At 37.0% G+C, this 259694-nt stretch overlaps 1 protein-coding gene across 1 annotated transcript; it reads left to right on the top strand.

Moving 5' to 3' along the window:
- Positions 1-5519: 5519 nt before the first annotated feature.
- DPP10 (dipeptidyl peptidase like 10) lies at positions 5520-218737 on the top strand. The gene is made up of 25 exons (XM_008922956.2): positions 5520-5630; positions 14181-14276; positions 81298-81392; positions 91683-91757; positions 150416-150468; positions 150567-150648; positions 172084-172204; positions 175421-175575; positions 178633-178730; positions 181342-181465; positions 183597-183635; positions 184724-184831; positions 188908-188999; positions 190519-190566; positions 191250-191371; positions 195176-195223; positions 197043-197141; positions 197246-197315; positions 206400-206594; positions 208182-208236; positions 212247-212346; positions 213093-213151; positions 213238-213310; positions 214943-215016; positions 216485-218737. Exons 1-25 carry the CDS (start codon positions 5606-5608, stop codon positions 216620-216622), a joined length of 2244 nt encoding a protein of 747 aa, XP_008921204.1. The 5' UTR covers positions 5520-5605; the 3' UTR covers positions 216623-218737.
- Positions 218738-259694: the final 40957 nt, after the last annotated feature.

Raw genomic sequence — 259694 nt, forward strand, 5'->3', positions numbered from 1 at the left:
ACTTAAAGCCAGCTCCCAGGGTTAGCTTGTCTCTGAAAGTCTCCCAGTAGAGATGCTGGATTTTAACTAACCCGCATCTTCTAGAAAAGCCTAGCAGAGGCACTCTGTAGTCCCCAGGCCAATGCCCTTCCATGTGCCTACTTCTACCAGGCAGTCTCTACTGCTTCTGTCATTATTTCCATTGTAGAAATTGTATGGTGCTTTACACAAATAGCTTTCCAAGAAATCAGGAAAATGCTATTAAGATAATTCAAAAACATGACTTATTAATGCAGCAGGTTGCACCAATATTTTCCAACCTTTTGTTGTTTTACAACAACCTTAGTTGTACATGTTTGCTAGAAAAAATATGTCTTAGACTTTTTATCCTCATTGATTAACAATAAAACTGCACAAGTCAATAAGTTTTAGGAAGGAAGCTGTGATTTTTTTTTTGTTACACTGTTTACAAGAACAGCCTAACAAAAGTTTATTCAGGTAAAAATATGGAAATATTTGAGGGTTTTTGTGTTTCTTTAAGATAGTACATCTCTTAATTTTAAGAGTTTCTTTTTCCCAAATTGATATCCCCAATATAAGTTAAAATATGCACTTCCTTTTCTATGTCAAGGGATAAAAAATATTTCCGAATGAAATACATTTAATGGAACTTAGTTTCACATTGTCATTCTTATTGTAATAGGAACTTGGGTGGTATCTTCTTGTTACAGTCACACAGCTATTATGGAGGTATTTTTGTAGGTTTTTTTTTTTTTTTAAGGCGAAACATCTACCTTTCATGACTTGCATTTCATTCAAAAGTAGAGAACAACAACTCAGAACAGCCTTCTACCACAGGGTTAGAATGATATAGTGGGATCGAGGGCACTCTTAGCAAGTTTGCTGATGACACCAAGCTGTGTAAGAAGGACCTGCACCTGTTGGAGGGAGTCCAGAGGAGGCCATGAATATGGTCAGAGGGCTGCAGCATCTTTCCTGTGGCAAGAGGCTGAGAGACTTGGGACTGTTCAGCCCAGAGAAGCAAAGGCTCTGGGAAGACCTTAGAGCACCTTCCAGTACCTAAAGGGGCTACAAGAGAGCTGGAGAGGGCCTATTTGCAAGGGCATGGAGTGACAGAACAAGCGAGAATGGCTTTAAACTGAAGGGGTACATGTTTACATTAGACATAAGGAAGAAATTCTTCACTGTGTCAGTGGAGGTGCTGGAACAGGTTGCCAAGAAAAGCTGTGGATTTCCTGGCAGTGTTCAAGACCAGGTTGGATGGGGCTTTAAACTACCTTGTCTGGTGGAAGGTGCTCATGGCAGAGGGGTTGCAATGAGATGATCTTTAAGGTCCCTTCCATCTCAAACCATTTTATGATTCTGTGCCCTAGATTGTGGTATTCAAAGCTGTATCTTGCTAGTGCTTAAAAGATTTTTATGCTTGTAGTGAATCAGTTCCTCATCAGTCTGTAAATTCTATTTGGAGAGGGAGGATATATTTGGAAATCAACCTAGAAAAGGAGAGAGAAAAATGCTTCAGCATATTTGACTTATATTTGCTTTGTGTGTTTGCTGGGTATATTTTTTTCAGCATTTCCTACTGAAATACCTTGTTTTGCAGTGGTGAGTGGGATTTAACATAGAGGGATGCTGAAGGGTTGAGATGACTCATGCTTTCCTTTGACAGCCTCAACCTGTCATCCCCCACATCCAGTCTGAAGGTTTTTTTTTCAGTTTTTCGTTTTGTTACTACTGCAGAGTTTGCAACCTCTGTAAGATTATATCATACATGTAGTATATAGTTTTTAAGACCAATCTTTTCTTTTAGGGATCTTTTCAACAGATATTAAGTGGAGACAATCACAAAGCAGAAACTTCAGGCTCTGAACCTACAATGTCCATTCGGCTATATGTGCTGAGTTCCCTCATGTTGGTGAATAATAGCTCTTGGTAAATGTGTTCTTTAGCGTTTGGCAGGAGTAGGCATTAGGTTCTCTAACATTGGTGTACAGTTCTTTGTGCATGCAGTATTTAATTTTTCTCTTTGTGGCTGTGTTTTACTAAGGTATTAGTCAGAAATTACATTCAGAAATATATATTACTAAAGGATTTTTTTTGGCAACAAGGCAATTAAATGGCTTGTGAAAAAGCTACTCTAAATAATGAGAAAACTTGCAATTGCATTATGCTTTGAGCAGCCATTTTCTGATTCATTAGAGTTAGATTGTAAAATCTATAATAATATAACAGTGTTATATATAAACCATCATATTCAAGAGTTGATGTTTTTCAAACCACATTAATAGAAGAGCCTGTTTAGCAGGTTAGATCCTTAAATCTCCATCTGTGTGTTCAGTTGTTATGTGGTAGTTTGCAGTTACAGGGAAACTGTGATGTCAAAACCTTCTCATTGTGTGGCTCTCTATGATGTTTCTTTTTGAATGCCTCTATTTTCTAATCACTCTCAAAAAGGACAGCTTCTGTCTTGCCACTGTCCAAACATCTATTTATCTGCCTTTTGCTTATGATCATTTTTAAAGGCAGTGTGAGTCTGAAACTATTTTATTGTTGAACAACAGCAGCTTACTCTGTTTTAAAACTTTGTAGGTCACAGTCCAAGAATTGAATTCATTAACATCAAAAAAATTGATTGCAGATGTCCTTCATACTAATTGTACTATGAATTCACCTTATTATAATAATTTTTCTAATATTTCATCAAATATAGATGTTTGTGTACAATAACTTTATAAATGTCTTACAAGAATGTTTTCACTCAATATCAAAACAACATCATGACCTTTGATAAATTGTAATATAACTTGATACAACTCATACATTTTATCCAAATATTGAAACAAAGTACTTTATTCTTAATGGAAGTTGAGTTCTTTGTATGCCAGTATCCAAGATTTCAACTATCTGGAAGCTCTCTTCTTTCTCACTGTGGGTACCTGTAAGCTTTGTGTGCTCAATACTTGATTCAACTGTTTGCTATTCTCGTTGCAAAAATTTGCACAAGTATTTAGAATGAAGCCTTATTTTTAGAAACTAAACAATATTCATGTCTGCAGAGAAGAATGTCTTGAATAATGAGGACTTGGTACAGTTTTTAGAGGCTTTGGTACATTCATCGAGTTTTCCAGCTTCTGTCATTTTAAGCCAATCCTTTGGAATAGAGTTTCATGATGCTCAGAGGGAAATTACTGTTTTCTCACCACCACTTGGTTTTATGAACTGCTAGTTCTTTTATCTGTCAAATGTCATAGAAATAAGGCTAATACTCTTATGTTTAGAGTAAGTTTGTGTTTTCTAGAGTGTGCTATTAACATTAAAATAATTCTTACTTAAGGTAAAATAATAGCTTGGGTATGAACTTAAATGCAGGACACAGAAGTTCTGTATTTTTATGAAAATGCTGCGGATCATTGCAATGTCAGTGTGGTCAGGGCTGTCCAGAAGAGATTGAACCATGCAATCCTCATATCCTTGGGATCACCAAAGAGGCTCATGAAGCCATCATACAGGCCTTGAAAACCTGGTCTTTAAGGCTAGTCAGGAAGCTGCTGTGGTAATTTATATTTCACAGGGTGGGAGGGAATCTGAAAGAGCTGAAGAAAATGAGGGGAGCAGGCAGGCTGGCATGGGGCTGGGAAGCAGGGGCAATGGGATGGAGAATGGAGATGAATGCCAGGAGTTCCTTCTTACACCATTTTTTCCCCCTGTGAGCCAAGGACAGGAGTCCTGATCTTCAGTTAAAAACCCTCTGGTATCAAAGATTTGTTGTTGGTCGTGGTAATCAGGCTCTTCTGCACAGTGATTCCCGGGAAAGCTGCACAAAGTTCAATGTGGGAGGGACTGGCCTTCATCTGCTTATGTTTCCTGGAAAAGAGGAACAGGGAGAGAAAGTGTCTTTTACAGGCAGAAATGAATGTCTGAGTGGCTAAAAAAATATTAAAAAGTTAAAGACACTGTTGGAGCTGCTGTTGTGGGCGATGTGTGGTGTTGAGGTTATGTGTGTCAGCTAAGAAGTCACAAGAGCATTGCCTCTTTTTGTTAAGACTTCTCCATTTCACAATGATTATAACTCAGAAAAGCAAAATGAAATAATGCATATGTGAAAAAGTTTGAACGTGCTTTTGGAAGCTTATAAAACAGAACAAGGACGTGCTTTCCTGCAACTTAGTCCTCCCCATAGAATAAGCTGGCTGAGGTGGCTGTCCTCATCCCTCTGCCCTTTTGCCCAGTGGAAAAGATGAAAGAACATTCTCGGTGTGTATCACAGGATTAACAAAACCAGTATTGAGGATCAAATAGGAGAGACTCCACATAATCTCTCATCTTTCGTGGCAGTCATTCCCTGTGCATTCAGTGGAGAGGCAGCCTCACAGAGCTCTGCTGGTGCATGTCCTGGCAGTGGGAGGGGTAGAGAAGCTTTTATATGCTGTTGTGAACTAAAGGGCAAGTGTGAACTAAAGCCATGTTTTTACCCCACCTGGTATTTAGTTGGAGCTTAGTGGGAGCTTGTGTTGATTGTGGAACTCTTGTATAAATACCTCACCTTTGTAAGTAGGATGAAGTAGGATCTTCTCACAAGTTCCTCCCAGTTTTCTTTTTTTTTTCACAATCTTGAGTTAGCATTTAGTTTTGTGATACTAAGGATATGAGTAATTGTGGCAGAGAAACATTTATGCTTTCGAGATATAGATAGAAAAAATATTGTTTTCTGTGAGGGAAAGTTAGGGTTGTAAGAAACAATTGTACTATTTTTGTCATTCTGTTGTTCGATGTTTACATGCTATTTGGTCTTAAACTGTACCATGAACACAGACAATGTATTGCTATTACTGACAAACGTAAATGGAGCTTGGCAGGAGGTAAACGTGTAACCACACAGGATGTAGGTTTAAGTGCACTAGTAGTTAAAGAAGCATCCATTTAACATTTGTTATAAGCTACTGTTGTTTTTTTATAACTAATAGGGGAGCAGTTAACAGTTGATTTACTGTATAGGGAAAAAGAGCTTGTAGCTTCAGATGGAATACTTGCAGCCTCAGGCAGTTTTGTTAGTGTTTTCTATTACAAATAAGTTTAATAGTGTACATTAAAAAGGATGTGTATTTAAACCTTTATGGTCCATACTGTGTTAGGTAGAATTACAGTAAATTGCTACATTTCATTTCTGTAATTATCTTATAAACTGCTAGTGATACTGTCCTGAAGTTTATGTTCAGCACATTTTAACACAGGTTGTAGTTTGGACAGCTTGCATCAGATGATTTGATTTTCTCTTAGGGGTATAAAATTACATATTTATATATTAAAAAAAAAGAGAGGGATCTATTAAAAAGCGTAAGAGTTACACACCTTTGGATGACTCTGTGTACTGTGGACCAGGGAGGGATCATGAGCACCTCCTGTGCTGTGATTATGAGTATGCACTGAGCAATTTTCCTATCACTAATAGTTCTAGAAATGTATGATTGTGAAACATGGTCTTTTCCTTTTATTTTATTTTTTTCCATTCCTGTAGGAACTTGGAAGTAACAGCCCTCCGCAGAGGAACTGGAAGGGAATTGCTATTGCGCTCCTGGTGATTCTAGTTGTTTGTTCACTCATCACTATGTCAGTCATTCTTTTAACCCCAGGTAACCTACTTCTTTATTTTATCTTATTAAAGGTGTATGATTCATAATGCAGTCATGAAAAGTGACATATAATTGTTAAAGTATCTCTTGCCCTTGAGCATTTTTAACTTGTGGCTACTACAAATTTTGTGCCTGTAGGGACTCAACAGTTACTGGAGGCCTTGTGGAGCAGAAGCACTTGGGTTTGGCAATAGGTCCTTAGGGTTGTGTCAGCCTTGGGATGGCTACAAGCAATCCTCATTAGCTCCAAAAGATGTGAGCTGACTTTAAGATTTTGTCACTTGGGCTGTAGTTTCAGATTCACAGATGAGCTAAGAGAAAGCTGCATGTCATTAGAAACAAATTCCCAGAATGAAACTTCTCACTGATCAGAACATGCATCTTTCATATGTACATGCACAGGCTCCTTCCCTTTTCTTTCTCTCAAAAACAAATAGGGTAAATTAATGTTCAGTCACAGAAAAAAAAGGGAGAGCACAAGTATTAGACTAAAAGAGCAGTTAGACCTGTAAAATAATTATGCCTTTTTTTTTTGTTCTAATATGATTTGAGTTATTTTTCCAAAGACTTTCTTTTTACCACTGAATCAACAACTATTTAACTATATCATAGAACCTGAGAAGGAAACTCTGCACAAGTTTTAAAGAAAAAATATCTTTGAATTCTTTTGTCAATTTTAAAGTTACGGCATAAAGTACCTGATTTGCTTGGCATGCCTAGAAGGTAAATATTGTTCTGCATATGTTCTGCTATTGAAGTGCCCCAATTGTGTAAACCAAAGGGTTATTAAAGTACTTTTTAGTTAAATAATGGTTCCAGACTATTTGGTCACTGGATGAAATCATCAAGGGATGCTGGCTGTGTCTGTCCATGAGCAAGTACAGCAGTAGACCACTACTGCTTGAAAGGAAGGTGATGAGACTGAATGCAAAAGGATCAAAAAACTTTGCTTGTTAGAGGGAATGACACAGCTAGAGACAGTACGTAGGAATACTATGGACTATTCTACTACTTCTGTTTTGTGTAAATATCTGCTACATATGCCTGGTGCTGTCCAAAGTGACTACCTATTTCCATGTTGAACACTTGAGAAAAATAAAAGCGAAGTTGTTCTGCTGTAGTCTCAGTGTATAGGAGTTTCTTCAGGGAATAACAGAAAAGAGATTTTGAGAGCAAATGGTAGTGTCTCCTGGTACACTTTAAGACAGAAGACTGTTTTCTGCTTCAAGGAGAGGTAGCTTTTTTGGAAGACTTGCAAAAAATCAAATGTTATGCTGGAATCTACAATAATAAAGATCAGTTGTGGCTCTTATACCTATAGAGAATTATTAATGATGTAAAAAAACATAAACTGAAGTCTTCGAAGGCACTCGTGGAAAAAGAATAAACAACCTAGGGAAATGTTAACCTTTTTTTTAAAATATGTTAAAAATGCTCAGCGAATTGCAACACCTCCAAGGCTGTTTCAAAATCCAGAGAGCTTGCTTGTAAACTTGCATAAGCTGGGACCTACATTTCATTTCAAGCCATGCGAGTGAAAACTAGTTCTGTCAGCTCAGATGCTCTAAGATATCCCATAGAGACTGTAAAGCTTGATATAAATAAAAACCTTTTCCCCAGAATGATCTAGGTCCGTAAAACTGGGCTTTATTGCAGGTTGGAAATGTTTACCAAAGAAAGATTTGGAGGCACACTGTAGGACAGCTACTTTCCCTGTTTTGACCCTAATCAGTGCTGTTCCCCCTTCACTTTCATTTTTAATTAATATATTTTTTGAAGAAAATGTTTTGATACTCTACTGGTCTGCTGGCAGGTACTAAGCACTATAGCTGAAGCTATTTTGTCATGAATATATGTAAGATCACTTTGGGGTGTTTGCATTTGAGGAGAGGAGAAAGTTGGAGCCCATTACACATCTGGCTATTGGGAGGTGCTCAGTTCTAAGGTGCCACTAATCTGTTACATAAATACTTGGGTTAGCAAATTCTTCTCATAAAATATAATAGGTCTGAATTTAGATCTTCAGTGAAATAGGGGGAATTATGTCCTGTGTTACCTTGGGATACTTCAGAGTGAATTGCTTATTATTTCTAATACCATTTTGAGCATCAGAGAGTTCTTTCCCTATTTAGTTCTGCCTGTATGGATGGGTGCTTTTTAGATTTCATGTAAATTCCCCTAAACACTGTACATCGTACTGCTTCTTTTTATGGAGATGATAATCATTTCAGATCGTTGTTACTCAGAAGCCTGATTGTTTCATTTGTATTTTTTTTGAGGCAAAAGTGTGTTTACTGATATGCCAAATACAACAGCAATGTCTCTTTTGCCTACAGTTATTTATACATTGTTTTGTCCACAATATAAGAAGCTCTTATGTCTGTGTACACTCACAGCTGTCATTGCAGTTCTCTCAAACTTTGAGCAACAGCTTTCCTGCCTTTTTTTAGTAGAGACATCAATGCTTCCATATGGGATAGCAAGTTTTTAAAAGAAAGTGTAAGTTTTTTAAGCAAAAGGCTTCAAAGAGGCTCTAGCTTCCAGTAAATATGGAATTGGTACGAAAACTAAAAGAAAATTCTTGCTTTTTTGTTGTTGTTGATTTTTTTTTTTTTAGTATTTTTTTATTACATGAAATATAACTTGAATATACAACAGGAAGCAGGAACTATGTTGAAATAAGAGATGTATTTTGACCTATTTATAGCTTCTGTTCAAGTCTGAAGCATCTGTGTTGTAATTATGGTTGTGGTTTTAGTAAATTGTACCGACAGTATTAGTAATATTTTGGTACCTTTTATCTTGCTTTTAATCTATAATAATACTCGGAATCTTTATAAATATCTTAGTGTTCTCAACAAAGATATGGAAAAATGGAAGTCCAAACCATTCAGTGATGTAAGACATCAGTGGCAGAATCTGAATGAACTCCCAGTCCAATAACCACTTGTTGGGGCTCAACAAGTGAATCTCTGTGGAATAAGGGGTGCATTAAATAAACCCCATTGCACCCATCAAGTAGAAATTGCTACACTGCTCTGTACTTGGGAGTAGAAGGCAAATATCCCTGCTAGTTTTCTTCAAAATTAAATAAGTACTAGGCTAAAGGAAGTGCATGAAGATACAAAAGAATGAGGTTACTGTTGTTAAAGCAAGGAACTGGAGTGTGGAAAAACTTGGGAGTTTCAGAGTAGGAACCTGTTTGTCCTCTGGGGCAACTTAATTATGAATCTAGTTATTTTTATGTAATATTTGGAGTTGATTACTTGAGAAGTATTTAAGACAAAACAAAAGAAAATGCCTTGGGAATAATCTTATAGATATATCTTTATATTGGGAATTAGTGGCCGGTGCATAAACAGAAATAGCTGTTTATGAGATGCCATCATTTAGTTTATATGTCAGTATAAATATAACACAAGTATCCTTTTTCTGCTTGTATTCTATTTCATGTTTTCAGAGTTTCGTCACATACCTGCACATACTGAAATATTGATAGGTAAATTTTTAGAGATCAGTTCCTTTAAATCACTCCTACCTTTAAATCAACATTTTTTTTTGTTTTTTTTTTTTGCTTTACATCATGACAGTGTGTTCCCTATTGCAGGAATTATGTGAAGACCTATCTGATTGATCACTGTTGATCTGTATTTCAAAAGTGAGAAATGCTCAACTGGAAGGATTAGCACTTAAAATCTTTTATATGAAAAATCACCTGAGAATGATCTAAGGGTTGTGCAGACATTACTACCCTTGTATGGGTGTTTTGCCACAACACTTAAGGCTGTGTTTTCATTTAGGGACTGACAGTAGTTCTACCTTCATGTTAACTTACAATTTCTGAAGATGTGGCAGACTCAAATGCTTTACTCAGGACTCCTTTACTGAGATATTGATATTGGCATTTAAACCATGCCTGCTGATAGATGTACTTACTGTTGAGCAAACTGGCATGTACCTCTAATCACAGACTCAGAGAACACTCAGTGTTTGCTTTGCTGTCACATGATGAAAAAAAAAGGACAGCTTTAAAGAAAAATTCCTTTAGAGAACATTTAGGCCAGCCAAACTGGCAGGAAATGCTCTTTTTGAAAGATTTTGAGAAGAGAAGAGAATCCATCTGGGTTATATACGAGAGAAAAACTGTTTAGAACAGGGTTAGGATCGACCCCTCGATACCATCTCTCATAATGCTCTTAAATTAATAGAAAACAAACTAAACATTTTTTTTTTTGTGATATGGAGAATCATTACCAGAAGATTCAGGTTTCTGGTCAATGCTGTATAGACTTCCTGTAACTACTGTACACTGGCAAGTCAGCTTTTCATATCTGACTACTTTAAGGCAAGTTTTTTTTCCTTTGTCATGCAAACACAATATGAACTATCCTAATTCCCAGTTATCAATATATCTGTTAGCTTGCATACAGTTTAGTAGTGGTGTTTTTCCATGGCATTTAACATGAAGCCTTTATCCTAATTTCTAACATGAAAACATTTTTTCCACAGAAAAGTCAATAGGGAGCTTCAGTTAATGGTATACTGCACAACATAATTATTAGTTTTATTTGCTAAGTTAGAAGGTAAATTTTATGAGATCTGTAGACTACTTTTAGCCTGCAGAAATAATATCCTATAAACTCATGAGAAGTAACAAGGCTATTAATTTCTACTTTTGCAGTCTTCTAGTTTGGTAAGCACAAATAGGTTTGTCATTTGGAATTAATACACATCAGTCATTGAACTATATTTAGTTGGATGTACAGTTAAAATGTAGCCTTTTAGTTTTTAACATTTGGTTTTGTTTTTATCTTCTATAATCTGTATCATTATATACATAAATATATATATAATTTCAGAATGAAATAGAAATCTGTGACAAATTGTGTGAGGACATTGGAAATATAACTCCTTCAAGGAATAATTCAATAAAATTTACAACAGAAATGAAAAAGAGATAGTAGGCTATTTTGTAATGTAATAAATACGAAGTGAAAGGCAGTCTTTTTAAAAAAAAACCCACAAGTACATCCTAGAATCAAAGAATAGTTTGGATTGAAAGAGACCTTAAATATCATCTTGTTTGAACCCCCTGCCATGGGCAGGGCCACTTTCCACTAGACCAGGTTGCTCAAACCCCCATCAAACCTGGCCTTGAACACTTCCAGGGATGGGGCATCCACAGCTTCTCTAGGCAGACTGTCCCAGTGCCTCAACACCCTCACACTGAAGAATTTCATCTTAATATCTAATCTAAGCCTGCCCTCTTTCAGTTTAAAGCCATTCCCCCTTGTCCTGTCACTCCAGGCCCTCGTTCAAAGTTCCTCTCCGGCTCTCTTGGAACCCCTAAAGGGTACTGGAAAAGGTACTGGAAGGTGCTCTGAGGTGTCCCCAGAGCCTTCTCTTCTCCAGATTGAACAACTCCAACTCTCAGCCTGTTTTCATAGGAGGGGTGCTCCAGCCCTCTGAGCATCTTTGTGGCCTCCTCTGGGCCTGCTCCAACAGGTCTGTATCCATATCACTTGGAGAAGGAAGTTACCATCAACCAGGAACCTCCTGGATTGGTTATGCCCTGCTGTGCTGCCCCCCCAACAGATGCTGGTGTGGTTGAAGTCCCCCATGAAGACCAGGGCTTGTGCATGTGAGGACAACCCTGTTAGTCTTTGGAGGGTCTCATCCACTTTGTCTTCCTTGCCAGGTGGCCTGTAGCAGACTCCCTTTATAATGTCACATATCCTTGCCCTCTCTTTAATTCTGACCCATCAGCTCTGGGTTGGCTACTCATCCATGCCCAGGAGGAGCTCTGTGCATTCCAGCTGGTCACTGACATAGAGGGTGATCCCCCTTCTCTTCTTCCCTACCTGTGAGTATAAACATTGTGAAGTACATACTAAATGTATGTGCTCGAGAAAATTTAACCCAGTATAGTGTTTTGAGTGTTCATGTGATGTATAATTCATCATGCTGTAGATAAACTGAGCCTCTGAGATATTGATAGAGTGGAAAGTTAGTGCCAAGGATTTCAAACAGGGGTCTATTTTAAAGACTTAGCATTAGGAGAAGAGTTACTTTTCAAACATCCAAGTAAAGTTTCACAAAGATGCCAGTTTAGAAATGCTAATAGTAATTTAAAAACTTACTTTAAAATCCAATTTATATCATGTTTTCTTTGCAGGCATGTGAATCAGAGTGCAGAGAGCAGAACTGGTGTTCCTTTCTTCTCTGATAGACTTTCTGTACACAGCTGATATATTGTTTTAGTGATTTTTATTAAAGCAGTTAAAAAAAGTTCTGTCTTGGGTAAGACAATTTTTTGGCAACCTAACAGCTTGTGTCAGCTTGATTGCTAGTTGACAAACTGGCAGGATACAAGGGGTCACAATAGGTAGGAACAGACTCAGGAAAGGTTAGAAGGGAAGTTCATTTAGAATCATAAACAGCATCAGGATCAGAGTGTGTTGCATCGAAATAGGTGATAGAAAACAGCTTGTTGCGGGTAGGCAGTCAGCAAGGTTATGGAGAAAGGGGAAAATGGGCATATGAAGAGCCCAATATTTGATGCTGTTAAGTTAGAAGTAGTATTTTGAGGACATGGAATGTATTTGTAGAGCTGAGCAAAACATATATAACAACATGTGCTTACTTTGAAGATAAAAACTCAGTGTGTGGCAGGAGCAAGAGCTAACAAGTCCCGTGATGTGTAAACAGAGGGATTAGGTATAAATCAAGAGAGATAATGTTACTCTGCTGTAAAGCTCTAGTAAGACTGCGGGCGGAATATTGTGTCCCATGCTGGACTTGTAGAATATAATAAAAAAAAACTAACAGGGTATTTTGATCCTTTGAAGGTAGGAAGAGGGCAAAAAGCTTATTTAAGGATTACAATATTTGTCTTATGAGGGAGGATTTGAACAACTCTGCATGCTTAGCCTTATAAGACACCAAGTACAAGAAGAGTTGATTATGGTGTTTACAGAGTCCCTGCTGCGATCTGGGACCATGAAAATGCAGCAGTGCCGTGGCATGAGCAGCTGTGGTGGCTTGTGTCTATTGTAAATTTATGATGTGCATTAAAAAGCAGTTTCTCTTCAATACAGCAAGGATGCACCTTATTAATACCAGCTAAAGTGGCTTCAGCAGGCAGTACTGATGTTTAAAGGCAAAAATATCTTATTGCTGTTGATTCCAGTAAGCTTTCAGCTGAGCTTCTTTTCAGCTGAGAAATTTGGCTGAATAAAGACCAATAATGAAACTATGATTGACTTTGTTCTCTGTGAAGGATCATGTTTTCATCCAAAATGTTTTTCAGGATATGACCTTTACAAAGGACATTTCTTTGTTAAAGAAGTGCTGGTAACATATTGGGTTGACAGAAAGATAACAAGATTGCTACTTGACTGCTGTGATTCTAGATACTCTTTTTCTATGGGTCTCCCATCAGAGAACTGCTTAATATCAGGAAGGACAAAATCTGACTAACAAAAAGTTCCTCACATAGAGAAGGTGAATGGAAGGAAGGATGCAAGGGAAAAGCTCACAGAGTGGAGAAATAACTGCAGTAATTTATGGTAACCTGGCCAATAACGATACAATTATAAAAAAAACTGCCTGGGCATTGAACTAGTTGGTTGTGTAGGAAGTTCATAGGTGCGTATTTTTGCTAGGGCACAGGCAACAAATGGAACAGCTTTTGGCAGCTGCTGTCCTAAATAACCTGAAGAAGTCAGGTGAAGTGCATAGCTGCTCTTCATTATGTGATTATTCATGGAAACTTTGTGAGTTTGTGTTTTGGCGCTAACGCTTTTTGCTTTATTAGTATTTCTGATTTCACATGTTATTGTGACAGTGAATCTTTGCTACTTATTTATTTGGTCTACAGCACAAAGAAAGCTGAATTTAGCAGAGCTTTTTTTTTTCCTTAAGCATGGGGATGGTTTTAGATGCAGGCAATTTATTTTTGGTTTTGAAAGTCAATGTTGGCTAATGTTCAGAAACATGATATTCCTGGGTTCTGTCATGTTTGGGAAAAACACAAGGCTGTTAGCCAAATGTTATACTGTTCTTGTCACTGGCAAGCCCAGGCTATAAAATGTGCATGTAGAATTTTTTTTTTCATTTTAATTTGTAGAATAGGTGAAATTGGTTCCAAATTTACTTACAGGAGTTTTTTACTTAGTTTCTGTCAGTATAAGGTGATCAATATGTCCAACATCCTTTAATTCTCAGGAAATTTTTGTATTGGTTTGTAATCAGACTTTGCTTGCACTGGGGGTCTGTGGTAAGAAAGAACTTTGCCACTACCATCCCCATATAATAAATAGCCAGGCACTACAGTCTGTGGTTGTCCTGTCCAAAAGGTACCAATGCTTTGTTTTCTGAAGCTTTACTGAAGAAATGTGATACTTTTTCTTGTTGGGGGGGGAAAAAATAAAAAGCACAGTATCGTTATCGATTTTGACAGGATTACTTGTTCTATAATTACAGTGTTTTGCAAACAACACAATGTATAATTTTTAATAACTATCTAAAATGATGTTATGTTTGCTTTAGATGAACTTGCAAATTCATCAGAAACCAGGTTATCCTTGGAAGATCTCTTCAGAAAAGACTTCATAGTTCATAATCCAGAAGCCAAATGGATTAACGGTAAGTGTATAAACTCTCACGTAATTTGAAAGTAGGTAATAATTTCAAGTATTGGCTGCTATTGTTATCCAGACACTGAGAAAGAATCTGTTAAAATTTCAAACTCTCTTGAAGTTGGCCAGTGTCCCAGTTTTCCTTTTAGTTCTGAATCATGTCTGTTTCATTAATTTTTGAAGTGGCTTTCTAATTTTAAAACTCTGTCTAGTAGAAACTCACTGAAATTATCTGTTTATGCTCCTGACTCAGTTGGAAACAGTGAGGAAGAATTTTTTAAGAATTGGATCTTGTTTATGTATTCACAAGAAGATAAAATCTATTAATATCTGAACTTTTGGATCTGAGAGCCTGTTCTCTACATGTCTAGAATAGATTCTTGAATATTTCAATATACTTGTACAGCTCATAGTAATTTTCTGATGTCTACGAATTGCATGTAGTGTTCTAATTTATTAAATTATTTATAAATGGTATGCAGATTCCCCCCAAATTAAGGAGTTTTAATGTAAAAAAGTAAACAAATTCAAACTTTTTTTTCAACTCATTGACCTCCATTGCTCTTGAGCATGTGGGTTGTTCAAATTCTTTCTGTTTAAAAGAAATGCACAAGTAACACAATAACAACCATCTGATTTGTGTCATTATAGTTGGGTCTTTGTATTACTTACTCCAGGTGTTATAATCAAAGGAATGACAACAGGCTTTGTGCAAAATAGAGTATTGTTAAGGAGTGCTCTGTGGAAGGCAGGAGTGTGGAAATCTGGTGACTTTGTATGTAAATTCAGAATAACTTTACATGGGAAATAATTCTTCAATTATATTAATCGACTTTGGCATTCAGCTATAACTAGAACTGATCTTTATGGTCAATCCTTTTTTTTCCAGGGCCTGCTCTGATATTATTTGTTATCCAGTAGTTAAGAGATAGGAGAGGGGATGTTCAGTTTAGTTTCCTGCCACTCTCTTCCCTCAGTTACTCCAGTGAAAATACAGTTGGAAGAAGATCCTTATGCCAGTTCTATCCATTACTCTTGTTACCCAAAACCTCCACGAGATTACTCTCCTAAGAACACTAGTAGTTGTTCATAACATGTGCATAAAACTCTATGCATGTAGTACTAATTTCAAATTCCAGGACAATAAAACTAAAAGGTTATGGATGGAGTTATATTAAATATTGTTGATGCTATAAAACATGTAGTTTATTGTATTTTTTTAACTCGGTTCTACAGCCTGTGCTAAGATGAAAGCTTCTTTCATGAGTTTTCTGGATGTGGTAAAAAGAAATGTAGAATTTGATGCTTAACCCTTCCTTGGATGCAGGGTTTTTTTCTTGACTTCAAAACCATCTTAAGAAACTCATACAGTGGAATATAATTTTATTAGTATCATGCAAAAAATGGAGGTCGTAAGCAATCTAGTCTAAAAGGTGTGAGATTGTACAGCTATGAACTTTTACATCACTTCAAAATAATATTAGAAATACTATTTAATAAAAAAAGGCCCTGTGTTATTAACAGTACAGCTGTACTAATATCCAATCTTTCTTCAGTGGTGTTTTACTGAGTCACTATGTCAACTTCTAAGCTTGCAGTTAGGTATTTTCCTGTGTTTATTTGCCAAAGAAACAATGAAGTACAATAGTGCAAAAAAGGGAAAGAATTAATATTTGGATTATTAGAGTATGTGTGTGTATAAGAATTAAAGAAAAAGTGGGGATGATTAAGGATTTATTAAATGTTTAGTGTTTCTGATAAACACAGAAAAAACTATGCTTTTTTTCTGTTTTTTTGTTTGTTTGGTTAGGTTTTTTTTTTTTTTTTGGTAAGGATTCAGTATGGTTAATGAAATCAATATCTTGGATAATAAACAAAACAAGGAATAGTCTTGCAAAGCAGCATTTCTTCTTCCTCCTTCTAGTTTTATTTTTAAGACTTAGGATAAGATTCTATTTTCTTTCCTGGCATGGTGGCCTTGCAGTGATGGCAATATATGCATGGAGAATGAAATATATAACTTAATATTCAGATTCATTACTGTGGAGCTGAAGGGGAGCATTTGGCACTTTCTTTGGATATTGACTGGGTAAGTGAACTCTGCACAGGATGATTTTAGCAGAAAATAAATAGCTACTTACTACTACTTCTTACTCCTCTTGAAATAGGATAATTTGCATCTATCTGAAATTTTTATCATCTTCACCTCCTGGGAAGAGATAAGAATAGAGACTGAAAAAGTGCTGCTACTGTAAGCAGCTTCTTCAGGGTCTAGAGTGTGTTTCATCAAAAAATGAAAAGCAAGGTTTAAGGATTTCAAGTGCTGGATGTTCTTAGGTAAGGCCTGGTATTTAGCTGCTGCTCTTTAATGAAACTTTATGTACTGATCTTTGGCTTTATCTTCCAAGCATGTTATTTCTTCTTTCTACTTCCTGCTCCTCTACTACAAATCGATCCCCATGAAGTTATTTCTAAACTACTCTTTAATAAGAAAAACTCGTACATGCAGAAGTTTTTTCAGTTCATTTCATTTTTATGCTTGAAACGAAGTCCTCAATTTTATGTGCTTCCCACCAAAGTTAATAATTATGCAAATGTTTAAAGCTGGAGAGGAAATGTTGGTCTTTATCTAAAATAATCAGCTGTTGCCAAAGAAAATAAAAGAAACATTGTGAACTAGTTTTAAAAGGGACAAAATGTATTCACATTCTATATAATATGAAGGTGTACATATGAACATATCATTCAGATTTCTTCCTCGCTTCCTTTTTCTTTCTCCTTTTCTTCTCCTTTTTTTGGGTTTATTTCAAAGACTTTTTTTTCAAACCTGACTTGGATTTTTCTCTTTGTAAGAATTAACGAAGGAAAGAGATAATATGGGCGATGGCTACTATTTTTCTTGGAGATAACTTAGTAGTTTACTAAACTTTTTCACATATAAATTTGATCACTTCAACTGTATTTAAAAGGACGTGGTGGTGTGTATACACAACCATCATTCAGTCCAACCCATGTTAGCTGGAAGAGTGTTTGATTTCAGGAAGCTTTCCAGTTGCTTTGCATAGTTTTGAAGATGTTAAATGAGAGTACATCTTCCTTTAGCATTATTGTTCTTCAGGTTTTCTAATAGGAAGTGAGAATTTAAAATGCTGCCAGTGAATTATGAAAGTACTTGGACCTGACAGCTCATTGCTCTAGATAAGAGCTTCACATTAGATGGCAAAGAGGCTTGGTTTACTTAAGTTTAAGCACAAAACTGCAACATAGTTGGGTATATACTCAGCAGAATGATATTTTTCATATATCTGAAAAAGAAGTGTTGGAGAAAGACCTGAAGTCTGAATGATGGCCTGCAGCAGGCTGTGCCCTGGAATCTTGTCTCATGCTAAAGCTCAATAAATCACCTGAGCACATGCATATGTGCTTTATGGAGCCGTGAGGGGTTTTGGTATCTGCTTAGGGTAAAACTTCTGTAAGGGGCTTTGCTGAAATTGTGAGATAATAAAATAAGTATTTCTCTCTTTCTGTCTTTCTTGCCTCTGGAGCAGCTCTCTGTTCCTTTATTCAGTAACCCTTTTAACACTGTGTCCTGGGAAGAGCATAGGGTAATGTGCATGGCTGGGCAGCACCACAGCTCTGTTCTGGGAACATGCTGGTGCATGGATTTTGGAGGGGACTGAGAAGTGGGCAGGTGCCAGCATAGAGGGAAGGGCTTGCAGCATCGCTTCAGGGAAGAGAGTGATCTTTGAGAGGGTTAGAGATGATACCAGAGCTTCCCTCCTCCTGTAGGACCACCCAGTGTATTCAAAACAGACTCATCTAACAAGCAGCAGCAGCCCTCTCTGTGTCTGGGAGGAAAAGAGAAAATAAGGAAGTCATGGGGAGTCAGAAGTAGTAGGGCAGGGAAGACTGTGGGAAGGGAAGGGACCCAGACTGGATGAGGTGGGAATTTGTGTTTCAAGAAGGGTTTCCAGACTCCTGCAGAAACTGCATTTTCTCCACCTATCATCCTTGTCCCTTCTTTCTTGCGGGTGCAGGGGAGGCAACTGGTGCTCACATCCCCTGCTGCAGAAGATACAGAAAATGACAAAATAGTTTGGGGCAGGTTTGTCCCTTGGTGTCATCCTGGCAAACACAGTCCCTTTCTTTAACTAATCAGGCTGAATGAACACAGCATTTTGATGAGAGATTTCTGGAGGAAACATAGGTTTGTACCTCTTTCATGTGTTGCAAAACCCTGGTTTTAGAATGAGGTTTATCAGTTTGTCCAGCATAAAATCCTAGGTTGTGCCAGAAATCTCAACAGGTATACCTTGTTTAAACTTAATTTTGAAAGCAAATAATTTTTCATGCACATGTATTTTCAAGGGAAAGACTCTTCAACACTTTTTTTTTCTTCCCCCTTTTACAGTTTAATGTATTTCTTTGGATATGATAATGAACCACTCCATCTCAAGACAGAAATATTTTCACAATGCCTTGAGAACAGTATAAAGGCAATAGATGTCTGGGTTTATTTTAACTTAAAGCCTTGTATTTACTTTATTTACTTTAAAAAATTTTTTTTAATATTGTTTCCAGATTTCCTGTGTTAACCTCAGCAGAAGCTTTTATTTACTGAGTAATATTTACTTGTTCTGATGTGAGCATCTTTATTTATTTTCATGCATTGGTTTTATCAGTGAGGAAAAAAGAGAATAGGTGATGGTTTGTTCCCCTTTTGAAAATCAGGAAAACCATGGGACTGGTGTAGGGAGGAAATCCCTCTCCTCCCTTCACATTTATTTTGCAAACATTTACTGTGTTTAATAGGGTCTCTCTTTTTGAAAAATAATAAAAAAAGAGAAATTATAATATTAAACCACTTTTGCTTTATGTTGACCACTCACTTCACTGTAATATTTTGTAGACTGTGTATTACAGTTAGCAGGGAAAGATATTACCTGGTTGAAGAAGTATTATTGCTTTTCATAACATGTTTGGTTTCCTTAAAGAGCAGTTGAGAGAGTGGCTTCCCATAGTTTTATTTGTGGTTGTCCCCGGCACCTTTCTTGTGCTCTACACTGCTTTTATCACCTGGGGAGTGAAATGTGTACACAGTGGCCTTTGCTTGAGCTGGTGCTTTCCTTGAGTCTCTGTTGCCTCTTGTCAGTCCTGAAAAATCAAATAAAAAATGTTTTTGGGAAACCTGGCATGAAGATGGTTTAAAATTGTGGATGATAAAAATGGAAGTGGTTTGGGAAGCACAGCACACAGATTCCACAGTACCACATGTGCCAACTTTGTGCAGGAAACTACAGTTTAAAATGTTTAGCACTTCTTAAAGGAAGCTTTTTCTGTACATGAGACAAATATGGACTTTATTTTGCAGAGCTGAGAGTGTTGTAATGTTTTCAGAGAATATGGATCAAGTGCAAGAAATCAGTCCATCACTGAGCAATAAAACAAGACAGATTCTGCTCCAGAAATTTGTTTCTGAGTTTGAATCAATAAACAGCTAAATACCTCTATTAGGATTACATATCTATATATAGTGGTATGACTCTGGTAATTCATGGTAATTAAGAGTGCAGTCGTATATTTTTTTTTCCCTGTCCCTTAAATGAGATGAGAGTCTGATGCGGCCAGGCTGGAATTCAGAGATTGTGTACAAGTGCATTTTTGGTGTAACAGGGGCTGTGTTTGGCACTCAGATATTTGCTGTGATATGATGCATCAGTGCTCTGTCAGGGACTTGGGCAGAAGTGAAGAGAGGTATGTACAGTGGTGCTCTTGCCAACTCTCCATAGAGCTTTCATTATTTATCTGAATCTGTCTATGCAGAGCCTGAAGTTGGAAGTCAGGCCAGGGAGTTGTTTTGTTCCCTGTGGTTCCACGTGAAGAGTATATTCTTGAAAAGTAGCAGAGAGTGGTTGGACTTTGACTCCTCGTGCATGGAAAAGCAGCATGTAGAAGAGCAAGTAAAAAAAATCCTGGGTAGGACTACAGTCTTTGGAGGGTTTCAGCTAAAACACTTCTTTCCTAAAACTCCAGGAATTGGTGTGAAGTACACATCCAATTGGTGTGAAGTACACAGTTTTTGCCAAGTCTGAAGAGAACATTTTGGTAAAGTCCCAGAAAATTTGAAAAGATACATAGAGCATCTCCAGGCTGGGTGATTATTCTCTCAGAGACTGCTAAAAAGGGGAATAAAAGTTTTGATCGATACCGTTCCACTGATTTGTTAAAATAACTTTTTAAGCAAAAGAATTTAAACAGTACTGTTGTGAAATGGATTGATTGATTAAATTCTCTCATTAAGGAATTGAATGGAGGAGTTTGGAGCTGTATTTGTGCTGATGCTGAATGCTTCCCTATGAGCTAGCTGTAGATGGGTAATTGGTCATTCAGGCAAAGGTTGTGGAGGTACCACCCTTGTTCCAGGTGCAATGTGCCTTGTGATATCCCTTCATGGGGGACAATGAAGCAATGGCCAATCTTACTTTAGGAAGAATTTTGATTTTCTTGTTTGTTTGAGTTTTGGGGAGTGGTTCGTTTTGGTCGTGGAAATTTTTAATTTATTTTAAGTCCAGATGTAGTAGTTCCTTGGTTTGGTTTTCTCTGTATTGCTCAATAGAAAATAAATTTATTGTTAAATGTGGCACGTGAGGAATACATGTAAAATAAAAGGAATAAAGAGAGTTATATAAATAGAAACTGAAACAAATTATTTTATGCAGTACTATACATAGGCTTGCAAGTAAGAAAGAATTAAATAATTTGGGTTGCAGCTGAGTGTGAATGTAACATGCACCCTTAAAAACCAGGATGGGGAAAATCCTTTACTTTTTTCTATATGGAAGTGGAGATTTAATGTCATTTCTTTAGGGATTTGTCAGAAAAAAATGTGGCCTTTTTATCAATAATCATTATCACAATGTAAATATTAATTTTTTTTCCAAAAAGCAGAAATGCTTTTGTGCTTCAACTTCATGTGAATGGATCTCACATGTTTAGATGTGGTGGCTCTGCAGCTGTGGGATGCTCACTGGGGTGGCAGCAGAGCTCTTCCCTGTAGGCAGAAGGCCAGAGGATTACTGTTCCTTTCATCCTCTGATTCTCCCCCACAAGGATGAGCACTTGTATAGCCTATTGCTCAGGAGGTTGTCTTGTCCTGATCACTAAAATTCTTTGTTCCACCGGTTGTGCCAGAATAGAGTTTTCCCCTCTGTAATTTTCCCCCCTAGACTCTGTGCAGTCTGGGTTTTAAATGATCTTACTTAGTGACTGTTTTAAATGATCTTCCTTGCTCAACCACACTGTTAGGATCTGTTGCATGCATTATCCTTCTTTCTGCTCTCATATTATTGATGTCTCTAAGCTACCACATTTGTTGCTTGCCTAGAAGTAGATCTTGGGTAATTTCTGCTCAGATCAACTATGTTAATCCCTGTTACTGCATCGATACTGGTGCCAGTGTTAATGATTGTTAACAAGCATTAAATAGTGCTGTGTATTCAGGACCATTAACTTGTGTCACCGATGTATTTTGTAAATGACTTCTTAGCACACCTCTTTGGAAATCTCCCTTCCTTCACCAATATTCCTTGTACATAAATACAACATCATGTATTAGTCGTGACCTCTGCAGTGTTCTGTAGCTGTTGTCTTTGCTCGTGCATTACCATTATTGATTGCAAAAGCTTCTTTCCTGGCCATTTGTTTTCTGATATTTTGTTTTGTTTTGTTTTTTGTTTTGTTTGTTTTGTTTGGGTTTTTTTGTTGTTTTGTTTTGTTTTGTTTTGTTTTCACTAGGAATGTAATACTTCTTCCACAGAGTACCCGAAATTTATTTTCCTGAAGAGTCTTTACTGCTTGTAACAATTTCTAGCTGTATTCATTGAGATGAAGCTGATTCCATGCTAGTTGAAATCTTTGAGTATGGGACAAAATCCAAAAGTTGGCATGTAAGGAAAAAATGAAATCAAGTATTCCAAATAGTGTGAGATCAAACTAACTTTTACCACCATTAGCCAAAAACACAGTTGATCATTGCAGTCCTTCTTCAAATTTATGTGCCTACTAATTTTTGACTTATTCCACAACCCAAAGCATTAATAATTTAACAAAGACATCAATATACTTAGAAAACATTTACACAGGCTGTGTGCTGTTCTATAAGGTGTATTTGAAAGAGGTTAGCAGAATGGTTTATGTTTTCTAAGCAGTATTTTTAGATAGTAACCTTATGTTGAAGGGTTAAGTACAGTAATTCTGTATGTGAACCCCTGGGAAAGTGGACCAGACACTTAATAAATCTTAGTTCTTTCTGTTTGTTGAAGCAAAAGTCTCCTGAGTGTAGTGCACGGAGTAAGTTTAACTATTCCTGTTACCATAGTGACGTTCATGGAAGAGAGAGACCTTTTCTCAGTGATACACTTTTGACTAATACAACAGTCCTTAATATAATGAACAATTCTAAACTGAATGTGCTATATCATTACTCTTAGGATGCAACCCTCTAGGATAAATATTTTTGCTACATGAGCACACCTGAACATTTGATAAAGTGTTTTAAAATGGTAACAGACGATGGGTGCTACACAACAGATTTGTGAGTTCCCTCCAGACTGCCACTGTTTCCTGTTATATGCAAAGACTTCAGAGATGTATGTGGTTGTGCATCAGCAGGTTTACATGAAGAGTATTATTTTCATCCTGTGCCTCCTTGTTCTGTTTTCCCCACATATCATCACTGCTCCTCACCAGTAAGTGTACCCATTGCCCAGCTGGAGCTCTAGTCCTTTCCCTGTGAGATGGATTTGTAGTAACCTGTTAACTTTTTCTTTGGAAGCTGCTGTTTATGCCTGCAGCTGGTTTTATGGTTCTCTTACAAGCTCATTTAGATTGCTGTAATTGGTTCATCAGCAATTGGATTTTCTTCAAAGGAGTGCTTTTCAGGAGGACATAAACCTGCAGTTGTAGTTGTGTGCAGCAGCAGCACGGTTGGCTGATTCTGCCTTCTTTCCATTTGCCTAAACCAAATCCTTTCATTATCTTCAGTTTTCTTGTTTGTCTAAGTGAGCAGTTCTTTAACAAACACTCAGTTGATTTTTGTGGCAGATTAGAACGTTGTACAGTGCTTAAAGTAGTTATCTTTATAAGCTGAAGTTTTACATTTCTAATCCTTATATTTTTTGTCCATTGGTATTTTTCTTGAAATAAGAAGCAGTAAAACCAGTTCTTTCTATACCATTCTGTAAAGCTCCAGTGTTTACGTAATGGATCCATAAAAATTGCATTTTTAAACTTACATATATCTATGGACATATATATAAGTTTATTTATCTTTTAGTCCTTTTTTAGTTTGCTCTCTTTAGTTGATTCTGTTGTGCATTCTCTGATTTTTCTTTTCCTGTTCAAGTGGCAGATTTCAGAGACACTGACTCATATTTGCCACTCATTCATCCATTTCCCTGGTCTGTTTTGCTTTCTGTGCCATATGTTGTTTTTCTTAAATGTATGAACAGACCCTCTGCCTCTGGCAGACACTCTGCCCGTGTTGGCAGTTCAGACAGCTGGAAACAGGTACCAGGCCAAAGTTATTCTTCATAAGAAAATGTGATTGGTACTTGAACAGTTTTGTTTGTTACATCTTTCAGTGTGATGCAGAAAGTACTTTTGGTTTTAGTATGTTTGGGAAAGTGGATATATCTGTCTATATATACTGAGGTAATGTATTTTGGATTTTTTCAAGGGTCTACTCAGTGCATCAGTTCTGTTAAATTCTCTCAATAACTGTTAGTGTTGAGCAGGAGGAGATGACACCAGTGTTATGTGGTTTTGATCTAAACTGCATCCTGTTGCAGTTTGGATCTATTCATTTTAGGTGCATCAGGACTGTAGGGAAAAGACACTGGAGGAAGAAATCTACAGAATGAAAGCATTAAACTTTAAAAATGTGGCCATGAAAACCCAGGACTTTTGACTTCTCATTTTAATTTATAGCAAAATAAACATCGAGGAGGTAAGCTAATCTATTTTATTGTGAGACTGGCACTGCATGAGAATGAGCTTTACTAGTTTCAAAAGTTACAGTTATCCTAGAGCAGCCATCTCTAGGATAAGAAGGCAGCTTTTTTTCTGCTTAGGCCTGGAGTTATGTCCTAAGTCTTTTCTGCCAAACTGAGTCTGTTAGTTCTGTAATGGTGATTCAGATAATTATGTATTTGTTATCAGGATCTCACCTGAGACAGCTCATCTGTAAAGGTCACTAAGCAGCTGTCAGGTGATGATAACTTTCCAGGTACTGCTGATATGAATTAGAGTGGCAATTATGGTTTGCAAATATTTTTGTCAGAAAAGTTTTCTGATGATTTCTCTTTGTCTATTTTTAGTCTTCACTTGCAAGTTTTGTATGAAGAAGCATTTTCTGTATAAGCTTTGTGAAAAAGGTTCAAATAGTTCACTTTAGCTTTCTCACATTTTGGATAATGTGATTTTTAATTTTTTTTAAAATTTTTAAATCTTATCTTCAGTATAATAATGATTTCATTTTGACATTTCTCTGTTATTATAATGTATTTTATATTACTTTTGCACACTATTTTATTCATGCAAAACTGCTGTATTGTGGTGTTACCGAAGTGAACAGTTCAACATTTAAAAACAAGTATTTAAATATATTCTATCTAAAATTCTAAGGAATCTTTTAATTAAAAAATTTATAAGTATAAGGTTTTCAGTTGATTCTAATTTTGAATAAAAATGCTTGCACTCCAATATTTTGTCACCTCTATGGGCAATTTAGAGAAGCCATATTAGCAATTAAAACCACATTAGCAATTACAGCTCCAAACTACATTATTAATTTCCCAAACTATGATGTCATGTTCCATTCATGGAAATCTATTGCAGAGTTAATATTATATAATCTGCAGCATTTCCATTGATTCCTGAAGGATTCCAGATGTATAGAGATATGGAAATAGGCTCCTGTTATGAGATGCTTCAAAGGTGGATGTTAATGCTTTGCTTTCTGGGTAACTGCACATGTAATGAAATTTATGTAAGTTATGAATTTCTGTCTTTTTTCCATTTTCATACCCACTGTTGTTCCTTGTCCTCCTAGAGGCAAGGACTCACTGTTCCAGCGAGTTAGTCCTGTCTTTTTTTAGCAATTTGAAATGATCATATAAAGTGTTACATAAATGTTCCTCTCTGCTTAAATATTCTGCTCTCTTTCTCCAGCTATTTCGTGACCTCTTATTTTGATAAATTGTTAGCTGAAAACAATTTGGTCTCAAAACTCTGTTTTTGAAGATCTTGATTAGCTCATGCATTTTACTATAATGGAAATAATAACAAGAGTTCTACTGTATTATTCCAGTAGAAGTTATACTGTTAAATTTTATTTTTAACTACTTAGCTAAATTCAGTGCAAAGAGTATTGAAAAAGAGCTGAAAGTGAAGATAAACAAATTTCTTAGGTCAGGTACTGTCATTACCACTATCATCATTTGATGTGTAGTGTATGGAAATAGAGGCAGGCAATATCTCTTTCAGGACTAAATGCTTTCAGTCTCCCTACCATCTTCAGAATAGTCTTCTAATAATTTTAAACAAACATTTTTTAGGATGGGTCTGTCCTGAGTACTGCAGCACACAACCATTGATTGCCTCACCACTAGATATATTTTAACTGTATCTTTTATTTGTTACTCATTATAGAAATGAACAAGTGGGAGTATTCAATAAATTCCATTAATTTTTCTGACTGCTTGCTACTTTTTTGGATTAGGTAGGGATAAATAACATTACAGTTAAATGATAGGGTTTTTGAGTCAGAGAGTAAATCTTTGCAGAGATGAGAGTAAGAAAACAGTGCTATGAATAGCCTGACTCTGGGCTGGTTTGTGAGAATTCCTGAACACCATGTTGAAGACAATCCAGTCCTTTTGCTGAAAACCATGACATTCCCTAATTCCCTACACTGGTAATGTGTTGGATGAAGGTTTTTTAGTTCTTTGTAAGGGCGGTTGTGGAGATTGACTTAGGATCCACTTTATTCTCTTCTTCCTGTTGTTTAATAACAACAGAACACTTCATAGTAAAAGTTCTCAAATGGTCTTAGTCAGAGTACATTGATGTCTCTGGAGCTATTCATTGAATGCTTGTTCCTTTAGTACCTTGTACTGAACTTCAGTACAGTAGCATGATGAAATATATTTTAAAACTATTACAGAGATTCAAAAAAGAATATTTGAGCTTAAATTAAGTTAGAATATATGGATATTCATTTTGAATTAAATTTAAAAAATGTTTTGGAGTTTTTGTTATTTGTAATAATTGTGATGCCTCTGCTAAATATCTGTTTATAATGTTTTATTTGTGGAATAGATAAAATACATACTTGCATAAAACTTGATTTTTCAAGGGGACTTGATTTTTCAGCACCCACAACTCACTGTGGTGCTCTTATATATACTAATTTGATCATAAGATTTTTCAAAATAGCATTTGTTCTTTCATAGATGTAAAGGAATGTAGGGAGTTCCTTGTTTGGGAGTTGTCTAACTATGTGTTAGTCAATGTTTAGACAAGTGTGAAGAGCTCAGGCTCAGGAAAAGCATTTGGTTTTCTAGCAAATAGGGAACTGATACAGAGGAGCTGTTAATAGCCACTTTCTGACAGTGCTACCAAGTGCACAGAGCTGAGCACAGGGAAACTGGTTTGATGTGGCAGAAAAAGACGATTTGTTACATACCTTTTCAGGAATGTGTTTTGTTTAGTTCTTTTTTTTTCTTCCTTTTTTTTTTTAACAAGATTGAAGCTTGTGCTGGAATAAGAACTGGTCTCTAATCTAATCTGGTTAGTCTTTAGTGAACAAATAACATCAGAAAAGAGAGATGGGCGTCTATAAGATTTCTTGTGCTTTTCTTCAGAGCTGACCATGGCCTTCCTCTTCCCCACTCCTCAAGAAGTGATAAAAAACTCAATGCTTTGTCAGAGAATTTATTAAATAAATGAAAAAAGTAAATATGAACTTTTTTTTTAACTTTTAAAATGCCATCAGTTCACCATCTTTATCACTGCATGATCATAGAATCGTAGAATAGCTTGGGTTGGTAGAGACATCTAGAACAACCCCCCTGCAATGAGCAGGGACATCTTCAGTGACATCAGGTTGCTCATCCAACCTCATCCTGAACCCTTCCAGGGATGGGTCAGTCACTACCCCTCAGGGCAACCTGTTCTGGTGTTTTACAACCTTCACTGTAAAAAACCTCTTCCTTACTTCTAATCTAAATGGACATCTCTTAGTTTCAAATGTATTGCAACACATTCCACTAGAAAATCTGTCCCCAAATAGATAATCTAGATATACCAAGACAGTTTGCTGATGGACAAAATCATAACAATTCCTTGGGAGAGTATTAAAGTAATAGGGAGGAATCACCTGATTACATCTTTACTAGAACAGTAGTGAAAATTTATTTCAGTAATGGAATTTTTGTAAGCATTTTACAAGAATCTTTAATTATAAGGGTAATTATTTTTATTGCATTTTTTAATGTATTTTTTTAACAAAATAGCAAACTGATTTCCTGCATTCGGTTCTTCTAGTGAAGGGAAAATATTTTTTAAGTGCTTAATCTGAATTTAAATTAATGCAAACCTTTGTACTCAGCTTGCATAGCGTGGAAGTCGTAACTTAAGAAAAATACAGCTTTGTGACACACTGATTACTTTTGTAAAGATAGAAGTATATTCTCCCTTTGATGAGTGTGTCTAACTTCCATTAGTGCTAATGGGAGTTCTGCATTTATGCTTTGAAGAGTCTACACTCCAATTAATTATAACACTTTAAAGAAAATGCGAGATATTATTGAAAGTAGAGATTCTTTGGTATTGAAATGCTTTTTCTGAGTTTTTATCCTGTTTCCTCTCCTTCTGTGAATGTTTTGACGTTGACTGACATATTGTCATGAAATGTTGTAAATACCAGTATCATGTATAGTTGAAATTACACTGTGACAAATCGATAGTTAAAGTCATCTCACATCAAGTTCTTAGATATCTAGTCTACCTCCTGGCAGTCTCTTTTTCCCTGTTTACCTTCAGCTGACAGCTGAATAACTGTTCCATTAAGTTATCAATTCCAAGGTTAACCTCAGATCAAGTTTTACCTGACTGAAGTTGAGATAGATGAGAGAACTGTGTTCCTTGTGCCTTTCCTTAATCTTCTTGTTGTGAGCAGAAAACAACGAGCACCAAAAACCAGATAAATTGTCCCTGGATCCTGTGCTTTGGATCTAATTACAAACAAGAAACAACACTTGAGAAAAGTCTCAACAGCTTTGAGGAAAACAAGGATGAGTTGTTGCCAATAGTCACTCCCATTGAAGGTGATGCAGATGCAATAGTTTCATCTGGGCTCTAAAAACAGTTAAGCAATTTACTCTTTAAAGACACAGGTAGATATAGAAGATCAGCACAAAGGGAAAGAAGATGAATCAGTTTGACCAAAGAGACTTAATTATTTCTTTGATTCGTGGATATCAACCTGAGCAAAATCAATAAGGATGTAATGATACTTTTCATATTTATTCTTTTTCACCCACAGGGTAAAATTTGCAGAAACCTATCTGTTGAGTCCAGAATATGGAAATAGATAGAGGATGTACGAAAAGATGCAGAAAACAAAGTAGATTTTTGTGCTAGAGTGGCAGAAAGAGGGAAAAGACTTTGCTGATTAAGCCATAGCAACTTCAAATCAAACTTCATGAAATCCACAACTTTAAAATATGCAAGAGAGTGGAAGGGCAAAAACTAAAACCCCACATATTTCTCCTCAGATTTTCTTTTGGTAAAAAATACACAAGGATTACATTTTAGGATTGGATGTTTTGTCTTTTCCTGACACAGTCAACCTAATTTATAGATATGTCTTTTTGTCTTCAGTTTAATATTATCCAATACATGTTTTTTTCTTTCTAAATTTAGAAAGATGTCTTTTATTTTTATCTTTGTGTATTGAGTTTAATGAGAGAAATATTTTCTCCTGCTGACTGCAGACAGGCTCTTACTTGACTACAGAACTGATGATGAAAATCCTGACATACTTCACTACAGCAGTCTGAATGTGCTGATATGATAGTTTAGTCTGAAAACATGTAATTATGATAATGGCAAAAGAGCAAGTCTCTATAGGCACTTAGATTTCCTTCCATAATGCAAACAAAAGACACTCTCACACTGTAAGTTCTGTTGTTTCATCTATTATAATGGGCAATTAATCAAGACACCAGGAGAAAACTCTGCTGATAATGGTAAAAGCTGGCACGGATCCTTCTAATTTGTGTAGCAACAAATTGGGAGATGTAATCGCAACAGAGGAGGGTGTTTAAATAAAATTAAAGCTGTGATATGAAATGACAAAGGGAAGAAACTGAGAGTTAAGGATGACATTTTATCTTATTTTAAAGCATCTGTGGAATGAGAAAAGACCATCTCAGTGGCATGCCTTGTGCTGAAACAGATGAGCTGTCAGCCCAAACTACACATTTCTGGCTTGGTATTTGGTTATGATATATCAATTGCGCTAACAGGATATAGTTTGGTCTGTGATTTTCTTGGTTTTATTGTGCTTCAACACAACTGGTGAAAAGATTAAAATGGTTCTGTTTAAAGTATGAACAAGCTGGATCGAGACCGATATATGAATATACATATAGTATATGAATTATTTTCATCTATACCTATCTCTGCCTACAGATACCATGTTTGATTAAGCTTAAATAATTTCTTTTGATACCAGAAACCAAGATTGGCTATAGGTATATAAAAACTGTTACATAAATCTAAAATTTATGTAACAGTTGGCTGTCATACCTAAGTTTGGAGACAACCTACCTTTTTTCTTGTGCATGTAAAATAAAAATTTCTCTTAAATGAGGAGTGGAGCATGATGTAAATCTCTGTTAGGTTCTTCATTGTGTGCCATATGCTACTATAATTCCTAGTCTGTAAAGAGCACTTGGGTGCTACAATGCATATTTTCATAAAAAAAAATTCTTCTGTGAAACAAAGTTTATGTGAACTAGGCAGTCATTACCTCGGAGTAGGCTGCAGTTCCTCCCTCTGTATCAGTGCAAAAAGAGCTACTTTGTAGAGCAGGAGAGTCTTATTTTTGGAACTGTGGAAATAATCACCTCAGTGAAGATCTGCATCATCTCCATAGCATATTTACTTTATCAATATGCTTTGTCAATGAAAAGCACAGTCACTGTCCCTGGTCTGATGTGAGGAAATTAAGGCATAGCACTGAAGAAATGAAAACAGTAGTTGAAAAGAAGAAAATTATAAACTTATTTCCAGGATGGAGATGGTGAGAGATTACTGATTTGGGCTGTGTCTGTCTTAACGAGTAGTGTGAGCCTGTAGGAGAGGATTTTCAAAGTGAATCACCTGGTGCTGAGACCAGCTCCATGCTGTGTGTGAACAGGGATGTTTGATTTCAGACCAGCAGCCGTCTCATCCCGTAGGTGGAAGGATAAGTGCTGCTGAAATGCTTCAGGTGCCCGACTGGAGAAGTTTAGTTTCACTGTGCAGTTTCTCTCATGCAAGATTCTTCTGTGATGTGAAACAAAGCATGGTTAAAAGGAGAGAAATCCAGTGATAAGACAAGCATCTACCAGGAGTGGTTTAGATATAGCTGGTTCTTAGCAGGACATGGCAAATTGCAGGAGGAAGAGATCAGGGAAAGAAGAAATTTTATGGAGGGGAATAAATGCTTTCTTGATGTCTTTTCTACTCAGTCTTCTCTGATTTTAAGTTCAGAGGCTTTTCATGTCATCACAGGAAGGGAGTGTTCCTGCAAAGTGAACTCAGATTTTTTTTTACTCTGTTTCCCGTGCTTTCATTATTGCAGGACATTCCTCACCATCACGAATATTGATAGCCTAGGAAATCCATCATGAACATTGTTATGGTGATTTATCTCTATACCTCTTGCATATTATGGTGATGACTACCCCATGATACCAAACCCTGAGAGAAATACATTCCAGGGTTGACAAACATTTCTGCAATACAATAGAATGACTTTATCCAAAACTCCTCGGCAGCAATTAAGAGTAAAGTTTAATTAAAAAAAGTCTGCTGATGCAATTTGCATAATATGTATATTAAATCCTAAAGGATATGCCTGTATTGCTGATCTGTTTTAATTGGGCTTAATTTATTGCCAGGAGTAACTAAAAAATGTTTGCGGTATGTCTAGACTAACATTTACAGTTCAGTGCTAGACTCAGTGTAATGGCTATTTGAATAATTTGAATTAAGAGGAGAACTTTTGCTGAATAGTCCTTTCCCATTTCATCTCATGATGACTCCGAGGTGCCAAGGTGTTTAATCTGAAGGCATGCAGTTAATCACACAGTCAGTCAGGGTGGGTGACTTCATGAACTGGGGTGAAAGATCTGTGCAGCATAACTTCTCTGATAAAGGCCAAATATTCTCTGTTACAGCGGGTATCACAAAGCATATTTTTGTCTGTGCTGGTTTTTCAAGATTAGATGCAAAGAAGAGGGATACTCAATGGCCTAATGGCAATTGTAATTTCGTTTTTTAGATATTGAACAGTGTATGTATTTTACGCATGTACCCAATGCTGCATGAAACTGATTTTTCTTTAATATGGTTAGTTTAAACTAACATTTAAGTAGAAAGTTATTTTTTAAAGTACATAGTAATTGATGGACATTTTTAACTTGACTTTCTTGAAAAGTGCTGATTATTATGATGGTTTTACAAAGAATGTACTCACACATTCATGTTTCTGTTGAATGAGGCTTTATAAAGATTAAATACATGTTACTGGAAGGGAGCCACCTCTTGCCTAGTCACAATACAAAATGATTTCTTCATTGCATGGCATTTTTAAAAAAGCAGTTCCCCAAAAAACTAAAAGCAAAAAATTTCAAGTCAATAGAAAAAATAAATTAATGGCATCTTTGAATAATGATAGCTTACAACACTATCTAGACCTGCAGTTCTATTTTGCTGACAGAATATCTTTTCAGTGACCTTTTTTTCGTATACACCTGTCAACGTCCAAATGCCAGTATTTAACACTTAATGCAGAAAGAAGTGATTGTGCTCTAACCAATGACAGAAATGTTGAGGGAATTCAAGGTGCTTGAAGAAGGCAGTTGCCATAAAAAATGAATTTTAGTAGTTTTATTATTGAGCCTCCATATTTTCCCCTTCCCCAACCTGCTGCCTTATAAATAAATGGTGAATCTGAGGTAAAATGTGCTGAAGCTGGAGAAATCAAGAAAAGCCACAGAGAGGAGTCTGAAATCCTTGTGTGTTATTCAAGAAAGGATGTTTTTTCCTGAAAAACTGAATGTTCCCATGCACATCAGCACCCAGTGAGGCAGAGCTGCTTAAAGAAACCTAAGAATAACTAGAACTGTGTCAGAATGCTCACTTAATTTATTGCACTTCTCCTTGCTGTACCTGCCAAGGTAAGCACTGTTTCCTGGAAATGTGGTAAGTCTTTAAATGATTCTGTGAAATAGTTTCAAGAGAGTTGCTCTGCAGAAAATGTCACTTGCCCATAGGGAGGTAATAGGAGGCAAACCACTTGCTCTGTAGTTGGTGAGGGATCACAAATTTAGAGCAGTCTGATTTTAGATGACAGTGTATCCACACAGAAATAATGCAAATTTGAAACCCAAGGATAAAATATTTGAAACTAGGGTTTCTTTTAGTTTGCAACTCTGTTAAACAATTCTCTTAATAGATTTGGGGGATATGTATTTTTTTGCCTCACTCACCTTGGTTTCATAAGAGCACATCTCCAGGACTTTCAAAAGTTATTTTGTTATTTTTTTGGTAGCAATAAACTTAGACTAAAATTTTCTTCCTCTAGAGGCTCAACATTGCCCAACACTGAGCCTAACCAAGCCAGACTGTAATTTTTTTAATTACAAAACTGTGTGAAAAAGTGAAACATTCAAGGAGAAGGCCTATATTGCACCATGCAATTGAAACACTAAGTGTGGAAGGATTGCCTTTATCCAACAGCATAAGAATTAATAATTTACATTGTTTACATGGAAATTGGGAGTGATGTCACCATGTGAATTGGAAGAAAAGCACAATTTCATGAATACTGACTTCTTCAAACAGGTTACATTTGTGGAAATGACCAAAATTCCATGTTTTTGCAAACAAATAGAGTCCCATTTCTTTTCTTCCAGGAAGCTTGCACGCATTTAACTGGATATGGAGCATAAATCTACTTCCCTAGCTTAGCCTTTTGTTAGGTTTTCTCTACAGAAAAGTCTGTTCCAGTTTGTTCAGGTGTATCCAAAATGCAGCAGGTGGAAATCTTTGTTAGTTGTTTAGACCTGCAGGGTAAGGACTGTGTTAGTGCATGCAGACCAAAGGGGTGAGAGAGGTCAACCCTTATGGCTTGTGTGCCTCATTGTGAGAAGCTGAAGTCTGTTCCTCAAAGCACAATAAGACAAGTTACGCGTTAGCCTATTGAAAATACTGCACTGACAGCCTCACTCCATCATATTTAATGTGGCAGGGATAAGTGTGGAAAACCCCTAGGTGAGTATCCTGTTCAGATACAGCACTAGTGATGTGTGTCATGGTTGGTGATTCTCCCAGAGGTTATTTGGTTTTTACTTTTATTCTTTACAATGGGAATCTCTAAATATTATTTTCCTGGGGAGATTATAGTATTTTCTGACAGAAGGAAACAAGTTGATTAAGTGGCTAGAGTTAAAATGTTAGCGTTGCAGTACATTTTTAATTCAGAAACTAATGTTCTCTTCACGTGGCTCTGTGCTGTAGAGATTTTGTATTCTTTATGCTCAGATAGGCCATCCCATTTATGTGGTGGTGTTATGTGTTAGGATCTTGTTCATAGTTGGAGAAAAAAATCACTGTAAATAAGATTACAAAAACTTATTTGTATTGATTATCTTACTTTTCCCAATCACACAAAGTGGGAGGAGGTAGATGTAATCTTTATTTCCTAATGATCAGAGAACAAAGGAGGAGCACGTTCTTGTTAACCTGGAAAATGGATGGTCTGAATGCACATGTAGTGCTGTTAGCACCAGGGACGTGGCTGAATCCAAAGCAGTAGGCGCCTGAACAATCAGGTGTTTCCAAAAAAGACAATACCTTTTTTCTTATCTTCCTGCAGGATAGCTTTAGGGAAGATGTACAAAACAAAGAAGCATTGAGAGTGGAAGAAAATTCAGTTATTAACTACCACACCTTTTTTTACAGGATGTGGAATGGGCAGCACCTTGTAGGAACATCTGCAAAAACAGACCTCTCATAAAAGCCTTGGAGACTAAATTTAGATGAGGGGCAAAAGTGATTGATCTCAGGAGCACTAGTGAGAAAGACACATAATTGTTTAGGCAGTTGGGGTTAGGAGGGAGAGTACCAGGCTCTGCAAAGAAAAACACCAATAAATAATTCTAAATTTGTGAATTGCATCAGTCTGAACATAGTTACAAATGTGACAGGTACAACTTGGTTTTCTGAACGTACTACTCAGTTTTCAGTAGAAGTGCCACTTCCCTGGGTTAGAACAGGCCCTCTGTGGTGTGAGGTGTAAGACATGCCTGAGAATGTTACTTTGCAGTTTCTTAAATTAATATTTCAGCTGGTGGTGAATAGATTGCTGAAGGACTTCTGGGCAAGCATTTTCCTCTGAATCTCTGATGATTATCTAATAAGGTGTTAGAAACCATTCGTAAGTCAGAGTCCTACAAAAGCTTTTGTAGCTTTTGTAAGGATACCTCAGACTGTGGGTTTTAGTCCAAACTAAGACCTTTAGTGAAACCTAAACAGAGTTTTGTTCTAAACCCTCAGAGCACAATGGTTGTCTTGCATGAACAGTTAAGCCATTGTTAACAAAGCATTTTATTTTATTTTATTTTATTAAGAATGGTTGTGCATATTATGTGGTGTTATAACATACGTGTGTGGAATATGTAACATAAAACAGTGTGTAGGATATCATCTATATGGGTTAATGGGGTCACTTAAAAATCACATCACTGTGATTGGTGCTCCAATACAAACAACTGACAATTTTAAGAAGGGAAGGCAGTGGGTTCTGTCCTTGTCCCCCTTGACAGACATGCTGTATGTATTCCCACTGGGGTGGAGGTTGATGACCGTGAAGTGGATGTCCTGCCTCACTTCACAGGACAGGTGGGACACAAGGAAAAACTCTTCCAGAGGTGGATAGTGTGTTCTCTGGAATTTTGGCTTTTCTGTAAGATAAATATTTAAAATGTATATGCAAAGTGCTTTCCAACTTTAAAAGAAAAAAAATACAGAGAACATAAAAGTAGGCATGTAGTTCCCTTGTTTCTGGGAAAAACTGTTTCATTGTGATCTTCAGACTAGAAGACATTTATGATTAAAATCAGTAGGACTTTTGCCATGTTACTCGAGGTTATGCTTTCACTATAAATGCCTCGTCAAAGCTTGGCTAAGTCTAATTACTGCCCCAAGATGTCCAGTGACAGCAAGATCAAGAGGTTCATTATGTGTTCTGAGAAAAATCCTTATCCATATTATGTCTTCATTTTAATGTAATCAAGGAAACATTTCTCTTTCAGGGAAGGAAAACAGTACAGATGTTGCTTCTTACTGTACTCGAGGCATTATTTTATGAGTTTTTTTTTCCCCTGAATTGAGTATATCATCTGTAAATTTTTTTATAAGTGAAATTTCTGTTTCTAAGTGTATTATTTTGCTTTTCATAGATTTTTTTGTGTCAGAAGTATAGAAAGTGAATTGAAGATATACATCTATGAATTAGCTGGTTTTGACATGTCTTTTTTAGCACATCCCTTTCTCTTATACAGTTTGATTTTCACAGTCAGGTCCTATACTTCATTGAAAACATAATATATTTGGTTTTCTTCTGTTTTGGTGTTGTTTCTCCCCCCCCACCCCCAAGAAATTGCAGTTAATTCAGAACTCACTCTCATAACCTTCTTTAAAAGGTTCTTCCCAGTGCTTATGCTTGTCTCTGCTGATAACATTTTTTCCTGGTTTTGAGGGCTGTTGCACTTTACTGGAAAACAGAAGGGAGAGTTGTGACATGCACTGTGAATGTTGTAATATAATCTGTCATCTAGACAGAACTGTCAGGTGATGGGATATAAAGCTGGTCTTCACAGCACAAACTTTGACTCACATTTGTGGTTCTGCCTGAAGACCAGCCCCAGTCCCAGTGCCATGTGCAGGTGTAGACTGGGTCAGCTGCCTGACAGCAATGCGAAGCTTTGGGAATGTTCAATATTTAAAATAGAAAGTGGTTGTGATTTTTGCAAAGCTGCTGCATGAACTGTGGGCATCAGCAGTTGTGAACTGAAACTGTTACCTATTGTCCTGTACCTACTTCTTTTGGCGTATATTCCTTTCGGTGATGAACCAGTTCCTAAACTCGTTCAGAGACACCAATACCTCTTCATTTGTCTCTACTTTCTTTATTTTGTCGTCTGTGCTATTGAACTATTCCTTCAGTCAGCTTGGGGGAAGAGACTTACTCTAGTATAGTCAGTGAAATGAGGATCTGTTTTCATACTGAATCCTCTTCTAATTTTCCTGATGTTTCCCTGGTGGCCCCCTTGCTGCTCTCTTGGGGGGGGTAAGCAAACTGACACTGCATCTCTGATGCCTCTGATGCATCTGGTAAAAGCACGTTTCTGTTGGTACACATAAACTTTAGTGGTGGCATCACAGAGATTTATCATCACAAAAACATGTGCTTTGGACTGTGTGAGAAGGAATCACACTTATGATGGAATTTTGTGAGTGAGCTTGGGCAGCTTTCTCTCTTCTGTGTACAGAGTAAGGCAGAAGAAATAATTGAGAAATGGGGTTGAGATAAGGATAGTAAATGAAGGAAAGTCTTGATGTGATCATCTGTAGGCAAACAACTCCCCTGTGCGTAACACTTATATGCTCTGGCACTTACTTTTACAGCATAAATCTTTTCCTTTATTCTTAAAAAATCCCAATTAAATCCAGTCTGCCCTGTGAGAACTGCGGAATGTCTGGCTCCCAGGTGAACAAAGACGAGAATTCTGAAAGCCTACTAGGATTTTCTTTATGTCAAATTAATTCAGATTGATATTGAATATTGTAGTGATGAGCAAAGGCACAAAACTCATAAACAGCTGAATCAAATATTTAAAAGAATCACAAATGATATCTCTACATTAAAAATGAGGTTCTGGGTTAAAAATGAGATTGAGAAAATCTAGGATCTGGTCTTGACCTTAATGTTTATTTTATTTATTTAATTGCTAAAATAACCACTATTACAAAAGACGAAGTGCTGTAATTTTGGTGATGATGGACTATCACCTTGGTTCATCCATCATTAGTCCTTGGAGTTTGACTTTTAAAAGTGAAATGTTGACAGTGGTTAAGTCACATAAACATGATTTGCTAAAGGTTGTAGTCCTAAAAGATCTGAATTAACAAATACAAGAAGGTCACTTCAGTATGGTTGTGAAGGTCAGTCTCATCTTTTTAATGATATTAAGTTTTATATCTTCTTATCTGCTACTGTATTTTCTTCATTATTTTATTTTGGTAGTCCTAGATATATAGCTCTTCTCATATACTTTGGATAAATAATTATATTGCATAATTCAAGGAAAGATCAGATAGTCCTGAATATTTGAGCATGCTCTGCCCAAGATGTTGCAAATAATTTCCCTTCCTTGTCATTAACATTAAAATTCTGACTTTCTTCCAAGTTGCCTCAGCCCTTACTTCAGCCATTTGTCAGGAGGAAATAGCAGGAGCTTTTGTTTAACATTCAGATGACTCCTCTTTTGTTTTATTGATAGTTTCTATAGCCCTTCAACCTCATCACCTTTGCGTAGGTCCAATATCTTGCTCTTCTTTGGGAACTGCAAAATCAATTTGGTTCAAAGCTGTATCTAGTGCTATGTAGTTAGAGGTGGAACACTTGGGGTGTAACATGCAATAACCATTTAATCCCCTACAATTTTATACAGTGAGGGTTTTTTGTTTGTTTTCCTTCTTTTTTTCGGACTCCTATTTGACTGTGTTAACATGAAGGTTGTAGGGTATATGCTTCCAAATATCCAAGGAACCTCTCTCTGTTGGATTTGAAACTAACTTGTGTTTCCTAGACAGTACTACCCTCTGGTATGTTCTGGAGCAGAGATTTGTTCAGTGCCTTGTGCTGCAGTGATTTAATTTTGGATAGAACGATTAAATATTCATTGATCCTGAGTGTTGCACAGACTGTAACAGGCAAAGTACTTGACTGTGAGCTGAGTATTTGACTCCCAGACTAGATGTCAAAAGTCTGCAATATGTTTTATGCAACCCAACTGCTGCATAGCTTGAAACTATGTAATTATATAATTTAGACAGGGATGTTAATCATCAGAAGTAACAATTCAGTAAGCATGGATAAGAAAGGATCTTTGAGAGTTTTTAAATAGAGAGTGATACTGAAGGTGAGCTCAAGAGCCTGTAAATTTCCATATTTCAGACTAGTGACATAACAAAATGCTGTAGAGCTGGAGGAGGAACAAGAGGAAAACAATAAAAAAAATATTGAAAGAAGAAAAGACTGGCTCTGGAAAATACTCCGTTCTCTTTTCTAGTTTTCCTAAATTCTGCTTAACTGAGTGCCTGCATGCTGGAATAGAAAGTGGTTAGTAAAAAGCTTTTATTTAATTTAATAAAAAAGACAGCAGTATAGTGCTGAAGTAGAAAAAACATCCAAGGTTTCTTTGTGCTGGAAACTAGCTGTACACTATTGTACAGCTTCATCACACTGTAATTACAGGTCTATGAAATGCCCTTTACCTCATAACACAGTGCTTTCCTACAATTTGATTTCTGTTCTAAAATGGTTCCTGATTTGTAAAGCTCTGAAATACCTGTTCTGTTTTCACGCTAAAAGTTTCAAAGGTGGCCTGTTTGACTTACAGCCTAGTTCCCACTAAATTTAGTTGTTTGCGAGATGAATGGTGACATCTAGTCATAGGGACTTAAAATTTATTTTTAATGGGACTGATAGATGAATGCTGAGTAGCTGTGGTTGTTAGTTCCATTCCAATAGCAATCTCTATAAATTTTTGGGATGAGTGTTCTGTAAATTGATGATGAATGTGTCAAAAAGTTTCTTCACCAAGGCCAGTTTGTGCCAGGTGCTTCCAAAATAGTCTTGTGAGGGTTTATTTTTGTTTGTTTATTTCTTTCTTTTGTCTTTCAATGTTAAAATATCACAGTATGGGATGAGAGAAAGTTGTAAAAGGAGGGAGAAAAGGATTGTCTGAGAGGGTAATGTTGAATGTGTTGAGATTAATTGCTTTAACTTAGTGCTCTCTGCTCAAATGAAAGCAAGGTTCTTCCAACCCGTGGTCTGGGTGCTCTGAGCTGGCTGACGATGGGGCTTATTTCTTTGGATTTCATTTCAGATGGTGTCTCAGGATATAAAAACCTCATATACTAAAAATATGTTTTTAGCCTCCTAAATCCTTTGGTGTGTCTGTGGTTCGTAATCACAAATTTTAAGCTTTTAGCTTTTCCAATTTGATGCTAGGAAAAGTAGACATTGCAAATCTGATCTGGTGTGCTTTGGAGGGAGGCTTTGTGTCTGATTTGTATAGAGTATGACTAGAGAGAATCTGTGAGAGAGAAGGTAAAGACAAAAATCTACTTTCTGCTGTTCAACAGACCACTTACAACAAAATTAATGTACCAGAATCCCAAGACTAAACTGTGACAGGAAATTACAACACAAAAGAATAATGTCTAATAACCTTTGGCAGATCTTCACAGCTGCGGGGTTTCTAATGGCAGGAAAAGCTGTGCACCCTAGTAGTCCTGGACAATTTTTTCTGGGCCATCTATGTATTTGCAAGTGCTGAGTGTTTGTACACATTTTTTTGTATAAAATTTGATATTTCTTTTGTAATCCTTTTTCAATTCTTTTAATGGTTGTGTGTAAACCCATATAAGCAACAGTAAAATCTTTAAAACCATTAGGGGAGAAAATATTCTAATGATTGAAACACCTCTAAAACTTAGTTTAGGGAATATGCTTCTCAGGATCTGCTGTACTGTTTGAATCCTGAAGAATCTAACGTAGTCAGAGGTACATTGTGGTGTTCAGAAATTTTATGACTTTAGTTCATCAGAATTCTTCTTTAAGGCTGCATGGCAGTTTCTTAATTGCTGGAAGAAGAAGTTAGTGTAATATGTTAGATCTACTGGAATAAAAGTGATGGTCCTAGTTCAGCATCAATTCAGGATTTACTAGGAGTTTGGTATTAAAATATTTATTTGGCTTTAAATTAAAGACTTGATTATGTTCTGTTGTAAGCCTTTAGTTGTGGCTTATAATTCAACTGACAAGCTTTCTTAAAGCTTTCTTAGGATTTTAAAGGATTTATTATCTTTGTATTAATCCAACAATTTAACTAATTAGATTACTTGATTCAAATACAATATTGAAGTCAGCTTTCTACTTTGACCTTGATTTGATTGCTATGTTGCTTTATTGCTGATTTAATTTACAGTTGTTGACATTAGTTCTTGGAGTTTTGTTTTTGATTGTTTGGGTTTTTTCCCACTCCCTCTATTGATTTTTTTTAAAAAATTATATTTACAATATCAGGTTATATTTCTTTCAAGAAAAGTGGAATTTCTCATGACTTGGTTAAAACCCCAAACCAGTTTTGTTTCATCAGACATCTGCTCTCTCATACTTAGTAACAAAATCCTGGGACAAATTCAGCAGCAGTCTTGGACATGATTCCACTGAGTAACAGATATGTCACAGCTTTTAAGTAAAGATGTAAAGAATTTACGTCACCTAGTGTTTATTGAGCCTGCAGACATTAAGAATTTTGCCATTGATTTCATCGTAGTTGAAGCTTCAGCTGCTCATAACTCAATCCACCTCTATTTAGGTGATAATTTACTTGTGATTTTTTTTTTCATTTTCTTTTTTCTTTAATAGAAAATTGCTGTCAGGGAGAACATGGATAATATTCAGGTATTTATATATGATGATGGTTATGACAGATCTTCCTGTAGAATGGAAGTACGGGATAAGAGAGAAATATATGGAAACTTAATGTCAAAGATAAGGAAAAAGCCTTAACCATAGCAAAGAATTTGTCTTACAAATATAAACTCATTTTTAAGGTAAAAAAGAAAGTTCCATTTTTCCCTTCTGAGAAAAAAAAAAAAGGCTATGAAGTGCTCTGTTTGCTTCCTTTTAAATATATTGACTTATCACCAATTAAGATTTAAAGAAGCTATACTTCATGGGCATCCTTCCCTTATGACTTCTTTCATGTTGTTTTTTTAACTTCTCCTTTCCACTGAAAGTAAAAGTGACTGAAAGAACCCATCTTTTGAAATTTTTTGAAATTTCTTTTTACTAAGAAACTTTTTTTGTTTTAACTTGATTAAAAATAGTACATTTGCATTTTCACATGGTTTCCAGCATGGAAATAGTGGTGCTGCCTTTTTTTTTTTTAATTTAATTTTTCTGTCAGACCAAAGTCCTTACAGTGAAATTTTTAATCTTATTCATGGTAGTTCTATTCATGTTTAGCTTTTGCAAAAAGCCGTTATTTCAAATTCCACACCCTCCAAGTGTTTTTCTAGCTTGAATTTGACCTCAGTGTATATTATCATGGCTAAAATGAATAAGTCCCTTTTTTTTTCCCTCCTGATTCTGACAATTACTTGAAATTTGTTTATTTAGCAAATGCTGGTGAGTTCTATGTCAGGCTATCTTTCTGTATGTCTAATGGGATCCAGATAATTTCCTTATCCTACAGGAAGTGTAGCATTGCATCATTGGCATTTTGACTAAAAAAGAGTGATAGGGAAGGGATTTACCTGTATCCAAGGGATCTGAGATGCAGAATGGCCTTGGGAGTCATGAATTGCTGCAGAAATCAGGGTAACGTTTGTTTTATGCTGTCCTTGCTAATAATCTAATGGCTTCTTAGTGTGTATTGAGAAGGAAAATAACTCTTCACTGAAGAGTGAAACTCTCACTTTTTCCATTGGCTTCTGCAGTTATTAAAGGCAGTTGATGAGGGAACCACAAGAAGGATCAAACAAGATAAAGTTGTAAAGAAGTTGCATGTATGACCTAGTGTCTACAAAATAACTCTTAGATAACTTTGTTCTTCCCAAGAAGAAACCTAGGATATTGAGAAATAAAGTAAACAGGAAGGTTACATCCCATAAAGTAAAAATTGAGCACTGCTACAACAAAATGCTTTTGTGGGAATTTCTTTTTTTTAACGAGGTAGATAGGAACTAGCAGGGGATGGAGAAAGAGGCAAAAATTACAGTAGAAACCTTCAAGTTCTCAAAACCTGCAGATGGAAATAACTGGGATGACTGAAATCTTTTAGGTGATGATTGAGGGAAACTGGGATAGGAACTGCTGATTTGAAGGAAAGGGAGAGGGTGAATTAACTCCCCAGCTCTTGATCAACAGCAGACTTGAATGTACCTGTGTCTCTGGGTTAGGTGATTCATTCAATCTAAGAGGAAAATGTGCATTGTTTCTTCTTCCTGTTCCTGCTGTACATGCTTTATATGAGTTGATATTTAGAAATTTGTTTACAAATAATATTTCCAAGTGGTTTTACCTTTTGAATCACAATTCATGCAACTTGTGACAAATAAATAAATGCAAAGCAGATTTGACACTGTTGCCCCAACAGTGTTTGGGAAGTGCTTGGATATCTGAATTCCAAATAATCTTATTGTTTTCGGTTGTCATTGGGGCTCTGTTGCTGCACTCTGTTTATTCCATGAGGGCAGTATTTTGTTCAAGAAATGTGATTGTGATGCAGTCCTGCTCATAAAGCAGGAAAGGAATCTAATAGCCAAGAGTCCTATTTCTTATAACATGCTGTTAGCTTTTCTGAGTTTTTTAGTATCCACCATAATATTGAAAATGGATAAAGAATATTCAGGTTCAGAGAAGAATTTTATGACCAACTCTGTTCATAAATCTGGAAAAATCTAGTAAAAGTAATCATTTCCTGAACAGTTTTCTGCACTGAGTGTTCTTCAATATGAATGTTCTTCTCTCTGCCCCACAGAGGAAGGTTTAGAGGAGTGTGAGCCTTGCTGAAGGGACATTATGTCAATGTGACTTCCTTTGTGTTGCATACACAGTGGCTCTTAGAAAAAGTGGTGCACTGCCTGTGTAAGAATGGTCCAGAATATATAACTACTTCACTGAAGAAAGATTATTTTTCGCAGTTGAATATTTGAGTGTATAATGTTAACATCTCATCAATGTCTCTTCTTTCAGAGACAATATTTGGTTACTACTGCTAATGACAGTGAGTTATAAATACTGGATGCTCAATAAATATTGCCAACTTAATCCTAGGCTGGGGGGTAGGGGAGAGGATTTTTGGATGCTTTGAGAGCTTCATGACTATTAGTTTGAAGGTCACATGTCTGAACAGCAGTGGGAAAACAGACTGTCAAGGCATATGGATGGAGAGAATTTCAGAAGGCTCTGATGAAATGTTTTGTTCTCAGGTTCTTCTTCACTTACTAGTAATTATTTTCTGAATGAAACAAGCAATTATTATTCAGTAGCATTTTATACTACTGTGTCTTACTATGTGGCTTCATGGCAAGCAAGGCAGCTGAAAATCAAGCTTTTGTTAAAGCAGAGAGAAACATCTGAAGGGCAATGAAGATTTTTGTTCTCTTAAAGCTTGTCTTTATTTTTGACTCCAGCCATAACAAGGATCTAATGAAAGATAGTCTTTCTTGGTGTAGAAATTGTTTCTTTTATACATCTTTATTGTGTCTACAGCTATAGGACACTGACTTCAACACAAGAATTAAAATTCTTGAAGAAAGCATAGTTGACCTTCTTTTGTATGGATAGAATACTTTAAAGTGCTAGTTAATGAAACACAAAAAATCTGGAGAAGATGCATCTTGAGATAGAAGGAAGTCCTTCAGCTGCAGTTTTTGAATTAGTGACATTTATGTCAATTGATTTATGTGAGACAGGGTTCTAAAACATTAACTGTATCTAAGTGGCACCTACAGTAAGGACTATTGAATATTTAAATAATATGGTACTTAGTTTAAAATGGGTAGAACTGCACACAATCTCTGTGATGGCTGAAGAAGAGAGTAGAAAAATAATTTTATAAAGAAAAATATTTATATTTACCTGTTGTAAAGTAGTACTTCTGTGAGTGTTTGAATTTTATAATTGGTTTTATTATCTTTTCTTAGCAGGAAAACTGTTCTTTGCAATTGCTAACCAGTAGCTAAGTAAAATAAATGTTTCAAAATTTTTTCTAATTAAAGATGATAATCTTTTCTTACCTTATTACGAATGTCATATAATACAATAACTCGTAATTTGGTGCTTTAGGCAATTGGAAATGTGTTTTCCCTCAATATTCTTTTCATATCTTTTCTAGAGAAGAAATAGGAAAAAATAGGGTCCAATGTCAGTGAATTGTCTTGGCAGAGTTTACTATAAACAGAAAGAAACTTTTAGTTTGGCATCAGACAGTATGGAATTTTTCAGCATTAGAGCCAATTGAAGGAGAAGTTCACCTCCGTGTTTGCTGCCAGAACCTTCTTGATTGCACATCCAGTCAGTTTAGCGAGTAGCATTGACTGTGGTTGTGTTTGTTTAGTACTTTTAGAGGTGTCTGGGTGGACAGAGGGGACTAAAAAGTTCGTAAGAGCCATCTCTAGGCAATAAGAACATTGAATATCGTGGATATAGCAGGGATTTGCTTTCAGGTATCCAGGGCCACACTTGCTGATTAGGTTTTTGTGCTCTGACCTGTCCACAGAGCTCAGCTTGCACGGGTAGAACTATAGCAGAAGTTTCCTCAGAAGTGTTCACCCTGCCTGGAGAGAGGCTGCTCTGGTGATCTGTGAAGTTGTCCTGTCTGGAGCAGTACTGGTTAGTTCAGAGGATGGGAGAGTCACCTTGGGAAGGGTCCCTTTTGGTTTTATCTCCATGAGGGGATGCCAGTTATATAGCATACAGTGACCTTCATTTCTGTTTGTTGATTCAGGGAAGTATACCACCACAAATGGATATTTATTTTGCTTTATTTTTCTTGCCCCATCTTCTTCTAGAGTGCAAGAGGTTTAAACTAATTAAAGAAACCCTCAAAATACAACCACAGGAGAAGTAAAGGAAAAACTAATTAAAAATCATGCTTGGAGCCCATTGCTAACAAGAAATAAAAAACCTGTAGAAAACAGCTTCCTAGTTTGTATTTCATAGCATTTTCTCTTCTTGTAGTTTAAATGTTAAAATGGAAGAGTGTTGAGGAGGGAAAACTGCTTTTGAACAACTCGGTGAATGAGTTCTATATTATAGCAGTGAATTTTACATCATCTAGTGAAATGCTGTGATAAACCCACATTATTAAATATTGTGCTGAATAAATGCAGTGAAAAACTATTCATGTGATTAGCATTTTCTTGCTGCATACCGAGCACTACTTTATTAGAAAAATCTCTACTATTATAGAACAATTTTCATTTTGTAAGAATACATCCATCAGAAGAAAAATGCTATAAAGGTTAGATATGACTAAATAGCTTGAAATTTAGAAGCTCATTGTGTGCAGAAGAAAGGACAGTGGGAGATAAAGAACAGGAAAGGGCAAAGTGATTTGTACACACAAAGGCCTAAACAAAGTGCTTCTAGAACGCTGGTCAGAATGTGAAATTTTAAAAATCATCACACTTGTGTTTCTCCTCCTAGCCATTTTAAATTTGATGAGTTAAGTAGATTTGTTGAAATGATGTCATGAATAAAATGCTTCTTTTATTTTTTCTCAGTTAATTTTTTGGGACTATGGTTATTAAAATACTTTATATGAGACTGTTTTAATGCTTTTAGGTGCATTGTCAGACTGTTAATGCTGTGTGACATCAGCAGTTAAAGCCACATTGAAGTGTGGGCTTAGAGGTATCTAGGGCAACAGAAGCAGTACCAAGTGCCATAGTTGAAACTGGTGAATGAATATGCCAGTCAACTTCTGATAATTTCATGTCAGGGGAGTCTTGCTCAGTTCAGGAAAAATATGCACATGAGCTTCTTGGAATATGATAACAGAATGAGTCTTCTAGAAATTCTAGACTCAAATATAAAGGTAAGGAAACTACTGGAATCAAATGCCAATGTAATTACAGTTGAGGTTTTTGGGTTTTGATTTTTTTTTCTGAGTAGATGAAGAATACAGATTCATTTTCCTGTTGCATGAATTCTGCATCTGCTGAACCAGTACAGCAAATACTCATGGAATTAAATTCTCACAGACACAGAGAGAAATTATAGTAGAGGACATTGGAGCTACAGGCTGCCTGAACTTTTTTTTTTCCAGCTATATCTGAGAGGTTAGGCATTACTAGAGATAAATACAATTCCATGTCTCTTCTTCTCCTCCCTCCCTCTTTGGGCTGCCTCTGCTTTGTTTCATGCTTCTCACTGGCTTCCCTCTGGCCAAAGTACCTCAGCAGGCTGTGATACTTAAGTATGCAAAACTAAATTAATCCAAAGTAGATTAAGACGAATCATAAAAGGGGATACTGCTCTTTATTTTTTATTGAGAAATTCTTTCAAAAGTCTTCTTTCAAATTAATTTTTCTGAAGGCAGTGGTGGAACAGCTACCAGGCTGATTGGTGCTCATTTAACCCTGGAAAGTGAAAGCTTCAGTACAGTGGTCCTAGCTGTATACTGAGAGGGTATGGAGTGGGCATTCACTGTTAGGAGTAATCTCCTGTAGGAAGGAATTTGGAATGACTGCAATCTGTCTGCCTGTCTGTTTTAATTTTTAAGTATCATTATTTTGTGTAAGCTGCTTGAAATCATTGCGTGCATGGTAAGCTGCTTACTAAAAAATCCTTATAAAAAATAGATGCTGTGAATTTCTAGTAGACACATAGAAAATACATTTTTCACTTATTTAAATTCATTTGATAAAAATAATTAGCTTCCTAACTCAAAGACAGTAGAGGGCAAATTTCAGTGACAGTGATGACTTTTAGACCCTTAAAACCATGTTAAATTATAGAAAGATTGTTCCTGGGTATTTGGGGTGACCCAGTCCCATCACACAACTGTTCCACTGTCACATCTTTGCAGCCAAGGGACAGGCTAGAGACCAGCTTTACCATGTAATTAGCTTTGTGTTTTCATGTAAACTTCTTTGTCGTATTCCCGATTGTCTTGCAGATGTGAGTATATTTAACTATGGAGGAATTAAAATGCTTTTCCCCCCTTTTAATAGCTGAGGAAATAAGTCAGAATAGGAGTGATAAATCTACCATCAAGTGGGATCTCTACATTAGTATAAGGAACTGAACCACATTTTTTAAAATTCCAGACTCATGTCTTTGCCCAGGGGTAATGCACCCCTTGAATTGACTTAGTCTCCTAACATATGAAAAGAAAAAATGTGGTTTGTGACTTAATACACCCCCTCTGCTAAGGAACAAATACACTAGAGATGCCAGGTAGACTGAATTGCTTTTCTGTCCCATGTGCCTATAGGAAAAAAGCGTCAATGAGGATAATGTTCCTGGTTTGCATGCGTAGACAACATGGATGGATGTCTGTTTTTCTTCCTGGTCTTGTGTCAGTGATATATTGCAGCAATGATAAGGCTGCAGAGAACTGAGACTTGAGAAATACTATTTCAGTCTTTATGAGGATTGCATTTATTGCAAAGCTGCTTCTGAAAAAACACTATGTATATATAGTACTGGTGGTGCAGAAATTTAACAGAGGAAACTTTGTCACAGATTTCACAGGCCCAAAAAAGGAAAAGGGGGGGAAGAAGTTATTCAAACATCAGTTCCCAGAGATATTAGCTTTACCTCTGACCACAGAGGTCATCACACTGTCATTTTTCATTCATCATCATCTCTCAATCAGCTCTGTACTCACCTTTACAAGATGAGTGAATTGTGTAAACCACATTGAAATCTGGAAGCCTTTTAATTTAATGTCAGCTTCTTTTTTTCCTTTAGGGGACAAGGTTAAAGGGCAGTCTTGAAACTCCAGTGATTTACTCTTCTCTCCTTCCTGTTAACTGAAAGGCCATTATTTAGGAACTAAGTGACTGACCTACATAAGAAGCTTATTAATAACATCTCTGTGAGCAGGACTGTGTAATACAGCAATAGTTAAAACATTTTTTCTAGGTATCAGAAATTCATTTGGTATTAATTATGTGATTCCAAGGTCATAGTAAAATCTTGTGCTTGTGTGTAATCAGTATTTCTGTCTACCACTAGGGACAAGAAAAAAGGATAGAGCAGAGCAAGATTTCTCCAGCTTGATTTGTATTCATGCCTACCAGCTCTAGCCCCGTCAGTCTTTGATTTTAGTGGAGTTATTCTTGATGAATAATAGTGTATATTATGCATTGCCAAGGATCTGTGAACAAATCTGTGGCCTTTCTAATCCAGCACTTTGCACACATCTGGACTAAAGGCTCAGGCTTGCAAACTCTTAAGCAGAAGCATTACTTTTTATGTGGATCACATCTTGATATTTGTGAGACAATTCAGATGAAACATTACAGCCCTAACACAACACTCAGGATCATAACACAAGTGCTGTTAGAAAGAACCTTTCTGTTGTGCCAGAAGTCTCCAGATATTTCCCCAATGAGATCACCTGTCAATGGATTCTTGGGAGAGATGGGGCACTATGACCTGGGTTAGACTCCCTCTGTGAAGGTACAGGGGCAATCTTGGGCTTCCCAATTACGTGGATCTGTGGAAGTTTTCTCACGATGTTTTTTTCTCTTTTGGGTGTCTCTGCATGATGAGCTACTCAGTTGCCCCCACTTATTATACTTTATTTTGCAATGTGGGCTGTTTGCAAAGCACATGAAGTTGATTCCTTTTCGATGAAACTTGCTTAGTCAGTGGGATCCAGGAGTGCTCCACATGCTCTTCAGTCTATCAGGGAAGTTCCATCCCTGGGGCCACTTTAGAGTGGGTCTGAGGTAAAAGCCCTCAGATACAGTTAACATGGATGGATGTCAGATCTTCATCACTCTGTCTACAGATCACTTCTGCTGAGCTGCAGCACTTCTTAATATACATACAGCTTTCATTTGTTTTCTGCAGTGATAAGCTACTAAGAGAGAGAGATTTGCATTTTTTTCCTGTAGAGAAGCATAGTGCAAGCCTTCATGACATGTTCAGGCTTAGCTTGAAAGCTCTTACACTAGGGAAATTATATTTTATACTGAATTTCCTGAAGTGATTTTGTGTAACAGCAGCTGAGCACTGTACAAAGGATTACACCTTAATTTTAGATAACCATTATGTGAATGGTCATTGCAAAGAAACATTGGATTCAGTGGTATTATTTGCATGAGGAGGAATTCTTACAATCAAAACCTTACTTGTTGATTATTTTGTGTCCTCAGTTTGAGATTCTTGGGATACTTGGGGAACAACCTAATCCAAGCTCCCCAAAGGTTTACTTTTAATTCCTTTGAATATAGTACTGTTTGCTTTGGATCAGGGCTCTTGTCAGGATTAACAACAGGTCATGTGTAAGCAAACAAAATGAGAAATAAAGATTTCTAAAAGGGTGAGGATTTTTAATATTTTTTGGCAACTTCTGGGTTCTGGGGATTTAGCTGAAAGACCTCTCTTTCTCTCTTGCTGTATTTTCTGTTTGTTTTGTGATCATGAGGATATTTTTATTCATTCTGCCTTTGTAGAAATGGTGAAGATCCTGGACCATGTGACGATGGTCCATTTGATGTTTTCTTGACACATGAACATGGTTTCTACAGCTCACCAGCTCTTTTGTTGACAGTGCACTTGACTCAGTTTGCGTCACTTCAAGAGTTCTACCCTTACCCAACATTTAAAATCTACATTTAAAGTAAAACTTTCCTATAAGTCACTGCACTAGATCTGATTATGTATATTCTGGAGGGGGACATGCACAGCAAAGTTTGTCCAGGGAATTACTTGAAACAGCCGACTGCTTTACTTTTATCATTGTCATCTAATATTTGCAAATAGTGTTGGATTAAAAACAATAAAGCAAATAAACTCCTCTGCTTTGTTGTCTCAAAAAGCTGCACAAACCCAAATTACATTTGTTATTGATGAAAGACCATTATCAGCCAAAATGGATCCATTTATCTTGAAAAAACAGTATTTTGATCCTTTTTTGATGAAAAATGTATTCAAGATTTTGAAAAGCAGTCTCCTTTTCTTTCATGGATATATGTTCATCACTGCCATATCTACATCAGAACAGAACACAGTGATTGTTAGGCTGTTAGAATTTTAAAATTGCTTGTTTTATGATATTGGCTCTTTTAAATTTTATTGTAGTATGTTTGTTATACCAATAAAACTATGCTAGCACAGGTCGTATCAACCAGATGTTAATATAGAATTCAATGGTAACTGTTAAAATATAATCCCTAACTCCTAAAATACTTAGTGGTGGTTTGGTTCTGTTTTTGTTTTGTTTTGTTTTGTGGTTTTGTGGTTTTTTTTTGTTTGGTTGGTTGATTGGGTTTTTGTTTATTTGGGTTGTTTTGTTCTTGTTTGTTTAGGGTTTTTTTTGCTTTGAAAGATTCACTGTTTTTTACTGAGGATTGGATATATTTGGAGGAAAAAAATGTGCAGACAGGTGTGCACTTGGTTCATTGAAATTTAAATTAGTTATGAATTCTCAGCAATGAAATCAGCTCTTTCTGTCAGGATTATCTTGTGGAATTTCACACAGAAATGCAGTTGCAATTGCCTGTAGTTAAGTGAGTGTTTGTTTTTTGAAAGAACTGAAATCAAATCCTAACACTGTCAGAAGGTTGGCTATAATGTATGTTTAATTGCGATCATGGAAGCCAATTTTCTTTCTATGTATTTGGAGGCATATTTTATGGTTAATTGGTTTTTAAGCATACAGAAGTTCCAAGCACTGCTTTCCCAGTCCCCACATAAAATCCTTGATGACATGGTGCATAGGGAGCTCCTCAGAGTTCAGGGGGAAATTGCTCTGCCTTGTCTGTGGGTTGAGTTTCTCAGTGGTCAGTATTTCATGTTCAAGGCTATTGAAGCCTCTGAGAGCACAGTTTCTTCCCAGTCTCTCTGTCAGGGATTTCTAATTCTGGGCAGCCATTCAGCCACATACTGTTATTTTTCATTTCAAAGACCTTTTCCAACCATCCGCTCTTGCTCTGTTTCACACATTTCTGTAACCTGTACTTGAGATGGAGGATTTTGGCTATAGTTCTTAGGCTTCAGTTCTGAGAGACTAAAACACAGACTTTGACTGCCTATAAAGTTTTGTTATCTCTAAGGCATGTTTTTAAAAACTTAAATTCCACCTAGTTTCAGGGTGCTATTCTGTTCTGTAGCAGAAAAAGGTACTTGCAAATGGGAGACTTGAGCCCATGACTACTTTTTAGAAAAATGTTGTAATTTAGAATTGTGCAAATTATTTCACCTATCACACTGAACAGAATGGCAGTAGAGAATTGCAGTAGAGTGCATTTTAAAAGCATTAAGAATGGGGTGATTGACAGATCTTAAACTATAACTGTCAGTGGGAAATGACAACGTCGTGAGAATGGTTCGAATGGGGCTCCCCATCGTTGAGCTGTGGGTCCCTCACTACCCAGTGTGTTCATTAGTGAACTCAGAGTAAATCACTGATGCTAAAATCTCCTGTAAATGATGCAAAGATCCTCATGTGAGTAAAAATAATCTATATGTCTATGTCATATACAAAACAATATTTGCACTCAAGATTATTCTGCATTTCTCTTGAGATGGTAAAATAAATTAAAAAAAACACAAACAAACAAACCAATACCTGAATTCCTAGGAAGAAAATGAGTATGGTACAGTCATACTGCTGTTGTGATACAATTGTATTTTAGAAAGCAGTGACTCTGAGAAAGGTTTAGCTGTCATGATAAACAAGGGCATGGGAGTTTCTAGTGTGATGTTCTGGCAAAAAGCAGCCCAGGGAAGTGTGATACCATCACACAGCACCTGCAACTGTTAAAGCAGGAGCAGAAGCAGAGAGATGACTTTTAGCTCAGGCTGTGGAATTGGCAGGTTCAATATGAGAATACTGTTTCCAGTTGAGAGTCCCCAGCTTTGAAAGCAAATTGTGAGATTTTAGATGATAAAGGGAAAAGTCATACATAAATTTAAAAGACTTAAGAAAATACCTTTAGCTATGTTTTCTTTGGACAGCTTTTAGTTAAAAGTCTGAACCACTAAGCTGCAGAACTGTGCCCCTATTAGTCCTGCTCCTTTACCTAATGAATCATCATTTATTATATATAATTTAGGTAAAGAAGGAGAAATGTGCTCTCTAAACAAAAATAATCTAAACCCTGATGCATTGGCAGCGCTTTTGAGGGGAGATGATGTAAAACATGGATTTAAAAAGTTTTTTATCTGTATCCTGGCTGAATATTATTCAGTAACTGGATAAAAAGATTTTCTACCAAACTGACTATAGGCAGAAGCTTCTTCTACTCAGTTTGGAAGGATCCCTGTCCAGTTTCTGTCTGTTTTCAAATGCCTGGATTGAGTCACACAGAGCACTTTAGAAGTGGGATAGATAATATATTGATCTGGACTAGGGCTTGAATGACGGTAGAGATCAGAATGTTCAGCTCTGCTCATTTAATGAATGTACACTGTACATACAGTAAAGCACCTGGAGGAAGGTGACATTAAAAAGTTAATTCATTTGCCGTTTAGGAGTCCCTGTGTTTTGGAAGTAACTGGGGGCTTTCAGGATCACAGTTTTTGCTTCGGGTTCTAAGGAATTGAACACATTTATTTGGAAGACTGTAGGTTCAGTTTTTCATTCTGGTGTCCCAAAAGAATTTGATTATACTCTCCTGAAAAATCATCCATATGCACCTTCTTTTATATTGCAAGTGAAGCCTTTTTTATTAGATTATTGTGTCACATTTTGACAACTAAATAATTTTGAACACTGTTCTCCCAGAGAAGTAGAAAAGAAAATGTCTCAGAATGATTGGCACCTCACTATCTACTAAGTGCAGAGCTCGTTAAAATGAGAGATGACTTTTCCACAAGTTGTTAAAAGTGGAAGGTTCATTCATGGAATGTGGCCAATAGCTCAGTGTGGTGAAAGACCTGGGTCTTATATGTCCTTTACAGCTAATCAAGCTGTTCAGGAGCATAGTCCAGCATATGTAATCTGCCACAGGCCTTGTGTTTTTAGGGGGAAAAAAAAAAGGCAGGCACGTGTGCATTGTGTTTTCCTTATTACTGTTATAATTCACATGCTGATTGTGTCTTCAAATTCACTAAAGTAGTCATAGGTTAACTCCTCCTGAATGAATGAAGGAGAATGAGGAGGAGAAACTTGTAACCTGCCTTTATTCAGGTTCTTCATATCTGTGAACTTCTTTTCTAAGACAAGGAACAGTTGAATTGTTTTTAGTTTCTCTAAAGCTTGGCTACTCTTAGGAGAGCTCACAGAAAACTGCAACTTGTTTTTTTGTTACTGAAAGATCTGGGTTGTTGAATAGCTGTCAGACTTGCTTTTATCCTATTACATGTTCTCAGGGAGTTGAAAGTGCAGTTTGACATCTAGGAGGAAAAAACCTGAAACCTCACTCTCAAATGTTCCTATCTGTCATGTTCAGAGAATAACATTTTTTTCCCCCTTTTTTCTTAAATCATAACAGACATGTAGAATGCTTCTGTTTAGGTCCAATCTGTATATTTGCACTAATGTATTTCAGTGCCAGTCTTAAGGTGCCTGAGGACATCAGTCAAATCACAAAAAAAAAGTGTGGTCACATGTCAAGGAACACACTGGAACTCCTATGTCTGCTTGTTTGAAAGATCAAGGCATTGCTCCTAATGCTGCTGGGGGAAAGCACATTTTCATCTTGCATTTTTGCAGATGTTGTGTTGTTGCTCATGGGTCTCTGGGTTTTGTCAGTTAACCATGAGATCTGGTGCACTGGAAATGCATCATGGATTAGCCATAGTCTGTTGAAGTCTGAAGGTTTCTGAAGAAATTAGAAAAAAAACCTCAGACATTTCCATGTGATGTTGTACTGGCATGGGAAAATCTTTCTTCAGACTAACCTTAGTGCTGGAATTTAAAGATGTGAGTGGACATCTTAGCAGAGATCAAGAATTCCCACAGTTGACATAGTCAGTTATTTAAAATTCGAATTCAGTTCTAATATCAGTCCACAATGTATAGAGACGGGGCTGAAATCTGGGTATTGGAAACTTCCCAGTTACAAACTTTCTGCTCTGTGGTGTTGCACACCAAAGAGACAGGGTTATATAGCTTTGCCTCTTGAAAGGAACTAACAAGTGTCAAAGGCAAAAGGACAGGCATAGATATGTCTAAGCTGAGACATATCCATGAGAAATTAGTACCATTGCTGTAAAGAGTGAGATTCACAAGGCTTGGCCAGACAACAGAGGAGCTGCTTAAAATATATTGAAAATATGCTTATAAATTCTGCATTGCATTTCTGCCAGTACCTAACACATAGGTAAACACCACCTGTATTTCAGAAGAAAGTACTGGCAATTTTTCACCAGATTCTGTTTTTAAGGTACATCTTGTAGATTTAATGGATTGATTAAACCCACTCAGGCTGCAAGATTTGTTCTAGTGTGGTTGCTGTTTGTATCTTTACAAATAAAAAGTCTGAAAATAAAAGGCATATCTAGAGCTAATGTAAATTTGCATAATGTCAGCAACTTAATGGTAGCATTATAGTGAATTATATTACTGATATAATTGTGTTATTTATTTTTATCTTTGTACCTTTAAGTTGGCAGAGAGGTTTTTTTTTTTAAATATGATTGGAGAAGATCTTAAATGTCAGAGGAACTAACAACATCAGATCATCATCTTAGATTATCATAGACTTTTAAATATGACACAGTCTAGACTTCTTAACATGCCAGTTGCAGAAATGTCTGGAAGCAAAGATATTGGCACTTTTTAAAAAATCTGAAGTCAAATCAATAACTGTATAGAGGCCCGACTTCAATCAGTCTTTCTTGATTAACTGAAATTACCATCACATTGAAACCAATTCCAAGTGCTGAAAACTCTGTATTCTTCTTCTGTTGGTTGCTTTTTTAAATCTGTCTCAATGACTTCTGTCAGAATTGAAGAGTATCACCACTAGTGATGATAAAGTAGATTTCGCTGCTAGTGAGGACTAAATGATTGATATTTAGTAGTGAAGCGTGCTCTGATAACTCATGCCTTTTCCCTTTTCAAGCTTGGAATACATAATTTGAGGGGAAACTGAAACAGAATGAGGCATAAATTCATGGGAAAGATACATTTTGGAATGAAAGGGATTTGCTGTACTTCTTTTTTTGAGCCTCTGGAGCTGATACAGGAAATTATTTATTATTAATGACAATTTTGCAATCAAAGCTGACAGAAGTAAAATATGTGATTAATAGACTGTTCTTTAAGAAGATTACCAATATGAATAAACAGATAATGCAGAGGTAGTATTTCCATCTGCACATATGTATTAAACAGTATTGAAAATTAATTTTTTCTTTGTCTCTGCTTTGATTGCATATCAAATAATAAAACTTAGCCCTTCTTGAGCTCCTGCCTCAAGTTTTCCTGTTTCTGTCACTGCACTACCAATGTTATTGCTTGATACTGAGCTTTATATAATTGATCTCAGACCACTTACACCTATTGATCGGAGTGAACAGGATTTCAGTTGTATAGTTGTATTCCCTCCCAGTCTGGGATCTCATGCACATTTGAGTGACATAAAAGCTGCTTTATCCAAGCATGCTGTAGTTCAGTAGACATTATCATGGATGGATCATAATGGATTTGCATGTTAGTTTTGTGACATAAAACTAGTAGGGAGAAACATTACAAGTGTAGTCATTGCAAGTAACTGCTGTGCTCTTCTGGAAACAAATAGCAAGGAACACCACGGTTCCTTAATCTTCCATGTTGCAGCACCGGCATAAATCACATCAGTGATTGGGTTAATCACTGGTGTGCATGATGGCCCACATCATAAGACCCTAAGATTTCAAATCTCCCACCGTTTTTTGGAAGGTAAAGATAATTCTGCAGATAACTCAGAAAAGGTTTTCTTCTCTGCTTGTTCTGGCAGCTGAACCTGCACATGATAATTATACTTAAGAATCCATGCGTAAAGCTATGTCACCTTTTTAATGTCCTGAAATTGTCTGTTTTAATAGCTATAAACTCATAACCAATTTTTTTACAGCTCTATGACAGCTATACAACAGTACTGTGCTATCTTATATAGGAAGATCTTTTTCAGCATGAAAGTAAAGACCTACTAAATAATAATCTTTGTAATGTAATTGCCTTCCCCCTAGCATGTCAGAAATGGGCATATATAAAGACATTTTTGGGACAAAGAGCATTGGTACTTGCAAACTTTATCCTTGTGAAGTGTAAGAGCTAAGCATGAGGAGAACATTCTCAACACAAACATCCTTTCAGATCTTTCTGTGCTCTTCCACATTGTAATGGGACTGTCCTTGGAAATACTGAGTGCTCAGTTCTCACTGTCTGTCTACTCTCAGAAATGCTCCATCATTTGTGAAGATTGTGTATCTAATATACAGATACCAACTTTACCTTTCCATGTTCATGGCCATTTTCATATATCATAGCTGAAGCTATGCCTGAAATCTTAGTCATTATTCATTCTTCTTTATTCATACTGAAAAAAGGTGATGATCACTTCTAGTAGTGAAATTAAGTGATGTACTTTCAGATAGCACAGCCTGAAAGTCCAGGGAAAGAGCAGAGCACACTGTGCAGACAGCGTTTTTGAGAATGCATTTTTGGTAGAAACAAAAGTAACATGAATTATTTACCTAGAAATATTAAACTGGCTTGAGATCACTGCTGGAAATAGGGGGAATTCTGGGCCTTGTGAATCATTCATGAAGAAACTTTATTTAACAGACTTTTTTTTTTGCCTTCACAGATCAGTGAATCATATTTTATAACTTTTAGGATGTTTCTGTTGTTTCTGTTCTGTTCTGTTCTGTTCTACTTATAGTAGGTGGGGTTTTTTCAATGCTTTCTAAGGAAGCACTGATCAGTGAAGTTACATTTTTATGTTTGCTTTTTTCACAAGTAAGGAGATGTGGAAAGAGGCAAAGTGGTGTGGTGATGGAAATTATAGTTTCGGTTTGATCATATACTTTGTCCCATATTTGTGGATACTGGAAGGTGTGGCACCCCACTAACTAAACCCATGTATGGAATGGGCTTTAGCTGCTCCCTGAGATTTGCTCAGCAGATCTCACGAGTAGGCCGTAGGCCTTTGTCTTATCTTTTTTTTTTCATAATTCTAAAATAAAGTTGCCATTAATATATAAGGATTTTATTAAGCAGCCCTTTAAGACCTACCTAATCTCCTTCAGTGACAGTGAAAAGTTATTTGTGTTAACAGTCTTTCCTTTATTAGAACATTCCAGAGGTTATCCCAAAGAGGGGAAATACTATTGCATACTCAGGACAAGAAAGTTTTAGCACTAGTGATATTTTCCTGCAAAGAACATGTCCTGGGCTACATAAATTCTTTCTTTGTATATATATTTTAGTGACGAGGCTTGATCCATGTCTCCAAATGAGATCAAAAAGAGCGTTTCCATGAATTTATACACAATCCAGTTTAAACTTTTAGGACCATGTTCACACTCCAGTATATATGTAGACATTAAAACTACTGACACGAAAATTGTTGCAGGCAGTCCTCAATCATTATTACGAAGAAATTGCAAACCAAACACCTAAAATACACTAATGTTTACTTATTTGTCAGCAGATTTTATTAAAAATACTGCTTAATATGACTAGAAATTTGTTTTTCTGTGTATGTTTACACTGTTGACATTTGGAGATCCATCAGCTATTGCTGGTTTGGTAAAGTTGAAGTGTGAGCTTTTAATAATCTTGGAACTTTTAAACCTTTAATAGTTTCAGAGTTTGAAAGTAACATTGCTTTAGGAATAAAAGGAAAAACCAGGAGTTGCTTTGGAACCCCAGTGCAAAAACTTGGTCCTTGATGTGGCGTCACTGGAAGCAGTGGGGCTTTTCTTCATAAGTCAGTGCTCCCTTCAGGAATGCTGTTTGTTCAAATACATGCCAGCAGGTGGTAAGTCTTTGGCTTTCCTCACTAAGGAGATGCCAGTGAAGGCCCATGGGACTGAATCAAAGCTCACTGAGGTCTCTGGAAGTGTTTTTGAAGGCTGTGCTTTGGCCCCATGTCTTCCAGAGTTTCCCTCAATCCCTGTTTTTATGTATGTGAACCTAGAAGGCCTAAGGCTAGGATGATATTGTGTCTCATAATGTTTGTTTGACTGCATTATGAATCAATTTAAGATCCTGAATAGTGTCCCTTTTGTCATACTCTTCTAGAGGAAATGTGGTAATATAAGGGAAAAAAAGAAGGAATCATAGCTGGATTTGAGGAAAAAAGATAAATGCTAGAAATATCAAAACCTCTCAATTTAGAGTGGAGGTCTTCCTCTCCATAAGAGGAGTTATGAATGCTACTTACCATGAGAGGCAGAGGTAGTATAGATCACAGTAACATCCTAAGTCTTGCTTGTGGACCAATGGTATATATTAAAAAGAAGCATGCTGAAAAAGCACTTCAGCCTACTTAAAGGCAGTCTCATTTCAAAACAGCTCATCCTGTGAAAAGTACACAGTCCAGCAGATACCATTACACAATATTTCTTTACATAGCAATTTCTTATAAAAGCTCTGGTTGTGAGATAGATTTCTCAGCAATATTGCTCCCTTCAAATATACATGCAATAAAAAGCAACAACCATCATCAGCTGGTGATTGTCAGATGATTTACCTCTTTGTAGCACAGTTCAGATAGTATTTGTATTTGGTCTGGCTTCTTGGTGCTGGAAATTACATTTTTGTAAAGAAAGCTTTAACTAATGAATAAGATGGATTTTTTTCTACTGTGGAGGCAATCTCTGCTTTGAGGCCAAGATTTTTCTACCCCATATCAAGACAAATAAATCAATTTGATTTATCTTCATAGGAAAAGAAGAGTAGAAATGACCTGTAGTCCCTTGCATCCCAGGAAAGAGAATGGAAAAAATCTAAACAGTAATTAATTTCTACTGATAGCCTTAATTGTGTCTTCTCTCATGAGAACGTTCAACAGTAGTGAGAGAAGAGTTGCTCTTCATTCTCTGCTGCTTACACAGTTGTTCCTTCTTAGGCTTGTTAAGGCAAATATCACTGAAGCAAAAGGCTTTTAATCATCCAAATTAGCAAGGGAATATATTCACCTCCCTCTAAAAGAAATCTGTTAGTGCCAAGTGTACATACAATACCATATGTACTTATGGTGCCTCTGGAAATACACTGGTTTTATCCTAAAGCTAATATTAGACTTCATTATAGGATTTGCTTTAGGGCATCTCCAGAGAAGCATATAAATTGTATTTCTGCATTCGCTGTATGTATGGTGTTGCCATCTCTATGAGTTATTTTTTTGTTTTGAATAAAACTGAGAAAATTAGAGTAAGAAGTATGATTGCTCCAGCACCTGTGTGACTGGAGCCTGTCTGGAAGCCCTTTCTACTTTTCACTTCACAGGACTTATTGATCCAAGGCAGAATAGCAGTTCTCAGTTCTTTTCTAGGAGATGCATGCAGTTAAAGCAAGGATTGGCTACTCTGGGTGTTAAAGTGACTGTGTTTTGTCCTTTTTGATATTGGTACAAAGGTTGTTCATTTTCAGCTGAAAAACTGACTGAATGTTTTCCTATAGCAGCTGAACTGGAGAAAGACACTGGGATATGTGTGTGTGTGTATATGTAAAATATTGATTGTGGATCAGCTCAAAGATCAACATACTTAAGGATTTTCATCAAAGGGAGAACTTTATTTGAGGTAAATGAGGCTCTTAGTTGTCTTGAACGAATGTATAGGTTTGACTCAGAAAGGGTGTTAGAAACAATTCATGAAGCAGAAAGGGAGACAGATCTTTTCTATCTTGTAGTGTTTCTAACATTTATTGGAGATGTGGGATACCTCTTTTAAATATTTTCAGATCCATCTGTCTGAAAAGCTAGGACCAAGCCACTCAAAGGTTGAAGACAGGGACAAGTTATCTGTAAGGTCAGTCATATCCTACTTCTGCAACTTTGCTTAAAGCCTTTGCAGTTGACAGTGACTTATTTGAACCTGAATGTTGTGCTTAACTGGATGACAGTTCTACCTGTTATGTCAGAAGGCGTAGTAGTAAAACACTTTCAGCTGAAGCACACAGCTTGAACTCCTATTTTCAAAAGCTTAAAATGATGTTATTTTCCTCTTTCATTTCTCCAAAATACTCTCCTAATGGTTAAATTCTTAGTATGGTTCATCTAGTTCCAAGGGTGCCTCTAGCTTCTGCCACTGAGGCAACTTCTCTTTTAGAACTACCAAGTAATCTTTTGGAGAAATTTATGAAAACTTTAAATTTATGAAATTTATGATATACCTATTTTCTTTTTTTTTCCCCCTCCACCTTGTAGTCAGTTACCACTGCAGTGGTAACTGCAAATTTTTCAGACTTGTCTCTACAACCTCTCTGCAATATCAGTCAATATTGATAGAAGTTGAAGGTGCAGGTTGTAACAAACATGGGTAGAGCCCTTCCCAAATCTTCTTTCATGAAGCCTAGCCATGATGATGATGAAGAAGGTGAAGGAGTCAACACAACATGTCTAGGGAAAATTCAGGTGTCTCCTCTCTCTGTTAAAAAGAATAATTTAAAATAGGACATCATTAAAATAAAGACAGGAGTTTAATGTACTTTATAATGGCTCTGCTTCTGTTATACTCATTGCTTAGATCACTGTTTTTCAGACTTGGGGAAGAAATGCTAATGGTATGTCTGCTCTATATGCCATAAAATATAGCCTTTCTCATTAAAAGAAATATCACAGGCGCTAGCATGTGACTGATAGGCAGTATCAGCATACAAACTGCAGAGAGTAAAACTGAATTCTCTGTATCGCTGGAAGGATTCAGATATTTCAGAATCCCAAAGCTGAATTTTAAACTGTAAGCACTCATTTTATCTTTTGGACTGCCACTGACACCTGCAGATGTTGTTGACATGGGTACTTTGTTAAACTGGATGCAGTATTTTGTCTGAAAGCAAGTTTAATCTCAATGCCCTCTATCTTTTACTTAAATAATTATAGCCTGTGCTACTGCCTTACATCAATACTGGGGTAATCTGTACTAAGAAATACTATGCACAGTTAAGAACTAGACACCAAGTAATAAAGGCATGTATTAAAACCCTCCAAATGGCCTTATTTAGTGGTTAGTCTGCCTGGTGATATTGTACACCATATTAAGTTGATTAGTGTGTAGCTTTAAAAAGGCAAAAATACAATGGAGATATTACATGTAACACTATATAAAGTGCTACACATAGAATATGATGAGGTTAAAGTCCTTGCAAGAACACACAAAGCCAGTGATGAAAGTCACACCATTGATGTGCCGTTGCTTCTGCAGGAAATCTACATTTTCATTTTCTAGCACAGAAAGGCACCATCCTTCCCTTCCTGTCACTTGCCCCTGTAATTCTGTCAAAGTGACTCTCATATGATTGAAGGGAAAACATCACTGCTCCCCCTCGTTTATTTATGCTCCACGTGCAACTGCTGTCCTTGTGCAGCCACCCACTGTAATGGGCTTATGAGCAAGTCCTTGATTTTACATGCAGACTCCAACACCTTTGTCTTTGTTGAAGGTTTGCTGAGATCTGTTCCAGGATCACTCCTGATGAATGTCCAGGAGAGCCACTCAGATATCTTTCCCATCTATTGAAAAATAGCAGTATGAGGAAGGAAAGGTTTGTCAGCTCATTTTGTCTCCTGCAGGTTTGAAGACTGTGAAATGTTTGCCTGTAAGTATGTGTTTGCTTTTGAAAGTGACTGAACTGACTTTTTACTTCAGTGCTTTTTACTTGCTGTCCATGAATTTCCTGTAAGACTCAAAACATTACCTGCATGGATCCTTCATGAATAGCTACAACTCTTAATGTTGACTGAATGCAAAATATGAGTGTTACATTTTATGGAAATATTTTGGATTTCTTTGTCTCTCTGTGTTACAGGAATCACCAACTGGTGAACTGAAATAATCTCTAATGTCTTCCGTAATGAGAGGAATAGTGTTTCTTAGTGTTGCTTCATGTGAGGGGGAAAGATTTATTTAAGGAATTCAGTGGTGAGCTTTACAATGAAATACATACATGAATTTTGCCCTGTTGTGTGTCAGCAAGTAAATATAATTTTTTAATTTTTTTTAATCTAGATTGTAAATGTCCATCCTGGTTTTATCACAAGCAGTGCTAATTATCTTTTGCAGCAAAGACCCCACATCTTTTCTGTAGACCCCACATTTTCCTGTAGAAGATGCTTCCCACAAAGATGAAACACATTTGGAAATGCATTTTGTGCAGTGAGTGTCCTTCACTGTAAGGGCTTCTCCTTTTCTTTTTCTAGTTTATGGTTGTATAACGTGACTGGTGACAGCTACTGATTCTTTACTCAAATGAGAAATATCTGATAACTGGGGTTTGGTTTTAGGATTTTGGGTTTTTTGTTGGTTTGTATGTGGTGGATTTTTTTCATCTGATTGTAATTCGTGTCCTTCCAGCTGTAGGCTCTAGAGAGAAATGAAGAACTCACTCAGATTCTTCCTTTACTATCATATCTGGAAAACCCTGATAAAAAATTTTATTTATCAGTTCTTGTCTCATATTTAATGAGTTCATATGATCTTCTTTTAAAAAAAAAGTACCCTAAAAAATACATTCATAGTATTAATGAGGTACTGGGGTATAGACTCATGTATACCTTTTATTACTTTTAAACATGTTCCTCTAAGTTAAGCTTTGTTTTCCATATATACATCTTCTTATTTTTTTCTCCATTTTTAGAATAATTTCTGGTTTTTTGATAATTTAGTTTATCAGTATGATGTTTAAGAGGTCAGGCTTGGTGACTTTAACAGTCCCTTTTGTCTTCAGTGTCGTTGTTTGTGGTGTCTAACTGTATGAGTCAGGTAACAGAGTCTGTAAAATGTTGTTACCCATTTAGTTTCCAGCCTTCAGTTTAGCTGGAAAAAAGGTGGATGTGAATAGAATCAAACCTGGTGAGAAAAGAACAAAAGAATAATAAGAAGAAAGAAGCCCTCCAAGGGTTAGATGCAACCCGTGGCTATTTGAAAGGGCATCTCTTATGGCAAAACTGTCTGCAGAAGGAAAACTAGAAAAATCTTTTCCTGTGCATTCTTCTAGACTTGACAATTTCTGCCATGAAATACAGCAGAATCCCTCTTCTCATGTCTCTTTCCTGGGCAAGAATGACTCCGTCAGCTCGCTATCTGAGCCAGCTATCAAGTATTTTGCATATATCAGTTCAGTCTTTATTACAATTTATTACCAATGTAAGGATGCAGAGGCATAAATAAACCTATGATAATAACTGAACTAGAAATACTGTCCATCTTATTTGTTGTCCAAATGAAAAATATGACTTGTTTTAATTCTTCTGGCTACCATAATTTTTACTGCCATCTAATGAAGACACCAGAGTGCATTTTCATCATTGCCAATGGCACCATGAGCAATCCTGAAATAAAGTACTATGCACTGTTTCTGTACTCAAGGTACCCAATTTTTTTTTCTATCTCAAGGATGCAATGCTAGGCAGGATGCTTTTATAACTGAATTTGCTCTGGGTGACAGGCAAAATATTCTGGATGTGATACAGTGTAAGTGATGTAGAAACCACTGCCCTTGTCAGTGTCAGAGTTTGCTCTCAGGGTTTTGCTTCCATGACTTATCAGTCAGAAGTTATCTCAATATATTAAGCTTTAAAATCTTTTAACATGTCCTCTAAACCCACATATTATTGAAATGTTTCATTTGACACTTAAAAAAAATAATCATTAAGCATAATTAAGAAAAAAAATCCTATTTAAATGAAAAAATCGCTAGTTTTGCACTTTTCAAAACATGTTGTCAATTATATTGATTATTTATATATTAGTATGGTTGGCATCTCTTGTGCACAAGTAAATCTATCTGAATTCATGGTCCAGATTAAGTGACTGGTGCTGTGCCAGGTGAGTAGGTTCAGATCTGGTCTGAGACATGAACCCCCTTCTGGGGCACAAGGAGACTTTGCTTCACATTTATGTTATGTGAACTGTATTTTTTTTTTAAATAAGCTGTATATGAAATTGTGGAATTGATACTATTTGCTTGGTATGTAATAAATATTTACATTATTACATGATGTGATTGATGTTAATTGGACATATTGAATAGTTAATTGTGTGGACATTCCCTTATCAGATAGCAGAAGAATGAGTATCCTCTTAACAGGGCTGAGTATTATATGACCTCCTTTACAAGGATATAAGAAATCCTGATGTGGTCTACAATCTACACAATGTAGCTAATATTTACAGTTTGGTAATTATTTGTAGGACTTTTTCATTGCATTTATAATGGTATATGTAAATTGTCTGATGAAATACACAACAAAAATGTTGTATAGAGTGAGATGCCACATCACTGTGGCATTTTACTGTGTTAGGACGTGCTAGCATTGTACTGTTTATCCCCTCTCAGGTGTATGTACAACCAGCCACCTATTTTACAAGTGAAAAATAAATGCAAGAGAATCTCAGATAATAATTAGAAGTAGCACATAGAAACCAAATATTTGGAAATAGCTTTGTGCTGAAAGACTTCAAAGGCTTATTGTCTTAAAAAGCTAGCATGTTAGAAAAAAAATGAAATGCATGGTGTTTATTACATTGTTTTTTTCCACTGCTGGGTGATGTTCCATAAGAAGAGTGCGTAATTGGCTATAAGACTGAAAAGGCATGAGTGATTGCTTTTTGTCTTTCACAGCTAAAGAAAAATATTTTTAACATTTTTTTAATTATTTTAGTTATTTACTTTCATAGGTAATGAAACTGTAATTACTGCTTATTTACTGAAAATAATGAAAATATTTTTCTTAGCGTTATTTGTTGTATACTCCCAATATTTCTCTTAGAGATAGGAAGAACAGTGATTAATCCTGCAGTACGTGCCACATCCAAGCTGTGCCAAACTTGGTCCATGATGAGTTTCAAATATTTTGAAAGTTACAGTTTTCTCCCAGCTGCTTCCCTTGCTGTAGGGAATAAGTAACCTGCTCCTGCCAAGAGCTAGCTACTTTTTTTTTCCTTTTTTTTTTCTTTTTTTTTTCTCTTTTCTCATTTCCCAAAACCAAGTATGCCAAGCATGTCCTCGTCACTGAGCACAGAATCAAAGTGCTGATATTTCACTCCAGGGCGCTTGGAAGCTTTCTTCCTCTGCCCTGCTGCTGAGTAAGAAATGTGAAAAGTCTTTCTTAGTCATTGGTATCAGGCCAAGGGTTCTTGGCCCAAATCAGGCGTCTGCTTAAAACAAGACATCCATCCTCAAATGTAGTAGCTATTTTCTTCCTAGGAAGTAGTTTCCTTCCTAGGAAACTCCATTTATGGGTTCTTTTCTTGGAGAAAGAAAGCAGAATACCTCTGTTTCCAGTTCAGGGCTGTGCCTCTAAAGCTGATACAATGGTTGTTTTTTTTCTTGTTTAAGCTGAAAATAAGTGTTACAGTAACAGTAATGCTGTCACTGCTTATTGGGTTTCTTATTTAGGGAGAATGCTCAAGTAGAAAAAGGAATGTTTATGCTCTGTGCAGATGGAATATATGTGAGTGTATATGCAGTATAGAAATTTATATGTATATCTTAATTAAATTATGTAATAGAAATTGAGTAGTTGATCTCATACATAATTGCATCACATAACCTGTGACTTCCAGTGGCCCAATACAAAATGTGATTTCAGACTCAAAATGAATCATCTCTAAGTATTCAAAATAGGTTTAGCTCTGAAAATTTAAGCAATGTCACTAAACGGATCCTTGCTAAAAGGTACTGCTCCTGAAAATGTGAGGGGCTAAAAGAGGCTGTTGAGAAATTGGATGCAAATTTACCACTTATGTTGCCTTTTTTTTTCTCTCTCTATAAAAAAAAAAACAAAAAAAACAAGCAAATTCCAATATGTTATGAAAACCTGGTTTTCATATTGTGCATGTCTGTGCTTTTGGCACGGTCCCAGTTTAAAAAGTGCAATGAAATTGTTTTACTATAAAATGCATAATATTCTTGAAGCCTGACCAGCAGTGATGGAGGAAGCTTCTACAGTGTTCCTGTAGGCAGTTTTGATGGGAGAAATGATGTAATAAGGAAGCACTGGGCATTTTTTATTTTTAACACTCCTCTCCTTTGTAGGTAGTTACTGTTTTTATGCCGTCCCTTGCAGCCTCCTGACTGTGCTGTCAGCAGTGTGTGCTGTGCAGCTGTGAGACACAGCCCATCCATACAGGTGGGCACAGCCCTGTTGGCTGAATCCCAAGTTACTGGCACTTCTGAATCCAAAACCATCCCATGGCTCTGAGCTGGGCAGCACCAGCTGAACATGTAAGTCCCTGTTGTCACTGCTGGGTAGGGATTTTTAAAGAAAACCTGATTCCATAGGTTTTTTAACTGCATTTCTCCAAACTCTGTACTGTTTTGGAAAGTATATGTCCTGTGCTCCTTCATATATGTGATATATAACAGAAATATGTTTCCTCTGTGCAAAGCTGTAAAAATCAAAGGGCAACATTTGAGACTGTTTTTTGTAATGCGTGAGGGGGAGAGAGTTGAAGAGTTGTGCTGTGACCTTCAGTGACAAAGTGCTGAAGGAACAGTCCCCACAGCTATGTTTGCTCTGTGCTGCATAAGTTTGGATGTCATCGAGTTTTTTTACCCTAATAGTGAATTGTTTCAGTGACACAAACTGGATTCAGACAGCTGAAGTGGGGCACTCCATAGGACAGAGCAGAACAGACTCCAATTTCTGGCATTGTCTTAATGTGTTTCATATTACACTGTAAAATAAAATGGATTTCTCTTATTGCTAATTCTCCCCAAGCATTATTAGAGTGAAAGATCTTTCTTTAGGTAATGTGTTCATGACATCATGGTGGGATTCGTTTTTCTCCTTTGTCAGCTCATATTATAATATCAAGAGATACTGTGGATTCTGCACTAAAGTGTTTGAAGCAAGCCTGCATGCTCTTTATGAAGGAAAACCCAACAGGAAATTACAGGCCTGGTGCCAGAATTCCAGGTCAAAGTCCTGTCATTTGGGCTCTGAAAGAATTCAGGATAGAAGCCTTGAGATCTCTACTGCATATAATGAATGCCATCTATTCTGTTTACATCAGTTCTGGCTGTCCAGCCTTTATAGAGTTGAAATATACAGTTTGGAAGACAAAATCAACTTCATGTACTCCATATTAGGATGTGGAACTGCTAAGTGGCTCCCCTGTAGTGACTTCAAGTTCAACCCGTAAACTAGAATAAGTTCATGTTTAGAACTACTAAAAGTGATCTACATTTGGGAAATATGGGAGAATTTCTGTCTATGTTTCAATTTGGTGCATGAAAGTTTTTTCTTAATTGCACAGAAAATGAAAATAGCAAAACAAAATCTGTTTGACAAATTCACCATCAGGAAAGTGTTTAATAAAGATGATAAAAGTGAATAAGTGTAAACAAATTTAAGATCTCTCATTTAGCAAGGTATTTAACATTCTTCCTAAGCAAAATGTTTAGGTTTGAAAATATGGATGTTCTGCCAAAGGCACAGTTACACCAAAACAAATTTTGTTCCTGCTAACATTTGTGGATGAGCCCTTCTTGCATGCCATGTAATTAAGTCCTTCGTAATGGATTAGAGGAGAAAAAGCAAAGACATTTCTGATCAGGGTTTCCTCATGACATAATAGTGCTTTTTCTAGATCCATTTATTTTAATAATTACACCGTATGAGCACTGGGTATATATTTTTCATCTTTGGCACTATAGTTTATTCAATCCTTCCAGCTATTTTCCTTTTTTTGGGTGGAAAAATAAAAAATTTTGAGGCAGGTGTGTTGAGCTTTTAACAGAATATTTTATATGTATCTGAAGCAGTTATTGAGCAAGTAAGGATGTACTAATGTAATTAGCATTTCAATGAAAAAATGACACTTTTACTTAGGGGAAACGAGAAACTAATAATAACAATCTGAAAGGGGAGCATAATTCAAATGGATAATAAAAGCTGAATTGCATGAATTATCTGATCAGAAGCAGATAAGAGGTGTAATCCCCTGGGATAATATTTAGGATAAATTTGGAAACAAAATTTAAATATTTCATCTTTGAAACTAATGTATGACTAAAGTATGGAGAAAAGTTCCGTTGTTCCACTTGCACATCACACCTGGAGTAGATCTGAGCTCCTCCTTTTGCCAGTAATGTTGTCAAATTACCACTAAATGTTCGCGCTGTTAAAGAACAGTTGTTGGCTTGCCAATAATGCCATTGTTCAACCTTTCCTTCATAATTCTTCTTGTTGTAATATTCCCATTCAGCTACATTTTATTTTAAATTAATTGTAGAGATAAGCTGCACAAAATGTTCCTAACTAACATGTCACCTTTGTAATTTTGTAAGAAGTAAAGTGAAGCATGTGATGATAATGTTAAGATAGAAACTTAATTGCTTGTGTCCATTTTCCTTTGGAACTAAAACTTCATCTTTGAGCCAAATAAAATCTTCTGGCAAGTGTGCCCAAATACAATCAGAACCCTTTCCTGGCCAGTATGATGGGCTTTAGTTGATCTGTTTGAATCAGAAGGCTTGTTTGTATGAGTTTGAACTTACACCTGCGTTCTTTGTCTGTTTGCATCCTGAGGATAAGACTGTTTCCTGGGTCATTTCATCCTTCAGACCTGCTTACTGCTCTTGTGGAGCTTGCACTGAGTGTGCCATGAAGGGCAGGACCTGTTGGGTCAGGATAAGCACGGTCCTGGTGATCTTACACGGTTACTGACACTGCCTGTCCAATTCCCCACGCTTCAGCAGACCAGTGGAATTGCATGTGCAGAATAACAGTGATATCCAATCCAAATGAATGCCAAAGGAAATTCAACCAGTGTTTTCAGATGGTGGTGCCAAGTCTGTGCTTCTATAACTGTATTGGTTAGATAACTACAAAATCACCATTTACTTTCCTAATTATCCAAGAACTCCAGTAGTATGGTAGGTAATGAATACATATGAAAACAAGTCCTCTTAAGTGCTTTCAGTTCATAAGCTGAATTTAGATACACAGGATTTAATAATTCTGGGCAAAAATTCTTAATGGCGCATGTGATTTTAGATTTGTAATTTCTATTGAAAGTGCAGATGACTGATCAGTAGAAATAATTTATTACAGGCTGGTATTTAAAATTCATAAAAAGGTACAAAAAAAATCACAAAACAGTGCCTTGATGTGATTTATATGTTACTGGTTACATGATAATTCTCAAGAGCTAATGATCTTCATTTAATCAACCTGTTTTTCTCATAAATCAGAATGATTTGGAAAAAGCAGGTTAAATAATTGTGAACAGAAAATTGCCTATCTTTGTTTATTTTAATAATAACTTAAAATATTTTGTTTATCCTTTGGTAGTATAAAATAAAATAAAAAACTACTCCTGTCTATTCTGTAGTTCTGTGGTGTTTGGTTGCACCTGCTAGTTTGTGGGCCCACTGCACTGTGAAGCAAAACTCCTGTTAACTCCAGTAAAATCAGATTTTTAACAAAGATATCTAAATTCTAGCCATGTTGCTGGATTCAGTGCAATGAAATTGAAGCACGTGAAGCCTCTGAAAAGGGTTGAGACTAAATGCACTAGTGGTTTACTGAATTTGTTGTACTAACTACCATAATGATGAATATGTATTAAAATAAGAAACCCTTCTATTGCACAAAGATTATTTAGTTATTATTCAACTTCCTATTTTGAAATTTAATTTCATTTTCAGTGGCAGCAAATTGATAGCTGTGAAATATGTCATTGTTTTCTATAAGTCAGAGTTTCATAATCCATTTGAACTACATATCTAAGATCACAAACTTTTACGTTTTGCTATTCAGTATTTAGCAGATACTCTCAGACCTACGCACAAAGTAGCAAAAAATAAAGCGGATTGATTTTCACAGGTAATTAGCAATCCTGTCTCCTGCATGTTCCACATCTGCAGTGCTGTTCATTATCACCATCCAGCTGATGATGACATAACTATTTCTAGAGGTAGAGACTCCGACTTTGAGCTGTGGAGATACCTTGTTCACTGCTAGCCAGAAGAGCAGCTCTCTTGACAAGTGTTTGCACCAAATGACAGTGTATTCGTGGCACTGGAAGAGGCTTGCATCCACATGTGCTGAGCCTCAGGGAAGAGACTGTAAAGGAACCATCTCTATTTTTTATTGTTGTTTTTTTTCATATTAGTAAATAAAAATATTTATTTTTTGTCTTTTGAATCATTTTCTGGTTTTGATGAGGACTGAGGATTCATTGCCATTTGTGAATGGGGATACACTCTGTGTTGTATGAGTCGTGGAAAAGGTGGTAGACAGAATTAAATACTCTGAATATTATAACACACTCCAAATAATCAACATTATTTTAATTCTTAGGTTATTCATGGCCTGTTCTGACTATGGGTCAGGGTTCAAGCCAGTCAAACTGTTCATTACAGAGGGGTTTGCTTTTGTAATTGCCAAAGAAGTACTTGGGGGGGTGGGGGTGGGATTCAGTCTTATTATAGCAATGCTGGGCGTGGTAAATTTGGTAATTGCAGATTTCAGTACGGTAGAAAGCTTATTCTGAAGAAGTGAATAGTCATTAAAAAGTAAGGAAAATGTGAATGTTGCTTGCCACTATCACGCTCTGAAAAATTGCTATTTAATGTTATCAATATAGATATTTTCTTTTGGGGCTTAATATGTTGTTCTCTGATTTCATTGGCTGAAGTTGGAGAGTTAAGATACATTGACAGATATTGCCACCACTCTGCATGAAACATATGGTAAAATCTGGGTAAAACTAATTTGGTAGTATGCATATATTTATTTCACCTTTCAAGAGCAAGTAGCAAGTTCAGGAGCAAGTAATCTGGCTCTAGGCTATCCTTGCTCTCAGTTAGAGTTTAGGTATTACATTGCTTTATCAGGTGCTCTGTATACTCTATTTTGATTTTAATTTCTTCGAGATGCAGTTTACTAGAGCCTGTACTGGATTTAGAACAATTTCTGTGTACTAGAGAAATTACCTGGAAAGCGTCATCAGTGTTCACCTGGAAATCCTACTCCATGACCTTGTTTGCCTTGGACATGCTCTGCTAGGAGTGCCAGACTCTTAAGAGCTGCATCATACAGCTTGTTAAGGACAGCTGTGAGGCCACTTTGATCTTACACTTGCGATCCTTTCGCTGCAAGCCCTCAGCAGGTACTGAGCCATCAGCTCTGGCTGAGTCATCTTGCTGAGATGCCTTCACTGGACAAAAGGGGGTGAGAAAACTGCAGCCAGAGACTGGTCTTTTACTGTGATTTGCACTTAGCCACTGAATTTTAATTTTCTCACTTGTTCTGCTTGTCCATGAAACATCAGTCTCATCCAGAGCACTGCAGAAATAGGAATGATGGTGAGCCCTCAGGAGTGTTTGAAAGGCATAAGAAGTTCACATTCCTATCACAAGTAGACATACTCAGTTTTATTTGAGAATTGTAATTATATAGGAGTAGAGAAGCATATAAATCTTCCTTCACTGAAATCACTATCTTCTCTGAAGTGTAGCCTTGCCAATTCAGTAATCTGTGTGAAATCCAGCCTGAGCCATGCTGCCTACTCCAAAGCAGAGTTGTCCTTGTTCCATCTGGCTTGTCTCAGCAGAAAGGTCAACTCCCAGGACTGCCAGGGAAGTGCTGCTCTATTGAGGTATTATCCCTGAAGAGGCTGGAATAGCATGTGTGACTGAGACTGAGAATTTGTTCCCTAATTTTCCTCAGTAGTCCAGGGACATGTACATTATTTGGGTAACAGCTGTCTGAGTCCATTGCCAAGCTGGCTCAGTAATGGTCCTTGGTGCAATGCAAGAGAGCAAAAGTGTTTCCATGTAGTTGGGAAAGCTGAGGAGTTTTATCAGAAATTTTGGAAAATGTGGAATGTTCTCAACTGGCAAAATGACAGTGTCTGATGTTTCACCACAACTGTGCAGTGTGGGCTGAGGAAAACAGAATGTTGGTATGAGTTTTACTACTCTTCATCTTTAAATTTTTTAGCACTTTATAAATATTTTCTAATTTGATGCCCCTCTCTGTTCCTCTTTTATTCTTTTTTTTTTTTTTTTTTTTTTTTTTTTTTTTTTACAGAGAGAATAGCTAAATAAAATTGTAGGTACCTGAAGGTATTCAGGAGTAATAACCTACTGGACCTTACTACAGCGATGTAGTCTATAAGGAAGTCCCTCTGTCCACCATGCATACAACCCTTTTCCCTCCCTTTCTTTTGGCGCTGATTTACTGTTAATTGCATTTCAATCAAATTGGAATGGACTAATAGACTGAAGTCTATTATTCTAGCTTTTAACACAATGAAATCATGTTTAGTGATTTGCTCTAGGGGAGGAAATGAATATCCCTAACTTTTTCCTCCAAGTAATGACAGAAATACAGATGGGGATTTCTGCATTACAAAAAGTGGGATGGGGAAAGTGAATGGAGGAACGGCAGAAATAGTCACAGTTTGTGCTTTAGTCCATCAATTCATTGCACTTTGGGTTAGATAACTGCCTTCCATTCATGCTAGTTCACACTTAGATCTGTGCATTTTTATTTACTTTTGTTCATTTACTTTCTAATGATTTGTCCTGTTGTGTTCTAAAAGTGAGGGAGACTTATTTCTTCTGATAAGAGAATAATTATGGTACAACTTGTGTTTCCTTTCAACTTTTTGTAGTTGTAGACAGCTCCTTAAATGATGTCAAGTTAACTTCTTGCTGTCACATGGTATATTGATGATTTCAGAAAGCTTGAGCTCAGCTGTAGCTGTGCTATTCTAGATGTGCTTTTGAAACACAGAAAATGAGACAGACCCTGGTGGGGCAGCCTGTATTTGGGAAACCTTGAGTGAGCAAATCTGTGTAAACATGCTGTGCTCACTCCCAAGCAGAGTCCCAGGGGAATAGAAGAGAACTGCAGGAAAATTTCTCCATCCAGGAAGACTAGGGAGGAAATAGCTCCAGCAAGCTGTTTCTGCTATCTGCTGTGGATGGCAGGACCAAAGACCTCAAATGATTACTATTTAAGTTACCAGTTAATGAATTGTTAAACTTATAGGAACTTGTAGGAAAAACTTGGAAATTTCCAAATTAGAGCACTGTTGCCATGGCAGTACATAGAATAAGAATGTATCTTTCACGAATCTGGGTGTGATGGTTTAGTTTTGCTGTGAAAACTAAGCTGACAGTGCATCTGGATTCCACAGCATGTCTGGGTAGAGCCCAAGTACAGTCAATGGAAATTAATTCAGCTGCTTACTCTGTGATTACAGGGATTTCGATCTATCTGGCTCTGTCTTTGTTGTATTTGTGAAGGAATTCAGCACCTTCCCACATGTTTACATCTTTCCAACATGTATAGATAGAAGTGAGTTAGGCAGCAGACAGTCATGTTCTTTCAGCTGAGCTTGGCACAGACATTGCTACTGTGGCTGTTGGTTGCTGTCCTCCTTATTGTCTCCCACAGCTCTCAGTGAATGTTTCCTCATCTGTTTCAGTTCAGACTCCAGAGGACTGTGTTTGACTGCAGTATATATTTCACAGTTGTTTTGTTTTTTTTTCTTCTTGTAAATCCATTCCCCAGTGGAGTTTTTAATATTCAAGAGCTGTCTGCTTCCTCCGTCCTGTCTGAAGTGCTGGCATGGGGATAGTGCAATAATGAGACACGATCCTGTGAAATTGCATGACAGGAAAGAAACCTGTGGTTTAATAAATGAATAGTGGCTGTTGAGAAGAGTTGAAGATTTTCATACATTGATGTACTAAAGCAACCAGGACCACTGAAAATTGGCATGTGTTGAGCATGACTTGGTATGAAATCCAATGACCAGATTAGGAAAAGAGAAAGATACACTGAGTAGGGATGGATATTTGAATTTTCCAGGTCAATCCATGCCTGGTCACTTAATTCTGGAGTTGAAGAAAGTAGGAAGAGCAGAGCTAATTTGCTTGTGCCTGTCAGGATGTTACTGTGACTCTGATGTTTCCATTTTTGTAAGTACTACACCATAAGATCTCCATCTGGTTTTTGGTTAGTTTTTGTTGGGCATAGATGAAAAAAAAGAAGACCTGTAGAAATCACAAAGTATAGGAATTATCTGTGTGTACATCTTTGTAAGCCATTTGGAATAGAGCATCTTCTATATAATAAAAGATTGTCTGGAAGAGTACGTTATAAGAGGACATTACATTCTAAAACCAGTGAAGAATAAATGTTTTCTTGAAAACACTACTAACAGCCTAAATTTTTAGAAAAGCAGGGAAATCTTGCTCAGTTGACACGTGACTTATCTGGCATATTGACATTTGCTCTGTATCTGTAATATTTTTTTAAATGACTATTTTATTTAATTACTAGATACTTAATTAGACAAAGATTTGTCTAGCACCTCCTGTTTATTAAATCATAAAGCATTCTCTAATTAGCATGGCATTTTCTGTAATCAATTTGATGAAATGCCATCTGTAGTTCTAATAATACTGTGTACAGCAAAGTCTGATTGACATATGTGTTGAAGGCAAGGTATCAACCTTCTTATATGTTTGTATTTAAAAAACCCATAAAATGTAAGGAAGAGTAGGCCTCTGACTTGCTAATGCTGCTGTTTGTGCTGCAAAGCAGAGTTTTATTTAAACAACCCAAAACTTAGTAAATATTTTCAGTGGGAAAACTAGCATTAACAATCTTCAGGTTAACACTGTCAGCAATTTCAGACTACCCTGAGGCCTCCTTATTCTATATATTATGGAACAGATTTTCAGCATTGCCTGAATGTACTTCCTTCTCTTCACTTTTTAGATGCTACTTGTACTCTCAAGACTTCTAGATAAATTGCCTTAATGTCTGATGGTTTCTATGCACAAAACAGCCTGAGTACTGATGCTCCTTTGGACAGCTGACTTAGGCTGAGATTTACAGTGCTACATACAAATTAGCCAGCAATTAGCTGTCTGTGCTCTTTGTACCTTCTTTACAAGTCATTTTTTTCTTCAAACTATTCAATATCAATATTAGTAAATTTTAGTTTTATAATAAGCTTGGATTGTTATGATGACTGTTAGAGGCTAAAGAAAAAACACAGTGTATTAACAGGTCAAAAATCACAGCTTAAAACCTCTGTGAATAGAATAGAATAATATTCAATAAAATTAATCCACTGGTAGAAACACAACTCTTGCATGGCTAAGATGGAGGTACCACCAATAAAAGAAGAAAACTTCCAACCAATAAAAGTTGGAACAATATTGATGTGAAAGTGAATAGAACACCAGACTAAAAATCAAGAGACTTGAAAGTATGTGGTAGCTTGTCCATTCAACCCAGTCTGTGTAATTTAAATAACAGGATGAGTTGCTTAATTTCAGTGACATGAAATCAGAGTTTATACTCATCAAATAAACCACCATCATTCAGTGTTGTGCTTTCAGAAAGCTAAATCATTAAAGGCCATGTAGACCCTGGGCCAAATTCTTATACTAGAACAATTCAGGGCTTGATTTGCAGAGATGGTGATGTATTTAAGGATGGAAGTTAGTCCATTTCCCCCTAAACAATACATGGTTTTTCATTAGAATTTAAAACAGCCTGGATTGATTTGGGATAATTTGAACATTTATGATGCCATGTGGAACTGTGAGTGCTGCAAAAGAATTCTGTAGCATTTAGGACATGATAGGGTGTTGTCAATCCAATAAATGAGGGTAAAGAAAATATTGCAAAATTGATGGCAGTCAAGCTGCTTGTCAAGTATGAAAAGTTTTGCATTGTTTTCTTTGCATTTTGTGATCATTTGCCTGTAGTTTGACATTCCATGGAACAATATATATTAGGCCAGGCACAGTATAGAGCTGCAGTTCCTGCCAACACATATCCTGTTCTTGAGCAGAACCTTTACCAGTGTTGAACCTAAACCAGGAACAATAGTGTTAATGAAGCTATTTATAGGTAATGCTGCTTTCATTTAAAAAAAGCACTTGAGATTATGATGATGCCATTTATAGTTGCATCACTGAGGGCTATATTTATGGTATTCATATATAAATCCAAATTATGATTTAAATTGTATGGATTAATCATTTCAGCATTGTTCTTTGCCTAGACATAGAGCACATGATAAAAAATACTTACTTTTAAAAACATAAAATTGCATGGAAATTTGGACATTTAGCCTCACCATGATAAAATAAATCATTGTTGGCTCTGCAGCTAATTTAATTCTGTAAAAAGGAAGTAATATTTATGTTGCTGACTCAGGTACAATTATTATGCTTTAATAATTACAGAATTTTGTTTTAGAGTTTGTTTTCATGTAATATTTAATGTTGCATTCTTTTTGAAAGCCAAATAAGTTGTAGAGAATCTTTTGAGCATCAAGTTGGACTGCAGAGCTCTGTGTCCACTAGGCAGACCTCCTTCACAGTCTGCAGTAGTAGTCCATTTTGTCTGCCTGGGAAAAGTTTCTCTTCTGAGATTTGTGGAATTTGCATTCTCTACCTTTGAGCATCATAACACCTACACAGATTATCTGAATGAAGCTGCAGCACTAACTGGACCCAGTATCCCACCTGCTGCTGAGATCAATATGTGATAGTTTATAGGAAAGTGGAGCTGGAGGCACAAAAAGGAGACACGTTATGCATCAGAAGGAAAAACAAACATCCCTTAGTCCCACAGTCAGCTAGCTAAAAAACCCCAAGGTTTGAGATTTTTTATTAAAATTACCTTAGCCCAGAGCCACAAACATGAGTTATATTGTGCAGACAGTCCTGCATTCCCAAAGATTCATTGCAGAAAGGGATGAGAAAATCAATAGACTGAGTTAAATCTGCAGATGATTCCAAGCCAGAAGAAATTGCAACAGCCATCCAAACTCAGCCCTTTATGTTTTTTGCCACATTTAGACTGAACTAATTCTTGACATAAAAATCTAAAGCATATCTTAAAGAGAAAATGTCCCAAGGCTGATTCTGTCATCTCCTTTGCTGAGCTCTTCTGCACATCACAACCTCCATACCTGTCATCAACTTTTCCCTAACTATATATATGTATATGTATATATGACCTAGATGTCTTTGAAGAATTTTAGCCCACCCAACCTTGCATTTCTGTGTTTGACTTCTGATCCAGCATTACAGTGACAATCCCTTAGCTTTCCTCTTTACCCATTTCCCATTCCTGCAGTGTGCATTCCAGGAACTGGACATTTTACAGTAGTGCCAACCTCACCAGTGGTGTGTGCAGAGGCAAGATCACCTCAGGACTTGACATCCACTTATGCTGGAGAATTGTGTCAACTCTTTACCATGATACTGAGTGGAGAACATGTAGCATAGTATTTATCTGTGTGAGCCCATAAGATTTTTATTCTGTCTCTGCTCTTCAGTTCTTACATCTACAATAATTAATGGTTAACCAGGTGAGACAGAACATTTGGTAGGAGTACCCTATCTTCCTCTTTATTTTTTTTTTTTTGGTTATACTGTTTTTAATCTTCCTAATGTGTTTCCCATTAATTCTGTTTAATGTAAACTTTAGATGTCATAAATCATATCCTGGAAGAAGACCAGGCATAGCCATCTCTATCAAATATAACACTGCCAAATTTGTTTTACAAGATCTATGTTTGTAAAGTCCTATCAAGTATTAATTATTTTGCTAGCCACTATTTTTGTAGGAAGAATCCTGGTTTTGTTGTGCCATTTTTTTATTTAAAATGATGTCAGGATAACTAATGTACAGACCCTTAGTTGCCTGTCTTCACTTTTAGTAAAATAGAATGAATTTAGCAGTCATCTAATGCTCTAGAGTTTCCAAACATTTCAGAAATTTGAGAACTGTTACAATTAGGAAACTTTCAATCAGTTGTTTTAAAGACTGTTTTTGTGTACATCATTGAGGGCTGGTGACATGATAACACATCTTTACAGAGGCTTCCCACGTTCTCCTTTGCTCAAGGCAGAATGCTTTCTATTCTAGTGATGTCCTTAGATTGATAATGTGGCTCTTCAGTGCTGCAATTTGTGCCCAGCCAAGAAGTTTTCACATGATACTACTCTTTGTTTCAAATTAAATAAGAATTTCTTTGAAGTAAGAACTCTACTTCTCTGAATGGCTTTGTGAAGTGTCAAGGATCCCTGAACCTCTTTGTGGTGAAGACACCATGATAATAAAGAAAACAAATTCGTCAGCTGTGCAAATGGATAATGCTAAGGACTAGGTATTGTTTTCTTTTGTAGACTTTTTAACTCTAGGGAACAAAAATTTAAAAAAAACCCACATTGATAGCTCTTATTTACGTTTGATATATCATCATTATGTTGTGATAACTATCACAGTATCAAGCCTGACAAGTCACTGGTTGGGATTAGAATTCCATATTAATTACTGTGATTACTTTTGAAGACTGTATTTATGCTCAGTGCTTGCATGGGACTTTGACATAACCTTTTATTTGAGAAACTCCATGCATTTTGCAATCGTTCATTTAATTTACGCACTTCAGGAGTTGACTACTGAATCCAAAAGAGATGAAAACCCAAATTCAGAGAGAGATATAATTAGTGTCCAGTCTGACTCTGTTTTCTTGGCTGTTTGAATACATTTTCTTCTAACTTGAGAAGAAAGGCTTTAATTTATGTCCTTCACAGTATTTGCTATTTCAAATGCTGTTTTGCACGGTGTGCAGGACTTGCAGGAGCCTTAGGACTGTGTGTTTTATCTATGGTCCTGTTAGGAATTTTAAGGGAAAGTTCTTTATTTTAGTAAAACGGTTTTGATAGGATTATTTACTGAAGCATGATGCTATAAATCCTGCTGGTCAAATGGCACATAGAAAAGTAGATAAATGAAAAGGAGTAACATTCTGATACTCATTTGGATTTGGGTAGCACATTAGTCTCAGGTATGGAGCAAAGATACATTGTTCAGAGCGCTGCTTTTACATGGCTGTTCAAGTAATTGACAGCTGTTCAGTGTCTCTGGGTTATATGTGCCATTTCTCACATCATGGTTTAATCAGAACTGGGGACAGCTCTCTGGCCAGACAACTATTTTTTCTATAGAACTTCTTAGTACCGTGGTGCAACGTCAGTGGAGATTTTTGGTGTGAGGGTTCCTAAAAGAAGTTGCAAAAACTATAATGTTGTGTAATTAGTAACCTGAAACCAAATAACTTCATACAAAGTGCCATTTCTTTTTACTCAAAACGTATATTTGAAACCTTTTTCTTTAAAAGAAGATGCTGTTAATTCCACAGTTCACAATCTAATTTGCCTTCCTAAACAACAGCTCTAATAATACTGTCCTAAACTCCATCAATCCCACCCCACTTCCCAACCATGGTCCTAGAATAGTTTAATAAGCTCTTCAAATGAGGCTTCATTAGTTTTACAGAACATACCAGAGGACATTCACTAGTGCTGTATATCTCGAGTTTCTGTGGAGTCAATTAAAATACAGCTACATTTTTCCAAATAAGCAAAGCAAAGCATATTTTTTATGATAGCATAACTTCTTTCTCCAGTCTTGTTTACTTCCCACTTCATAAAATTCAGAGATCTGTAATGAATTTCTCAGACATTACTGAGGTTTAGTAAAGTTCTTTTGTGTTTCCTTTAGGCTTAATTTAGAGCCTTCCTCATGCTTTCTACATTGTTATAATAAAATCATTTCATTAAATATAAATCTTTCACATGGGTTTTAAATAACATGAAAGATCAGCACTCAATCTATTCAATCTTTTGTTAGAAATAGTGGGAAATTTGGAACCTCTTTTTTGAAAATCAAGGCTTATATAGCATTTGTGTATTTCTTGGTAATTTTACAGGTATTGATATGAACAGATACAAAGCCTTTTTCATAAGAGTCACAATTAATTTCGTTTGTTTGTTTTTTGTTTTTGTTCTTAAGTGGTATTAAGTTATGTTTATCATGAGAAATTATAAATGGAGTGGTAGAAGGAAAAAATTGCTACAGTTCATCCCACAGTGTTTTAAATGTTTTACAAATGGACCTACTTACCTTTAACTCTCCTTTGCCAACATTCAGCTTATGTGGCAATCTGGTATTCTGTGGCTCAGCACTAATCACACAGAATGTGGACTGTCTTCAGATAGTCATAACTTTTTCAATCCAGTCAAAAATACAAAAGAGTAGAAGTTTTGTTAGAAAAATCACATCTAAGGAGATATGTAAATACGATATCCAGCAAAAGCTTTTTTTTCTTTGCAAAACTTTACTTAAGTTCATGGCCCTTTTCAAAGTGAATATGCTTGGACCTTGGTGTCAGAATGACAGTGATATCTAGGTGAGAGCAACTTTATGGTCAAGATGTGACTTCATTCAAAACAATCCTATCCCACTGAACATGTTTTTGCCACAGAAAAGGTTTCCATTTAAATGAAATTTTTGGATGAGCATGCTATAGGGCATAAATTGGTATTTTTGAAGCTCATGAAGCAAATTGACAAAAGTTCTGTCTTGTATGTGTATTGTAATAAAGACATTCTAATTAATTTAACATACTGTTTTTCTCCACAGGTATATTAAAGACTCAATGTGTTTCCTAACTGTTTATGCCTTTGTTGTTGCAGATACAGCAGTGGTGTATAAAAACAGGAATGGACATGTTGTTGAATTGAATGTTGAAACAAATACAACTACATTATTATTGGAAAATACAACTTTTGTAAGTAATATATATATTATTTACTTCTTTCTAAATGGAAGTTTGCTAAGATTTTTCCTGTAATAGGAGGGAGAAAATACAATATGTAGATGGTACAGAAGATATGCTTATAACCTAGACTAGATTGTATATAAATGAAAAGTATAATCCATTCCTGTCTCAGTGAATGATTTCTGAGTGAAATTATTTGTTGTTTTATCCAACCTACATATAAATAACCAAGATGTTGGAGGATTTTCTATCGATTGTAGTCTGTGCTTTGTTCAGGCCATTTGAAGGCTCATGCTTGGTGTATGCACTGATGAATCTGCCTGATCTCTATTAGAATAGGAGATTTCATAAAATGGGGGAATGCTACTCCAAGTGTTGAGAGTTTTTCACTGTTAGAAAAGGGGAAAAACGTTCAAAATTCATAGGAATATTTTCCTTAAAGCAATTGAAGATGCAAAGAAAAATGTATTTCCTAGTTACGTTAATCTCTGGTTTAGTTGTTCCTCTGTGCTTTAATGGAAAACTAGATGATTGGGGATTATTCCTCTTGACCAGAAAATAGTATGTACGTGAGGGTTTTGCATATCTTTCTGACTAGCAGTAATTGCTAAGGAGTGCTTTCATACTGTACTCTTCACTTAATTTTGTTTTGTTTAACACTGTTGTTCTCAGGGATACTACATATTCTACCCTATAATTCTCATTTATCAGGGTTTTGCAGCATAATCATGTGGCTCATCAATCTTTCCTCATAAATACTCCATACAGACCACTGGCTGTTATTGTTAATCCCTGTATTTTTAATTTAGTAAAATCTTTTGCACCTGCAGACCCTAAAGGATGACTTCTTTTCATCAGCAGTCTTTGGCAAATGCTGATTTTATTCCTGGTCTGTTCTTGGCCTTTGCTGATAGAGATTCTTCTTTTCAAAGCATAAAGCCTCGGGTGACCTTTACTTCTAACTTCTCAAACAAGAAAGAGGAGAGTAGAAGTTCAGGAGAAAGAACTTGATGCTGACTTCCTAGGTCCGTGTAAAGATGAAGGAGAAGGGAGGAGAGAATTGTATTTTAATGGGGTGTGTGTGTGGCTCCCTTTCTGTGAGCTGGACCTTTCCATATGCTGGGATGTGTCTCAGGGTACCTCTTAGCCCAAAAAAGGCTGTCAGACACAATTAAAAGTGGGTGAAAAGGTGAATCTCTGTGAAGTACAAACTACAAAGTAGTGCAGAAGCACTTTCTCTCTTATCCATGTATTTGAGTGTGTGTGTGTGAGCGCTTGCCTGGCCAGGTAGAGGATTAACTGTGTCAGGCCTATGCACTGCCTTTAGTGTATATCTTGAATGCAAGCAGCTGCCTGGGCACCCCTGGCTATTAAACAGGGCTTTAATTACAAGACTTAAGTTTCCTTACAGATTAATTCATATACTTTTGGTTGCAGTTATTTGGCTCATGTGATGTAAAGTGTAATGCCAGCATGACAAGCTATTCAGGCCATTATGCTAAACCAGCCTTGCCACGTAACACTGGATTGGTGTGGACAGGCTGCTTCATAATCTGAGTGTCACCTCTTTTTGCAAAGTTGCTCTTCTCTGGGCTCTTCATGGAACTGACTTATCCTGAACTCACACAAACTGAGTGAGCTCTAGACATTAGATATCTACTGTTAATTAGAAATATGGGAAACTAAAACAAAGTAGATAATATTCCAGCAACCATTTAACAATTATGAGTGGAACAGAGATAAACAAAAAGCTAAGTGTGTTCTTTCCTGCAAAAGTCCTCTCTTTACACAGTCAAAAGCTTAGAGTGTTAGAATTAAATAAAGTGAATTCCAGCAAGTATTCATATGGAAGTATAATAAAAAGCTGAAAACAGAGCAGAAGGTTCGATAAGTTTGTTGGTGTATGTTTGGAAGACAGCAGTGGGAAATGTTCTGCACTGAGTTGTCTGTTGACACAGTGGCCAACAGTCCTAACAGGAAATCATAACATTACAGAGGCAGGCTGAAATCAAATGCTGTCCTCTTCCTGTAAGCTTGCCTGCCCCCTAATTCACACTGCTAAATGTAATCTTCCAAAGTCATACACCTGGATCATTAATCAAACATTTTCCTCGCTCAGTGTCACATCTGCTTAATCACTGGTGTATAATTAGAATGGTGCTGGTTTAATGACTCTGCAGAGATGTCTTGTATTAATAAGAAGTACAGTAGAGATCCAACATATGCAGTGGCACTGTAAGTTCCCTCATTCTTCCCTATCAAAGGGTTTTAGTCATGGAAGAGTCACCTTTTGCTGGGAGTTATTAGTATGATTTTAATCTGGGTTTGTTCTCCTGTTTGCTCAAATAGGGCAGAAGTGACATGTTTACTTAGTAATATTGATAATTGTCCATGGAAAATTGAACTGCCATGATAAACTCATTGCACGGAGGCAAGGGGCAAATAAAGACTCCTGATTGTCACTCCTGATTGGGCTGGGTTTGAAACAGCAGCTCAGAAGAGATTTGGGTTTTTTTCCCCTCATTGCTAAACCCCTGAAGCAGTCTTCCACTGCTTAGAGATCACTGGCTCTTCTTTTGCACCTTAGAGATTGCCATTTTCCTGCAAAGTACGTATCTTTTACTCTTCTTTGTGTTGGTTATTGTCTAAAAGTCAGATATCCCTACTGAGGATCTCCTGTGCTCACTATATAGGTGCATCACCAAAAAAGCAGACTGCAGGTTTTAAAAAAGCATGTTACATATATAAAAGATTAAAAAATATCCTTTAAAATTATCTTTAATAATAGTCATGCGCCCAGAAAGAAGAAAGACTAGTGTTTTGTCATTCTAAGATGCCCACTTCTCTTACATGGGGGAAGTATCTACTCCAAATTCCTGAATTACAGTATTTTTTTACAGTTTCATCAGGTTTTATTCAGAACTAGAAGAATTTTTCCCTTAGAAATGGAATCCTTTTCTATAATCAATCTATTGATAAAACAATCTGACCTTTATATAATTAACAGCAGCAAACCAATATTATGGATAACAATTGCAATGCCATGAGTGAAAAGGGTAGCTTGTAAAGCACAAAGAATATCTATTAACATCTCTAATTGTTATTATTTAGAGATGTTTTCTAATATGTGTTTGTCCTCTGAGTGTATTCATGTAGTGCATCCTGTTTCAGCTGTCTAATAAACAGTTAAAGTCCTGAGCCAGCGGTGTATAAATGTTAACAGCTGGAGGCTGGACAAGTCTTCTATTAAGAGAAGCCAAAAAAAGCCCTAGACATTAATCTCTGCATGGCATCCTGATGTTTGTGATGCTGCCTTGATACTTGATTACAATATATTCTCTGTGATCTATCTGAGATGCCTATCACCATGATCCTAAGTGATGAGCCTACCAGGTTTTCTGCATTTAGCAGTACTTTATTACACATCACACCTCCAAAATAAGTAGCATTATGCCACATTTATCTAAGTAATTTCAGTGTTTAACAAGCATTTGATTTATTCCTTTTACTATCAACTATTACATAAAGTCAGTAAGAGCAGGTTACCAGTTCACTCACAGCACAGCCACAAGATGCAGCTAAACTGAGAAGAGCGCATGGAGGACCACATGGATTCTTGTGCTCAAGGGAAATTGTCCATCTGGTCCCCTATTATACTTCTAGCTCAGCTTCTCTAATCTGTTTTACAAACCTTAAACCGAAACCAAAATGAAAAAAGCAAACACAGAGATGAGAAAAAATATGCGTGAGGACTGTGTGTTCTGGTATGGAACTTTCCAAATGTGTTGAATCCTCTGAAAGAAACCTGGAGAAATTTTACCTTAATTTCTCCCTCTCAAAAAGCTCCAATAATTATAAAAGTGCTAAAACTTTAGTTAGTGCTCAGTTCCACTGCTTTTGTGGTGCATATGTGCAAAATTATTTGGACACCATGCGTGCACCCTAACAAACACTCAGTCCAGGGTCTTCAGTCAGAGATAATTCTAGTGTGGCTTCTTAAACCTTTCGAGTGTAGATGATGGGATATACTTTGAATCATCAGATAAAAGGCTGTTGTTTTGTTTTCAATACCTGACAATACAAGTGTAGTTGTTTTCAGTTTGTGAGCTCAAGGGGAAGCTGCATTGTGGTGCACAGCAAACAGTTATTACTGAGTTGCAAACCTGTTTCCACGGGAGCATACCCTGGAATATGTTGTGTTGTTTTGTTATTGTGGACCATCTTTTACACAAGGATGGAGAGAGAAGGATTACTTCTCCCTGCCTGCAAGTGGTGAGCAGAGCAGTAGTCATGGCTCGTGAATCACAAGTAGGCTGTGGCAGCCCGGCTGTGAAAACCCTGTGGAGGCCTTGCAACCAAAAACAGAGAATGAGAGTTTTAGTTCAAGCAGAGCTTTGGGCAGAGAGTGTTTTGTGGTGTTTTACAGAGCGTTGTTCGTGAACAGCCCTTCTTGTTCTCTACCTTTTGATTTTTTTTTTGGTTGTTTTGTGCTCCCCATCACCGCATCCCCTTCCTCTTTTGACACGAAACTCAGTGCAGCATCATAATGCAGTTATAATTCCTTTGTTGATTAATGCAGATTTAATTGCAAGACTGGTTTACATGCTTATATTTTTAAGAGCCTTGCATAAGAGATTAATGAAAGGGCGAATAATAGTAAATACATTAAACAACATTATATAACCACATAAATATTAGTAATTGTTGCAACACTAGACATTTTAATGACCCACACATGTTGTAAATAGGTGGTTATGAATATTGTAAAATATCTCTACTCTCCCGTGCTCCTTTAAATGTTAAATAACCCCCTCAGCAAATCCTTTTCAGTAGGGGGGGTTTAGTAAGGTAGGATTTATTGTTGCAGTGCCCCACTGTGCATCAAGGTGGGAAAGCCTGACAGATGAAAGGGTTTGCAGTCACTGTAGCTTGGTGATGCCCATTGTTTTCTGTCCAAGTGAAGAATGTCCAAAATGCAAAACTGTCAGGTTAGAGTAGCTCTGTGTGGGGTTTTTCTAAATAATATTCCTGATAAGATTGTTCTTTGATATAGAAAACAGTTAAGACCTAACTATATCAATGTTAATGAGGAACGTGAGGGAAAAAAATTGCATGACTGAATGGTTAGAAGTTATTTTCTAGCACAAAGGCAATGGTGCAAGGCCCCTGTGAGCTCCACAGATTGGTTCATGTCTATTTTTATGTCCTACAGTTTCAGGTGGGGTTGGGAATTTCGTTCCTGTTTTTGAGAACTACCCATCCATAGCATAGAGGTCAGCTTAGATCATGCTTTAAGGCATATTTGTCTTTTAAACTGGATGGGAATCCTGAGCCTTAACAGCTACAACACTTAACACTGCAACATTCTTGGATCTAGGTTAAATGCTCAGGTGACACAAGAAGTGGTGCATTAAGTAATGTAACCTTGGAAACCCAAGTTTTTCAACATTCCAATTATCATAAGTTTTTCTAATTACAACCAGACTCTCTCTCTCAGAGATGCCCTGTTTTTACTGCTACAAGCCTTGTTATGCTGGGCTCCACTCTCAGCTGCTCTCTCATCAAGGCCATCTCCTTTCAATCACAGCAGTGGTAATAAAGGAGAATCCCATTGATCCCTTGATTGCTGGTACCACCCTAGGGAACTGTGATGTACCAAATGCCTTCTGGTCTTGCAGCCACTCTAATTCTGTCCAACTTGACTCCTGCTGTGTGTTCTCATTTGGTCAATGCCTGTCTGATAAGCTGAGCTGAATACCTGTAAATGCTGATGATCTCCAATACAGGGAGATCCTGCTATACCCTTCAGGTAAAATACTGATACAGTTGTAAGTGTGTGAAACAGAGATGTATAATTTCCTAAGTAGTAGTATTGCCACCAAGCTTTAAAGTAACATTCCAGAGGTCTTGAAATATTTTATCCCAGATGGATAATGAAAAATTTTGCAGCCTAAATATGTGTAAAGGGAGCACAAAACAATAATTGGAGAAGGATAGTAATAGGAGTGTAGAAGATGGAAGTCTCTGGGGAAAACAGAAGCGCAAGAAACTGAAACAGGAGGAGGGGTACAACTAAAGGACAAAATCCAAAACCAACAAATAAGCTCCACAACAGTGAAAATTTCTTTTAATCAGTTTTGACTGCGATGTATTATTTCACTGAAAGCTATCATACTGAAACTATGGAAAAAGAATATTATAAAGTATTTTACATATTATGAATACATTCTTAAAACTCTGAGTTACACTATATTACAAGTAACTTCCATCTATCTGCTCTACAGCATATTTTTGATATGTAAAATGATATTTGATGAGGTAAATGTTATAGTAGTTAAAATCCACAAAAATAGTAAAAACAACATTTTATGGTAGGTGAAAGAATAGGGGAAAGATGAAGGAAGTAGCCAGTACATCAGTACCTCAGAACCAGGCTTTAAGAAAACAGCAGAAATAAAAGAGAGCTGATATTTAGGAGTCCTTGTTGAGGATGTGGAGCCTAAACCAAGCCTAAAACTTCCCTAAACACATCCATAACTGGTATTTCTGTTAACAGCAAAAACCACAGAAAATGCAAACTGAAAAAAAAATCATCAATGCAAAATATTGACATAGGAAATCAAAGTTGAGGATATATTGTTCATTGGAATATTTGTTCCATTTTAAGCGTCCATATGGAAAGGCGGAAGAAAAGCCAGTTCTTCTTTATGTGTAAAACTATGATTTCACAATATTTGAATGTGGATGAAAGAAGAAAGCTGGAAAGGTGAAGGGCAAAAGTCTGTTTAAATGCTCTGTGTCCTTTTGCCTCCATTTGGATTTTACCATTGCAACCTATGTTGACAGTGAGAATAGCAGTCATTGCTGGTCCATGGGATCATCACATCATGCATCATTGTCAGGAGAAGAGTTAAAACTCTTATCACGTGAGGTATTTCAAAGAAATCTAGAAATGCAATGTTTCATATGGCTAGGCCTAATTATAAAATCTATGGGGGTTTTGGTTGAGTGAAGAATAAGATCAGTCATGTCTGAAAAAGTGATGTCAACTGCAGTAGTGCAAGAAGAATGGATGGCAGGTTTGTGAATTAGGCAGGGAAGACAGTGTACAAGTGTTTTAAAAACATTTTTTTCGCTCAGAATCATGCAACATTTAAGGATTACAGCAATTTCTCTAGTCAAAATGTTTTCTAATTGCATAGAGCTGATGGTTTTCACAGGGATTTCAAGTCTTGATGTGGCTAGATAAAGCTAGAGGAAAATAAGGAAATTACCTTCCCTTTCTTCCTGTGTTGTGCCTTGCCTCTTTTTGTGGTTTGGAAAGGGATAAGGGTAGGTATGGAGTGCAAAGGACAACACAGTGTTGAATTACCCCCAGCCCCCTGACTAGCTCATACTGTGCAGTGATGCAGAGGGAAAGCAGCCCTGCTTCTGCATCCCTGGACTGGGCCTAGTTAGGCAGCTCTATTTCTCCCTGTTTCAGAGCTTATTTGTCCAGAACTATGTTTCTTAAGAGATCAAACACAGCTAACCATAGAGGCATAGTAAGGGGCAGTATTTAGGTCTGTCTTCCTGAATGAAGGCTCAATAGCTCCTGACAAAGCAAGAAGCTTGAGAGATTGTGGATACACAGACACGGTAACAGAACAACCATCCTCCAGATTTTTGACAACAAGACACCAGAAGTTTTTTAATTCTCAGTGGGTTTCCAATATGATATTTTCCCAACACTTTCTTTCAAACTCAAAAATATGTTCTCCTGAGAAGAGAACAAACCCTTGGGGTCAGAGTCTTCACAAACTTCTTTTTAATTAATAAATATATCTAATCCCTATAGTGAATGTCTCAATAGATAATCTCCCAGGAGCTTGAGTGGCATAGATCTCACCTCCTACAGCAGGGACTGAGGTTTTCTTTTAAGCTCATCACCAGCTGATCTAATCTCCTCAGTCGTAGAGTAAGGCATCTTTTGGTTGATGAAATACCTTAGACATGGTTGTGGGGAAAAAGTGAAATGTCTTTTGTTTTAGTGACTCACAGATCCTGAGCTTACTTGCCATGTTAGGCAGGAAGAAGGAGTCAGGTGATTTTTCTTTATTTCCTACTGTTAATCTAGAAGGGCTTCTTCTGTGAATATGAGAAGGCAGTTTCTGAATTAATTACCAAAATTGAGCTTGTCCTTACCAAAAAACCATCCCAATGCCAGAACTCTAAAGAAAATTTTAATCCCTTTAAGTGACTTTAAGTTACTTAAATCTCTTGCAATTCTACTAGAATTAAGCCTCTATTTCATTAAAGGCTTGATTTTAAATCCAACTTAAATGAGCTAATTATGTTTTTATAATAATGTAAAGAAATCAGCATTGCCATCAAGTTTGGCAATGAGTACGTGATTTCTGCTGGTCAACTTTTAGTTTCTTATTTCTGAAGTAAAATATTAAAAAGTATGAAACAGCTTTATACTCCTTTTACCAAGGAAAAAAAAAACATTATACCAACAAGAAGAAAACTATTTTGCCAAAACCATTCTCTTCAATTAAAAAAATTACATCTTTTGGCATTGCATGTACATCATGTGTCTGAGACATTTCTAGAGGCAAGCAGAATTCTGCAGGTGAGTGCCAGCTGAATGAGCAAGGTCATCTTCAGTAGGATTCAAATGATTTTAAATCCCAAACCCACAACACTTGGATATAGAATATAATATGCAAATTGTTCTTGCTGGTGTTACCTCAAACTGCCAACAGCTTACAGCTGAGCTACTCAGCTGTCTGCATGAAGTACCTCATTACTTGTAAGGTGGCATAATCAGGGACCGAAGATTCTTACTAAATGTATGAAATGGTAAGCACTGCATGCCCTGAGAATGAATTTGGAAAGTTGCTGGGTTATATATTGCTGAAAACTGAGGTAGGGGGGCAATAATTAATATACTACTAGAAAGAGGAGAAATTTCATGTCTAAAAATGTTTTCAGTGAAGTGCCAAGAAAAGGGAATGTTATTCATAGATTAGCATTAACACAGTTTATGCTTGAAGATGGTCAACTCTGAGGTTTGGTTGTTTTTTTTTTTCCATCTACTTTCCTCAAGTCTGCAGATTTGTCTTCTGACTTCTGATACTGTTACACTGCTGCATCAAACTAATACCGTTTATCTTCAAAACTAATTTTTTCCCTTTGATGTCTTTGGATAGTTTGATTCTAATACCTGGGAGTCTGAGTTTAATCTGTATATCAAAACGTAGCATCTTTTCACTTGATTGGAAGATTTTGTTGTTGTTGTAAATTACTCCTTAGCTACTCTGAATGTATTAGTTTGTGACTTCTGCTTTGGGTACCTTAAACCCCCATTGAATTCATTAGTTTAGCTGTGGGATTAGATTAAGCAGAACAAATGCTTAAGAAATAAAATAAGGGAAAGTCTTCCTTTGAATAGTGGATAGAAGTTGTTCTGCATAGCTATTCATTTATTTGTTTTCATCTTGCACCTTTGTGGTTCAGTTATTTTTTTCTGTCCTACTTTTTCAATTCTTATCTAGATTTTTCACATCTCCTTTTTTCTTTCCTTCTGCAAATAGATGTCTTGAGATTAATTTAAAATTATTTCCTTCAGTGCCCTTTAAAGCACATTCTTATCTTTCTCATGCATTAGATGCATTAAATTATTTCTGACAACAGCATTACCCCTTGATTAAATTACAGCCTTGAATTCAATTGGGTGTCATGTAGTCCTGGGTAGATGTAAAGCATTATTAGTTTTATGGTGCTAGCTTATGTTTCACTTTGCTTTCTGCTAAGAACTTTTTTTCTTATAAGAAAGATTTTTGCTTTAGTGCGAGTTGTCTTGCAAAATGTTTATGTATGTGGTGTTAAAAGAAAAGCAATAGGGACATGTTGTACAGCTATTCTTTTTCTTGTGTGTTATCTTTAAGGCTTAACCTAGTTATGAATCTCTCTTATAATCATTCCTGAAGTACATACCAACCAAAGTGTCTGCCTTCATCCTCTATAGATGAATTGGTTATAGTTGTTATCCTTGAGTTTAGTGCTTGTAGTAATGATAAAAAACTCATCAGCTTCTTAATTAGTATTTAGTGTTGAAGCCAGATTCATCTGTTGCCGCTGTAGTGATACCAGCTAATTAGGCTAAGAATTATTTGAGTCCTTCTTTTGTGAAAATTACGTCAGTGTTCTAAACCAAATCTCTCTTACAAATGGGAAAGTCTTAAGTGAGTTGTAAGACAATTTGGGAAAAAAATTTCCTATAGCAAACTCACTTTTATTGTTACTTCATTGCAGGTAACATTCAAAGCATCAAGATACTCTGTTTCACCAGACTTAAGATTTGTTCTTCTTGCTTATGATGTTAAACAGGTAAGTCAACTATTATTAATCAAAAAGCCTCTAAATTAAAACTCTGAAACCATTGTTTTCTGTGTTTCATCTGTGATCCCACTTAATAAAATAGGATTTATGTACTATATTTCTCTTCCCAAAACCTTCTGATGCAATGATGGGGAAGTTTGTATTGGAGTATGTAGGGAAGTATTGCAAGGTTCTCAGGGGAGGTAAATTGCCATGGTTCCTCTGAAGGGCCTTGCTGGTTTTTGCAGTAGAGCTTTCATGACACTTAAACTGCTCTGTTTGCTGTTTATGTGAAAGCCCATCTTTTGATGTTTCTTCTGTTTTAAGCAGCTGTACAGGTCATTTATGGACTATACTAAAAAAAATAAATCTAGACTGATTCATGTCATGAAAGTTTTATTGTTGGCTTCAGTAGTCTGAAGCCTGATAGTCTGAAAGTCTATATAATGCAGTATATTCTTTGTTTCTTATAGTATTTAGAGATTTTATAGGCTATTATGTTGTCAAAAAGAGTTCTGATCAATAATACCATGTAGCGTTTTCTAAAATAAATCTTTGAACACACAAAAAAAATAGTTTTATGAATTTCTTCTCTGCATATTGATGTTTGTATAAAAAAGTGCTATTAAAATATGAACTGTTTTTCATGAATGAATGGTTCTGGCTTGGTGGACTCTGATTATTCAAACAAGTTGGGTTGTTTTGTTTGTTCTAAAGATGTTGTAAAGTGATTTGTTCACTTTGTATTATTACTTGTATTCAAGTAGGGTTTTCATGTACCAATTTTAGGGAATTCCAGATGAAGCTCTTTTTACAGTATGCATATATCATTAGGAAAGAGCTGCTGTTGTTTAGTTCACTGTTTTTGTGATAAAGAGCTCCAATTTGATTCCTGTCTGAAGTATACTTGCTTCTTGCTGTTTCCCCTTTTGATTGGTTCTTATTTTGTGAAAGAGTTTAATAATCCCTCATAATTGCTTAAATTCCTCATTTGTTCTGTCAAAACTTCTGAGTGTTTGACATGCAGATAGCTCTCAATGCTTGCTGGATCTCTCCCTCCCTTTGCAGTAGAACTCCCTTTCTATATTTCATTTTTGATTTTGTTGCAAAAAAAAGAAATTTTTCCATCCTTTTGCAGTCGAGTTACATAGAGGAAAGAGGTTTGCAGCATTTACGTTTTCCGTCTGACCATTTCCTTTGCTCATGCATATTGACAAGAAGTAATTAAAATGAGAAATGAGCAGGCAAACAAGCAGTTTGTGGTGGTAATCCTCATGGCTTTGAATGAGGCTTGTGTTGCTTTCTCTTGACTACTTCAGCTGGGCTCATGGCTTTCAAACCAGACACATACTGTGGTTTTTGTGTCTTCTAGAAGTGCTGGTGATGGTGCTAAAATTTGTAATAGCTGGATGTTGTCACTCAGATGTAAATAATACCACTGAAGTCTCTTAGCTCCTGAGAAGAATGTGTTGCTTAAGGTGAAAGGAAAAATAAACAAAAATCGTGTGAGCCAATTCATTCAGAAGTTGCAAAAAAAATATTATTGTGAATATTTGGTAAAAACCCTTTTTTTCTTCCAAATTTTCTGTTTCTTGGGATATTTCTTGGGCTAGTAAGGCACTTCTGTTTGCTCTAAATCTGTTGGAGAAAAGGTATGCAATGCCTTGGGAAGCCTTTATATTTTTTCATAACTAATACTTCCAAATAACACGAAGGGTTAAGTTAGTGTTCATACTTCTTGGGCCTTCTCAATTTTTTCTTTGTCAGTCAGAGACAGACTTACTGAGTAGGGATGAAGGGAAATCAACCTGTCTACCTTACTTGTTCCCTCAGCTGTTAACTATAATTTATTAAATTTATTGACTATAAAATTAAAATCAATACTAAACAGCATAATGTAATTGGAGAGTTTTAAATTAGTTTCATTAGGATCAGGCTGAATTCCTTCTTCATACCTCTTTTGAGTGTAACTTTTTATGAAACTGAGGAGTTGCTTGTCGTCATGTGTTACAACACAGGGTTGACTCTATTAATATCCAGTTCAAGGAACCACACATAACTTATGGTAGGCATTTAATTGATCTCACCATCTGCTATAGATTGCCACAGACCTCTGGACTTTACTACTTATGTTTGACCCTTATTTTCCCTTCTTTGTTAAGATTTAGGTCTATAATTGCCCTGTAATGTATTTGATGGGATTTCTGCTTTTGCAGACTCTCAAGAGTTTGGGATGTTAAAATTATAATAGTTGTTTACATACATCAGACTGTGCTCTTTGTAACATACAGTAATACAGCTGGAACAGATTTATTAATCAACAGTTTTATAAATAAGCTAGTGTGTTTCTGCTGAACAGATTGGAGGAAAATAGAGACAAATGCTCTTCAGACATTTTGTCATGAAATTGTAATTAGAAACAAGGTTATTTTGATGTTTGGATTAAAAATAAATGTTGAGTTAAATTAAATAGTTGAATATTTATTTTACTGTTGTCAGCATTTTCTTTAATCTATTTTATGCTTGGAATGGCAAACTTTAATTAAATTTGCAGTTGTTTCAGCACAATTAAGAATGTCCTCTACGCATAACGGAACATAAATCTGCATGAAAATAAGCCATCTTTGAATACAAAAGTAATAATTGAATGAATCATTTAAATCGTGCTTAATAGAAGGAAGAAAAGCATTTCATGTGGCATAGCAGCTGTTTTAGTATAACTCTATAAAAATAATATGGAAGAAAATTCTTCTGCTAAGGAATTCAAGGTGGTGTAAATTGATTTCTGGATATTGGGTTCCCTCCATCTCCATCATAGCACGTCACAGAACCCAAGCTGGCATTGCTGGCATAATCCCTGTGACTATCAGGAGTTTTCTGTAAGGCTGTGGCAATTGTGGAGGTACTTTCTGTGTGCTCTTTTCTGCAGTACTCCATAGTTCTCCACACTTCTGAAATGCTTTCATCAATTCTCTGAGTTTTTTGACTTCGCCAAAACTTCCATGGATCAGCTGTGTGTAGTGTATAATGTTCTTTCCTTCTGTTGCTTGCCATAATTTGGTGAACATCACTGGAAAAAGTCTCATTTTTGAAGGCAACAGATCACTAAGTAGGATCTAATTTGAGAAATTCTTGTTGAATATTGTGCCATCCTGATTCTTCTGGGACAGTGGGAACACAGCACCAGGGAAATTATTATACATATTGTATGTGAGAGAGGACAGTTTTGCACTGCTATATCTTTTTTATTTTCCTTTGAAAACTGTCAAGGTGTGAGCAAAGAATGTGACTCTCTGAGAGACAGAGTAACTAAGCCTGTTGAGATTTCAAGAGGAAAGGTTATTTCACTGTTGCTTTCAATAAGGACTGTGCTAAAATGACATTTAAAATTTTTCTCACTCTTCTAGTGGTGTTATTCACAACTACCAAAACCTGATTTATGTTTTGATTAGAAAGTGGAAATCAGACACTCTGTTCTTGCATCAGTGATAAAGAATGGGGCTGAAACTTGCAGAACAGTGAGCACTGATATCCTTTGAAATTCTTTTACCATTGGGAAATTTCCATGTCCCTTAGCAGGTTATACCTTGCAAGTTGTTCATGGACTCCACATGAAATGAAAGTAAGTTTTATTCAGATATTAGTGAGTTTTTTGCTCAGACATCCTGGGCATTTTCTCCCCATGCTCTTTGTAGAGTACAATGTGCCACAGAAGAGCAAATGAAGTAGATGAGATCAGATCCTCTTTTTCTTCATTTGATTTAATAGCCCTTCCTTGTGATTTTGTGACTTTTTTTCCTACAAACTGTACTTTCCTTCTCCCTGCTTTCAAATCCCTTTTGAATACCAAATTTCAAGATTTTTTTCCTACTTTATTCTCTTTTCTATTAATAATGCATCATTTCTGTTTTCAAGTAATTCAACAAGATTAATTATGTGAGAGTTTTTTTAGCTCTTGGTTCAGAAATGTACTTAAACACAGTTTAAAGTTCAGCTCTAGTTTAGAAGTGCAAGCATATTATATACTGTCTAAAAAAGGAAATCTTTCCCTGAATTAGGGCTTCAAACTGTAATCTCTTTTTTAGCTAGAGAGTTCTAATGAAACAATGCATTTAGCTTAATGCACCATGAAAATAGCTTCTAATAATTCTTATGGTAAGATCAGGATGAAGAGGAACCCAAATCCTTTTCAGAAAGGTGGGAGAAAAATAATTTTAGATCTTACCATCACTCATTCAGTAGGAGTGAAAAATATTTCAAAAGCGTATCTGAGTATTTTTAGTTTAATGTATTGAAGTAAAAATGAGAGTCCAATAGAGTGTTTAAAGCAAAGAAACCCCAAGTTACTTCTCTACTGTGTGCTAATCACTTTGCTGCTGTAATGTCTATTTTTAGAGGGTAATGATAGGGAATACTGACCACAGTCTACAGCAAGTAAAGGACAAACAGCAACAAGTGACATTCTCATCAAGCTTTTAGAGCTTGCTTGTGGTACTGGCTTACTCGAGTGCACTGAAGGGATCTTCAGGAGTTTGTCTGCAGATTAGAAGAATCCATGAGGGGCAAAATTCAATGAAGTCTTAAATTATGATCATCTGTTCTGCAGTAGGAGATTATCTCTCTACCAATTAGGTGGAAACTAAATGTCCAATTGTCAGTAAACCTCTCGGTCAGTGAAATTCATTATTGAATTTTTGTTCAGCAAAAGTTAAAGGATAAAGACATCAACCACCTGGTATTATGTCGTATTATCATGACACTGGTTTTAATGTGTGCAGATGTTTTCAACAGGATAGTATATACAGCGCTTATGAAAGTCTGGCTTTGAGGAGCATTATCTGGAGTACCAGCTAAGGGTTGGAGACTTAAATGACAAAGATGAAATGAAATCTGTCATCTAACCCATGGAAACAATATTTTCTCACCAAGATTATTTCATACAAAAGAATAACAAAAGACTTTTTAAACCAACAGTATTTTATGTAGCTCTCTCTATGAAGTAAAGATCTGATACAAAATTCATGCTATCAACTATTTCCTCCATAAATGCATGCTGCTTTAGATAAACCTGTTTTTCATGTGTATTTCTGTGGGTTCTCAGGGTAATCTTTCATTTGTTCATTCTGAGATGAGTCCAGAGGCAAACATGCATGTGTATACTCCTGATCTTATGGGATCGTAAATTGAAGTCTGATCCAGACATGACTTTCCCATTTATCTTTATCTGTTGTCAAGAACACAAATAACCATTTTTTAGCAGCTTTAGTGTAGTGAGAGGGAAAAAAAATAAGAAGGGAATTTTAAAGTGAGTTACACCCCCAAAATGTGAAATTACTTCTTGCAAATATGTTTTTGTGACATATTTTATTCCTCTCTTAGGTATGACAAGATTGGGTGCTCAAAAGGTCAGCTGTTGAGCAATTCATGGAAGCAGGCTGCTCAAATTTCCCCCTTTTAAAGGCTGTTGTTTTACTTTGAGTTGAAGTTTTAGGTGGTCAGATTAGAATGTGGTAACATAACAGCTGGGCTGTAGGTTACCTTGGCATACTACTCATCTTTTACATATACTTGACTTTATTTTTTATAGCTCCTCAGATATGCAAGGCATTTTAAAGATATAAAAAGCCAAGGTCTTTACCTGAGGAGATGATGTACTTTGTAGTAAAACCTGGTAAAATGAATTTTGTGCCACTACATACTATAATGGATTATCCCATAGGAGTGACTATTCATGTGAACACAGTATCCCACTTCTATCCAGGATTTTATCAAAATTATTGGCAAAACATAATAACCACCAGTCCCCATAAATAGAAGATGGGGAAAATAGAAAGAGCATATTTCATGCTGAGAATCGTGGACAATGATGTTTGTTTAGCATTTGTCTGATAAACAGACTTCACATTTAATCTCTGTTGAGTTGCAGTCCTGGAAGTACTTGCATTCAGTTCATCAGACAGATTACTACCTTACTACTTATTCGAAGTTACACCTGGAATATCTGCATATCCTGTGCATTATTTATCTTTCTATATGCATTATTGTGTATGAATTTTTGGTGTATTTGTGGTGGGATTTTGGGACTGTGCACTGCCAGGGTTTTACTGTGGTCACCAACAGAACAGGGTTTGAACTGTCACAGTTACATCATTTTAAAAAAAATTCTGAACTAGAAAGGTGAGAAACTGGAGTACTGTTTGGGTGCTTCCACTGTTTTTTTTTTAAATTCTGATATAGTAGCTATCATGTCACATACCTGTCCATATTTATCCACTTCCTGCTTTTTCTATGTTGATTCATATATGCAAGTTCTACCTTGTGTAGCAGTTAAAAAAAAAATCATAGTAAACCACATGAGACAGGGTGTTGCTGCTTTTCATATAACTTACTGAGTTTTTCTATTCCATTTTGTTCTTACCGGATTGCTGTTCAAACTCATTTTTTATAAGTAAACAAAATAAGTAATTCTAATGTAGAGAGAATATGGGTTTTTTTCCTTTTCAGAGTTGCCAGAGGTAAAAAATCAGATTTCATGTTTCAAGTTCTTATTCAAAGACAGTATTGAGAAAAGAAAATTGTACTTTTCTGTTGTTCAGTAAAAATGGATTCTAGGGTATTTAGCTTTTCAAACAAAATGTTTATTGACAGAAAAAGTATTTATTTTCAATAATATTGTCATTCTTATCAAGCATGAGTACTGTTATTTCGGTAGGACTTAGATGGTGTCCAGCTGAGTTTCTGAGATGCAGCAGTTTAGAAACTCAGTCTTAACTCTGATTTTTGCATGGTTGTATTCCTACATCATATAATAATCCAAAGGGACTGGAATCCCACTGTGCTAATGCTATAGAAACAGGCATTATTACACTATTTAAGTCAGCAGCTCCATTAATCCATGAACTATTTATTTCATACAGTATAAGTTCCAGCTTCTGCTGTGAAACTGCCAACCCTTTGACATCCCTGTTCCTCTCTTGTGCATTGATAATATGTAGCTATGTCCCAGAAATGTCCATTGTAAGTGAAGAGTTTGTCCATCACAGCCCATGGACAGAAAAGAGTTGTATTTAAAAGGTATTTATTTGTTTGTTTTTTAATTCCACTTATCTTGTGTATACTAATGATTGTTACCAGAAATAGTGTACAACTGAAAGCTAGTTATACGGTGTAATGTTTGAGGCTTCGTAGAAGATGGGGTACTAATGATATTTTTATCAAAGATATGTGAAAATAAGTCTCCCTCAGCAATGCTGAATGAAAACAATAAGGGGCTGTTTTGATAAAAAAAAAACAACTAAGGACAGCCTGAATAAATAACAGGACTGTTAGGAGTCCTAATTGGAGACTGTATCAGTAGCTGTTAAAGGCTGGAAAAGCTGAACAGAGCTTTAATTTGGATTGAAATCTGCCAGAGTTCACCACAAACAACTAGAGTCAACTGATACACCCACCTGTTTTTAATGATTCTTTGTTCCATGTTCCCAAGAAATAGTAATTCCCTTCCTTGCTACCAAAAAATATGGACTAAAAGAATATTTTACACATCTCTCAGTTTTGACAGGTTTTACCCTGAGCATGAATCATTGTTACTTCAGCTGCTACATTTATTGATTTCTCAAATACAAGAGCTGGCTCACATCAAATACCAGGAATAAATGACTTCTGAGGAGCAAAATCACTTCATGGACTTGACTGACCCATTGTGTTATAACATTTTACTGAAATGCCATGTATGTTTTATATGATGTAGGTATCAGGATATCTGCAGGTCTAACTTAAAGACATACTCTTTCTATATGGACTGAAAAGAAACAAGATTGAATTACTTAAAACAAATGCCTACAGTCCAGTTCATGTGTTCAGCACACTTAGAAAATCCATTTTAAAGAATGGAGTTTTTTTGCTTTTATTTCATTTTTCATAATATCCTCTATCTGAAATTCAATGATAATGTATCTTACTGAGAAGTGTGATATGCATTATAGCTTTCTCATTAAACTTTTAAATAAGATACCATTAGTATTGATGAATATAATCCCAAATGGTCACTTAATCTTAAAATAGTCATTGATCACACATTCAGAATTTTAGTCTTGCAGCCAAAATAATATATATTGTTAGTGATCATGAATTTTATACTAGTATTAATTAACATCTTTCTTTGGCTGCAGTGTTATGAATTAGATTTACAAATTAAGGATGACTTAGTGAGTTTCTGGTTTGTTTGGGTTTTTTTCCTAAATGCAACAACATTTGCTAGAAAATCTTTTCAGATGCATTTCATATATGAAATAGAATGCTGAAGCACAGTCTAGAAGCCTAAAGTTCTCATCTTTTAAAGTATCTTGGTTTTGACTTATTATAGAAATTGAGAGGCAAAGTTATTCCACAATATTGACTGATGTGCTAGCATGTGGTTTAAGTTTGTTTTTTTGAATATCTTTAGAAAAAAATGAACTGAATATCTTTGTAGAGTAGCCATGATGTTTTTCACGTTTATTGTGTCATAGAATCATAGAATGTTTGGGTTGGAAGGAACCTTAAAGATCGTCTTGTTCCAACCCCCTGCTATGGGCAGGGATGCCTTCCACTAGAATAGGTTGCTCAGGACCCCATCCAGCCTGGCCTTGAACACTTCCAGGGATGGGGCAGGGATGGTATATAAGGATATATTTAAAGATACATATATATGCTTGTATTTAAGTAAATATAGATTGAAATATTTGTTTTAAAATATCCTATCAGTAAATAACAACACAAAGTGCAAACAGAAAGGGTTAATACTTCTCCAGTCTTATACTTTTTGTAGTACATCTGTTGACTGAAGTCTGTCAGTGATGCTACCTTGAAACCGAAACTCCAAAACTTTATCTGCAGATCTTATTTCATTGGTAAAATGCAATCAAGCATAATTAGACTTTGCCCAGAGAGGCACTTTCAGGACCTGGTTGGAGCAAGCCATCGGACACCTAGCCTGGATTCAGTGTTGATCCTGCTTTGTGCAGGAAGTTCAGCTGATGACTTCCTGAAATCCTCTCAACTTGGTTGAGTGTGTGAGTCGGTATGATCACATGAGCAGTATTCCCCCTTGTGATAAAGATTCCAAAGATTAAAAAAAAAAAAACTTTGATATTTTTGGAACTGTTCCCAAGAAGGAGAACAAACAGCAAATGTCTACCCAAATGTACAGTTTCATAAGGTGCCAAATATTCCTTAAAACATTTTCAATAGTTTTATTTAACTTTTTTTTTTTATGTTCACTTAGATTCTTATTTTCAAATGTTTCCATACCTTTGTGTGTATTAGAAATTTCATCTTTTTCCTCTACATATACATGAATGGGTACAGTTCTCACTGCAGTGGTCATGTTTGGTAGGAAGAAGTTCTGAATTGTTTCCATGCTGCAAAAATGAGGAAAATCAGATGAAAGGAAAATGTAAACTTTGACTGAAGGTTCAATATCACTTTCTGTTATGATTAAATAGTCAAACAGGCTGGCTAACCTGTTTGAAACCGATTACTCTAAAATGTGAGAGGGGGGAAAATAAATGCTTTTCAGTTATTCTGCATAGTTCTATCAGTAGTGCACATCGAATAATAATTAAATTTTACTTAAAATAGACAAGTTGGAAAAAAGTAGTGACTTAAAAAAAATCAGATCAGTGGGTAAGACTTGAAGCTTCTTTTTAATTCTAAATTCCAAGTTCCTGGTCTGAAGAATTTTAATGCACAATCTAAAAATGTGACTGTAACATTCTTAATAAATGTTTTTAGTCTTGAAGGAGAGAATTTTTGTACTGTGCATTTACTCAAATTTCTTGAGGGGGAGCAGGGAAAGTGTTAGCTGCTTTGGTTTTTGTTTGCTTGTTTTCGTAACCAGAAAAAAAGGAGGTTGAAATCTTAAAATCCGGACACCTTTTTGGAAAATATTGATCGCTCCAAAGATAAGTTCAAGTGTAGTACCTGTGGTAAGGACAACCTGTAGCAGCGGTCCAAACATGAGTAAACATGTTTAAAAACTGTCCCACAGAGAATATCTACTCTTCCCAAATGCATGTACAAAAAGGATCTTGAAGCTGGAAGATATTTTGTGCCCCGGGAGCTCCAGAGCTACTTGTCACATCTCAGAGAACCAGTCCAAGCACATCAGAATTTAATTTTCTTCCACAATCTTTCACTTTCACTGTGAAGGAAATATCATTATATTTAAGCAGCAACCGTTATCTAGCAGGCTCCTAAAGTGCTTATCGCTTCTGAACTTGATGAAAATGCTATTAAAGTCAATGGAACTTTTTCCATTGTCTTTAAAATGGACTTTTGGATCATCCCTTGCCCACCTATCACACAAATGTAATAAAGTCATCTCTGTAGTGTGACAGCATCAGCCAGGTGGATGATGAACAAGGAACAAAGATTTTCAGCAGGATCTTGTAGAGGATAGATTTATCAATGTTTTCAGCAGTTTGTCTGTGCTTTGAGTTGGCCTTTAGAGCTGTAGGTTGTTTACACCTTTGTGAACATTAGTCATCTTGCTTCTCATGGTGCTCTCTCTCTTTAGGGACAGTTGTAACAGAGATTTCTGACAACTTGCTTCTGTCATTGTTATTTTCTGTAGCATTTTGAGTGCAATTCACTTGGCCCTGGTGCACTGTCAGCTTATAGTGGTTCTAATTGCCATCTTCATTATCTTCAAGATATTTTAAAACTATGTTTTCCTCCAGTGGAAACTTCCTGAATGTGACCTTCAGCTGCTTTTGTGGATGCTGAGACAAGAATTGATTCAAGTTCTTGTCACTGTCAACTTCATCTGTCCATGGTTTTGTTTATGAGCCTTCCTTCATTGTTTTAGCTGACATGTATATGAACGTGCTGTGTTTAACATGTTTTAAGATTAAGAGGCTGCATAGGGGAGTGTCAGCAAGTTTATTCCTCTGCTTCTCCTCCCTCAAGGAGAGCTAGGTTTGGTTTGGTGCCACTCCTACTCACATCAGCTTTTCTCCCATTGGGATTTATGTTCAAAGAGAAATTAGAAGGTGAAGGTGGCCTTTGCATCCTTCTGTGATCTTCACTACCTGTGATGGCTGGGCTCACAGAGTAAAGGGAATGAGTAACTGATGCACATCTGAATCTCAGCCTTTCCTATCATAATTCCTTGTCTCTGTACTTTCCCCTGGGGATGGCTGTGTCTGCAACTGAGATCTAACAAAGTCTGCTCAACAACTCGAACTCCCATTCAAGTTCTGATGGAGGATTTATGACTTCATATGGTTCATTCTTGCAAAAAACCTCACCTGTTTCTAAACTTACCTTGGAGGAGGGTTAGTAGGAAGAGTCTGTACCTATGATGAGATTAGCCTGGGAGAGGTTTACATGTGGCAAAGCTATTCTGGCTTTCATGCTGTATCAGTTAGTAACATAAGATGTTATAGCCCTTGATTGCTTATTTATTTATCCATTTAGATACCTTGCAGCTGCAATGGACCCACTAGCTCTTGTCCTTACTGGTATCATGTAGTCCTTGCATTGTAAAGCTGCATTGGGCTGTTTCACAGAATCACAGAATATCCTGAGTTGGAAGGGACCCACAAGGATCATCAAGACCAAATGTTTCCCTTAATCCTTTGGATTCCAGTCCTTGGTAAGATATAGAACATTAAGCTGGCAGAGCTGACTTTGTGTCTCTCTAGCACATGATACCAGCGCTGTTTTATTTTTGTCTCAGATTCTTCTTTAGTCAGCTACACTAACAGCAGTGCAAGTTCTAGTACAGCAGGATAATGAAGATCTTATAGGACATGGTGTCAGTTGTGCTTTTAGCTCATCAAAATGTCTTTGAGGTTAAGGGCAGCTGATTGGTACTAATGTAACATTTTTTGGAGGCTTCTTTCAGTTAGTGGATTGAGTAAATAGTTTAATTTACTGTATCGGTCTCAACCCTTTGTTGTGAGTTTTATATTGGTCATGTCTGTGAATGCTGGTCAAAGGTGAAGAGTCTTTTCTTGGAAAATGTTGTGTTATCTTAATCTGGAATTATCCAGAAAGGCTGGGGTTGCCATAATGGTTTAAGAACTTACCTGAAATAGTATAAATATACTGTAGTTACATTTAAATTAGCAAATTGAAGTGGTACTTATAATTTTAAGTTAAATCAGGCTTTTGTATGAATGTTAGAGAACTTAGATCTGTTTTATTTTTGAGGTGATGGTTCTTGGTTTTCCATGTGCCTCAGTCTCAACCCATGTGTGATCCCATCATGCTGTACTTGTGGTTCTGGAGTCTCGGTGATATGAAGAAAAGTTGTTACTCTGATCACATAAATCATCTGTGCAGTAGCTTTCATTGAGAGATCCCCTAGTAACATGAAAGCATCATACCTCTAAGGGGTCCTACAAAGATGTTTTTAAATTTGAATATATAGTATATTTATATACATTATAATTTTATATTTTGAAACTTATACAAGAAGGTTGATCTCTGTTAGCAATATATCCATATTTTGTTAAAAATATTAAAAACTCAGTTAAATGCATTCATGAAAAACTGGGCTATTTCATGATGTATTATTAGGCTTAATTATTCATTTTGTTAAAAGATTAGGAGCATTTGGAGTGAATGGTTGGTAAGACTTCCATACAAGAAGCTTAAAAACAATTAAGCTAATTTATATATTATGTATATAAAAATATAGCAATTAAATCCAAAGTTTGGTTTCCAACGCCTTGAGACGTGTAAAAACCAGTCCTCCCCAAAAGGGCAGATATCAAGTTAAGAAAGGGAACTTGTATATTAATAATATTTCTCATGAGTGGAATTTCACTGTGACTCTCAGCTGTGGTATTTATTACAGTAGCCATCTGCTTTGGCTGTGCCATAATTTTTTTTTTCAGTATCTCAGATGAAATTAAAATCATCATGCAGTGAACACTCATAGGAAAGTAAAAATCTAAATATGAGCTTGGCATTAAAGTTATTGCAGCTCATTGCAATTATGTCCTATTTGTATAATATTCCAAAAAAAGAAGAACATCTTTAACTGTTTTGAATATTCAGGGAAAGGCTGTCTATTTGGGTGATTTTGCTTATATTAATGTTCCAATAATTTTTGGAACCTTACATTGAAATGGAAATTTAGAACTTGAAAATGTGACAAGCAAATGAACGGGAAGAAACACAGAATCACCCAGGGTCACCCAGGTTCCAGTGAGGAACAGATTGCTCTTCTCTCCCACTCTTCCCAACTACTCAAATCCAATTCTTAACTCTTCTTTTTACTATATCTCTTAATAGCCTGAAGCTTCCAGGTATTTGCATTTATCCTAGTGGTTTGTTGTTATGTTCTACCAAGAAGCATTCCCAAATTTTTGCTGTGTTTTCTGTGTATATTTCCATATGCTTTTAATACCAAACTAACCAAGAAATGTCACCCTGCTTTTCTTTTAACTTTCCCACTTCTCTAGTTTTTCTCCTCTTGCCTCTGTTTCCTCTGCCTTGATTAGTGTTCATGAGACTTTAACTATCTCTTTCTTAATCCTATCCCCTCCCTGACACAATTATGCACTCTGTTACTCATTTCTTTTTCCATCTTTTTCTGTTTCCTCTCCTTCCCTAAGAGGGGAAGTTTCCTTTTTAAATATATTTCTTGATCTCAAAAAATCCTCACTTAATCCATATCCTGCCTGCTTTATTATTTTGTTTCTTGTCACAATTAGTAATATCTACTTTCCTTATTACTTTTCATATATTTGATAGTTTGATAGATAAATCAGTTATAAAGATATTAAGTATGTTCCAGAAAAAAAAAAAAAAAGGAATTCCGAACACACAGTTTCTTATGATTTGGCTACATGAGGAGACTGGAGCTCACTTAGAAAGTGATAAAATGTGAGAAGATACCTGATTCCAAAAGTCCTTTGCTAATTTTGCTGGTTGCATCTAAAGCTCAGGGGTGTTATATGACCAAGATTGGATATATCATCTGGTGAATCATAGTTCTATTCCTGCCAAGTGCAACTAGATGTCATGAACTGGAAGGGTAGGCCAGTTTATTCTATAAAGTACTTGCCTCTGGAATGGTCTGTCAGAATAGTCTGAAACTACAAAAAGTTCTCGTGTATAGAAATGAGTTGAAATAATATGCAGAGTAAAAAAAAAAAATGAGTACAGTAGATGACAAATGCTGGCAGCTAAATTTGGTCCTCATTTCCACTCTTTTATACCTGATAAAGTACTTCAAATGGATAGTGGATAGCACATCTATCAATCTATACATTTACTTAAATAATGGAAACGAAAGTCAGTTCCTGAGCTATATCTCTCTCAGAAATGTTTGAGACTTTTTTTTCTTTTTAACCTTGAGATGATATGTATGGTAATATATTAAATTAGCATAAAATGTTATGGTCGTAGAGAGTGATATATGGTCATGTGTTCTCTTACAATGCATCAAGAATAATGAGTGGTAATTGATTCAGGACATTGATTAAAGAGCTATGGAGACATAGTTTACTACATAAATGGCCTATCAAATTTCATCTCTGTTGTACTTGCCACTTCATTACTCTAACCTGAAAATATTTCATGAAAGTGTGGCTGGACATATATATATCACTTTATATAGTTATTCAGTTGAACTGTGGAAAAATCCTTTGTTGAGAGGGGTTGTTTAGAGGAGTTACTCTAACATCTCCAAAAGGATTGCCTATGGACGATTTTAGTGAAACTAGATCTTTAGGTGTCCTGTCTTTAATTGTGGAGGATCATGGATAATCAAAAAATAACCTATTCATACCAGACTGAACAGGATTCATTAAACTATTTAATTTACCTATTTGGTGTTAGACATGATGACCAAAATGAGGCTAAAAAAAAGGTTGAGTCACCATCCTTGAAGGTATTTATAGTCATATGGGTGTGTCACTTAAGGACATGGTTTAGTGGTGGACTTGACAGTGTTGGGTTAATGGTTGGACTTGATGAACCTATTGCAACTTAAAAGATTCTGTGAAACCTCTTGGAAATGACGCACTAATCCTTCAAATAAAATAGTTTGGAAATAATGATTTTATTATTGTTAGCTGAGGAAAATATATAGAACACACTGTAAATTAATAGATTCTCAGAGATTTGTGTTTCTGACATGTTTCTCATTTATTTACATGATAATTTTTTTTCTGTGTTATCATTACAAGACATAAATTCTAATATGCCAAAGGGAAAACACAGTTCACCAAGAAGATTTTATTTCGGAAGTGTCATGTTAAAAAAATTGTATCCTTAACTTAATATTTTAATTTTTTGGGATAAAATGCTTTGCCAGCTAGATTTCTGCATGCGTAAGAGCAGCACAGTTGTCTTGAATAACATTTCTCTTGCTTTTTTTTTTTTTTTTTTTGAGCAGCATATTAAATGATCACCCTGTATGAGAGCAGGTTTGCTCTCTTAACAATCGTAGGAAAAGGAGAAATCACTCTTTTTTCATACTTACTAGCAAATTGTATGAAACTATGTTAAAAAAGATAGGAAAAGACAGTTGGCCATAAGCCCTTTGCTCACATCTGCACTAAATCAGTGTGGCTGGAGATCTGAAAGTCAATTGACATGGTTTTGCACAGAAGGGTGCAAAAGTAGTAATCAATCTCCTGAAAGAAAGAGATATCTGGGTTAATGTGTCTTTCTCCTGACAGTTTATCTCCACTGGATATTTCAGACTTTTCATGATTTTTTGTCTTTTAATTCTCTGAGCAATTTTGCTTACCTTTGCTCAAGAAGTGTAAAGGAAGGCCTTGAAAAGATCCAGGGAGATTGATGTGCTATTTCATAAGAAGACCTAAAAATGCTTGGTTTGTTTTATAAAAGAATGAGGTGAAACAGTGCTTTATATGCTAAAGGACAGTGTTGCCATGAGAGTAAAGAAATGAATGTAAACTACAAAGTAAAAGGATAAGTCAAATTGTTAGTTTTCAGAGCAGAGCACTCTTGGGCCAATCTTCCAGTGGTAGAGTGGAGTCAACAACCTGTGCAATTTGAGGGGGAATTTTCATCACTCTGTGCTTTAGATTCTGGGAGAGTGTTCCATTTGATATCAGTGGGATGCATTTGATAGAAGAGAGGTCTTTTTTAATCTCATTACTCAGTAGTTATGGTAGTTGTTCCAGTGATTAAAAAAAAAAAGAATTTGTAAAATTTTAAGAAATATAAAGTGATTATTGAATACTTTCAGAACCAAAGTGAATGTAGTGCAAAGGAAAAAAAAACGTAATTAATGAAAGTGGAACAATTATATACTATGAAGTAGGTGGATTATGTGATATATGAAAAGATTTCCATGTCTAATTGCATTTGATCCTTTTGATCTTCAAACTCTTATATATTTTTCCCTGATGATTTCCTGCTTTCAACTGACTTACATTCATTTCCAGTCCTACTCAAAACACTCTTGCCCACCTCTGTACCACTCATCTATAATCTATTACCTTTCCTTTTTTCTTTACTTTTTTTTTCCTTAAAACATACTGTTAAAATATTTATCACCCAGCACTATTTACCATCAAAGTGAGTTAACAAAGAAATGTTTGTAAGCAAACTTTCCTGATAGTGGAATAAATTTTCTGGAGCTCTGGTTTGGTGAATTCCTGTCCTGTCCCACTGTTACCACTGGCATAGAAGAGAATTCCCTTTCTGGGAGTTATAGACAAAAAAATTTCTTGATCTCCTTTCAATTTGACTACGGTAGTCAAGGGAAAGGTTTCAGTTGCTTGAATGAGACAGAAACAACAAATACTAGTGTGAAGTCTGTACGATGATTCTTTTTTCTTCCATCTCAGATTTTGGCAGTGGATAAAAGAGACTATATAAGGGTGAGTTGAATCCAGTGAATAGTTCAAAGTGCACAAGGATACCTAAGCAGATTAAATAATTTTGAAGTCAAAGCTTACTCAGCAACACGCTTGAGTGAAGACAGTGAAAGATGTAACAATAAGAAGACACGGAAAACTTCCATCTAGATCTTATCTTGGATAAGCAGAGACATTTATCTACAGTTATGAGTAGAATTAGGAGGACTGTCCTCTCATTCTAAATATTTAATCACTTATAAAGGTTGTATTTGCCACAGTGTATTCCAACTATGAGTGTCAAAATGTTTCAAGAATATACAGAAGTGTATTTATGTCATGGTTTAGGTGTACTGTTTGTATTCTGAGAACTGTTCTGTTTGTCTGACATCTTAGTTTCTTGTACTGGTTTGTATCCAGCCTCTGCTTTGGAATAAAGTGAAAAAATCAGTTGCTGGGAAAGGGTAGTTCTGAGTCCTTCCATTTAGTGTGGATGTGACCAGTGAAAGCTTACTTGACAGGCAGTGAATGTAGCAGTAACACAAAGGGGTCAGAAAAAGATTTTTGCTCTCTTTGATCAACTTAAGGGCGACCTGTAAAATTCTGCTTCTCTGGCTCTTACAGCTGCTCTGTGGAGGTATGTGAGTAGTTGCACTTCTGCAGCACAGGCTGTGCCAAGGTGTGCTGGGCAGAGACATTTGGCTGAGCACTGGGAGCAGTAGGGAGGTTCAATGTCGTGACCAAACTGTTTCCTTGAGCTGTGAAGAGGCAGGGATTTACCACTGGGGTCAGTGTGCATCTTGCACAGCTGGGCTCTTTTGAAGGCTGTCACCACTAATGGCTGCACTGCTTTGTGCTCCTGCCTGATTCCCTGCTCCTCTCTCATATGTTATCAGGTATTACTGCAGATTCCATTGTATTATTGTAACGTGCTGTAAGATTGAATGGGATTTTTTTTTTTCTCGTTTCATTTCCAGCTTATTGCTTAAATGTGGTATCTCTAGTTTCATATATGGCAACTAAAACTTGGAGTGGCATGGTAATTTTAACAATATAAGAGCTTCTTAATGCACTGATGCACAGTATCTGTTTTGCCTTTTGTTCACTTGCTTTGAAGTAGCAAATATAATATTCTAGAGAACAATATTTTGTATTGATTTTACTTAAAAAATCAATAAATAAAAATAACTTGGCACAAGAGGGAATTCGATTACAATCTTCATGGAAATTGTTGGAAGACACAATAAAACCTTAAAATGAGGTAATATGTATAAGTAATCAAAGTGTTGACTATGTTTATGAATGGCAAGCTTATGGTATAAAGTACTTTCTTAGTACTGAAGGTCTATTTTTATTTGTGACTCTCTTCCAATTCTTGTGGGCATAACTGATAAAAATGATCTATAATGTTTAGAGAAGTGTCAGAAAGGCACAGTCTTTCAAAGAAGTCCTAAAATATGCTCTTCATTTCTCTTCTACTTGTCTGCAGCTTAGTCTTCTACTCATTATACTGTGCAGCTCTCACAGGTTCAGTGGGTGCAGTAAAACTATTATACTGAACTAATTAGCAGTGGGTTTTCTAGAGCTGCTCTGTGGTACTTGGTTTGAGAAAAGCCACTGTTAAATGGGTTAAACCATCTGCTATGCACAGTACTCTGGCCACACAATATCTAGATATCTAGACTAGCATAAGTCAGGACTAGGTAAAAAAGACTATAGCTGGAAAAGCTGAGTCACTATGAAGCTGTTTTGGGGCTCTTTTGGTCAATGTAGTAACTTTGCAAAGTTACTACATTGCAAAATCATCTGTAGAATTTTTGTACATTATACATTTATTTTTCCCCTTCTCATGCAGTTATTACATATTTATTACAGCTGCTGACAGAAAGAGGAAGACACATTTCTCAGTTCCATATAACAGATGAAGCAAAAAGAACTTGTTTCTGCTAATTGTTCTTCTGTTTCTGAAAATGTGGAGGATCAAACATATGTAAAGGCTGGGAGAATTTAAGGAACAGAATATAAAATTAGGATCTTCAAGTTAGGCTCTTCTTTGTATATTTGTGGAACATGCTTCTTGAATTGTTCTATAAGATTAAAATAACATGTCTCTTACTTATCATTCTTTAAAAAAGTCAGTGAATACATTACATAAATCAGGAATTTGCATTTGATTGAAGATTATATGACATAATGAAATGTGCAGCCTAAGATCTTTATGATTTTGCAATCAGACTTCCTGAGAACTTCTTTATACCGAAAGAGAAATATTATTATGTAATTAAAACTGAAGAAGTTCATGTAGGTAGCATCAGTGCATTGTTTATCTGACTTATTTCAGGTTTCCCTGAAGTTCAACTCAGTTGTGGTGCACAGAACTAAAACAAAACCTTTTCAAAACTCAAAAATGAGTAAGGTGTGAGGGCAGAAGACTTTACCTGCTTTTGATGTGTTTCCCCCTTATTCCTGGGGTTCACTTCAGACTGAATCATGGAGTGAATGAAAGAGAAACCTATGAGCATATTTTTGGGGCTTATTTCCATTGTGTTACTGTGAAGCAGGAGAAGCTACCAAGACCCTTCTTGTAGTTGACAACTTGATCTATTTTCTTTTCACTCTAACAAATGTATGTGGAACCTGGCATTTGAAATGTGCTTATTGTTTACATCAAGAATTAATTTTTTCCCTTCCTTATGTAAGGTATTAGGCTGATACATACTTAAAGTGTTTTGTGTTATTCCTGATTGAAGAATAATTTATTTTGTCCCTGCACATAGTAATCTCCCCTTTGGGAATCCAGTCATTTTGACAGGAATAAAGAAAGGGAAAAAGATAACTGAAGAGTGGAATATTGCAGCTTCCTTCACTGGATCCAGTTGTGCAGTTTTACAGTGATATATTGTCTGCATCAAAAGACCAGGGGCAGGGTGGTGAAACAGGCTAATAGAGAATGAAAATACAAAGAACATTTAAATGAGTCAGCGTTTTACTTTTTACAGTATCAGGCTCTGTATTGCACACCCTGCAAATCAAACACAATAATTAGATCCACAGAGATCTTAACCACGACTATACTGAATATATAAAGCTGTCAGAGATCACAATTATTCAGGAACATGCTGCAAATGCTTTTTCTGTCACAAAATAATGCAAAATGTAAAAAGAAATGCCAACAGTCACAAAAACCAAGACAAAAGAGTATGAAGTTTTCTTATGCTGCAATCTTTCACTTAAAGTACTGTCCTAACAGTTTAAATGTATGTTTAATGAGAACAAGAGCATTTTTAAAAGTAACCCATAAACAAAATGTAAGTTGGATTTAGTATATTTAATTTTATTTTTCCTTTTATCTAAGTAAAAAAGAACCTAAAGCCTTAAATATAAGCCTCATCTGGAATATCAACTGATGATGGTATCCTCTGAAATTTTATTTGTGATCTGCAGATTGAAGTAGTCAAGCTGAGTGTGTGGGTTTGAAAACATCTTCATCTTTCTTTGGAAATTGTAACATACTAGTCCCTAAATTAAGTGTTAGTTGAAGATTATGATTATGAAAGAAAGCATAGGATTCTCAAAGCATAGGATTCTCTTCTAATTATTCCTGAATAGGAAGATATGGAGGCATTTGTAGTAAACCCATACCTGCATGGTCTTCCCACCTCTAACAGAGTCTCCCACATATGACATTACTTTTGCATCTTGATACAGTTGTCCTCTTTTGACTCAAATAGTATATTTATTAGGTTCTTAATATCTTACATTTTAATAATAATAGAAAAAGATATTTTGAGAATTGTACCCATTTTTTTATTTAAGAAATGGATGGGTAAAAACTACCTCTGATTGATATAAATTACCATTGTAGTCACATTTGAAAGAAATTGTGGTGCTAGTTTGAACAGCAAGCAGTTACAAGAACAGATAAACATTTCAGTAAATTGTTAATTGTTAGGTTAATTGTTTTCCCATAAGTAAAGTAAGGACTCTTTAAAGACATCCAAGTTCTGCACAGCAGATGTGATAAGGGTACATATTTTTGTGTGCAACTCTAATAAAGAAAAAACACACAAATGTTGCATTACTCATCTTCAAAAATCTGGATAGCCTTTTGAAGAAAAAAAGGGGTTAAATTCTCAAGTTCTTACCTGGTCAAGAAACTATATTTCTAATCTACTATAGGACTCGGATTTTTTTAGGTTATGTACCATACTAGAAAGACTTTGATTTGCTTTAATTACATCTGAAATCACAGCATCTCTGCTGGCTGCAGAGCTTTCAGGAACTGTCACTCTAATTTTCCAATTTATAGATGTGTCAAACAGGTATTTCTCTTCCCCTCCTCCCTCTAAATTCAGAACGTTATCAGACTTTCATGCAGATTGTACTTTGCTTTTAAACCTGGCTGTTCTTCATGGTCGTGTGTTAATTTACAGAATGTGCTTTCTCATAGCTCTGCAAGAAACAGATGTTAATTAGAAGTAAACCTCAGGAAAACTGAGAGTTTAGTTCCAAGGTACACTTTAGCCTTCTTTCATCTGTGGAATAGTTAGGAGCTTTCAGATCACCAACATTTATTTAGTTGTTTTGTAAAATACTTTTTGCCATTTTACCCATTTTCCTATTGTTTGCAAATAAGGATTTTCAAATGTATTTTCAAGAGTGAGGAGGTGGTGCTTATATTCTATGTCTTTTTATATTCATCCAAATCATATATTTTGAAATAATCCTGTAGTCCTCTTGTCCCTGCCACAAAATGAGCTGTAATGGCAATCAGAGGAGAATTAGTCGTGGTGAAAATTGGCAGAATTAAGCTGCGCATAAGGAGAAACAGGGGCCATTAGAACTGGGACAGTTTTGCAGTTGGAGGCCTGCAGTTTTCAGTTTTCTTTTTTCTTAACTGAAAATAGAAAGAAATCAATGTTTTCTTTTTTTTTTTTTTCAAAGACATTTGAACTCTAAAGCAGTCAGAGTAATGCATCTATAAAGGCATGCAGTCAGGCTTTTTGATTTGTTTAGTATTTTGGGTTTTGGGCCTTTTTTTTTTTCTTTTGGTTTTTTTTGGTTTTGTTGTTGTTGTTGTTGGGCTTGGGTTTTTTGGTTGCTTTTTTTAATAGTTACAAGTGCATATTGAAGGTGTGGAGAGGCCTTTCTGAGGGAGCTGATGTGAGAAGCAGAGAGCCCTGAGCGTGGTCAGTTCTCAGAGCGCGCAACTGAAATGAGAAAATGTTACAGCTCTTCAGCCTTGTTATGTTGTACTGAATGAAGATGCATGTTGAAGGAATTTTCAAAGTGGGCATTTGTTGGCTTACACGTTTCTTTTGACTATTAAACCAAAACCATTTGGTGAAGGAGGGCCCACTCCACGTGTCAGTGGGGTGCTGTCAGTTTTTACGAGCACAGCAAACAGTGGTCTTGAGCTTGTCTTCCCCCCGACTCCAAACAAATGTGTACTGCAGAGAAAGGAGTTCATAATAAAGAAGTGATCCTAAGAGGTGTTTGAGAAACACCACAATTAGAAGAAAGAGTGCACAATCAAATGTACTTGATTGGTTTTTAAACCAGTGGGCTATTTACACCTTTATTTCTGTGGTACTTACACAGATATTTCTCCATCAGAACACGCGCGTTGCGTTTTGTTTGTCAAATGTTAAGTAAACTCTGAAAAAATTGTAATTTTTTTTTTCCTGTTGTGGCTGGTATCTCCAACCCACACACAGCTGTTCTAAATTAACTAATTCTGGCATGTAGGCTTCGTAGTCTGGCAGTAGCATCACTGCTGTCAGAGGTGATCTCTGCAGAGCTGGGTATCTGTGTGCTTGTCTGCAAGCACGGAGCAGACAGAACACCTTCCTGCACCCACACTGCTTTGCCACGTGCCAGCCACTCCTGCTCATGTCGCGTGGCACTTGCCTGCCTTGATTCTGAGGACAGAGCCCCTCTTCCCCATATGCCTAAGATCCTTTAAAGCCCAGCGGGATAAGTCACTTTTCCTTATGGTCCCAGTGAAAAGGATGTTCTGTCATTTTACTCGGCTCCAGAAAAAACATGGGTTTGTGAATTTATGGGTCAGGGATGAAAGTGTAGTTTCTTTGGAGAGCTCCTATTGCCTGGCTCAGCTGCTTACAGGGTAGGGCAGGTGTTCAGGTTGATACATTGCTTATGTTCCCCTCAAAAGTGGAGAAAGCCTGATGAGATCCACCAGTGCTGTACACCTGTAGCCATCACTGACATCTCTCCTGAGAGAGCAGCTGCAGTGGGAAAGGATGAAAACTAATGCCTTGCCCAATATCTTCTCAGAATCTCTGAATACCAGTGGTATGGAGTTTTTTCCCCCTGCTCTCCAGTGCACAGTTTGCAGGGACATACCTGATAAATGTTGTCCATAGAAAGGACCTCCTTTTTCAAAAAAAATGTCATAACTCCATTATTATGAATGCTCTTTTAAATTTTCATCTGTGAACAACATGTTTTTATAACCTGTGACAACACACTGGGAGAAAGACATGCTTTGACTGTTTATAGGAATTTCTGGTGGACAAGTTACAGTGGTAGAACAGGTAATTATTTGCCTGTTTCAAATTCATGCATTTCATGCAATTCTTTGGTTCTCTTGTATCACAGCCATTTTGAGACGTGTGAGGGTGATGGTATTTTAAGAAGGAAGAAGTAGGAAGCTGCAGCGTAAGTCCCTCATATGGATTCTGTCCTTAATGGGTTATGTCCAGAATCCTCCTTAATTTGATGTCTACCTGTAAAACAGTTGAATACATTTGCTCCTTTTGAAATAATAGCAGCCAAGTCAGCACATACTTGGTTGCAGCACCATTTTTTACACTCCGACATCGATGACTGAGCCCATAATTTCGCAAATTGATTGTGAATTCTTTGGGAGGTGAGAGCTTTGCCTCACACAGAGGAAAGATCCTGCCAAGAAGTGCATTGACTGCAGAAAGAGTTCATATAGATTTAGCTTGGACACCTGCCTCTTTCTTGTCCTGAAGACTGCAGTCCCTGCTCCAGACTGACATAACCGCGCAGAGAGCAGCTGTTGTGTGAACTTTGCTTCTCTGTGTAATACCAGCTTTGTCAGGGTTCTTCAGGCCCTGGTAGTGCAGCCTGAAGCTAAAAGGGATGATGCTCATAGCTGGGAACAGCTGCTGAGGAAAATGAGGGTTAAGGGCAAAGACAGATATTGCTCTTGAACTGCAGGAGGACTAAGGAGATTGTAGATAGAAGGCCAGAGAGATAGGAAAAAATGAAGTAGAAAGTTGTCTGTGTTTGATTTATGAAACTCCTGTTTAGCCAGCTTTGACAGAAATATTGTCTGTTTAGCGTGGGGGTAATAGGGTTGTATGGGCAAGAATTCATGTTCAAAAAGCTTGAATGTTTTAGGTATCTTATTGCTTTAAGGTGTAACTTTAAGTGGAAGATGCCTTGGGATAAGAAAGGTTGTTCTGAAGGAGACAAATGGTGTGTAGGTTGGAAAAAAGTTAAATACATTAATATAATATGTATGAGAAACAAACACAACTGTATTGCGAAAAAAAATAAATCATCTCTGTTTACCTGCATCATCATTAATTGCACGTTCTGGAAGCTGAATTTGGAGAAGGGCATTTTATGTTGCTCTCTGAAAAAGAAAAGCAGATAGTTTGATTGGGAAATTTATGTATTTATATAAATTTATATATGATGAGAATTAGCAAACTCTCAGCCTTATATCTCCACTAATTTCAGTACTGTCTGCAAGTCAAAGAAGCTAGGAAGAAGTGAGAGCTTTGCTTTAGCTAGGCTTAACTGGCCTTTGGCCTGTACCTACTGAAATCCTAATCATACTCAGGCAAAATATGATCTATGTCAACAAGGCAATAATTTCACTTTTCAAGCTTTGAATATGAAGGCTGGTCTAATTTGTGCCTAGGATTTGTGAAGGGTTAAAAAACCCAACACCACTGTATGAGGCCCTCTGTGCTTTCTTTTACCGAGGAGATCATTCTGGATGGAATTTCAGCTGAGATGGTTGCCTGGCTGTCATGGTCACACACAAGTACAGCCTGTTCCTGTTGTCAGCCTTGACCTGCCAACAGTCAAGGCTGTTTGTGTTTGAGAGGGAAGCAATTGTTGGCTGGTACTGCTCAGGACAGGGGAAGAGTCTTTAGTGTCTGATTTTTAAGGATTTTGATTCTGGCTTTGATAAGATTAACAAAAAGATTCCTTCAACACCAAAGCAATCTTGATTCAAGGGTTTGATGACGTTAGGCAGGGCATTGAAGACGCCTTTGTGTTTTCACCCAAATTAAATTTTTAAATTTATGTGCTAATAATAGCATTTTTCTCTGTAGTGTTCTCAGATCCTGTTTTGGTTTTGTTTTGCAGTTACATTGCAGGTTTGTTTGTTACTTAACATAACTGGCAGAATTTCAAATGTCACACAGGAGACATTAACAGACAAGCTATTAGCAGGAAGTGGCAGAGTTTGAATGCACATACATACATAAATAAATGGAGTCTAAAAGAAGATGTCCATGTAAAAGGATGAGTGCAGTGCGTTTCAACTGTTTATGTGTGAATACAGCTTGCACTTCATAAAGATTTCAATTTGGCAAAGCTTTTATTCCTTTCACCACTATTCCCAATTATGATCATCAACCCCACAATACAGCAGCACAGGAAAGCTTTTTACATTTATCTTCTGAACTAACTCATGGACACTTACAGCCTGTTTACATGTAGTAACCATTGTTATGCATAATATCTGCAGGTGTAGTGAGTGCCTTTTAGCATGAAATACATTCCACAGTGGTCAACTTTTGTGTATGGAGCACCTTTGAAGGGGGCAGACTGAAAATAGACGACAGGACTAGGGAAGGTTCATGAGCAACATGCTGTGTATTTTACCATATAATTAGTGTATTAATCTTTTAAAGTTTGTAACTTGTTTCGAAGCTCTCTGTTGGAGGAAACCACTGTGTACTGGGAAATAAACTTGAAGATGACACACAGAGAACCAGTTCTGCAATTCAGTTGTCTGTATTCCATTAATGGTTGTCTAGGCAAGTGTCCTTTTTTTTTGCATCCAAAATTGCTATTCATCTGATATTTGTTTTTTAAATTAGTGCCTGATTAATCTGCTGTGGATAGTGGACTCTGGCTTTCAGGCTAAAATACGATATAAATATCCTTGATTTGAGCAAAGGTTATTATTCTCAGTACCTTATCTAGTTCCACACTGTGATGATGTCTGACATCTGGGATTGTTTCAGTGCTTGACTTCTTAGCTTCTAAGCTCTTAAGGAATAATGTGTTTAAGAGCTGACTCCTGATTCCATTGTCTTCTCTAACTTGATTCAGTGGTGATGGATCAAACTTTTCACATGCAAAATATAAGAGTGAAATAAAGACTTTAAACCCCTTATTTACACTCAGTTAATGGGAGTCATTCTGAGACTAAATTTTCTTGAAGGGAAGCTTGATAGACAAGGGAGAATTTGAATAAAGTAACAGGAATAGCTAACGAACCTGCTAACTGCTAAGATAAGAGGTTTGAACATGTCTATAATACTCCAATCTGCTATGAAAACATTTTGGAGCCAGCTTGCAGGTTATAAATTACTGTATGAGGTGAAAGTAATTAATTTTAAATGGCAATGGCACTGTTTATAAGCTGTCTTCTCCCAGTATGATAGCAAATTTTGGAGAACTGTTGGATTCCTAGATTCCAGCCAACTGACACCATCCATGATCTGCTGTGTGGGAGTTCTGATGAGAGCAGAAGCTGTGAGTGTTGCCATGTAGAGGATTCAGGAATCCCCATTTCCCATGTGTTGGAGAATTGTGTCATACAATGAGTTATTGAAGAGCTTGTGTGCTGGGATAACATGGGTAGTGGTAGGAGAAAATTTCTATTAAATGTTTTTCATCAGAAGTTTATTCACAAGGCAGTTGTTGCTTTTATTTCCAGGCTACTGGAATCTTATTACAGAACAAAGAATCTTAAATGAAATCTTAATTTGAAAATCCTCGGCTTATCAACCAGTAATAAGTTCAGATGGTCAGAGTTAAAATTTTAGACATACTTTGCCAGATCTGAAAACTAAAAAATGGTACTCCATGCAATTCTTTTAAGCTAGCTATGCAAAAGAAACAGCATATAATGCTCAATATGTACGCAATTGTATTATGCTTTAAAACACAATAAGGTTTTATAATGAAAAGCTTGCATTAGTGTGATTCATCAGTTTCCTTGAGGGATCTATTCTGACTCTCAAAAGGTGTAAAAATGGAATAAAAAAATACAATTAATCAAGATATCTAAGTGTTACTCTTCATTTTGATTAAGTGGTCTCTGGCATAAATGAATTTTGATTATTTGCTTTAAAATTAGATTATTTGTAACTGAACAAAATCAAAATATCTAAGGCAGATAAAGTGTAAATTATTATAAATCTCACCTGTGTATTTGTTAAATGTGCAGTTCAAATAATTTGGCCTTGGTGAAGGCTTACTGCTTCTAAATGTACTGAATCCTGCTTCATAACCTGGTCAGGTGAGGTCGTTGCTGCAGGGCTGCTCTGAAGAAAAAGGTGCAGAATCATCTACCCTGTGTCTTGAATATTTCTCCCATATAAAAAGTCTGAAAACTCAATCTTCCCTTCTTTTGGTGAAGTACTCCAGACTGTCAGTTCCACAGGATTTGAGGGTTTTCATGAAGGAAAAATGTTTTGTGGAATATAGGGCTGAACTTCTAAAAAGATAAATAACAAAAAGGCTGTCGCTTTTTGTCCCTAAAAATGTACAGGGAAACAAATCACACTCATCAATGGAAATGAGCAGGAGAAGAGCAAGACATTTCAGTAGAGATGTTGAAAGAATCCTAATCCAGAGTTTTAGTTGTTTAATTTAGGGGATTTGCCTCACGGGTGTCTCACTGAAAAAAACCTTCAGGGTGGTTCATAGCAGAAGGTTAACTTAGAGCGGTAGGTGAGTAAAGTTAGACTTTGAGATGATTCCAGTTATTGATTAAAATTTTTCTAAAAAAAGTTTTTGCAATTAAAAATGCCTAAAGAAATCATTGCAGTTTTGCCAAACCTTACTAGAGAAAATTACGAATGCTGATTATTAACTGCTTATTGTGAGATTAGCAGAATGCAAATGTCAGATGGGGATTTTTTCCTTGGAAACTTTTTTTTTCATTTCTGTTTGTTTGTTTTAACATCATATTAAACTCCTAAAGGACTGTAGAACATTTTCAGGTTTCATTTGGTTTAAAAATTCAAGCAGGTTTAAAATGCTTGAAGGTCTTTATAGAATACGAAGTGTATGTTTTTTTTAAGATTTTATCTGTTGCATATCTTGTCTTGCCTTAGATAGTTTGCAACATTTTAGCTGTAAATACCTCTTTGTAGTAATTAAAGCTGAAAATTAATCTGGCTACCAGGTCTATCCCGTAAATTTCTCAGGGGAGGTTGGTTATCCCTTTCATGCAATGACTTAGTAATTCTGTAAAACTCCATCAGAATTTGGAACCGTACACCTGAGAAATACTTACAGTTCTCATTTTCTTGGTAATGGCTTTTTATCATGTGGCACTCTTCTTTTTTCCTGCCAGCCTTTATGTATATATTTGTATGACACTGGACTCTGTTGTTTCTTTCCTTCCTTTCTTCCTTTTTTTTCTGTTTCAGTGGAGTAAAAACAATGACAATTTTCATGAACTATTTTACAGTCATTTCACCTTTTCCTGCTGAAATTCAAAAGCTTATCAAAGTGGCCACAGTTTCAGGTTTTTTTTATACTGGTTTCTTAAAATAATGAAGTTTCTGAGATATGACCATGAGTTGTTCCTCCTCTTCCATTTCCCATCAAAACTTTAGCATTTCTTATGCAACTTCTATGCAATAAAATTAGGAGGAGTAGAAGTATCAAGGTTACAAACATTCCTCAACTTTTCCTCTACTTACCCTCTCATTTTTACCAAAGGATACAAATCAATGTGTAATTAACAGTTCTGAGGGATCCCAAACCAACCCCTTTTCTGTATTTGACTGATTTAACATTTGTAATCCACAAGAGGTTGCAGGATTCATATTCCCATTGTCTGTGGTTGGTCATCCTGTCCAATTTCTCACCTTCTCCTGCTGTTCTCAGGATGCACTTTAGTTTCTTTGTGGCATTAGCAAGCTGTCATTGCTAAGTGTAAAGGGTTCATGAATTCTGTCATTAGACATGATGAGAGACCATTAGGTTGTTACAGGTTTTACATTTACTGCACTTTTTCAATGGACCCTTTTGTGTTCTTACCTCTTTCACACAGCGTCTCCTTTCAAGCACTGTTTTGTATTGATTGATCTTAGCTTTCTCACCACCTGCTGCCAAATCAATTTTCCTGATCCATTTAAATCATTTCTGTTCATTCTTTTACTTTAGCATCTTACCTTTATTTTGTTCACCTGCTATCTTGATCAACATAGTTGAATTGTACTTCAGTGTGTGTTTTTTAGGAAGGCAGATGATATTTAGTTGATGCAGAATTGACTCAAGAGAAGTTAAGGGAGGTGGAGTTTATTTAATATTATATTTCTGCTATGAAGTTCAGTATTGACAAGCTACAGAACGTGTTATGCTGCAGTGGGCAGAAGGGGTTAATTTTTTCATTGCTTCCTTAATTAACTGAATCTTTACCTGGTTTGGAATGAGTGAGACAGAAACCTGCAGACTGGCCTTGCCTTCGCAGTCCAGAATGTAAAAAAGATAAACTCTCCCTGATTGAATCCCTGCTAAGAAAAGTCATGTATTTGGCTTAAGAACCTTCACTGTATCCCATTAAACCAGGGAATTGGTGGGGTTTTTTTGTTTACTCTGTGATTTTTTTTTTTTTGTTTTCTAGATTATGGGAAGTTGTAACTGGCTGTTTACAATTTCCTAAATGCCTGTTCCTAAATACCTGCAGGTTTTTATGTATACATTTTATAGTTCATTGAATTAGCCCTACAAGTTCACCATCCTTGGTGCTATTGTAGCATTGTCTGAATGTTACTGTGTATGTTAAGCAGCCAGTGTTGGCATTGGTGTGAGTTGGAAGTTATGTGCTGTAGTAAAGACTCTGATCTGTTTGATTAATGTGAATAGTTCATGTTATTAACAATAAATGCAACTACGAATTAATTATAAAGTTGAATTAATTTGTAAAGATCTATTAAGATATGTGATACTTTATGAAGTACATACTAAGTTCCAGGAGCAAGGACCTTTGAGTAAAAATTTTGGAGACATTTAGGGCATATCATAAAACAAGTTACATTCTGGTACAGTGCTTGGTTATAGGTATAATTTGGTATAATAAATCCATGTACCTTGTTATTCTTGAATGCAGGTTAGAATGTACATGGATGAATTGACTTCCAGAGATAGTCGAAGTGAATTAAAGATAAAATTCTGTGTGAATTTTGATAGTAATTTTGTGCAAGTTCTGTTCCCATTATTCTTTATGAGTTTGATATACTTAGGCGTTTCTACCTGTCTTTTTTCAGTGTTTCTATATGTTTATGTATTTTTAATGTCTTCTGGTTTAAATGTCTCAAGTAATCTGTTTCATCATCACCTGCTGTGGGAAAAGAGTAAGTGCATGATTGAATTTAAATTATTTTAAAAGTCTACAACCTATAACCATCATCTACTAAGAGGGAATTTCTAACTTGTAGGAGATAGTAACTTTAAAGTTGACATTTCTTTTCTCTAGTAGTGATTGCTAATGCAGGTTCTACATAAACGGCATATTACATGAAGTGAAAGTTTAATTATAAGGGGAAACTTAATTGAATATTTCTGTTTGATTAATAATAAAGAAACAGGCACATCACGTTTGATTTTAGACAAGCCAAATAAAGGATGTTGAAATACTGCTGTCAGTGAATTAAATGTGGTACAACACCAAGATGTGCCTTCTTTCAGTGTGTTTCTCTAGGCTGAGCATGGGCTGTGACCTTGCTGCTTTGATTTCTTCTGTATGTGGCATTAACAGTGTAGTCCAAGACAGACAACATACAGGTCACAAGGCTTTCACTACGACTCTCTCAGCTGGTTGTCAGTAATAAACCTTCAGTTTAGTGAATGTAGCACTATTGCTTAAAGGAGCAATGCAACAGCTTTATGTAACTAAAGGAAAACAAACTGAAATGGTGGAAAGGCTGAGTATTGTTCTTTCCTCAAACTACCTGAAGAATAAGTGACCCAGCAGTTTCAAATCAGTGGGCCTAATTCACATCTTATGTAAAATAATGTGAATCCAAAATGACAACAAAGAGCTCAGTAAAATCACTCCATGAGGAAGCACCAACAAGAAACAAGCTGATGAACAAAACTGGGATTTTTTTTTTTAATATATCAGAATTTCAGCTTTTTAAATGTATTTAAAATTGAAGACACTTTAAGCATTTTTTCCCCTGTTGTAATTATGGATTACTGAAACACACATGTGTTCTTTCAGCCACAGTGACATGTCCCACTCCTCCTTACTGGGCTTTCTAACCAATAAACTATTAAATCCAGAGGAAGCTTGATCTGCTGCCAGAGAGTTGTTCCTGAACACACACATGTAATGAACGTACAGGTTGTTTGTTTTTTTTATGGACAAAGATACTTTACCTAATATTTGGATGCGCAGGAATTAAAATACAAAATGCTACTGAAAATTCAAATGGATGCTATTTGAAAAATTATGCCTAGTAGTTACTTCACTAAGCAAGAAGCTTAAAAAAACCTCCTTCTAACAAAGCAACTGTAACTGGAAGTTATCGGTGTCAGGCTTTGCATGATTTGTAAGAAATGGATCTCCAAAAAATGGTGTGTTTTACTACATTGTTATGGGATGTTGTTTCAAGGACTAAGAGAAAATCCTTCTGAGTAGCCAAACACACTTTTAAGTGTTTTTGTTTTCTGTAGAATTTTTTGTCAAAAAAATTATCTTACTTGGGGCTAGCATCTCACACAGTTACAGATGTACATGTGGTGTGATGGGATCTCATACTCAATACAATTTTATATGATCTTTTTTTTTTTAACTCAAAAAAGTACTTTGAGATACAAAATTGAGTAGGGTTCAGTTTCTAAGACTAAAAGATATAGGAGGGACAGAAGAAAACTGGTTTTTATTTTCAGAATATTATTTGGCTTCATAGGCTAGTGCTTGTAAAGGGATACTAGTTTTCCTGCAAATTTAAGTATTTATGGGCATAACCATATTTAATTGAGCATTAGCACTGCTTGATATTTTGATAAATGAAACTGCCTTCCTCATGATGCTTTGGAGTCTGCACCTTAGGAAAGTCATACTTGCTAACATATCTGCACTGTATCTGACCCCTACTTTTATCCTGTAAAAATTGAACTAGAAGCCTCACAATTCATCTGAAATGTATGCCAAGACTCCCAGTGGATAAGAATAGCCTGATGGTGCTGTATGTGAAGGAGGAGAAGCTTCTGAACTTTTCAGTAGGGGGTTGAATGTACATTATGGCAAATAGATCATTTTAAATTAGTGTTCTGTGCATTTAGGATAGAGTCTATTTTTACTCATGCATAAATTACCTTTGAACACAATTCAGGAACCAAATCTTAGGCTTAACAATGAACATTTCAAAAAAGTAAATTAATATCTTCACAGGGAAGAAATATAGTTTATTATAGAATCACTTACAATTGCAACTGTAATTATGGCTTTGTCAGTATTTCTGTGAAAACTGTTTTTTAGAGGGGGTTGGGAAAATATTCTTTCAGAATACGATGTAGCAGAGCATGCAGCCTGGCAGGCAGTGCCTGAGCCTGAGGTCTGTCCTGGATTTAGTGCTCTAAATAGACAAGTTTGACTTTTCTCCTATGAAAGGTGACACACAGGTTGTTGGGAGATTCCCAGAGATGCTCTTTTCTCTTTAAGTAGCATTTTTATTATCTTAAGCAGGGAACCATCAGCCCTAGGATGCCTTTGGAGGAGGTCTTTTCTTGCTGATAACCTCAATCCCTGTAATCCAGATGATCTCCTTCCTGCAGGGATGGCAATGGCAGAGCAGAGGGAGAATTGTACTTTCCTTGTTGTCTCCAGCTACAATGCTGGAGTACTGGGCTTGGCAGTGCTGGGCTAATGGTTGGACTGGATCATCTTGGAGGTCTTTTTCAACTTAAGTGATTTGGTGATCCTACCATTGCTTTGCTTTCCTTACGATAAAAGATGGCAGATGTGCAGTTAGCTACTTACTGAGGTTTTATGCTTAAAAAAAACTACAGACTGTTGCCGTATACACCGGCACAGGAAAGCTATAAAATTCAGTCTAAATATTTTTGTCACCACTAGTGTACGTAGATTAAAAGGGTAGTAGTTGGTACTGTAAATTACAAAAATATATTTAATTCAGATTTCAAAGTTAGTTATTAACCCAAGAGACCTATGTAAATTTGACAGGAAATTTTAATATATTAAGGGGATGCTATTTTACCACACTGACATTCTGCTTTAAAATGGTGACTTTAATTTTCCTCTCATCTTCAGCTGGCAATTTCAACTTCGTTGTCTATAATCGCCTTGTGGTTCCAAAGAAGCTCTTCCGAAACTAATAGAATGAAAACTAATGTAAAAATGAGGATAAATAAATGAGATGGAAAACCAGACCTACTGACAAACATACAGTTAGTGTGAGAAACCCTGAGTCTCACAGTGAGCTTGTAATGTGAACAAAATTAAAAGCAGGGAAAAAATAATTAGAAATTTAAGAGAAAACAGTGATCTCACTTTTCTATCTGCAATCAGGCAAGCAAATTTTAGTGACCCAAGAATGTTTGTCAGGATAAGTATAGGTAGAGGCCTGAGGGTCAGAGGGTAAGGTCGGGGGAAATTGCCTCTTCTGTAGCTTTTGTAAGCTTTGGTTCAGAGAGTGAAGATGAATTAAAATTCTTCCACCCCTCCATCAGAGATCACTATGTGACAGATAGCTCAATGAAGCAGCTCTTTCTTTCCAGGGAACTAAATGCAAAGTTATAAAGACATTCACAAGTACAGTTTTCCTCCTCAACTGATAATAACATTTGAGTGTTACCAAAAGAAGTGTTAATGAGTGATTAAAAATGAGCATAATTTAGTTTTTAGAAGTCCTACACACTCTTCACAATTTGCAGCATGTGTTTATATATTAGTAAAGCTTAATCAGATCATGAAGAAATGATTTGAACTCAAAGGAAAGGAAATCCTGGGTAGGATTTTTTCAAAACAAAGGTGAATGTATTTACTTTTAGTGATTGTCTGAATAAGGCAGGATTTGTTGATACTGTAACTCTGGCTATAGAATAAAGAGGGGTAGGCTCTAGATTTTTACAGTGACTTAATGGTTTTCTTGAAGGGATGTTCAAAATCAGACAGAAATTATGGGCATGATGTGCCAGTCATGGAGTAATGTCTGCCATTAGCACAAGGTTGACAAGAGCTCAAAATAGATAATTATAGTGGTCACTTTTGACCTTAAAAATAGAAAAGTATAATACTGTTCTCTGTATTCATATCTGGTAGAGAAACTCTAGTTTCTGAACTCTGTTTAGTCTTCAAAAATAGCAGAAACTGGATAACTTCTGCAATTCTGTTTATTGCCTGTGAAGAAGTGTGCTTTCTAACCCCTTTGTAATATGTCTTGAGATCACAAAGAAGCAGTTTGTACAGCTTATCATTACCTCTAATCCTTAAATTACACTCCCAGTCTAACTAAAATCACTAAAAGTGGCTTTCATGAATACAAGAGGGCACCGCTCTGTAAAATGGCATCAGGAAGGAAGCACTTGGGAGTGAAAATGTGTCCTGTAAATGGCCAGTGCTGCTTCCCCCTTCTGTATACCCTGAGGAGTATGTTTATTCTCTAGTAATGCCAGCTAAACAAGCAGAATTAGTATTTAATTAAGAGACTATTAAATATGAATAAGGCTGCCATAACCTGAACTTGTAAGAGAATAAATGGAAGACAGAAAATGTTCGTTGAAAATGTAATGTGAAAATTTCTAGGGCTAATGTTTCAGTGTTTAATAGTTTGTATTCTCTTTTGTCATAGACTAAAAAAAGTCTGATACCACATCTGACTAGTAACATTTTCTAATAATTTTTAGGAGGCAAAGTGTTTTTAGTAATCCAGCCCCTATTTATAACGTGATCAGAATATATTATGAATATAGCTTTAATTTCTTCATGCTTCAATCATATTCAAATTTATTTCGAATCATGAAGCAGTGCCAGAATCACACACTATCTGTTATAATAAACACAAACCAATATAAGAGATATATAAAATGAGCATTTAAAAAATGGAGTATGGAATGATAAAAGCATAGCAATGCTTTTAAAATATGTTTTAAATATAGGAAAGTTATTTTTAATACAATGAGTGATACTATTTTCTTTGCATGTTCTGGCGGATTTTAAGAGTAAAAGTGAATCATCCAGGCCCTCTGTCATGCATATGAGCACATTAAGTTTTGTAGTACTACTAAGGTGAGGAAAAACCTAAAAGTATTTTACTTTAACATTTCCCAATATTTTCCTAATTTTCAAATTAGCTCAGATCAGCGAAATCATTACCACGACCTTATTGGTGCTGACATTTACTTATTAATAAATTTGATTGATAAACATTTAAACAAAAAAACAATATTTGGGCAGCTCACAGAAAAACAAGAGGCAGACTTTTCTCAAAGTAGCTTTTAGGTTCCTTTTAAGTCCAGGTGTGCCATTGAAAAGACTTGTAAGTTAGAAGTTATGTGCAGCTGTGGGGATGTGTAAAGAAATCTACCTGGTAAAACATAGGACGTGTGGGGTATGTAGTACTGCTGTTCTCCATTCCTACTTCAGAGAAGAGTCAGGCCATACCCAACACTAGATTCCTAGTAAAATGTTGTCATTTTCTTCTTACAGGAATTCATTTTTACGTTTAGGATATTTCATTTCACAACAAAGGCAAAGAAATATTTTAGACATGGTTATCATGGTAATACTTTAAAACACAGAATGACATTTGCATTTTTTTAATATTCCTTTCATCTTTTGCAGAGTAGGATATGTCCTGTATTACTATGAGTACCTATGGCAATTCCACATCTTGCTCTTTGATTTCCTAAGATCATAAGACTTTGCAGAGACTTTTGTATAATGGTTGGTTTAGTGAGTATCGTGTTATCAAACACAAAGCTTCAATTTCTCTACATTTACTAATGTTTCACCCTTAGAAGGTGGAACATTAAATATATATATATATATATTTATTCCATTTTCCTATTTTTCTTTCTTTTTAATAACTTTTTGTGTCATTATTGTCATATGTGTCCAAAATAGAGTGGAAGCTTTTCAAAAGAAATTAAAGCACTTCAGTAAAAGTAATCTAACCAGTTTGTAGCAGACTGTATGCAATGAAGGACTGCAGAACATGTCATGAGTGTATGCAGACATTTATATGGGGAACCCTCCTCTCTCCACATTGTCCTTTCCTTGAGAAGGCGTTTTGTAAATGCAGTTCATTTTTTTCCTCTGTGGAAAAAAAGGATGGGTTTCTCTTTCCAATCCAGGCAAATCTGGGACCTCATTTTGTTGGGCTCAGAGCCACAGGCTCACAGACATGTGCAGGCATTTAACAGGGACTCAGCAAACCCCGAGGAACCTCTGCTGCTGCTGGTGCTTTGAGAAGTCTTTTGCTGCTGCTATGCCACATGCTGTTGGCTCTCCTCCTCCTCCTCCTCCTCCTCCTCCTCCTCCACTACAGCAAGAGTTTCTTAGATTTGTTCTTAGAACTGCTTTTCTTCTATAATGAGGAAAAGCAAATTCAGTGTGTTTTGTTGGAAGGCCCTGGTACTGAAAAAAAGTCAATGAAAATACTAATGTTCAAGGTCTGCCAGTCTTAAGCACGTAAAGAAATGTTTCAAATGGTACCAGCAAACTGTAGCTACAGGCAAATATTATATAAAGCAACTTCTATACCTTTGTAAAATATTTACATATGCTTGAAATGAAGTTTTTCCTCATAATGAACAATAAGTAATCAACATACCTACTTTGCTTTACTTCACTTTTTAAGTTTGAAGGCTCTTTTAATTTGAAATCATATGCAGATTGTTTCTTATCTGAGTGCAAATTAAAATAAAAAAATCTAATATAGGCAAAACCATAGACCATATCCTGTTATTTGAGTATTTCCTCCACTTCCCTTTCAGCTCTTTGTACAGAATTCACACTTTGAGTGGATTTAATTCTGGAAAGTTATCAACGTCATTGAATAACTGTGGGAAATTCTTCTCTAAATGTCAGGTATTATCAGACCACAGCACATTTAGAAGAACTCAGACTGTATAACCCCAAGGTTATATGTATTTAAATCTGACTTCATTACATTTTATACAAGACAGAATATCTCTGTCTGAAAAGGTCTCTGAGGATTTTTTTTCTGCCATTAGTTGACATACTTTAAATTCAGTAGGGAAAAAAACCTCCAAAGCAGGTCTGCAAGGGTCAGAGTTGCACAAAGCATTGACATAGTGAAGTTGTGTGTGTTTGCTTAACAGTGAGATACAACACTGTGTGATTCATTATGCCAAACTAGTTTCTTCTCTGGTAAGGACTGACAAAGGATTTAGTTATGTATTAATATAAAGTCTTCCCATTTATTATTATAAGTTGCCAGTCTTGAAAGTCAATTTGCATAGTAGGATGTCCCTATGAGTTCAGTTTAGAATTCCTTTGATCTTAGAACTGTCCCCAGAGTGACTCAGGAAGCTCTCCTGAGATTGTTTTTGAAAGCAGGGAGAGCTAGACTCAAAACAGTCTGGAGGAGGAATATCTGAACCATGTCCCTGATGCCCAGACTCGGGATTACATGAGCTGCTTCCCCCAGGTCTCAACTGAGTTCTCTGCTGTGCCCACAATCTCTTGCTGCAGCAGGTTGTGAACCACAGCAGGAGCCCTTGGTGTCCTTGTCCCACTGGGGGTGGGAGCAGGTCTGTGGCACAGCAGATCTGCAGATCTCAGCAGGCAGGGAGAGAGTGTTTGCTGGAGAGAGTGTTTCCTGCACACCCTAGAGCCTGTGGCAGCTGGTAGGAATGGAATGGGGATTGCTGCCTTCTGGAGCAGCATTTGGAAGGGCAGCAGTGATTGCGGGGGCATGGCATGTGGAGATGCAGTGAATAGTGGTCTGAGAATCTTCAATAGAGTCAAGAGTTCAGCTTTTGGGATATCAGCTGTATTTTATCTGTGATAGCAGAGCAATTTAGCACCTGTTTCAAAACTGTGAACTTTTTTCTTTTCTGTGTTTTCTATGTGTGAAGAATTTTAATGTTAAAAGGACACCTCTAGGAGTAGTCAAAACTGAGTTTCTTCCAGTGATTCTTTTAACCCTCCAGGACTGCAATATTGGTTGTAGCCTAAATTTTGACTATGATCCACTTTACAAGTCTGAGTTCTGTTTACACTTGGCTCTTAAATTACTCTGATAAAAGCATCCTGTATTCACATAGGATTCCAGTTGAAATTACTAAAAAAATTGGCTGCCTCACTGGACTGTAGTTGTAGAACAGTAGCTGATTTTTTTCTCCTTGTTCTATTTTTTTTTCTTCTTTTTTTTCTTTTCAGTTTATTGGAGCAGTAGCTAGAAATCAGACTGTTCTTGTTTTTATATATCATCTCCTTTGTTTGTTCTTGCATGGGCCTGTCTGAATATCTGGAGAAAATGTATGACCCAGAAAAAGGAACAAATGCCTTATGCCAAACTTTGTACAGGAAGAGAATAATGACAACAAGTAAAGAAAATCAGTCAAAGCCAGGGATGTGAAAGCTGTGTGTGAATTGCGCTGCAGATGCTGGTCCTCTAGGCAGGGTAGAAGATCTCACCTCCTCACCTGGCACCCACAGTGCAAGCTGAAAGTATGAGACAGGATGAGGAACAAAAACAACAACAAGGGAGCTGTTGTTCACTTGGGTTTTGTGTCAGTGTGTAGTTATGGCATGGCTGGGACATACAGGACCAAGCACCATGAATGTCTCTCTGGGGTGACTGAGTGAAGGTAAGGAGTGATTAGAAAGTGCTTCAACAAAAAGGAAAGGAAAAAATGAAGGAAAGGTTGATCTGGAAAGAGAAGGAAGTGCTTATAGCAGTGAAGGCTAAAGTGTTGTCTATTTTGCTCCAGTGTTCAAAACCAAGGTTAGCTGTGACCTGGTTAACCTAACAAATGCTTAGCTTAAGATAGTGAAAGAAAAGAATTGCCCTACTGGCCCTGATAAAAATTGCTCCAGGGAAGTGTTTGAGGTAAAGTAATTGTGAAGATTTGTAATCTGTGAAAACATATGGAAGGTAGACAAGATCTGTAAAATGAAAAAGAACAAAGAATGGTTTTGAGGAATTTTGGTGGAGAAATGGAGGAAGATTGATTAGTTTTGTTGGTTTTGTTTGGTTTTTTTTTCTAATGGAGGAGTTAAACTGCTGGAAAATACTGAGAACTTAACAAAGAGTAGGTAACTGCCAAAATCCATCTGTAAAGTTCAAATCATAAAAAATGAGTTTAATTTCTCTGCAATTGTAGAAAAAGCCTATTGAGTAGATAAGGAGTAGCCATGGTGTTCTCACCAGGGAGCTTAAGAAACATGGTCTAAATGGGACCACCATAACTAAAAGCAGATTGCGGTTCTGTGCTCGGAGTGAATGCTGGCAAATAAATGATTCACTGTCAAAAAAGATGGATTTATGTCTCACAGGGCTCTGACCAGAGACCAGTGATATTCAGCACTTTGAAGAGAACAGAACAGGGAGTAAATTTATTTAAATTTGCAGATAATATCAATCATATTGCCAGCAGCCTAAGGAACACGATCAGAATTGAAAACTATGTGAAAAAATTAGACAAATTATTTGAATATGAAGGTTTTAATTCAATAGATACAATGGCAAGCTCTTACAATTACTTGGGAATAAATCTAGTAAACAAATATGTAGTAGGCAGCATATTATAGAAAGTAGTGTTGTAGAAAAGTGTATGGGGATATTGGTCAGGCAACAAATTGAACACAAAAATAATGTCTTTTTTAGGAAAAAAGTATCACACTCCAGTGTTTAAAGATGTATTTTCTGTAGGATGTGAAGTCTTGAAAAGATTATTTAGGTCAAGAAGGATTGGATGTCCTTAGCCTCAACAAGAGAAAGCTGAGGATACAAGTCTTCAAATATGTAGAAGATTCCTGTGTACAGTGAGAGGATGAACATTTTTCTTTTCTATGCTCTTCAAGAGAAACATTTCTAAATCTTAAAATAGTTAAAACCCAAAATAAATTTCTTGAAATTTTTGTAGAGTTTCTGCCCTTAGACACTTTTTTGTAACCTGATTAAACCAGTATTTTCTCCATGCTTTAGTGGCAGCTCATTCTGTCTTAAGATGAGACTATGGCTGGTTTTCAGTCAGATTTTTCTGCCATTTTTCCATCAGGCATTGATATTTTGGATACTATATCCCATACTGCTTAGTACTGCAGTCCCCTACTCGCTCTTTTTCAGTTCAGAGGATAATCCAATAACAGAGAAAGTCTATTTACGCACATCTTTGAGACTTAACAAATTCCCTTTTCCTATTGATTCCAAAACCTGTTTAAGTTGCAGTAAGTATGACCAGAATGTTGATCAGCTCTTCTGCATTACCGGGCAGAGTGGAAAAATTCATGTTTCTTTATTACACTGAGCTCTCTTCTTGCAATAGTGTGTTGTAGAAATACATACTAAGCTAAATCTGATACAGTATAGAAGAAAACCACGTCATGGATTGGAAAAATCAGGTAGATAGGAGGAATAAAAAAATCACCAGAAGAATTCAGAAAATCATGAAATAAGCAGTTTGCCTTCAGATATAAATAGAAAACTTAATTTAAAAGTAATGTTCTGTAATGACAGCTCTTAAATTTATGTTTATTAAATTTATTTCTGTCTTACTGAAAAAAAACATGATTTGTTATATAGAATATAGAATTCTAAGTTGGTTTAAGTTAACTCTAATTTTTGATTACTCAAAAATAAAGTAAAATGAAGTTGCATGTGAAAAGTCCACTGTAGAATGTCAACTTTCAGGCATTTTTTAAAGTTTGTTTTGTTTGTTTTTTTTTTTTTTCAAAAAATGGATGGTTTTGACAGTTTGCACACAGCAATTTAGAACTCAGAATTAATTGCTTGCTAATTTAATAAGACATGGGATCATTTGTCAGTGTTAGAAAGGTAAGGTTAATTTGTAACTTACTGCTAAAACCTAGTATACAGGGCACTCTACACTAAAACCACTGTATTTCCTGCAATGTATTTATGGAATATAATGCACCACTTTGCTGTTTGGTAAATACCTTTGAGAAGATGTTAAAGAATTAAATATGTTATTACCTGTATGGAATAAAATGGATAACCTTGCTAGATGCAGTCTTGCTGTACAAGGCATTGCAGTGTCTTTATCTTATCTTTTTATCTCAGAGTTACAGTCACCAGATGGGTAATTGCTCAAGAAGTTCTGTGGTCAGATTAGCTGCAGTGGCCACAGTGGAAAGACTAGGGAATTTTAGTGTTGCATGTTACAGCTAATGGTAGTCTAGTAGAGATTCATTGAGCTAGGAGCTGTGCCAGAAATGCAAATGGAACTTTAAAAGGGTCTGCTTGGGAATAATGGAAAATGCAAGTTCTCCTGGATAAAAGTAGTAATAGGCTTCTGGGTTTGAGTCCAGTTAAATCAATTCTACCAGAATAATACGTATGTAAAGAAAGCAGTCTTCTGTAGGAAACTCCATTAGTTAATAATAGGAATGGATGATGAGAGAGTTAAAATTTCTTTTACCAAAGCAGATCATTAGCTGCCTGACTAACTTTACCTCTCTTGAACTACTAATAGAGTAGGGCCTGCTAACAGAAAGAACTTAATAGCATTTAGTTACATACGTCTTAGCTGTCAGTACCACTTACCTAATTTGAACAAAAAAAAAAGGATATGAGAAAAAAAATCTGTCTAATAAGTTCTTAATAGACTTTTATGAATTCCTAACACATTAAATGGATATACAATTAATCCTATAGCTTGCACTCCTGTATAAACCAGCACTAGGCTACAAAGGTGTCCACTGGTAGTGCTGTGCTTGTAGAGTGCACTGCTCTTACTGATTATGACTCTTAATATTCAGAGAAAGAAGAGGGAACAGTCAGATTTTTAAGAAGTACTAATTCTGATGGTCATATTTAATGTCATTCCCAGTGCATTCTCATGTAATCCATATATGTCTGTGCTCATTTAATATTAGCTGGAATGGGAATGATGCATAGTTAAGGTCACACCACAGACTCTTATGAAACACTTATTTGTTTAATGGAAACCTGAGGTCTGCATGAGAAATAGATGCCTGAAGTGGTTCTTTATGTTTCTGGGGATTTCTGTGCTCCTCTGTACCACTGAGTTCCATGAAATTTTGTTGCTGAGTTCAATCAGAGAAGATTCAGACTTTGAGAGAGTGTTGAACCAGTTATACTACTCAGTCTTGGGCCACAGAATCAGATGGAGAATTCATCTGCACCCTGCAAGAGGGTGGATTTACTATGAATCCCTCCTCCTCACCATTTACTAGGCTTTGCTGCTTGCATTAATCTAACACAGGCTTCATATCTTTGAAAGAAACTTGGATCAATGTTCTTGCTTGTTTTTTTTTTTTAATCTCAGCTTCTCTATTGAATGTATAGATCTTACAAGCAAAATTTAAAGGGTGTTGAGTAAGAGTTGTTCAAACTACTGCATCATTACTGGTAACAGAGATTCTGTAATGACTCTGCTAAACTGATGATAAATTTCTATAAGGGAAGAGAAGCTTTCAGGAAACTTGATGGTCAAGATACAGATCAAATAGAAATGAAAATGTGACCTATTGTGCGTCTCTTATGACAAATAAACCAAATTAAAAAAAAAGAGGCAACAAATCCCAAAAATATTTTAATAGATGATATAGATGTTCAAATGGACTCGATGATCTCAGAGGTGTTTTCCAACCTGGTTGATTCTGTGACATAGTTCAATAGTGTCCAGAGGTTAGAAGACATCAAAGCAACTGAGAATTTGGCCAGTAGACTATAATAAAACAGACATTACTTACTTGAAAATCTGAGAAGCTCAATTTGGTTCAAGTCATTATTATTTTTTAAAAGAACACAAATGTGAATTTTACTGGGTAGTTCCTCATATTAAAGGTGCTTAAACATTTTTATAACCCCCACTACTGAAATTAAAAAAAAGAATTGATTTGTTTTTACTCATTATGTACATAATCATTTTATGTTTAATCATTTAATTCTGCACACGGAATTACAAAGATTAATTAAATGTCAAATAAGTGATTAAAATATGGAATTTGCTCCACTTGAGTATGTGAGAGGAATATAAGCACTTTATAGGAGATATTTGATGTAAAATCACTTGAATTTCTTTGTTTTGATTAGGATGGCTTTAGAGCATGTGGAAGGGGTAATGGTAACAATTTTCAAGGGCTTATGTGTCAGATCTGCAGAGGTATTTGAATGCCTGAAGATGCAGCACCAGGGATGATCTTTAAGCATCATACCAGAGGTGTGCATCTCATTGACTTATTGATATCTCATTGACTTCATCTAAATGCATCCATCTTTAGAAAGTTTAGAATTCTATTCCCCGCATATATTTTATGCAGAAAAAGCGTTGAAAACTATGTCAAATGTGATCAAAGAGAACCCTGGTATTATTGCTGCCCCTGCAAGAGAGGTGCAGCATAGATAATCTGTTGAAATTATATCTTACCCCTGTTGGTTGTTTATGTCCATGAACAAATAACTGAAGATCTCCAGTTGTCAGGTCACTTATATATATGTGGCATACTGTGAGAAGGATGTATACTTAATAATAGTGCATTTTTGAATTCACAACTTAGTTGTTTCTGGATACAAATCACACATTAATGAACTAACCAAAGTTTACAGAGATCAATAAAAAGATTTTCATCAGAGATGTAGTTACCTGGAGCCATCCCTTTTCAGATACATCCACATCACAGGTGGGAGTGGTCAACAGGATTAGGCAGTAAACTGTTTTTATTGAAACCTAGATTTCCCTAACAGAGTATTTCTTCTGTCAAGAAGATTTTCTTTTCATGTCTTCTTTGTCAGATGATCTGCCAAAATCTGAATCTAGACTATTTCCTTCAAAATAAAATCTGTGACGTGCATGTTTGGTTTCACAAACATATTTGTATTCAGTTTTCATGGAACGGCTGTTGAGAACTTGTTAATCTTTGCTATAGCAAACCTCACCACAACCTTTAATTCTTCCTTGAACTATATTCTCTTTCTAATTACTGTGGGGTTTGCAGGGTGTTTATGCACAATTTTACATTTTTTTAAAATATAAATTTCATAGTTCATAGACAAAGCTTTTTTTAAAAAAAAATTAGTTTTATTGACTCGTGCAGAGTCTCACAGAAGAAGGACGTCCCTCTGAAGATGACATTGATAATTATGTTTAACTCAGAAGATACGATTATAAATACATTTGAAACTAAGCGTACTGACAGAAAAACATTGCAAAAAGAATGGTTTGCGTAATAAATCATAAAAATATCTGGTTTGTTTATGAAGCACCTTTTTTTTTTTATTTCCCTGAAATCAGTAGCTTTTTCGCAAAAAATTTGAGATCAGAATAGAAGCTCAAAAAATGTACCAGTGCCCTATCAGAAGGTTTTGAAAATTGACTTGGAGCCCATGCAGTGGTGTTAAAGGAAAAATCCAGCTGACTCTTTAACTTGATATAATGAATCTGAACCTCGGAAACATTTACGTATAAGAAAACATGTACTGTTATTGGTACTTGCTTAGCTGATGACTGATGTGCAATATTTTGAGCACACTTAGTGGAGATTTTACTCAGAGATTATTAGAAAAATATATTCAAAATGTAATTGCTGATACAGCTTTGTACTTGAAATTGCATGTCATAGTAAAAGCTGTTCTGCAACAGCTTGAAACCAGGACTGCTCGCTGTGGACATGCCCAGCAACCACCACCAGACACAGTCCCTTCGTAAGCAGGATGCACTTGCTTGTAAATCTTGTTTGCACAGATTATCAGAACAGGACTTTAATGAAATACTTGGAAATGATGTCTCTGGATGAAAATAAGGAAATCAGTGAGTTAACAGATGGGGAATCTATAAATATGATCAACAAAATTATGAAATATTGAAAGAGTAGGAGGAAAGGTCTACCATCCTAACAAAATTAATTCTCAAGGGAGCCATGTTAACACAAGCAATACCATCTGTATTATCAGTTATGCAGAAATGTCTGTGACCCATACTTCTGGTGTGTTCTGCACCAACCAACACAGCAATTAAGTCTAGATAATTTTTCTATTCTCCTGAATTCATTCTTGGAGTTGAAGTTGCCTTTCTCTGCTTTGAAAAGGCAATAAGGGAAGAAGATGAATGACACAGTTGGCAGTGCCCTTTTGATTGTTTTAGCAAAAGCAGTGTTAAACAGAAAGCAAACTGTACTGCATTTTATCAGATATGGTAACTCAAGAGGAACCAAAGATGTGTTACATGAAGGTAATGGAAGGAAGATGTGATGAAGAAATTTTGCCAGTAGCCATTGCTATGTAACTATTAATGGTGATCTCATGTGAGAGTAATAAAAAAAAGACAGAAAAACAGAGCTGTTTTTCCATTCCTTAAAAAGAGCTTGTATCTGATGCAATTTACCAAGAGGTCTGATACATTCTGTGACTGTACAATCAGAGCAAAAAATAGTTCTCTGAGAAATATTTAACATTGAGAACAAAACCAGTAGTTAATTATTTTTAAAATAGAACAAATGTTTTGTAAGAACATTTTACAAAGAAGAAGGATGAACATAGATTAAAAAAAAAATAAAATTGAAAGAACCCCCCCCAAACCACCTCTACTCTACAAGTCCCTTCCCCCCACAAAATAGAGAAATAAGGCAGTGAAGTATCAAGCTAGCTTCTTGATTGTTGGAATCTGGAATCGCTACTTCTCATTGAAGCAGGGACAAGTAACCTTCATGGAAAGCCTGCATCTTTCTATTAATATAAAATGACTTAGCCTGAAGGAATAGGGTCAACCTGTCCCAGGTTGTTGCTTAAAAGATGCTATGGCAGAGTTTCCTTTCACTGGAAACGCCACTGCAACAGCATAATTGAATCCACCTTGCAAGTGAATATAAATGGGTATTGTTGGCACTGTTTGACTTCTAAGAAGTAGTACGTAATCCTGTAATTGAAAACTTTGTCCCAGAGCACATGCCCATAGAAGAAAATGGGCTGTGTGTTTTTCAAATATTTTAACCATCCTGTCTCACAATCCTTTTCTCGTAGCCCATTGTGTGGCAGGGCTATCTCCATCTACGTTATGTGTGAGGAACCCACCCCATCTTTCTCAGAAGAGGCATTGCCTGTATTCCTGGCTCCTTGATCACAGAGAAATTGGCTGACTGCGTCTTCTCTGACTAGGCCAACAGGTCAGTCAGGAAAGCAGATAAATCCGCTGACATTTGCATCTCTCAATAGCGTTGAAAGCAGGAGTGTTGAATAAGTGAATTCCTGTAAATGAGAGTTAGCAGTTACTTTGGTACAGATAAAATGGAAGGTCTTTTAAAATACATACATAGACAAAGTGGAAATACCTTGAAGTAGATGGCAAAGACTAGACCTTTATGTAACTCTCCCAGAGAAATGTTTTAAGCACACTTTGCAAAGCTGTCTTTGTTGCACATCATGCTTTAAATCAAGCTTCCATCTCAGGCTATGAGGAACACCTGATAGTGTCACAGACCTAACAGATCAAATGGTTGGGTCCACTTTTTAGAGAAATATTAAGATGTGCCCCTTTATAATTCAATCTTTGTGTTCTTTTTAGGTAAGGACAAGTCTTTTTGGGTATTTGAGCATGAAAGGTTGTTAGCTTGGGGTCTTAGGCAATAAATTAATGTCTCAGTGAAGACAGTCAACCACCTGCACAAATTAAGCCCTTATTATTCTATTTATTGTCTGCAAATATAGCACCAGATTAGATGTTTCCTGGAGAGACGAATTTGGTGTGAGGTATTCATCACTTTGTTATAGTTCCTTTGAGATCACCATGAACTACTCCCTTGTACTAAATGAATAGCTCTCTTATCATGACCTTTTAATCACTTTGTCATGAAGAGGTCTTTTACTTGCTACAGGAGTCTACTTCATGTTACCCCCATCAAAGGGACTATGATATCAAAAAACGACCACAACAGGGACTAATACAGAAATATGGCTCAATAGAAGAAAATTAGTGCAGGTAGGCCTGGTTGACTACAAGCAGCATCATGGCTTGCTAATGGGAAGTGCTGGAGTGGATAACTAGCTGTGAGCTCAATTGTTGGAAATTGCACATAGAAGTGATATTTTTCTCAGTTTTGTAATAAGGTAGTGGAACAGAAGGGGAACAGTATAAACCTATTAGCAGAACTGGCAGCACCAAAGAAATCACAGAGATAAGGGAGATGAATAGGGCATGACCAAAAAGGAAGTTTAAAGCTAAAGATGAAATTTAGCCATAGTGATACTTGTTGAACTTACTCTATGGACAAGATCTTTTTTTCATGCTGTCTTTAAAACATGAAGATGTTGATGTTCATACTGCAATGCAGAACTGATCTAAGAAGGGGAGAAATCTAACTTGCAGTGTTCAAATTACTGGAAGAGTTTAAATGGGATTTCTAGAGAATGGCATGGAGGGATGAAGTCCTGGCTGTGTTGGCTGCCTGGAATAATGAAGGTTTGACTGCAGTACAAGAGTGTTTTAAACACATGGATTTAAAAAGTAGTTGTGAAAGCTGTTTGTAAGTCAACCTACAGGCAGAAAAATACTCAAGATATACAAACAGTTATTTTCTCATAAAGTCTCTGTAAAAGACTAAATAAGGAATTTAATACTATTAAAAAAAGCCTCCCTGTAGCATACAAAAGATTCCTTGGGCTCTCTAACACCCAGAGATACCATTAAAGGTGTCTTGATAACACTGTGAGAGACTAGCACAGAGGAGAAGTTGACATCACATGAGAAAGACCCTGCATTCCTCCTTTTCCATGTGGCATATCCAAACTAAGCAATTAATAATGATGGTAAGCAAGGTGGTGAAAGGCAGGTAGTTCATGTATTCGAGTACCAAAGTGTCAGATTCCTTAGAAACTGTTTGCCTTTTTCACTTATATCTTCTGTCCACCAAAAGAGGAAGACTCTATGTGCCAATCTGTTCTGCATGAATTTCATTCATCAGTCCAGTGAACCTGTGATTTCCAGCCACCAATGCCCACTCACTGCAGGTCTGGGTACTGCTTTCCCTCCCTGCTGCCTGATCTCTTTTGATCTGATTCTCTTAATTTCCAGCCCTTTAAGGGACTCAGCTCTGTTTTGTTCTGAATTCGTTCTTTCTTTTTATTATTTCTCTTTTTTTCTATCCTGATATTTTTAGCCCTGTCTTTTTGTCTTCCTTCTTTCATTTTGTATGCTTGCAGGTTTACCCATCTGCTTCCCTCAGCCCAGTTTTCTTTTCCATTTTCCCTTTACATTTCTTCAGACCCACAGGCCATTTATCTCATTGCTTCTCCTTTCTCCAGCTCCACAGGGTCTTTTCATCTCTTCACGTCATTTGTAAGCAAACAGCAGAAGTGCATTCAGAATCTGCTTTCTGACTGCTGCCTGGATGAGTCAGATTGTCTGGAGAAAAAAAAAAAAAGATATCAAGACTATAGTCTTTACTTCAAAATTGAGCCCATTGTATGCTTTCATTTTCTTTTCTTTCTCATCATTTCGGGGCATCTTCAGTTCTGTTTTGTGTTCAGAATCTGTAAAATTCATTTATATGAAATGTTATTTTAGAAAATATTTTCTCAGTAACGTTTTTACCCATTTTTTGCACATAATGTTGCACTTGAATCAATTTGTGCATATTTTTTGTAAATATCACAACATGTAGAAGTGTGTCTCTTCAAAACAAGGTTGTGTTTTTTCTGCATTTGCTAATTTTCTCTTTAGCAATCTGTTTGAATAAATACAATATGTGATGAACAACTGACCTTGGAAAACCTGAAAAGAAATTCGTGACTCAATTCCTCCTTCCAGAGTATATCAAAGAGCAATTAAACCATCTCAAAACATTCTGAGACTTGATGCATCTTTGCCTTCAAGAATCAGTGTTTTAAAACATATTTTGGTTTCAATTATCAGTTTTCAATATGTGTGGAGATACTCAATCCAAGTTTCCTGTAGATGATACCTCTTGTATGGGATTTGGTTTCCTGTAGATGATGCCTCTTGTATGGGATTTGGTTAATAGTGGAAGGACCCTGAAAAGAGACAGATCTAGTATTCTCAGCTGCATTAACCAAAAACAAGCACCCTCACCAGTCTCGTATTTCTAAGATCTGGAGATAAAGTTCTGGCTGTTTTGTCAGAATTTATGTCTTTTATTTCCCCTTATGCTTGTCCAGATCAAAATATACATGTACATTGTGAAGCTGCCTGCAAATCAATACCATAAAAGATAAGTTTCTATAAATCCCGAAACACTCATTAAGTCAAAATTTTAATCATACTGAATATAAATGTTAGCATATGCTTGAGAAGGATGTGCTTGTACACGTGTATCAATACCAAAAAATGCTCGTGTTGTGCTCGAGGCTTGAGATTTACCAGGTTTGTCGTCATGTAACAATGATTTCAGTGAAGTCATTCCTGCTTTTTAATGCTGCAGGTGAATAAGCCAGAAAAAAATCATATAAATTTTTATCATAAATTATCTCATACAAGACTCGAGTAACATATTTTATGTGACAGCGTAACTAATAGAATTTCAAATGACAGTGATATGTGCGTCTTTCAGAAGTAGTAATGCAGAACATTCTTTCTTGAATAATTCACTCATCTGAGGTTTTTATATATTCAAAAATGATTGAGCTGCATATCCAAATATAGGGTGGTCTATCAGCTGTTAATGTAGGAGAAGAAAAAGAGGTTTCTGCATTTATTCTGAACTGTGGTTTGTATCATGTTACTATTGGTTAGATGAACTGAGTTTGATTGTGATTTAATTTGCATTCTGCAGTGGATGTCTTTTTCTTGAGATAATTAATCTTATTGAAAAATTATGTGAACAGTTGAAGCTTTAACAGATTTCCTAGAGATGCCTTTTTTGTTTAGGCTTCCTTGACAGACTTTTTTCTTATAGATAAATTATGTGTCTAGAAATCTCTTGCTTTTATATTTATTTTGGTTTGGCAGCATATAGTTGTTATGGCTGGCAATATTTCATACCCCAAATTATTAATGCTAACCATAAATTATTACCAATGATATGCAGTGGTTCTTATCAATCATGACAAGTAATTGATGTTGATTGAAACAAATAAATACGATGCTTTTCAAAGTTATAACCTTGTCATTTAACTTTAGTGCTCAAATGTGTCAAGCTCTATCTTAGATTAACTCTGCAATTAGATACAGAGTTCTCAGAAACAAGATATTCAACCTGTAAAGGCAAAAATTGTGCACAACTACACAGAGATTTAGACATCAATAGTGGCAAAATTTACCTCTATTTTTTTAGCTTCCAGAATTGAGTGTGAATAATAGGATTCGAAAGTGGGTGGAAATTCATAATTCATATTATTATAGACTCTTTGGTTGATTGTTTCTTAGAGTTTACTCTGAAACCAGATGAAGAACACATTGTACCATACTATTCAAAATGAGAAGTCTTATAAACTTTGTTTCAGTTGTAGGAGATCAGACACTATGATCATAGCAGTCCTTTCTAGCCGTATGAATTACAAATTAATGTATCATTAACTGGAGTTTAAAATTAGGGTAAACTGAAAAGATTCACTGGATGAAAATCCACAATTCATGGATTTAAATTCTGTTCCTCTCTCTACTCTAGATAAAATCAGCATAATAATCAGTCATTAACACATATGGTTAAATTCTTATTGAATCTAATACCAGGAAAGTAACAGTCAAAAACTACAGCTCCCAGGACCAAAAGGTACCACTTTACTGATGCAGAGTGTGAATCATTTCTGGTGCATATCCCAAAGTGACTTGAGCTTTGGTGTCAATGCACAGTCTGAGGTTTCACTGTGTTTGTTGCCAGGGCATAAAATCAACAGAATTCCAACCTTCAACCAATGTTATTTTCCTAAATATGCAGAGCCTGTCCCTTATTGGTATACTATGTGCTTTATTCAAACTTTGCACTTATAATATATGTGTTATACAGTGGTTTCATGTGTCTCTGTGGCTCAGAATTTAATGCTGCAGAGCTCTCTCTTCACTTTTTACCCTCTCAGCCAACCAATTACATGAAACTCCACCTTGACTGTGCTTTATTTAATTGTTTGTCATTTAGAAGCAGTTCCTATGCTGGAGAACACATGGAGTCAGACTGGACAAGCAAAGGGGGAACATTTGAAGTGAATGATAAGAGTTTTAGAGAAAGTTGGATTTCACCCTAATGGTATTGATACCATTAACATTATGAATTTATTTAGCACATAAATTGCAAAATGGATGGAAGGTTCATCCAGCAGCTCTGCTTTGCCTTTGGCAGTTGTCATGCTGCTACTAATTTAATCTTATTAACTGCCTTGCAGATTTTACTAACGGGGTATCACACATTTTGCAATAAAAGGGGGGAAAGGAATATATCTTTTTTTATTGTTTTGTGATCAGGACATTAGATACTGCTTCCATTCTCTTTGCACTGCAGTCCTGGCAAGGTCACGTGTCTTGTAGCTAATATAAAGGAAATGAGGAATAGAAGTTGGTTGTGTGAATGTTAATCTGTTTTTTTGGAGAGCAAGAAGTTGCTGTTTGGAATCCTGATGGCATAAAGCAAAGACCAGCACTCTCCTTCTGTAACTGGTTTGCTTTCAGTAGGCTACTACAAAAGATGAAGTTTCACCACAAATAACCTGGTGTTCTCCAAATGTGTAGCAGAATAAGGAGTTTGTATATCACATTAAAGACCTGCTCAAAGCCTTTTATCATTTTTATTACTGGAAATCTGAATTACGTCAGTATATACAAGCAGAACTCATAGTAATATATCGCTAACTAGGGGAGAAATAATTTAGATAATACTTTGCATAATTTATATAACTAATATACATAGACTTTGTATAATTTTGTATAATTTATATAGGCTGTGATTTTGTATAGGGGTGAACTTGAATATATATTAACTCAACATTTTTAAAATATTAAGAAAAAAATAATAATTTTTTTGGCTGGCTCATTTCACGCTAGGTGAAATTTAAGTAACAAAAGTCAGATCTCTGCCATACAAGAGAATATGTTTATAAAGCCATTCAACCTCCTTTTAACCTTAATGTTGTCACCCTGTGTGTAGATACTAACTGTGGTTTGAAAATGCTTTAGCTGGGCCAACACAGTATCATTTGTGAGAAGCTGTGCCAAAGCCCTGTACCATGAGCTCATGCACAACAAGCTCAGCCCTGCATTTTCCCCAGTTACCTGGGGTTAATTCATGGGAGTTAGAGAGGTTTGGGCACCTGTGGGATAGACTTACCCAAAGTGATTAACACAGTCTCATGTTTTCTGCTACGTCACTTGCTTTTGATGTGACTGTGCCACAGGCACACTGTATTAACTTCAGTAATCCCTTCAAAAGGTCTCCATAACCATCCTGTGCATCTGTATTTCATTATGTTCCCCTTGTATTCTCTCCACTCTGCATCTGGTACTTGCTTATTATTTGTAGTTCACGGCATGTTCTGCAGGCTCCATTTTTCTTCCAAGGCATTTTTATCCCAAAGGCAAAATGAGAAGCAATATATGTTTATATTTCTATTTCTAAATTGTATTTTTGAGTCCATAGTGAAGGTTTGTTAAAGATTTGATCTTTGGAGCTTTGGATAAGATTCTGTGTATTGTGTGGGTGTACTTTGTTGCACAAATGACAGATGGATAATTGGTTACCTTTTATCTTGGCCTTCTAATCACTTTACCAAGGCAAAGGCTTTTGGTTTGCCTTTGAGCATAAGTAGATTTTTCAGTAATTCCTCAAATGCTTAATTCACTTGTAGAAAAGAGGATGAAAGCAAAATCCCACTTGTGTTGCTGTTCTTCAAACTGTGTACAACAGCCAGTAGTTCCTGTGACTGGAACACACCAAGGCAGTTTGAAAACAGGCCAGACTTTTTCACTTATGTGTTATGAAAGATCATCAAAAGTGAGAAGGGCCACAGAGAATGAAGAAGTGAGTGTCCTTAGCAAGATGTATTCTTGTTTACTTCCCTGCTTCAATGTGTCCTGTCCCTTGATTTCTTGATTCACATGCATTTTGTGGTAGGTACTGTAATGCAGGTTATTGATTAGGAAAGATCACTTTTAGTTTTAGGTAGTCCTTTTTTTCAGCTGGGATTAGGAATGTTTGTTTCTTAATAACGTTTTTGTAGATGTGATGGCCTGAAGAGATAAATGAGAGAAGATTTGTGGGAAGAGGTAATATCTTTTATTAGACCAACTGATGTAGCTGGAAAAAAAAAAGAAAAGCTTTCAGGCACACAAAACCTTTTCCAGGTAGGGTTCTCTCACAGCTTTGAACTGCCTAATAACTGACTTGTGCCTGTGAAGCAATAAAAGTGGGTTTTTTTTGATCTTTCTCTTTTTATGAGTAATACTGTTTGGGTGCAATATATTGCACCAGTTAAAACTTTACATAGCTAAAGTTAATTATTCTGGTTTTAATTCTGATTAAATTCTTTAAAAATATAATAATTTTTCATTCAGACTGTAGACCCTTAAAATACTGGATTTTGTTTTTCATCTGATCAGAAGTGTAAATTAACCCATAAAAGATCTGATACCTCACTGATGAATCAAAGAAATGTGCATGGTTTTGAACCTTATCTGAGAAACTACTTCTCTTTCCAAGTCAGTGTATGTGTTTGGAGATAAATGGGATGGGTATGATGACTCACACTGCAATTTCAGTTATTTAATGATTTTCTGCTGCTTTTTTATTTTTTTTTAATTAATGGGAGGGGCCTGGCTTTTAAAGAGTCTCTTTTTTAACTGCTATGTACAATACAAATAAATGTGTATCTACCATTATGTGTAAGATATATACCTTATTTGGCTGGCAAACTTTGGAATAACTGGAAATATTACTGTGAGTGCTGACATTTTCATTGTATTTCATATACTCTCACTTCTTATTGTTCTTGATCAGACTGAGTGCTTTCATGGCCTGTGAGAAGTCTTACTGGAACCTGAGAGGATAATTTGCAGAGTCTAGCAGCACTGAGAACCACAGAGATTAGTTCAGATTACGGGTGTCTGTATGGGTAAAAACAAAAATATAGGACAGTCACTTCGCTACCTTGCAAAAGACCGTGCCAGCAAGGAGGCATTATTATTGCTCTAAATAAATAACACATGAAAGAACATAATTGGTTTATAATGTAGGAAATGGGTAAAGGATGCATCAAAGTGTTTGGCTTGCCCAAGCATTTTGTGAAAACAACACAGCGAGGTTATAATGTCATCAGCTCCCCTCCATTTCCCTGGAGCTGAGGGCCTTCATCATCCTGTAAATATAGTGCTAGTGAGGTTTTCTTGGCAGCTTTTTAGAAAAAACGCTATTCTGCTGAGGGATGTTTTCCAAATTACCCAAGGACAGTGAACTGGATATTTTCTGGAATATATTGCAGAAATAGTAGAGTATATTTGGCTGAGTGTATAGGGCTCGTTGTTTTCCTGCATCGTATTGGGCTATTCATTGAGTTCCATGTCAGTGTTTCATTTTTAGAAACCTTAGAAAGAAAAAGTAATTCCTTGAAAGGTAGAAATTAAAAGACATATAAACCCCAAAACAATGTGTCATCTAAAAGTTCAGATCGTGATTGATAAATGTGGCTTTTTTTATTGTTGGCTGTTAGCTCAGTAATGGATTGTTATTTCTATAGGCTTTGACTGGAGCAATTTGTCTTGAAATACTTTTGTCACCTTTTCATTTTAGGTCCTTTGTAATAGAGTTCTCTAATTTTATTTTTTCATACACAAATGCAGATGACTCAGTGTTGAATAGCATCAGATGAAAACTTGTCATCAGTTTATAAATTGATGAAAGACTGAATTCTGAAGAAATATTCATTTTGCAATAGTTTTTAGCTGTTGCATTCTCTGTCAAAAGAAATATTAAATTAATTATATTGGGGGGAGGTATACTGTGTGTTTGATAATAAAAGCCATTTTCACAGTTGTAACATTACAGGGAATGTTTTCCAGCTTATCATAATGGAAACAGGCAAGTTATTTACTTACCAGAAAGACCTGAACCCTAGCAATCACACATGCCACTTGTGAAGTTAAGGCTCCTCGCAGTGTCCAACCTTAACATGTATTATTATTTTAACAAATTATACCAAGACATTTTCTTCTTTTCTCTTTCCTCAACTGATATGACAGTGCAGAAATTACTGTAATGCATTTATTATTTTAAAAGGGTTTACTCTCCTATACTGCTTCACTTCTTAGAGATGTTCTGTGTGTCCATATTCATTAATTGATTCTCCTCTTTGTACCTAGAAGATGAGAAGATTTTTCACTAGAACCTTTCTCCCTTTTCCTCAGTTTCACAGTATGTCCCTTTTTTTTAAGTCGATTGGAGTAATTTACTGTCCATGTTTAAATATTAACCGTAGTTCAGTCTTTTGATAGCACCCCAGTTAGAAGACATGGAGTGCAAGAAAGTGTTTGAAAACGTTTTGGAATAGAAATGACAGCACTTTGGATTTGAATATAACACAATAACCAATCTTCACTTTAAATACATCATGAGTGGGGTCAGTGCTGCCAGAGCTTTAACTGTGTAAGCATTAGTCTGTTTATTTGTATAAACTGTCAGATTTTTTTCTGATTAGTTCACATCCCACAAAACAAGAGTTGCAGGACAAAATCCCCCAAGCATCTTCCAAAGAGGACACAGCTAGTGGCCATGTGGGAGGTTTGAGGGTTGCTGATACTCCTCCCTGTGATTAGTCACATGCAGTGTCTTCAGCTGGGTTCCTCCTGTGTGATGCCAGGTGTTGTATGTTAGGGATCAGAAGAGGTTTGGTCTCAGCCAAACCCACATTGATCTGCTCAAGAGGAAGCCAAGCAGGTAAACTTTTATACAAAACTATGAGAGCTTCCTAAGCATTTACCATAAAAGCCAGACTTGGAAAAGAAAGATTTTCTACATCCTTTTTTATTGATTTAATTTCTGTAATGATTGTGTTTCAGTATGTGGCTACTGCAAGCAGGACGAATTAGGAAACTTTGTACTTGAAATTTCTACATGGTGTTCCTGTTAAGAACTAAAACATGAGTAACTTGAGAAAAATGTTGGTATCCTGTCTGAAAGTGACTGCATTGTAGTGTTGGTCTCCACTTGTTGTGGAGCTCATTCAACTTTTAACACAGATATTAATATTTTTACATAAACGTTGAGACAAAAATTTCACCACAAGGCAAGAGGAGAGTTTCCACATGAAATATGAAGTAGTGTTGTTCTTGTTGTTACAGCATGTTTTCTGTTAAAGCTGTCAGAATGACTTATTAGTTTTGCATTTCTTGTTGAAATATATTCTGTCTAATAATTTACCTCTTAAATATTTGTATTCTACATAATTATCAGCCCTCCACACATTATCTCTGATATACTTTTCCCTTTTCCTGGAAGGGCAAGAGATCCATTCCTATTCTTTGTAACTGGCAGTATGAGACTGTCCACTTTTACAGCTGCTGGCAAATGCCCCTCTGGGTAACCTCTGGCAGTGCAGAAAGCACCATGGTTTAACAATTTGACTCTGTTTTAGTCACACCTCTCAGAGGAGGCCGGTACCTTGCATGACCAAACACTTTCCCATAAGCTGTAACATAAAATATTTAAAAAGGATTTGGGGCATAATTACTAATATAAATGTGATTCTTCTTACTGAAGCAACAATTTTGATGTTAATCACAATAGATTTGGAAAATGGAATTTTTTTTTTTGGTCTCAAGGGGAAATTTTACAGAAGGGAAATTCAACAGTTGCACAAAGTACTATTACTAATCTTAGAGACCTTTGTGGGCTTCTTGCAGCATCAGACAGCTAAATTCTTGACATATGTTGACAGGGAACTAATAATGGAAACGGAGTCAGTGCAAAGATGTTTCAGATGGCTCTGTTACTGAATGGCCTCCAGACAAAGTAACAACCTCTGAAACCCTCTCATGTGACATAGTGGCAAATTCTGATGGCTCTGTTCATGTAGGATCCTCCTTTGTGTATTCTCTTTGAAGGAGATACTGAAAGATTCCTGGTGCAGATAATATAAGCTAAAGAGTTCCCAACACATTTATCTTCTAGGTCAAGGCTTCAGCTTTACAGCTGTATCTGTTCACATCTAACTGGAAATAGCCTGGCACTGTCCAGAAATAAGTCCTTCATGTGCCAATAGAGATACTGTAACCATAGACATGAAGCTAAAGTCTAGTGGATGTAGTCTGGTGTTTCTTTCTGACAGAAGTTTGCATGAAAAAGAAGAGCTTTTCTTAGTACAGTAATAATTACTCACAAATATACTTTATATTCTAAGACCATGAAGTAATTTCAATTGATAATAAAACTAATTAATACTGTGGAATTATGCTATTTTCATAATGCAAGATAAAGAGCTGAAGAAATTAGCTAGGTTAAAAGCAATCACCCAAGCCTGCAAGACAGCAAAATGTCTCTTACTCACTATATGTATGTAGACTAATGTTTGACTTTAGAGACATGTAATAGTTTGCTTTGATTTCAGCCCTTTGGTGTGGTGATCCATCACATTATACACTCTAACATGCTGTTCCCTACCACAGATCTGGGTCCACATACATCAGGCCTTGATATTTTGCATTTAAATGGCAATTCTTTTGATTTTAGTCAACAAAATTTTCAACAAATAAAGACAGCAGAATAAGGGCTGTACATTAGATTTGGTTTTCTCTACCACTCAGAGAATCCTACTGTTTTTGAATCCAGAAGTCACTGGTAACTTGCTGTTGAATGAGGAAGGTTTACTGACAGATACCTCTTTGCTTTACCTAAAATGTTGCATACAAAAAAAAATCTCAGATAAAACAAACCTTCCCTGAAAATCAAAGACAGATGGTCAAAATTAAACCAAAACACATTTAAGGAAAGCCACAGCAAACAGAGTCCCACTAAGTACATGGTTTTTCTGTTCTGTGAGCCACAGCCCAAAAGGTCATTCAGACTGTTTATAGCAGGTGGTCAGAAAAATACCATATGACCCTGTGTCTGTCTGCATTTCAAGTAAAATGACTGTGATGCCTGTGCAGTTATTTTGACCACAACTTGATGAAAAATACAGGAAAAATTGCTTTGTTTTCTTGGAGTGTTTTGCTTGATTTGGTTTGGTTTCTATTTTTTAAAAAGGATGCAGATTTTTTTGACTGGGACATTTTCTGTGCAGTTGTTTTACTGATCAAGTGTCTGGTTAAATTAACTGAGAGTATGTGTGTCCTTCCTACAGCATGGTTCAGGTCTATTGGTTATAATTAATTCAGTAGAAACATTCTTTCAGTAATACAGGTATTGGTGTTTACAGGGATTGAAAGAGTGTGACTGTCATAATGCTAGTCTGTATTTAATCCAGTATTTAGTCTTGTAATTCTTGGCCTTTTTTTTTCCAACAGGTTTTTCATTATTCTTATACAGCTTCATATGTGATTTATAACATACACACAAGGTAGGTCACATTGTTTTTTCAACGTGATGTCATGTTAGTGGTTCTATACATTGGGTGATGCCAGTGTGTTCAACTAAAAACGTTTCCATTTTTTCAAGGGAAGTTTGGGAGTTAAACCCTCCAGAAGTAGAGGATTCAGTTTTACAGTATGCAGCCTGGGGCATTCATGGACAGCAACTGGTAAGCACAGTCATTAAAAATGTATTAACTCCAGACAGACTGAGGTAAAAACAAAATTAAAAGCCTCAAGATGAGTTTTGTTATGTATTTCTCTACAGTGCTACTATGTTCCTGTTACAGCTTTAAAGAAATCTATTCATTTATTTATTTATTTATTTTAAAAATGTGCTTTTCCAGTCTGAACCCAATAAGCAAGTTGTATAATTGCTGAAAGAATCACACCTTCATCTGAATGTGCACTCAAGTGATTTTCAGAAATACCATCTTTATGGCTACTGCTATGTGACAAAGAAAGTAAAAGGTGAAGAGAAGTTTTCTTTCAAGCGCAAGATCAATGAAAACTGTGGGCAAAAGCAATAGCTTAACATCCAAAAGTGGATGTGATGGATTCAATGAAAAGTGATGTTTTCATTTCAGTATGAAAATTACTGCCAAGGTCGGTTGTGCTACACTGAATTCATAATAATAAAAACCAGAGATGCTATGTTTCATATATTGTTTTCTTCCAGAAGCTTTACAATTTTTTATGAACAGAAATCATCCATGATCATCATGACCAAAGTCAATATGAGAAGAAAAAATTGTATTTTTAAAACAGCAATAGTTTTAAGCTGACCTCTGTTGGTAGTTGAAGGCAAGAGACTTTTAAAGCTTCAACTCTCTGGATAAGAAATTCAGATAATCCTTGTTACAGTGTTCTGATAACATCCTTAATGCCCACAGGTGTGATCCGGGGGCCTCCTTGCACATCTGAGCTGTTCATGCAGAGAGGCTTTAAGTTGAATGTCTAGAGAATGTACCCTGTTGCTTATATCATTCATCAAGATGATTAGAAAGGAAAAAATGTTTCTGCTTAAAATGTATTGCATTAAGCAAGTGGAGGAAGGTGGTAAAAAGTAGTTGGAACCCTGTTTGGTATGTTTTAATAATTAACCACATTAATTTATTAATAATGAGAGCATGGTGACAGGATTAATGGTAATAAATACATAGGTTATTTACCAGGCAGCATTATGGAATGTGGTGAACTGTGTAGGTTGTAGCAGAAGGGAGAAGCATTTGCGAAACTGAACAGATGTAAAAAATATTTTGATTAAATTGCAATTCATAAGATTTGTCTGTGCTGTACCTCTGATCAGTAATCTAAAGTAGAACTAGAATTGCATGCAGTGATTACTGAAAAAATTAATTTTTTCTTTTCCTGAGATGTATCTTAAGAACAGGGTCAGACTTACCAATTATAAACTTCAGAAAAATAACAAATCAGAATAATGCTGTCTTTATGAGTTTTACCTAAAATATCATTCTGTAAATGTGTATGGATACTTTCAGACAGGTGGACTCCCAGAACTGCAAAAAAATAGATGATCATTTTAGGTACAACCTTAATCATCTAAATTTGAAAACGTTGGCATAATTTATATGTGAGTGAGAATAACATTCCTCATCTCTGTTAATGTCCCTAGTAAAGTTAATGTCATGCTTTAAAAATATCTGCTCCACTGTGGGCTTTATGGTGCCATATGGTCTGCAGAATTAGGAAATAATAACTTTAAACACAAAATCTTCTGTGCACTCTGAATGACATCAAGTGTTGTCACATAGATGTACACCTGCAATTACAGTCTGCTGAAGGTCACTCCCATAAAAGTTGCCAATAAGAAGGATATCCTCTTGAAGCTGCTCATGTGGTAAAAGGAGGTCTATAAAGAGACAGAAATACCTTGCTGCATTACCCTCCCACTTCAGCAACAAGCCAAAAATGTAGCAGGAGCATGAATGAATAAAGACTGTTGTGAATAATGGTTGTTGCTCCTGTCTAAAGGAACATCTGCCTCTAGCAGAACCAGGACAGAGAAATCATTCCAGCAGAATAGCTTAGGCAGAGAAAAGATGTGCGACTGAGGACACGTTGCCATAATGGTTCTCAGTTATAAAATTTGTCATTAGAACAAACACTGTATCAGTGAGTTTTGAGTAAAAAAGTACAGGAAGCAACCAGCAGTGAAATAGAGTACAGAGGAAGTTGTGAAAGGAGAGCCCTAAATCATAGTAATCCATCAGTGGCTATTGATGGCACATATCTGGGTGCATGCAAAGATGCAGTCTCATGGATCCACGTTGCCAAACACACTATGACTGGTTTACTTTCCTGAACAGTACTTATGTGTCTTTTCCCTATAATAGGAAAATAGAAATAATTCATAAGTAAAACAAGCAGTGAAATACTTACTCTAAACAAATTACAACAGTAGATACCCGGGTAATCTCCAAGAGACATTTATTTCAGTTGAAGAACAAGTGGAGAACATTAACTTTATATACAACAATTTCATTTAGAAAGACTCATGGCACATACCGTGTGGCCATCACATAAACAAAATGTATGTAAATCTCTAAAATGAAGGGGAATAACACCCATCCAGGTGTGGTGCAGAAATGAATAGCAATACTATAACCATGACAGGTCAGCAAAATTAGCACAAAATTTAAAACACAAGGCACAGATAATGTCTGACTGAACCACAGACCTTAACTATACACTATAACTATTTAGAAGGTCCTGGATTAAATCTGAAGTATGGGGGATAACACATGGACTTGGACCAACTATTTTCAATAAATAAACTATAGTGTAAAATAAGACATTTCCAGTCCTTTGTTCTGCAGGGGACCTAAGTAACAGTGCAGCCTACACAGGAATCCTGAGTGCTTCAAATGAGGGAGAATAGTCAAGAGGTTCAAATAGATAACATAAGAAGATAAAGAGAAAAAAAATAGAAATATTTGAGAAGGAAAATTTCCATGAAGCCAGGAACTGCTTATTGGACAGAGGAAGGAATATGGCTGCAGTGAAATCTAGTATACAGCAAGACTTTACCTCCTTGGGACAGCAGGTCACTTGTGCCTAGTGAAGAACGACAGGGTTAGGTTTATGTCAGATACCAGGTGACTGGGCTGCAATACCATTGTTTCGACGGTACCACAGTGTTTGCAAGTTATTTCAGTTTCTTGCTATTTACCTAGAGTAGAGAGTTTTTTAAAGATTAAAAGAAAAGCTCAGAGAAACATCTGCTGTTTGAGTCATGACATTTTGGTGGTGAAATTGAAAATGTTTGCCGTTGGGGAGAAGAAACTTTTATCTAATGAATTAATGTATTTTAAGGTCACATAGCACTTACTTTTGAGAACTGTTTTCAAGGTCGCACTCTTTAAATTGCTGTCTTTTAACTGTGTTAGAACTGTGCCAGATCTAAAATACCATTTCTGTCTCTTAGTACATTACAGAGCTGTTTATGTATTTGCTTTACATTACTCATGTTTGATTAAAATTGTGAAAGACATCAGTTGATTATCTCTTTACCTCTCTTCTATAGAATCCATCACTGCAGCATTAAGTATTTCCAGGGAAGACAAAACAGCACAACTAGAGACCTAATTGGTTTCATCAACATTTTTCTGCCTCCGGTTTATTGATTAGAGACCTCATTGCATGTGTCTGAGAAGGAGATATTACCTACTTGGAGGGAAGGCTTTACTGAGGAGAATGCTTTGGGTTTTTTAAAGGGCCTCTGTTGTTCAAATACCCAATTTTTATCCAGTGTTCTCAGGTCGTTGCTCCTATCTTCTCTGATAGTTTGTAGCAAAGGCTTTCATGTGTTTGTGCTGACACAGGGGAGGCAGCCCTTTCTGTCTGGATCTGTCTATGGGGATGTATCTCAGTAGGAGCTTGAATATAAAAATTCAGACTGGAGATGTCTGGTCTCCAGTGTATGCAGTGTTGTATTTAAGCTGTAGTGCTCCTCTGCAGTGCTTCTCGTGATACAGACAGTTCTCCTCATCAGTTATCAGGCTGGCCACTTCAAGTAGATCCTGGTCAAGCCTGGGTAGAAGTTATTCAGTTTGATGTAGCTTTTTCATAACAGTTTTGCGTCAAGGTTTTTCTGCCTGGGTGGTGGTACGTGTTGTGTATTTTGTATAAAATACTTCACTCTATTTCACTTTATTTTATGAGCATATATCTATGCAAGTCACTTTGCCTTTGTATTTATAACAGGTATTTTATGTTATTATTGCATTGAGCTCATTTTTCTTTTGATATATAGTGTATTTTTGAAGGGAACTTGATTTTACGTTTGGTTAGATCAGCATAAGTAATGATCTGTTGGCTTGCATATGAATGCCTATGCATAAATAAATATCTATTTTAACAAAGCAGAAGTCAAGAAAATATTAAAAATATTATTAAAATATTATTAAAAATATTTGGTAGGAGTTTGACAGCTTGCTGTGTCATAATTTGATGCTATCAACAAAACATAGCATTATCAAATGGTTGGACTGAAGATGAGCTTTTACTATGTTTTTTTTTGTAATTGTTTAGAATTACCTATTACCCTGTATACACAAAGATCAGTCTGTTGACTGTAGCTGAATTGTGGATTCAGGATGCTGTCATCAGTTTTCAGAAAGTACTTTAAATATCAGAAAACAAGAATTTGTCCTCTTGTTTAAAAAAAAAAAAATTGAGCAGGCTACTCACTGAAAATAGTGTTTAGAAGCTGAAGCTTTTAAATAAAAAAATGAAAAAAGAATCCAGGGAAAAAGGACCTTATCTTGTATCAAAACTAGCTAAAAACAAGCATACAAACAGAAACTCACAAAAAACCAGAGTAAAATCTACTTTAATTGCTCTTAATAAATACACCAGTTCAAGAACTCTCTACCCTTTGCCTTTGTGATCAGTCATCTTTATCCTGGTTGTCATCTTTGGAGGTGCCCATCACACCCCTATCAATATCTGTTGCCCCATAAAAATGCAAATCTCTATCAGATTGTTGAATTCCTGCATTAACATAACATTACCTTTCAAATGCCTTCTCCTTGTCCAAATTTTAGGTTTTTTTTCAATAGTTTTCAAAGACCATTTTAGATAACAGAAATACTGCAGAAGCAAAGTTCATTGGTGTTACATTATTTTCCAAGTACCCAGATAAGCACTAGACAGGTTTTAGTGATTGAGGAATTGTCAGGACTATGCTACACATCTACCTTGCTCAACACATGCTTCAGCAGACATTAGTTACTGAGAACTTCATTTACTATTTGGCCTATCAAGGTGCAAAGTACAACTGCTATAAAAACTGGTAACTTACCTTCCTGTAAAATGTTTGCCAGGTGTTTTCTTTTTGTGTAATTAGTGCTGTGGGTACTTGGCACCCCCTCCTGGCAAAAACACTTGCATATGCAAATGAAGTAGATGCTTAATTATGCTAATGAAACCAGTCCTAAATAAATATATTTCTTCTGCTGTTTTTATTTGCAAAGTCTTCTGGTCTTTTGACTTACTCTACTTTAGATGAGTAACTTAAAATCACATATGGAAATGTCAAGGATTTATTTCATCATTCCTTCTAATGATTATGCTAATGAGGAAAATGGCAGTTCAAACTTAGAGGAAAATCTCTGCTTGAATTTATTCTGTAAACCAGAAATAAACAAGAATACTTCAATATGACATTAGCCTCAGGCATGAGTTCTTGTTTAAAATATATGAGAGGTTCCTTACAGAACTTCAAAGCATATTTGGAGACCCTTTGTCTTGGTGAGGATGTTTTTATGAAGAAAGGGAACATGTATGGTTTAGCATTGCCCACTCAGTTGAGTCTTTAAGGGATTTGACCATAACTCTAGCAAATGCTGAAGTCATATCTTTGTGAAGGCAGTGAGAAATTAAGGAGACTAATAAATCTTTTTCTCTTTCAAATGTTTTCATTACATTTCTAATTTCCAGCTGGGAAACTTACTGTATCAGAGACTGAGGATTTGAACAAAGAATGAGAAATACTTACGGAAAAAAGGCACACAAAAAGATTGTTTTAATGGCAATTTTTGACCAGCAGCTAAAGTCAGAATATGTATTATTTTGCAAGATGGCATTCTGGTATTTTTTTGTGTTAGATAAAATGTGCTAAATGGTCAGATCCTGTTATGAAATGATACGAAAGCCACTTATTAGCATACATGCTAATAAAACTAGAAGTTTTATGCTGCTTTATTTTTTATACAAAAACTGCTTTTTATCGGAATCATGGTGAGCATGGACAATATTTTTTTTCCACAGAAGAATTAGAGTTACCTAAGAGTATTAAGTAAAACTGTCTTGCTGCTGCACATTGGATTTTCTCTTGGATTTGTTGAGCTAGGATTACAAAATCTAAATGTTTTTTGTTTTTTCTTTTAAATGATTCAATTCAAAGTATTCTTCACAGGAAAAAAAAATTAGTTTCTCTGAAGATATTCTATTGAACTAATTTACATTTTCAATTATTAATTTCTAGGTGCCAACTCCACTGAAGTATAGATTGGAGGAGCATTTAATGAGTGTTCTGTGGTTTCAAAAGTGATACTCAATATGAAAGCAGTTTTCCCCATCTCAGAAGAGGAGAATGGAGAATGCAGCCAGAAAACGTAGGCAGTTTTGGAAAACAGGGAAAAATACATTTTTACATATCAAGGTTGGATATATTCAGTAAAAGATTTGTGAGCTCTAGAGAGCAGGAGTATTGTAAATGGAAGCAAGGCTAAGTTGAGCAAAGAAGATGCTTCATCATTTTGGTTGGTGAAAGGCAATGAACATGTCCTGTTATCAAAAGCAACTTAAAAATATGAGTGTTAAGGACTGGATACTGTTATCCCTTTGTGAGAATAGCTACTTGGCTGTATCTGAAAGAGGTGAAGTAATAATGAGAAAATCATGTTTTATAGGAGCATTATTCCTCTACTACTGTTTTTCATGTAGAACGGTAAAAGGCCCAGCAGCTTTATAGCAAATAAATCGAGAGGGCAGATAAAAGATGTTTCCTTTCCCTTTTCCCTGGTCCTTATTGTATCTGTTTCTTATCGCTGATCTACCATGCAGCTAATATTTGAATCAGTATGTAAGCCATGCACACAGGTAACATGCTTTTCTATCCAGTCTTGTATCAATAACTCTTTTGTAAGCAAATATATTGAAAATTTGGGATATCATTGTGCTAGAGGGCAAATTTTTTTTTCACATACTTACTTATGCGGATGTATATATATATATTTATATTTTTGTATTTATATATATATATAGTCCCACAAAGACACACACAAACAAGCATAGACACACACATTTGATAGGAGCAGTCTTCAGGACTTTCCCATGCAGCAGCCTTCAGGGAGCAATGAAAACAGCAATATGCACCTCTCGTCTAGACTATCATGTTGTTCAACATGTGCGTGTGTAACAAAACATATCTGAATATTCACACTTCCGTCTGTTAGCTAATATTAACTGCAAGTCCAATGGCTCATAAAAGAGAACCACTGTGCTTCTTGTGTGAAAAATGTGTGGCTTTCTGTAATGCAGAAATATGAAAATTGTATTTCAGAAGTCTAAAATTCTTTAGGAATAGCTACCCATAAAAACTGTGAAGCACAGTCAATGAGAAGAGAGGTTGTAATCTGATTGAACCTTTAGCTAAATCAGAGTTGAAAAAGATTAGGTTTTATTATGGACTGTATTTTCACGTAACTCAAAAATTCTGCCCAAAAACTTTGCAGACTTAATTATATCCATGGAACGTATACTCATGTAGTCACTTCATATTTAATATTTTAAAAAAGGCTATGATACACCTCAGGATGGGTGTAAAAGATGGATGTGACAAATTTTCCACCTCATCCTGCAGGCTCTTTACATCAGTCAACCAGGATTTTACCCATAAGAATAGAGTAGACAGTCCTTGTTATTAATAAAAACCCCAACAAAACAAGCAAAAAAGACTCCAAAACAAACAAACAAAAAACACCTCACAAACAAAACTAACAAACAACCCCCCAAAAAAACAAAAAGTAAAACTTGTATATACTTCATGGATGATGATGTCATGACTCCCTGTTGAATCTTTATAAGCATGACAACTGTGATGAGAAGAAAAAAACCCTTGACAGATTATGACCACACAACTTTGGGCATGTTCAGTGCTCTTGGTGGCTCTTTCTCTTTATTTTAGCCCAGTCCTTCTTGAAAAAGAGACATTAAATTCCATCATCACCAACCCATAAATGTCCTTGCATGTGGTTTTTTTTCCTGCAATGGGGTTATGACTTCCCCACTGTGTTTGTGCTGAAGGACCAGAGCCAATTAAACTTTTACTGCACTGTGTTAAGGTGACTTAGGTTTTCATGTTGACTTAGCCTGAGCCAGACAGTGAAGTGCAAAGAACTGTTTGTGGATGTGTAGTTGTGGAAAGTGTATAACCACTGACAACTTCAAGGCCAAGGCAGCCCTGGAGAATAAGGATTAAAAAGTCAGGTATACTGTTGATACCTAAGAGAAAACGAAGCATTGATTTCCTGCATCGTTTATGGCAGGTTGCAGTACATGTACAGAAATACAAGGGAAGAGTTTTGTGTGGAAAGAAAGCAAGTATCTGCTTTCAAGTTGTTTCCCAGACTCTGAACTGTTCCAAACAGAAATGCTGTTATAAGAGCTACTAAAAATTTCCTTATTCCTGTTTGTCACATTCCTAATGAGATGTTTTAAGACAAACTGTCTTTCTTGCATTGTATTTAGTGTCTGTGTGGAGTCTTTACAGGTAGATGTCATACACTAAAATTTTGAACCATTATAAAGACAATTGGCAACTTGAACACTGCGCAATGGGGAGATGAAGGCACATGCATCATACAACAAGATGAGCTGGGTCAGCAATAGTAGGTGAAAGGACGAAGCTTTGTATTGAATCCTGCTGGAGTTTCTCATGTAGAAGGTGCTTAGAGGCATCCCAGTCTGTTTTGGTATTTGCACAATTTACAAAGTTCTCGGGGATTGCCTACCACCCTAAGAATAGTAGAAAATGTAAACATGACTTTACAGCTCAGCATTTTCAATTCCCTATCTTTTGACTTCGGTCCTTGCTGTTAGGATGCTACTTCCTTACACTTTGTCAAAGAAAAAAGAAAATTCCTCCTCTAACCCTGAGCCCTTACAGTTACCCTACATATTTCTCTGTCATCCAACATTGCTTTTTTTCTTTTGGAGTAACTAGGCTGAAATTTTTCCTGTTTAGCATGGTACAGATTGATCCGTGTGGGCATAATTAAACGCTTGATATCAGTGTGAGATGATCCTTCAAAATACTAGAGATAATTTTAAAAGATTTTATGGTAAGGGCAGATTATGATTTTATTATAAGTCAGTAAGAGTAACCCATGCATGTAAGAGTTGCATTTCTGTTCACACTCTTCCATGCCGGCTCATTAGTCACTTACTTTTAGTAAGTATGAGTAACAAGGAGTGTGAATTCCTGAGCGTACACTGTTTATGGATAATTCTGTTATATGCATCACTTAGGCAAAGACTAAAGGGCTGAGCAGACCAATCCTCAATGACATTTTACACAGTGCTGCAGCCAGGGCAGTTCTTCAGGCAGCTCCATGGGGGCAAGACAGCCTTACTGTGATCCTCTGTGCAATCACAAAGATGTATTAAGCTGCTTTTTTGTGTAGGTTGTAGTTCAGATATTATATGTGATTTTATTTGTATAACATACAAAGCACAGCGTTTGGGCTCATGAGTAAGCTGTCATGGGATTAGGCAGGGTGTGAATTTAGTGAGTGTCCTGATCCAATATCATTGGAAAAGCAACATAATTAATGTGTATTGAAACAAAAGAGGGCAATGCATTGCAGCATTTATTGGAAATCAAGGACATAAACATCAGAGTTACCACGGAGTTGCTGATACTCTCTGAGTTCATGGCCTGGTTTATGTCATGACATTAGTAACTAATCTTATGGGTTCATTATGAGTGTATCCTTGCTATTGTTTACAGTAGATTTATAAACTATCCAAATAGCAATTAAATATAATAGCCTTGTAGATTGTTTGCAGTTGTTCAGAAATGATTGTGCTAACACATTAATGTGATGCAGTGGCATTAGTCTAGACAGAAGAAAAGTGGTGCTTCAGTCTTCTGTTCTTCATGCTCTCTGTCTGGCAGCTTGATGACCACAAAAATAAAATATCATAACTGACACCAAAAAAAAGGGGGTACATGGCATTGGGGTGTATGTGTTTTGAGGTCTACATGTTCCATACTGATCAACAGCTACTTCCTCTCTGCCTTAATTATGACAAATCAAACCGATTGAAAGCTTCCTCTGAAAAAATTGCTGCCCAGGTCAATCACTATGTTTAGAAAATTGGTACCTTTAAGAGTAAATATAGTTATTATTGCTTACAATTATAATAATTTTGTTATTATCTATTGTTTGGTTTCTGGATAATTTGCAATGTGTCTGATGATTTTGGAAAATAGATCTTTTAGGGTTAGAATTTCTCTACTGCCATGCATTGCTTAGGTAGCTGATGGTACCTGCAATGCCCAGTACCTGCATAATTTAGTGGTCTCTGTGCACATGGAAGTATGGGGTAAGAGCTGGAGCAAGTCAGAGCTGAAGAGCTCTGAAAATTTTATACCAGTATAGATTGAGCTGCAAAAGAAAAAATAATCTGCACAGAGGAAGTCAGAGCCATTCTACACTTCTGAAGACTTGCAAAGCAGCTGTATTGCAAACTGTATCAGACATTTTAGCCTGAAATCATGTTTGTGGGAACTCATGATCTAAATAGCTTACAAATATAATGTAGGGGAAATGAATATAACAGAAAGCTGCTTTGCAATACAGTTCCATAAAACTTTCCTTGAAATTGTCATTCTGTACCATATGTGATCTGGATACAAAATTTGGAAGATATGGGAAAAAAAAGACTTCTGGAAAAAGTCTGTGTAATTGTAACTCACAAAGTCACTGATGAATACTCTAACCTCCTAAAATTCACAATTATAGAAGCTTTATAAGCCACTTTTCTGTGTTTTGTATTATCTGAAATATAGTAATTGGTTTTGGAGATCGCTGCAGGACCTGTAAGGGAGGCATTAGCAGAATAATCAGTTGCACCAGTGAAATGCATTATAACTGTTTTGGGTTTAGTTTACCACCTTGCATTTTACTTGCCTCTTGATGTGTGATTGTTCCTGTTCATTACCATGGAGCTTCTTCCACATCTGATTACTGTGGGCAAGAATGCTAGACACTGGCCCTTTATCTTACTGCTTTTCCAACAAGTGCAAAGTACCTCCTAGAAGTCTGGTTTGTCAATGTAATTTTGTATGCAACATATATACTGTTCCCTTTTATGGAACAGTAAATTAAAACCTAATTTGGAAACAGTGATTTCCAGAGCATTGTCACAGGAAGTTTGGTGGTGTGCCCATCATCCTTACTGTGCCTGCAGCCCATGAACAGTTTGAGTGACCCCTGTGCCAGTGGAGTTATGTTGATAATGGGTGTTGAGTCTCAAGCTGTAGGTAGAAATGAGCCAAATGACATCACAACACCAGTTCATCACAGAGCACAGGAAAAGCCACTTCTTTCCTGCAGCCAAATAGAGACCTGAAGGATGTCTGTGGCTCACTGCAGCATGTGCCTTGTGTGGCTCTTGGCCACAGAGCAGCTTTGATACAGACCAGAGGTTTAGATTGCCGTCATGGAACTCCTAGATTCGTATAACAAACTGTTCCTGTATAACACTGCATGTCCAGTTCTTCTGACTGATGTTTTCTTCCTAAAATGAGCATTTATTTTTCTGTGAGGGGAAAAAAGAAAATAGCAGTTATACTGTTGTTGCATTGACACACAAAGCACATAATCTTAAGTACACCTTGTTTCAGTGAGAAGCTGCTTCAAGTAAATAAGAGTTTGGCAAGGAAAAAGGGCAGGAAGGGGTCCTCACCTTCTGTAGCTGTGGGTATAGTGGTCTGGCAATCTCAGTTTAAGGCTGTGAGACCCAGGGGTATAGTAAGTGAAATTACAGATGACAAGAAAATGTTTGCTCAGTTTGAACTTGAAGAAGAGAGCAGACACTGTGACTACAAATAACGTAATCAGTGGCTCTATTAGAAAAAAAGTGTCTATCAGAACTTTGGAGGATGCTAAATAGTGGTAGAGAAGATGCCAAGCCAGGTATTTATTTGAAAGCTAATGCACTGGCAGATATTATGGGTGATTTGCAGTATTTTTAAATTGATGAAAACTATTTGTAAGTTTCTGAAGTGGAGCTATTTGTATAATTTTCCAGATATGTCAACCAGAAAGTGATAACAAATATTTTAAGTACTTAAATGAAAAACAAACTTGTTACTTTGAGAGCAGGTGTTGAAAAATGGCAACCAAATTGTTTCCATGTGGATGAAGGGATTTGATTTTAGTTTCTTCCTGTAGTCCGAAGTAAGTTCCAATATTTACAAATCCAATTAAGTGCATGGATATCTGCATTTTCCATAATTGTGGTAAAAACAACAGTAGCAGTTGAAACCACAGGTTTTTATAAAAATGAATAAAAAAAAAAAGTTAAAGTTTGTTGTTTTGTTTTTTTTTTTTTAATTTGAGGTCCCACTTGTGCTGAACTTTTCATATCGAGCAGCATGTTGTCCAAGAAGCAAAGAACATTGACTGTTTGGATATATATAATAAGTCTGTATGCATACATATTATCATGCAGTATAAACACTGCCAAGAAAGTTTTGATGACTCTATTTAACTTCAAGCTAATTTTTACTTGTATCATTTAAATTTGAGGGCTCTGTGCCAGTATCCTCAACTCTGGGTTTTAACTGGTAGTTAACTGCTGGTTAAACTGGCTGTATGAAAGCTATTTAAACTGCACATGCATATGGCACACCTTCAGCTGTGGCCTAGCTAGGTTAAGAAGTGAGTCTCATTCTTAGGGACATAGTTAGTGGTGGACTCAACGATCTTAGGGGTCTTCTCCAACCTAAATGTTTTTGTGATTCTGTTCTGTGACTCTCCCATTACTGTGTGCTTTGTGCTGCCTTGTACTCCAACATGAACTCAGAACCAGGAGAAATACAGCTGCTGCATGGGTGATGGGATCTTCTTTCTCTTCCCAGTCTGGAGTTAAACATTGGAACAGTGCTGTGCCAACTTGATACTGCACATGAAACTGGAGAAGTCATGGTTTAATCTCTGAAGAGCAAAGTACAATATTTGCTGGGCAACTAAGAAAGTATTCTTTATTTGGCTTTCTTCTGTCTCATGAATAGCTGAAATTATTTGTTTTAACAGTTGTTAGCAAGAAAACATATTTCGTCTGGAAATTTTAGTGAATGATCCAACTGAAGGCAGCTGGATTTGGCCCTGGTTAATATATGGTAAGACAGAGACAGAACAAATGGTAAGAGGCAAGCCCAGATGGAATAGCATCTTGAAGTTTTTGAAGAATTAATTATCCAACTAATTAGCTGGCAGTCTCACAAGAAGAAGGGATGGAATTTTGCTGAATGCTTAGGAATTAAGTCAGACAGAACCTGTGCAGAGATGTAGCTATCAGCCTTGATGATGGTGGAGTCAGCTGGTTAGCCAGACTATGTGGGTCCGCAGGATGACACTGGTTTCTGCATCAGTAAAACACTTACCCTTCTGCATAGAGCAAAAAGTGCAGTTGAGTTGTCTGTTATATAGAATGTTGTGCTCTGAAGACACCTGTGCTAGTCCAGGGAGTGGTGAACTCTGTGTCCTTGCCAAGGTCACACAGAAATATAGCCAGAGATGGGCTGCCTGAAGAGCCTTTAGGTTGATGTCTTTAGCTCTGTCATTAGCAACTATGGGAGTTCTGCAGCAGAAGTATTTCCTGAACGCCAGAAGGTCTCCTTCTGGGCATAATCAGAAATTCCTTAGTCTTGTTGTAGCTCACATTTTCCATGTGAAAGGTAAGGAAGATTGTCACATTCTCTGGGGTATTAAGTGGGAGTGCTGAAGTTGTTCCAAGTTGAAGTAGTTATTTATATATATGTTGGTCAGAGATTCTGTGGAAAAATTATTTTCTCGGCTCACAGGTAGAACTCTCACCTGTACAGAAAGAGATCAGTACTTGTTGTATGGATTTTTTTAACCAGACCTATAGATACAGATGTCTTCTTTGTTTCCTTTCCAGCTGTATCTGCTCTGCAGCTTTAGAGTTTGGTTAGCACCTTCCTTCAAGTAGGTGTTAGTCCTGATGAATCCATGTAATGCCAAATGATACTAGTAGTCACACTCCACTATTTCTTTTCTTTCCAAGCAAAATGCTGGAGTCTGTGTGTTATCTTTTTATCTTGAAAAGTTAATTTCAGGAGCTGTTAAAATTTAAAAATATAAAGGTAAACCATGTAAAGCCCACTGACCCTTGCAGTTAGCATTACATATTTCTGTTATTATTGTTGATGACAAAATTATCTGTGTGGATGACATCAATCAGGAAGTCAAATAAATCTGCCATGGTCAAACTCTGGAGGATTAATTAGAAAGATTCACTCAGTAAGTTAGGAAAATAAATCCCTGATATGTTAACTGTTATGGGAGAGGTGCCCAAGTTTTCTCAATGATAAATATCAAGACAGTTTTAATGTTTGTGCTGACTCATTTTTTCTGGTTTATTTGTTAGTTGTTAGTGACTTCTGCTGTCATTTTACATCAGATAATGTGGGAATATTAAATTGACGATCTGCAAAGTTATGCCTTATGGGACATCTGTACCTTTCCATGGCTTTAAACCATGGCCACACTACACTAAGAAGTGTGACACGGCCAACAAGTTTTCCTGGTTGTGGTATAGAGTGGGGAGACCTACCTTCACTTTGGGCCAAGCATGACATGAGTGAGTGATGTTGCTTCTAGACCCCTCTTGTATTGGGGAACAGCAGTAGCAATACATCGTACCTCATCATCATCATGGCTGGGCTTCGCGAATGAAGATTTGGGGAGGGCTCTACCCACGTTTGTTACAAGCACGTTGGTGGCTAAAAAGGCCAATACGAGACAGGCATGTCCGGTTGCAAAAGGCACAGCAGAAAGACTCCTTAGATGGTATATTCTGCAAGGCACCATTCTTTTTGCGTTGTCTTTTCTCCTCAAGGGTGATCCTGTGTGCTTTCTCAAAAGCATCCGCAGCGTTATAGATGGTGTGTCTCCAGGCCTCCCGATTGGAGGCCAGAGTAGACCAGTTATGATGATCAATATGGCCAAGGCTGAGATGTTGTTTCAGTGAGTCCTTGTATCTTCTCTTTGGGGCTCCTCTCATGTGGCAGCTGGTGGCAAGTTCACCGCTGCCGGGCCAGGCCGGAGCCACGCCACATGCCCGCTTCCAGGCACATGGTACCTGTAGGATTAGTGATTGCATAAGCTATTTTAAGAACTTGCTGCATGGTAAACTCCCTTATATTCATATTTTTATATTCATAATAAAATAAGTTTATCCATGCATAAGTTAGTGAAGGGATTAATGCTAGATTGTTAAGGCCACCACCCTAACAAGAGTTTTGAGAGAAATTTGACTCTCTCTAGTAGAGTGACTGATGATTGGTTCCAGGGAAGGGGATAAATTGTGTCAGCAAAGGCTGCAGCTTTGTTTCTCTACCCCTAAAGAAAACTCGGCTTTTGGATATAAGTACAAGTCTGAACTTTGCTGTCTGGATGAATTTCTAGGACATGTGCAAATATCCGATTGCGATTCCGTCTCTGCTGCCAGGGATAATGGGCTGCTGGTAGACCCTGCTGGAGAAACTGCCCCTTCTTTGCAGGGAGGTCCCAGCCCTGCTTCGCTCAAACTCAGTGTCTCTGTGAAGGGCAGGTGATCACACAGTGATTCCAACAGAGCTCCAAGAAAGCTGCTGCTGCTGCCCAGGTGGAGTTTAAAAGGCTTGTGCTGTTGTTGAAACGCTACCCTGCAATCAGAGGAGGGATTGAGCATGGATGTGCCCATGCAGGAGGCTTCAGTGGAGCTCCTAATGGGAAAAAGTGGAGTATTTTTCTGTAATTTAGTGGCTTTTCTCTGCCTGTAGTGTTTGGAGTGATTAAAGACACACAGGGGGCCTCTCCAGCTACTGGCACCGGGTTTGTGTTCGGCTGGGAGATTGAATGTCTCTGTTTTCACAGCTGTCTGCCATCTGGAACTACTCGGACTGGGTGCTCTGCTGAAGACCTCAGCTTGAAATCAAACAGTGCAATTGTGAAACGTGTTGCAAACAATGAATAAGTGTTTTGGAAGAAATCAATTTAGAAGAAGGTTTATGAAAAAAGTACTTTAGAGGCTGCCAGATGTGGAAAAAGGAGAAGGATTAGTGCTGTGGTAGAACATTAGAGCAAGCAGAGCCTCAGATTCTTTACAGTCAGCTGAAATAAATGTGAGCATTATTAAGAATCAGTCTCTCACTAATCCAAAGCATTCCTGCAGGTGTTTGTCATTAATTGGAAAATAATTAATAAAATAATTTAAGAAATGTTCTGTGGTTTTTTTTCCATTTGGTTTAAGACTTGATGTGATTAGCTGTGCAAAATCTATAGGAAAACAAAAAGACAAATAATTTGGAAGGCAATAGATTTTGACATTTATCCTCACAGCATTATTACCTGAAGGCCTAACTAAAAAATTACTTTCAATTGTCTAAAAATACTTGTTAAAGATGTGTTTAAGTGGTTCAAAACAGCATAATAATAATTTTCATATATGATAGCATATCCTGGTTCCACTTTATGCCTTTTTCAATATATTCTCTTATTGTCATGGCTGAAAGCTGTGAAAGCATTTTGAGCACAAAGCCACTGATGTATTCATGAGAATACCTGTCTGATACACAGTTAGTAACTCCTCTTTTAGCAGTTTGGGAAGATTCAGTAGTTGCAGTCAACAATTTAGTACTTGTGATGTAGTAAATAGACCCAAGTATATACTGAGAAAAACCCTTTTACTATTACTTGCTCTCAGATACCTGAGTGGAGATAGACTAGCAAGGGAAATTTTTGGTTCCTGTGACATTGCTTAAAACACAATATACAAAATGATGAAATGTGTGAAGTCCCCACCCTGGAAACCTTTGGGAATGTATTTAATTTTACTTACTGGAGTCAGGTAATGCACATGTGTTTTCAAGATTCTGCTCCAAGAATACTTTTGTTTGTTTTAATTTCAGTGTCATGATTTCCTTACTAACTTGCAGTATTTGAGAGTTTGAATCTCTATTATAGGAAAAGTAGTAGTCTGAATTCTCTCCCAGTCACTTGCTCTCTCTTTCACTCAATTTTAAAAATCAAATTGTGGCTCATAAATTCAGCCTCTGTGTATTGTTGTACTGCAAATAATCAACATCAGCAGCCACTTCCTGAAAAATGAAAATTTTCATCTAGTCTCTGTGTTTTTGAAAGAAAATATTGGAAATACATTTTAGTGCAGCATAAAGTAGACCTGTAAGGAGTTTTCACCAGGAAGCTTGGTGGCAATGTTTAAATTGAGCAAGAAAGAGAAAAATGTGTGAAGTAAAGAAAAGGAAATTAGGTGATGGGCAGGGAGGGGAGGATTTGACATTTAAAGACTTCCTCTGCTTTGCAGTCTGGTGTAGGAGATTTTTGCATGTTTCAGCTACGAAATAGTTCCATTTCTACTCTTAGTTGATGGGCTTGTGAAAATCTGCATAAAATAAAACCAGTGTCTGTTTTCCTTCTTAAGTCACTTTACATTTGATACCACCTTTTGTTGCTGGTCAGTGTTGTAGGTGGAAATGCTAGAGAAAACAAGATCTATTCACAATCTTGTGAACAGAATTAATTGCAAGAGGTGATCTATTAAAATTTCAGTATTTTTAGAGTTATATAAAAGGTACATTTTTGTACCATATAAATATTATACTGGAGAGAAGAATTCACAGTGAGTCTGCCTTTTAGAAATACCTTTCTTGGCACTTAGTGTCAGATGAGAGTTTGGATTTTGTGGCTACACAAAGTACTTGTGCTTAATTGAATCCACCACCTACATTTACAGAGAGGAAAGTGAAGAGCCTCTCAGGCCACGACTAAGTAGCCTTCACAGTAATGTTATCACTCCTATTACACTTCTGCTGCCTGTTTTGCTGCAGAAATCAACATTTTAGTTCCCAAGTCCTTATTTCCAAGTGGTGAATGAGTTAAATAATTACTGATGAGCACTTTGGCATGTTCAGGAATGGAGGGGAATGCAGCCCTGACTGCAGGGGTGGGCAACGTCACTGTAGGAAGTGAGCATGGGCCATTCCTGTCGGTATAAACAGCAGTTCAGGGGCTTCCTGGCACCTCTTGGAATATAATAAATACCCAGAATGAGATTAAATTAGTAACCATAATGTTGGATCTTCCTAAGATATTTTTACAGGCTCAAGCATGGGGATATAGATCTTTTGAAATGCTATAGGCAGTGAGTGCAAAGCCAGTGCACCAACCCTAAATCATCCATGTGCATTTATGTGCACTTTAGTTATGTCAAGGAACATGAATGGTTGTACCTCATAAGTGTTTTGCAAAGGAACATAAATTCATCATTTTTTATGTTAATTCACATAAGCAATGAGTGTGAGGCTTGCTAGAGAGAGAGCCACTAGGTGGCTTTGAGGGTTTTCAAGAACTTTAAAGTGTTCCAATACAGGTGTTCAAAAAAAAATAAATATTGGGGTTTGGAGTAGATTTCAAAGTTGAAGGAGCACGTGTCAGGAGTGGTGAGGAAAGAAGGGAAACTTTGTATGACAGAGTAGGCTAAGAAGACTGTGAGGATGTTCAGAGGATGACTGAGAACTGGCTGAGGATGGAGACAAAGCCGCTTTATGAAATGAATGGGCAATAAAGCCGAGGCAGCCAGCAGTCAGTGGCACATCAGTGAGTATCCTTCTGAGATATTTGCTTATCTGAAATCTGTCAAATGGAATTAGCAATGCCTGCTAACTAGTAATAACAGGATTAAAGATCTTTTTATGGTTCAGTCATAAAACAAGTACTCCTTAATCCTGTGTTTTGACTGGCACTGATGGCTTTAAATAAAAGTTTTTTGTTGCAGAGACAAGACAATTTGCAGATCTTCACCATTAAAAATACTAACAGTCTGAAAAGGGGGGAGAGAAGCAAAAATGATCCTCCTGATCTTACAAAATTAATTATATTGATCTCATTTAATTAAAGAAGCTTAAATAAAGTAGAATCATTTGACCAAGTAGGCTTTTTTGGTAATCTCTTGAAAGCTTTTGTTTACATAAGGAGATACTGTCAGCTGTAAGAAATTGCTCCTTACTAACCAACAGTCATTAGAGTGGTTCCCACTACTTAGTCTATCTGTAATGTAGTCTGATAGGAATATTTTTAGTTCATATAAAAAACAAGTATATGGCTAAACTATTTAGATTTTCTTGGTTAAGCAATTAACCATGCCTTGTTATTGCTTGTATTTGTTTCTTTTACTTTAGAAGAAAAAGTACATCTTTACTGTGGAAGTACACATTTACAGGAAATTCTCATTGATATTATTTCAAAAGCTTGATATATCCAACATTCTATAATCCTTGTTTTCTTTTCCTGTTAATGTTGGGTCACACGTCAACTTCCCATAAATTCTCAGCTGTACCAAATACTATTTATAAAACTATAAATGTGATTACTGCTTGGTACATTTTGGATTATTCAAACTGGATCAACTATTTTTGCTTCAGTTTTGAGCTCACTGCTGAGTTTTGAATTCTGACCATAAAAGACTTAGTCCCAAATCACCACTGTTTCCCAGTAATGGTTAAAATCATTTCATTGATCATGGTATGAAAAAAACTCAGCTTTATTTCTTTCTGCAGCAGAAATCACGAAGTGGCTACTGTCAAAAATCATTAGTTTGGGGACTCATAGGGAAATCTATTTCAGGTGGTAATTTAGAAGCAAAGGGAACAGCAGTAATAGTGATAATAAAACTTTGCTCTTTGGTTAGTATTTTCCCATAATTTGTTTATCACAGTAGTATGAGAGAATGATAAATGATTGGGCTCTTAATGGTCTTTGGTGGAAATATGTTTACTTCATGTTAGACTCCCTGAGACACTGTGTATCAGTGTACATTTTTGAAATCAGATAACAAAAATTTCTTTTGCATATTGTTTCTCTGGTGCTGTTACCTGCATTTTCTATATGAATCAAGATGGTGCATAACATTGCTGTTAGATTGATTCCATTGCTGTGAAACCACATATGTGACCATTGTAATTTAACAAAAAAAAAAAAACCAAAGAAAAAACTACAACTCTGAGATTATTGTGGCTGAAATAGAGTGTGGTCACAGGCATTGACAGCTCAAGAAACTGAGGACTGTGGGAGTACAGACAAAAAGGATTAAGAGCATTTCTACAGGAAATGACAGTAGTTCTGCATTCTGGAAATGACAGTGGTTCTGCCTTGTGTACCCATCTGTAGCTTTTGGCTTGTTAGTATCTCGAATGTTTGCTTTTTATTAGCCTGGACTTGAAAAGATAGGGCCAAGGATGAAGTTTGGGACAACACGTGCCTAAACTGTGCAGCAGTGAAGTGCTCGAAGGTCTCCTGGCTGGTAGTAGGAAGGCAGCCGTACAGCCCATTGTGGCAGATGGCTGAAAACATAAGTATTTCCATGTCATAAGCCTTTCTCATCATCACTGTATTTGTCTGCTACCCTTTTTACCATCCCCATAATCCACCAAAGTATTTTTTATTCATTTTATATTACTTTTTTTTTTCTTCTTTTTTTTTTTTTTTTCCCTTTACCTTTCTTTTACTGCACTTTGTTGGGAAACCTGGAGCTCAGTCTCACAAAATGAGTGAACTTGATATCCTTTGCAACTAAATGAGCAGGGAAAGAAAAGCAGACAAGACTGAGAAAGGGCAATGAAGAAGGACAGGACTGCCTGTCCAGTCTGTTGCTCACAGGAAAAGGAGAATGAGGAGCCTAGGCTTGAAAAATAAAGAGCATTTATACAGCACACTTGAGATGAAATGTTTGTGTGTCAGTCAGAAGTAGTGTCAGCAAGCTGAGAAAACTTAACTACAGACTGCTACTTGTTTTTGCTTTTCCAGTATGTTCTCACACCATGATATAAAGCTGTAACTTATATTTACAGTGTATGTACTATGCTGTATGTCCTTACAGAAGCGTGTCTAATTTCACAGTTGGAAAACCAGATGGTTTTATTGGATAGAATAGAATTAATGGAAAAATTTCTTTATCTATTCAGATGTTATAAAACTTCTGTATGATTTTGAGGGGTGTAATAATATTTCTTAAGGTGAATAGAAACATTTCAACTGAGAATACCATTTCAAAGGAAGAATTGGGCTTGCCATACATATTAAAAGTTTGCTTAGTTTGTCCAAATTGATAATAAAAGGAAATATGAAGCCCACTCTGGTTGAAACTCATGCTGAATTATTCTGTAGACTGTTCTGAGCCTGAGGAAATTATGTATTCATTGCTGAACATTCATTTATATCTACCAAAATCTTTTTTCTCTACATCTCTCTTACCTCTTCTAGATTTATATATTTGAAAATAACATCTACTATCAGCCTGATGTAAAGAGTAGCTCATTGCGCCTGACATCCTCAGGAAAAGAAGGAATTATTTTTAATGGAATTGCAGACTGGTTATATGAAGGTAAGCTGGACGAATATATCTGTTTATTAAAACAGATGAAAGGTCCTTGTACAGACCCAACAGCACAAATCTGTTCATTTCAGGAAATGCTAAGGTTAGGTTTGCTTCTTTGCCTTCTCATTTTCTTGCCAGATTGCCTTTGTATTGACTGCTGGCTTGCATATAGCAGTGTTTTCTGGGAAAGGAGAATTTATTTTCAACCAGAATGTATCAAATGTATGATGAAACTGGGTAGTGTGAAAAAGTGTGGGGGGAAAGGGCTCAGTTAGTTGCTTATATGAACAACTGGGATGACCTATTTACAGTTAAAACATCCCGATAGAAGAGAACACTGAAGAACCATAACTTAGAAGCAGAGTTGGCTACATTTTGGTTTTTATCCCTGGACACAAACTGAAAGGTGATCCCAGATGATGCTGCCCAGGGTCTCACTTTTTTTATTGGCATCTCTCCTTCAGCCTGGGTGGTGGTTGGTGTGCTCTGTGTCAGCATGACTTGCGAGAGACTCCAGCCCCTCAAGCCAGGCAGCCACATCGTGCTTTACTTTAAGAACGTGCTTGAATCCTTTTTGAGTGTTTTGATGAAGTCTAAAAGTGTCATACTGTTACCTCAACAGTGGCTGCTGCTTTTGCTTAAATCAACATATGCTAGGCTCCTGGAAAACTTGCTGTTGCTGGCAAGCAGTGACAAGTTGGAGTAGGGGATAGATCAGTCTGCTGTAATACCCTTTATCTTTTACACCCATCTTCTGCATGGTACCACAGAATGTTTCTCTCTCTGCACAAAAAATGTTTTTAACATAGTAATAGTAAATTTAAGAAAAAAAAAAGGGAACAGATTATCTAGTTTGGTACAACAGCTTAAAATTAATACACATTTCAGTTACTCTTTCTATGGGACACATGTATTCTATAGTTAAATAGCTCGGTGTTAAATAATCAGTTACCTGAGGTATATAACTTCTTGCATGTAGAGATTTTCAGGGCAGACCGGTTTTTAGGAATGGTTTAATGCCCAACAGCAAGGAACTTAAGCATGATCCTTAAAAATGGTCTGTACATACGTCTTGACAGTTCAGTATTTTTGACAACAGCTCACCTCAGGTATTTTTTTAAAATCTCTCCTCAAGTGAACTTAAGTTAGAATGGTAGTTTGCATCCCTCAGCCTGTGTCCAGTAGTTACCCAGTTCCAAGGTTTCTTTTAATTTTTTGAAATGTTTTAGTGTGGCAGCATATTTGAAAACGCAAGGACAATGGACATTTTGGAAATGGAATGTAGTTTTATATGCACTTCACATTCTTAAAATCTAACATGAAGGCATGTAAATTGAAGCATTTAAGCAGATATAGCTCATTGAAGTGATACAGTATATCAAGTTTTTGCTAAAACAAAGTGAAGTTAGTAAGAATCACAGCCACAAGAGGGAAAAGCAAAAGTTGTCTAGTTTGAGACTTGAAAGTTTCTGAAGTGTTGTGGAGATGATGCACATCCCAAAGCCTTCCTCCCGAAGCATGTCCTAAAGCCTTCTTGAGGTGATTTTGCCCATTCTTTTCCAAATTTTTTAATCCCTGACCCAAACAGCTGTTCCATTTCCTGACTTACAGAAAATTCATAGTGTTTCCAGGGATGCAGGCTGGCAGAACTCTTCTTAACAATACACATCATTAAAATCAGTGTTAAAGGGAGTTCTGTCAGTACATGTTGGAGGACCCCAGTCCATGTGCTATGGTAGGAATGAACATACTGCTTCTTTCCCATTAACCACTGTTTAAGTTAGAGCAGTGCTCTATTTTCAACAGTGTTTTTCACAGCAGCAGAAGCTGAGCAGGCTGAATAGTGTCCGTGTGAAGTTAAGGGATTTTCAGTTGAATCCAGCCCTGTTCCTCCTTTGACCTCATTTTTTTTCTTTTATCATTTGCCTGAATTTGTTATTAGCATTTTACCTTACAAAGCATTTGGGAATAACTTTTCTTTGTGTGAATAACCTTGTCTAAATGCAAACAGTGATATTTTAAAGCAAACACAGTTGTGATTTTTTCTATCTGATATTCACCATTCATTCTCTGCTCTTCTCCTGTGTAAAAGGTTTTAGTTATCCAGCCAGGGAGAGAAGCATGACCTAGAATATATGACTTTGAATAAAGGTCTCGACTTCATTGCATCAAACCTTAGATAATGCATTAAACTGCTTCAGAACATTCAGAATCTGATTAGCATCTTGGGGAGTATCTGCTGATGATTTAACTAGTTTTGTTAGGTAGGCTCTCAAATTAGGTATGCAGTCAGGCCTTTGTTCCCCTTAGTACACTATTCTCAATCAGTTTTCCAGCCAAATTCTTCAAAACTAAATACAGAATCCTTACCAAGCAAGTGAACATATCAAATACATAATGATAAAAGTCTGTCTTTTCACAAGTGAAAACAGAAGACTTGTACAGGGTGAATTTGGAATTGCTCAGGAGCTGCTTTACTGGAGTTCGGGAGTTTGGCTGTTGCATTGTTGGCTGTTGGATGTTTCTGGTTTGTTTCTTTTGGATATGAAATACAATGACAATAAATGTGAGAAAACATTGCATGGCATCTTTGAGAATTACTTTCATTTGGAAAGCAAATAAAATTTGGATAAAAAGAAAAGTTTCATTTGGATTTTCAAAAAGTTATATTGCAGAAAAACTGAACTTCTAAGAATTAAAGATGTCCATTAGACTGAGACAAGAAAGTCAAAATATTGGACTCCAAAAATGTTTACATAAATATCGGTGTGGGAGGATCTGCGTGTTACTGGGTGCTAGAACTGAGAGAAATCAGGTATACTGAAGTTTTATATTAAGAGAAGAAAAAAAAAAAAGATCGACAATCCTAAAAAATAACCCCAAAAAATTCCCAAAACATTAAAATGGTCCAAATAACTTAAAATTTAATTAAAAAAATCTATTGGAATGCAACAGAACTAAACATATGGCAGTTACAATCATCTTTCATGTTTAGATAATTTATTGATGTTGCTGGAAGTATTCATTTGAGAAAAATGGTTCAAGTTTGGTCTTTCAATATGCCTTGTTATTCAAACATTCAGCCCAAGATAATGTGAATTTACTGAAATTACAACAGACACGTTTCAAGTAGGCACAGAGAGAATAATTCAGTGCCAACTGAATAAACTGGAAACTATGTGATAGTTTTTTTATGAACCCTAAGGAAATCTGGTTTTGCAGAGGAACTTCTTCATTCTCACGTTGCCCACTGGTGGTCTCCAGACGGTGAAAGACTGGCCTTCCTGACCATAAATGACTCTTTGGTACCAAACATGGTTATTCCCCGGTTTACTGGAGGCCTATATCCAAAAGGAAAGCAGTATCCATATCCTAAGGTAAGATGAGTGTGAGTGCAAACCCCATCTCCTCTTCTGTGTTCAGTGATAGTATTGACCCATATGGAAGGAGTGTTTCCAAACAGTAACAGAGACTGGTTTTGTTCATGTTGCTTTTCAGTAAATAATAATTACATTTTTTTTTCAACAGATTGTAACACCTTTTGCTGGAAAAAAACTATTGGGTGAGGGAACAGCAAACAAACTAATTTGAAGTAATATCATCATTGATATTTGGCTTGATAAAATCAATCCAGCACTTTGGAGAGAAGGGTAATACATTTAAAGAACTGCATAGAGAAAAGATACTGTCACAGCTGCACTGAAGTCACACACTCCAGTGTGCAGAGCCCGGAGCATGTTCCTTCATAGTGACGTAGATCTCAGTAGATTATGCTGTTATAAATAAATGTGACAGACAGTATTGAGTAAGATAAGCCACAGTTACATATTTTTGTGACCATCAAAATGAGAAAAAAAATAGAAATATTACTGATTTTTAGATTTGTTTTAGAAATTGAAAGAACAACCCGGACATGGATAAACTCTGACATTGCTCCTCATTTGCTGGGGATTTTTCTGGGGAGATGCTTCCCTATCTGTTGTTTTGATCTTCCAGCTGATCAGTTTATCCAGCCCTTCTGTGAAATTTCAAAGTGTCCGAGTTCCTTTCTGACAGGTTATGTAGGTCCACATATATGGTACTCCTTTGACATTTCAGGGCAAGTTTATTGAGAGCTTTAGAAAATAGTAGTGTTACCCTATTCCTGCTGCTTTATTTTGGTGTTAGTTTATATACTTGCATTGGAAAAAGGTCTTGAGTGACAGAGCAAAGAAAAAAATAAGGAATATTTTTAAAAGTCAGCTTTGTAAACGAGAAAGGAGTAATTCTATTTCATTAACAATTCAGCATAAAAGTGATACACAATACTACTTCAGTAATCTCATTAATGAAAAAACATTATTTAATTTCTCCATTTAATGCCAATTTAGATACTCATTAAACATCATTAATTGGTAATGAAGCTGTGGTATAGCACCAGAGATTTAAAAAAAGATTTAGTCTTTGTTATAGAGTACAAAATTATAACTAGAACTAAAAAATAAAATGAAACACATGTCTTTGGGAACACTGGAACATGCTCGTGTGTGTACATGTCATACACACAAACTGTGTTCTTAAAAAAAGAAAAAACAGAACAAGGAATTTTAAACTTTGTTACATTTATAGAGAACAAAGTAGGATTTCAATGCAGAGAGTTCTTACACTACTGAACAAATGTTTTGGCTGTTGTGCAAAATTTATGCTGTTTAAATTGGCATGAGAAGACCCTGAGGGGTGGAGGAGTTGAGGGAGAGATGTGGATGTGAGAATTTTCTGCTCAGGTAGAACATTCACTTTCAGCTGCCAGAGATCACTGCAGGCTGTGGGACCTCAGTGCACCGCTGACCACAGCTGGGGGGACAGACCCCATATGGGGCTGGAAGCCACAGCTACAGCTGTGGAGCTGAGTCTTGCATGTATCCACACAGCAGAGTAGGGCACACTGACTGTGTTTGTGGCAGAGACACAGGGGCAGCTTTGGGGCAGTTCAGTTCTTCAGGCCTAGCACCAGCCTGGCCACGTTTGCTGTGCAGGTGTGCTTTGGAGTATCTCTAAAAACTCATACTCCTGCTGGGTGGTAATTAGTCATGGCAGCCCTGCCTGTGAGAGCACTTGGACACCTCTATGTAGGCAATGTAAGGTTCAAGGGACATAAGGAAACTGCAGTGGTGTCCTAAAGACTTGACCTTTCAGTGGTTTTCTTCCACAGTTATGCATTTGTGTAAGCTGTGTTTATGCAAAGGATGCCTGTGGAGGATGACATTTCTTTTGAGGCAAATGTCAAAATTTTATGAAGAAAAAATAAAAATAATTCCAAGAGTCTAATTAAGTCCCTTTTATAAACTTTTTTTTAGCATTATTAAAAATACACAAATGCCACTTTCTTGTCCCCCATGCCAATCAGAAAGGAGTGGATACCGCATTCAGACTTTATTGAGATAAGCCCAATTTTTAAAAGGAATTTGTGGGTGTATTTCAGCCAACCTGTTTTGCATTTCTGTATACCCCTGTGAAGAGCCAGATACATAACTTTGTAGTTTATTATAATTAAATCTGTAGAATCAGTGATTTTTACCTTTTCCTTCCCATATCAAACAGGAGTCAGCCCCGTTGCAGGACGCACTTTTCATTCTGTGTATTCCAAGAGCATTATATAATGTTGTGTGACTCCTGTGACTTAAATGAAACAGAATTTGGAGATGATATCTTTAGAACAGGGATGTGGAACCAGAAGCATCTCCTTGCAGCCATTCAGAGCTTTACTTTCTATCACCAGTGCTTTTTTTCTTCTCAGGAACACCCCTTAGTTACCAGGAGAAGCATGATTCCCACCTCCCTGTAGATCCTCAGGATTTATCAGACTCTTCCCTGTGAATATATATCAAACTGGCATTTTATTCTCATTTTGCAACAGGAAGTATTTTGTTCCTCTTAGAACTGGCCTGCCAAAGCAGCTGACTTCTTATCAGGGCTGAAAATAGAGATTTTCAACTCAGCAAACCAGGGAAGAAAGACTGGGGGAAAATGGTAAAGAAAAACAAGGGAAGAGAAGAAATGCTATCCCAGATAGAGGTAGAGCAGCTTTTTGGAAGAAGGAACAATAGTGTCTGGAAAAGAATTTGCTGGAGGGTGGGTTTCACTGCAGGTTTAGGAACTGACTATGTTTTTGCAGCTGGCTTTACTGGACTGGGCATAGCCACTTGTAGCATTGGTCACTTGCTCTGCACAGGAAGGTCTCCCATTAGAAAAGGCAGTGAGAGAATCAGTCAATATTTCATATCTTTATCTGTGTGATTCAAATGGCTGTGAAATTAATTTTTAAAATTTAAGATATTTTACCTTAATAACTTTTCATTATTCTAAAAATACTTAATTATGTTAATGAGTGAGTCTGTTCAGTTGTTACTGATTCAGTGCCTCTAAAGCTTTTATTAATTTTTTCTTTCCCAAAGGCAGGTCAAACAAACCCAACAGTAAAGCTATTTGTAGTTAATCTATATGGACCAGCACATACACTGGAACTGATGCCACCTGACAGCTTTAAATCAAGGTATACAATTTCATTGTTTTGAAACTCATGTTTGATTTAACCTAACTGTCTCTAAGTTAATCATTGCCTTTTTACACTTATCTTTGACTGGAATGCACTTGATCTCAGTCCCCGTGGCTGAACATAATGATAAAATAGAAACAGCTGTACTGAACTAATGCTTCTCTTACAAATCACAGGAGTCTAGGATTTGCTCATGTTTGATGTCCTGGGAAGTTCCAATTTACTAGAAATATATATAATTAAAAATCCTAAGCTGTGATCAAGGGAGTTGAACTGCTGTCCTGCTTCTGAGGTAGTTACTCATTCGCTCCCAGCCATTACTTGCTCTGTGCCAGCTTGTTGCTTTTAGTTTCTGACATGAGATTGCAGAATTGTCTTGGAAATACACAGAACAGAGAATTGGGGTGTTCTCTCATTTAGAGAGAATTATTCTGAACCTTTCCTTTCATTTCTTATCCCAGTGGACAGGTGCAGTGAGGTGGCAGAAGGTGAGGAGCAATGCTGCCAGATCACTTAGGCTAAGACAGGCAGGGCTGTGTTTCTCAGGAGAAACTGCTACAGAACCACTGAGCTGATTTAACATTCCCTTTGACTTTGAGGCTGAAATAATGAGGCTGGCTGAAACTGGTGACTCTCCTGCTAAAGTTCCTGTGTTAAGCTGAGCTTCTGATTGCCTGTCCTTGTTGGAGATGCCTGAAATTTAGCTTTAAGGGCAAGAAAATTTTCATCCCCTCCCATATTTTTGTTCCAGTTTGTAGAGTTGCAGTCACCTTCATTAGATTCCCATTGTAGTTTCAGTACATATACTAATGACCTCCTAGCCCTAAAATGTTATATAATAGAGGTAATAATAATAATAATAATGATGACAGCAATTTCTACAGTCCAGATCTGACTGCTGTCTAAGGGCCAGAGAAGTGCCACTTCCCCTATTCACTCAGGGCATTTTCAGATGGAGAGCATTGTGAAAAGGAACGGTATATTTCTACGTATGTACACACACTTCATTATATTCCTGATAAACAATTCAGACTGTAGTGAAATTTGAACATATTTTTATGCATAGTTGATGGCAGAGGGAAAAAGAGGGATTATTAAGTGACCTTTTGCTTTTATTTCAGTGCTCAAGGAGTTTATGTCAGTGATAGAAAATGATGTTATGGTTTGATTTGGACTACTAACTACTATATTAGCTGGATTCTGTACGCTAAATTTCCTATCTCCATCCCTCACTGAAGACTTTTTAAAATGAAACATTTCAGGGCATGGGATTGGAGTTGCACTCTTTGGTTTTTTTCTTGGATCATTGCTTTCTTGGGTGGGTCAGCTGGTGTCGTGGTAGCTCTTGTTTTACTTTTGGCGTACATTTTTGCCCCTCAATAAGTTAAAACATTTTTTAAGCCAAAAAAATGTAAATATTAGACTCAGCATACACTTGGATGTTATCATTCTGGTATCCACGTGTGAAAATATCTGTACTACCAAAAGGGAAATATAAAAGCCAAAAGAAAGCTGTGCATACTGGGTTGTTTGGGTCTGTTCTGCAAATACAGCACCAGACTGGGGCTGTGTGAAGCTGCAGTGAATTTCTGTCACCTGCATCTCCTGTGTGTGGCATCAGAGCTGTACACAGCTTTGCTGTTGGTGCTTCTCAGCTTTGTTCTAGTAAGGAGGCGTTTGAATGTTTAATTAAATATATGTTGTCAAAGAGTGATGAGATCTCCATCAGTTTTAGATTAAAAGCCTAATTATACTCAAGCTAAGCCCCTTGTTTTAAAGGGGGTCTGAGTTTCCAGACAAGCCCACTCTGCTGTTGCACGTAACTCAGCTGGACTGTGAAAGCTTCCAGCTGCCACCAGTGGAGAGGTGAGGCAAAAAGCCTGTCTGGAATGACAGGCTGCAACAGGTCTTCTTCTGTAACATCCTCAGCCTGACAGCCTAGCAGGATTTTGTGAGGAGGGAGGCAAATTTTCCATACCATTTCTGTGCCTGGAAATTCTCATGTGCTCAGCCAGGGTTGTTGACGGATGGACAGTTTTGAGCTATTTGTTAAAACAGGAGCAGAAATACAATGATACTGAGTGGGACTTCCCTTTTATCCAGAAGTCCCATTATAAAACACTTGTTATTTTATAACAAGTGACATTTTAAAGTGGGCTCTGTCTGCACTCAAACATCACACAATTACAGAACTTTTTTTTTTGTTTTTTTGGCAGTAGGACTGGATTCTTTTGCAAAAACATTTGTCTTCTGAAGGCATTTGGTATAGGAAAATACTGGCTTCTGTTGGAACTCAATGCTTGTTTTTAAGCTGGCTGGAAAGTACATGGTTCATGTGTGTTTGCAAACATATGTTTCACAGCTGGTAAAGTTTGTGTATGTATATGCAAAAATTTCCCAGGGGAACAGTACACTGAAGGACTGAGCCTTTCCACTTGTAAGAACAGAGATTCTGGGCACTTGGGGTTATTTTTTCCATCCCTCAGTACTGATACTGTCGTACCATACAAATGCAGCATTTGAATGAACTGTATGTATGTTGGGTTTTTTTTAAGTCTAGTCTGAAATATCAAGTATCTGAACTTTGTGTTTTCAAATGTTTACTTAGGGAATATTATATCACCATGGTGAAATGGGTAAGCAACACCAAGGCTGTGGTGAGATGGTTAAACAGAGCTCAGAATATCTCCATCCTTACAGTTTGTGAAACCACAACTGGGGCTTGTACCAGGGTAAGTTATGTTTTTGTTGTTTTTTTTTTTTCTGGAAGATCTCTTTTCAAGGTTTCTTCTGCATTTTGTTTTCATATTCAGAAGAATATTTTTGAAAATGAGTTTGCAGATGCAGTAGTTGCAAGCTGAATATAATTAGTCAACAGGGAGGAAATAGATGTGAGAAGATTCCAAATGTGGTGAACTGATTTCATGCAATTAAGAGCTTTGAGTGACATTTTCAGAATTACTAAGCTTTGTTCATTCATTAACTTCAGTGGAAACTGAGGTTGCTGAACATCGTGTACTTGGGATATAGCTAGAGTAGCAACAAGCTTGTCTTTCCTCAGATATTTTCAGCTGACTGGTTTCTTCTCTCTCCCCCTGCAGAGTTTCATTTTAGATCTTTCTGTCTCTCACAGCTTACATATTTTTAAGAAAAAAGGTGTAAAACTCTGATAATTCCTTCACATTCAATAGCAGAAATAAACAACTTCAGAAAAAGCCCTTGAAAGGCAGAAGGGATACTTCATTTTTGAATGTTAGCCGAGCTGAAATACATTTTTCTATTCGAATCCAGCCTCATCTCATCCCTTGACTCTGAATTTGACTTCTGACACTCGTGCACTGCATCTCTCCATTTTCACAGTCAATCTTGTATCTTGAATGCAATTGGCTGCTTTCCCATTCTGAGTCACGATCTCTTCCCAGAACCAGCTAAAAGTATAAATATTTTCTATACATGCTAATATCAGTACCAGCAGATGCTCCAAAGTAGAGGGTATAATTTGGCAGAGTAAATGGTTGTGAGCGATAAATGTTGGCCTCTGAATCAAAAGGCTCCCATCAGTGTCTGCTACTGAAGTCAGTCATGATGCAGTGTTAGAGGTTGTTTCTGAGCTTGTCTGCTTCTATAGCTACACAGTTCAGGTTGCTTTTCCTGACTCAGAAACTATGAATAAATCCCCGAAATACGGATTAAGAGTGTGACCATGGAGATTTGTTGATTAGGTTGCTGTTTAGCTGGTTCCTGCAAGCCTTATGCCGTTTTATTAAGAAAGTTGTCACAAACCTCTGTGAGCAGTCACTTCTGAAAGGGAAACCTTTATGTGCTCCAAGGTCAATTGGACTTGTTTGAAGTAGGCATCCTGGGAGCTGTAATCCAGGATATAATGCCACAGAGAGAGAGACTGAGAAGTCCCATTCCAGAAGACTTAGAGTGCAGCAAAGGACATTTTTAGGTGGGTGAGGAAGGAGAGCAGTGCAGCGTCACCATAGTAAGCTCAGCTCAGGCTCATACCAGTACCCCTGAATGGTTCTATTCTGCACCCACTGGGATAAGGTGATGGTCTTGAAATCACTGATGGAAGAGGAAAGACCTTATTGTGACAATTTAGCATTGTATCACATCATTTGATTTCAAATGTAAACCTTTTTTTCCCCCTAGCATTTTGCACATGTTCTCAGTTTCAAAAAGTACTGCATCAAACCAGCTGGTGTAATAGCTACAGATTTTCATTTCTCAGGCCATATATGTACAGATGCTTCTATAGCTAATAAATTTTCATTATTTCAATGTGACTATGAAAATTTGCAACAGTTGACATATATTATATTTTTTCCCCAACAATGTGTATGTGGTCTTTGGGTTTTTTCTTTCAGTTGGCATGGTGTGAAATATGAGTCTGAAGAATAAAAAAAAAATCATTTGTATTTATTTTTTGTTCTCATCACTAATGCCAGACTACAACCCATTAAAACAAGAGATTGTAATTTGACAAGGTCTCACAATTTGAGCTTGATGCTGGTCGTTTGCCCAGTGTTGATGAAGAACCTAAAATATCCAGTTGTCAGATGATGCCTAGAGGTAAAAAACAAATAGAGCTGCCTGTGTAAAGCTTCATAGCTAATCAGAAAGGACTGAAAACAGCATTCTTAGGTCCCCTGTGGTGTTCTACTAGAAACTCTGAATAAAGCAGCTGACTTAGTAATTAAATTATTGTTTGTTTCAATGGAAGTACCAACAAAGAGATGTGAAGATGGTAGCATAGTAGAAAAAAACCCCCATGAAATAACTAGAGACCTTTTGCTGAATGTGGGAAATATTTTTGACCTGTAGCTATTCCATAAAAGAAATTATTTTTTTTTTTAGAAATATGAAATGCAGTCAGACCTGTGGCTTCCTAAACAGGTACAGTATAAATGCTGTTTCTGAGTGTATAATGTATCATTGTTTCATTGTCATTTTTATTTAATTATGTGGTATTTTATAAGCTAATAAAATCCCGAGACAAATGTGTGGGTTTTGGAGGCAATATTCCCTTCAGTTTCTGTCTGTCTTTAGCATTCAGTTCAGTAAGCACTTAGATGACCAGCTGATTAACTACCTAACTCTTGGATGGTTAAAGACAGATCAGATGAATCCCATTCCAGGCATGTCCTATATACTGTGCTGATTTTTTTCTGATTAAAAAATAAGCTCACTAAATTACACCCAAAGGAGTTCAAGGATTAGAGGTCATATGGGCTGTAATTGGAATATGTAAGTATAATATTTCTGAATTCACACCCAGAACAGTATGTTGAACTAATATGTCAGCAAATTATTCCATTTTCATAGCTTCAGAAGAACTGTCCAATAAATGGATGAAACGCATTCTATTTAAAATACATTTCAGGCTTCATTTTGCAACGTGCAAATGAGAAATCATTTTAGCAAAAAACTATGCTTTTATAGCAAGCCATTTTCATTTAATATTTCTGTGTAAAGTTAGACGTGAAGGGATGGTATCACATCATGCTACAATTTGTGGTACGACCCTGATTCAGAATATCACTTCAGTGTGCTTATTTTTTCCATATAACTTTATCAAAATCAGTGATTGTTAAGCACATTTTGATGGATCCAGACTACCAAAACTTTTTTTTCTCCTCATCATTTGTAGAACTTATCTCTGTCAATAACTGTAGTCTGTAAAGGGAAGTAACCTGGAAAGTCCCACTGCATTAGGGATGAGATTACCAGACCTTTCACTGTAAGGGAGAGTTTATCAAGGTGCTTTAGGACAAGATTGCACATGGCATGAACTCACTCCATTTAGCTTTAGCCACCACATTTTTGTTAATCTTAGCAGAATAGATTTAAAACCTAAGGATTTTTTCCAGTTGACTCATGAGCACAGCAAATACCAAAACCAAGGAGACAAAAAGCTTAAGCTGATCTTTTGTTTAGAAGTTTAATGAACAGTGTGACAAACTGACACAATCTTACTTTCATAGAATGAAGAACCGGTTTTCTCCAAGGACGGCAGTAGGTTCTTCATGACTGTCCCAGTGAAGCAAGGAGGACGGGGCGAATTTCACCACATAGCCATGTTCATTGTGCAGGTAAGGTTTTGGTTCTGGCTGTTTTTAATATCTTACTGGTCATCTAGGACTTTTATTGATGACACAAGACCCAGGCAAAGGTCTGCACTTCATCAGAGTCCGAACGCTTGTGTCATCATTTGTCCTATCCAGGTTGTCACTTGGTGCAGAGGGGACATATTTGTAACTTCTTCCAGAATAAGTGGAGGTTTCTCTCTTTCCTTAGACCTCTTCTGTGGTAGCACATGTATTCACTAAATGGAAGGTACTTCCCAAGTGCTTTCTCTGGAAAATTCCATGGTTTTTTTGTACCTCTGTAGGCAAGCAGAGATGTTTTCTTGTTAAACCCTTCTGTCAATAATAATGTTTTATAGCCACAGAAATTCAAGAGACCTGCAGAATCACTATTTTTACCCTCTCTACATACACTATACATGCATAAGTATAATTTTAAATGTCTGTTCAGAATCTGGCCTTACACAGAACAGTAAAGGAACGAAATATCCAAACTTAAAATTTTGGGAAAGTTAGGACTCTTTATTACCCTTTGCAACATTTTTCAGTGTCTTCCATTTCCCAGGGTCATTACTTTTCCCAAAGAAGGATCTGAAAGAAGATAAATTTGCACTAGGACTTTGAAGGTCACCAGTATGAAGTTGTGATGAACTAATAAAGGAAATTATGCCCTGGAACAGAACACTCCAAGGCATCTATTTAAATCAGCAGAGCATTAATCCAGGTACTTTAGCAGAGCCATATGAGATAGGAGGGATTATCAAGGTACCCAAAACATCAAAATAGCAGACTTGGCACTGGGAAAATCTATTATCTGCCTTTATGACAGTGTTCTGGTATGAACATTATTAAGTCTGAAATAGATTCACAGTGTACTGTGGACAGAACAAGAGGAAAAGACCTTTAATGAAAATTTAACCTGAAGAAGCAAGAATAAAGATACTCATTCACTAGAGTAAATATATCAAGAAAGAGTCAGTGAAGATAAAAGGGATCAAAGACATGTCAAATTCTATCTTCTAAAGAAAACAGTAACTCAGATAACAGTCTGGTAAAGGCATATTAGTACAGTAACCACATAAAAATTTACACCAGAGCAAAACTATTTAGTCAGTCAAGTCTTATTTTGGTGTCTTTCCCACTATGAATAACTATCTTTAAAATACATGAAATAGTAATGGTCTAGATCTGAAAGTTAACTTGCAACATTCCCAAGGATGTTAGAGATACAATCAAATTTGCCCTAAACCTGTAGGCTCTGACATTTCTCACTACTAAAAAGCCCAGGCAACTTGATACTCATTCAGGAAAATATTTAAGCAAAAATTAAGCCCACTCTTATTCAGTAAGGTGATTAAATATATAGCTACTTTTAAATACACCTTCACACAATTTAACCAGAATAATGTTTAAAGTCAAGGTGATGATTCAGAGTTTTGTCCCTTTCAGGCAGAATTAGAGGCCTGGGTACTGCACAGCTCCAAAAATAAAAAATACTTCTATTTTGACAGCCATCAGCATGAATAAACAAATCTGAATGGTATAACCAATGACAAATTTGGCTTTTAGTATGTAGTTGCTCCTAAGAAGAAGGAAATATGATATCCCATGTATCAAGCATTATTCATCAGTAAGTAACATTCTGCATGATAATGGGGCTGACACAGAGCAGTAAAGGACAGGAAATGCGTTTATATGATGTGTTTTACACACTGCATTAATCTAATTGTCCATTATTTCTAAAGCAAACATGGAGGCATAAAAAGTATATTAACCGTTGCACATAAAGTCTTTTGTCACATTACATGTTTGTCACACCTTGTGAGAGCCACAGCAGCATAGCAGGTGCTTTGCAGAATTTTAAGCAGTTGGGAGATCACCAGTACCCAGATGATCACAGCTTTTCCATGATGGAGCTCGGGTAACACTGGAATTTGGCATTTGGATTCCCACTACTTCTCTGTGCTACTCAGTACAGATATTTATTAAGGGAAATCAGCCTCTGCATGTGGGAAAGTTAAAACACAGAACCAGTGTGAACTTGCAGGGACAAAGTAGTACATTTTAGTGGCTCACTTTAATCACTGAGGCTGATTTGTCAATCATAAAACAAAGTGCTGACAAATGGTGGTCTTTCTCAGACTGCATTTCTTTGACTGTACTTCAGAAAAGCATGTGGCAATGACAATCAAAGCAGGTTAGCAGAAGCATCTAATTACATCTTTATGCAATGGGAAGGGACTGTCTAAAAGATTACTGTCTATCATAGATTATTTACTGCCTGGATGTAGAGGGATAGATGTGTGGTTTATTGTTTGCAAATGCTTTTAGTAACTTATGAAATATTTAAAATAAACTAATCTCAAAATGGGATTGAATCATGTGTTATGTATCTAGAAATTTCTTTCATGGAGTTTTGCAACTCTAGAAAGTCTCTTTTTTTCCAACCACAAAATAAGAATTATAAAGTTACTTTAATGGATCAAGGCGATAACTTCCTGCAAGCTTCATAAATTATGTATTATGGCTGTAACCTTGAAAAATAACCATGTTTATTAACGCTTGGCTGGGCTTTTTATTGCTGTTTCTTGTTAGATCCTATGATCTTAATATTTAAATATCTCTTTCAGTTGTTGCAGCTTTTCTCTCTTGAGAGAAGAAATAGTCACTTAGGATAAATCACTAATTTGTATTTTAATCATTCTTGGAGACAGCACTGAATATCGTAGTCTTCCTGAATGGAGAACCCTCATCATAAACATATGTACAGAACCCAGCACAATGTCCTGATTTTGTTTGGTACTTGCAAGACTTGTCAAGAGTTACTACATCATTCTTTCCTTGTGGATCTGGTAGAAAAAAGATCAATTCTAAGGGACTTGATTCTGCCTTGCCAGTTCCCAGCATTTCTCATAGCTATCCTGGAGCATTTTATGCTTTCTAGTTATTGCTGCTGTTGATGTGGAACTCAGGATATAGTTCAGAAATACATGGATTAAAAAAAACAAACCCTTTTTGCCTTTATGACTTTCTGTAGGCCACATAACCACTGAGGCCAAGTGATTGGGTATGGACTGGTGCTGCAGGTTCACAGGCCACAAGGTCAGAAAGCACCATCAGAACCTCCATCTAACCTCCTTCGTAACTCCTGCCGTTCAGTTTTGCCCACTCAAGATGAAATATAAGCTGAAGTATCACCTCTTTTCTTCACGAAGTTTGTCTTGAATTTGAAAACTTAAGAATTTGTATATCCAAGCCAAGCATCATAACCCAAATACAGAAAAAAAGGCTCTGTTCAAGTAGTGAGGGTTGAAGTTTTAATCTTCAGTAGCCTAAGCCAAGATTTTACCTTTTGCAGTAGGAGCTTCTCGGTCTTCATGTTCTGCTGTTTTTGACCTGTGTCTGATGTGCAGCCTGCTACAACTTCCAGCCAAAGAGTTGGTTTTACCTGCATTGCATCCTGATGTTTCCTAGTCCAGTTCCTGGTGCACTGGCTGAGAAAAGTGTCATCGCATTCTTTGAAAGAATGTTTTGAATTTCCCCTTGTAGCAGTTATTTTCCTGGGCTCACTGGGGTAGAAACTGCTTCTGAAAGGAAACAACATGTGCTCCCCAGCTTGTAAACATTTGGTTCAGTTGCCAAAACTTGAAGCTACTCTTAGCCGCTTCCTATAGGTGCTGGATAAAGAGAGGATTCTCCATGGTGCACAGTGGAGCAGGGGAAAGATTCCCTGGAATGCCACTGTGAAAGAAAAGAAACACTAAGAAAAACAAAGTATGTGGAATGACAAGGTTCTTAGCTTGAAGTATTGGACTTACATTGTTTGTCGGCATCTGGGCAACTGAAAGAAAAATTGTAATGAAAACCAACATTATTTTAATGGCTTTGAAAAGTTTATATGGGGGGGGGAAGATGCTTGAAGTTCAGGCCTATCAGAATGTGAGGTTTGTGATTTAAAGATGTTGTGTTGCATATTTAAGTTTTAAAAACTGAAATCAATACTGACACGTGCAGACAATCCTTCTGGACAAAGAAAAATATGACAATTAAGGTGAAAGTCAGTGTTTTCCATCTCTCTCCAGGCTAAAAGTGAACAAATCAGTGTGAGACACCTTACATCGGGAAACTGGGAAGTTATCAAAATACTGGCATATGATGAAACTACTCAAAAGATGTAAGCACTATTCTCTGTATTTGTTTATGAAAATATCTGAGTTATTAAAGTGGAATCCATTTAACGGGAAATAGCATATCTCAAACAACAATATTTCTTTCATTTTTGAGCATTACCATAACTCTGACACACCTGAGTGCATAAAGTGCAGTTGTAAGACTATTTATATGTCATTCTGTTGTTGTGTGTGCTTTTATGCAGAGGGAAAAGAAGTGCACACTGTGACATCACTTACTCACTGTATTTTTCTAAACAAAAGAAATCAACACACAATGCAGCAGTAATAACGTTTTTGGTGACTTCTTTCCTGAAATCAGACAAGGAGTCATAGTAAATTTTACAACTTGATAAAACATCAAATCTTTAGTTTTTATTCTGGCTTGATTACTGCATGAGGCCTCAGAGTTTTGGGGATCTGGTTCAATCTCATAAATTCAAATTATTTATGGAGGTTATCAGAAGTCCTGATTCTAACTCAACTCACAGAGAAATATTTCCAAAGCCCATCTTAGTGCTACAGTAGAAGGAAATGCAGCACATACTTTACTGCTTTTGGTGGGGGAGTATAGAACTGACATAAAATGTCTGAAGGCTCCACATAACTTCAATGGAACTTCCTTAGTTTTCAATTTTATCTACCCATGGCAAAAAACAGACATTCTCATTTTCTTTAAAATAAATGATATTTCAGCAATATCTGAGGCTGCAACATATTTGAGGCTGCAGCAAGACCTGTCTTGTCCACTAGTACTGGAGAAAACCCTTTTTGACCAGTCCTTCTTTGGGTTCTGAAAATATATCCGTGGACAGTTTCTAGATACTTCTGAAAGGTTCAGGTGAAAAAATGAGGTCTGGATGCACTCAGCCTGCAGAGAGGTGACAGACCTCATGTGGGTTGTCTCAGCCTCTTGAGAGGATTTCCTTGCCCTTCTTCTGCCTATCAGGCAGAACCTTTTGGGGATCTCACCTGGGAAACACCAAGGGCTTGTCTTTGTATTCTTGCAGCATCTTTACTACCCAGTCTCTTTCCACCTGTGAAAACTAGATAGAAGAAAAAGTTTTCCTACAGCTCAAAAAGGCTTTTGGGTATCATAAGACCTATTGTAATACGTGATATAATTTCACTGTGACCTTTATCTACCTCTTGGGTTTGTATTGCAAACTCTAGGGTGAAGGAGAAACTTTCTCTTCTGTATTTGTAATGTGCAGAAAGGCATTGTGGTTGCTACTGGAGCTCCCTGGGCATTACAGGAATTAAACAGAAACCATAAAACATCGTGTTCATCACTGTTAAAATATGAAATCGTGTGCCATCTGAAATTACTACTCTATGTACTGGGTCTAAATTTAATCTTGGAAATTAGGTTTTTGTATAAGTATTTTATCTGCATGGATATTTGGGAATTTTTATTTTAAAAAATGGTTTTTATGGTGTCTCTCATTTCCCTAAACACTACCCACATCAGACAGTTTACCAAACTGAGTTTAACTTTTAACTTTTTTCATCTTTTGGGCACAGTTATTTCTTAAGCACTGAAGAATCTCCAAGAGGAAGACAGCTGCATAGGTAAGAAGTACAAGGGGCTGTGACAACAGCTTCTTCATCCAACCTATAAGTGCTATGGTGCTTGGGTAATCATTTATATTGTGTAACAATTAGTATGTTTGACTGTAGAAAGGAAAGAATCACAGCTTTTATAAGTTAAACATGTCAATGATATTTTAAATTTCCTAAAAAATGGAAAAGATTTTAACACAAAATGTTTTTACCAATTACATCTTTACTAGTCCTTTATAAGCATCTAAAAAGCTAAACCTAAAGGCAAGCATTTAACATGACTGTGTTTTAAAAGTATTAAAATCTTGTAAATAAAAATATTTATAGGGTTTAATCATGTAACTTAAAATGTGTGGGCAAAGCACCTCGTCCTTGCACAAACTCCAGTGCTTAAACCTGAAGTTAATGAGGCTTTTCATTGTGTCCTACTAATACTGTTACCCCACAGCACCGCTACTTATTGGAGTCCCAGTCTTGCTTTGGGCAGGTTTTGGATCCTGTCTACATTGCCCACTTTACAGAACAGTAGTCCACTGAGTCATCTGAAAACAGTTTCCATCAGGAACAAAATGAGTCAGTGGTATTTAAGCAACTTTGGGGACTGAAACAATTTTTTTCACTTTGATGAGCTAATTCTTGGTTTATTGTATTTTATTACAATGTAAAATGTTTCTGATTAATTTTTTTCACAGTGTATCAACAGTGGGATCATTGAATCGTCAGTGTCTCTCATGTAACTTCTTGAAAGACCAGTGCACATACTTCAGTGCAAAGTTTAGCCCCATGAATAGGCATTTTCTACTGCACTGTAAAGGTAAGTCAAATGCACAGTGTGTAGTAGTGCATGTTTACTTCTGAATTAATGTATTCTCTTGAGAAGGGCATTAGGCTGGAGTCTAACAGTTGGCTCAGTATTGGATTACTCAAAGTTCTGTACAGAGTCTATTCCAAGACTAAGTGAAGATGTTCTGTGTAACAGCTAAATAACAGGTGATGTCAGGGAGCTGCTCCAATCCTAACGCTTCTGTCCAAGTAAAGGACATTGACTTAAATTCACCCTACATAAAAATCCTTCACCAAAAATTTTGGAATTTATGGTGATGGTACTGTGGTTTGTAACATCTTCATTATTTTATATATAGGCTTTGATCTTGTATAATTATACCTAGTTAAAAAATGAGGGACTGCTTTCTGGTACACTGTTTCTCTGTGTGTGCATACATGTACGTGCACAGTGTATCTATACACACCCCCATGTGTATGTCTGTATCTTCCAAAAAGATTAAACCAGGTGCGGTTTAATCCACAAGCCTCTCTATCAAAATAATTGCAATAAATAACTCCTTGTGTTTTATTTTTAACTGTGTTCTAGTAGCACTAAATGGCACCAATTGGGTAAGAGTTTCTCTATAAACAGAAAAATAGAACCATCCCACACTGTGAAATTTATAACCTACACCCAGGAAATAAACACTAAGAAATAAATAAGATTATAAAAAAAAGGTTCAGAAGAGCATGAGACAATCAATAATAAAGTGTATAGCTAGACCTGTTGTCCTTGAAACTTGCAACATTTTACAGTGTCCTCCCAGTATTTTTTTGGATAGTTAGAATCAGACTGAAAAGAGTAGAACACAATTCATCTGGAATATGTATGAATAGCCCATTTTATTTTCATGCATTTTTCTATTTCTTTTGCAACTCCACTTTTATTTTTGCACAGAAATAAAATATCTGCCGGCTTGAGCATTGAATCTATCCAAACAAACAAACTATGAATATATATTGGCTAAAATAAGGGGTGTGGTTTTATTTTTTTTTTGGGGGGGGGGGGTTGTGGAAATACACCTACAATGCAAAGCTGATTAGAAAAAGAACATACAAACTGTATGGTTTATACATGGTTAAATCTGCAGCATGATGTTACAGAGCTAATCCTGAGATCCATATCTGAGTAAAGACTGCACTAGTAATGACTTACTCATGCTTTAAGCAGAGTTTTCCCTTGTTCTTGACATAGTCCCTATGGGGTAAGTCTCAGATTCCTGCAAGAGGAAAGACTGGTAAATTGGGAAGTTTTTTTTCCCCTGAATCGGTAATGTTCCAGAGTCCAAAAGGACAACTTCCTGTTATTATTTTTGCAAAATATATTCAGCCTGTATTTTTTAATGCATGCCTTTGATATAAAAACATGAATGCCAGCAGAAAGTTGTGCATGGAATTACAGGCTCACGACTTTCATTGACTTTGGAGGTGGCAGTTGTCTGTTTGAGACGATAAGGCTGTACATCATCCTCCCAGGACTAAACCTACACTCCACTGAGTTGCAGCCAGTAGACTGCTCTAAGCTGCAGGTCGTGGGCACAGATGATAAACCACTTTCTCTAAGTTTTTCCTACCTCTAACATTAATGCATAGCTGTCAGCTTGGCCTTCTCTTGTGTTTCATCAGAGCTTGCAGTTACAGCAGTGGTGTGGCTCTTGTATACTGCCACGGCTCTGTGGTGCATTGGGTATTTGGGAGTATCAAATTTTATGGCAACATCACCAGAGAACAGATATCAAAACTCTTCTGCAGGGTGCTGCTTGTAGGAGCATGATGTAAACTGCTCCAAGGAGACAAATGACACTGCATCTACTTGCATCCACACTTGTTTTCCCACCACAAAAAACCTTTGCTGAATTGTTACAAAAGCAATTTGCCCAGAAAAATCGTTGGGGGACTCTGGACTAGTTCGATCTATACAAGTTTCAATTCTTCCACCTCCTGTTTACCCATGAGCACCTTTATTAAGATACTTTTTCCTTTTTAGTTTTCCTCAACCAGGAGATCTGTCTCAGTATATCCATCTCCAGAGACTCTCCTGAGTGAGGAGTTATTTGTAGCCTGGTAGGTGGAGGAGACTCTACAGCCTCTCAGTTTTGGAAAGTGCATCCTTTGCATTTATTTTCAACACTCCTTGTGAATTTTTTCCTTTAGCACTTCATAAACACTAACAGATATTAATCTCTCCACTCAAATAAAATACTTCACAAAGAGATTAATTGTTTCTCCCCTTTTATACAACAGAAAATAAGCTCTGAGTTTAGGGTTAATAATAGGAGGTCAACGGGAAATCTAAGTGCTGTGCTTAGTTCTGATGTGCTGTAACACAATGCCTGTAAGACAGGTCTGTCTCTTTTTATTCTGATTAGCTTTTGAATCTACTACAATCTCCCTTTTTTCAAAATGTGTCATCATCCTTCAGTCTTTTACTGTGAAAATAGAGCTGACCTGGAAAACATCAGTGCTTTCCTGCTCAAAAATGGTCTTTCTTAAATAAGAATTTAAAGCAAGATGACAAATTCAGAAGAAGCAAGATGAGCTGGGGAAAAAAACAAACAAAAGAAAAAGAGACATCTGAAGAAATTACCTTCTTCAAGAGCTAAGGCAGAAAGCCGTGATTTCTCAGCAATCTACCTGTAAGATTTTTGTCAGTAGTTCCTCTTGAGACTAAATGAAATTGATAAAAATCTTGTGGAGGCCATGAATGGCATCATGCTTCTTATTTCAGGTATTTACATTTCCCTAGGCTCATGCCATAATTAATTGAAAGACAACCTCTTGAAACACATAAATTACGCTCTGTCTGTGAACTGCTCTCAGAAGGAATTGGTTTTTTCTCAAAAAAAGAGAAGTTGTAACTCCTAATTTCAGAGGGTCCGTGCATTCATCTGCCATGGGGTCCTCAGGGACATCAACTTTTCTGCATCATTCTTCCTAGCCCAATACTGACTGACTGCTTGTAATTTAAACTCTTGTCTCACTAAAGTAAAACTAAGCTTCTTGTGTGCAAATTCTACGCTGGGGGTGGGAACACAATATTTTCTTTTGCAAGTTTACACTAGGAGAGTCCTCAGAGCAGGTACAGCAAACTCGGCTCTGCTTCTGAGTATGCTGAATGCTTGGTCATCCCAGTTTCACATACCATCTTGTGCATTTGCACAGCAGCTGTTGATGTGAAGAATTATTCCTGGTGCACTTAGTGTAAATTAAAAATATAGTATCTGAAGTGGAATTAGATTACATTACACCTAGATTTAACTGTGATGCTGTTGGTTTTGCAGAGCTGGCATACCAAAGACGCTGCTTAAACAGATGACTAAGTGAAATACATGAGAATTTTTCAGCACTTCAATAGCTTTTCCACAGAAAATATAAGTGAATATTATCATTAATTCACCTCCCAGTCAGCCTAAAGTTACTGTTTCTGAAAGCCAAACTGATATATTTTAGACAGTGCTATTAAGGGCCTCCATAATTTTTTTTATTCTTCACTTAAAACTAAAACGTGGAGTTTATAAAAAAAAAAATGGTGCTCCTTGTGGGTGCAGGGTGTGGGTACAGAATCTGCACTGCTTGCTGAACAGGCAGGAGGCCTCTGTTTCCCGCTTTGTTGGTACTGTAGTCTAACCTGTGTCCTTCCCAGTGGAGTTAGTGCTGTGTTTGAAGGGAAGCATTTGTACGGAGCTTCCAGGATCCCATCTTATGTGGTAACTGCTGCTCTCACTTTTTTTATTAAACTGCTGAGTACTAACTACCCTGCACTACCTCTGTTTTTCTTCTCTCCTCAAAACAGGACCAGGTGTTCCAGTTGTTAGCGTGCACAGTACAAGTAATACTGCAAGTGAGTATTCCTTATGATATACTTAAATTTTATTATCATCCCTGATTGTGTTGGAGAGTTTGGGAGAGGGGAAAGGCCATTGCAAGTATGTGAAAATTAATAGATGGCTTATTCATATAAAGTTCTTTTAATTACCTCTTAGCAGCATCCACATCAGCAAATGATAAGGAAAGAAGTTAATCAAATTACTAAATCTTTCCCAGGCTTTCCAGATACGTTTTATGCTAAATGCATATGACTCATCTTCTGTTTTCACTTGAGCAAATTAGCTGGCAGATTCGTCTTCATTCTCTTCACTTTCTGTGTAAATTATGCTGCCATTACAACTTTTGTATTTTTAGAGATATTTTTAAAGTTACAGTCCAATTATGTTGAAGTAAGGTACAGTCCTTGGACAGTTGATCATAAAAGCTGACTTATGTATGATGAACTTAGTCCTTATCTTATATTTCTCAAATCAGAATGACTCCACTGACATTTTCAATTAAGACTTTTTAGGAGGATATTCTATAGCTCTATTTGTCAAGTTTGATACATTATTTTCTGTGTATTTACACCAAATCTGTTGCTGTTTCCTGGCTGCTTGAGGTGCTTTGTAACAGAAGACTGTCCTTCAGCAGTAGAATTTTCCCCACCTAGGTATTTCTGTGGTGCAGCAGAGGTGACAACCTTGCTACCTCCGACTTCACTGCAACCCACAAACATGAAGGTGTGGATTACAGGAATGGGGAACTTTATGGCTTCTTTTTTTTTTTTTTAATGTCACTGTTAGTGTTTGTAAAGCTCAATGCCATAGCACACCAAAGGCAGCTCATTAAGGTGCAGTAACTGCTCAAAGCAAATTCATTGACTTCTATAGAGCTCCTCAGTCCTGTGAAGGCAGACTTTCACTCTTTATTACCTGCATCTAAAATACTGTTGGTAGTGAAATACTGAAATAGAGATTTATGTGCAACATCTTAGAGTAAGGCAAAGCAAGAGGGATATTGTTTCCTGTAACAACAAGAAGCCAAATAATAAGAGATATAATTTACACTAATGTTTTAGTGCAAGATTAGATTATCCTCTTCAACCCATAAAAGAATGATTAAGGACTACTTCAATTATTCCATCCCCAGACTGTAATTATTCCATTTTGGTTGATTGCCCAGAAGAAACATTCTCCTTAGATTATCCAGTTTGGGCCCTAAGGGAAGAGTTTATTATTTAGTTAAAGAAATCTAAATTTTGGAAGCAAGATCAGTAATTTGAGTAAAAAACAAACAAAAAAAAAAAGGAGAACAAATTAGTCATCATTTTTTCATGTGTAAAAGGACCTCTTCAAATGTGTCTGCATCTTTAAACCAAGCTGATGTCCCATTCTTGGTTGAAGTGCAGAAGACACATAAGGACATGCAGTGACCACGTAGAGCTGTGCTGGCTAAATGCTGCCTTGGAATAGGTAGCTTGAAAAGGATGCCTGCATGAGGCTTAGGATATTGCCCAGCAGAGCAGCCTTTTGCTCCAACAGCCTCTGTTAGTATTTATCAGAGATACTGGTTTTCATTTGGCCATCAGCAATTTCATTGGTAGTGCTTAGTGAAGGCAAAGCCTGCTGAAGCCAGAAAATGGACTGGATGTATATCTTTTGAATTAGATGTTTGCTCAGCTCCTGAATTGCAAAATAGTTGCATTATAAAAAACAGTAGTTACAGAAGGTATTCATTTACAGGATTTATCATTGCACATTTGTCTCTTTTTCTTTAATGTTTTTGAACCTTGATTTTTCTCTGGTGTGATGTGTGACACCTTTCAACATGCTTTTTCTTCCTGTTTCTAGAGTTTTATATTTTGGAAAATAATGCTGTGTTGAAGGAAGCTGTGTTTAAGAAAAAGAATTACAAGACTGAAATCAAAATGCTTCACATTGAGGATTACGGTAAATCTGACAAAATGTTATTTTAGAAAACCAAAATCTCACAATGTCACTGTTTTTCATCTGTGTAACTACCAGCCTTTAATGTTTTTCTCTTTTCTTAAAAGAATTCCCTTTACAGTTGTCACTGCCAAAAGATTTCACAGATCGAAACCAGTATGCCCTTCTATTAATAATGTAAGTATCTGTGTAGAATCACTGAAAATAAAAAAAGTACATCATAGAAAACATTTAACTGTTTAATTAGAAAATGATTTGTTCTTTACCTTTTGTAGGAAAATTACCTCATGTGTTTGAGTTGATAAATCAAAAGTCTTGTCCTTGAGAAGACTTTATGGTAGGTGCTGCCTGGTAGAGGTGCCTGGGGTTTTTTTGAGCTCGTCAAACCTAACTCTGCTTCTCTGTACTTTTATGTACATGAGGCACTGGCACTTCTGATGGTGTAGCTGTGAGTAGTTCTGCAGTCTTTCCGGGACCCATACTGATCCTACCCACAGAGTATCTCATTCAGAGCATGTGCTCCTTTTTATCCTTGATAGAAATGGGTAAAGCTTCTGAGAGGGGCTCAGTTAAGATGCATAAAGCAGAAACTGCTTTTAGGAACACTGGAAAGAAGAAAAAAATATTATTGAGCATCAATGGCTGAAGGCACTATAGGCATGATCCAAAGACTATTGATGTTTGTATAAAACCTCTGTGGGAGGAAGGTGGCAACTCCCTGGCAACCTGTCCAGCTCTTTTAAAAAGAAACAGGGTGTATGTTTCTTTCAGAGACAGTCAGCCTTTAAGTTACGTGTCTGCACAACGTGAGCAAAAGAAAAGAGCGGAGTCGTGAGTGTGCCTGCAGCCTACCTGGGAAAACTGGTGATGGCCAGCTCAGGGTACCACTCCTTTCTCTCCACCTGATCTCAGCATGGATGTAGAGGGCTTTTCTGTACCTGCAGATCATCTTCCAATCCTATCTGGAAGGAATTGATGTGAATTTAGTAACAGAGGTGTAGGAATGCACTGCTAAATTGATTAATTCAGATTTTTTGGTTGTATTTATCTGCAATTGTGGAGACTCTCTGCTTTAATTGGTTCATGAATACCTTTTTCTTGTGGAGAAACATGACACATTGATATTATTTCATCTTTGCAGTATTTGCTAGCATGATTTTGGAAGCATGATTATATTTTAAGCATCTCTTAAAAATGTGCCAAAGGCAAACTGACTCTGTGAATTGACCCCAGCAGTACTGAAGGGACTTGCAAACATCTGTGCTTATTCCTTTTTTCTGAGACTAAGGAAACATTAAGGTGTTGGCAGTGTAATCCTTCCCTTTTTAAGTATCCTAGTAAATACATAACCTGCCATATACAGGTATGGTAAAATATGAGGTTTTATACTCATGTAGAACTACAGAAGACAGAAGGGAAGGATCAGAAAACTGAGAAACCCACGGTCAGAAATTACAGGAAAATGAAAAAAGAAAAGCTAAGGAAATTATTTTGAAATGTATTTTGATACTGAGGTGGTGAAAGAACTGAGAACAGTATTGAGGCAAGGTCTGAGTTTAAACTTAACAAAGTTGTGAGTACCCAATAAGTGAATAATGTGGGCAAGTCATAATGTATGGATATGTTTTGTAATTGGTTTTTTTTTATGATGGGCATGTTGGATAAAAGGGAAATTCATCAATTTATGAATACAGATTGTTGTATCTACATTTACGGCATGGAGACTTTGCTTCTTTTCAGTCAAATACCTTTGCAATATCAAATTCTCAATGTTAGCTTTAACAGGAGTTAGTTTTAGAAAACCTTATACAATAATAAAAGTATGAAACTGAAAATTTGAAATCTGTCCTGGCTCATGTAATGTAGTGTATTTTGTGTCCCCCTATTCCCTAGAAGAGAAAGAAGTTATATTTCTTCTACAGCTTTTTACAGACTTTAAACTAAGGTTGCCAGCAATCCCTTTTTCTATTAAAGAGGTCCCCAAATGAAATATAAAACTGAAAACTGTCACTGAAGTTATGGGAAGTTCCCTTATGGGATGATTATTTGAGCCTAATAAATTCTGCCTAGCTCTTGAGAAAGAACGATTGGATATCTGTGGGCATATAGGGGGTAATTTCTTGACCCACACAGCTCCAAATTGATGTCTTAAGGTTTATTTCATGATCAGAAATACTACTTCCAAAAAAAAAAAAAGGAAAAAAAAAAGAAAAACTATTCAGGTCCAAGGAGAACATGTAGCTTTTATAGGGAACACTGGTTAATTGTATAGGTGGTATAATTTCCCAGATATTTGACTTTCCTGGGTCCCAGAGTGATACTGTTGGAACTGATTGAGAGACCTGCTGTTCCTACTGCTGGAAGTGTTAGACAAGAATTAGTGGCTGATAACAAGCACTGCCTTTCATATTGTTCAGGTGCACCTACTTTCTTTCTTACATTCTCAGTCACAATACAATTATCATTATAATCCAACTACTGAAAGTTAGAAAAAGAATGCTTACCAATGTCCCTGTAAGAGTGTTGGTTTAATTGTATGTCTATTTTTTGGAAAGGAGATTCTATATAACATCTTGATTCAAACAACATGCACTTAGATGTATATGAAGAGAAGATGTATATCTGAAAAAATGGAGTGTTAGTAGATAAGAAATGGGTTTTGCTTTCCACCTCAGTAGCAGGGCAGTTTGACAGGGGCTTAAGAAGGGAAGGAGGGAGGGAAGGAAGGAAGGTGAGGAAAAGACAATGTGAGTTTAAACCTGAAATTCACCTAATAGGTCTTTGCAGTGCAAATTAAATGTTTAGTTAAGTGCATATAAGTTTCAAGTGTATGTAGGCTTTTTCTCCTTAGCTGGAGGGTAGATTTGGCATATAAGATTTAACAGACTCTGACTGTTTGGCTGCAGTCATTACTCCAGAGTCACTCCAAGACTGGTGAAAATTGATCTTCCTTGTGTCTTACATTTTTCCAGAATCTGGTTTACCTGTGTGGTCTTGTCTCTTCAGAGAGAGACACCACTTTTGCTGGTGACTGGCTTTACTGGCTCAGAATAAAGTGGGGTTTTGATGACTGAGGTTCATCACATTACTGTAAATTTTCATCAGCAGTGACTACTTCTGTGTGATGTTAACGTACTCTCTGGATCAATAGGATTACAATGGCGTCAACAGAATTTGGAAATAGGTAAAGCGGAGGAAGTTTGGTGCTGTCTGGTTTGGGTGTTTTTCAAAGCGCTGAAAGCCATTTCAAAGGTGCAAGACTATAATAAAGCTCCTGTAGTCATGCAAGGATGTCTACAGGTAAAACCCACTACAAGGTAAATTTGAACCTCCAGCACATGGCCCCGGGGTGCCCGAGAGTTAAGGCTGAATCCTGGAAGGGAACTGGTCAGTAACCTGGTCCTGGTGTGAAACCTGGGTGTGAACTAAGTACAGTTCCATGTAGACACAAGCTCAAGTTGAGAACCAGGCCCTGAATATCCTGTCATCTTCATCATAGGGATTTTGCGAACATTCGTCCATTAACAGTTGCAAAGTATTCTGCAGTGGTCAAATAGCAGATTTTTGTATTGCTGCATTTAAGTTTATGTCCATTTGTATGGCTGGACTATCTAACAGATAGTTCTCAAGTAGAAACCAGTTGTCAGGTGGCACTGTTTTTCGTTCCAGAATTGTGACGTGTAGGCCATAAAATGTTAAAAGATTAATACACTTCCCTTTTTTTCCGTTTATTCTCCTAAACCACTAGTACATTTCACACTCAGTTTCCTTCTGATATAATATGTACAGTGTTGCTATAGATTAGAGAGCTCTACGGTAATTGCCTGAAAGAGTGATTATCATCTTTTTTCTATATAATTAAGATCAAAGTTTAAATTTCAGATCCTTGATTTTCTCATTATGGTTCACCTTACTCATTAAAAAAGTTGGAAGATACACTTCTTGGTAACACACAGGAAATGATTAAGTAAAGAATCTGGCATTTAATCTGGGTAATAAAATCAGCGTAGATAATCATTCTTTATTTTGCCTTGAACATAATTAACCTCATTTCTTCAAATCTGTAGATAATGTATCTTAAATGTCAGCATCTATTATTTAACACCATTTAAAATTGTCCAATATTGTGGATATTGTAAAACTGAATCAATGGAGAGCTTACTCTGATATTTGAGGGGAAAAAAACACAGGTATTCTCCAATGTAACAGCAAATTGTCTCCAAGAGGTTTCTTTTTGTTTGTTTGTTTACTTGTTTTCTTATATATTGGTAATAAACAGGAATTCATTTACCTGTTGTTGAAATTATGAAAGTTTTAGGCCTTCCACAGGCAATCAAACCTGTTTATGCCTCCAGTGAATACACTCTCAGGACTGATTGCAAGATAAGACAATAGGGTTTGAAGTGAATTTTTTTTGCAGCTTTGAGAACAAATCATTAAAAGACTAGAAGAAATATAGAGAGGCTTAATGCAAGTGTTGGGAAATATTCAAGATCTGAGGTATGGTAACACTGCCAATTAATAGCTGTCTTGTGCACCTTTCTCTTGTAAAGGATATTGCTCATTTTAAGTGGCAGCTGTTGCAAAAGAAGGAACAATGCCTGGCTACATGGTGAAGTGTAAAAATATTTTGTGAAAACTTTGCTTTTTAGGAGATCCCTAAGTCATGTGAATAATTCATGAATTGCTTTGACAGCTATCCATTTCGTGCCTGTATTCATCCTGCCTCTGCAGAGCATGCCAGTATTTCACTGATCTTTTGTGATTTTGTTACATCAAAGTATTTGATGGACAGTCTTTTCTTTTTTACTCTTTTAGATTTTCTTCCCCATTCTTTGAACTTTGTAATATTTCTCAAGGCCTAGAGGGAAGATTCATTTAGTTTAGTCTAAAAGAGGAATAGACTGGAGGCTCATTCCAACTATTTCATTGGCAGTAGCAGTCCTGGTGCTACGGGCAGTGATGGATCTGCTCACTCCCTTTCTCTTCAGTCTTGTCCACGCAAAAGTCTTGGGGAATCATTGAGCTAAGATCCATCCTCTTTAAGTTTCCCCTATTCCCACTTCCCCCACAGCAGTATATATCTTGCTCATTTAATCTTCCATAGCCAAAAAAGCAAGAGGAGATTCAAACCTTCATCTCCTTTTCCTATGACACAGGACAGGGTCTTGTTCTCAAAATTGTATTTTTAAAGTCTTCAGCCTTAAGGGTTTCAGAAAGGTGTTTTAAGAATAAAAGTTTTATTTTTCATACTATACTCTATGCTTTACTATGCTGTCTGCTTTGGTCCTACCTATTGCATGTTTTCTACCCTCATAATGGAAACTCTTCTGGTCATGTCTTTTAATTTGTTTGCCCATATTGCAGGCAGGAGTTGTAAACACATGATCTATCTTCAGTTGCAGTCTGCTATATCTAAACACAGCATATGAAGAGAGAGAAAGCATTTGGGATTTTTTGTTCTCAATGTTTGAGACAATTCAGGTTCCCTGATTTTTGACCAGTAATGGTGCGTGTGCTTGGAAGATGATGCTTATGGAAGAGATGCTTATGAAATCTGAAAATGAAGTGGATTTTTCTAGTATTTGCACCAGTTTTGTAAAATGATCCTTCTCCACTCAGTTTCACCATAAACGAAATATGACTTTTATCAATAACATTTCTTTACATAGATTTTATTCTTTCAGTTGCTGTCTTTCTCACATATTTTCTGTCAAGTTACCTTTTCCATATGCTGCATCAAATTTATGGTTTTGCAGAAATAGAAAGAAATGTACTGGATATTAAGCAGTGATGACAGCAGTTATTTGGCATGCATCTTTTAAAATTGTCTTCCCTCCTGCTTGGTCAGTCCTGTAAGTTCTAAAATTCATGTTCAAAATCTTGTCAATTAGCTTTTAAATGGTGCAAAATGTGGAACAAATTTTGCTGCAGTCATGATAGCAGAGTGGCAGCTATCATGTATTGCACAGGAGTATTGTGCAGGAGTACAGCACAGCAGTGTTAGCCTCTCTGCTAACACTGCATTATTCTCTGTAGGATGGAAGTCAAATCATGAACAGAGACTTTAGTTTAAGCTTTTGGTCATAGAATCTGAAAGAACAGGTTCCTTTCTTTTCAGCAATCTATGAACTTACAATGAGCTGCCCCTTTTACCAGGCAGCTTGAGATGTATGTGACTGCCTTGCAAGAAGCATACAAATTACACACTGAGGTCAATGATATTGGTATATTATTGATGGTTTCTGTCTATTTAAATGGTGCCTCAATGATGAACTCCAGCAGTGTGCCCCAGCCTTCAGCACTTGTGCTGCCACAGTGGACTCCTAATCCGAGTGCAGTCGCTGTTGAAGACACACACAGGGCAGCTCTGAACCTTGAAATTCAGGAGTTAAAATAAAAAAAGGAAAAGTGAAAGTGCTGTCACAAGAAAGAAAAATGAGTCAGGAGGAACAAGACATAGTCTTCATTTGAATCATTCTGCTCTTGTTGTTTGACTCTGGAGATGATGGTCCTTAAGAAAACCTTGAGGGATGTTGAAGAACCTGTAGCTTTTCTTTGCCCTTTTCATGTTGGCTTTGATTTTGCTACAGTGCTTTGACTAGTCTATGATTCCCTTAGACCATCCATAGTCATGTGGGAAGAAGACTTCTGTGTTTGTATTACACCTAAGCTTAAATGGTGCAGACCTTCTTGCAGTCTTACTAGTGGGGTCAAGAAATAATTCTCTGAAAAGCGTAATTATAATTAGGCTGAGAGTAGTGATAAGCATAAAACAAAACCTGAACTTTGAGATAACTCTAAACCCAGGACAAACTTCCCAAATCAGACTGTGCATCAATATCAATCTTTGTTACAGAGCCCTCAGGATGATGTTCAAAGTTGCATAAAGAATTAATACCTTGCAGAAGCCCCATTTAAAAAGGTTAGCAATGGGGTCTGAGTGGTGCATGTCTCTCTATGGAGGACAGAAGCACACCTCAGATAATCGGTATCATTTTGTAGTAGCAGCTGAAGAGTAAAGAGACCTCTTGGTGCTAATGGGAATTTTGATATGTACCTCAATGGAAATAATTTTAAATGCCTGTCACAGGCTACTTATATGGACATCCTTGAAATAAACTAGCCACTGGAAAATTGCTTCCAAAAGCAATTTGTCAAACAACCCATCATGCAGGACTGGAACATGTATAGTGTTTAAAGTCTGAACCTGAAAGTAGCCCAGCTTTGCCCTCCAAACAGGAGCTTGGGAAACCATCACTGTCAGTTCTCGCCCACTGAGAATTCTACTGAGGCTCTGTTTGTTGTTCCTTTCTTAACAGAAGAAATTCTCTGTGGGTATCATGTTTGATTTAAAATACCTTGTGATTTTAAGCACTTTCTGGTTTAGAGAAAGGCTTACATGTAATGGTTTTCCCCCTATTTTTAAGTGTCTAGGCATATGGCATATAACATATATATATATATATGTATATATGCGTATATATGTATATAAACATACCAGATGTATATATAACCTAGATATATAACATGTATAAAATCAGCTTTAGTTTAGTGTATTAGTGTTGTTCTTAGATGGAAGGGAAGCAGGCTGACTTGTGATATTTTCACTGGTGTGGGGTGCATTAAGCTGTTGGAAAGTTACCTAGTCAAACATGGATATTTCTGATATTATCCTATTGTGGAAATTTTAAAGAATCTAAAAGTAATTCTAACTGGTCTGAGGCTGCTACTATTGGAAGTAATGATGATAAATGCTTTGTGAAAACATCTGCGTCAATATATAGTGCTTCTGAAAACTTTGCTCTGTACAATAAGCAGAAACTGAAAGTATTGTTCTGCTCCTGATTGTAAATAATAATGATTATATACTTTCTGAATCATGTCTTCCGCAGAGTTAACTTGACAGTGTTTCCAAATATTGCTCTGTATTGTGAGCAGTTAAGTGTAATCACAAATTAATTGGTTACGCAAGCAAAAAAAATGTCCTTTCTTACTTTTATAAAGCCAAGTATAAGCCTGATGCATGAGATAATGGTAAATCAAGCATAACACATTGTGACTGAGTCTGTAACCAAGTAATCCTGATTTCAGGTAGGTTTGACTGAATTTGAGAACATATATGTTCATCATATGCTTGCTAATTAATTAGGTGATTACCTTGGAGATGGTCTGTGTTATCCACAGCCAAAATCAGATATTGAATCAGCACATTATTGTACATGTAAGACAGTAGTTATTGCAGGATATTTTTGTCTCTCTTTCCTCCCCCAGGTTTACATAAATCTCTTTGGCAAAATAATAATTTCTGTCTTCATCTTTCTTTCACCTTAGACAGAATATTCCCACAGACCGTCCAATCTAATTTCCATACAGCCAGCACAGACACTTTTACATTTTAATTTGCAGTCAACTGGCAGATGCAGCCTGCATAGAACAATTTTGTATTTTGTACAACTTCATGGTAGCCTGCTCTTTTATTCTGTGTTTATCTTGGGGGAAAAATAATGACAAACATCCCTTTTAAAACTGACATTTTATTTTCTTTGTAAGGAAAACAATATATTTGGCTTCAATGGCACATCTTATTGTTACTCTAGAAACTGCATTCCCCATTCTGTTCCACCTTTTCTGATGTAAACCACCCTTTTTTTTATGTCATAAAATAAACTTATCAGTCTTGCCTGCATCCATTTCTTGCTATGAATTTGGATGGAGAAAATATAATTTTCTCCAGTGTATACTTCAGTCTTCTTTTTACTCTATTTCAAAAAATCCATTCCAGGGTACAATAATGCAATTATTTTTGTTTTCTAAGGTAACCTGCTTCTTAATAGTATTATATATCCTACAAAATGGTAATCAGGGTACAAAATGAATTTTCCTTTTTGTGTGTTTAGTACAGCTTAACCAATGCTGTATGACCCTTCTCAGAACTGAGCCATTAGTTATTATGTGTTGGGGTTTTTTTCACTGTATTGTAAGCATCACTAGTTTTCTGTTTCTTTCAACAACGTATATTTAGGTATTGACAGCACTGCAACATAGTGGTTATACAGTTAAAGAAATTATTTTGTTTGCTACTGCTGCAGGGATAGCAGCACTAGCTAATGGGATGGTATCGATGGAAGTGACAGTAATTCAGCAGGATTGCATAACCGCTGAACTCTGCCATCTAGGCTAAATAAAGTGTCGGAGATGGGCACAGTGCATCACATTGTCAATAGTCTTCGTTTGTGTCTGGTGTGTTGGTATTTGCAGTGATGAAGCTCCAGGCAGCCAGTTGGTTACAGATAAGTTTCACGTTGACTGGGACTCAGTGCTTGTCAACTCTGATAATGTCATCGTAGCTCGATTTGATGGCAGAGGGAGTGGATTTCAAGGCCTCAAGATTCTACAGGAGGTCCACCGATGCTTAGGATCAGTGGAAGTGAAGGACCAAATAGCAGCTGTAGAGTACGTATGTGCAAACTTTTCTTCTCTTTTACCCTTCTTACACCTCGATGAACGAGCATTTTCAATTGAAACTGCCCAGAAAGTTTTCTTTGCATAGTGAATGTTGTTAATGTTTATTTTAATGCAGTTTCAAGTTTTGAAACAATGATGTTTTCATTACAAACAACAAATAGGAGATCAAAGAGGTGTCTTTTTGTGTTGGTGCTTCTCTTTGATAAAGCTGACCCTGCTCTGTGCAATCTAAATATGCCATCTGAGCTAATTTGTTTCTGTCTATATCCCTTAGGAAAAATTCTTGTTGTACATGTGTTAATGATTAAATGCATTTGTGTTACAGTATTTTAGGCCTATATGATTGGATACTGCTCTCATTTTCATTACAGAGGTCTGGAGTAACAGCACAAAGCAAATGGAGTTATAATGGTGTAAATGAGAGCAAAATTTGGGCAAACGCCTGTTATTTCTCACTTGCATTATCATTCTTGAACTGAGATAAATCCATCAGCTGGAGGCAAGAATAATTTCCATCTAGGAAGTAATCACGTATAGCTTTGACAACACTCTTTACTCAGGGTGCACTTGTCAAAATGGCAAATACCAAGGTCTGGTCGGATTTTTTCTAGGGTTTCCCAGGGAAATACAGGTTTAAAGCCAGATATTTTCTTCTTCTTCTTCTTCTTCTTCTTTTGAAAGCAGTTGATGCTTCAGCCATTGCATGAGTAGGCAGCTGTGTCTGCTACCTGGGCAAGAGGGCTCCTGGTGTTCATGTTGGTCAGGAATGGGCTGCATTGAGGGGAGCAATTTAAGGTGACCCTCCTGGAAGGGCCGTCGGAAACAGCCCACACGGTCTGCTGTGAGACCTGATCTCCCTGCTCAAATCCCAAGATGTTTTAGGCTAAATTTAGTCTGGCCTCTCTTGGAATGCACTGCATGGGAAAAAGGGAGGGTGCCTGTGGCTGATAGGAGGTGCTGCAGCTGGTTTTGTCTCCTCAAAAGCTGATTGGATTTTTCTTCTCAAGTTATTCTATCCTTTCTGTAAAAAAATCACCACAGCTGATTAATGGCCTTGGTGAGAGAATTAATTATTTAATTATCTAGATTCAGGAAGTTCCATTCATCTTACCTTCCTTCAGCTGTCAAAACACTGGTCAAAGCCAGTCACTTAAGCTCTAGTCGGTGAAAAATCCTGGCTTTTCTGGAGGATTATTCTCCCCAGAGTGAGAGAGGTTTCCAACATGGATGGGAAAGAATGGCTGTCTGACAGTGTCTCTCTTCTGTCCTTTAACTGAAAAGCAGATGTAAATGGGTAATTTAGACAAGATGCTTAAATTCAGGTATCTAAATTTGATGAGATGAGCCTAACACCAACTGTTTTCCATATAGAGAAGGAATTAGGAAGCAAATCACATTTCACAGTGCAGTACTACTTGTATGGATGTAATTTGTTCTTCTACCTGACCTGCATGTATAATTAATCCTTACTGTACAAATAATTTTCTTTAAATAGTATATTCAGCAAGTAAAATTTACCATTTTACTTTACCAAAGTGAAAAAAAAAAACAACCCACCAACTTTTTTTCTTTCAGATCACTATTGAAACAGCCCTTCATTGATCCTAAGAGACTGAGTATATTTGGAAAGGTAATGTGCAAAAATAGAAGGATATATCATCATGATTCTTTAAGAAAATCCTGTCAGTTCATAAATAAATATGTTTCCTATTTTCCTAAGACAATTTCAGTTATTAAAAGAGGGGGGGAAGCCTTCCATAATTTACTGTCTGTTCTATATATTATCTTTTTCTCAGAACGGGTATTTTATTCAATAACATCAGTTTTATAACACAGCAGTATTTCTGTTTCAGAATCTGAAGGAGAAAGTATTTGTTAAAAAAATCTATTCTTTAGAAATTTTTAATGTGGGCTTGGTTTTTGTGAAAGCTTGTTTCTTACAGTTCTATATTTGGGCTGCATTTAAATTGACAAAGTCACCCTAAAACAGCTTTTATATTTGAATGTTTTACTGACCCTTGAGCTCAGCTGAGTAACAACCCTATGCTGCTGTCAACAACTTTCTTGTTACGCCAGCGAGAAGTCTTGCCTTTGCTATTTTATCAGCTGTCTTTGCTGTGTGGCCTGTCATTGCCCTTAGCATGAGATAGAACGAGGCAAGGGCTTAACTTTTAGTAGCAAACTAAATAGCATTTTACTGATGTCTGTTAAAAAGCAGCCATTAGAAACACCACACAACTGCTGCTTCATCTGTGAGCTGGTATGTGCAACCTTTCAATTTTGAAAAGTTTTTTTAATAAAAATGAAGCTGTTTTGTGCCTTTGAGCTCAAAGCAATAACAAACCATGATCAAGTACCCCCCAATCATCAGTTATAAGAGCAGCATGGATTTCACTATGAAATGCCTTAGTTTTCATCCCCACTCTGCCACTGACGTGCTGCATGTCCTCGGGCAGGTCATTTAACCTGCTTGTCTCAGTCAGTCTGAATGCAGGACCAGGATATTGACATTTACCTCCTGCACGGTAGCATTTTGAGGACTGGCTAATGTTTGTGGCTATTATTAGCATTTCAAATGAATGTGACCTTCCTCAAAGATTTGAGCTCCTGCCATGTTCCTTGGAGCTAAAGAAACTGTCACTGCAAGAATTTCAGGAGGCAGGATTTGATTTGTAGGGTGGCAGCCAGAGATTTTTCAGCTGAGGATGTATAAGCTGGGCTGATTTCATCCATCAGATGATTGTGGCCACGTTTCTCTTCAGGTTTTAATACCTGTTACCAATGTATATGAAAGTGCACATCCATAGAAGCATCAACATTTCTCCATATCCTCTTCCCAAATGATTAAAAATACTATTTCTGAAATGAAATCACTAAGCACCCTGAATTAGTCACTTATTTCTGACTTCAGAAATTATTTCCACTGCTACTTGAAAATTCCCACTTGTTCTCTGTCAGAGATTCAGTAGTATCCTGTTTTCTAAGAGTGGTGTGATGAGACAGTTACCATAGGGCATACACATAACTATGGCTTTACATATCTTCCAAGACCTACCCCTGCTTTTTTTTCTTTCACAAAATATTATTGAGGACCATGTTTCTGCACTTATTTTCTGATAGAAGTATTGAGGAATGAAGAGTGAGAATGTAAGAAACCAAAGAGCAAAAACTCAGAATTTTGATTAAAAAAAATCTATTTAACAGCTTCCCAGGGTTAATTCTATTTTCTCTACTTTTTTAGAGTCAATTAAAAATCTACTTTAAAACTCATTTACTTTTTACTATGTACAACGTGATAGGGAAAATATTTTTTTCTTTCTATGCATTAAATTTGCCTTACTGATGGAAACTGAATATGCACTTTGCTTGAAAATAAGATGACTTTGGAATAGCTTAATGTTGATCTCATAAAGCTGGACTCATGCACACTGTCAGGCAGCTCTTTAAGATGTTCCTGAACTACACAGAAATAAAGTTCTTGTCACAATCAGTGATGTAAATGAGGCACAAAAGTAACAAGACTGTCCAGAAGAGCACAGTGTGGAAAATACCTATTTCTGACTGCCCCATTGCTTATCTCTGTGAGGGGTGCATGCCCAAGTGATACATGATCCAAGGGCCTTTCTGAACTGTTAGACAGCAAATTTTGGTTCCATGTAGTTTGTGGATTTATGCATGGAAGTGAAAAGAGAGTTTAAAAATGAGTTGCAATTCCAGAGCCAACCTCCTTCTTGAAAATACTGTGGTTAGGTTGTAACCACAGAAACGCAGCCCATGAGTGGGGCACCACATGTCCTTGCACCAGGACGTGTGAACTATTTTCTGCATTGTCATTGTGAAATGCTTTGGAAAATGTGATATCACTCTCTAATGTTTTTTTCCTGGAAAGCCTGGCTGGAAGCAAGGGCACAAGCACAAAGGAAAGAATTCCCAGGAGAGCTAAACAAGCTCTTAATGAAAACATGGCATAAATAATAAATAACCTGGCAATACCTATTCCAGGATGAAAACTGTGCTGTTGGGAAAGATGCAAACAGAATATTAAACAAAAGTAAAAGAAGAGAAAACGCAGAGGCAGAGGAAAGTTGCTGTCCTCTTAAACTCTTTGAATTATACAAGTTACTGTTGCCCACTCAGAAATTCTTAGGTGAAATCTGCTCCTGCACATGGACAGATCCAGGCAGCTCTTGGTCTCCTGGGCTGGAGTTTCCATGGGAAAGGAATAACTCAGTTCTTCACACTCCCTTGAAAACTCAGCACTTATTTTGTTTTTCCTTCAGTGTGTCCATTTCCACTTACTGTAGATTGATTCCAAAGAATGTTTATCTCTGCTTATTTTTTCTTAAACAAGGTTAAAGGATTTTCAAATATTCCCATTCTTCCATAGAAATCATCTATTTATTAAATATTTAGACATGAAGAACAGGCAGCATTCATAGAAGTCCATGAGAAAACTGTAACCATTTGATGCATAATATTCTTTTTTTGAGTCAGCTGGTGTTTTGCATTTTGTTTTCCCTGATATGGGATAATTTCTTCTTTCTGAAATATGTTGTGCCAAACACAAAACAACAACAACAAAAAAACCTGAAAAAAATCAACTTTTCAGCACTGATGAAGGGAAAACAAAAATGGCAAATAGAGAAATTGGAAGAACCCATAATATACGAGAAAATCATTGATCCCAGATGCCACAATTCAGAATTTCATTTTCTGTGGGTCTAGAATGATTACAGGTGTACAGAAATGGATTGCCAGTGTCATTCCAAGGGAAACTGTGGTCTCAAGTTAAAGCTTTCACAAAGCTTTCATGACTCTATGTCACAACTCTTCCCAGAAACGTCTATTACAGACTTTGCAGAAGAGATGGTGAAAAATAAGGACAGACAAATGTGGTGAGGCAAGGACAGACCTCCCCAATTCTGCCCTGTCTCTTTTAACTTCTTCATGCCATTTGTGCTCCCTGCTTTGTAGCAAAGCAGCCTCATGGATGCTCTTGTGGCCAGAAAGGGCATCCAGAGATCAGCATAAATCTGAACAATGTGCTTACATACAGTTTTTATTTCTGCAAAACAGGACAAGATCTGTATCTCTTTGTGGGATCTTTGACATGCAGAAACCTCTTTAATAGGAATGGGATTCAATATACGAAGGTTCAGGTGTCAGGGGGAGGACATAATGCACTCAATTCACAGGTTACCCCCCTTTTCCTACTCTCTCTTCTGTCAGCAAAATGCTCAGTGTATCTTGCTACTTTGCAAGTATCTATATCAAACATATTAAAAACTGAGTACAAAACTTCCTATCTAGGCTGTACTCCACAAAACCTTACCTTTGGGGTTTGCTTTCTGGGGTTATTTTCTGTAGTTTTCAAATCTACTAACTATAGGCTAGACTGCCATGATGGAATTGTGGAACTTGAACCAAAATATACTCATTATTATTAATTGCATAGTTTAAAGATCATGACCAGGTCAGTGTGATCTCCATTCACTCTTAAACTGAAGCTTCACATTTCCTTTAAAAGTAATTCTTGCAGATATAACTGCATACTGTAAAATGATACTATCAGATTAGGAAAATGGCCTTTATTGTTGCTAAAGAGAAATGAATCAACAGAAGTCTCTATCCCATTGTTAGGGATATGGTGGCTACATTACATCAATGATCCTGAAATCCAGTGAACGGCTCTTCAAGTGTGGAGCTGTGGTGGCACCAATTACAGATATGAAGTTATATGGTGAGTATTCCCTACCCTACACCTATATGATAGGCTATTTGAAATGTCTTTTATTCATGGAGGTGTTATTTATTTTAACTAAGGGCAGATAATGTAACAACATCAATGAGATTTCACCTCACTGTCTCATTCTCTTCTTTAAATGAAAGTGAAGCTAAGACCGGGACAGTTTACCAAAGCACACACCAGATACATTATTATTAACACCACTGATTTTTGCAAAGGAGTTGTTTCCCTTTGTCCACTGAAATTCAGTCAGAAACTCATTTCCTAAGGATCCTTTAGGTATATCAGCATGAATCAAGGCTTATATGGGGAATGATTGTTTTAAGGTTAGCAGTGTCATATCAACCATGTTTTCATTCAATCACAGGATATTTTGGTTATGTATATGAAGTTTAGGGCACAGGTTCTGAACTGTGATACATGGGAAATCAGAGCATATTCCTTTACTGGTCTGTTAAACTTTTCACAGCATTTTGGTTTGTGTTTTGGTTTGAATTTGGGGTTTTTTGTTATTGGTTGCGGGCTTGGGGTTTTTTTCGGAAGGGGAGTTAGTTAATTTTTGGTTGATTTCTTTTTTTAACCATTTAAAAATGGTTTTCAGTGGTACATTAAAATGATGTATTTTGATTCTAAATGAACATCTCTGTTGACTTCATGGCTTAAATAGCTGCTACTGACTCTAGGTCAATTTTTAAATAGAAGTAACTCTAAACTCACAAGTTTTTGGTTTACTTTTATAGCATCAGCCTTTTCAGAAAGATACCTTGGGATTCCATCAAAAGAGGAAATTACCTATCAGGTAAGTAAGCATAAAAAAGTAACTTAAAATGACCATTTTAGTCTCAAAATGCAACTCAGTTATACTTGTGTGTGTTTGTTTGCCAGGCATCCAGTGTATTACACAATCTTCATGGTTTAAAAGAAGCGAATTTGCTAATAGTTCATGGAACAGCTGATGGTAAGTCTTTAGAGATGCAATTAATTTAGAGTCAGAGCTTCTAATAGGCAGGCGTTCAAGGACTGATCAGGCGCACACCTAGCAAGTACGTTTTCAGTTTTACTATCCCTCTGGTATGATTTTTTTCTTTTGTTTCAACTTCTAACTCTAAACTGATGACATTTTTCTTTGGTGAATATTTGTACCTTTTAGGTGCTGTATGTTCTAATTTGTTTAAATCTTGGGGACCACTGTCTTGCTAGTGAAAGGTATTACATGAATTATTAACAGAACTACATACATTTTTAATGTTGTTTTAAATTCATAGAAATTCTGCAGAATTATCAGTACAGTTGGTGAAGTACATTACCACATGGAAAGTTAATCTTTTCAACTAATTAATTACAAGGTAGTGTGAAAGCATCTGAAGCTGAAGCAATACATAACCTTTTAATAGCACCAATACTTTTAGCAGTAGTTTAAGACAGAGAATGAGTAAAACAGGGTAAGTTCTAGCACTTTAAATGGAATCACAAGATGTGTCAAACGAGATAATTTGTAATTACAGACTTAAATTTAACTGCAGTGTATTTTTTTGAACTTTCTTAAACTGATGTAAGTCTGAAGAACAAGCTTTGATGCAGGCACAAATTACAGTGCTGCAACCAGCTCCTCTGAACAGATTCACATGCCTACTTCTTTCCCCAGCATTTTTCTGGTGAATGTGGGATAATAGAAGGTTTCTTACTCCTCATTCTGGAGGGATAAGTACCTCACAGTGATGGGCTGAGGTGAGAGTGCCCATGCACAGCTGGTACGGTGAGAATGGCACCTACCAGCCTGTCACCCCAGTGTGAAGGCACCAAACCTGTGTTATGGATCCAAAGCACAATCAAAGGGGTACAAACACTGTCCAGTGTTTCTTCCCAGACCACAGGGGAGAGGGGCAGAGAAGATATACTGACTGAGCAGGCATGAGAGTCTCAGGCTTTGCTGATTGTAACAAGCAGCAGCAATTTCTGCCCCTCTGAACTTGGTCCTGCCAGGAATTGGGACTTCAACAGATATCTGAGCAATGCAGTGTGCTCAAGCCTAGGACTCTGATTGCCTGCAGCCCTTGTTTAATATCACATCCAGTGACACCACCCAGCCCACTTGCAACCCATGCTCTGCAGGGTTAGGACATCATAATAAAGCTGCCTGGTTTTACCACACAAAGCTTAGGTTACTGATGGGTTGTAGAAACTCCATTTCCTTAGGAAGTGTGGACTGTAACAACCCTGTGCAAGCAGTAGAAAACCCAATGTGCTTTCCTTCAACACAATTATAAAATGCCTAGATGTTCAAACAGAATGGTTTTACACACCTCTAAACTATCACAGTGGATGTAAATGGATGGTAAAGACAGGAGCCCTCACAGAGTATGTGGAAAGTATGGCTTCCCTTGGGGATTCCAGCTTCTTCTCCAAAACCTCTATTGTAACACCCTGTATTGCTGTTTCTGATGGGGCTGGGCACTTCTGACCTTAAAGATAGTCAGCTTCTGATCCAGTAATTACAGAGGTTGGAAATGTTTTCAGCCAAAGCTGTTTAGCAGATAAGTATTTCATAATAGTGTAGCTTTTTCTAATAATATCAAATCTTGTCTTGCAGCTAAAGTCCACTTCCAGCATTCAGCAGAACTAATTAAACATCTAATAAAAGCTGGGGCTAATTACACTATGCAGGTATGTGCACTGTGCCTTTTCCTATAAACATAGTTGAACATTTAACCTCCTATTGCTATTTCTTCTCTGAGAAGGACCCTCCCTACCACAACGCAGCAGTATTGCCTTAATTTGCAGTTACAAGTCTCTTTAATCCCATTTTCCTCACTGTTAGTATAGGTATCAAGAACTATATCGTCTTGTTGTTCTCCTAGGTTCTTTCTGCTCTCTCTCATCTTCTGTTTTTCCACCTGTTTATCTTACAACACTGTACAAAGTGCTCTGGAATCCATATGCACTATTTGTAGCATGGAGATATCATTACTTTAGTCCCTTTTTACTTAAAAAAGTAGAGTAATTTCCCCTTATTGTCAACATTTAGATTTATTAAAAGGCAGCTAAAAGGCGAGAGCAGTGTTCCCTCCCTGCATTGCCTTACAGAGGAGGAGAATGTTGTGAGAGCAAGATGGGAAGAGCAGGATGGGGCTGCTGCCAATGCACGGACTTGGATGGGACCCACCCAGAGCACGTGGATGTTGCTGGCCAATGGTTCTGATTGCATTAAACCTTCCTGGATATCTGACACGATGTTCTGGGTCACTCCTCCAAATATCTCTGATATTACATGTTGCAAGCCTCAACCTTGCTGAACCACAGGCAATCCTGTAGTTTTCACTGAAGCGTGTGAACTCCTGCAACAAGGGGGTTAGTGTCACTCAGGAAAGGAAAAGGACTTCATATGTACAATCTGTTCCCGCTGTCCTTGTGATTTCAGCTGAGGTGATGTGAAGGCCTGTGGAGAGAAGAAGAAGCAGGAATGACAGAGTTGTCTCAGGAGAGCCCTGTTGAGCCCTTCTCATGCAACCTTGTGATAACCTGAGTTTGAGGAAACAGCTGAAGCCTTTTGCCTCAGGCCACCTCAGGTCTCTTGTCTCCTAGTCTGGATTTCTTCATTCAGCCTGCAAACATTTGCTGAGCCTCACCTGGGAGAGATTCCCAGTGGGATCTGATTTAGGAGATAAAAATACCCACATCCACCCTAGGAGAGAAAGAGAAGATAGGCTTTAGACAAGATAGCAACATAGTTAAAAATATGAATAAAAAGGTTTTTTGCTGAACACTTAGAAGCTGAGATATTGAGAGGTCCCTAAAAGCATGAGGTAATTAATTCTCATTGACGTTAATGGGATTTGGATGCCTAGGCACAATTGAAAATGCCAGCTAAGTAAACTGTTGTAAGCACAATGGCTGAGAATACAAATTTTTTCACTTCTGCAGATCCCACTGCAGTGGTTGTTTTATGTAAGTTCAAATTCCAAGAGAATGAGTTTTACTTTGAGTTTTATTAGCTTTCCTTGATGCCATAAAACTAATGTTATCATCCTGTTGTCATCTAAAACATTTTGAAGATCAGAGAAAGAAAATTAGAACCCTAAATATTTGAAAAGCCTTTAAAAACTATTTACTTTTTTCCTTTCTTCTCTGCTAGATCTACCCGGATGAAGGTCATAACATTGCTTCTGAGAAAAGCAAATATCACCTTTACAGCACAATCCTTGGGTTTTTTAGTGCTTGTTTAAAGGAGGAGACACCAATTTTACCACAGGAACCTGAAGAGGATGAATAAGAAAGCCTATTTGTGTAGTACTGAAGGGGACTTACTCTGCGGCTCAATAAACCCTTAAATAAAAGTGACTGTAAGATTGCAGATTCTGCAGAAGCTCAAGGGCAGCTAAAGGATATCACAGTGGAACAGCACATTTACAGACAATGAGCTAATAAACTGGAATTCGACTGCAAAGTCCAAACATATTACCAAGGGACAAAACCTTTACCTTTGTGGAAGGTCAACAGTTGGTTACAGTTTCCTGGAAGAACTTAGTTTTGCATAAGTGTAGGGTTAGTGCATGTTTGTTATGTTAAGCCTCACTGTTGGTTCTGTAAGTGGTTGCTCGTTTTTTAATTTAAATGCACATCTTTATTCATCTTTGCATAAGGCACAACCTATCATAAGTATTATGGCCACTAATATTCTAAAAGGTGAACTGCAATCTAACACTCTACTGTAATGTTACAATAAGTGCAATTCTTCTGCTGTCTATTACACGTAAGAAACCACAGAGATAATAAAGGGCACGATATTTTCTCTAATTTCTGCTCAAGGGGATATTGTCTAGTGCATCATATAACATTGATATTGAAAATTACTTCCCCACACACAATTTCAGCATTTACAATTATTACTGTACCTACTAGTAACCAATAAGGAATTTTTTGGTGGTGTGCTCTTGGTCTTTATGTATATACCTAGGATTCCCTAAGCAGAAAATCTTTCTGAGGTTGAAGAATTTTTTTCAAGATGTAATTGACAGCTGTATTTAAAATAATATCTGCAATTGAAATCATCCCCCCATCCAAAATGTACCTATTGTTTCCTTAAAATATGTTTGAGTTGTGTTTTGGTATTGTTTATAGTAGTTAATAGTTTGCTGGTTACACTCTAATTTTAGAATATGCTACTTTGTCACATGTAAATTAGATACATAAATATTAAATTATAGTTTCAGATAAAGAAAGTTTATTAACAATGTATAATGCCACTGAGTAATACTTTACTCCTCAAATGAAGACATATTTTGTATAGTGCATCTTCCTTTTCTTCCATCTGGTCTCAAATGTAATTCTGATGTTCATCAAGGTGGTGACGTAGCTGGAACACACCATTACATTAATTTTTATTCCAAGACTGCTCGTTAAGTCTCTTGCAACAGGATTTAGCTTCAACAGCATCACAAAGAAATGAAATGTTTTTCATTCAAAGCAAAGGAAGATCCTGAGAAGTTAAATTTTATTATTATTCAGCCCCCCCTACATCTATCTATTTACCAGGGTGAATTACAGCAATAGAAATGGAAACTATGAAATAAACAAGGCAGCCAGTTTGGATTTGCAGAATATTTACTCTGATCATGAAAATCAAGTACAGTGTTGGCTTAATTTTAGATATCTTCCAAACGTATGTGAAAACTCTTCACAGATGCTGTGCCACTTACAATAGCTGTAGTTTTTTTATTTCTGGATATATTCCAAATACTTTCCTACTCAATTAAGGTTTAATTTCTTGCAAGATTAAAAAGAAAGTAATTTTTTGAAGGTAAATATGCAGTTTAAGATGTAAAGTTTGCATATTTTATGAGAATGGGAATTGTTTTTGATGTAATCAAAAAGCACTTGGAGCTTTTTTACTCATCAATTCCTTCTGGAATATTTTCTTTCACAGTTAAGATTTTTTTATGATGCAAATAATTAATTTGTCTGAAAGGTGTGGTTTTATGGAACACTGGAAAGTCTCTGTCTTTTTAATGTTTAGTATTTATCTTGTTTTATTAGCAATGTTTAACTATTTTTCAATTAGTTTAATACAGTTTTAATGTGCAATGATATCTTGTTTGGGTCCCAGTGTCACCACAAAGTATGGCTTTGCTTTGTGGTAGTTATATGGAGTACATATCTATAGTATAGGTACGGTATATATTTATGGAGGCTACTATGTGCACTACAGTAAGATCATAGAAAACAACAGAAAACAACAAAAAAAAAGTAAGAGCAGAATTCAAACAAGGTTTTGCAAATCCTTTTTTCTATAGAGGAGCACCGTTTTCAAGTCTTCTGTTGTCTGGGACTGCTAGTTTGTGATTTTATAAATTACACCCATCACTTAATAAATGCTCACCTGACAATACTGATGCTTTTCCTAAACAAACACAGTAAACAAGGTCCTAATCCAGTTGAATTCAGTGAGATGTTTTCGCTGATTGGAGCCAAATGCTCATGAAGAAAGCACGAGCTTTGTGCACGTGTTGAGGTTGCTGCAAAGACTGGGCGTGCGGAGGATACGTGAAAAGGCTGCAATATGTGCTGGCTGTTCATCTGGGGCACAGCCACTCTGTGCTCGTATTTTCTGTGCTTTACATTGAGTTGCATTTGGCTACCTGCGAAAGAAAGCAAACAAGGCTTGTGTCTCAGCAATAGGATTATGCACATGCTCAGGAAATACGTTATCCCAGCTCTGTGGATCCACACCGTGTGTCCTTCTTTTCCCATAGCTCTGTTCCAGGCCCCTATTCCCTACTCTTTCTACCTCAGCATCTCACCTCCAATTTACCTGAATTTGAACGTGTCATGAGGACATGGCCTTCTGTAAGAATGCTCTTGGCAGAACTGGTATGTTTAAAAAGTGTGTTACCTGAAATGTGGGTTATCTGTGTGGAAATGTGGTATGCTTTTAATGTTTTTGTTATTTCTTAAACCGTCATAGAAATACAGGTATTTTTATATTAATGTATATACAAGGGTGAGCATCAGACCAGGATTAATTGCTTTTACTGACGTTTTTATGTATGGGTTGAATTCGGATACTGCAAAAGTGTTTACAGGTGCAGGCTCTGATTCTAGTTAGACTAAAGAATTTGGTGTAAGGCGTTCCCTTTACTTTTGCTAACCTGTTCAAACAATTCTTCCACTTACAGCACAAATGAACAGTGTTACATATCAGATTCTACTTACATAACTAGTGGTATCATTAATTAGCCCATGTGATCTATAGTGTTGATCAAGAATTAGTACACATTGCACCAAAATAGCATAAAAAGCATAGACTTTTTGTAGCTTATCATTTGTTAAGCACCATGATGACATTTTAGGTCTGAAAAATTACTGTTTGATTCAGCTATCCTTAAAATATGACACTTAGTAGACTAGACCTATTAATTTATGGAAAGCTAGGGAATCAGCATATCCATTTACTGCTTGCTAGAGCTTATCTTTACCTTCTTGATTTCCTCTCTCGTTTTTCTGCTATTACAACTTGCAAAATGTATGAAACCTGTAGGTCATACTGAAATTTCAACTATATTACAAGATCGGAAGTAACTGCATGCCAGTTGGAATATTTTCCCCAGATTGTGGAGTACAAAGAAAGGCTGATTATTTTTTAAATTAATTTATTTAATCTTTTTGCAGCAAGGCCAGAATTATTTATGACCTGGTTTGATCAACGTCTGCTATGATTTGTTATAAGCAACTGTTCACTGTTCCTCAGTTTTTGGCATACTGTATCTCCCTGGTCTGAGAATGAAGATGATTGCTTCTATTCTCTCAGCTCTGGCACTCGTGAGTGTGGAGTTAGTTAGCTTCATTTAGTGAGAAATTGTGCCTTTTAAGACAGAAGAGCTTGTATTTGATCTGAAGCCAAAGATTCTCCATGGAAACTTGGAATGTTGACTGTTGGCTCCTTTAATAAAACACAGAGGATACCAGGTGTGACCTGGTATCCCTCCTTGCAGGTTTATTAGACACTACTGAAGAAACTCAAGCAAGAGGAAGACTGACCCAAAGATACTGAACACATTTCTTCTGCACAGTCTAGAAGCACACAGGCAAGGTGCAGTGGTCCAGGCATTTTATATTTACTTGAGTAACTCCTCCTGGCAAATCGGTTGCCTCTGGGAAAGAAGAACATCATCGGCATTGATTACTGGTGCATCTTCTGCAAAACGTCTTTCAGTGCCGTTAAGTTTGCTTCTCTTTATCCTCTTAATGAATTCAAGAGTGCTTCAGAGAATCAGGAGCTTGTGGGATGTGGCTAAGGGGAGTCACAACTTCCAAGGTGCCTGGAGCTTTGAAAATAAAAGAAGGGATTTAGTTAAACTTCTGTCTGTTGAATTTCATACATGAAAGTCAAGAAGGAGCCTGGCATCAAGGAGGTAGGTGGATGGCAAGTGTTAGTGATTCACTCACCAGGCAGGTAAAACAACATGCATCTTACAAACCTAGTACCTAAATGTGGTAAGTAAAATAAGTGCTTGTTTTCCAATGTCTGGAAATTACAGTGTTGTTAGATAAAGCTGATCAGGTATTTGGAGGGAATTAAGGAAATTAAACCACATGAGTGTATGCAGTCCAAAGGTTCCATTAAAGGGGACCAGACTTCTTTCCTCTATAATTAGTTTAGAAATCCAATATCTTGCTTTTACGTAAGTAGAACTTGAAAACAGCTAAATTGATTTAATAATGCCTATACCCCATGAGAACACAAATGATATAGATACAATTCTTTTTAATTAAAGTATCCCATAAAGTGCTAACAGCACTTTTTTAGATTTCATGACCGAAGAAAAAAGAAAAAAAAAAAACCAAAAACTTCTGATTGATAAAACCAGCAGTTGGAATATAATTGGTAGGGAGATGCTCAGAAAATTTTTCCCTAAGGAAAATCATGTTTTCTGCTGTAGCATATTTTGTGTCATAAGTGACCTGAGAGTTCATCTGTCAGGGATGCTTCTAAGGGAATGGAGAGGCTGACACACAGGTGATGTCCAGAGACTCAGCTGGGGAGCAAGTACCTGCACAGGCAGGTGTTCCCATCCTCCAGACAGTGCAGAACCTTCACAGCTCCATGAAAGGGGGTTGTAGTCTGAGATTTTAGTCCATCAAGCAACACAATTGATAGGCAAAGGCGTGAAATTGTTACCTTCGGGGATAAGAAGAATATTGTTAAAAAATGACTAAGCAATATGGTCATCATGCTGTTCTCCTGTTTGTCAGAGGTGAGGGTGGGGCGCTTGGCCAGGGCACACGATGACCGACTCCACACATCCAGCTGAGAGACCAGCTGGCAGCAATTACAGCTCTGGTGGTGTCTGTAAATGCTCTGACACTACTGTGAAAAAAAAAGGAGAGGGTGTATAATGCACGGACAGAATATCTTGTCTCTGATAGTGTTGCAGAAGAGTTGCTTTAATAAAATGGGCAGAGGCTTCCAAAATCCTAACGAAGAACAAAGCACTCCTGAAGAAGTGCACTGGTTTGTTCCACCTCTCAGCCTTTTCCTGGAACATACATTTGACAAATCAAATAATGTGTAGAATCCATTCTTAGGGAGGTTTTCAGCACCATTAGGAGAGCAGTAAGAAAGAAGAGCGTTCAGAGGAGACAAGCAAAGAGACATTTTGTTGCTCTATTCAGAGCTGTCGCTCTATTTTAAAGTGGTGCAGTGGTAACCTTAGAGACAAATGTAGCCAATGCTTGATCCAATAAACTTTCAACTAAGGCAGGAGAGCCAGATCATTCAGCTATTTACACAAAAGAATGATTAATTACATGGTTTCTTATGGATTTTTAGTCCTGTGTTTGATTTGTATCCTACATTTCAGTCATTATAAGGTAGGAATTGTTAAATATAATTCCACATTTGAAATAAGCAGTTACAGTAAAACATTTTGTTTTCCAAAACAGTGCAAATAATTGCATTTAAAGGTATTTACATTGTAAAGTTAACTGTTCTTCCTTTTGGGTTGTAGTGGACACTGAATTTGTTGGATGATGGGTTTTTAAATTGAAGTGGAAATTGTACTGAACATGGACAGGGGCTTATCTGTTTTTGTAGGAATTGCTTGTGGAAATACAGTGGATCTGAATACCAGTGAAATATTTGAAGGAGGTTTTATAGAACATCATATGGAAAGTATAAAACATCATATGAAAAAAAAACTAGGAAGTTGAGGACCACAAATGAACAAGTACAGTCATTTGGCAGTGTAATCAGAATTAAGCAAGGCAAAAGAAAAGGCAGTGTGGAAAATTGATTTAGGCAGGCCTTTCAGGCTTAAAGAGGGCACTGTGAGAGAGCATATCAAATTTTGCAGCTTTGCTTTATCCAACTTTTTTTTTGTTCAATAACTTGTTTCTGAGATGGGGCTGGAAGCAAGTGTGGGGAGATTTTTCCGAGGACCCGAGTGCCTATCGGTACATTTTCTTAAAAAAAAAATAAATTCAAAGCCCAGCATGTAAGCTAGGTGCTTAGCAATAACAAATTGGAAGAGCAGGAGATTCAGCTGATTGCAAGGAGTGACAGTGCTTCATGAAGAGGCCTCAGCACAGTGGGAAAACAGAGCAAGGTGCTGTTTACTCCAAGTGAAGAAATTGGAATGTGGTTCATAAACAGCATTGGGACAAGACTCTTTCTGTCTTATCATGATGTGATGAGAAGTTCTAATTCCTTTGTTATGCTAATGATTATTGATTCATCATAGGAGAGACCAGACTTGAGAGGTTGAGAGCTAGACACATCTGGTGCTATGTAGATGCACAACACTACATTGACAAGAATATGTCAGTCTTCTCTTAATGTTTGACTTGCTTTCCCATGCCACTAGAGAAAGGTTTAAGAGCAGCCATGGCAGGGGGAGCAGTGGCAGTGGCAGCAACCTAAAAGCCTCCTTGGGAATGGGGGGAGAGAAAGGAAGCTGTGTGATTGAAAAGAGAACTTTCTCTGCTTGTACTTCTTGGGGAAAGAGATTATGTCCAGGGAAGGGTTTGTGATATTTGATGCTGGAAGAAGGTTGTTTTCAGATCTCCTCTTGTTGCCCCTGCAGTGTTTTTCTGGAGACAGTGGGTGATGAAATCATGCTCTTCCAAGGGAAGAAGTTTCTGAAAGCAACTCTTGGAATCTGCTCATGATCCTAAAGTGTTTGGAAGTAGATAGTGATGCTTGACTGTGAGAGAAGCCAATGCCTCCAGTCATTCACACTCTTTGTGCTCCACAGGGAAAGTAACCTTAGTGGAATCTATACATGACCAGTGCTTCTCTGCCCTATATTCTGAGCCAGCTGGAGGCAGAACTACAGCTTAGCTAACCATGGATCAGTTATGTTTTTTTCCCTCACTTCTAATACTATTTTGTTGTCAATAATTATGTCTTTCTCTGATTCTTCAGATGCATCGTAACTTTACATATATCAAACTAGTTGTACATTTTAACTGCATTTCTATTAAGGATTGGTTTTCTAGCGTGCTCAAAGTCTGTGTACACACTACCATAAGTGGGCTCTCCATCTTCCCAAAAAAACCCTTCTGCTACTCTGCTCAAAATCTTGTTTATGTGCAAGGAGGAATTGCCTCATGTACGAAGACAAGTTACTGTTAACACAACAGTAATACATACTTTCTACTGCTCATGACACTTAATAAGCATTTGGGACTCTGGTGTCATCATCTGGCAAGAGCAAATCTTGTCTGCAGGGACAGTATCCAGAACAAAGAGAGGCTGTGATTTTGATGGGGGGCTGGAATGGCTGGAGCTACCAGGAGCAGGGAGTCCAGGGGAGGTCGGGGTTTTACCTCTCCTGGCTCTGCCCCTTCACTTGCTTGGAACCCTGCAGCAATCAAGAGTCCCAGGTGCTGCAAATCATTACCATCTGCTCCAAACACCCTTTGGCTCTCCCGAGACTTGGTGCAGTGCCTGCCTCTTGTGCTGCATTGGTGGGTCTGCTCCCGGGGCAGAGTCTCTGCTGGGACTTTGAAGGCTCCACAAAACCCCAAGTTGTGACACCCAGTTATCCCATGCACATGCCTGCCATGAGCTTGTGAGATGCTTTTGCCACATTTAGCATGAATCTCCATTGCTCTCTCTAATTCATCTGTGCCTGCAGAGTAGTCCCTATAGGTGATGCCTTCCTGCCTATACAACACTTACCTTCTCTGCCACAGCTCATTGCATTTTTCCTTAATTGGATTTGTAAACCTTCTGGAGTGGTTTGCAGACAAACACCAGGTGTGGCTGCATTTGCATTGGGCCAAGTGTGCTGCTGAGGGACATATTTACATATTTAATGCAAATCTGCAGTCATTTTAAGGGGTAACAATGTCTAGCGTGTTTGGGCAAAGGGTGGCAAATACTCTGCACAGTTATTCACTATTGGATATGATACAAATCCCATAGCTCTTATTTATTTATTTTTAGTGTCTTCAGAGAATGCAAATTGCAAATATATTGTGGGGAACTGTAGTATTGCAAATCCCCTGTGAGAGGGCTGTTGACCTGCAAGTGATGTTGTTGCCTGTGCAACAGGTTTTTCCAGCTGAAGTGGTACAAGGTGAAGAGTCCTCAAATCCTGCTGGTAAGGACCTGCCTGTGTCAGCTACTTGATAGTGGAGGGGATGAACCACTCCTCACCTCTGCTGAGGTAATGGATCAAGGATATCTGCCGTATCTTGCCCCTTCAGTCTGTGAAAGAGGGAAAATAAGAAGCAAACCAAACCTCTTCTGGTAGTTCAGTTTAGGATTATAGGTTTGATGAAAAAATAATAAGTCAACCTGAGCATGTTAAAAATAGATTCAGTGATAAGTATCTACTTTTTTCAAACCAGTATCTTTTATAGTTTAATCCATCTGCAAAGCTAACTTTGACTGTCAATTAGCATTTTTCAACATATCAGTCTTGGTTGCTCTGTAACTGTCACAGTGTGAATACAGCACTCTGGGAAGGAAAGAGAGCATATCTCTGAAATACTAATACACAAACTGCATTATAAAATATGCCTGATGATCGGTTTGAAAAATTTTAGAGTCCTTCCCTAGCATCCTAGCTGAAGCTTGTAATTTCTACAGATAAATATTGATGTTGTTGCCACAGAAGCCTTCAATTCTTCATCAACCCCTGATTTGGGTTTTTCTCCATAACAGGCTTTGGGGGTAAGGGGAAATACATGAGTATTCATTAATAGGAAACAAAGGAATGCTGTGTCACACTGTCGAGTGTTACCCTTCCATACGGGTTTCAGGTTCCGTTAGTTTAAATTTTTCTGGAACCAACTATTGAATCCAAGGAAAACATATCTGCACTTCATCCAGCTACTGTGATGGGAGTCTGGAGCTACAAACATTTTGTTTGTAGATGGAGAAAAACAACTTGATGCCTGCTGAGATATCCTGGTATATTTCCATATAAATGTATAAAAATATATTGGTGCTAATTCAAGATATCTGAGTATTCTGAATATTAGTTTAAGAGGACATGTCTGGAAGGAGTGGAAGCAGGTTTTCAGTTCTTTTTCCCTTTTTTATATCACTCATACAGGCTGCTTATTATGGATGCTGTACTGCATTTTGTTCTGTCCCAATTAACCTGCCACCTTCTCTAAATGAAGCTTGTACAAATGTTGCCATGCATGACCACCAAATGTCACTGCACCTCAGCAAACTCGACAGAGGGTTCGCTGTTTTATGTTTTCTTTATTATAGCATTAAATTGATTATTTATACATTGATTGTTAGAGCAAGTTTATCAATTTAATGCTGTAATAAACTTGACATTCAGTATAGTTTTAAACATGTCAAAGTATAAAAATATGCATATGACTGGACCTTTCTGAATTACAGGAATGTGAACCAGTCAGAGACCAAAAACTGAAAGCTATGTGTGACATTTAATGGCCATATTAAAATCCCTAATAATAAATGACAAGGTAATTAAGGTGGAAAAAATATCGCAACAAAAGTGGCTTAAGCAATTACGATAATGTCATAGAAGTAAAAGAACACATCTAACTTCAGCAGGGGGGATCTCAAATGGTCCAAGTAAATTGATTATTCAGATTATCAGTGTCTCATTTAAGTATCTCCATCTGTATAATGTAATGTATGAATTGGCACATCTGACCATTTTAAGAGATGCAGAGAATTACAAACTCCCCTGGGTGATGCAGAAATGTATCTATAGGTGATGCAGGTAGCACAGATACAGAATAGATTAACATGGATGAGGAAAAAAGGGAATGAGGTTTTATACAGTTGCTGCTTTGTGGGAAATCTGTGCCATACTCAGATTACTGGAGAATCTAAACCCAGACCTAAGAGGTTTATGTATAGATAGGAAAGTTATACTTGATATAATTACATATTTATAAAGTAAAAAAAAAAAAATTTAGGAGTCATTTATCCCTCTCACCTCCCTGTTGCTCCCCCTTTTGTTTTCTTCTGTATTTTAATTACTCTATTATTTTACATTCATGTTGTTCCTTAACTTGCATCATACTTCTTTTCAGACAGACAAAAGTGGTACTGTCCCTCCTTATGAGTGAAAGCATTTGCACAAAGTTTTTCAGAAGAACATGGCTACACCAAACTTCTAGCTCTCTCCAGGTGAATGCAGTAACACTTTATTACACATCTCAAAATGCCTACAATGAGAAACTAAAATTTTGCTGGAGATCATAAACTTTAAACTTTTATGATGAACTACAGTGCCCAGAGAATTAACCTGTTCTCTTCCTCCTCCCTCCCTGCACATGTACACTCTTTTTGTCCTTCAGAACCAGAGAGGGCTCACACATGAGCTCTTTAGCTGGTTAAAATGCAAGAGATATACAGCACAAAGGCTTTTGATGGATAGCTCAAGGAAGAGATAATCTGGGTATTTAATTTGTTTCTATAGCAATTAGTTTTTAAAGCTGCATAAAGCATTAAGGCTAAATTTTTCTGAATATAATTACTCTTAAAACATGTTCAAGCAAAATATTATCCCGCCTAGCTGATTGTCTTAATATCTTTGCAGTTGGATTCCTGTGCATTAATAATACCTAGGTTCCTCTCTGAGTCTCTCATTCAGCATAACACTTCAATTTAGAGCAGATAAAGGTAGGAATATGGAAGTTATCCTCTTGCTCCCTCCCCATTAACCCTCTTCAGCCTTGCTGCACCCACCATCAACTCTGCAGCCGAGAGCTCTATGGTGGGATTTTTGCAAGCATGAATCCTGCTATATTTGAGGTATGTGACTCTATAAGAAGTCTTGTAACAGTGCCAGTGATTCTCAAGGATTTGCAGTCAAAGCCTGTTTATGCGCTACCAACAGAGTTTTTTTGGGGATAAAGGCAAAATAAATTGTCTACATTATACATATGATTAAATAATTATTTTTATTGATTCTCAGAGCATTTATGTTCAGCAGAAGTGGAGTGTGTTACCACTGTTGAATGCAATCTGTCTTATCAGAAGGTGGGACTAAAACACAGGAGAAACTTATCACTACCTTGCCCCTCCCAACTGAGCATCTCTTGGGTGCGTGGTGAGACTGGAGTATGGGAGGGCAGATAAACACACTGATCTCCTGATCCATGGCTGATGACAAGGTTGAGTGCTGTGTGTGGAACAGTAAATGATTAGCAGAAGAGAAAGAAGAATAAACAGTTATCAAGGTAATGAAGTGGCCCAGAAAAAAGTTAAACAACAAAATATCTTTTTCCTTCGGTGGCTGCTGTGTTTCGTCATGTCTGTTGTGATTGCTGCCTGTTTCATGCCTGTATGCTGGGGGGAAAACCTGCTCCTGCTCTCCTCATTACCCATGGACAGAAATGTCTTCTAGTTGGTATCTGCAATGGGAAATCACATTGGCTGTTTAAATGAATCCATTTTGCAGGCTACATGTGGCAGCACCACTGCAATGTAAATGGATAATTTGGCTCCCTCTGCTGTGTTTAATCAATGACAATTTTTAAACAGTCTCTATGGAAGCAAACTATCCTCCCCCTTGGCAGTGTTAGGGCTGCTGGCACCCACCTGGTGTGGAAAGTCCTGCGGGATCCAGAGGTGAAATATCCCTGAGTGGGAAGTCTCTTTCTGTGCCACACACACGATGTGTGGTTGTCATTGCACATCAGTCTTCCAACATCAAAAATGAACTTTGAATCTGGTCTTGAGTTGGTTTAGAAAAAAAAAAAAGGTTGTACCTGATCTGGCAGAGAAATTATCAGAGAGTTGATCTGTTTGGTCCTTCTTATGGGAATTAACTATCGTGTTCTGTGCAGGTGGAGGCTTTAGTTGGTGTTTCTGAAGACACTTATTCAGAATGAGTAGGAAAAGATTTTCTGGATTCCTTGGGTGAATGAATCCACCAGTGTTTTATCTCCAAACACAAGAACCCCCCTTTCTTTGGTGTTTATAGAGACACTTCTACCTGTGTAAGAGATTGAAATGCTGCTACCTCAAGAGATCGAAGGTCTGTGACAGCAGCAATCAGTGGTATAAAAAATGAAGAATGGTTTTCAACACTTATTCATCCCTGAGCTTCCCTTGGTGACATCCCTGCTGTCCCTTTAGGAAGCATCTCTTGATGAACACATTTTTTTCTCCTGCTGTTGACAGCTCTGTTTTCTGCAAAAATTTTATTTTCAGGAGATGTACTTGCATATTATTTTGAGCTCTTTATCCTGATGAAAACTAATGAGATAAACTGATGTTCCCTCATTTGATGAGCACTCAAAATGTGTAGCCTCCTGCAGTATTCATGACTAGTCCTCCCAGCAATCAATACCACGAGCCAAGTTCCCTGGAAATTATGGCTGCTTTGTGCTGTGCTTCTCCCATAATCTTGTCTTAAAGTCTGCTCAAATTCAGTGGATTGACTGCGCTGATTTGCCAAAGCCACAGGGGCTCAGGGTAAGCCTCTGTCTTTTCATGACACTGGTCAGTTTAGGAAAGCAGAGTAGGCAGAATATCAGTGGTGTGACAGTCGTTTTCAGTCATGCTGGGAACCCCTGTGGGACTCTGTGTCCTGCTGCCTTAGAGAGGTGTCCTCAGCAAGGGGGCAAAGGGAGGACAGTAACAGGATTTGTTTTGTCTGTAATGGCTCTGAGTGGAGCAGGGATGAGTAAATACAGATTGGTAATGTGTAGTAAAAAGCATATAAAATGACAAGTCATTTTAATAACAAAAAGGACAGAGGTCGCTGGGGGCAAATTCCCCCACTCATTTGAATGGTCCTTTTATCAGATTTTGATACCTCATTCACTCACATCTGCAGTGTATGGTACCTTTTTCTAAACAGATTTTTGTCTCATTCATGAGGGCTTGATAGCAAGGTGCGTAACAGACTCACTCCTATGAAAATTTATAACAGCTGTGTGGATTTCCTATGGATTCCCTCTTTTCAAAGTCTGATTCAGTGTTTTGCACAGATGCAGATTAGCACTTTGGCCAACCAAAGGAGGCAGCTACATGCACAATACAACTGCTTTTATACATGCTGCTCCTCTGCTCTGAAACACTCCCTTCTAAGCTGGTGTCTGTGATGGCATTGCTCACTCCTCCCTGCAGGTCTGCAAGTGTGAGTCTGGAGGAGGCAGTCTGTCATTACTGGGTAAGTAAAAGGGCTAACCATGTGTTTGCACAGCTCTGCTGATTGATGGAGTGACACAAATCTTGTTACGTGCAATCAGTACCATGGACGTGATTGCTCAGAGTTGGATTCTCTGCTTTCTACCATCTGCTGTAGGTATTTCAGGATGCAAAATCCTCAAAGCGGAAACTGCTTCACTGACGAAGTCTATACTGCTGAATTGGTGCTGTATTGTGATCTTTAGGAATCTAAATTAGCTTTCAGATGGAATATACAGGAAGTCTTCCAAAAAAGTAGGATTATTTCCAGTATCACATGATAATCACTGCTTGAGGGTAAGCTTGTGAGTTTAGGCTGCTAAACACTGATGCGTAAGTGTAACATAATGATTCTGTTAGCAGCTTGCCGAGTGTAAGTTTTCAGTTCAGTTCCCTTATTCTCCAATTTGCAGATTCAAATCCCCCCTTGGAAAAGCAGTGGAAATAATGGAAAGGAGGTCTTGCTTCTGCATTTAATTCCAGCATCAAGAAGCAACATATTTCATTGTACCCTGAGGTTTTACTTTGCTGAATAAGTCTTCAGGAGAACAACAGAAAGTATGGCACTTGAGGAACCAATATAGATTCTCAAGGTTCAATGTAGGAGAAACCATTAATCTGTCCTTTCTATTCCCATTCTTTATCTTACTTTAATTTACAAAATAAGTGGACTTTATTTCAAATAACTTGGGTTTATTTAAAAGATAATATTTCTTAGAGAATACACTGCTGTAAGGAAACATGCTTTGATTTTCAGGGATGAGGAGATACTTTCTGTTCCTACACCATATAGGATTTGATTAAGAGGTCACAGATTTAGAGATGCTAATACTTCTTTCTTAGGTCAAGTAATCAGGGAAGCTGAAGGAGGAAAATCAGATGGTGATTTAGTTATGAGTAGTTCATTGAACCATGCATATGATTTAGCTGTAGAAGAGCCCATCTGTATCCGTGAATATACTTCCTTTCTATTCAACATCCTCAGAGACAGAAAAGACACACACAAAACACCCAGAGTGGTAACTTTTATTTTATGTAGGGAAGCAATATTAAATTAAGAAAACCAGTCAAAGGAGAAGCTTACAAGGGCATAGAGGTTGTTTAAAGATGGTCTATTAGAGTAGATACTTTGTTTAAAAAAAAAAAAAAAATTCCTTAGAAGGGAAAAAAATTCAGCCAGATAAAACAGCAGTGTAAAAGGTGCTATTAGGAGTAATAAAGACACACTTTAAAATATGAAATATATGTAAGAATAGGAAAAGTTAAAAAGAAAAAAGTTCTGGTAGCTGAAATGTAAAACACAGCAGAAGAATCAGAAGAGAATTCGAGACACCTGAAGGCCTAAAAACTGATGATGGAAAACTTCCCAAATTCTGGCAAGGCAAGGGAGCCTGCAGTGCCTGTGGGTCTGTGGTGGAAGTGGAGGAAGGGGTGTAAAGGTCATCATGGGCAAGTGCAATGAATCTCTGCACAATAGTTCACGGCAGAGGTGGGACACGTGCTGGGCTGAGTCCGAGGAACTGTCCCATGCTGAGACCTCAGCAGAAACCTTTTGAAAGCAAATCAATAAAATTTACAGTTACAAATTGCCAGACTCATGTACTTGTGCCCTAAAGCTCTCTGAGGATCTGAAGTGTAAAACTAATAAACTATTTCTAGTAGTACGGGGTGTTTAAATTCGTCTTAGTAGCAGAGAGGAAAGAGGCAAACAATGCCAATATTTACAAGAACATAAGGAGGACTGGTTTTATTGCAGGAAGCCTGATTTCTGCATCTGACATGGAAACAGGAGCTGTGGAAAGAGAGGGAAGGAAAGATAGGGGACAGTGGGAAAGAGTTTCCATGAATTTTGCAGAAACCTCTACGGCAGTAAGAGCCAAGGTATGTGCACAGGGCTGTTCTGCTCACATCATGTGTGTGGATTTTGTAGCAAAGCCCTTCACTGAGTTCTCCTGCTGACTTGAGGTTTTATGTCATAGAAAAGTTAATAGTAAAAACTAGATAAAAGTTGGGGAACAGTTATCAGATTTTAGTTGTTCCAGGGAAACCTCTGTTGGGATCTGTTCTATTTGAGGTATTCAGAAATTAAAAAGAGATGGAAAAGGAAGCCAAGAAAACAGCTAGGCTGATGATACAAATTTGCTTTGTTCTGACAAGCCCAAAGCTGACTGCCAACACATACAGAAGGATCCTGAAATCCTGGATAACTGGGTAATAAAATTGCAGATGAAATTCAGTAACAATAATGCAAATTAATGCATAGAGGGGAAAAACTGTTCTATTTTTGTGCATGGTAGGCTCTAACTGCAATATTACTATGCAAAGAAGAGATCATGAAGCCTTTCTGGATTGTTCTCTGAGTACTGCTTGAAGTTCAACAGTAAGAAGGACAAGTAAAGCACTGGGGATTATAGAGGAGACATAAAGAATAGAAAAGAAAACATTATTATGCAGTTGTAGAAATCAAATTTTTAGAAAACCATCCAAAATCTTGAATATGGTGTATATTGTTATCCTTCCTCAAAAAGGATGTGATAGAAGTAGAAACAGTGATAGTCAGTTTTATACCAAACAAAGAAGCATGAAGGATCTGCTGAGTGAGGTGGTACATGATAGATATGTGAGGAAAACTGGCATTACATGAAGCTGGCATTACATGAAGAATTAATATTTTTTTAAGGATGAAAGGAAATACTTGGTTTGAGAGGTGATGTAACCTACTGACTGTGGCATTTTTCCATCACCTTTTAATGGTCTGTTTTCCTTACTGATTTTTTTTCCCAAATACTGTCTTTCAGCTCCTGCTGTGTCAGGCACATGCCAGGTGATACAGTAATACTGCTCCCTGGAGTGTCACTGTTTGAGGGTCTAATCCCTTGTGAAACATCACAGTAAATGTCAAACTACTTCACTGACATCCAAGGATGTTCCCAGTGCTTTATAGTCTCATGTAATCTCCATACCTTTAAGCACTGTGATGTGCTAAAGACTTTTATATCAAAATAAAACAGGAATCCAAAACAAGCAGCAGTCATTGCACTATACAATGGCAGATAAGCTAACTGAAATTAATTAAATCCAACTTTAATTAAAGTTTAAATAAACCAATAAAACTCTAGATTATGAAACATTTGTAGTACATTTTTTTTTTTTAAATTTCATTGTATTGATTTGCATGGTATGACTTATAAGGAATCCCCAGTTGCAGCATGGAATTATATGATAAATCGCACATAGATGAGGCAAATGGGAAGTTAATATAACATTAAATAATTGGAAATGTTTTCTGTTCCATAAAAATAGAATGGAAAAATGCTAAAGCATACTCTAAACTGCCTCTTTCATCCTACCGATGCACAGTGTTAATACATTATTAGAGCAAAGTGGTAATTTTTCAAGTACTTTACTGAATAGCAGCTATCCATTATGGAGCAATAAATGAATTGAGGAAAACAAGATATAGAACCAAAGAAGTTTCATATGAACAATAAAAGGTCGGTTTATAATGCAAGTAAAAGTAAAACAGACATGGTCTGTGACATCTGGACAAAATATATACATCTAGAAATGTGAAGTGCCTTTACTTTACTAGGACTCTGCTGATGGAAATAAGAAAGAATTGCTGTTCAGCATCATCTGAGGGAGACCAGGCTGCCTAAAACCCCCCAGTGGAGATGTGTCAAACGAGGTGATCTGATAGCTTGGGTACCACCCTTCCAACCCCAGTAGCTCAGCAAGTCCTCACCACAAAGCGGTTGTTTCCATTCTGCAGTTTAGGATCAGAGTATCTTAATGTATTTAAGTGCTTATTTACCTCTTAAAGTAATGAGGTACCTGATGTTTTCTAGACACAACAGATATTTTCATCATTCTAGTTCGGTTGCTGCTTATCCAGTGTGCAGGAATTTAATTGTCTGTTTTTACAGAGGTGTCTCTCTGAGACATGACTTACAGAGTTATAGCAAGATGGGGCTGACTTGAAAGTGCAACATGGGTGAGAATTCAGGCTCTCAGTTAAAAAAATCATTTTCTTGGGTGACTGTACATTTCTGTCTGGTTGAAAATGTGTATGATTTTAATAGACTGGAGTAAAAAGCACTATATTACATAATTTATTTCTTACTGCTGGGAAAATGAGAGGGAGGTGCCCAGTTTACCCCTTGCATGAATCCTAACAATAAAAATTGAAAAATTACTGAAGATGAAAACCAAAAAGAAGACAACTGAAGGGCTTTATTTTTACATGTGCTTAAAAACACCCAGCTGTTGAAAGGTTTTGCTCTTGAAACCAGATATCTTTTATTTCCTACCCTATGTTTCTTCAGAGAGAAAAAGTAACAGCATATTTTTGCCTTGGATCTTTTCTTGAAGACTAAAGAGATCAGAATGAAGCTAGGTAAAAGGCTTTTTACAAAAGGGCTGAGCTTTGGTCTGAGTAAAAGAAGTTCTACAAAAGACATTCCTAAAATTGCTCTAAATGAAATGATGATGAAAGAAGGTGCTTGGGAATAAATATCATTATTCACAAGTGGTTTAGACCCTGTCAAACATGTGGGCAGCGTACAGCAGGAATGATTAATGGCAGAAGAAGGCCTTGGGGCAAATTCTGGTCCTGGCAAAGTGCACTCAGCCTGATCTGGGAGCTGTTTGGCCAACTCTACAGTGAGTTTGCAGATACCACTGTGAGACAAACAGTATATACAGTGCTCTATGAAGCAGCAGCAGGCCTTAACTAATGTGTCTCAGCTGTCAACCTGGTTTGTTGGTATCATCCTTCATCGTTATTTTATTTAGAGCAGTTTTAGGAACATCAATTTCCTATGTTTTATGGCATTACAGGATACAAAGCCTGTTTTTCTTTGCGTGAGATTTGCAAGAAAGAAGCAGCCTCCTTTTTGCGGAGAACTCCCCCATGTTGCTTTAATTAAAGAAAATTACAAGCTAAAGCCTTGGAGGAAATGCATCTTGGACATGTGTTCTCCCTCTGAGTTGTACCAAGGACAAGCAGAACTGAAACCCACATTAGAGCACAGTAACAGTCCTTCAGGTGAGTGGGTGACCTAAACCGTCTACACTAAAGAAAATTACTACCTTTATATTTACACATGTCAAGAAAGAGGGGAATGCATTTCAGAAGAGGTACTTCAGGAAAATGGAGTTTGGTATTTCATAGCCTGTAAGATAGAAGCATGCTGGGTAGTGTCATTGCTACTAGATACATCATAGTAAATCATAGTAAATCATGGATTAAGAGATTTTAAAAAATCATTAGAAAGTCTGGTGTACTTCTTAACAGTGGGAGAATGGTTATAGTTTCTTCAGGTCTGTGCCATGAGAAAATTCTACAGCTTCTTACAGTTGATGATTACAAAACTCTTGACCTTTGTCCTCTGCTCAGCTTCTCAGGGAAAGACCTGGCTATAACAGCAGTGAAAATCACTATGTTTTATTGTTGTCTTCCTGTCTAATGACAGTTTGGAGTCTGAAATTATGCTGTCTGAAGGTATCACCCCAGCTCAAAAGCTGGGCAAATCACTGAAAATTCTTTTTTCCCTTCTAAACATGGAAGACTTTGATTCTGTAAAATGTTAGGATGATTGTTATACTACAGAGTTGCAATCTGTAGTAAAATTGCCTTTAAACAGCAGCTGAGGAAGCTGGATGAGCCTGCTCTCTCTGATATTGCCTAACAAAACTGAAAAGTGGGAACACTAGAGGCAATTGAACCACCAAAAGGCCATGTGAATATAATAAATTCTTCAAACCTCTGGTATTCTTTATAGAACCATCCTCAGAAATCTGTATCTTAATCTGCATCTAACACAAGTAACAAAACCAAATCCCAGTAAATCACATATTTTAAAAGTTTTAGCTAAACTTAGGCATCTTTGTAGGATAAAGGTTTGTGTGTGAAAAACCAAATTCTGTCTCAGCAATAGGTCTCTGGACCCTACTGCATCCTGTTCTAGCCCATTTTTTCACATACACCCTTAGGGAGATTTCTAGTGCAGAAACTGCAAACACGTGAATTAGGAATCCTTTCTTTATTCTCCTGCTCATTTAAAATATGCTCTCAAGCAGTTAATAATGTTTATTTGGTTTTGTTTTGATTATTAAAGTTTATAACATTTGAACACTTTAGAGAATGGGTAAAGCTGTTTTCTCAGTGCAGTGAAGAATGGAAATGGAATAAATTAAATGAGATGTGGAAAGTTTATCTTTTCCTTTGTGAATCTGTTCATTTGCAATGGCTGAATTAGTTCATTTTGCATGTTGATAGAATGTCTTATTCAATCTTGGAAACCACATACAGTACCTTTTTTTGTTTCTTTATAAAAGGTGGCTGGTGTAATACACACAATTAGTTTGAATGGAAGATGGTATTGTCACAGGAAAAGGTCCAGGGACAGATTCTGATTTGACTTTGGTTTGGATTATATGTTTGTATACATCTGTCCTTGGAATTGCTCTCTTTTTTTACTGTAATTCATAAAGTGAGAGTTCAGTGAATGTATTTGCTTATTTCCTATGAGTTTCTGAATACTTCCCCTCTCTGAATGATTCTTACATATGTAAGTACTGCAGGTCACTCTCTGGTCCACCTTGCCTGGCTCTTCTACTTTTATTTTGCATCAAATTCAACTCTTATTACTATATATTTCCACCCAGGATCCTCTACAAATATACCTCTTCATATTTCCTTTGAGTTTGATTGAGTCAGTTATTACCAAAGTATACAATATTTCTAGTTCTGAGTCTCTGAGAATTGTGATGTGCAAACATGCTTAGAAAGAAAAAATGAAAATTACTTAATTAAATAAGTGACATTTTTGACCTAGTTGTGTTATTATCCTTTTTTAAAATATCTCTCTATATCTATATCTTCTGTATATATCTCTTCTGTAGTCTTGTCTGTCTATCTATCTGTCCTTCTATCTATCTATCTATCTCCTAGTTATTTGGTCTAGTTGGTTTTTTGTCTGTGTCCAATGTGGGCAATTGTAGTTGATGGTGTTTTATAGTTTTTCTGATTTCCTTTGCCTTTGTTTTTTGATTTATTTGTCCTTCAAAGCTGGGAACTGCATCATCTCTTTTGACCTGCTGACACAAAATTTACTGACAGCCTACCTAAAGGAAAGGGTGATGGATAACTAAAATAGAAGAAGGTGTAAGTTTGATGGATGACTTGGGTCTCAAAAGCCTGTGATCAGTCTTGCAATTGCCTTTGTCCATTTAAATTATCCAGAAATCATGTTAGTTCTTTCCTTTTCTCATAACTAATAAATCTGTAATAATTAATCTTATAAAATTTTTTTGGGACAGATGTGCATCCAGGTAGTGTGCTGGAAGGTAGGACTGGGCCAGCTGAGCTGGGACTATGTCATGGAAAGGAAAAGGTGTCCTTTGCAGCTTTCGTTCTCCAGTCTCATCCTTCCCCTTATGTGTTTCTGTAGTTGTCATAGGCATTTTACATAGGCATTGAAGACAAATCACGTTCCACAACTCTTTCTAGAAGATGGTTCTGATGGATATTTGTGCCAGTTCTAACAGGAATATTCATGACTTTTTTTAATGGAATTTAATTCTAATTTGCCTGTTTAAATATCTAAAGCAACCACTCAATTTAAAGAATACAGAATGAGGGAACAAAACCTCTGATTTCTGTCTTCCTGAGGGATCTTTCCTCACCATGATATGTAGCCTTGTGCTACTTATTCACTTTTCTTTCCCAATGAAAGACCAAGACCAAGACCACTTGAATTACTTTTCATTTGTTGGTGCAACTTCATGGCAATACCTGGAATTCATTCATACAGTTGGCCCCTGCTCATGTAGGGCACCATGAGGGAGCCAGGGAGTGCAGAGGAGCATCTCTGTCTGCCCAGGGTAATTCTACATGGGCTGATGAGATTCAGGGGATGAGTGAGGTCTGGAGTACAGGCCCCCTTCTTTGCTTCAGTGTTAGGTTTTACTTGGGAGTTTCTGCTCAGCTTCTTGCAGGCCCACAAGTGCTGCGAGGTTTCTTTTATCAGTATTTAGAAAAAAATACTGGTTTATTTGCTGCATTGAGATGCTCGAGGTGGAAGGAATTCACCTGGTCATGGCAGAGGTCCCACTTACAGCTCTGCGGTGCTCAGGCTTGATGTGGAGCACAAGGTCCCCTTGGAGGTGCCTGGTGCTCCTTCCTTCCTGAGCTGCCTGGTGAGCCTGAGGGAGCTCATTAGTGGTGTTTGTACAGAACATCGGGCTCTTGCCTGAAAACCAAATATAGTGTTTGTGCATATTGAAATTTATTGAAATTTCCTTTATTGAAATTTATTTGTGCTGAAAATGTGAGCAAGTCCATTGCCTGAGCATGGCTCAGATCTCTAGGAGCTTAAAACAAATTAAGGTAATACTTTATCAGAAGGCATTCAGAATGACCAAGCTGGAAGGGGAAGCGTAGAGGCACAAGCACAGAGTGTGCAAGTTAGAGCTTCTTCTTTGACTGAAAAATTCAGGTTCTCACCCTAGAAATTCCCTGTGGGTCTCTGTGACTCTCCTGACCAGTATCAGTGGGTGTTCTATGCAGATTGATTATTTCCTCCAACACAAGCATCATGGAGGGAATGCAGATCTTACCCCATTTCTTTCATCAGAGCAAGAATTCCCCATCCAAGCAGCCTGCCTCTGCACCTGAGCGTGTCCTTGCACTCCCCAAATAGCCTGGCTTGTCTGAGAGCTATTGTATTGCCAGGGAAGTGCCAAGGACTTTATTGTGAACTTCACTATTGCATACAATATATGACAACAAGAAAAGTCAGTGCCATCACTTGTACTCAGATGCTTCAGTAATAACATCCCAATGTATTCCCTGAGGATCTAGTAGGGCTTTCTGTGCCCAAGGGCACTTGTGCTTCTCTTGGAAACCTGTTTGCCTGAGTGTAATCAGTCACCATGGGTCTGTACAGCTCATTTGTGGTCCTGTTAAAAAAGCAGTGCTTGATGATGGGACCTTCTTTCCTTGGGATAATGATAAGCCCCTCAACCACATCAACTGGGGTAGCAGAAAACATGCTTTCTCTTTATCAACCCCCCTCCCTTGTCTGTGGTGCTCATCCTCATCTATAGGGAAAAGGGACATTTCAAAGGTGACTGTGTGCAAAGATCAGGCTGGAGGATGTTAGGAGTGCAGTGTGGAGGTCACTGGTCATGACAGTGCCAGTCACACTAGAGGAAGATAGGCAGAAACCCCGAGCTCAAGAGTCAAAGAGATAATTCACAATGCTTTTGAAGGCTGCATGGCAGAAACGTGATAGGAAAGGCAAGAATGTGCTGGACAGATGCAGCCTTTCACCTGAACCTGTGTGAAGCCATTGCTGACTCTGGGAAGTGCTTAGAGAATTCAAAGCACCATCCATCACACGAGAGCAAGAGCACGGGCCTCTGTGCCAAGCAGAGTGCTCCGGGTGGTAGCTGGGAATGAACTGAGGTTTCTGTGATGTGAGGTGAATACATGGGAATTCAGCCTTTGCTGGGGTACAGCTCTTTCCCCCTCTTTTCTTAATTTTACCTGTGCTTTCTGTGCTCAGACTAAAATTTTTCCTCTCTCTTAAAAATATAACAAGAAAGTCATGGTTATTTCCAACCCCTCAAAGGGGGGATGGAAATATTTATGCAATATTTATGCAATATTGAAAATATATCTAAGTTAACAAGCTTAGATGCAGCTGCTGGCTGCATCACATCGTGCTTGGGAGTGGAGGAGTGTGAGTGCTGCCCTTGTTCAGTTTGTTGTGAGTCCTTCTCAAATTGAAAGGCATGTCAAGGGCTGAACTTTGGCAATTTTTTCCTTTATTTTTTTTCCCCTCTTATCTTCAGTGGTTCAAAATTAATCACCTTCTTACAATGTGTCATTTATGACCATGGCACAGGATCCCAGAAAATCACTTTCTGCTATAAAACTGACCCAAGAAATTTATTAGAAAAAAAAAGGAAGAGTGTTAGTCCAATAACTGCTTTCTCTCTTCTCCTTTTTCTGAACAATAACAAAAAAAATTTGTGGTGTTTGTCTCACTTCACTTGACTTTCTTGCACAGGTATAAAAAAATAACCCCACTAAGAATCTGACTTAATTAATCTGCATGCAGAAACTGCACCTGAAATGCATCAGAAATGGTCTTTCTGATGAGCCAGTCAAAGATTTTATTTCCGAAGATACCATTCACATTTTTGGCCCTTCTCATCTAGCATCTATTTTTTTAAAAGGAAATTTTAGACGTCAGTATCTGAAACCTTTCTTAATCAGCCTCCCTAAAGCCCCTTAGATGACCCTCAGCCCTAAGACCTGTTTGAAAATGGAGATGTCAAACACTAATGTAGCCTTTGAAACAGCCTTGATGGTAGTAAGCCAGCAGTTAACCTTGACATACGTTCTGAAAGTTGTTATTTTGTTTGAATTGTTTTACTAATGTGCAAAATACTTTAATCAGAAAATGTGGAGAAGGTATTTTTCATACCAAGGGTTACTTTTAAGAATGTGTTAAAACTTTTTGTCTCTTTCTTTCCTTAGACAGTTCTGTGCATTTCTAGAGCCAGTAGATGACAAGACAAAAGCAAGACAAATCCCGTGGCAGTTCCAGTATGATTTAATGAGGTACTTCCAACCCACTGATGACAAGACACTATATCTTACTTCCAATTTCACTGTGAGGAAGAACAAAGCAAAATATTATCATATTTGTGACTTGGAGAACACTGTATTAGCAACCAAAGGGCAGCAAAATAGGTTGTTTATTGCAATGCTGTTCTCCAAGGGTAGGCAGAGAACTGCCATCTGAAAAAGCTTTAACTGCTGTATGTGGCTGTTTTAGTGATGGAAATAGGTGCACTGCGTGCCAAATGTGTGCCAGCCATGCACCTCTTCTACTGCAGTGAAGTAGAAGGTGCCACAAAGCCAGTCAATACAGATGATGCAATAGAGCCTGTGGTCACTTTGAGGATGCAGGAAGAAGCAGTGCAGCTCTCAGGTGTGTTCAAGAACAGAAAGAAAGACCAGGTAGCAGTGTTATGTTGACATGATCGTTAGTATTTGTGTATCATTGGGGATTTTAGAAGCGTGTTATATCTTTACTAGTGTTGTACTGTCAAATCTAAGACCTCAGTGTCCTGTGTGTTACAGAGCACCTTGTGGCTTCTGCTGTTCGTGTGGCTGATTAGCTGTGGGTTGATAAGCACTGATAGGCATTGTAGGTAAGGTGTAAATATTAAAATCTGTTGAGATGGCATAACTTAGCCTTCTGATAAATCCACAAACTGAAAGGTTTTGCATACCAGAACCAGTTTACTGCACACAATGACTGATTAGAATCACCTTTCTCACACCGTACTCTGCAAAAAATTTTCTGTGGGATGAATGGTTGAGATACTGCAAAGAGGGATTCAGGGAGCTCTGACACACATCCTGGGGAGGGCTTGTTGTGGTGGCCCTTGTCTTTCCTAGACTGCAAATAGCCTTGTAACATGGCTCCATTGACATTGGTAGTGAGCTGGATCACTTCTGCCACCTGGAACTTAGATGTTCTAGTGTGAAATGGGATGGATAATACACTATGTCCATCTGTAAAGCATATTGATGTCTGGAAGACAAACAAAAAAATGACAAGTCAAATAAAGAAAATGTATGTGATCAATACAAGGTCATCAGTTGCTCTGCAGGAAAAACAGGCAATCTATGTTCTTTTGCAGAAATACAGAAATTAGTTCAAATTGCACAGGTATTGGATTGAGGCTTCTTTAGAGAGTGCTGTGTTTGAATGACAGGTGTAATTTAGAAGAAGAAAGGATGCTATAAATATTTTTAAAGCTAACATAATTCCATCTCTGAGTATGCAGGTCTTTCTGCCTCACAAACTACATATAAAGATGTATGTCCTTAGGAGATAGTAAGTAAAGTAGTAGTGAAGCTTTTATCTCTCCAAATCATTAAACACAATGACAAAAATAAGGGTTATCCACATAATATCTTACAATGGGAGATGGAAGACCACTTAAAATGATGTTGTGTAAAATATTCATCCTGTATGCTAAACCTATGACATTAAATTTACCACTTTTTTTGATTGCTAATTGAACCAATCAGATGTAATCATCTTAATTGTCAGGAATTCCTGAAGCATTTTAGTGTTTTTGTTGATTGATATGATGAATGATATTTTCAAAGGTTGGCTTGTTAACATTAAAGATGCTCTCAAAGAGCAACCAAAGAGCATCTTTAGTGGAACTACTTGTTTTGTGATGCTGAGGTGAATCTGCCCCAAATGGCTTTATCACCCCAGTTTCTAAATTAGACAGTAGATTATCATGATGAAAAACAGAGCTCACCAAGGAAAAGATGTTAAAGAATTTACCATATGAATAGCCAAGTTCATTCGCTTTCTTGGGGCAGCTACTTGTGGATTCTTGTGGAAAACCCTCATGATAGTTTTGGACTATCATACAACTTGTTTGAAAGGGTCAGTCCAAGGAATCAGATCACAGGAATGTAAGCTTGACTTTCAAAACCAGAACTGACAGCTGCTGGGCAATATTAGGCTAGTTTGTTTTGAACTCCTGAAAGCCCAGTGTGGCTGACCCATTACTCACCACCAGATGGTCTGCGTATGGTACAGTCCCTCCTGATAAAAGACTAAGGGAGGCCAATAGATTTCACCAATTGAAATTTAATGAGGAGTGAAAAGAACTAGGTACAGATTTGAAAGATGTTTGCCTGATTTTTTCCATCTTCAAAATGACTTTGCATTTTTAATGACTGCAGATTAACACCACTAATGAATCCCAAGTGTCTAATGCACATCAAGATTGGGTTCAGAAAACATTAAGGGACACCTAGGAAGAGTCATAGATTTTACACAGAGTATAGTAATGATCTTGAGGACGAAAATTAATGATTTAAGAAAAAGCAGAAATGTTGTGTTCATTTCCAAGGTTAAGGAAAATAAATCAGAACTGATTGCTTTCCCCAGTTGCTTGTTTTGGGATAAGAAACTTGACATAGCTTTAATGATAAAACATGGAAGGACTTGGGACCTGCACCAACACTCATGAAATTCAGTGATGCTGGCTTATGCCAGCAGGGTGCCTTGGCTACATTTTATAACCAGTTCCTGCTGGAACACTTATGCCTTTAGAGAATTATTGGGGAATATTGAATTATTAATATGGAAATAGAGATTTGTCTGTTGTGATGAAACACTGTTCTTCAAGCTCCACTGAACAAGATGTTTGAGGAGTTTCCCACAGTTGAGAGGGAGCTGTGATTCAGTGTCTCAGTCTTGGGCTGTCGCTTACAAGGCTGTGATAGCTGCAAGACATTCCTTACATCTTGTCACCAGAAATGAGTGGTGCCTTATAGACTAGTAAAGGAAATGAGATGAAGCTTTGGAAGACCTATGTGATTGCAGCTACTTTTACCTTCTCCTATCACTCCTTTCCTAATTAAAGATTGACCATGAAAATTTTCATCACAAATACGTGTGCATTTCAGTCCAAATCCTACAAAATGCTGAGAAACAGAGCAAATGGAGGCTCAGACTTTGATGCCAACTGAAATAGAGAGGAGTTAACACATGGCTGTTCACAAGGAGCTTAATTTGAAGGTGCTGGTACCCAGTAAATTGAGATGGAAGGATGCTCATTTGAACAAATTGCTTTAACAGGAAACCTAGTGAAGCCAAATGAAGACAGAGGTGGTAGCCAAGAGGAAAATGGCCCAAAAGAAACTTTAGAAGCACTGGGAGGTGCAACTCAGAATATTTTTTCAAATTCAGAGGAAAGATTTTTTTAAAAAACTTTAAAAGAAAATCTGTTTGGAACTAAAAAATTTAAAGAAAAAAATATTTTTCTATAAAAATTATGGGCAAATTATAAGAAAGATGACAAGAGAGATCATAGAGTAATGAAATATGATGGAGGTCCCATCTTGTGGACTTCTTCAAATTGTTGAAAGTAAAATATTTTAGGAAATGCTATAAGTTCTAATGAAATTATTTATTGCATCTATAATTGAAAGTAAAATGATGCCCTTTGGACAAATTTTAAAGAATGTGAATATTGATCCACAGGGCAGATCCCATCCACATCTGCTGTTTACCCCAGTTTCTGTTGCAGGAAGTACCTGGTCTGAGGAGAAAGGTGGCTGGGCAAAAGTGTGGGGCCAGGTCCCACAGCATCCCAGGTAGGTCAGAAGGCAGGTTCAGACTCTTACCCAAAGAAGTCTGGAGGTCTTTTTATTCAGAGCTCTGGGTTACACGGCCAATATTATGTGTATGTGTATAATACATGTGTGTTCAAAAGATGTCAAGTATCCAACTGCCCCCTTAGCACATCATGCCTGGCTGTGGCTGAGTGTAGAGTCGAACCTAGAATATCACTTCATGTAGCCTTATCCATTTTCTTTTTTATTGTTTCATATATACATATCTACTGGTTATCATCTTTCATCATTCTTTTGTCTGGAGAATTCGTTTTCCCATATGGCTCCAGTCATTAACAGCACCACATGTTCAGTCTATGGTATATTTCCATTACACAAGAAGTGTTTGACTTCTTCCCAGTCTGTGCATCCTCCTCAATACACCACCACCTATGGACCTTCATTAACATTATGGTCGACTGTGATAGATTGTTTTTTAGTGTTTAAACAGTTCTGTCTCTCAATTTCCCCACTACGGCAGTGTTACACAGCAGTAATAGTTATGTTTGGCATTTTTCACAATACTTAAGCACAAAGTGAGCCTCAGGCAGCATTGGATAAGTGATAAACTTAATTCTAATTTTTTTGTGTGCATTAACAGACTACGTATGAAATGGCATTTCTCAGCGACAGGATACTGAACTAAAAAGCTTCCTTATCTGGCCCAGGATGACCATTCTTTTTATCAGTGACATGAAAAGGGATGCAGATGCCCAGTCCTAACTTAAATTCATGAAAATCCCATTTTAGCTATTTAGTCTGATCAAGATGATATGAATTGTTTGAACATTCCTTGCACATAATTTTATGTCAGTCAAGAAAGACACCAAAATCCGTGTTTGTAGCTGGTTGAATATGTTGGATCAAAAACTTTCTAGTGCAGTTTTTAGATTTTTTTTGTAAGCTACAGCTTATACTTGACTCATCAGTGCCATGTTAGTTCAGATTGTATACCCAGGACTTGATACTGTCCTCATTTTTCCTCATGGTCCCTCCCCTAATGACTTGACATTGTATTTTTTATGTGAGGCATTGAATTAATAATAATAATAATAACAATAACAATAATAATAATAATAAAAATCCTAGGGTGGGTACAGTTAAAACATTAGGAAGTGCTAGAATTTTACATAGGCAGAAATAAATTACTGAGGCTGATGTGTAGTCATATTAGCAAAGACTCATTTTCTGCCAATTTAATATAGTAATAACAGATAATAATACATCTTAGACAGAGTTTGCAAGTAGAGCAGGAGGTTGTTTATTCTTTTATGGCAGGCAGTGCATGCCCAAGCCTGGGAATATTGCATAAATGTTGTTAGCATCAAACATATCTCAGAGAAGCAGCTAGATGATGAATCATCCAGTTGGAAAGGTCCCAAGCCACCATTTATCTTTATTTACCTGCATTTTTACAGACATTTGGTGCTTTTGCCTCTGCTGAGAAAACTTTATTACGTGTAATCTGTCTTCTTTTTTCTTCTTCTTCTTCTTCTTCTTTTTTAATAAGTCAACAGGAAAAATACTTGACAGAGACTGAAAAGGACATGGCAGGTGTGGGGAAATAGACATCTCCAAGACAGAAATTCTGTTCTATTCTACAGATAGAGTTAGAGAAATTGCCTAAAAAAAAAAAAAAAGAAAGAAAAAAAAAGTTTTATTATTTTAAAACATGAGGGATAACAGATAACAATTTAGGTTCTCTAATTTTTTTTATTTCCTTGCTCAGGCCCTGAGAGAGTTTTGGAAGCCACATACACTTATTGAAATTTGGAGCAACGTTGCCTGGACACTTTGATATAGGCATTGGGAAACACCGTGGGTGAAAAGGGCTGCAGTAAGTTGCCTAATAGCTTGAAGGATCAAATTAACACAGGGGAAGACATTTTGAAAGACATTTTGTCCATATAAAACCCCAGTAATCCCAAATAAGTCATTATGGATTTATGAATGGCAGCAGCAGGCCGTAGGTGTCCAATGTAGTTACATTTGCTTCTCCTGAGGAGCAGGAGAAGCCTTGTGGCCCCCAGGGGACTGCTTGTGACGTGAGGCAATTCATTAGGAATGAAAATACTGCCAAGACTACTGCATCAGCCTGATCTCCAGAATTCAAAGTGACATCCCAGCTTAAAAGCGTTCAAAATCTGGATCATAAAACTAAATGTTTCTGAGTCAAAAGCCTTCATTGGACTGATATTATGGAGAAAACCTCTGAAATATCAGCCAAGAGAGCAAATGATAACATAAGCTCTTCTCAGTGCTCAGTTCTGAATTTAAACAGGTTTCACTGAATGATGAAAGACTTGAGGCACAGCTCAGAGCGTGATACTGTCACCTACATTTAAGAAAGACGCAAGAAGGAAGAAAATCCAGGTTTTCAAGTGTTGTCGCTCCTTTTGTGGGGACAAAAGTGATTTCTTGAGAAAATAACCATCTGCCATCTCCTTATTATTGTACCTGTCTTAGAATGTGACCTGGGGGGTATCTTTCATATTATTCTCTGGCACCTTCTTTCTGGAAACAACTAAAGATACGGGAGGTGGAGACATTTTCACCTGTTCAGACGTGCAAAGATGGAATCAGGTATAAACCAGAAAAAAGTCTACTGTGTGTCTGAGAACAAAATACCATAAAAGCAGAACTCTTGACTCCCTTATGGTATTTCCAGAATTAAAATATCTCATAGTACAGCACATGGGCTTCTTCCAGTACTACCACCATGAACGCAGAGCACCTCTTTGTAGATCAATTCAGTTATTCTGAGAGCAGAATATATCCCCTTAAGAACAATTTTAATACAACTGAAATCATATTTCTTTCCTTTTTAGCTGACAGTGTTTCATTCCCTTAAGGTACAACTGAAGCCAAGAAAGCCTCTTATTCTAACCCTCAAACTCCAGGAGATTATCATTAAAATACAGATCATCTTCTTCTAAATCTGTAACTGAAAGAACTTCTGATGTACTAAAAATGAAGTTCAGGTAGATGAAGAAATCTGGGGGGAATTGGTAGTACAATTCTTCAAAATGTAGAAAGGCTGATCTGTTTTCTGCCTGTAACTTAAACTCAGAGTGGAGACAGTCAGTATTAGGTGAGTGCACTAATGATGCCTGGTTTAGGTTGGGCCTGAGCTGTGTATGACACTGGTGATGTGCAGGCAGTGATGAGTCAAGTAATTCTGGGCAAAAACCACCCTGATGAAATCAAGTCCCACAACTAAGCACCAACAACTTGTGTCACTTTTGAAGTCAGGTGATCAGTGACAGAGTTAAGTCTTTCACTCAGTGTGGTATGTGGAGACTCAGCTCTGTGTTTAAATATGTGTTTTGATGCATTGAATGAAAACAAGTACTTCACAGACTGTGATAGTAATAGTGCTAAGCTTCTCTCTCAGAAGTTGTCTAGAAAGGAGGCTGTACTTGTACTGGTGCACTTCTAGTTTTAGAATTTGATATGATTTTCTCTGCTTTTTTACCATTTTGTGAGCCAAAGCAATATTCATTGATTAAGATGATTGATTTTACGTTCAGAAAACTTTAATACATATAAGGATTTAATGTTTGTTTTCTGCTTTTGCTAAATGACAAATTACTTTCTGTCATTGCATTTAGGTCTATATTCCCAACAGATTTACTCACTGATGCAGTGACTGTTGCAGCATCCGTTTTTATTTATTTATCTCTCAGAGTTGAATACAGAAATCAGTTTTAAGTAGCTGTACACTCTGGATAGCGCACAAGAGGAACTAAACTCTTTGGTGTGGGATCCAAAACCACAAGGGTGAATGAGCCATAATGAAACATGCAGGATGAGAGAAGCTCCTTGCCTTTCTCCTGGCCTTATATGTCTTATGAATGATGGAACTCAGTCTCCCTTGCCCTGGATGAGTGCTCAGAACATTGATCTTCGCTCTTAGTAGTGTCTTTTCTGAGTGCTGTTGTCAGAGCTATGTTCTGTGTCAGGGTCTTTCATGCTGCGCATGCAGAGGGAAGGTCTGAGAGATGAACTCCTTAGGGAAAATAGGGAGAGAAATTCCAGATTACTTCAATCTTGAACACGTCAACCACGAGTTAAAAAAAAAAAGAAGGAGCATCTCCGAGATTCATCACCTTATTTCCAGAACTGCAGGGAGATATATGTAGTATTTTTTATGTCTGTGTAATGCCATGCCATGTAAAAGTGTGTCTCCAAGCTGTCCTCCTGTTCCTGCACAGCCCTGCTGACTTTGCATTGGGGAAGATGAGCACTCACATTTTTAAAGGCAGCTGAGATGCTGTAGTGAATCAGAACATCTGACAGCTGGCCTGGTCATAGCCTTTCTGTCTAAAGCAGTTCCATTTTTAGTATAAACTGCACACACTTCTGCTTACAGCACACATTTTTTAAGCAGTGCTGGAAAATGGAGAGGTGGCAGAGAAGAGCCTCAAAGACATTATTTGCAATGTTTGGCAGCAAAAGACAGGAGGACCCCAATCTATTGTACTGAATACTCTTGACTTGGCAGTGAAAGGCAGAAAAAGAACCTATATTTATATGAGAAACATAAGTTACACATTAGGCAAAGATGAAACCCCTGAATTAGACATAAGCAACAGAGGAGTGGGGATGGGTGTTTGCAGAGGTGGAGGAAAAGAAGAGTAAAATAATTGAATGTGTGTGGAGGGAATTAACCATCACAACAGCAATTTACAGGTGATAATGGGTACCAGAGCCCCCCCTTTCTTCAGAAAACAACTGGATAACTCCCAGGAAGATCAGCCTTAACCAAGAATGTGTTCAATACACAGCTGGTATGTAGTAGTTAGTCTCACAGAGAAGGTCATCTTTGGTGATTTTATGGTCCTATCAGGCCTTAAATTCCTTAAATATATTTACCTGTGAGAAGCTCTGCCCTACCATTACTTCCCTGGCCAGCACAGACTCCTCTTATGGTGAAGTTTCTGCCATGAAAGCTCTGTACCAGGGCTTCTTCCAGTGAAAGCAAGCACAAAACAAAGCCAAATCTATCTAAGGCTGTGCAAATAAAAAAACAAATAACAAGCAGTGCATTAAAGACTTATCAATATTTATCAGTAGTAGGCATCGGAGTATCTAAGTACAGATCTTGAAAAGAAAGAGGGGGTACTACTTCCAAATATCCCTGAGGAATATAGCCTTCATTCTACCTGCAGAAAGATGGCAGGAAAGTAAACCCCTGCAGCTGCAATGAGACAAATGGAAGGGAATGCAGAGATTTCCAGCTTCCTCCCTCACTTTCCTCTTACTTTTTAGATGTATAAGGCATAATTACCCTCCACAGCTGCCCAAGACCTTCAGGGGTTTGGGTTTTTACCCTGTCCATGAGGCAATCATTAATATTTCCCCTGCCCAATAGAGCTTTATTGCAACACTAAATAGGGAAGAACTGGTGTCATCCAGCCCAATGCCATCAAACCTTAATCACAAAGCAAACCTAGAGAGAGTCACCTTTTATTATGCTGCAGCAAAGAAACCTCTGAGCCTGATCTATGGCCAAGGATGTCAGAAGAAATATTCCTGTTGTGTCCTAGGGCTAGGAGACAATTTGGTCTTCCAGTAAGGTTGGGTTCTCTCCGGTGCATCAGGCATAACACAAATGAAGTGGTATCAAAGATGTCACACAAGCCTTAAGCAAAATAAATATTTTTCTTGTATGTAAGAGAAAATCAAATCTGTCACTTGGTGTTTCTATAGAAAGTCCTTTATACATTAGAATCTGTCAGCCTTTATTATGTCCCTTTGGGTTGGTCCATGCAAACCCTTAAGCTAAATATTGACTTTTTACATAAAGCGTACTGTGACATACACAGGAGATGGGTCAACAGGCGAAGAAGGAATGCAGTCTGGGCAGCAAATCACTGATGAGCTTCAGTCCTTCAAGGCATAGGATGAAACCAGGGATTTTGCTTGTGTAATTATTTGCTTTGCAGTCTAGAGACATGCAGAAATTCACTATTACTTCAAATGCGGTCATCCCAAGTGCTGTTGATTCAAATCCTTTAATGTCCATTATCCTGGACTGCTGAAATCAATGCATTTTAGTATCAAAGAACGAAAGATTAAGCCTTTAGATGAAAACTATTCCTCCACTTTTTTCTTTTTTTTTTTTTTTTTCCCTCCTTAGTAATACATACACTAAATTTCTGGAATATATTTCATCTCACATTCTTGGATTCTTTTTGTATTCTCTTCCAGTCTCAGCTTGGAAATGAATGTCATCTTAACTTTCCATGGAATAGTCTTTATTCATCTCTAGGTATGTTTGCATACATATATGTACATATATATATATATATATATATATAAAATATCTATATATAAAATATCTATTTATATGTGTACAACAAATTCTTTATACTCTAAAATAATATACTAAAAATCTACTCTAGGTGTTTGCTTAATGTGCTATAACAATAGAAAGAGATAAGGATAACGCATTTATAGACAGTACTGCTACAGGCCAATTACAGGCCTCTATCATGAGAATAGCAATCTGAAGAATTTTTCTTTGATGTGTCCTTGATTTTGGCAGAACTATATGAAGTATATATTGTAAATCTGTGGGAGTCAGAGCTCTTCATTAGAGTCTAGCACAGATTCTTCAATTTCTCATTACATATTTCTCTTTTTTCTACTCAAAAAGTCATGCCACTTGTTTCCAGGTAGTGAGGAATTTGAGCAAATTTTATCTCCATTGTGTCTTTCCATTTTTGATGCTCAGATGGAAAATCACCATTTGACCTCATGCATTTTACTTCATCCTACTTAAAAAATATAAGGTAATTGCAAAAGTCGATTCAATTTATTTTCCCAATGCACTAAATGAGGAAGTAATAAATTAAGGGCTTTTTCAGAAGACAAAATATATCTTGAATAGTTTGGATTTTGTAACCTGATTTAGATTGGCATCATGTACAGCACTCTCCAGAGCAGATTTAAACACTTGCTCTCCCTGGAGCTCAAACCACTGTATTTTCTCCAGAGATCTGTAAGAAACAGAGGGGCTGAGGGATAAAAGTCAAGGCTTGATCCTTTTGCAGGGTTCAGTCCTGCAGCAGCCACAGAGCTCCTACGCAGAGGCTGTGAGTACTGTGCATAGCCACAGGCTTTGGAGAGGAGCAGCTCCTCCTTTCCAGGGACAGAGGAGAAACAGGGGTATCTGAATGTTAAACAAGTTGGGTGAATGTCTATGTAGTTGCTGCAGTTATCTGCACCATTTAGGGTGTTATGGTCATACACACAACATACAGCTGAGCAAGCACCTGATGGACAAGAATCTGCACCTCACCATCCACCTCCCTTAGCACAACATCACTTGGAAGAAACTTCCCAGGCCATGGTAGTGCTGCTGATTTAGCAATGCATGGAGGTTTTCCTGACCCTTGGGCTGCTGAAACCCACCTGGGGTGAGCACTGGAGGTGCCAGAGTGGTGAGTGAGAGGCTGCCTGGGGTTTTTCTTGCTGGGCAGTTTGGGAGGAGCACATTTACCTTCAGGCATCCTGGAGCTGATGCTAGTCCTGGATGTGCCAGGGAGGGTGAAGGCATGGCCACAGGAGTGCACAGCCCTGGTCACTGTCTCCATGGCTGTAGAAGTAGGTCTGAGCCTAGTCTGGAGCTGCCAAGTGGAGAGGCTGGGAAGTCAGCCTGAAGCCAGGCAGTGAATGAGAAGCAGGTACTTCATTACCTTCTGCTCTGTGAAGGCCCTCAGTATTCAGGCTTTATGAATCTACCAGTGTTTTCCACTCAGAAATAGGGAAAGTAATTTTTACAGATATGCACAGCCCAGGGAAATAATTAAGCACCAGCCTTATTTTAATCACTGTGCTTAAGTAGTTTTCTTACTCAAAATCATAATAACCATCTCCATATGCAAACTAAGCATTGCTTCCCTTTTTATGGAGTAGTTATAAGGTCAGGAACTGTTATGAGAACCTTTTTTTCATAACCATGTTTATTTAATTTTGAATCAGTTGTTGCCTTGTGTCCCACTAATTTTGAATCTCTCAACTGTAAATACATGGGAATAATACTGCAATTGCAAAGTAAATTCACTGTGATTATCTTTCTTGATAATTAATTAAACTAAAAAATTTCCCAACATGGTTTCATATTTTAAGTATAGTTTTTAGGAGTGGGATTCATTATCTATATTTTATTTAAGATGTGATAATTTTCAGACAGTAGTTAAGCTTCCAATTACCTGATTTAGTTAAAATTATAACCATCAAAAAGCATATGTGGTATAATTATAGCCATTTTAGAGTTATTGCAAAGATAGCATAATAAATTATCCTCCATGTCTACTTAGAACAGTATAAGAAATAACGGGATTAATTTTCAGCAAGTGAGATTTAGGTCAGGCTTTAGAAGGACTTTGTAATACTGAGCATAGTTAGCAATAAAAAAAATTTTCTGCACTTTCCATCACTAGAGATGCCAGGTTAGCCAAACATCTGTCCTTAGCAGATGAGGTCTAGCCTGACCTCTCTTAAGTGGTGGCACCTTGCACCTCTAGGAATCACCTTCACCCCATGTTCAGTGCTTTTCTACTTTTGCTTTGAATTTTCAATGCAGTTTTTATCTTTTTAAAGCTGTTTTTTAAAGATGTTTTTGGAAGGTTCATTGTGCTTTTCCTTTATTAAGCATTTTCTCAAAACATCTATTTATGACTAGCAACAGATTCTTGAGAACAGGACAAGTGATGGACAGGTTTCATTTATGTGGAAATTTTGAGAATGGAAATCTTCAGTGTTCCTGCTTAGTGAAAGATGTTTCCTAGAAATGCCATTTTAATGGACAGTTTCAGTTGATCTTTTAATCTTTTTACCTCAGTGATATGCAAAAATATGGAGAGCTTTTGCCCTTAATATAGCTGACATTGCGTTTACTCAGGACCATCCTACTGACAGCAAAAGCTTCGGAGTGAGAGCACTTAAAAAATCAGACAGTGACCAAAATATGTAAACATTATTATTAAAGACTTTCATATGCCCAGAGCATCACTTTCCAGGTTGCTTATTGCTTATTTTCCCCAGGCAGTATTTTTCACAAGAAATAGATTGTCCTATGATTTCTTTTTTCTTCTCTTAAATAGCTATTACAATGTTAAGGGTGTAATTATAGACCGGAAGCAACAGGGGGGAAAAAAAGGAAGATTAATTTCCACTTAGGTAAATTGTGATTCTTTGGTAGTTTTCTGAAAGATTTTCAGGTTTTGCATTATGTAAGTAACTCAGAAAAAAAAAAAAAAGATAAGTTCTTTTGTGTGGTGCTGGCAGTACATCTATTTGCTGCAGCTACCAACATATGCCAAAACTGGTTGCAATGAATAGTTGCTTTCTCATAAGACAAAGAATAAGAATAGGACTGTATTATTATGCAAGTGCTTTCCATTTATTCATTATACACTTTCTGGTATTTGTGTCTCTAGAGATTCTTTTGTGTTTAGGGTAGAAGAAACTCAGATGTTTTAAAGAGATGCAAATTCTTTATGAAGTGGACTCAAAACACCAAATGACTTCTGAAATATCTTGTAGTCTATTTGAAGCCTGTAAATGTGGGATTATACTGCATCTATTACAGGAAGTAATGTAGACTTCAAAAAGGCTTGCGTTCTTTAAAAATAAATAAGTAAATAAATAAGGATCTCAGAATACCTTCCGAATAAATAAGCTAATTATGATTAAGTCTAGAATCTCCCAGGACTTGTGGTATGCCAGCAGGTTAATCAAGACAGCTACAAACACACAGAAACATTCAAAGGTTGATAGCAAGGTGTTTCCATATTGCTGCCAAAGTACAGGGGTAATAAAAGAAAATACTATGTGCTTTAGCAATTATGATTAGAGAATAACAGAATATTTTACAATAATAACAGTTTTAATCCAAGGTAAAAAAGCACCCTACAGAAGTGGTTTTCTTTTTTTTTCCGTAGCTAACATTTACCATAGGATATATTTTCGGTGTAATTAGGACTCTTTCCAATTTAAGACATCCTCTCATTTGTTATGAGTAGAGGAAGGCTGAGAAGTAAATTCACCCCTTGATGTAGCTGACGGAAAAATAGAATGACTAAAAGAAACTCACCTAAATTAAACTGAATAAATCTCTTCTTTGAGGCCCAACAGGGTCTGACCCACTTATATCCAGTGATACCAAGCAGCATCTTATTGCCCAAGTTTTGTATTCAGTGCAGAGATGCACACTGAGATCTCCATCATTTACCCTGTATTTGTTACTTTTTTTGCTGGGTTTCAGTGCTCCAAGTCCTGGTTAACCTAATTGCACCTAAATTCCTTTTGATCCTGAAAGAGCCTCAGCTAAAAAGAAAGCAACATAATGTTGTTAGGGAACATTTGTGTTCATAAGGAAATGGGTGTAATTGCATTACCTGAGTGATATGAAAGAAAACTGCTCAAAGTAATACAGAAACGGATATCCCATGACCAATCTGCCCATGTATTTTATTATGGTTTTTTTTCAAATGTGAGTGCGCAGGTAGGAACATGAGAGGCCAGGAAAGTAGAGCCATTTGTTTGATTTTCCATACAAGCAGTGAAGATCTCTCTCAATCCTGTGTGAACCATCTGGAAAGCCAGGGGGGAATGTGAGCAGCCACGGCTGCTTCTCTGGTGGCATCAGGGACAGTAGTTAAACAGTGTGTGATATCCTGACACTCTCCTGCCAAACCTGCTGCTTTCAAATCAGACTGTGCTTCTCTATGGCTGTATTAGCCCTGCCCCCATTTCTTGGTCATTTCATGTTGGGGAATTAAAATAAATGAATGAAAATAGAGAAAAAAAATGGATGATGATGATACACCTTTTTGAGGCTTGTATAAGCACAGCCGGCAGAGGTGTATTCTGCTCTGCTCGGAGTCAGAGAAATGGTGTGGATGAACCATTCTCTGTGTTCAAGGTCAGGTTGGATGGGACTGTGAGCAATCTGATCTAGTGCAAGATGTCCCTGCCCATGGCAGGGAGGTTGGAATGAGATGACCTTTGAAGATCTCTTCCAACCCAAATGATTCTGTGGTTCTGTGGTAGTATGAGTGAGGCTCAGAAGAGGAGCACAGCTATGTCCCAGTGCATCCCAACAGTTACATTTCCCCAGAGATATCGTCTTGCCAGTATCTTGTAAGGTTTTAACAATGTTTTCCAATTTGTCCCTTTCCTAAAGGCAAATTTATGGGAGTTTTTTTTTCTTTGAATTATCTGATTTTGTCCTTTTCTCCTTTCCCGCCTGCCTTGCTCAACTCACAGCAGCACAGCTCTGTTCAACGGGTTCTTCCTCCCTGAAGCTCTTCAAGAACTACTTTTTCCCTAAATGAAACTTTACTGAATCTGGCAAACTGCTGTAGAGTTTCTGTTTATGAACTGATATTTGTGGCTCAGAAAATACTTTGCTGTAAAATCTCCACCCAGCTATAGATACAATAGTCCTTTATATTATGTTTTCAAGCTCCGATCCCGCTTCCAGGCCTTTGTTTGAGGAGGCTGCAGGAGAAAAAGAGAAATGACAAAGTTATCTTTGTTATTTATTTTTTTACTAGCAGAGAAAAATCTAACAAAGGCAAAAGAAACCCTACTGAGGCTGTTTTAACAGTCCTGTGTCACTGCAGGGCAATACATCCCTAGCTGGTGTAAATAAAGGAGGAAGATGTGAACCAATCAGCATGGCGTGGTTCCAATTTATAACAGTATAACTTCTGCAGCATTAATGAAAATTATTTCCAGCAATGTTCCCTTGTGAGATGTCATCCCATGGAAGGTTGGTCTTTTATAAGACTGAGCCAAACAACCAGAAGGCTTGTCACAGTTATATTCAATCAGCTTTTAAAGTCAGTGTTTGCTGTCTTGCTTCAAATGCTGTATAGTGTGAGGAAGTAAAACTTTGACATCACCTGCAGCAAACTATCTTCCTTGAGATGAGCTGAGTAACTGTAAAATCATGAGGATAATCTCACTTGACATGCAAATTGTGCAGCCTAACCAGGGGAAAAAGCCAGTTCGTCATTTACTCTTGGAAAATGCAATTTGGGCTGCTGTAGCAGGAGCTTTCCAGGAGATAAATTTTTCAAAATGATTAATATCTCTGGCAGAAAATTATATCAGTAATGTATGTAGAACACAAAGGAGGCTTGGAGTAATGTAATTCTGCTCAAAATTTTATTTTTTTTTCATAAAAGAGAAGGGTAGATTATGCCATCTAGTTAAGCCTTTACATATTCTAAAATGAAGCAGTGTATTCAAATTCTAAACTTTGCTTAAAAAGGAATAAATTTGTATCTGCAGGTTTACGGGCCCTCAAGGTAGTGGTTTAAATGAAAAAGTGACATTTTGGAATGGGGTGAAATTTTACAATCCCAGGCAAAAGATTCTGAGTTCTTAAAATTGCATTTTGCCCTGAAAAATCTGTCAATATTGCTGAAAGCCTAGAGGAAAGGTATGGATGTTTTTTTTTCTTTTCTTTTGTTTTTTTTCCAAAGAACAGACTTTGCTAATACTAAACTTTTTATAGTGATGTAAGGGTTTAGAGGAAATTGCAGAAATTATATTTTTGTAAATAACATGGTTAATTCAAAATTAATTCCCCTGAAAGTGTAGCTAGATCTACTTTAGCACTATTCAGAGTGGAGTTTCTCCTGAATCCAGAGAGATGACCTGGACTTAGGGTTTTTTTAAATGAAAGAAAGGATTATTGAATCAGACATGTGAGGTTGAAGGCCAGGTGCCTGTGGGATACTCTCTGTTTTACCTGAGTTAATTAGCTATAGTACATATTTGTCAAAGAGCAGGTAGATACTCTTTGCCAATTATTTAACAACATTAACAAATGATGAGATAATAGGGCTGTATCACTTTCTTCCAGGTTATTGGTTTTTGCTTAATAATTAATTATAGAAATGTAAATTCAAAAGAGGGTGTGCACTGCATAATGATGTCTCCCATATGTAGGAAACATAAAAGTAAAACTAAGCAGTTCCATGTGCTTGGGAGAGGTGTTTGTGTCAGTTTATGTGCTGGCTGAAGGAGAATTTTCCCACCATCTATGAACCAGGTAACCAGGAATTTTGACTGGCATGAAGGAAGACTGTCCAGCTCAGTTTCATTTTTTTTCTCAGATGGATTTTTTTTCTTTTTGGTGCTACAGATAAAATGCAGGGGGAAAAAAAATTGTGTGGCTTACTGCCCCACTGAGAGCTACCATGAAGGGAGCTGGTTTACCTGTGACTCCCTCCAGGAGCAGGTTTTGCAGCATTGGGTTACCTCTGGCCTTGCCTGTGCTGGAATAACCATGTGCTCTCCCTCCTCCTTCTGAACACAACTGGAAATGGAGACAACAATCTGCACCTAGTGTTACATGTGTTAGGTTGGTATTATCTTCCACTTCATGGCAGAATAACTGATTCAACTGCAAAATGTACCAAGAACAGGTATTTTAAGTTGAGGGATAGACAACTAGTGCAGAATAATACTGCTCTTCAAGCATGTCATTTCAGAAATCGCTCCTGTAAATTAAATAAGGGCAGCTATACACACACACACACAGGGCAGTGTGGAAGACCCAAATGTTTGCAGCCACATGCCAAAGGGAGACTGAAGTGAGAAAACTGGGCCTCAAAACATCTAAATGCCCATGCATAAAACCTGTCTGTGTTCTGAAGGATCCTTCAGTCACCCTGCGACACTGGTGACACCACACATCAAATCATGTTTTCGGTTTTGGGCCCTTCACTTCAAGAAAGACATTGAGATGCTGGAGTGAGTCCAGAGAAGGGCAGTGGAGCTGAGTAACAGTCTGGAGCACAAGTCTTATGAGGAGCAGCTGAGGGAGCTGTTTAGCCTGGAGAAAAGGAGGCTCAGGGGAGACCTCATTGCTCTCTACAACTACTTGAAAGGAGGTTGCTTTGAGGCAGGTGTCAGTCTCTTCTCCCAGGTAACAAGCAATAGGACAAGAGGAAATGGCCTCGGGTTGCACCAGGGAAGGTTTAGATTGGATATTAGGAAAAATTTCTTCCCTGAAAGAGTAGTCAAGCATGACAACGGGCTGCCCAGGGAAGTGCTGGAATCACCATCCCTGTAAGTGTTCAAAAATGTGTAAATGTTGTACTTAGAGACGTGGTTGAGTAGTGGACTTGGCACTGTTAGATTAGTGGTTGGACCTAAGAGGTTTTTTCTAACCAAAATGGTTCTATGATTTGGTGATTTTCCTGCAGTACAAGAGTTTATCCTGACTCACCACTGGTGGCTACCACTGAATCGTGGTGATAAAGACATTGCTGTTATGTAAGAAACAACAGCCAGTGAGTACTTTTAATTCTTCAGCTGGTCCATATATCCGAGTAGGGCTGTACAGGAGTGTGCAGACTTCTTTCCTCTTCACAGTTCTCCTACAGCCAGCAGGATGATGCTTCTGCAGGACTGTGCTGCATGGAGCAGAATTCAGCACAGGCAAGGTGAGGATCATACTTATGAAGTTGTTCATGAGTCCTGACATGTAGAGATTTACAATGGTCATAAGCAGATAATTATGGTAAATGCTCTCAAAGTATCTTGAAAACTGCCAAGTTGACCCAAAAAAGGAATGGGATTAAATAAACAAGTGCTTTGTAACAGCTTTATACATGACCAGAGAGGTGACATGCTTTCAGGGGTAATCTCATTTCTGTCGGGGCTGATGAAGTTTCTACCTCTTCAAAACTGAAATAAAACTAAGATTGGAAGATCTCTAAAAAATGGTGTCCTCATTATTTTGCATGCAAAGTTTTCACTACATGAACAAAATTGCAGTGCAGATCCTTCCCCAGAGTGATTCTGCTCTATACTGGTGGGTGAGCAAGAAGGGTCAGGCCTGACCCTGGATTGCTGAGATGCATTACTTTCAGTTCTTTCATAGAGAGAATGTTTCAAAATACTTCTAATAAAAAGCTAATGCTTACTACCTTAAGCATCCTGGAGAAACCTTGGATAACAATTGTAATAGTTGTGGTCCTTCTGTGCCACAGGTCTCATCAATCTCTTCTTATTTTCCCTCAAGGGGCTATGGGAACTATTCTGCATTTTCAAAAAAAAATTCTTCAGTAAATATTAATGGTATAGTGTTTTTAAACAGCACCTAATTGCTAAAAACTAAATCCAGAGCAGATGCCAAGCAGGTATAGATCCACATTTGTTTATTCCATGCTAATAAGTTAAAAGAATCAAGAAAGGACAGAGATCATTATATCTTCATTTCTGCCCATCTGAATTCAACACAGTGATTTCTGCTTGTAGATATCTGCACAGTAAGTTACAGCAGTTCCACTTTTAGAGAAGCAGAGCCTAATGAGCTGAGTGTGAGTTTGGAAAGCTGGTTGTTAAAACTTAAAGTAACTGGCTAGATTTTTCTGCTGATGCAATTTGTCCCAGCTCTACTGAAGTTATATCATCTTCAGTGCATCAAATGTAGTA

Source organism: Manacus vitellinus, unplaced genomic scaffold (assembly GCF_001715985.3).
Source record: "Manacus vitellinus isolate BGI_N305 unplaced genomic scaffold, ASM171598v3 scaffold_22_pilon, whole genome shotgun sequence".
Taxonomy (NCBI): Eukaryota; Metazoa; Chordata; class Aves; order Passeriformes; family Pipridae; genus Manacus; species Manacus vitellinus.

Coding starts and splice junctions, on each gene's coding strand:
- DPP10 (XM_008922956.2), top strand. CDS start 5,606: ATGTCAGTCATTCTTTTAACCCCAG. Junction 5,631..14,180: donor AGTCATTCTTTTAACCCCAG/GTAACCTACTTC, acceptor TGTTTGCTTTAG/ATGAACTTGCAAATTCATCA. Junction 212,347..213,092: donor TACAGATATGAAGTTATATG/GTGAGTATTCCC, acceptor TTACTTTTATAG/CATCAGCCTTTTCAGAAAGA.